At 48.0% G+C, this 202,039-nt stretch overlaps 17 protein-coding genes and 1 pseudogene across 29 annotated transcripts; 13 read left to right on the forward strand and 5 right to left on the reverse strand.

Annotated features, from left to right (window-relative positions):
- Window positions 1-3,098: 3,098 nt before the first annotated feature.
- On the forward strand, window positions 3,099-7,933 carry VPS25 (vacuolar protein sorting 25 homolog). Its single transcript, XM_045526615.1, has 6 exons — window positions 3,099-3,190; window positions 3,405-3,550; window positions 4,527-4,580; window positions 4,961-5,049; window positions 5,823-5,898; window positions 7,300-7,933. The coding sequence occupies exons 1-6, from the start codon at window positions 3,138-3,140 to the stop codon at window positions 7,410-7,412; spliced, it is 531 nt and encodes a 176-aa protein (XP_045382571.1). The 5' UTR covers window positions 3,099-3,137; the 3' UTR covers window positions 7,413-7,933.
- A 1,037-nt stretch (window positions 7,934-8,970) lies between these two features.
- Window positions 8,971-23,466, forward strand: WNK4 (WNK lysine deficient protein kinase 4). Its single transcript, XM_045526616.1, is given in 20 exon segments — window positions 8,971-9,693; window positions 11,132-11,304; window positions 12,275-12,495; window positions 12,781-12,938; window positions 13,454-13,542; window positions 13,623-13,839; window positions 15,310-15,574; window positions 15,818-15,891; window positions 15,893-15,940; window positions 16,161-16,219; window positions 16,320-16,437; window positions 16,708-16,824; window positions 20,314-20,451; window positions 21,018-21,072; window positions 21,174-21,784; window positions 21,864-21,924; window positions 22,023-22,431; window positions 22,521-22,720; window positions 22,891-22,988; window positions 23,096-23,466. Coding segments are annotated over 20 exon segments (3,729 nt in total). The 5' UTR covers window positions 8,971-9,078; the 3' UTR covers window positions 23,099-23,466.
- A 552-nt stretch (window positions 23,467-24,018) lies between these two features.
- Window positions 24,019-25,122, reverse strand: LOC123620978 (cytochrome c oxidase assembly factor 3 homolog, mitochondrial). Its single transcript, XM_045526619.1, has 2 exons — window positions 24,858-25,122; window positions 24,019-24,543 (listed from the first exon to the last, which is right to left on the reverse strand). Exons 1-2 carry the CDS (start codon window positions 25,072-25,074, stop codon window positions 24,437-24,439), a joined length of 324 nt encoding a protein of 107 aa, XP_045382575.1. The 5' UTR covers window positions 25,075-25,122; the 3' UTR covers window positions 24,019-24,436.
- A 151-nt stretch (window positions 25,123-25,273) lies between these two features.
- On the forward strand, window positions 25,274-33,526 carry CNTD1 (cyclin N-terminal domain containing 1). The gene is made up of 7 exons (XM_045526620.1): window positions 25,274-25,624; window positions 28,762-28,837; window positions 29,098-29,272; window positions 30,263-30,425; window positions 30,932-31,076; window positions 31,719-31,815; window positions 32,390-33,526. The coding sequence occupies exons 1-7, from the start codon at window positions 25,456-25,458 to the stop codon at window positions 32,558-32,560; spliced, it is 996 nt and encodes a 331-aa protein (XP_045382576.1). The 5' UTR covers window positions 25,274-25,455; the 3' UTR covers window positions 32,561-33,526.
- On the reverse strand, window positions 33,196-43,586 carry BECN1 (beclin 1). The gene is made up of 12 exons (XM_045526617.1): window positions 43,447-43,586; window positions 43,043-43,171; window positions 41,418-41,485; window positions 40,152-40,210; window positions 39,388-39,478; window positions 39,144-39,280; window positions 38,813-39,007; window positions 37,711-37,857; window positions 36,272-36,421; window positions 35,717-35,777; window positions 34,726-34,868; window positions 33,196-33,997 (listed from the first exon to the last, which is right to left on the reverse strand). The coding sequence occupies exons 2-12, from the start codon at window positions 43,167-43,169 to the stop codon at window positions 33,829-33,831; spliced, it is 1,347 nt and encodes a 448-aa protein (XP_045382573.1). The 5' UTR covers window positions 43,170-43,171; window positions 43,447-43,586; the 3' UTR covers window positions 33,196-33,828.
- Window positions 43,587-52,387: 8,801 nt separating this feature from the next.
- Window positions 52,388-60,607, forward strand: PSME3 (proteasome activator subunit 3). Of its 2 annotated transcripts, XM_045526622.1 has the most exons (12): window positions 52,828-52,893; window positions 53,326-53,486; window positions 53,575-53,607; window positions 53,728-53,790; window positions 53,993-54,097; window positions 55,402-55,453; window positions 56,411-56,523; window positions 56,727-56,795; window positions 56,930-56,997; window positions 57,097-57,151; window positions 57,275-57,361; window positions 58,328-60,607. In XM_045526622.1, the coding sequence occupies exons 2-12, from the start codon at window positions 53,412-53,414 to the stop codon at window positions 58,406-58,408; spliced, it is 801 nt and encodes a 266-aa protein (XP_045382578.1). In that variant the 5' UTR covers window positions 52,828-52,893; window positions 53,326-53,411; the 3' UTR covers window positions 58,409-60,607. The 2 variants fall into 2 exon arrangements, with proteins under 2 accessions (XP_045382579.1, XP_045382578.1); XM_045526623.1 differs by lacking the exon at window positions 53,326-53,486 and having other exon boundaries at window positions 52,388-52,893.
- A 298-nt stretch (window positions 60,608-60,905) lies between these two features.
- AOC2 (amine oxidase copper containing 2) lies at window positions 60,906-66,443 on the forward strand. The gene is made up of 4 exons (XM_045526621.1): window positions 60,906-63,052; window positions 65,058-65,343; window positions 65,582-65,711; window positions 66,044-66,443. Exons 1-4 carry the CDS (start codon window positions 61,465-61,467, stop codon window positions 66,308-66,310), a joined length of 2,271 nt encoding a protein of 756 aa, XP_045382577.1. The 5' UTR covers window positions 60,906-61,464; the 3' UTR covers window positions 66,311-66,443.
- Window positions 66,444-67,425: 982 nt separating this feature from the next.
- AOC3 (amine oxidase copper containing 3) lies at window positions 67,426-74,169 on the forward strand. Of its 2 annotated transcripts, XM_045526625.1 has the most exons (5): window positions 67,911-68,528; window positions 68,942-69,239; window positions 70,724-71,009; window positions 71,396-71,525; window positions 72,274-74,169. In XM_045526625.1, exons 1-5 carry the CDS (start codon window positions 68,520-68,522, stop codon window positions 72,547-72,549), a joined length of 999 nt encoding a protein of 332 aa, XP_045382581.1. In that variant the 5' UTR covers window positions 67,911-68,519; the 3' UTR covers window positions 72,550-74,169. The 2 variants fall into 2 exon arrangements, with proteins under 2 accessions (XP_045382580.1, XP_045382581.1); XM_045526624.1 differs by having other exon boundaries at window positions 67,426-69,239.
- Window positions 74,170-82,319: 8,150 nt separating this feature from the next.
- LOC123620983 (membrane primary amine oxidase-like) lies at window positions 82,320-90,673 on the forward strand. Of its 2 annotated transcripts, XM_045526628.1 has the most exons (5): window positions 83,337-83,408; window positions 83,822-84,119; window positions 88,069-88,354; window positions 89,219-89,348; window positions 89,632-90,673. In XM_045526628.1, exons 1-5 carry the CDS (start codon window positions 83,400-83,402, stop codon window positions 89,905-89,907), a joined length of 999 nt encoding a protein of 332 aa, XP_045382584.1. In that variant the 5' UTR covers window positions 83,337-83,399; the 3' UTR covers window positions 89,908-90,673. The 2 variants fall into 2 exon arrangements, with proteins under 2 accessions (XP_045382582.1, XP_045382584.1); XM_045526626.1 differs by having other exon boundaries at window positions 82,320-84,119.
- Window positions 90,674-105,395: 14,722 nt separating this feature from the next.
- G6PC1 (glucose-6-phosphatase catalytic subunit 1) lies at window positions 105,396-113,449 on the forward strand. Its single transcript, XM_045526629.1, has 5 exons — window positions 105,396-105,818; window positions 108,409-108,518; window positions 109,399-109,504; window positions 110,085-110,200; window positions 111,863-113,449. The coding sequence occupies exons 1-5, from the start codon at window positions 105,583-105,585 to the stop codon at window positions 112,372-112,374; spliced, it is 1,080 nt and encodes a 359-aa protein (XP_045382585.1). The 5' UTR covers window positions 105,396-105,582; the 3' UTR covers window positions 112,375-113,449.
- Window positions 113,450-119,016: 5,567 nt separating this feature from the next.
- LOC123620985 lies at window positions 119,017-119,757 on the forward strand (annotated as a pseudogene).
- A 17,948-nt stretch (window positions 119,758-137,705) lies between these two features.
- LOC123620987 (alanyl-tRNA editing protein Aarsd1) lies at window positions 137,706-146,522 on the reverse strand. Of its 3 annotated transcripts, none has more exons than XM_045526632.1 (12): window positions 146,405-146,522; window positions 146,118-146,249; window positions 143,920-144,130; window positions 142,610-142,667; window positions 142,009-142,165; window positions 141,796-141,912; window positions 141,404-141,534; window positions 141,036-141,102; window positions 140,756-140,847; window positions 140,217-140,271; window positions 139,086-139,180; window positions 137,706-137,912 (listed from the first exon to the last, which is right to left on the reverse strand). In XM_045526632.1, the coding sequence occupies exons 1-12, from the start codon at window positions 146,441-146,443 to the stop codon at window positions 137,777-137,779; spliced, it is 1,290 nt and encodes a 429-aa protein (XP_045382588.1). In that variant the 5' UTR covers window positions 146,444-146,522; the 3' UTR covers window positions 137,706-137,776. The 3 variants fall into 3 exon arrangements, 2 of the variants coding, with proteins under 2 accessions (XP_045382588.1, XP_045382589.1); XM_045526633.1 differs by having other exon boundaries at window positions 143,920-144,079; window positions 146,405-146,520; XR_006728987.1 differs by lacking the exon at window positions 140,217-140,271 and having other exon boundaries at window positions 137,828-137,912.
- Window positions 146,523-149,361: 2,839 nt separating this feature from the next.
- PTGES3L (prostaglandin E synthase 3 like) lies at window positions 149,362-154,075 on the reverse strand. Of its 5 annotated transcripts, none has more exons than XM_045526634.1 (8): window positions 153,786-154,047; window positions 153,529-153,623; window positions 153,025-153,138; window positions 152,852-152,918; window positions 152,647-152,745; window positions 151,058-151,147; window positions 150,355-150,408; window positions 149,362-149,828 (listed from the first exon to the last, which is right to left on the reverse strand). In XM_045526634.1, the coding sequence occupies exons 2-8, from the start codon at window positions 153,534-153,536 to the stop codon at window positions 149,793-149,795; spliced, it is 468 nt and encodes a 155-aa protein (XP_045382590.1). In that variant the 5' UTR covers window positions 153,537-153,623; window positions 153,786-154,047; the 3' UTR covers window positions 149,362-149,792. The 5 variants fall into 5 exon arrangements, with proteins under 5 accessions (XP_045382590.1, XP_045382592.1, XP_045382591.1 ...); XM_045526636.1 differs by having other exon boundaries at window positions 153,025-153,160; window positions 153,786-154,041; XM_045526635.1 differs by having other exon boundaries at window positions 153,025-153,185; window positions 153,786-154,040.
- On the forward strand, window positions 154,014-162,967 carry RUNDC1 (RUN domain containing 1). 2 transcript variants are annotated; one of them, XM_045526630.1, is made up of 6 exons: window positions 154,014-154,570; window positions 156,629-156,634; window positions 157,482-157,640; window positions 159,257-159,455; window positions 160,168-160,287; window positions 160,708-162,967. In XM_045526630.1, exons 1-6 carry the CDS (start codon window positions 154,073-154,075, stop codon window positions 161,571-161,573), a joined length of 1,848 nt encoding a protein of 615 aa, XP_045382586.1. In that variant the 5' UTR covers window positions 154,014-154,072; the 3' UTR covers window positions 161,574-162,967. The 2 variants fall into 2 exon arrangements, with proteins under 2 accessions (XP_045382586.1, XP_045382587.1); XM_045526631.1 differs by lacking the exon at window positions 156,629-156,634.
- Window positions 162,968-166,334: 3,367 nt separating this feature from the next.
- On the forward strand, window positions 166,335-169,595 carry RPL27 (ribosomal protein L27). Of its 2 annotated transcripts, none has more exons than XM_045526640.1 (5): window positions 166,335-166,442; window positions 166,718-166,800; window positions 167,766-167,935; window positions 169,031-169,141; window positions 169,254-169,595. In XM_045526640.1, the coding sequence occupies exons 2-5, from the start codon at window positions 166,720-166,722 to the stop codon at window positions 169,300-169,302; spliced, it is 411 nt and encodes a 136-aa protein (XP_045382596.1). In that variant the 5' UTR covers window positions 166,335-166,442; window positions 166,718-166,719; the 3' UTR covers window positions 169,303-169,595. The 2 variants fall into 2 exon arrangements, with proteins under 2 accessions (XP_045382596.1, XP_045382597.1); XM_045526641.1 differs by lacking the exon at window positions 166,335-166,442 and adding an exon at window positions 166,459-166,519.
- A 1,421-nt stretch (window positions 169,596-171,016) lies between these two features.
- Window positions 171,017-178,989, forward strand: IFI35 (interferon induced protein 35). Of its 2 annotated transcripts, none has more exons than XM_045526643.1 (7): window positions 171,017-171,240; window positions 177,227-177,325; window positions 177,592-177,739; window positions 177,810-177,916; window positions 178,015-178,201; window positions 178,301-178,407; window positions 178,610-178,989. In XM_045526643.1, exons 1-7 carry the CDS (start codon window positions 171,220-171,222, stop codon window positions 178,805-178,807), a joined length of 867 nt encoding a protein of 288 aa, XP_045382599.1. In that variant the 5' UTR covers window positions 171,017-171,219; the 3' UTR covers window positions 178,808-178,989. The 2 variants fall into 2 exon arrangements, with proteins under 2 accessions (XP_045382599.1, XP_045382600.1); XM_045526644.1 differs by having other exon boundaries at window positions 178,622-178,989.
- A 131-nt stretch (window positions 178,990-179,120) lies between these two features.
- Window positions 179,121-185,710, reverse strand: VAT1 (vesicle amine transport 1). Its single transcript, XM_045526642.1, has 6 exons — window positions 185,249-185,710; window positions 182,317-182,524; window positions 181,764-181,934; window positions 181,580-181,669; window positions 180,781-181,022; window positions 179,121-180,661 (listed from the first exon to the last, which is right to left on the reverse strand). The coding sequence occupies exons 1-6, from the start codon at window positions 185,654-185,656 to the stop codon at window positions 180,581-180,583; spliced, it is 1,200 nt and encodes a 399-aa protein (XP_045382598.1). The 5' UTR covers window positions 185,657-185,710; the 3' UTR covers window positions 179,121-180,580.
- A 1,627-nt stretch (window positions 185,711-187,337) lies between these two features.
- Window positions 187,338-193,216, forward strand: RND2 (Rho family GTPase 2). The gene is made up of 5 exons (XM_045526645.1): window positions 187,338-187,573; window positions 188,051-188,138; window positions 188,957-189,066; window positions 189,821-189,955; window positions 190,189-193,216. Exons 1-5 carry the CDS (start codon window positions 187,472-187,474, stop codon window positions 190,435-190,437), a joined length of 684 nt encoding a protein of 227 aa, XP_045382601.1. The 5' UTR covers window positions 187,338-187,471; the 3' UTR covers window positions 190,438-193,216.
- The last annotated feature ends 8,823 nt before the right edge of the window (window positions 193,217-202,039 follow it).

The following is a 202,039-nucleotide window of genomic DNA, read 5'->3' on the forward strand; positions in this document are numbered from 1 at the left end:
ATACCTACCCCTCTCTACAAGTCACCATTTCTGTATATGAGTACCCATGTGTGTTCCCTGGACAGTGAGGTCCAGTTCTCATGAGGTAACCCCCACCTCTAGCCCTCCCTGGGACATACCTTCCAGGTTACCAAAAACATCTACAAAACAACTTTGTTCTCCACAGAGACATCCGCTTATTCCTTGTGGCACCCTGAGCCTCTTTAGGGACTTTCCTCCTCGTTGAAATACCTGCCTCCCTGAGTACATACCTGTCCATTTGCTGGGACATGCCTGTCTATTCCATACATATATGCCTGCATGCTTCTTGGAACGTGCCTATTCATTCTGTAAGACACATTTCTACTTTCAAGACACATTCTGATTCCCTAGGGACAAACCTGTTTCCTAAAAATATTTTGAATTTTCACCTGAGATAAGTCTTTGTTCTATTTTTATGAATGCATCTGTCTTCCCAAAGGGTATATCTGTCCCTTTCTTGGCACATATTTGCCTTCATGCATTTGCCTAATATATATCAAGGGCCTGCTGGTATAAGACACTTGTATGTGATTAGTGTGTTGGAAAGATAGGTTAGATAGAGTCTGGTTTCTACCCTCAATGGCTTTCATCTAGTGGGGAAGTTGACATGTGTACAAATTAAAAAAAAGCAATGGAGTGTGTGATGAGAGACATGCAAGGGATACAAACCAAATGTTATTCAAGGGCAAAGGAGGGCAGGATCACATCTGGCTGAGAGTATCAAAGAGGTGTGATCACAAGAGAGTGACTGCAGAGTGGGTACATGACTGGGCCTTAGGTGGAGTGCATTCTCCTAGGGGAGAGAGTAGAAAGGGAGGTGAATTAGGAAATTATAATAATCCAAGCTTGAGAAAATAAGAACATGGAGCAAAGGAGTTGTGAACTGGGAAATGGAAAATGATTATAAGGCAAGGGATATGATTAAAAACAGGTGAGGGAATCAGTAGGACTTGGATATGAGGGAGTGAGGAAGAGAAGAGGTTAGGGGTGACCCAGATTTTGAACCTGACTTATGAGGACAATGATGGCAATAATAAGAAAAGGGCCATTAGGAGGAGGAACTCACCTGAAGATAACGATGTGCAATATGAGGTAACAATGAAACAAGCTATTAATCCCACAGAGAGTTAGAAATGGAGGTGGTGGGAATCGAAAGAGGTTGGATCTGGAAATGTAGGTTTGGGAGTCTTCTGCACAGAAATGCAATATGAAGGAGGGATGAGAGCTCTAAGGGAGAAGGTGTACTAAAAAGAAGGCTGAGGTTACACTCATAGGAAACACATTTAAAGAATGAGGAAGAAGAAGAGACAGGGAAAGACCAGAGAGGTAGTAGCATAACAAGAATAAGGAGTGCCATGAGGCAAAGGAAATGGTGAGTCTTGAGAAAACATTACCAACTGAATCATTCATTCATTCATTCAACAAATATTTGTTGGTAAGTCTATGGACCAGGCATTATGCACAATGAAGTATGGACTTGGATGAGGGAAAGGTTGAAAATCAGAGAGGAAATTGAGGTGGTAGGGTAAAGGGTTGTACATATTTTTAAATTGGGATGACATGAGCATATTTGTAGCCTAGGTGAGAGGAGCCAGGGGAAAGGGAGAGAGGGAAGATAATACAGAAGTCCTGGAGGAAGTTGGAAAAAAGAGGCAAGAAAATATGGCAACAACTTGGCCTTATAAAGGAAGAGGGACGCTTCTTTTGAGTGTAAAAGGAAGAAGGAGTAGAAGTGAAGAGGAATTTTTGAGGGATGAATCAAGTATGGTGGTGGACAGAGAGGAAAAGATTAAGGGGTTCTCATGCATGGCCTCAGTCTCAGAAAACAGGAGGGAAAGGTATTCTTCAGTGAGCAGGGAGATGGGGACAGATGGAATGGTTTGACGATCATGGAAAAATTTGAATAGTTACCTTTAGGGTACCAAGAAGCCAATAAAAGACAAAGGGTCACTGGGCTGCCTGTGAGCCCAGCAGTGAGGTTAGTCATGGAATCTGGGGCTCAGTAAACATTCTGGTGATTTTTTCCCCAGCAATATTCCATAGCCCAAGGGTGAAAAAAAAAGAGTATGGGGGCAGGTGAGGACATGGAGCAACAATCCTAGTTTGGGAACTGATCAGTAGGTAGGCAGGCAAGGGGACGGAACTGAGTAGTCTAGGCTGGGTAAGGTGTCACATAACACCAAAAGACTCCTGGGACTTGAGACTGGAATAGTGAGGACGTGGAGAGATGAGAGATAGATGGCTGTAGTCAAGGATGGAAGCTCTGAATCATGGAAGCAGAATCGTCTCTAGTGATACCAGCTACAAAGTGTGCTCCCACAGGTGCAGCAGGAGCCTGAGGAATGGTGAACTCAAAGCACTTAAAAATTGAGGAGGCTGGGCGCGGTGGCTCACGCCTGTAATCCTAGCACTCTGGGAGGCCGAGGCGGGTGGATTGCTCGAGGTCAGGAGTTCGAGACCAGCCTCAGCAAGAGCGAGACCCCCCCCATCTCTACTAAAAATAGGAAGAAATTATCTGGCCAACTAAAAATATATATATAGAAAAAATTAGCCGGGCATGGTGGCGCATGCCTGTAGTCCCAGCTACTGGGGAGGCTGAGGCAGGAGGATCGCTTAAACCCAGGAGTTTGAGGTTGCTGTGAGCTAGGCTGACGCCATGGCACTCATTCTAGCCCGGGCAACACAGCGAGACTCTGTCTCAAAAAAAAAAAAAAAAAAAAAGAATTGAGGAGATTGAAGAATTGTGAGGTGTTCGAATTAAATGGTAATTGATAACGAATGTTAAGATTGAAAGAAGCCTTGTATAGTGGAAACAAGTGTAGGCTCGGGTCTGGAGACCTGGGTCCTACTTGCAGTTCGAACAAACTGAGCGGCTTTGAGGAAGCCACAGCCCTTCTCAGGAGTCAAACCAGAAGACTTCCCAGGGCTCTTTCTGCTCTAAAAGGTAAAGCTTTTTAGGATAATGGCAGGGGATTAGCTGGTGACAATGAACTCCCATTGGGCCCTTTCTCCGGAGAGGCGTCCGGAACCTTTCTGCTGTGGTTTCTGCCCGGACGTACCGAAGCGGAAACCGGAAGTCCTGTGCCGGGAGGTTCCGGGTTTCCTGGGCTACTACGATGGCGATGAGTTTCGAGTGGCCGTGGCAGTATCGCTTCCCGCCCTTCTTTACGTGAGGCTCAGACCCCGAGAAGCCCCGTTGTGCCTCCCTCCCTTCCCTCTGGCCCGTGCTCAGCCCAGATGCTTCACATGGGGAGGGGGAGAAGGGACCCGGCCGCCAACACCCTCAGTCCCTCACTTTCTCCCCCAAACGCGCCCCCAGGCAAGGGCTGCCTCTCGCCCCCTCACGTCCTCTAATTCTGCGCCCCACTCCCTTCACCCGGCAGGTTACAGCCGAACGTGGACACTCGGCAGAAGCAGCTGGCCGCCTGGTGCTCGCTGGTCCTGTCTTTCTGCCGCCTGCACAAACAGTCCAGCATGACGGTGATGGAAGCTCAGGAGAGCCCGCTCTTCAACAACGTCAAGCTACAGCGTATCCTCCCTCAGGCTCTTCCACAGCCCACACACATGCACTTGTACACTTTCCCACAAGCCCAGACTCCCTCCCCGACCCCTTTACCTACAGTAGGCAGGCTCCTACCAAAACCGGACTTGGGAAAGCATGAGAATGAGTTGATATCCATTTTAGCCCCCAAGTGCAGTACCAAACCCTCTTGCAGTGATGAGTGCCCAGGTATCATTCAGGTTTTAGACTCTCTGCCCTGAAGCCAACCCAAGCTTTTCAATCTGAGCCCTTTTGACTATTTGAATCTCCTGTCCTCTTCTGGGTGAGGCTCCATACTACCTTTAATCGTTTTCTCTACCCACCCCCCTCCTCCCAGGAAGTAAGGGTCATTTGTTTTTGCTGCCCGAGTCATCCCTAAAGTATCTATGGAGAAAGGCTGAAGGAAGGCAAGAGGACAGAGGTTGAAGAATGGTAGTACCTTTCATTTTCTAACGCTCCTTTTCATTGGAAGAGTTTCTCTCCCTCTCTCTCTCTTTTTAAAGAGATATAGTCTCACTCTGTCGTCCAGGCTGGAGTGCAGTGGCACAATCATAGCTCACTGTAACCTCCAACTCCTGGGCTTGAGCAATCCTCCTGCCTCAGCCTCCCAAGTAGTTGGGACTACAGGTGCCGACCACCATGCCTGGCTAATTTTTCTTTCTTTTTTTTTGTAGAGTCAGCATCTCTCTCTTTTGCCCAGGCTGATCTTAACTCCTGGCCTCAAGTGATCCTCCTGCTTTAGCCTTCCATAATGCTGGGATTACAAGCATGAACCACCATGCCTAGCTAGAAGTTTTTCTTTACTTTCTTCTCCGGAATATTTAGGAAATGCTGGATATAGGGAAATTGCATGCATATGTGTGTGGGACAGGACAAGGGCAGGTGGTTCTCACCATGGGACTGGCTCTGAGAATTTTAATCCCACCGAATTCACGTGTATGCTATTCCCTTAACTTTTATCCAGGGAAGCTTCCTGTGGAATCAATCCAGATTGTATTAGAGGAACTGAGAAAGAAAGGTGGGTTCAGTTCTCCAGATTCCTTATTTTTCTTCCTAGTTGGGTTTTTCCTAGGACAAATAGGACAAGTTTTTTCCCTTTCATAATTTTTTTCTCTCCTCTGGCTTGAAGCCCAGAGTGTTCTATACAGTAGACAGTCCCATTTCTGGGTCCTCTCTCCTCATTTATACAAAAAATTGAAATCTCTCTCTCTCTCTCTGTGCCCTATGTCTGAAAAGAGGTGGAAGAAGAAGAATGGGTGCTTTACAGATAGTAATGGTAAAATAAATACTGAATCTCTCTCTCTCTGCAAGTTGAGTCTCTTCCACTCTGTCCCACCTTGGTTTTTGGCTTTTGTCCCTTTTTAGATCATGATGCTTTCCTAAGTATCTGTTTTACAGGGAACCTCGAGTGGTTGGATAAGAGCAAGTCTAGCTTCCTGATCATGTGGCGGAGGCCAGAAGAATGGGGGAAACTCATCTATCAATGGGTGAGACCATTTTGCTGCCAAGTACTCAGCAATGACCCATGGCAAAGGGAAATTATATTGGTCCCCAGCAGATACCTGGTGTTCCTAGATCCAGACCGAGCAAAGGGGAGAGGGGGCAAAAAGAGGAAGTACACGCTCCAAGCAAATCTCTTTCAGTGACTCAATTTCTTTTGCTGCACAGAACCTCCCTTACTTTGCCTGTAGGAGGCCAGAGGCTATGTGAGGCTGTGTTTGGAGAATGCAATACTGGGAACCATAAGTGCTATGGTTGGCTGGAACCTCTGGCCACAGGAGATAAATGGGGAAAGGAAGGGGAAAAAACATGGGGCCCCTCCCCCACTCCACTATTATGGGGCTGTCCACAGTATGAATGAGCCATTCTGAACCAGTGTGGATATAGGGACAGAATACTCTCTTCCCCAAATTCCTAGTCACCACTAGACCGAAACATTCCCAAGGAAGAAAGGGGAAGAAGCGTCAACAACCTAAATATAACAAACACACACCACCCATTCTTGAACAGGAAAACAACCAGAATGAGAGGTCACTCCTCAGACACGTGAAGGCCTGTGGTTTAGTGGTTCCAAATATGTGTGTACACATATAAATATAGCACCTGTAGGGTTTATGGTTTTTAGGCTACTATGCAGAGGTGACAGTAAGTGCTGGTTTGGGAGTAGTTACCATTCCTGGATCAGAGATGTGGAGCTGGTGAGTTTCCTTTCTCCCAAGAGATTCTTGATCTAATTCAATCTTCATTTCTATGTCCTCAGGTTTCCAGGAGTGGCCAGAATAACTCCGTGTTCACCCTGTATGAACTGACTAATGGGGAAGACACGGAAAATGAGGGTAATGCTTTTTCTCTTACCCCCCAGCTTTGTCATCTGAATTCTCCTCTTTCCAGTCCAGTCCTGGTTTAATTGATATTTAGACTTCCCATTTCTCTGCCTCTGAACTCCAAGTACTACCTAATACAAAAGTTCTTAACCCACGTCCAAGCATTCCTTAAACCACCTTAATTCACATGCAAAAAAACCCCCAAATTTTGTTTGTATGGGTGTGTGTGCATTTTTCTAGGGATAGAGTCCATATTACAAGATGTTCAAGGGCACCCGTGACCCATGAAAAGTTCACAATTACTTCTGTAGATGCCGAAAGAGGAACCAAGGTGGGGGATTAAGCCTGAAATCTCATTCCTGGCTGACTCAGGCTCTCTTTCACCTTTTATTCTTGTAGAGGGCTCAAGATTTATGTGTGTCAGCTGAAGGGACTGGGCCAACACCCCCATCCCCACCCCCAGTCCATTTAAATAGTTTCTGGTCAGGCAAGGATTTGTATAGTGTTTGATTTTTACATAGTGTAAACACTTTCTTAACTCTTTTCTCTCTGACTCCATTTTCTGATCCCCAGGATCACGAAAAGTTCCAATCTTAGCTGGAGTGTCAGGGTACCTTCCTTTTCTGTTAGTCTCTGGCTGCCCTGGCAGAGGTTACAGCTCTTGGCTGTTCCCCCCTGCTCTGCAGGTCTCTGCTTGCCACTCCCACCATCACCCCATGACTTCAGCGCTGCAGCCTTGCCCAGTCCACCACTCAGGCTGGGCAAAGTTGGAGGCTTCCTCAGAAAGCAAGCTCCTTGACTTGAGCTGGGCCTCTGCACGGGGTGAGGTGAGCAAGCCTGTCGGGGCTTGCCTGCTGCCTTTCACCTCTCCTCGCAGTGTCTTACCATATCCGCATACTCAGCTGGCCATTGGCTCTCAGCTGTTATCTAGGAAAGGGCAAATATAGTTGCTGGACTTTTAACAGTCTCTTGGCCAGGGGTACCGGCTATACTTCTTTGTGTTAGGAGAAGTCCTCCTGATTTGTACAGATGTGCAACTAGGGTCACTGTCCAGCAACAAGGGCCGTGACTTCTCTAGGCCTGATTGTCAGGGCCCCTTCGTTGTGGCCAAAAAGCAGATGGTGTCATTCTTAAGCATCAGACAGTAATGGGGGCAGGAGTGGGAGGAGGTTGACTCTGACAGGACAACCAGGGAGGGGGAAATAAGCATGAACTCATTTCATGCTGACTCAGGCTTGCTTCTACCCCTTACTCCTAAGGAGTGCCCAGGAAGTGTGGGTGGCAGCTGCAGCAGTATGGATGGCACATGCATACCCTGCCTCTGGGAGGGTCTCAGCTTCCAGCTAGACTGCTCTCAGAGGCCTTGGGCCTCAAGGAGCCGAGTGTCCCTGACTGCCCATCTCTCCTGTCCAGAGTTCCATGGGCTGGATGAGGCCACCCTCCTGCGGGCTCTGCAGGCCCTACAGCAGGAGCACAAGGCTGAGATCATCACTGTCAGCGATGGCCGAGGTGTCAAGTTCTTCTAGCAGAGACCTGTCTCCCTTCTTAACCTCCACCTTTCCAGGGCTTTCAAAAGGAGGCAGACCCAGTGTTCCCACAGACTAGATCTGTGACTCTACCAGACTCAAAAGGGCTCCAGTCCTGAAGGCTGGGACCCTGGGATGGGTTTCTCACACCTCATATGTTTGTCCTTGGGATAGAGTGAGGCCAAGGCGCCAGAGAGAAAAAATGTGCTTTTTCTTGCCCTACCTCCTCTCCCATCCTAGACTGTCCCTGAGCCAGGGTCTGTAAACCTAACACTTTACATGTGTTCACACATATAAGTACATACACACATGCACCTGCACAGCTTCTGCCTCCTCTCCCTCCCACCCCCTTAGCTGCTGTTGCCTCCCTTCTCAGGCTGGTGCTGGATCCTTCCTAGGGGTTGGGGGAAGTCCTGGCTGCAGGCAGCCTTCCAGGCAATATGAAGATAGGAGGCCCGTGGGCCTGGCAGTGAGAGTCGGGGCCCAACGATGATTTATGATATTAAAAATCTCAACTCCCACTGCCTGCCTCTTAAATTACTACAATACAGGAATGGGGTTAGGGACGGCTGTGAAGCGTTACCACCGGAGTGAATCCCTGCCAAGGAGAGGGGAGAGAAAGCTCATGTCTTTTGTGAAGGTAAAGGTACTCCAGCGCTGACCGAGCTCCTGTGAGCCTGTGGTTTTACATCTGCTGGGTGGGCTCTGTGGAGTGCTGATGGAACAGAGCTTGGGAGCAGACTGCTTTCTCTCTGAATTGGAGTCACTTAATAGCTCCCCCTTCCCTCCCGATCTCCCCCATGAAAGTCCTGAGCTACTCTGAAGCCCCTCCCTCCACTCATCTGGCCTGGGTGGGGTGGTTGTGGCCAAGGCCAGCTGAGGGGGGTAAGCCGGATGTGGACTTTGGTTTATTGGAGACTTTGGCAAACAGAAGGGGAGGAAGGAGAGCCCACGTAGCAAAAACAGCCACTCTGGCCAGGGCCAGGCTGCGGCCAAGGTGGGGTGGAGGGGATGGGTGACCAGGCTCTTGGTTTGAGGGAGGGACTTGTCCTGGGAAGCACACAGCCATCCCTATGCAGACCAGAGGGACGACAGCGTTGGACCGTTCCACTGACCTCCGTTTGGCCTGGGGCTACTCCGGACGATTAAGAGGCGCTGGTGCTGCCTTATCTGGGGTGTGCAGGCGGGTGGTAGCCTCCCGCATCTCCCCCACCCCACCCCCCGCACTAGGGCCCGAGAGCCGCGGGCACGTTTCTTCTCCCGTTCCAGCGTCATTCCTTGCTTCTCACCCCCGCGCAAACAGGTTTGCGCACTCTTAGTGCGGGAGGACACAGCGCCGCCTCGCACTCAGGTCTGGCCTCGGCTTGAGGCTGAAGGCGGGTGTCGGGGAGGTTCGGGAGAGGAGTGGGAGCGGCCGGGGGCGGGGCGGCGGCTGAGTTTGGGATTGCAGCCGGGATCCAGGAGGCGCCTCGCGGCTTGAAGGAGGCGGCCCTGGGGGGTAAGGGCGGGCTGCGAGGCGGGGCCGGGGCGGGGCTGCGGGCGGGCGAGCCGGGGGCTGGGGCCCCAGCCGCTCAGCCGGATCGCTGCGCACCCAGCCAGTCCGCCTGTCAGGCCGCCTCCTCTAGGGCCGTCTGGCTTTTCGCCCTGCGGCGCCTGGCCCTTCCCCATGTTGGCACCCTCAGCCACGGAGACCGCGGTCCCTATGTCCCAGACCGAGGCCGACCTGGCCCTGCGATCCCCGCCGCCTCTTGCCACCGCGGGGCCGCCTCGCCTCGGGCCCCCTCCTCGCCGAGCGCGCCGCTTCTCCGGGAAGACTGAGCCCCGGCCGCGCTCTTCTCGACCCAGCCGCCGCAGCTCAGTCGACTTGGGGCTGCTGAGCTCTTGGTGCCAGCCAGCCTCACCCGCTCCGGAACCCCCCGATCCTCCGAATTCTGTTGGTCCCAGCCCTGGAATGAGCCCACCGCCTAGCGCTGAAGAGCCCCCTGAGGGCACGTGGACCAAGGGAGCCCCTGGGAAGGCTCCAAACTCCCCGCATCCCGAGCTCACGGGCTCCGCAGGAGGCCCGGGGTCCGGGGAGCCCCCGAGGGTCCCAGAAGCCACGGCCCGAGAGCGGCGGCGGGAGCAGGAAGAAAAGGAGGACATGGAGACTCAGGCTGTGGCAACGTCCCCAGACGGCCGATACCTCAAGTTTGACATCGAGATTGGACGTGGCTCCTTTAAGACGGTGTATCGAGGGCTAGATACGGACACCACGGTGGAGGTGGCCTGGTGTGAGCTGCAGGTGCGGCTGGGCGCCCCCTCGGTGGCACTTTGGGATGGGACTCTGGAGGTGTTAGGATGGGAGACGGGGTCGGGGGGCAGCATCAAGGGAAAGATGCACTTTCCAGTCGAATGTCCCAATACCCCTGCTCTCTTTGCCTGATGACCTGTTTGATTCTGGGCTGCAGTAGGAGAAACTGAGGCAAGTGGTGAATGATGGCAACCCCATGGGCATGAACATTTTCACTTTAAAGTCTCCATACTCAGCCCTGAGAGATGGAAAATAGGATGGGAAGTTGGGGTGGGGAGCCAGTTCAGATCTGGGGGGCTGGCTCCACCAGTTGCCTGCTGGTGGGTATGTATCCACTATCTCTTCCTCTCCCTTTCCCCTCAGTCCTGAGACCCCCAGTTATGACCCTGGTCCTCTTGCTCCCATCCCCTCCCCACCTCTTTGCAGACCGGGAGGCTGGGATTGCGGAGCCCAGGAGTTGGGCCAGGGTCCTCTTCACCTCCAGAAGATTTAGGGCAATTGTGGCAGAATGAGGCCCTCCAGGTTCCTTCTGGAGCAGCCAGACTTCTGGACTTCACAGCTGTGGAGAGGGGAGGACAGGGAGCTCCAGCCGGTGCCTAAGTCCAGCCCTGCTTCTCATCCCACTGCCTACCTGGGCTCTCCTTTCCCAGACCCAAAGACACTGAGACCCAAACCTGTTGGTTTGCAGGACCTTCTTCCCATTTCTTCCACTGGGAGAACCCAGTCAAATCTGGGTCCAAAGCTCCAGATTCAGACTGGGGGACAGAACCTAGGAGAAGGGTCCCTCCGCTCTGGCCCTGGCACAGGGCTTGCCCCTTGCGCCTGCCAGTGCCGCGCCCCAGGCTCTAGGCCAGACAAGGAGAGGCAGCCAAACTGAGGGGTGAGGGAAGGGAGAGAAGACAGGGCGGGACAGCCATGGGGAGGGGGCGGACTCCTGGCGCCTAGTCCTGGATCTTCTCTTTCTCTGAACCTCCCTCCCTAGCCCTCCTGCCTTCAGTCTGGATCTAGCAGTTCCCAGTTCCTGGGGCCAACCCCCTTGCCGGCCCCAATTCTCTGCCCGCGGTCTCCTGCTACCCGCCTGCTGCCTGCCGGCTGCCAGCCCCCGGGCGCCCCCTCCCGCTCCACGGCCGGCCCGGGCGGCCACAAAGACGCTATTGAGCCCAGGGTTCCTGGACCAGGCTGCATAAAGGGCAGTTGTGTCCAGCAGGGGGTCTAGGGGGCCGCCCCAGGCTCAGGATAGGTGTGTACTTGGAGGAGCCCTAGGGGATTGATTGGGAGTTCGGGGTATGAAGCCCATTGGGGAAGTGATCCCACCAACCTGACCCCCTCCCTGGGCTCCAAACCTCAGCTCTTCTCCCAGCCCCGCTTGAGATGCCTCCTTCCCGTGGGGGTCCTGGGCCTGATGTGACCCCCATCCTCCATCCCACAGACTCGGAAACTGTCTCGAGCAGAGCGGCAGCGCTTCTCGGAGGAGGTGGAGATGCTCAAGGGCCTGCAGCACCCCAACATCGTGCGCTTCTACGACTCGTGGAAGTCGGTGCTGCGGGGCCAGGTTTGCATCGTGCTGGTCACCGAACTCATGACCTCGGGCACGCTCAAGACGTGAGCTCTGCGCGTTGGGCGGAGGGAGGGCGGGGATGTGTAACCCTGCTTCCTGAACTCTCAGGCCTCTCAAACTCTACATACAGGTCTAAAACCAGGTGCACCATCTCCCACACACTTGACCTGCGTCCCTGCCTCAGGGAATGGCAATGTGCACCCAGCACTCCAGTCAAAAACTTGGCTACCTTCCCAGAATCCTCCTTTCTCTCTTTCTATCTCCACTCTGCCCACCCCCCAATCAGTCTCCAAGTCCCTCCTTAACATCTTCCACTGTGCCGTCCATGGCCCCACTGCCATGCCACCTCACTAGTCTGGAGCCATGCAGCAACCTCCTAAAGGACCTTCCCCTACTCTGCCACCCTCAAAGGGACCCTATCTTCCCTCCAACCTGGAGGATCTTTCTCAATTGAAAATCTGAACTGTCACTCCCCTACTTAAAACCCCTTCGAGGTTTCTCACGGGCCTCGCTATAAAGGCCACAATGGCTAACCTGCTCACAAAGTCCTTAGGATCCAGCCTCATCTTCACCCTAAGTTACAGACAAACCGAATTTCCAGCTCCCAGTTCCTCCTTGCACCCTGCCTTGCCACTTGCTGTCTCCGTGCCTCTGAGCACGGCGTCCCGTCTGCCTGGAAAGTCTCCATCCCTCCCCTTTTTCACCCTTGAACTCCTACTAATCCTTCAAGACGCAACACAAAAGTTATTTCCTCTGTGAAGCCCTCCCCCACGCTGGGGGCATTTAGTCATCCCTTCCGGTGCTCCCACAGCACCTTGGCCGCGGCCCTATCTGTGAATTTACCTCCCGACCCGTTTCGTAATGTCTTTTCTGTCTACTACATCCGCCAACTCAGTTTCTCCCGCGAAGGCAGCGGCGCGGAGGGGGCGGGAGGGGGGGGGACTTCCTAGTGGGGGGTCCCTTCCCCCACGGGCGTATCCCCCGCTACCACCCGGACTATGCGCCCTCCCCCAGGTACCTGAGGCGATTCCGGGAGATGAAGCCGCGAGTCCTTCAGCGCTGGAGCCGCCAAATCCTGCGGGGGCTTCATTTCCTACATTCCCGGGTACCTCCCATCTTGCACCGGGATCTTAAGTGCGACAACGTCTTTATCACTGGCCCAACGGGCTCCGTCAAGATCGGGGATCTGGGCCTGGCCACTCTCAAGCGCGCCTCCTTTGCCAAGAGTGTCATTGGTGCGTCCCTCCAGGAAGGTCCTTGCAATCCTTCCCCTACCTCAGAAAAGAATCTGGGGACCCTTCTCCCCCCAGCAGGGCTCTTTGAGGTCCCTGCAACTATGAGACCACAGGGAAAGTGGGGAGACCTATGGTATATACCCTCCACCCCCCCACACACACTGTGGGCAAGGGTCGGTCACTTGTATTAATACTTTAGAATTTGCAGGGCTGTCCCCGGATAGCCCAAGTGGAAGGACGAGGCCAGAATGCTCAGCAGCCTGATTCCTGCTGTGGATCCTACAGGGACCCCGGAATTCATGGCCCCCGAAATGTACGAGGAAAAGTACGATGAGGCCGTGGACGTATACGCCTTTGGCATGTGCATGCTGGAGATGGCTACCTCTGAGTACCCGTACTCTGAGTGCCAGAATGCCGCGCAAATCTACCGCAAGGTCACTTCGGTGAGAATGAGAGGGGTGGGGTTGGGGAGAGAAGGAATTCTAGGTCCCCCTCCCATTTTCCTGCCCCAACCAGCCCAAGGTCAAGGCCCTTTCCCTTAATGAAAACAGGCTAGACACAAAGATGCCCTGAAGGATATGGATGCACACAGTGCACATGCACCCTCTCCAGTACAAGCTACTTAGAATGATAATACTTGTAAGGCTCCCAAGAGTTTACGAACGATTTCCCATCCAATCTCTCATCCCATCCTTCAGCTGCCCGGCAAGGTGAGCGGGGCAAATGTTCCGCTCTGCGTTTTACAAATGAGAAAACAGTTAGCGGAAGACTTGTTCAAGGTCACACTAGCTTTATGTGGGGGGTTGGGACTTGAAATCAAATCTTCCAGTAGCAGTCGTCGTGCTCTTGCGACTGCACTCACTGCTGTCTAAAGCGAGGGGTGCGGAAGGTGGTGGCGATGTCAACCCCAGAGCTGGGGCTCAGAGAGCCCTAGGTCTCAAGCAACCCCTTCCCCCAGGGCACAAAGCCGAACAGCTTCTACAAGGTGAAGATGCCGGAGGTGAAGGAGATCATTGAAGGCTGCATCCGCACGGATAAGAACAAGAGGTGGGGTGAAGGGCCAGAGCGGGGGGTGCTGTAGGAGCGCCAGTGCGGGCGGGCTGGGCTCACCGCCGCGCCACCCCCAGGTTCACCATCCAGGACCTCCTGGCCCACGCTTTCTTCCGAGAGGAGCGCGGCGTGCACGTGGAGCTGGCGGAGGAGGACGACGGGGAGAAGCCGGGCCTCAAGCTGTGGCTGCGCATGGAGGACGCGCGGCGCGGGGGGCGCCCACGGGACAACCAAGCCATAGAGTTCCTGTTCCAGCTGGGCCGGGACGCGGCCGAGGAGGTGGCGCAGGAGATGGTGAGCGGAGGAGGACAGACTGTGCGGCCGCTGGGCCTGTGAAGGGCGTGTGGGCGTCGACCGGATGGGACAGCGTGAGGGGAATGGGGCACGGGAGTGGTGGAAGGGGGCCCACCCCGCCGCTCTCGGCGTCTCCTGCCCTAATTAACCCGCATGCACAGCCACTGTTCCTTTCCCGAACGAACCCTGGGTCTCCAACTTCCCCGCTGTACCTTCTGCTGATCCATTTTTCCTGGAATACCCTTCTCGCCAATTTATCTATTTCCCCCCCTTCCCTCCCCTCTCCCTTGTTCTTCTCTCTTTCTTCCAGCATGCTCAGAACCATCAATTTCAAGGAGCCTTCCCCTCTAGAGTCAAAATTAAATGCTTCTTTCCACTTCGGCAGGCCTTCCATGACAGCACTCACCACCATCACTTGTTTTACACCCGGATACGTTCCTATCTTTCTTCTCCACTAGAGTATAAACTCCTTGAGGGCAGAGACTGTGTTTTGTTGATTTTCTATCCCTGACAGTGCTTGGCATATGGTAGGAGCTCATTAATAACCCACATCCCTACATGGCCTAAAGCACTTGCACATGCATTTGATCTTTGCTACCCATCCTGCATAGGTGGTAATTTTATCCCAACTTATTGATGAGGAAACAGAAGTTCAGGGAGATTGAATATCTTGTCTGAGGTCCCAAGTAAGTAAGTGGTAGAGCTGGATTTAAACAGAGGTGGTTTGGGTTCTGTCACATTACTCTGCCCCACCTCCTTCACTCACGCAGCAAAGTTTGTGGTTGAAGTGAGTGAGGAGGTGATGAATGGAAGCTGGTGGAAGGGGGAGGCATAAGATGCAGGAGCAGAAGCTTGGGGGCTGGTTTAGGAAGACCTGGGGGAAGGGGAGTATGGGATTCTCAATAGAGAAATGGCAGTTGCAAGGGTGGAGATCAGCTGTGGTGGATCAAGAACCTGAGAATGTGTTTGGAATATGGTGAAAGATCAGATATCAATAGCACTGCCAAACCTGACCTGAGATCAAATCCTGATCCATTACTTACAAGGGATTCTTGACCTTTGCACTGTTGACATCTTTGGGGGACTGTCCTGTGCATTGTAGGATGTTGAGAAGAACCCCTGGCTTCTACTGACTAGATGCAGTAGCACCTACCCACCAGTCGTGATGAGGAAAAATGTCTCTAGATATTGCCAAATGTGTCCTGCCCGCATTGAGTACCACTGACTTCCTGTATGACCATGAACTGGTCATTTACTTTATTTAATCTCTAAAATGGGGCTGATAAGACTTATCTCACAAGGTTATTGGGAGCATTTAATGATAAGGTAAGGAGTTGCCAGTTAACAGACATAGTGGGTAATCGATAATTGCTGGTTCCCTTCCTCTCATATCTTGGAGACCCCAAGAAGGTGTCCTGATGGATCTTTGAGAGGAGTCCCAAACTGTGTTCCTCACCCTCCCAATTCCAGGTGGCTCTGGGCTTGGTCTGTGAAGCTGATTACCAGCCAGTGGCCCGGGCAGTGCGTGAACGGGTTGCTGCCATCCAGAGAAAGCGTGAGAAGCTGCGCAAAGCTAGGGAGTCTGAGGCCCTCCCACTGGAGCCAGGACCTCCACCAGCAACTGGCCCTGTGGCTCCTGGTCCCCCCAGTGCCTTCCCCCCTGAGCCTGAGGAGCCAGAGGCAGACCAGCACCAGCCTTTCCTCTTCCGCCATGCCAGCTACTCATCTACCACCTGTACGTCACCCCTGATCTTGGGTCCTAGGTACCAGAACCCTTGGCCTCTGCCCCTCACCCAGAAGTTCAACCCAGTAACACCATCATTCCATCATTCACCCTGCCTTCCACCCCTAGCCATGAAGCTCCCTCTGGGAAAGAGCTGGCCAGCAGCTCCAGGCCTCTCTTTGTTCAGGCAGGCCCCCTCCTCTGCCACCGCCCCCTTTTGCTTCCCCTTTTTTGATCCCCTCCCTCCCCCACCAGCGGATTGCGAGACTGATGGCTACCTCAGCTCCTCCGGCCTCCTGGATGCCTCAGACCCTGCCCTCCAGCCCCCTGGGGGGGGTGCCATCCAGCCCCGCTGAGTCCCATCTCTGCCTGCCCTCGGTGAGAGGGGTCACATGGGGGGCTCCTAGCCATTGCAAGCCTATGACCTGTCTCTCTCCTTGTGAAACCCAGCCTCATGACCTGGCCCCATGTCCCTGGAAATCTACCACTCTTATCCTCATCTTCCCCAATTCCGTCTCCCTATTATCCTCCCAGAATCCTTGACACCATCTCCCTAGATACCAACCTCTTGATCTTATGAACCCTTATCCTATTTCAGGGTTTTGCCCTATCCATTCCACGTTCTGGCCCTGGCAGTGACTTTTCCCCTGCGGACAGGTATGTTCTGGTACAACTTGGGGTGCCAGGGTGAGACATCTGGAGCTCTGGGGTCCCAGTGTCCACTCTGAAACTCCTTTTATTTCCTTTCCTTCTCCAGCTATGCCTCAGATGCAGCATCAGGCCTTAGCGATGTGGGAGAAGGGCTAGGACAGATGAAAAGACCTCCAGGGAGGAATATGCGGCGCAGACCCCGATCCAGGCTTCGGGTCACTAATGTAAGGAAGGGGTACGGGAGATGGAGAGTAATGGACAGGGCCAGGAGGGAACTGTCAGCAGACAGGGAGGTCAGCCAGAAAAGGGGAGCAGCAGCATGTGCCTGGTACTCAAGAGGCAGCCAGTCTGGTTTCTATTACCAGACTTTAGGGGTAGAGTCTACTTCTCTCCACGTCCAGTCTGGCCACTGTCACTTGGCTGGAGTAGGGTGGGGACACAGTGTGAAGACAGAAGGATTGACCTCCTCCCCTCTGCTGACTTTGAATCTGAAGGTCTCAGACCAGAACGACAGGGTGGTTGAGTGCCAGCTACAGACCCACAACAGCAAAATGGTGACCTTCCGATTTGATCTGGATGGAGACAGCCCAGAAGAGATCGCAGCTGCCATGGTGAGGGGGAGAGAAATGGCAGAGTGTTTGGACCCGGGACAAGAGTTTCCCTCCTGATGTCCACTGGTGCTAATCACCAACCCCCCCACACACACCCTGATCCAGCAGCAGGGTTTTTAAAGCACTGGTTGGCACTCAGCACAGTGACACTGAAGCCGTCTCAGCTCTAGTTTTCGGGGAGAATTTCTGTTTATCCAGTGAGGTTTGGTTCCTCAGCTGGAGCAATTTGAGACTTACAATGACCAGGTACACACAAGTGCTGTGTGTAAGCACGTGCTGGACACGTGATACTTCGCTGTGGGTGAAGGAGGGGCTGGACAGCAGGGGCAGTGGGGCTTACCCAGGGTCTCGGCAGATGGGTGAGAGAGGCAGTGGAGGGTGGAGAGGGCATGTCTTGCTGGAGGGACAGCATAAGCAAAGACATTCCCAGTAGGGAGTGACTTGGAGGGCTTCATGAGGAAACCACTATCACTGGGAGTCAGGGCTCCTATAGGAGAACTGTGGCAGTGAAGCTAGGCGGGTAGAATGGGCCCAGACTATCGACAGTCTTAAGAGTTAGGCAAGGCCAGATGCGGTGGCTCACGCCTGTAATCCTAGCACTGTGGGAGGCCAAGACGGATGGATGGCTCAAGGTCAGGAGTTCAAGACCAGCCTGAGCAAGAATGAGACCCCGTCTCTACTAAAAATAGAAAGAAATTAGCTGGACAACTAAAAATATACAGAAAAAATTAGCCAGGCACGGTGGCGCATGCCTGTAGTCCCAGCTACTCAGGAGGCTGAGGCAGTAGGATTGCTTGAGCCTAGGAGTTTGCAGTTGCTGTGAGCTAGGCTGATGCCACGGCACTCTAGCCCGGGCAACAGAGCGAGACTCTGTCTCAAAAAAAAAAAAAAGAGTTAGGCAAAATATAACATGGTTACAATAGGTTCTATGAAGATCATTCTGCCATGGATGTAGAAGGGACAGAGTCCAGCCAGGAGGTGGACACAAGAAGCCAAATGTGGATGAAGGAGAGAGTGGATTATGGGGGAGAACAAGAGAGGAGGTGAACGCAAGGGTTGTTTCAGGAAAATAATTTACTCTGTAACCCAGTAACCTATCGACGTAGTACAGTGCGCATAGTAGATGCTCAATAAATATTTGCTGAGTTGATATGATAGGGAGTTACAGAAAGGGATGTCAAGGGCGACTTGTAACTTGGAACTAGGCCACCGAAGGAAAGAGGAAGTCAGGAATGAAAGGTTTTGTCAGGAGTCATAAAGAACTTGAGTGAAGGAGGGACTGCCAAGGCAAGGTCCTCCATAGCAGCAGGATATGGCTCAGGCAGGGCTGGAGAAAGGTGGATTTAGAAGTGGTCAGTACAGAGCTGAAAGAGTGAAGGGAGATAGGCCTGCCAAGCCTGAGACATGGAGGGCCTGAGAGTGTGCTCAGTGGATACCACGAGTTCTAGAATGGGAAGAGGGAGGGTAGGTCATTGAAGGACACAGAGGGGTAGGAGGATATTAGTAAAAATGAGTGAGGAGAGTTTCAAGGAGGTGGCATAGGGTGACGCCTGGAGCAAGAGCACACTGGCTTTTGTTAGAGTTGGGAGAAGGTCTTTGTGGGAGACCAGTTTCAGTGGCGTTGGGGTGGTGGATGCCAGCCTCTGGGGGGAAGGAGGGATAGGGATGGGAGAAACATCAGGCTTCAGGAACTCTCTCTACAGCCTCTCCTCCAGTGTCGTTCACCTTGTGTCCAGGACAAAGACAAAAATAACTCTCAGCATACAAGGCTTATCACCTCCCCTCAAACCACTTGACCCTTTCGGAGTCTTCCCTCTGGCCATGCTGGTTTCTGAATGGTCCTCTGAAGAGGCTGGGTGCCTTTCTGCTTCTGCCTCCATCTGCGTAGGGGTCTCCCGCTCTGGGCGCCTTCTCTATTGGGCTTTCAAGCCCACTCTGATCCCACACAGCCAAAGGGACCCCACCCCCTGAACCTGGGACCCATTCACCTCTTTTCTGTCCTTACCAACCCACCCTCCACTCTACAGCAGAACTCTCCTGAGACTTGGATCTGATCTGTTACTTTTCACTCCAAAATCTTTAGTGGCTACTTGTGGTTGTTAGAGTAAGGCCCAGATTCCAGAAGCTGGCCTTTAAAAATCACAGTACACTCAGCTACACTCAAATCCTCTCTATTTTAAGAATGCACCGTGCCTTTCATGCCTCACAGCTATTACGCTGTTCTCTCTGCCTAGATTGCTCTGCTCTTTCTGACGAGCAGCCTGGAATAGAGGAAAGGGTGGGCTTTCATGCAATGCCTGAGTCCAAATTTCAGCTCTGTTATTTACTAATTCAATGAATTTGGGCAGGTTTCTTAACCTTTGTGAACCTTAGTTGTTCATCAGTAAAATGCAGGTGACAATACTTGTTTGCAAAGATGTTCTGATATAATATGATGTAACCTGTGAGAAGTGTCTGCACATGGTAGGTCCTCAATAAAGGGCAACTTTCCCACTCATCTGTCAATGCTCAGCTCCAAAGACTTGCTCTGTGAAGCCGCTCCAGCTTCCTCCATCCCTAGGGTGGTATTCCCTCTTAGGAATAGCATTTTTCTTTATCATGGTTAAAAAACACATAACATAAAATTTACCATATTAACCATTTTTAAGTATACGCCTCAGTGGTAAGTATGTTCACATTGTTGTGAAACAGATCTCCAGAACTATTTCATCTTGCAAATCTGAAACTCTAAACCCATTCCATAACAACTTCCCCTTCCCCACCTCCTGGCATAGCATTTCTACCTATATCTCACTCGGAAGCGCCTTACCTATCACGGCCTGCCTTGCAGTATGTTGATTTACGTATTTATATGTCTCCTCCACTAGAGTTTGGGCTCAAGACTAGGACCTTGTTTCATGCTTCCCTACATTCCCACAGTACCTAGCACACTTCCTGGCAATAGTAGGTACTCAATAAGCATTCCTGGATTTGAATGTGACATTTACCATTTATTGCCTATTTTTACTTAACTTTATGGGGGGGTATGTTTGTGGGCCTGTGTGGTATGCTTCATAAACCCTATGAGGACAGGAATTTTGTTCAAAAGCATGCAAGGCAACAGTGGAAAGAACTCAGGCATGGGCTTTAGGTGGACCTGGCTTTAAATCCTATGGCCTTGGGTAGACAGAATTCAACCTCTCTGAGCATCGGTTGTCTCAACTCTACAATGGCGATGTTAATACGGACTCCAGAAAGTTGTCGTTGGTGTTAAATGTGATAATGTATGTAAAGCATCTGGTATATACATGCATCCTATGAATGTGAGCTCCTTTCCTTCTAGGCTGTTATTTCTCCTTCTATCACACAGTGCCTGGAACACAACCGGTATTTACAATAGGTTGGCAGAAGCAGTGGTGTGAAGGGTTGGTTTTTAAAGATCAGGAGCAAGGAGAGAGGGATGAGTGAGATAACTGAGCCCTCCCTCCCCATGCTATTAACCCTCGCCAGGTGTATAATGAGTTCATTCTGCCTTCGGAGCGAGATGGATTCCTGAGCCGAATTCGGGAGATTATCCAGCGAGTAGAGACACTGTTGAAGAGAGATACTGGCCCTGTCAAGGCTACTGAAGACACCCTAGGCGCCCAGGTCAGACCCCTCTGGACATCTCCAGGGAAACAGATTCTTTTCTTTGCTCCGGGGCTCATTACTCCTTGCCCTCAGCAGTCCCCTGGGACCTAACTTCTCTTCATCTCTGGGACCCTAAAACAGTAGCTATTACCCCATTTGAGAATACAATGAAAGCCATGGACCCTTGTCTTAGGAAAACGTGTTCAGTGTACACTTTTAACTTAACTACTTTGAGATAATTTCAGAGCTGTGGAGAGAAGTTACAAGAATTGTATACAGAATTCCTAGATACCCATTGTCTAGATTTGCCAATTGTTAGTGTTTCGCCACATTAGCTTTACCAGTCTTTCTCCCCTTTCTTTATGTATGTATACATATTATTTTTTTCTGAGCCTCTTGACAAGAAGTTGCAGACATCATGCCCTTTTACCTCTAAATATTTCAGCACATACGATTTTGAATCCCTTGAAACTCATGTATGAGCTCCTAGAGGTTCATGGGTCCTAGCTTAAGAAGCCCCGTCTCAAACCTTCATCTAAGCCTCGGCTCTTCCCCACCGTGACTGTAGGCTCCTTCTTCCTCAGGAGGAGCCAGTGCCATTGCCTTCCCTCCCGGGCCCCCTCCCAGGCCCGTCCAGTGGTATGTAGAGTTCTGTCCTTGCTCATCCCAACCCTTGGGGTTGCCCCTGGGAAGGGCACAGGGCACGGGGCACCGGCATCTCAACACACCCTCCTCCCCAGCAGAGTTCCAGAGCAGCACCTCCCTGGAGCAGAGGAGCTGGGCAGCCTTCTCCACCTCCCCATCTTCCCCTGGAACTCCGTTGTCTCCCGAAAACCCATTTTCCCCTGGAACCCCCGTTTCTCCAGGTCCCATCTTCCCCATCATGTCTACCCCGTGTCATCCCAGCCCCTCCCCATTCTCCCCCATTTCTTGTCAGATTTCCTCAAATCCCTCTCCACAACCCCCCAGCCCTCTACTTCCATTCTCCTCCAGGGCACCTGAGTTCCCAATCCCATCCTCTCAGTTTCCCCAGAGTTCTCTCCCACCCAGTTCTCCACCTCCATTCTCTCCTGGTTGTTCCCAGGTCACCCTTAATCCTCCTTCCTTTCCTCCATGCCCCTCTGCTGCTCCCCTCCCCTCCCCGACAGCAGCCCCTCTCCTCTCACTGGCTAGTGCCTTCTCACTGGCTGTGATGACCGTGGCCCAGTCCCTGCTGTCCCCTACCCCTGGGCTCCTTTCCCAATCTCCTCCAGCCCCTCTTAGTCCCATACCTAGCCTGCCCCCTCCGCTGCCCCTCGCTCCTTGTGGCCAGGAGAGCCCTTCAGCCCACACAGCTGAAATGGAGAGTGAGGTGAGTAGGAAACCAAGAGGGATGATTAGGGAGGGTTCATTCTGGATCCCTTCCTTCCTCATGGACTCTCACTTTGTAGGCCTCCCCAAATCCTGCTCGGCCACTCCTGAACGAAGCCAGACTGGCGCCCATCTCAGAAGGTGAGATCTCTGATCACTGACCTTCCTCTGCCCATTATCCCCAACCCACTTTATATCCTGCCACTGATTTCTCTCCCTCCCTCCATGCCTCCCTGCAGAGGGAAAGCCCCAGCTTGTTGGGCGTTTCCAAGTGACTTCATCCAAGGAACCAGCTGAGCTACTTCCCCTACAACCAACATCCCCAACTCTCTCCAGTTCTCTGAAGCCTCCAACCCCTCAGCCAACGTCGGAGAGCTCAGACACAGAGGATAGTGCTGGAGGCGGGCCAGAGACCAGGGAAGCTCTGGCTGAGAGTGACCGTGCAGCCGAGGGTCTGGGGGCTGGACTCGAGGAGGAAGGAGAGGATGGGAAGGAACCCCGAGTTGGGGACAGCCCCCCACCCCTGAGCCATCCCAGCCCGGTGTGGATGAGCTACTCCTACAGTAGCCTTTGTCTGAGCAGCGAGGAGTCAGAGAGCAGTGGAGAGGATGAGGAGTTCTGGGCTGAGCTGCAGAGTCTTCGGCAGAAGTGAGTCTGGGGAGGATGGAGGAACAAGAGGTGAACTTGGGAAAGCCAAGTGTGTGGCTACTCCTTTCATGCCCTTGATGCGTCCTCAGGCACTTGTCAGAGGTGGAGGCACTACAGACACTACAGAAAAAGGAAATTGAGGACTTGTACAGCCGGCTGGGGAAGCAGCCCCCACCGGGTATTGTGGCCCCAGCTGCCATGCTGTCCAGCCGCCAGCGCCGCCTCTCCAAGGGCAGCTTCCCCACCTCCCGCCGCAACAGCCTGCAGCGCTCTGAGCCCCCCGGCCCTGGTGAGACTGCAGTCACCCAGCTTCCACCTTTTCTCTGAGACCTCTTCCTTACCAACTTGGTTTTCTTCCAGGCCCTGGGGGGTCTGCCCCTTGGTTTGGGGGGACTAGCCCTCCAGCCCCTGCTGCCCCTTCCCTCACTCAGTGCTCTCCCTTCCTCGTCCTGCTCCCAGGCATCATGCGAAGGAACTCCCTGAGTGGCAGCAGCACCGGCTCCCAGGAGCAGCGGGCAAGCAAGGGGGTGACATTCGCCGGGGATGTTGGCAGGATGGTGAGGGCGGGCCCACGGGAGGGAGAGCCCAGGGAATGGTAACTTGCTGCAGCTTCGCCTTCCTCCCACCTTGGATGTTTCTTCAGCATTTTTTCTTTTCCCTCCAGTGAATTCAGAATAGAAGCTATGTGTCTCCCCGACACCAGGGCGCACCATGGAGCTTGTGCTCTCAGAATCTGATGCTTTTCTGACCAACACAACTCAGCAAGGAAGACCCCAGCACTGAAGGAGTAGAAGGGACATGGAGAGTGCAGCTCCATTACATGCAGCCAACATGTGGGAACAGTTTGCTGTGTGGAGGTGTCAGTTCTGCAGCCTACCATCTTCATCTTCACCCCCTCCCCAGCCATGGGTCAACCACTAAGCAATCCCACTCAAGCCCGGATGCTTCTAGAGGACCCACTCCCAGCTGGGAGAGTGTAGGGGGTGTGCTCACAGCAGAATTAGCAGCAGCCAATAAAATTGCTGGAAACAAGGACTCTGTGAATCTGTATTTGTCACACCTTAGGAACTGGGGGCAAAGCTTTGTGGGGTGAGGCAGGGGAGGATTTAAAAGGGACTCTCCATGCACAATGGGAGGCAGGGGTGGAAGCTGCCCAGCCCTCTGGCTTCCTGGCACCAGCTCATGAGGAAATTGCAAGGTCAATGATCGACTTGACCAAGCTAAGGTCCCCTCCAGACCCCACCCTAGGCCTGCACAGGCAGGCACCAGTGAAAGTTAAAAGAATGAAGGCTGCTTGTCTTTAATCCATCATCCACTTCTCTCTCTAGGGATGAGAAAAGGCAGTAGAGTTACTGTTCTTGAGGGTAGAGAACAGAAGAGTGACCTTTCTTCCCCTAAGTTGTAGTTCAGTCCCAAACAGCCCAGTGATCTTTCCCTTAAATTGGGTGGAAAGATCTCATGGAAAAAGTAATTATAGTTAAACATTTACAGTTCCCTGGGGCAATGCCACCACCACCACAGCTACTGCCCGTGGAGCTTTCCAGTATGAAGTACTATGCAGTCTCAGCCCCCACACACTCACTTGGCTCCAGGAGAGATGAATCAGTTTATTATTCTCAACTTGACCCCATCTTTCCCACTTTAGGCTCCAGCACTGCACAGAGCTGCTACACCTATCCCCATAACAGTTGTGCCCCTGGGAGGTGAAGAGGGTACACCACAAAGTCAGAAACTTTGGGAAAAACCAAGGTCATAACCCGTCAAACAAGGAAATAAACTACAAGAAGGGCTCAGTCACTGCACACAGTGAGTATGAGGTGGGCAGTGTTCCCTTGACAGTGGCCAAATGCATTAAGTCCTTGGCTTCTCTGGCTCAGTCATGGTCCAAAGTTGGCGAGAAGGCCAGCGATGCTGTGAGTAGGCTTCGATTTCTACAGGGTCGTGGGGCATCATCCACCATGTGAAGGAGCTCCCGCAGGTTGGAGATGTGCAATACCCATCCAGATTAGGATCCTGATGCCCTTGCCAGAGCTCGGGCTCGGGCGGCTTTGGCCTCGTCTTCCAACTCATCCAGGAAACGCTCCTGGGACACCGAGTAGAAGGTGTAACCATCTGGGGAGGTGGGTTCAGGAAATGGAACATGCACATTCCCTTTTCTTAGACGTGCTCTACCACCCTTGTTACCCTCCCATTCTCCCAAATCAATGATCCCGGCCTCCAGTCCACTGCTCTTTCTGAGCCCTGACCCACAACTATTGTTGTTATCAACAAATCATATTAAAAAGAGTACCTTAGAATGACAAGATAAGGTATTAACCCCATTGTACCCAAACATTAAATGGCTGCCTCAGCCCTCCTAAACTCTTCTGTTCCCCTTCCCTTAACCCCACATGCGGTCTCCATGAGTCTGGAGCCCGGACGGATACAAATAGCTAAGACCAGGGCCCCGATGCCCAGGCCGGTCACGATGTTCCGGGTCCGCCGCTGTGGCAGCGTCTTCTGCCACTGGGCAAGCTGCACCTGCCGCATGAATTGCAGTTGCGCGGGAGTCAGTTTCTCGCGAGTTGGGTCGATACGCTGAGCGAACGGGGCTTTTCCACTCTTAGCATCATCAACGGGATCGCCAGCTCCTGACGCCGCCATGTTGCCGCACCACCCTTCGCAGTCCTGAGGCGCGGGGCTCTCTGGGAACAGTAGTCCTTGGCCCCTGCGCGCGCTGGGAGTTGTAGTCCTCGTGCCCATTTCCGGGCAGAGCCGCGACTCTCGGCCAGAGGGGAAGGGTGGGGGAGGCGGGAAGCGGCCGGGCTTTCTGATTGGCTGACGGGTCCGCGGCCGTTGGGGCGTGAAAAGCTGTGAAGGGCGCGAGGCGGTGGTGGGAATTGGGTTTTCCTCACCCTTGAGGCGAGGACAAGCATATTGGAAGGGGACGAGGAATCCAGAGTGTGGCGGAAGACTGGGGAGAATCAAGGGAGGCCGGTTTATACATTCAGCGAACCGTCCAGGTGCTCCAAGAGGCTGGTGAATATGGACGGACCTATGAGGCCGAGGTTGGCCTCCGTCAGTGACTTTCAGTTTGGAGCTGTTGCCACAGAGACGATCGAGGACGCTCTGCTTCACTTGGCCCAGCAGAATGAGCAAGCAGTGCAGGGGGCTGCGGGTCGGATGGGCAGCTTCAGGGAGACCCGGATCGTGGGTGTGGCTGCAGGGCGGGGAAGCCGGGGGTATGGGGGGCTGGGGTATCTGGCTTTGAGGCACCGACCTTGACATTCAATTTATTTTATTCATTCAAAGAATTTTCGTTAACACCTACTATCTGCCAGGTGCCAGGGATATAGTGATAAACAATACACACCAGTGCTCTACCCTTGATTTCTTCCACATGTGCAATTATTAGTGACATTGCCTGGGGAGAAGGATGAAATAGAAATATAGTCCTTGCTTTCAAGCCATATGCAATCTTTGAGGGGTATTAGGCCAAATATTCAAATGACTAGGTACAAGTACGGTTAAGTAAGTGGCATAAGAGGGAGATAAAACAAGCTTTTATAGGGATGGAAAGGAGTGTTCCAGGCATCGTGGCGTTTCAGGTAGACCTTGAAGGAAGGATGCCAGTTTGGCTGGTGAAGAGGGATAGCATTAGTAAAGCTACGGAAATGGGTACAGTGCAGTCCACCTTGGCCAGAGTATGGGAAGAGTGGTTGAAATTAAGACCAGAAAAAGGTAGTTTGGAGACATTCCACGTGGAAGACTGAATGTCAAGGGGAGGATTTTACACTTGCTTTAGTAAGACAACAAAAAGACATTGAAAGTTTTTAAATAAGGGAGTGCTAAGACTATAACCTCTGCCATAGTAAACATTATTTTGGCAGTGATATAAAAGGAAGGATTCCCGTAGAGAGAGATGGGAGGTAGGCAGGCTGGGGTTCTGCGCCAGTGGTCTAGGTGATAGGAAAGAGGGAATGACAAGGGAGGATGGCTTAAAAACATTTCAGAGGCAAAATCTGGGGTCTGCTGTGGATGAATTTAAGAAGTGAAGAAGGTAGAGATGACTATGCCAAAGGGTTGAACCTAAGAGACTAAGAGTATAGTGGTGCCATTAAAAGAAACACACACATTACAAAATGTGACTTTTGTTTAGGATAGATGATAGCTAGGGTTTTGGATCTACTGAGTTTCAGGTGCTTTCAGAAGGTCTAGAGGAAGGGTTATAGCAAGTTTAAAAAGTAGGTCAGAAGAGAGGTCAGAACTAGAGATAAATGTTTGCAAGTTGTCTTCATATCGTTGAAACTGTGGCAGAGAAATGAGCTTCTAGAAAGAAAAAAAAGAAGCAGGCCAAGGACAGTTCCCTGGGAAACATTTTGTGTTCAGGGAATTGGAGTAGGAAGAAGAGTTGTGAAGAAAATAAAAGGAGTGGTTTTGGGAGACAGGAACAGAACCAAGGGGCTTTTGGAAGCCAAGAGAAGAGTTTCAAGAGGATGATGGTCAGCAGTTTCATGTGCTTCAGGGATATCAACAGAAATGAGGATTGCAAAAAGGCCATGATATTTAACAATTTGGACATACTTGCTGACCTTCAAGATCATTTAATCAAGTTGGTAAAGGTAGAAGCCAAATTGAGAAAATTAGGGAGAGAATGATGAAGTGGAAGCAGCAGGTGTGTATGGCAGGCTTTCAGGAAATTCAACAATGGCAAGAAGAGAGATAGAGCCCCAGTTTAAGAGGGCAGAAGGGGAGAGTCTTTTAGTTAATAGTAAATCTGAGTATGTTTGTAAACCGAGGAGGTGGGGCTAGTAGTGAGGGAAAGTGGTAACCCTCATCCTTCCCACCTAACCCAAGCTCAGTTTTCTTGGCAAATTAGAATGGAAAACAGGGCTGGGTGTGGTGGTTTATGCCTGTAATCCCAGCACTTTGTGAGGCCAAAGTGGGAGGATCACTTGAGGCAAGGAGTTCAAAACCAGCCTGGGCAACACACGGAGACCTCATCTCTCCCAAAATTTTTTAAAAAAAATTAGCCAGTGTGGTGGCCCACACCCGTGGTCCTAGCTACTCAGGACACTGAGGTGGGAGGATTGCTTGAGCCCAGGAGTTGAAGGTTGCAGTAAGCTATGAAACGCACCACTGCACTCCAGCCTGGTCAATGACACAGTGAGACAGTCTCTTAAAAAAAACCAAACAGGAAAATAGAAACAAATGCCCAGATAATTCAAACTAAAACCAAACTAAACCAATTGCACACACAAACACACACACACACACAGAGCAAAACTAAGACATAAAGCCAAAAGGATTGGGTAATAACATACAATTATGTATTCTAGGGTTCTGTAACAATAAGGTTTTATAGATATATCTATGTGTAATGTGTGTCAAGGAGATCATTAAACTGTCTTGTGCCAGCTTAACTGTTTTATAGTTCTTTCCTAAGAAAGAAAAATTTCTCTGAAGACATATGATAATTTGACTATATGTATAATTCTTTGCTGATCAGCGCCAAAAATTCCTGGGTCTGCAGGAGGCTTCTTTGTTGCAAACTGACATTTGCCCTTGTTTCCACCCTCTAATGATATTGCAAGCTAAATAGAATTCTTTCTGGGGCTGTTCTTTCAAAGAGAAACAGAGGTGGGTTAAAATCTTGCCAAGGAATCTCACCCTTCCTACCTTCCTAAAGATTCCCTCCCCCCAAATTGGGATATGGTCCTTGATTTAGGGGATGTTTCTTCAAAACAAGCCACTCCACAGTAATAAACTTGGTCCTTGGGAGAGGCTCAGCCACCACAGATTTACCCAACAAACTGGTGGAGAGACGGTGTCCAGCTGTAAGGTGAATCGTGTTTGTAAAGCAATAGTTCTCCAGAGGGTGGTTACTAAACAAACAATGTCATAAAGAATATTGAAGCTCCAGAAGGGACCTTTCTGTTCCTGCCAACATTCCACTGAAAACAGAAGATAGGGGTTAAGGTTTTTATCCATCCAATAATCTTCCTTGAAGCTGGGGGCTCCCAGCATGGTGTAGAGGCCAACTGGACCAGCTGGTATGTTTGTAACTGGCCAAGTCTTTTATCAGCTGAGACCCACATGAAGGCTCAGGGGTTACTGAGGGGGCTTGGTAAACTCTTGTCTTTGGCACTCGATCAGCCTCTTTTTCATGCCTCTGATCTGCCTACTGGCAGCAAAGGAAACCAAGCTGAGCTTTGGTTGTTTCAGTCTCATCTTTCTCACCTCCTGACCCTCCTCCCTGGGCCCCATCATGGCTTTTACACAATGCCAAGAGTTCACAGAGTGGTTTTGGTTGCATCTTGTGAATTAGGCTCTTTTTTCCTGTTTTGGCAGAGTTTGTTTTTCTCCTGTCTGAACAATGGTGTCTGGAGAAATCTGTGAGCTACCTGGCTGTAGAAATCCTAGAAAGGTAAAGCCCTCAATATAAGGCCTTTGTGAGTGGTGCTTCTCAGAATGGCTAATGTCCCTAAATCTTTAAGAAAAGTCCTGCTTAGTTGCCCCTTAACCTGAGGCCTGGTTTTACACCCTATCTCTTTAACTTGCAAATGTAAATTTCTTAGCCAGCAATTGATGTTGGAGAGAATAAAATGTAGCATAGTTTGAAGCACAAACTCCCTTTAGTTGGTGTGAGTGTGGATTGCCTACTCTCTCCTTCCCTTCCTTGTATAGGTTTATGGTTAAACAGGCAGAGAACATCTGCAGGCAAGCCACAGTCCAGCAGAGAGATAACGAGAAGACAGAGTCTCATGACTGGAGGGCTCTGAGAGAGAAGCTTTTCAACAAGTTTACCCTCCGTCTTGTGTCGTGTGTTCAGCTGGCCAGCAAACTTTCCTTCCACTACAAAGTAAGGAACTGAGGTTGCTCACAGGCACCTGAGCATTAGAAAGAAAGCCGCTCATCCAAAGGTGGCTGTGAGAAACCTGCTCTCAGGCTGGGTGATAATACTCATGTGGAAATTCCAGAGTGTAATTATGCTTCTTAAGCATACCTCCTACACACACACACACACACACACACACACACACACACACACACACACAGAGTCACACGGAGGCAGTTATTAAATAGCCTGAAGTTCTGTTCTGTTCCCAAAGTGTAATTGCTGGACCAAAGCCATCATTCACACAGGTCACCTTTCCTCCCCTTGGAATCAAGGACAGTTTACATAAGGTGCACGAATTGCCAACAGACCTATCGGCATTAAAGGCGAGCTATTACATTTATAGAGGATAAAATGTTTCCACATCACTACCCAATGCTGATACAGTAAAATATCATTCATCCAGCAAATATTTACTGAGTTTATTCTATGGCCAGATGCTGCACTAGGTGCCATAGCTACAACAGTAAAAATACTGTCTGTGCTCTCAAGGAATGTATTATGTAATGGGAAAAGACACACATTCAAATAGTGTGGAAAAGTGCTCTGATTAGCGTAAATACAGAGGGTTTTGAATGTACCTCATCAGCCTTGGTGAGTCAAGGAAGTATATTTAGAGCAAATGACTTCTTGAAGTGGGGGTAAGTGGGAGATGGGTGGGTCCTAAGAGAAGAGAGAGAAGAGTTAGGGAGAGCAGGGAGAGGAAAGGAAGAGAGATCCAGGTACAGAAAACACCATGTGTGGTGGCTTGGAGAAGGAAAGCACGGGGGGGGGTTGGGAACTGCAAGTAATTCTGAATTATAATCAGAGTGTGAGGGGGGAATGACCAAGAGACAAGACTGGAGATGAAGGCATGGGCTGGATGGTGAAGGGCTTTGTGTACTCTGCCAATATACATGACCCTTGTCCTGACATCCTTCTCTCCCTCTCTCTGTTTTGTTTTTCTTTGCTCAGATAATCAACAACATTACAGTCTTGAATTTCCTCCAGGCTCTAGGGTATCTGTACACTAAAGAAGAACTGCTGGAGTCAGAGCTTGATGTTTTGAAGTCCCTGAACTTCCAAATCAATCTGCCCACTCCCCTGGCATATGTGGAGATGCTCCTAGAGGTTTTAGGTACTTTATTAAGTGCATCAGGGAATGTGGGTTGGAGACTTCCATAAAAGGCAGTAAAAAATGTGCAGAGGGCTTTGGGAGTGGTGGGCAGAACTTGCCAGTGAGGAGCAATGGGAAGCCTGATGGTGTCTCTTGTCTCTGGATGACTGAAAAAGGTGTTCCCTCTGGCACTTGTCAGGGAATGAAGTTCAGAGGTCTTAGCCACTGGTTTCTGTTTGGACTCACCAGGTACCTCTTTATTGCAGTGTCAAAGAGTTGATTTTATGGAGAGGCATAAGATAAGAGAGGAACAAGTGTACCCTAATTGTATATATACTATAGATGGAGGTTTCTCTACCCCTCCCTTTGTCCTTTAAAATTGATCTCCAGCTAAACAGATTTTTTATAGTAGAATATAGCAACCAGGAAGCACAATAGCAGCTCCACAGCTTTATGTCACAAGACAGCTGTGGTTTTGATCAGATAAGATCCACTAATGCTCCCCACCATGCCCATACTCCACCTAGGATACAACGGCTGTTTGGTTCCAGTCACACAGCTGCATGCAACCTGCCTGACCCTGCTCGACCTGGTCTATCTTCTGCATGAACCCATATATGACAGCCTGCTGAGGACTTCAATTGAGAACTCTACACCAAGTCAGCTGCAAGGGTAGGGCAACTGCTATATGGTAGGCTCCTTCCAGGTACAGGGAATGGGAAACAAACCACAAGAACTTGGGGAATGGAATTAACCTAGCAAGGCATCCAGTCCACAGGTAACCTACACAGGTTACCTCGTTCTCATTAACTTTCAATATATTGCTTGGATGCAGATGACTGAGCCCAATCAGGAAAATGCTAAAGGCTTTTACTTTTAAATTTAAATTACTTCAATTCATTAACATATTTTCTTTCCTTGTTCTTCCTTTATACCTGCTTATAACTTGAGATTACTGGACTGCTTTTATAGTCACTTAGGAAAAAAAGCCAGTCACAGGGTTACAACTTGGACAGAAGTGTTTGATTACTGTAAAGACAGACTAGTCAAAAGCTTCACAGTTACGTTTGTTAGGGAGACAGATGGAACAACAAAAGGCCTATAAACCACTCAGACACCAGACTCCTGTTTCAATCCCGGTTGAGTTGGGGCAGGGTGGGGGAGCAGGTCAGTGAGCTATTACTTGATCATTTCCTTCCATGTCTAAAAATCCAAGATGATCAAAATAATTCATAGTTGAAGTTCTATGATCCTAGGATTTGGAAGATCAAGTTTCACTGTAGCTCTAAAATTAATATGGTTTTAATCACTCAGGGAAAAGTTCATTTCAGTGAAAGAAGACTTCATGCTGTTGGCAGTGGGAATCATTGCAGCAAGTGCTTTCATCCAAAACCATGAGTGTTGGAGCCAGGTATGCACCACTGGGCAGGACCAGCACGGTCAGAATTCATTTAATAGAAAGCAGTCCCCCATCAGTAAAAGGAAAGCAGAAGACAACATACAGAACATAAGTGCCAAGACTCAGGATTAGGATGGGTGAGCAGGATTTGAGGGAAAAAACTAGGACTGAAATGATTTCTTTAGTTTTCCTCTTATGAAATTGGAAATGGAGGCCCAAGTTCAGGTTGCTCGGTTCCCTTTATAATTATGATCCCCTATTATGTTAAAGTCCAGTAAATATATATCCTCATAAATAAAGAAAAGGTCAAGGCCTAAATATCCCCCTTGTATTTCACAAAACTTATCTCCAGCAGAGGGAAATGTCTAGCAGAAATGTTCCATGCTAACACTATCAGGGCAAAGGTACTCCGATGTAATTTGGCCACTGGCAAACACTGGAATCTGGATTTGATCTTCTATGTAAGTTCAGAGACATGAAAAAATTTACATTTGGCTTGAGAGAATATCCCAAGTAATGTGTGTGTTTGTACACTAAAATATGTAGAGATTACTCGGTAATAAGAAATCTGTCTGTATTTCTGAAGGTCATGGGACATTTGCAGAGCATCACTGGCATTGCATTGGCGAGCATTGCTGAGTTCTCTTATGCAATCCTGACTCACAGCGTGGGAGCCAACACTCCGAGGCGACAGCAGCCTGTTCCTCCCCACCTGGCAGCCAGACCTCTGAGGGCTGCTGCTTCCTCTAACACATGAGGCAGGCTGAATCCGCCAAATATAAACAGCCTTCCGCCACTGCACTCATGCCTCCCTCTGTTTACTTTCATACTCAGGGCACAAAAGTTCCAAGTCTCTTAAAATGTATTTTGTATCCCAATTCCATGCTTATTTTTCTGCATCAGAGAAAGCGTTGAGGTGGACAAGCATGTCCTTTTGTCTTACCAGACTGAAAACGTCAAAGAGCTGAGAGGAGAGAGATTAGTGAAGTTGGTTCACTTTTGTTTAACAAGATAATTTATGGCTTTTCTTTAACTTAATTTTATTAAGAGGGAACATCAGACATGGGGCTAGAAAACAGAGACTATCTGGGTGACCTTGACTGAGCATCAAGGAAGTAGCCCTTATTCCCCCTTTTCTCACCTCCAACGCTGCCCCTATTTCCCCTTAAACTTAGTTTAACACTTCTGTTCTGTTATTAAGATTTATACAAATAGGGCTTCCTCAACAGCTATCTATTTTACTAGTGTCTCTTTTTAAAACTAAAACAAACTCATCTCTAAACATTTTTCAGCAGAATTTCCACATACCTGCACTTGAACTCAATTCTCCCAGAATACAAAGTACTCTATTTTAGTTAAAGAAAAACCCAACAGTGTACCTCTGGGCAGTTATCAGACTGTAGCAAATCTTTTATTACAAATAATTAAATCTCTCCATAATGTCTCAAACAACATCAAACACCATTTCATATCTCTAACACAGAGCAAAGTAGGCATCCAGTACTAGAACCAAGTGAGGAGAAGTGTTAAATTTCAAGCTTCTGATCACATCACATGGTGACCAGGCAAAGCTTAGATGTCATTTTCCCACGTTATCCAACTGTGCGACTCAAACATATCACCGTCTCAGTGGAGACAAAAGTTTCTATTTCATAATGTAAGTGCAGGAAGTTGAGAGAGATAAAATCCAGTGAAAACACATTGATCTCAATTCATCTCAGTTTAAAAAAAAAAAGCAAACTTAAATTAGTTGTTTTCAGGGGAGAAAGGGAAAGGAAGACAAGGGGTTAAGAGTTAAAACTATGACAAGGGCTGGCAGCTATACATGGCATGGTTGTAGCTCTGAAAACTGTCATATGATATTTTAAAATAAAGTGGCTTTTGTGGATTCTTTCTTTTTTTCTTTTTTTTGGTATTGTAAACATGTGCTGTTTAATATTAACCAAATTTAATTTAAAACATTTTTGCAAACAAAACAAACTTTAAAGCCTTTAAGGCAAACATCCCCCCAAGGAAAAACGAAAGTCATTTGTTATAAAATTGTGAGGATACCCAAGCAAGACCCCACTTAAGATTCGTCAACATGAACTTGAGAGCTTTTGTCCACTGTTCCTCAGAGTTAAACTGGGTTTTGATAGAATAGGAGCCGCCACTGCCTCCTGTGTCTTCAATTTTGCCCTTCTCCACATCCATCCTGCAGATGGACACAGCAGAACTCATTAGTAACAGATCTGAGTCAAGTCAGTTCAGGCAAATGGGCAGGGACTTGATCATGGGACCATTCACGTCACTTTATCTATTAAAGAACACTTGGTGAGGAACGGGAGTGTATTTTGGATTTGCATGAAAGCCAAAAATCAAGGAGATTGTCACAAGAGCCTCATTGTCATTGCAGAGTACAGGGACAGGACACACACCCAAACTGAAGAGAAGCCTTGGAGCAGGCAGTGAGTGAGGGTTACAGTACTCCTCACTGTTTTCCTAGGCATCCGTGAACTCGTTGGGGGAGAAGGGAGGCAGAAGAAAAGAAATGCCTTGTTTTGGGGTGATAGAAGCAGCCTTACTCTAGGTAAGAACTTAGGTTTCTGTCCATCACTGGGCTCCTACAAAATTTGACCAGAAGAAGCATTCCTGTATATTTCCAAGAGCTTCAGGGAAAAACCTTTCTGAAATTGGAGAGCAGGCTTGAGCTCTGTGCCAAGAAAATCCCCCAAACCATCTAAGGCAACATTCTTTTACTCCAGGGACTAGCGGTCACATTCTGTCCTGCTTGTAGTGTTGGATCAGTTTTTGCCCATCAGTGTACTATGATTCTGCACCATTTTTTGCTTTCCCACCATTTATGCTATGTTTCTTACTGTCACTTCAATTCTGTCCAGTTTGGTCCTACTATAGATTCACTTAGTTTTTAGGGATACTGACCTGTAAGGAAGACAAAAACGTGTCTCGCCTTTCTCAACCTCTTCTTTGAACTGCTGCACACAGTCCAGAAAAGCCACCATTGCATGGTCAAACTTGTTGTCCCAGAAAAACCGCAATCCACCAGAACAGTATAACGGCAGCTCCTGCCCAAGAAGAGAGAACTGGCTATCGGTGTGACACCAAGGCAGACCACCAGAGACTGTTTCCAAACCTATTTATCTGTAAGTCATGTTCTGTCTGTACCCCACTGGAAACATGTATTGTGGCTAGACTCTATCTTCCACAACCTTGAACAATACAATAATCTTGGGCAAATAACAATGCATATAGAACTGTTTCACTATCAGTGGAAATGTCCCACAGGTTGAGCATCCCTAATCTGAAAATCTGAAATCCAAAATGCTCCAAAACCTGAAACTTTTTGAGCACCAACATGACACCACAAATGGAAAATTCCACACCTGACACCTTTGCTTTCTGATGGTTCAAGGTACACAAACTTTGTTTCATGCACAAAATTATTTAAAATAATGTATTAAATTTCTGTTAGTCTATGTGTATAAGGTATAAATGAAATATACATGAATTTCATGTTTAGACTTGGGTCCCATCCCCAAGATATCTCATTATATACAAATATTCCAAAATCTGAAAAAATCCCTAATTTGAAATAATTTGGGTCCCAAACATTTCGGATAAGGGATATTCAACCTGTAACATCTATAGCACAGTGATTCTTTCTCTATCCTAGTGCACACATCCTCCTCTGACCTGCCCACATCCCTTCTCAACAGACTGGAAAAACCTAATTTTTCTCTATAAGCTCCAAAGAGCTAAACCTGAACTAGACAAGATACTGAATACAACATTGGCTCTTCATGAGATAGTCTAAGAAAGAAAGTGAATAATGCCAGCATCAAAGCAAACCATCCATTTTGTTAGAAGGTCTAAGAATTCTGTATTCCAGTGAAAATGGAGCTTCCCAGAGTACCTTAGATTTGTCTGTCAGAGACTCCAGGTAGGAATGGTTTCCGTAAGGAACAAGTCGATACCTAGAATGGAGAGAGAGACAGAAATGGATACAGGACTCCTCCTAAAGTGATCACTGGGAAGTTACAATAGAATGATTTTCCCTCTTCATCCTACTCAAGGACTTTTATTATTCTCAGCCCTCTCTCCCACCTCCTCATAGGATCCATGTTTAAAAGATTTTGTTTACTGAACAAACCACATTTATTATATAATTGTCTGGGGCCTTTCGTGGACAAATGTTTTGTTTTAGATTTAAAAAACAAAAACTGAAAATATCCTGAGGAACACTGAAGTTCTGCAGATTGTAGGGTGGGGACTGCTGTGGTCATGCAGCTCAGTGACTGCTCGATCAGTGTGATGAGGGAAAACTAGAAGCAGACAGGGTCTCTACCCACAGAACACTCCCAGGCCATTGCCACCAAGAGCTTTTGACATGGTGGAGAGCAGTACCAGGTTGGAGAGACAGATTATATCAAAGACACACCACACCTCAAGAAAGGGCTACATTTCCTACCTCTGAAATTTCAGACCCATCTTATTGGCCAGGGCATGGAGCAGCAACACAGTCTGGCCCCAAGCAGCATTAATCTCATTCCATTCCACAGGAACACTGGGCAGGCGACCCAGTCTGAAGTTATTGATGGTGCCAAATTGTCCACTGTGCCTACAAAGGAAGGCAGAAGGGCAGGGAAAATACAGGGATTACTTAAAACTTTAATTCCTACTCTCACCCAAAACCAAGCACGAAATCTCTCATCTTCAGATTCATATATCCAAGCTCTCCTTAGCACTTTAAATACATGGTCAAAGCTTGAGTCATCATCTTTCCCCCTGCTGCTCAGATGCCAAAGCAGAAACCTGGATGTTATCTTTGAATGATCTCTCTCAGCTCCTCCCCTCAAAACTAGCTCTGCTGAGAGAAACTCTGCTGATTCTACCTCCTACATCTCTTAAATCTGTCTACTTCCCTCCAAATCAACGCTACTACTCTTTTCCTCTTTAGATTCATACTGACAAGTCTCCTTACAAACTTCATCACCCCTTTCCCCCAAGTCCTTTCCCACGTTGCGGGTGAATGAGATAAAATGCAGATGACTTCCCGGCCTAAAATGATTCAATGGTTCCTACTGCCTTTTGGGTCAAGTTCAAACCCCTTAATGAGGCCTATAATATCCTTTAGGAACTGGTAACTAACTCTCCAGTTTCATATCCAGTCACTCTCCCCTTCATGCTCAAGCTTCAGTTACAGTAAGCTCCTTTCAGTTCTCTGCACTCACCACTCCCTCTTTCCTGTTTCTTTGCACATGATGTTCTCTTTGCCAGGAACAACCCTCTCCCTTCACCTTCCTCCCCAGACTTCTACTTTATCTCTCGGCTTAAACATCAACGTCCTCTGAGGGAAGCTTTCCACATAGCCTCCCAGTTGGATAAAGTACCCTTCTGTGTTCTCATAAACCCTGGGTTTATCATTATCACGTTGCATTACAATTGCTTATTATTTATCCATCTCTTCCACCAGATCATAAGTAGGAGGTAGACTGCATACTGTATTGTTTGCTGTCACCCTCCTAGCACTTAACACAGTGCCTATCATGTAGCAGATGCTCAACAGTTATTACTTAAATGGATAAAACACAAAATAAATTAATATATGAATGACGACGCTGGGGGTAAGAAATCAGTACCAGGCAGCTAGCTAACCAGGTTTTCATGTGGCTGGAGGGCTCAGACCTTTTCCTTTCCTTGGAAGGGTAGATGTCAACAAATTCTAGAACTCCAATATCCTAATTGTGCCTATCCTATAACAAGGAATGAAAGAAACCTAGCTGAGTGAAGATACCACACAGTCCCTCTTTTGTGAGAGTTGGACACCCTGGCTTAGTGGTCAACAGCTAAGGGCCAGCTATGTGCGGTGCTCTGCAGATGCTCCTCACCCTCCAGAGCACTCATTACCAGATGTGGAAAGTCGCATTAAAGACGTTGGTTTTCTTTAGCTTGTCCAGCTGCATCTGGGCATAACGCATCTGGTTTTCTACACTCTTCAGCTCATCATCAAGCTCCAGCTGTTGTCGTTTGAATTCACTGTATTCCCTCTGGTACCTGTGAGCAGCCAAGGGGGGTCACTGAAGGCTGTGAGTTTGATGGCTAAGTTTCCCTCTCCCCATCCCTCTGAACAATTTACACTAGTGAGTATGGTTACATCTACCTACAGCATTTTTTATACTTGGCATAGATTGCACTCAGAGGAACATACATGCCCTAGTTGTTTTGCCTGGGAGGGACAAAAATGTCTCAAATTCCAGCTGCCCATATGCAAAAAGGTGGAGGAAAAAAGAACTCTCCCAAACCAAGCCAAAAAACCTCTTGTTATCTCTGATCTTTTTCAGAAGTGAGGTGAATGGGGTAAAAGTGTCTTCTTCCATGAATTGGCTACATGTGACCTTCTATAGCTTCATTTCTATAAACTTACTGTCCTTGAAATAGTGAATATACAACATTTCCAGTGAAACTTCTTATACTACTCTGAAAAATTTGGCTTTCTCTGTCCTTCACTTTCCTAACTTCAGTTAGAGTGGATACTGTTTCTCTTCCACCAGCCATCAGGTTCTCTCAGGTCAAGGATAACCATGAAATTTTTGAGCTGGGAGGAAAGAAATGTAGGCTAATATGTTCATCCTTCCAGATGAGGACAGCTGGAAAGTGGCTGACTTATCAAAATGAGCCCATTCCCTATAGAACAGAGCTAAGACTAGAGCCTTGGTTTCTGCATTCTATTTAACCAACAACCTTTTATCATTTAATCATGCTGACTCTTTCACTTCTATAATGCTCTAAAAAAAAAGAAGAAAAGAAAACAATCATGCTAACACTTCATACACAATCTTCCTAACAAACTTCTAGAAACAGGGCCTGGAAACAACATGCAGGATCTGGCGCAACCATGCTGCTGACTGACAGCTGACTACAGTTTACAAACTAATCAGACACATTCAGCTGGAAGCCATTTCTTCTCCTAGAGCCTTTAGGGTGGGAAGAGATCGGGCTGAGTACTCACTGAGCTTCCTCCTGATCCAGTCTCTCAGCCTCAGCCTGGACCTTCTCAAGATTTTCTGCCACTATCTTGCGGTTCTTTTCCACATCTTCCAGCTCCTGGATCAGCCTCTCCTCCTCTAATGCCAGCTCCTTTAGCTCCATCTGTAGCTGCTCACTGTCATCCTCATTCATTTGCTCTAAGATCTCCAAACAACGTCTGCCAAAGACACAGAGTATATTTACCAGAGAGAACCTGCTGTTCCGTCTGCCTGGGCGGAGCAGAGCTCTTAAGGTAAGGACCAAGCAGCCTCACAGCAGTATCTGCTCAGGGCCCTGGCTCTGGAGGCACTCACTTGTAGTTCTGACACTCATTTTCAGTGACGTTCAGCTGAGTGTCCAGCTGGTCTAAAAGAGTATCTGTGCATTCCTCACACAGTGGATGATCCACATCTGTCTGGCCCGACATGATGTCAAAAAGGTCCCCAGTAACCTGGAAGTGTGGGAGAGTTAGGGTAGGGCCCCTCCCCATGCTATCTGCCCAACCACCTCCTCTACCAGCCAGGCCTACTGCTTGACGCTGGAATGGGGCCAACTTGCCTTCAGTCTTCGGCTGAGGTTCTCCATGGTACCACCATCAGATGCCTCCCCGATCAAAGTGAAGCTGTTGGCACTTTCTGTAGACATCATCCTGCAGACAGCCCCCCGCCCATGGGCCACATGAGGGACCAGAGAGGCTTCCTCCACCTACTGCAGTGACAGTGGCAGAGACTCTCAAGCACCAGCTGAGGGGCCTCAAGGTGCATACCCACTCCTAGCCCAACTGACCTCCCACGGGTACCTCTCTCCCAAGGGAAGGCCATGCTAGTCTTCCACAGGGGCACTCAGCACGAAGGTTGGCCTGGATAGACTAAGGAGGGAAAGGGGCATCAAAAATCGATATGTGTGTGTGTGTGTGTGTGTGTGTATGGTAGAAAAGGAGGGAGAATCAGGAAAGACCGTTTTTTATTATACTCCTTGCCAGCAACCTTCACCTGCATCAATGAGACTAAGGACCTGAACATCTAATGACCTCTGCTATTTTAAAACTTCTCAAGAGCCCATCTTTTTTATTAGTCCATCACTCCCTCAACTTTTCTCAATCCTTCATCATTAGAGTTATTGTCCCTTCCCACTGTGTAAATGGCCACAGGAAAAAAATTAATTCTGGAAGATAAAGGGCCAGGTATAAGGGAATACATCTTTTCTGAAGAGGCTAGGTGATGACTCATCTCCATCACCTGGCTCCAGGTCTTGATTCCTGGGTTCAATTAAAATTCTACTGGCCTTTGGTAAGGAACAGGGGGCTGAGAAGTAGTAGGCACCTGGCTGGAGGGATGAATCTTCGAGAGACACCATCCTGGCGAGTTTCAATAAATGGCTCCTGGGAAAGAAATAAGAAGGCAATAGAGTTTTGGCAGCTTAAAGGTGGAGTCTATAATGACAAAGGAAGAAAAATGGTAAAAAATAAAATAAATAAAAAAATAAAGGCGGAATCTATCTCCCCAACAGTCTCAGAACTATATGGCTTTATTTTTGATGGATAACCACAGAGACTGAAGAAAATGGGTATTATCTATCTAATCCTTGTATATGTAGACTTAGAAAGGACCCATGGTACAGACAAACTTCAACTCATTTGATTTTTTTTTTTTTTGTGGGGAACAGCATTTTTTAACTATGTTATACTCTATTTATGGCTAAATTTGCATTTTCTCAACATCAGTCAGGGATAGGGGAGAGAATGTCCTAAAATTCATGGTACAAAGAAAAAGGCAGATTAGACTGCAGTGAAGTTTGTCATAGCATAGACAAAGTAGATAATTTATATGTTTTCAATATTTTGGTATTACTTATATGTGATCAAAATCTTACGACATCTACTGACTTCAACTGCCAGCCCCCTATGCCTGTTTGGTGAGGTCTTTCTCTGGCCCCTGGCTCCTACACTGCCTGCAGGGAGCACTGGCCAGAATTAATGGTCCCCACTCTACCTGAGGTCAGCAGTGGGTGAGTAAATACCCCAGCTCCCTTGCTATTGGGCAGGATAAATCTCAGGTGTGTCTTCAATACTATCTCACAGAATGTTCCACAGCCGCTCCATAGGATCACTGACATTATCACAGTTTAAAAACGACACTGGCAATCCTTTCTGTTCTGGTTAATCATACAATTCACTGTCCAAACCAAGGTGCTTTTAAGAATGGAGAGAAGTGGATATTAATAACTTGTTAGATCAACAGATGCAAACCAATGCCCTGGAACAACCTGGACATACAGGTAGGCCCATCCTTGACTGATGATTTATAATTCTGCTTCAAATAAAGAGCCTCTCCCAACATTTTTGAATGGATGTTTCATTCAGTAACCTTGTGACCTCAGGTGCACTTCTATTTATATATTTCCAATGATGCATAGTGGCCTGATCATGTAGCATGTCTCTTGTTAACCAGAGATCCACAAAATCTGGGGGCTCTAGAAGCACCAAGTACCCTGCAGAAACCAAGCCTGCATTCCTGTGTTTTCACATCAAATCTCCCACTTAGAATGTTTATTGTATGAGGAGGATAGGGAGAGGACACTTCTATTACCTCTCCTGAGTTAGCCTCTTCCTCCTGGGTCTCTCCTGGTTTCGCCTGGGCTGTGGTAAGTAATGGAGCTAAGGGCAAGGAAAATATTGGGTCAGAAAGTCTTATTAAAGCAGGAGGGCATGGGAAAGCATGGGAAAAGAATCTGAAATATCCTCATGACCACCCCCACCTCCAACTTTTTCTTAAAGTACCATTTACACAAAGAAGAATCTGTTGTCCCCTCCATCCCCATTAAATCAAATTAAGGAAATGTTAAAAAATTTAAGGCAAAATGGTATCACAATTACTTTTAAAAGAGTCCTTATCTTTCAAAAATACAGAAATATTTATGGTATTTATGTTTGGGATTTGCTTCAAAATAATTTGGAGTGGGAAGGAATGGATGGGCCTATAGATAAAACATGATTAAATATGTGTTGATAACTGCTGAAACTAGGTGATGGGTACACAGGGGTTCATTATATACTCTGAAATTTTCCATCAAGAAAGTTAACATCCCCTTTCCCCCAGAATAACTGGGAAGGAACACAAGGAAACTTTCAGGGAAGATGAAACATTTCTACATTGCAATGATCCAGATTACGTAAGTATATCCATTTGTCAAAAATATACAGCTAAGATTTGTACATTTCAATGCATGAAAGTTTACCTTTTTAAAAAAGTGTGAAAAACATAATGATTGAGTGGGGGATGGGAGGTGATAGATAATATAAGAATGGCAGAATGTGGCTAATTTCTTTTGCAACAGAAGCTCTCAGCTGGGGGACGGATACAAGGGAGGTCATTATACTATTCTCTTGACTGTATGTTTGAAATTTTCCGTAATAAAAAGTTAAAAATCTATATCAAAGAGTTAATTCCCTCTCAAAAGAGAAATCAGTTAATAACAGCAACTAACATTTATTGAGTACTATTTGCTCACATATTACTATTTATGTGCTTTGTCATATTTGAATCTCACAACTACCTTAGGAGGCAGTTTAACATTTTACAAATAAAGAAACCAGAAAAACAAGGCTTACAGAGGTGAAGTAATTTGCAAAAAGTCATTCAGCTAGTAAATCACAGCCAGGATTTAAACCCAAGCAGGCTGATTCCAGACCTATAAGCTTATTTAAGCTGCCTATTCAGTCTTCTCAAATTTTTCTAACTTCGTCTCAATTCTTGGGACTTTGAGACTCCACTCCTCCACTTACCAGCTGTTGGACCTTGGGTAAATCACTTAACCTCTCTGTGCCTCAATTCTTCATCTGTAAAATGATGTAATGATGGTATTACTCCATAGGGCTTGTTGCAGGGACTAAATGAATACGTGTAGTGCACTTGGCATATGGTAAATTTTCAACAAACGCCGATTATTATATATACATATTCCTTTTCTCTGAAGCAGCAGGAGCAGAAAAATAAGGACCTTTCTTTTGCTACAGAAAGCTCTCCGAAGCGCACATCAGAACTCCTTTACGTTCCCGATGAGAAAAAGGGGGAACAAGAGAGATGAAATAAACTGTCCCTGGTTCACACGCCGAGTCTGTGGCAAACTACACAGATAGCCACCATAAGAACTATCTCCAAAGCTGCCCACCTTCCACATTCTTGACCACCCTCTTTCCAAGGGTCTCGCTGACCTGTGAGCTCCTGAATGGTGACACGGTCCAGGATTTTGAAGCTCGTGTCCAGTTTCAGGGGCTGGCTGCAGCGCTGGCACACGAAGCTCACCTGCATGGTGCTGTTGGAAGTCTTAGACCCCTCCATCCCTGCGGCAGTGGAAAGGAGGCGATGTTAGGGAGAATAGGCACCCTTGAACCTCCGGCCCAGGGCTACCACCTGCCTTGGTGGCAGTGGTGAAGGGGATGAATCTTGAGCTGCGCCGTTCCCTTTAGGAACAGTATGATACGAGGCTGACCTGCTTCCGGGGCAGCCTGGGCAAAGGCAGTTAGAGCCCAGGGTCAGGGAAGGGTCTCCAATAGGAGGCGTGAGGGTTCCCAGGCTCCCTTCTAAGGTCCCAGTTCAAGCCCCTGACTCTCTTCACCTCGGGACCCCGGATCCCGCCACCCAGATCCAGTCTACCGCGGGGGCACCGCGGCTTCGGGTCTGCCCCGGAGCGAGGCCTCCAGAACTGCCATCGCCCTGTCTTCGGCTACTTCCCGGTCCGCCGGCGGAAAACTTCCGGCTGGGACCGGACGTGACGCCACGACGGCAGCAGGCGGGCCTGGTCCACGGGCGGTCGTGCCCGGTGGCGGCCCCCAGAGGCTGAGCTGGGAAAAGCAGCAGCTGTCTGCGGGTGTGCGAGGTTGCGACCTGAAGTGGAAGCACCAACCAAGTCCGGAGAGAATGAGACTCTGCTGTTCTCTAAATTCAGTGGGTTTGCTCAAGAATGCTCACTCCCAAGTGGAGCCACTTCAATTCTTTCCTTTAGTGTTAGTTTTTTAAATATCTCCTTAGGAGAACCGGGCTATCCTTCAGATAGACACACGGGGCGGGGGGTGGGTGGGGGGAGGAGATAAGCTTTAGTGTGTTTTGTTTTATATTTTAAAATTGCTATTGTTAATTAGGGAAAGCCGAGCACTTTTTGGTATTGACACATTTTATAGTTATAAAATTAAACGTTTTTGTTTGGTGCAGGAAGAGACAGATCAATGGAACAGAATAGAGTTCAAAAATAGATCAAGTATACAGGCGAATTTAGCGTGTGATAAAGATGGTATTTCAAATCAGTGGGAAATTAACTATTGAATAAATGATGAGTAGGGCCCAAAGCCATGTAGATAAAAGTAGTGAGCTGGATCTTCTATTTTACTGTTTACACCAAAAGAAGTTCCAAATTGGTCACAAATTGAAGCATCAAAAATGCAGTGATTAAAGGTGCTAGATGAAAGCATGAGTATTTTTTATAGTCTTGGGGTGGGGAAGCTTTGTTTAAGCATAACATGAAAATCAGAAGTCAAAAAAGAAAATACTGAATTTCACTGCTTAGAAATTAAATTTTTTTAACTATCAAAGGCACTGTGAACAAAATTTACAAAAGAAAAATGTGGAAAATAGTTGTAGCTCATAAGATAGAAGGCAAATTTCCTTAAAATTGATACAGAACACCAATCAATAAAAATGTCAATAAGCCAATAATGAATGAGCAAAAAATCTGAAAAAGCAGTAGAAAAATAAGTACAAATGATTGATAAGGAAAAAAAGATGTTTTATTTCTTTTGTAATTAAGCTTGCTACAGTGAAGCATCATTTTTTATGAGATTGGTAAATATTGAACCAGTTGATAACATCCAGGTTGATGAGGGTTTGGGGAACTCTTGAATACTGTTGATTAGAAGTACAAATTGGTATAATCTTTTTGGAGATCAATTTGGGAATATCTAACAAAAATTTAAATGTTCATGTGCTTTGATATAAATCACTTTCTAGCAATTTTCAATAGACATACAAGTGCCCAGATATATAAATATATATCTATATACAAGAATGCTCACTGCTAAATGTCCTTCAGTAATAGGAGGTTGTTTAAATAAATTATGGTAGTATTCATTTAGTGGAATACTATGCAGCCATTAAAAAGAATAAAGTAAACATATATGGAAAGAAGTCTATGAAATCTTGTTTATTCATTCTTTCAAAAAATTTATTGAGGGCTTACAATGTGCCAGGGACTATTTTAGGCATTGGAGATACAACAGCAACAGATAACAGACAACTATCCATACTCTCATGGAGATTTATTCTAGTGGGAAAGACAGACAAATATAGTATATTATATAGTGATAACTATCAAGGAGAAAAATAAAGTAGTGAAAAGAGCTTTTAAAACGTGTGTAGGTTAGGGGCAGGCATGTAATTTTAGGAAGGTGGCCAGGGAAAGTCTCACTAAAAAAGAAATATTAAATATTTGAATAAAGAGTTGAGGAAAGTGAGAAAGGAATTCCTGTATGTATTGGAAGGAAGAACATTCTGGGTCAACGGAATAGTAAGAGCAGAGGCCTTGAGAACAGAAGGGGCCTGTTTAAGGACTAGTGAAGGGACTGGTGTCGCTAGATGATGAGCAAGGAAAAGAGAGATAGATATGGGATCGGGGAGGTAAGGTGCTGAGTGTCCATCACCTAGATGACTTATAGCAATTGTAATGCTCTGGCTTTCACTTTTTTTTTTTTTTTTAAGACAGAGTCTCCCTCTGTTGCCCTGTGTAGAGTACAGTGGCATCATCATAGCTCACTGCAACTTCAAACTCCTGGGCTCAAGTGATCCTCCTGCCTCAGCCTCCTGAGTAGCTGGGACTACAGGTGCGCCTCACTATGCCCCGATAAGTTTTCTATTTTTACTAGAGAAAGGGTCTTGCTCTTGCTCAGGCTGGTCTCAAACTCCTGAGCTCCCTCCTTGGCCTTCCAGAGTATTAGGATTACAGGTGTGAGCCACCTCACCCAGCCTGGCTTTCACTTTGCATGAGATGAGAAGCCTGGGTCTTGAGCAGAGGGACTCATTTCATTTTAAAATGAAACTCCTCCTACCTCCACCTCCCAAAGTGCTGGGATTACACGCATGAACCACCTCACCTAGCTGATGTTTAATTGGGTTGTCTTTATTTTTCAGTTACATAACACTTCTCTATATATTCTAGATGGAAGTCCTTTATAAGATACATAATTTACAAATATTTTCTCCTAATCTATGGCTTGTCTTTTCATTTTATTAATGGTGTGTTTTGAAGTGCAAAACTTTTGAATTTTGATGAGGTACAAGTGTAGTCTATATGCAATTTTAGTATCCTGCCTTTTAAATTTAACAGTTTTCCATGTAGCTTCACAGTTTTTGTAATTTTCATTTTATGGTTGCATTATATCAAATGTGCTACCTTAATGTATTTCTTTACTGCTGGAAATTTCCATTGTTTGCAGTTTTGGTGATTACAATAACGATGCAATGAAGAGCTAACCACTTCCTTATAATACGGGTTTATAATTGAGATTACTTAAAGTAATGGCTATTTCTTGTCTCTTGATTAACCTTGGCGATTGTTTTCCAGAGTGATTGCACATAGTTTTATTCTGCCTCTGGTAATGTATGAGAGAGTCCATTTCACGATGCCTTGGCCAGGATTGAGTATTACATATTTGGGGAAGAAAAACAAAAAATGACCCTTCCTGGTTATTTTAATTGGCATCGATTACTGGTAAGGCTTAACATTTTGCCATATATTTGCTTATTGTACTTCCACTTTTATGAATTATCTGTTTGCATCCTTTCCTTATTTAGCTGTTGGATTCTTAATATTTTTCGCAACCTTTTTAGTCAATTTTCATTAAGGGTCTAGCTAATATAGCTATATTTCAGATGTGCGAAAAGTTTTAAGTTTTTATGAAGTCAAATTGGCTTACTTCTTGGTGACTTATTCAGTTATTCCCACTTCCAGAAGTGACTTTCATATTATTTTAAATGTATGTGGTCCTCTTATAATTGGTATTGGATGTGATATGTGGAACTAGATTGATTTTTCTCCTGGTATTGCTGACTAGTTAGAGATAGTCTTTGTAATCCTTCTTCCTCTTGGATTTTTCAGCATGAGACCTCCCTCTAGAGGAGATGACGGGAATGACCCCTAAAGAATTCTCACCTAGGCTTGGTGTGACTGGTTCATAGTCCTGCATTTCTTCCTGCTTGGCTGCCACTAACACCGTCTCAGACAGGTGTAGAGAAGTAACGGGCTTCTAGAGAAGTAGGGCAAATAGAGGTTACAACTGAGGGCTTAGAAGTCTAGACTGTCTGTGTTCAAAACCTATCTTTGCTATGCAGTGCTTAAGGGATTGTGAATAATCAACAACCCTAAGTCATTGATTCAACAAATATTTGTTGAGGACCTACTATGTGCCAGTCATTATTTTAGGTCTGGGAGGATACAATGGTGAATTGCTGTAAGAGTTTATAATCTGGAGGACAGAATTTGACAATAAACATGTAAACAATTGAATAAGATAATTTCAGATAAGGTAGGTATTATGGGTTAATTGTATCCTCCCCAAAAGATGTTGAAGTTCTAACTTCCAGTATCTGTGAATGCGACCGTATTTGGAAATAGAGTCTGGGCAGATGCTCAAGTTCACGAGGTCATTAGGGTGAGCACTAGTTCAATATGACTGGTGTCCTTATAAAAAGGGGCAATGTGGACACAGAGACATACTTGTACAGAGGGAAGATGATGTGAAGAGACTCAGGGTCATCTCCAAGCTGGGGAATACCTGAGGCTACCGGAAGCTAATAGAAAATTCTGGAACAGATTCTTCCTTAAAGCCTTCAGAAGGAGCATGTTCCTGCTGACACCTTAATTTTGGACTTCTGGCCTCCAGAACTGAGGCAATGAATTTCTCTTGTTCTATGCCGCTCAGTTTGTGGTACTTTGTTACAGCAGCCCTAGCAAACTAAAATAGCGGGCATGGTGGAAATAAAAGAGGATAATATGATAGAGTGAGTGGGGCAGGGTGGGTAGAGCTACTTCAACTGAGGGATTCAGGAAAACCTCTTATCTGGGAAACCATTGAGGGTGATAAGTAGGGAAGAGACATGATCTGGCCGATTTTTTTAAAAAACTATGTACTGAGGAATAAAATACATAGAGTAAAGGACACAAATCGTAAGTATACTTACAGCTCAATGAATTTTCACAAAATGGACATGCCAATGTAACCAGTACTCAACGCCCTCTCCCATGCTCCCTTCTAGTCGATACCCACCCCAAGGGTGGACAATATCCTCAATTCTAACACCATAGATTAGTTTTGACTGTATTTTTTAAACTTCATGTAAATGGAATCATACATTATGCATTCTCTTGTTGCTGGTTCTTTCACTCGATATTATTTCCATGAATTTAATCCATCTTGTTTATGTAGTTTTAGTTCATCCATTCTCAATACTTTTTCGTATGTCATTGTGTGACTGTATTAAAATCTAATTATCTATCCTACTGTCAAGGGGTAGATCCTCTTCTTAGGGAGAAAGTTTAAGCAGAGAAGAATAGAGGACATTAAGACTGAGTCCCAGAGCATGTCACATTAAGAAGCAAAGCAGGCCAGGCACGATGACTCATGCCTATAACCCTAGCACTTTGGGAGGCTGAGGCAGGAAGATCACTTAAAGCCAGGAGATCAAGACCAGTCTGGGCTGGGCGCGGTGGCTCACACCTGTAATCCTAGCCCTCTGGGAGGCCGAGGCGGGTGGATCGCTCGAGGTCAGGAGTTCGAGACCAGTCTGAGCGAGACCCCGTCTCTACTAAAAATAGAAAGAAATTATCTGGACAACTAAAAATATATACAGAGAGAAAATTAGCCGGGCATGGTGGTGCATGCCTGTAGTCCCAGCTACTCGGGAGGCTGAGGCAGTAGGATCGCTTAAGCCCAGGAGTTTGAGGTTGCTGTGAGCTAGGCTGATGCCACGGCACTTACTCTAGCCCGGGCAACAAAGTGAGACTGTCTCAAAAAAAAAAAAAAAAAAAAAACCAGTCTGGACAACATAGCGAGACTCTGTCTCTACAAAAAACAGAAAAATTAGCTGGGTGTGGTGGTGTACACTTGTAGTCCCAGCTACTCAGGAGGTTGAGGCAGGAGGATCACTTGAGCCCAGGAGTTTGAGGCTGCAGTGAGCTATGATGATGTCACTGCACTCTAGCCTGGGCAACAGAGTGAGACCCTGTCTCAAAACAAGCAAACAAAAAAAAGAAATGAAGCAGAGGAGGAAGAGCCAGCAAAGGAAATGGAAAAGTCACCATTGAGGTTGGAGGAAAATCAGAATATGTCACCATATGCGTTTTAAGAAGGCGATTGGTTAATGTGTTGAGTACCACTGAGAGGGTCAAGTAAGAAGAGAGGTGACTACTAGTGCTGTTAACATGGAAGTCATTGGTAACCTAACAAGAACTATCTCAGTGAGACAGTGGGGTTGGGAAGCCTGATGAGAATGGATTGGAGTAAATGGGGCAGGAGGAAGTAGAGTAAGAGACAATAAAATAATTCTTCCAAGAAGTCTCGCCATGAAGAAAAGCACAGAAAGGGAGTGATAGCTACAGAGGAACCTGTGTTCAAGGGAGGGTTTTCTCAAGATAGGAGATATTTGGCCGTGTTTGGAAAGGATCCAGCAGAGGACAAATGTGACATAGGAAAAAGAGAGGATAATCACTGGGGCACAGACATTGAGGAAGTGAAAGGGATGGAATCCAATGCACAAAAGGAAGAGCTGGGTTTTGATGTGAACAGGGATGTTTCCTTCAATGAAAGATGGGGAAAAGCAGAAAGTATTTGCAGGTTGGCAGATTTGGTAGTGAGATGATGAGATAGTTCTCATTTGCTTCTGTTTTCTCAATTAAGAATGAGTCCATACCAAAATATGAGGTAGAAGGGAAGGAATATTGGAAGTTTAGGGAGATGAAAAAGTATGACAGTCATTCAGAGTATGGGAGAGTAAACTCATCAGGAGCATGTAGGCAGTGTTGTGCATCCATTTGAGATTTGTGGACATGAATTTAAAGTGAGACCAGCTATCAGCGATCACATATGATTTATAAGCACCCAGAAATGAACAGTTTTTGTTAAATATAATGGTACCCTATGTTAGATCCAGAGCTGAGAGAGAGAGAGAGAGATGAAGCCTCATGTAGCAAAATACTGTTTATTTGAGTATCTGGCTGCAGATGGGTAGAGGCCAAAAAAAGCATCCACACAAGAAAAGGGGAGAGCCTTGGGTTTTATAGAGGGTTTTTCTAAGGAGAGTGAGCAACTGGGCTGGAACAGCCACTGTAATAAATTATTTTTAAACAAGGGGGAGGGATAAGGAAAGTAAGTTCCCCCCTTTTGCATTCCATGCCTTTATTTCCCTAGGGGTCTGGCAAAGGCTACCTGCCTAATACACCCCTAGGAAGGGGAGAGTGCTGGGTTTTATAGGAGGTTTGGATGGAAGTTTGGGGAGAGTGAATTCTTTAAGCCTAACACCCACCAGCTATTCACTGAATAAAAAAATGAGTGCAGTATTATATAAAACATTTGGATGGGGAGGAGAAAGGGAAATAAAGAATGTGTATCTGTCTTCTTATAACCTATTTGAAGGAGACAAAACATAATTATTTGGGAACAGGCATAGACATTAAAGTTTTCAAGTTGACATTCTAATTCTGAAAGAAATGCAGAATAAAAGCATACTTAAAATAGGGGAAGAATTCCTGCAGTTTCAGACCAGATCTAGTTCCTAGAGACATGTGTTAACAGAAAGCAGAGGTATTGGAATTCTCAGCTTGAAAAATAAACTAAAAAAAAAAAAAGAGAGAGAGAGAGAGAAAAAAAAAAAGAAAGCAGAGGTAAAAGGGGGAAAACCTGTTAGATGTTAATGAACAAGATGGATAGTATGAGCTATGTTCCATGCAGCCTTGAATAGGTAGAAAAGGACTTTGAGCTTGAAAGCAGGGATGAAAATAATTCCTGTAGTTTAAGGAGTGACCTCTTCATGCTAAGCACTAACAGACTGCTTATCTGACAATGGCAACTATTTATCTAGTGCCTGCCTTGTGTCTAGGCACTGTGCTAGCTGTTTTACATGTTATTTCTAATATTTACAAGAACCCTACAAAATTACATATTATTTATTAGTAATTATTAGATTCCATTTTATAGATGAGGGAATTGAGACTCAGTGTATCACTAATTGGCCCAAGAGTCCATAGTTAGTAAGGAGCTGAGGCAGGTTTCTGATTCCAAAGGCCATGGTCTTCTGTGCTGCATTTCATTTAATTGCATATTGCCCCCATCTCCCTAGCACTTAGTACAGAGGCAAGCCCAGGATAAATGTTCAGCAGCAAGAGTGACCCCAGAGTATAAATCTGATGACTTAATCTAACTGTTTCCTAACAACCCTACCCATCTGCACCGCTCTAGTCTTTCACCTTCTTCAACAAGACCACGTTTTTTCCTTCCCTACGGCACTGGCCTGAGTTGTACTCATACCTTTGAAGGCTCTTCTCACTCTTCCCAAGCTAACCCCTTTATTTCCTTTAGATCTCAGCTTAATTGTTTCTTGGTCAGAGAGGGCTTCTTTGGCTATTCTACCTAAAATAGATCCCTGGTATTCTCTATGTCAGCCATTTGTTTCCGAACATTTATCAAATTTTGCAATTAGTTGGTCAGTTTACTTTCTAGTGTCTTTCCAATATTAAGCCCCATGACGCCAGAGACCCTGAGTCTAGTCCCAGAGTTGTGCTGTTCAACACAGGAGCCATCAGCCACATATGGCTAGTACTGTTCTGCATACATGGTGCCTCCTTATTGAGATGTGCAGTTAAATGTACTAATAAAATACACACTGGATTTCAAAGACTTGGTATGAGAAAAGAATGTATAAGATCTCAATATTTTTAATATTGATTACATTTTGATATATTTTGATACATTGGGTTAATTATGACTAAAATTAATTTCACCTGTTTCTTTTACTTTTTTAATGTGGCTACTATAAGATTTTAACCTACATACGTGACTCACATATGTCTAGGCTCTGAGACAGTTACTAAGTGGAATAACCACTGTTGAGAGATACACGGAATGAATGAGTGAATGAAGAGATACAGTGTCAGGCTTCCATTAAGAAAATGAATACAGTATTGCCCTACAAGTTAGGAGATCTGAGCTCTGGTCCAAGATTTACCGGAAACGCTGTGTAGCCCCGCACAAGACCTACCTATCTGGGCGTCAATTCGCCCATCGGGTAGTTCAAGTTTGGAAGTTTATGAGAATCAGTGGCGGAGAAATGTACCAGAAAAGCCTGGCACAAAGGAACCTGTCTTCTGTTTGGTTCTAGTCTAAACACTTGAGCTTCGGCCAATGGGCGGAGGCAGCAGGAATCACAGACCAGAGCCCACTAACCCAGGACCCGGGCGGCCGGCTTCCTCGAGCCTACGTCATTGGAGCGCGACGGTGTGGTCCCTGGGGCTGCAGCGACTCAGAAGGTCCCTTCGCCGAAGAGTTCCGGGCCGCCAGAGCCTCGAACAGTTCCCGGGTCTCTTGGAAGCTCACTTCTCAGTAGACTGTCCTCCACCGCCCTCCCTTTTACTTCACTCCTACCTGGTCCAGGAGCCCCCAACTGGAGCGTCCAGAGCCGAGCCTCAGCGCGGCTGCGCAGGGCACGTGCGCATCCTTGCAGGAGTCCCGGCGATTGGCTGTAACGTAATTTCCGGAGTGAGCGGCGAAAGCCGGGAGGGCGAGCGAGAGAGCGAGCAGGCAGCAGGCAGCCGGCTGGCGGGCGGACGGACGGCACGGAGGGAGGGAGCGAACGAGCAGTGAGTGAGCCAGCGAGGGCGGCCGGGTCTCGAGGGCAGCCGCGATTCCTCAGGTCCCTCTGGCCCCCTCCCCGGAGCCCACAGCGCCTCCGGTCTCCAGCGGAGCGGACACGGCCCGGCCCGGCCATGGCCTCGTTGCTGAAGGTGGATCAGGAAGTGAAGCTCAAGGTAGCGGCACCGGCTCAGGCCTTTTTACCCCTCGCTTCCATCCCTCGGCAGGTCTGACCGGCTCTCCACGCCCCATGGCGTCTTTGTCTCCCTGGGGACACCAACTCTAAGCTTCCGCTTGGCTCAGCCCAGCCCCCAACTCCCGGGGACGGCATTGGGGTAAAAGATAATATAAGATGGCTTTCTGTACCGCGTCTGGTGATGGAGAGCCCCGGGGACACCTCTGCGGACACGTGTTGGACTCAGTGCTTTAAGCCAGTGACAGCTGGAAATTCCCCAACCCAGCAACGTCCCCGCCCCCCGACGCTGCAGCTGACCCTGCCCTTGGCGGCTAGCCTGCCTGTATTGTAGGCCAGGTCTGGGTGGGGGTTGGCACGTTTGTGAGCTCACATACCCCCTAACTACCTGTCTTTGCTTACCAAATTCAAACAGCTTCAGACACAGAGAGGGAGGAAGGGCGGGGAGAGGAGACAGGAGATAGGCGGGTGCTAGCCTTAGCCCTGCTTCCCTCTCCTGAGATGGAGAAATGGATCCTCAAAAAAATAAAGTATTTGCAGTCCGGGGGCCTCTCAGCTTCTCATTACAATTGCAAGGTGAGGGAAAGACAGCTGGATTTGGGATTCCCCATCCTGCCCTTACTTCTGTTGCCAGGTACTGAATTGGTCTCTTTGTTAATTTTAGGTTGATTCTTTCAGAGAGCGGATCACAAGTGAGGTGAGTGACAGAAATAGAAAAATGTGTTGGTTAATAGTTGGGAGTTTCCCAAGAGGAGACATCTGTAAAAAGAGACTTCCGCACAGTTATTGATTCAGCCATATTTTCCCTCCTCTTTAGGCAGAAGACTTGGTGGCAAATTTTTTCCCAAAGAAGTTGTTAGAACTTGATAGTTTTTTGAAGGTGAGAGACACTTTTCTTTCCTAAAATTCCCCAATTTTTTTGGCCCTGGTCTTTCTGTCAAAAGGGACAAATTGTGTTTTGATTCTATTATTATTTTTTTTGTCTTGTCAAGCTCTTTCATTTCTTCCCTTTCAAACGAAATACTTCTTTGTTCAGCTTGAAAAGAATAATGTTGTTTTGGGGGTGGGCATCTGTCTTGTAGGAACCAATCCTAAACATCCATGACCTAACTCAGATCCACTCGGACATGAATCTCCCAGTCCCTGACCCCATTCTTCTCACCAATAGCCATGATGGACTGGATGGTGTAAGTGTCCTATGTTTTTCTTTGTTTTCTTAAGCAATAGGTTCTCTGTGTCCACTATTTCCTGGGAAGTTTGAACATGTACAGAGGGGACAGTGGGATTTGGATCTGGGAACTAGGACTCAGTCTTACAGACGTGATAACTCCAATATACTCCTTTAATACCCTGATTTTCATTTATAAGATTAGGTGAATATGCTAATGCTACTCTCAGAGTTAGAGTGAATTTCAGATAGGACAAAACTAACTACAGGTTCCCTCAGGTTACCTAATTTTTCCTATGGCTCTGACAAGAAGACCTTACCTACCGTTGTTTCACTGTCTTAATTTTTGTTATGGGATGAGAAGTTCTTGCTATATAACTACAGTCCCTGTCTTTGCTGTGCATTTTTAGCACCTTGTCCTTATCAATATGTCCACATTCTATTATAACACTGATGACGCCATATTGTTCTTTGTCTGCGTTACTGTCTCACTGATAGAACATGTACATCTTGAAGGCAGGAACTGTCTTAATCATCTTTTTTAAAATTTTTTAAAAATCTTTTTGCTAAACATCCAATAATGCAATTAACCATCTTCGTATCACCCGTACCTAGCATTGATCCTGGTACACAGCAGGTGCTAAATACATGTTTGTTGATTGAATATTGTGTTTTTTTGTGAAACCAGAAGATTTATAAATAGTCTCTTAATTATCCTCACTCTGCCTTGATTGGTTCCTTTTTCCTATTGTTTATAGTATCTTCCCTTGTCCCCTAATGTGTTGTATTTCTTGAAAGGTTGGTCTTCCCAACTAGAGTATAAGTTGCTTTGTGGCAAGAACCTTTTCTTAAAGCCTTGTATGTACTTAAGAAATTGTGGCCGAGAGCTCACGCCTGTAATCCTACCACTCCGGGAGGCTGAGGCGGGTGGATCGCTCGAGGTCAGGAGTTCCCCGAGACCAGCCTGAGCAAGAGCGAGACCCCATCTCTACTAAAAATAGAAAGAAATTATCTGGCCAACTAAAAAAATATATATAGAAAAAATTAGCCAGGCATGGTGGCACATACCTGTAATCCCAGCTACTTGGGAGGCTGAGGCAGTAGGATCGCTTAAGCCCAGGAGTTTGAGGTTGCTGTGAGCTAGGCTGACGCCACGGCACTCACTCTAGCCGGGCAACAGAGTGAGACACTGTCTCAAAACAGAAATTGATTAATAAGACAACCTATGAGGTTGAGGAAGGTATTACGCTTACTTGAAGGGTATCTTGTGATGGGGATGTGGATGTCAAAGGCAGACTAATTCCTGCCTCTTTGTATCCTTAGCCTCCTTATAATAAGAAGCGAAGGTTGGATGAGTGTGAAGAGGCCTTCCAAGGTAAGAGCCACCCCCATCCCACCTCTTCTCACCCCATCTCCTGACCTGTAGCCCTGAGAAGCAGGATGGATATGGTGTTCTCCTGGCTAGGAAGCAAATTCTGATCTTATCTCCCAGAGTCAGTATTCCCAAATTCTCCAAACATGGTCATCATTTAGCGCTCTAAACCTAGTTTTCTAATAAACAGAGGGTTTGACTTAGCATAGACTACCAAGGGAGAGAGATTGGAGGTAGCCTCTACACATTTTAAATTTGTCACAGAAGTCCCAGTTCCGTGTTATTTGTTTTTTCTTCAGTAACAGTTGTTGTTACTGAAGTGGTGCAATGGCTCACGCTTATAATCCCAGTGGTTTGGGAGTCCAAGGCAGGAGAATCACTTTAGGCCAGGAGTTTGAGACCAGCCTGGGCAACATAGCGAGACCCTGTCACTACAAAAGATAAGAAAAATTAGCTCTAAGGCTAGCACCTGCCTATCTTCTGTCTCCTCTCCCCTCCCTTCCTCCCTCCCTCCCTGCGTCTGAAGCTGTGGTGGCACACGCCTGTAGTTCCAGCTACTCAGGAGGCTGAGACAAGAGGATTGCTTAAGCCCAGGAGTTCAAAGCTGCAGTGAGTTCAATCAGGCCACTGCACTCCAGCCTGGATGACAGAGCAAGACCCTGTCTCTAAAAAATGAAAAAAAAAAAAAAAAAGCAATTGTTGATACATTAAGTCTGTAAGGCATGTATTTACTTTAATGTTTTTATTCTTAAGACTTCTGGCATACTTTAGATGTTTATCTGTTGTTCTGTCGTTCCATACATTCTCCTTTTTCATCCTGATCATGGTGTCACGATAGGATTGTGACAAACAAAAGGCAGAGTTCGTAGTATTTTATAGGTCTGGGAAAGAAGAGAGAAAGGTAGGGGATGCTACAGCCTTCCCTCTACTCTAATCATTTGATCTTCACATTTCTAACAGGAACCAAGGTATTTGTGATGCCCAACGGGATGCTAAAAAGCAACCAGCAGCTGGTGGACATTATTGAGAAAGTGAAACCTGAGATCCGGCTGCTGATCGAGAAATGTAACACGGTGAGGCAGAGGCCAGTGTAGCCCCACTTGAACTATGAAAAATGATGAATGAGGGGCTGGAGGCGTGGGAGCTGGCAGACTAGGTGTCTTGACTCCTGAGTTCCTGGCATCTGGCCCCAGTAGCATGCATTGTGTACTTCATGGCTTCAGCAGAAAAGGCCACAATTTCCTCATGTATGTGTTTTGGTTCGCTCACCCTCCAGGTCAAAATGTGGGTACAGCTCCTGATTCCCAGGATAGAAGATGGGAACAACTTTGGGGTGTCCATTCAGGTAACGTGCTTGCATTACAAACTGGCATCTCCCGTGTATATCTCCCCTGCTTTGTTTTTCCTTTCGCTGTGGGACTGCTGTGGGGTGACGTGGAAGTGGCTTTTGACTAGCCTGCTTTTTTTCCTCCCCCCCAGGAGGAGACAGTTGCAGAACTAAGAACTGTTGAGAGTGAAGCTGCATCTTATCTGGACCAGATTTCTAGGTAGGGCTGCTTGGGCTTGCCCCAGGAATTGGAGGTTGGTGAGATGGTGGGCACTGTCAAGGGTCTCCTGCAGCTTCCTCCTCTTCTCTCTTCTTCCAGATATTATATTACAAGAGCCAAATTGGTTTCTAAAATAGCTAAATATCCCCATGTGGTAAGTAAGGGTTTTGTGGCCTGAGGGTGGATTGGCTGGATAGGGAGAAGTGACCATTCCTGGGAAGGAGCTGTGGTCAGTTGGGCCTTGGGGACTAGCTTTTTCCTCTGTCTCTCCTTACAGGAGGACTATCGTCGCACCGTGACAGAGATTGATGAGAAAGAATATATCAGCCTTCGGCTCATCATATCAGAGCTGAGGAATCAGTATGTGAGTAACCTTGGTCCTTGGCCACAGTTGCCCTGGCTTCTTAGTTCCGTTGATAATTTCCTTGAAACTCTCTAGGGGTTGAGATGGGGATCAGAGGTAAAATGAGTAGAACAAATATTGCTCGTCAACTGAGTGTTCAAAACCATGAAATCATTGGGAGTGCCTAGCTGGGTTTTCCCCTCTTTCCACCTGGGTAGGGGTGGGCAATATAATATAAAAGTTAAGATGTCGGTGTTTAATATAATATACAATTTGTTCAAGGCCACACATTACAGGTACAGCCTGGTTCCAAACCAGAGTCAGATAGCCTTAGGTTTGGAACCAGGCTCTACCTTGTAATGTATGACCTTGAACAAATTGTTCAAGCTTAAACTTCAGTTTCTTTCTAAATGGGATTTTGAGGAGAGTACTGCACAAAAATGGGTTTTTAAAAATAAATGACATAAAAACAAACAAAAAAAGTGATGTAACGGACTTAGCGTGATTCTCAGTATATTAAGTGCTCAATACACATTAGTTGTTATTAGACACTTGGGGCCTTGGAAATGCCCAGTTGTGTCCAGTTGTGTGAGAAAGGTGGTACAGCCACCCTGAATGCAGGCTCCAGAGAGAGAGTGGGGTTACACTAAGTCCGCACTTAAGATCAGTCATTCCTAGGTTCTTGGAAACTGCAACTTTATGGGAAACAATGTATAACAAAATCAGTTTATTTTTCATCAACATTATAACATTGAACAAAATGACTGTTTGAAACCACCTTATTCAAGGACCTACTGCATGTTGTTTTGCTCAAAATAGCAGTTACCAAGAACCCGTCTATGATATTAAGGACTTTCTGTGTGGAAATGGGAATGATTGCTTGAGGATTTGTTGGGGGTGGGGGGTGGGGCCTTGTTTTCTTGGTGAGGTAGGGGTTGATTCCCCCGATTCCCCAGGTTGTGATTCCCATGATCCCTCTTCTCCCAGGTCACTCTACATGACATGATTCTGAAAAATATTGAGAAGATCAAACGGCCCCGGAGCAGCAATGCAGAGACACTGTACTGAGGCCAGGGCCAGGGCCAGGGGACTCTGTGAGTCTGGCTCAAGACCGACATTGCCTTGGTTTGTTACATGACTATCGTGATGGGGAAACTGGCTGGAAATAGTAATCACACCTCTCTGTTTTTAGTTAGAGTCTAATGAAACTCTCATCTAGTTCTGTGATGTGTTTACCTCTTTTTTCAGGCCTCAGGAACTCTTCTATTTCCTTCCCTAATACCCGAAACCCAACGTGTCCTAATTTCTGGAGACCTCCAGGTTTGTGTGTGCAGGATATTGGCACAAGAATACTTGTGTTCTCTCTCCTCTCTCCCTCCTGTGTCTTGGGCTTTGTGTTTTCTTCCTTTTGATGATTAGTTGGTTAGAAGCTGAGGGAACTGGAAGGAAAGTGCTAGGTGTTTTTTAGGAACTGGGGTGACATGGGGACTAGCTTCTCTCTTCCTCATATCAGGTTAGTGTCTCTTGCCTCTGTGGGACATTGAATCCTCCCTGCCACAGTTGCCCTGGTGATGACTTAGGGTTTTCCATCTACATACATCCCACCTTGAACCTGATCATGACAAGGAATACCTTAGGCCTTCAGCCGAGTCCCTAGCTCCTTCAGATGTTTTTATAACGGGGATTTTCACATACACTTATGTGTGTGCATATATATACCCACAGAGACATGCACACACACTGCTTCCAACTCTTTACCCCACATACCCTCCCCCCTCCATGATATGACCCCTGTCACACACATACCTTTCAGGAGGTGATAGTTGTCTTAGATATCATCCACCCAGACATAAGTGCCGTGCCCATCCTCCCTCCTGAAATTGGAGCTTTCTGGTGCCCGGGGGGAGTTGGAGGAGAACCAAGAGATGAGAAGCAGAGGAGTTGGGGAAGGCCTTTTCCTCTGTGATTGGGGCCCTTATTGGCCTTATTGCAAAGGCTCCTGTGACTCCTGGTTGCCTTTTCCCAGGCCAGTTGTAAATTGGGGTGGGAGTGTCTGCAACTGTGAGGTCCAGATGCTGCTGCTCCTGTTGGGCTTTCCCTTTGGGAAATATATCTCTTATTTATAGTATTGTGCGTGCTTCCAGGGAAAGCAGTCATTTGTGTGTATATGTGCACGTATACACACACACACACGTACACATTGTATATGTGGACATATACTGGGCAGGTCAAAACCCATAGAAGAGTTGCCTCCTATCTCTTGAATCTTCCAGAAATATCACTTATTGTTACAGTTTTTATGTTAACCCTCATTAGCCCCCAGCTTTTTATTCTACCAGTGCTGGAGAGTCGACGTCTGCAGTCAGCCTGCCAGTGACTCTCCATGTCTGTTTCTGACTTTTATTCTTCCCGTCTCTGTCTTCCAACCCCCAATCATATTTCCATCTGGGATGCATCATTTTTACTCCCAATATTCTGTAGAGAAGGAGTCAGGATGCTGTCTTCCCATGAATAGTATTCAGTAACAAACCAATTGCATTTTAGTTGGGCAGTGCCCCTACCCATCCTACAGATCCCTTCCAGCTAAAACCCTTCCCTCCTCCCACCATGTGTTTCTCAGTTGCCCTTTTTATTTGTTGGATTGTTCCGCTGCCCCTCTTCCTCACCCTACCACCCTTGGATCATAATGTAAAATTCTTTTACCATGTCAAGAAATTATTAAAAATACAGGTACTTTGACCTCTTTCTAAAGCCGCAGACCCTGGTGCAATGCTCTGGTGGCTAGGGACATACTCACACTCATGTGTGCACATTGGGACACCCCCCTCCACAGACACCTCTAGCCCACCCTATTTTGCGTCCCTGTGCCAGTGAAGCTGCCTCTTTTCTCTGGGATAGTGGAAAGACTAAGGCTTCTGTCTACCAAGCAAGAGTGGGTCCTTCATTTGTGTTCAGTCTGAATTATGTGAAAGTTAGCTCTTCCCAAACCTAAGCTGCCTCGTCTCCGTACCTTTCAAGACCCTAGTTCCTTCCTTGCCCGGTTATACCCATGAATGCCAGTAGAGGCTGCTGTAGTTCCATGTGTAGGGAACTACCTGCTTCAAGGCATACCCTACCCAGTCATTTTCTTTACCTTGTACTAATTCTCCTCTCTGAATAATGTCTTAAATTTCTTGAGGAGACTCCTGGTCCTGGTTTTCAAATTACTTGGAGGGCTGCCTACCTAGGAACCTATGTCCCTCTGAAATAAAGTTTTCTCCACTTCCACTTGCAAGTAGCCTTCTGGTTTCCAATAATACCCTTATTGTCTCTGCAAAAAGAGTTTTAAGGTCTTGAACAATGAAGGAACAAACATCTGCTCCGTTCCATTTCAGAAATGAGTACCAAAAGCTAGGACTTTGTGAAAGTCTGCCCTGTGTCAGACCTGATGTGCATGATCACGTTTAATCTTCATGAATCTATAGGGTAGTTTTATCCATTCTTTACAGGTGAGACGCAAGATTAATATCTCCCCTGAGGTCACACAGCTTAGGGACCTGCTTTGGTGTACAGATCTGATTGCTAATCCCCGCCCTCAACTACTCCTTTCTCACTGCCTAGATACAAAAGGCCTGAGACTAAATCAAGGGCTTGGCATTATGCCACAGGCAAAATTCAGTGCTTACTACTGAACTGGGCAGTGAATCCTGGAACTGCTGGGGTGCAGCATGTGCCAGGAGGTAGGAAAGTGGACAGTTTAGTGCCTGCATGCAGGACTAGATTGGGATCTGAGGTTTGCATTCTTCCTCAGACCCATTCTGGGTGGAAGGTGGACTGTAGTGTTGTTAATCAGATGCCCTGTCATTTGATCTAAATGATGGGAATCAGTAGTTGGTACTGACTGCTACTAGTAAGAGTTCAGGGGCAAAGAAGAGGCTGTGCATGTGGAAGTAATGCCTTGAGTCAAACCGCAGGACAGAAAATTGGAACAGAATTACATAAATCAAGGTCAAAAATTTCCTGTCCAGCCCACGGGGTGGAGTTTGCTCCATTCCTCTCCATCCTAGTGAATATAAACCTGACTTGATGTCGGTAACTGGAAGGAGCAGCTGGTAGGACTCTGATTTCAGCTCTCAGCATCCACCATGAATCTCAAGATAGTCTTGGCGTTCCTGGCACTGTCCCTCATTACCATCTTTGCCCTGGCCTATGTCTTGCTGACCAGCCAAGGTGGTTCCAGCCAGCCTCCCCGCTGCCCCTCTGTATCCCACAGGGCCCAGCCCAGGTCACACCCTGGCCAGAGCCAGCTGTTTGCAGACCTGAGCAGAGAGGAGCTGACGGCTGTGATGAACTTTCTGACCAAGCAGCTGGGGCCACGGCTGGTGGATGCAGACCAGGCCCAGTCTTCGGACAACTGTGTCTTCTCAGTAGAGCTGCAGCTGCCCCCCAAGGCTGCAGCCCTGGCCCACCTGGACAGGGGGATCTCCCCACCTGCCCGGGAGGCTCTGGCCATCATTTTATTTGGTGGACAACCCCAGCCCAATGTGAGTGAGCTGGTGGTGGGGCCGCTGCCTCACCCCTCCTACATGCGGGACGTGACCGTGGAGCGTCATGGAGGCCCCCTGCCCTATCACCGACGCCCCATGCTGAGAACCGAGTTTACCCAAATGTGGAGGCATTTGAAAGAGGTCGAGCTACCCAAGGCACCCATCTTCCTGGCTTCTGTCTTCAACTACAACGGCTCTACTTTGATACCTCTGCATGCCACCCCTCGTGGCTTACGCTCAGGGGACCGAGCTACCTGGATAGCTCTCTACCATAACATCTCAGGTGTTGGTATTTTCCTTCACCCTGTGGGGCTGGAGCTACTGCTAGACCACAGGGCCCTGGACCCTGCCCACTGGGCTGTCCAACAGGTCTTCTATCTTGGGCACTACTATGCAGACTTGGGCCAATTGGAATGGGAGTTTAAGGCTGGCCGGCTGGAAGTGGTTAGAGTCCCTCTACCCTCACCAAATGGGGCTTCATCCCTGAGGTCCCGTATCACCCCAGGTCCTCTTCCCCCTCTTCAGTTCTCACCCCAGGGTTCCCAATACAGTGTACAAGGGAACCTGGTGGTGTCCTCCCTCTGGATGTTTACCTTTGGCCATGGGGTGTTCAGTGGCATGAGGCTTTTTGATATTCGGTTCAAGGGCGAGCGAGTGGCCTATGAAATCAGTGTCCAGGAGTGTCTGTCTGTCTATGGTGCCGATTCACCCAAGACGATGGTAACTCGGTATTTGGATAGCAGCTATGGGCTTGGCCGTAATAGCCGAGGCTTGGTGCGGGGAGTGGACTGCCCCTATCAAGCCACGATGGTGGACATCCATATATTAGTGGGCAAAGGGGCAATCCAACTGCTTCCAGGGGCTGTGTGTGTATTTGAGGAGGCCCAGGGACTGCCTCTTCGAAGGCACCACAATTACATTGGGAGTCATTTCTACGGGGGTTTGGCCAGCTCAGCCCTTGTGGTCAGGTCTGTGTCATCTGTGGGTAACTATGACTACATTTGGGACTTTGTGTTGCACCCAAATGGGGCACTTGAAGGGCGGGTCCATGCTACGGGCTATGTCAACACAGCTTTCCTGAGTGGGGGAGAGGACAGCCTCCTCTTTGGGAACCGTGTAGGGGAACGTGTGCTAGGGGCAGTGCACACCCACGCCTTCCACTTCAAGCTGGACCTGGATGTGGCAGGTAAGTGCTGAGGGATGATGGTGGAGGGTTGCAGGTGGGTGGAGGGAAGGGAACCCCCTAGATCAAGCTGAGATCTCTGAAAGAGGCAAGAGCAGGGGTGCCAGCAACAGAGCAGGGACAAGTGCAGTGTATCCAACTGCAATCAGCCTGACACTGAGCTGCTGGGTATCTGGCAAAAGGTGAAAGGGTTCCCCTGCCCAGCCCCAATCCCCCAGTCCCCTCTGCCTTGCTGCAATTGCGAAACTAGTTTAAATGTGATGGCTGTGCTTGCCTGCCATAGCCTTGAGTGACGCTAGGTGGGTGAATTGGCCTGTCTGAGGCTGGCTGGGGCTGGAGTTGGGACACTGCTTCCTAATTCTGAGGGTCAGTGGGGATGGGGAGGGCAGGGGCCCAGCAGAGGTTGGAAGGAGTCTGTCTAAAGAGTTTTCAGGGTAGGGGTGGACCTGGGGCATGGGAAGTAGGGAGTGCCATAGCTGGGGGGTGGCCCCATACAATAGTGCCACTCTCCTCTCCTCGTGGGGAGGGCCATCCCCTTCCTGTCACCACAATGGACTTTCCAGGGACCTGGCAGGCATGGGTTAGGCTTGCTGCAGGTATAGAAAGAGATTTCTCGAGTAGGGCTCAAAGCACAAAGAGGACTTGCTGCTCCTGACATTCTGTTGACAGAAAATGATCTTACCAAATCACACTTTTAGATCCACAAAGAATATTAGGAATTCACCTCCATTTTACAGTTGGGAAATTGAGGGCGGAAGAGGAGATGGGGCAGACAGAAAGTGACTGCACAAGTATTTCACAATGGAACTAAGCATATTTCTTGTGAAACGTTTTCTTGTCCTCTTGAGTATGAAGACGTGTGTGTGTGTGTGTGTGTGCACATGCACACGTGTACACACACATGCACTTGTGTTTGCCTTTGCAATGGGGGTGCAGGGGAGGGAGAACTAAGAAAGTAACAGGATTGAAATGATCATACTGTTATCTAGATTACTCTTTGACGTATTTGGATTATGACTATTCTGATTGGAGGTTTCCCTTCAGCATTTTTGGCATTACAGACCTTGTTTGGGAAGTAACATTAGGTAACATTTGTGGGATCCCTAATGTGTGCAGCCCCGGCTGGTGCTGTGGGGCCAGAGAAGCAGTGTCGGAGAAAGGCCAGCACACAGGACCACGACCTGCAGAGGCACTGGCTTCAGTGGAGCAAGCACCTCCTGTGCCAGGTACCCCCATATAGGCCTTCCCATTTAAAGGAAGCAACAATCCGGACCTGCAGGAAAAAAATGTATGACCACATGCTGAGCTGGGTGATGCAGGTTATGGATGCAGTAGAATTCCAAAAAGCTCCCAGAAAATTTAAAGATAAGAATCTGCTCACTTCCAAAAATGATTGAAAGTACTCCCAGCTTTATTGAGAGACAGTGAAGTCTCAGAACTGGGAGGAGTATGCGGGGGACCATGGAAGGGGATTGAGTTTTTCCACCTAGCTTCTCCACAATAAATAATCATTTTCCCTTTTATAATCACAAAAATATCACTAATCAACTGCATGTGCTTTTCCGTTTGTTGGGCACAGCCATAGAACAGTGTATGGATTTGGAAAGTAAGAATCAGAGAAGCGAATTGGTCCAGGTTCTAATTTAGTAGACCCATGCTAACAGGACTCTCTGCAGTGATAGAAATGTTGTATATCTGTGCTATGAAACAATAGCCACTAGCCACATGTGGCAACTGGGCACTTTAAATGTGGCTAGTATGACTGAGTAACTGAATTTTCAATATAAATTTAATTAGCCACATGGGACTTGTGGTTACCCTATTGGAGAGGGCAAGTTAGGAGAAGACAGGGTACCACTCGCCCAGACTGGGCTCCCAGCACAGCGCTCTCTGCTGCCTCTCTCTGCTGCCTTTTGTCAGGCGGTGCAGTGAGCATCGTGGGGAAGACAGGCCTGTTGGAATAGCCCTACCTGGTGTGGAACTCCTCTCCCTTCCCTCACCCTGGCAGGGCTGAAAAACTGGGTGGTAGCCGAAGATGTGGTGTTTAAACCTGTGGCCGCCCCCTGGAGCCCAGAGCACCGGCTGCAGCGCCCACAGCTGACTCGGCAGGTTCTGGCAAGAGAAGACCTGACAGCTTTTTCCTTGGGAAGCCCCCTTCCCCGCTACCTTTACCTGGCTGGCAACCAGACTAACGCCTGGGGTCACCAGCGTGGGTACCGAATCCAGATCCACAGCCCCCTCGGCGTACACATGCCCTTGGAGAGCGACATGGAGAGGGCCCTTAGCTGGGGGAGGTGAGGAGGGCCCTGGGCAGTGGGTAGAAGGGAAAGCCTGGCCCTCTCCCCTATCCCAGCCCTTGGAGACCCCAACTCAGTATCCCTAGCTTACCATTTGTCGCTATACCTCCCCTCAGATCCCAGTAGATACAGGGTGGGAAATGGTCTCACAAAGAATCTGATCCAAAGGACTTCTGGGCCAGTAAATGCCCTTGACATTTTCCAACACCACCTTCCCACAACAATTCCTGGTCAGGTATCAGCTCGTGGTAACCCAGAGGAAGGAGGAGGAGTCGCAGAGCAGCAGCATCTATTACCAGAATGACATCTGGACACCCACTGTGGCCTTCGCTGACTTCATCAACAATGAAACCCTCTTAGGAGAGGTTGGTAGCCCTTGGGGACAGAGGAGAGGGGCTCCTCTGTGCCTGGCATCTTGGCTGCCCAGCCTCTAGCCATAGGTTAGAGGGAATGATAGATTTCCAGTTCTTAGGTTCAGGGGCCTAGAAGTTTCCTAATGACCAACTCAGATCACCCCTCCTGGGATGAGATTAGCTATGGGAAGAACACTGACCCCCACCCCCACTTCCCTGTTGTGTAGGCATGAGGCTGGGCAGAGGCAGAAGCCAGGCTGAGGCTGGAGGGTGGGGATTGTAGCCGAAGGGTGGTTCTTTGGGTCTTGCTTCCTTAGTCCTCCAGTTCCTCCCTCTTCCTGCAGGATCTGGTGGCTTGGGTTACAGCCAGCTTCCTGCACATTCCCCATGCTGAGGACATCCCCAACACCGTGACTCTGGGGAACAGAGTTGGCTTCTTGCTCCGGCCCTATAACTTCTTTGATGAGGACCCTTCCATCTTTTCCCCTGGTAGCGTCTACTTTGAGAGGGGCCAGGATACTGGGCTCTGCAGTGTCAACCCTGTGGCCTGCCTACCCCACCTGGCAGCCTGTGTCCCAGACTTGCCCCCTTTCTCTTACCAAGGCTTCTAACCCTGGTTGGGGAGTGGAGAGGGTTAGACATATGTACCTTCCTCTCTGTTTCCACTTTCTGTTCCCCGTCTTTTTTATTTTTTAGACAGGGTCTTGTTCTGTCACCCAGGATGGAGTGCAGTGGTGTCATCATAACTCACTGCAGCCTCAATTCCTGGGGCTCAAGCAATCCTCCTGCCTCAGCCTCCCAAGTAGCTGGGACTACAGGAGCACACTACCATACTTGGCTAATTTTTCTTATTTTCTTGTAGAGGTGGGGCCTCACTATGTTGCCCAGGCTGGTCTCAAGAGATGCTCCCACCTGAGCCTTTCAGCCTCACAAAATGCTGGGCATGTTCCCTGTGTTTTTATCACACCTGCCACCCTGACTCCCACCCTCTCAATGTTTCTTAGGAAACAACCTCCTGCCACACTAACTCCCCACAAATCCCCATATATCCCTTTGGTTAATTCTTATTTTCTGTTCGTTTTTTTAAAATGATAAATTATAAAAAATGATTTTAAAATATTCGAGGACACCATAAATCCTACCACTCAGAAATAGCTGCTGTTCACATTATACCAGACATTTCTTCATGCATGTGCATTGAAAAGGAAGCGTAGATAGAATTTTGTAAGACAGATGTTATGTGTAATTTATAATAAAAAAAATTACAAGAATTTTATTTGAGTTTATTCTATTTGTTTATGTATCTAGAGTCCCTGGAGACTATTAAGGACTCTAGGACTCTGGCCAAGGAAATTAGCAATGGGGTGGGGGGGGATAGACCAGGCCAAGGAACGTTGCTGGGGAAGCTGCAGGGGCTAGGGGTGGAGGTTTCCTTAGAAGGAGAACAATAGTTTGAAGTCACAGGAAAGAGAACATGTGGCCCTGGGAAGAGGGGTGGTGAAGAAGCTAGGCAGGGGCGTGCGATGCTGCTCTGCGAAGACCCAGCTCCTTGCTGGGGCTGCATTTTTGTGCTCAGGCTGGCTGGCTGCATTATCTTCAAATTTTCCTTCCCCTTTCGCCAGCCCCGGCTCTCCCCAGTTCTAACCCTGACCCAGAGAGCAGAGCCTGTTTGGCAGCCTGGAGACAAAGCTATGTAAGGTCATCCCAGCTGCCTTGCTGCGACCCGCCCCCAGCCCGGCCCGCCCCGCCCCCTGCCCCAGCCTCCCTATGTCTTTCCCACCCTCAGTCCTAGGCAGCTGACTACTGAGAGGCTCAGCCAGAGTCTGAGAGCCCCGCCGTCCAGGAGCCCCCAGTCCAGGAGCCAAGAAAGCCCCCGTCCTGCTGGCCTGAGAACACACAGCTCTGCTCTGATTGAATGCTCTGTCCCTCTTCATGGGACGATGAACCAGAAGACCACCCTAGTGCTCCTCGCTCTGGCCGTCATCACCATCTTTGCCTTGGTTTGTGTCCTGCTAGTGGGCAGGGGTAGAGATGGAGATGAATCTAGCCAGCTTTCCCACTGCCCCTCCATATCTCCCAGTGCCCAGGCCTGGACACACCCTGGCCAGAGCCAGCTGTTTGCAGACCTGAGCAGAGAGGAGCTGACGGCTGTGATGAACTTTCTGACCAAGCGGCTGGGGCCAGGGCTGGTGGATCCAGCTCAGGCCCAGCCCTCGGATAACTGTGTCTTCACAGTGGAGCTGCAGCTGCCCCCCAAGGCTGCGGCCCTGGCCCACCTGGACAAGGGGAAGGCCCCACCTGCCCGGGAGGCACTGGCCATCGTCTTCTTTGGTGGACAACCCCAGCCCAATGTGAGTGAGCTGGTGGTGGGGCCGCTGCCTCACCCCTCCTACATGCAGGATGTGACCGTGGAGCGTCGTGGAGGCCCCCTGCCCTATCACCGACGCCCTGTGCTGGCCCGAGAGTACCTGGACATAGACCAGATGATCTTCGACAGAGAACTGCCCCAGGCAGCTGGTCTCCTGCACCACTGTTGCTTCTACAAACGCCAAGGAAGGAATCTGGTGACAATGACCACAGCCCCCCGTGGTCTGCAGTCAGGGGACCGAGCCACCTGGTTTGGCCTCTACTACAACATCTCAGGGGCTGGGATTTTCCTGCACCCCGTGGGGTTGGAGCTGCTGGTAGACCACAAGGCCCTGGACCCTGCCCACTGGACCATCCAGAAGGTGTTCTATCAAGGCCGCTACTATGACAGTCTGGCCCAGCTGGAGGACCAGTTTGAGGCCGGCCTGGTGAATGTGGTGTTGATCCCAGACAATGGCACAGGTGGGTCCTGGTCCCTGAAGTCCCAGGTGCCCCCAGGTCCGGCTCCCCCTCTGCAGTTCTATCCCCAGGGCCCCCGCTTCAGTGTCCAGGGGCGTCGAGTGGCCTCCTCGTTGTGGACTTTCTCCTTTGGCCTTGGAGCTTTCAGTGGCCCAAGGATCTTTGACGTCCGCTTCCAGGGAGAACGGCTAGCTTATGAGATCAGCCTCCAAGAGGCCTTGGCCATCTATGGTGGAAATACCCCAGGAGCAATGACGACCCGCTATCTGGATGGTGGCTTTGGCATGGGCAAGTACTCCACACCTCTGACCCGTGGTGTGGACTGCCCCTACCTGGCCACCTATGTGGACTGGCACTTCCTTTTGGAGTCCCAAGCCCCCAAGACACTACATGATGCCTTTTGTGTGTTTGAACAGAACCAGGGCCTCCCCCTGCGGAGACACCACTCAGATTTATACTCCAACTATTTTGGGGGCCTTGCAGAGACAGTGCTGGTCTTCAGATCTGTGTCCACCTTGCTCAACTATGACTATGTGTGGGATATGGTCTTCCACCCCAGTGGAGCCATAGAAGTCAGATTCTATGCCACAGGCTACATCAGCTCAGCATTCCTCTTTGGTGCTGCCCAGAGGTATGGGAACCAAGTTAGGGAGCACACGCTGGGCACGGTCCACACGCATGTTGCACACTACAAGGTGGATCTAGATGTGGCAGGTAAGACGTCCCTGCTGGGGCAAGGATTCTGGAAGAAGGGCTGAAGAGTTGTCTATATTTGCTTTGGGGTTTATGTAGGTTGTCTGGGGAAGGAAGATTTGGATATTTATGCTTCCCCCTTGCTGGATGGGAGAAAGTTGGCTGCTGAGTTTTATTTGGATCTAACTCACTTGCTCGGTACACAGCTGCCAGCCTGCCTTCACGTGACCACATTAGAAAATCTTGGGAAGTGGCTAAGCTCAGGGAGGAGGCAGGATCTGGGCCAACAGTGTCCCTATTGCCCTCCTCCCTCCCTTGCACTACATGGGCCCCCATCCAGGAGGCAGCCATTTGTCGTTCAGCACATTTCTCTGTGTCTGGCCCGCGGTGCTGGCGTGCTGGACAATCCGCTTGCGTTCTGCCCAGCCCCTGGCATGTGCAGGCCAGTCACAGAACACCCCGAGTGCACCTTTCCTGGAAGATTTCCATCTCTCTCTGAGCACAGTCACTTAAGTGCGGGGGGCAGCATGGATCCCGTGGAGCATCCCAGGTAGTTCCAGAGTTGGTGGTTACAAGGAGAACCAAGGCCACGTGATGCCTTGCAGTCTTCATCTTTGTCTTTTCACCTTTCTCCCCACAAGAATCATCAGGCTTTCTCAGGTTCCACCCCTGAAATACCTCAAAACCCTCGCTGGACCTCACTGCCATCCCCCTGCAAGTGCCAGCCCTCTCTCAGCTGCCTCTCCTCTTGTTGCTCTCAGATCCAGGGGCCACTCTGTGCCCAGAGGACCCTCCCACCCGCACCGGCCTGCCCCTTACTCCACTCTCCCTCTCCCCATTGCTGCAGGGTCCCATCCACAGAAGACCTCACACCGCTTCCCTTCCCCATGCAGCTCCGGCCCCCCTGCAGACTCTTCCCCGCACCCTGCCACTGCCACACCACACACTCCCTGTCCCTGCATGCACGATCTACACGTCACAGTCAAGCTCCTTTCTTTTTGCTTATGCCTTGTCCCTGCCTAGAATGCCCTTCCATGTCATCTCTTTTGGGGGCACCCTCTAAGTCCAGCCTGAAAAGTTGCCCAGGAGGGCCCCCTTTTCCGGCCTGCATCTGGGTTCCTGTGACCCAGAACCTGCCTGGGCCGTGCCCCTCTCACACACGGGCCAGTCAGTGGTTCACCTGCCTGCGTCGGACATCAGTTCACATGCTCCGTCCCCAGGGGCGAGCACAGTTCTCTCCACTAATGAATTGTGAAAGGATGAATTAATGAAAATGAATGAAATCCATGATGACATATTTTAATTATTTTACTTTATTTATTTTAGTTCAACATCTTTGGTTGAAGGATTGGGGATATCCTGGGGAGAGGGAAGTAGGGGACACACTCAGTTCTGGCGTGCTCTTTGGCCCCCTCTTGAAGCCAAGTTGGGGCAGAGTCTACAGGGGCTAGGGTGGCTGTATAACCAACTGATCATTCACCACCACTCCCACCACCACCGAGCAGGACAGGAGAACTGGTTCTGGGCCGAGGACATGGCCTTCGTTCCCACGGCTGTGCCCTGGAGCCCTGAGCACCAGGTACAGAGGATGCAGGTGACCCGGAAGCTGCTGCAGACAGAGGACCAGGCCGCCTTCCCCCTGGGAAGGGCCACCCCTCGCTACCTGTACCTGGCCAGCAACCACAGCAACAAGTGGGGTCACCCACGGGGCTACCGCATCCAGATGCTCAGCTTTGCCGGGGAGCCGCTGCCCCAGAACAGCTCCATGGAGAGAGCCATCAGCTGGGGGAGGTGAGTGGCCGTCAGAGAGGGGATGGAGGAGGTGAGAATGGGAAGGCAGTGTGAAGGGACACCTGGAAAGTCACTGAAACCATATATGAGGTGAGGTGAGATTGCAGGAAAGGTTTCCTAGGCATCCAAAGGCACCGCCATAGCACATTTGCCCCTAGAAGGGCTAAAGCCCAAGAGTGGCTTCTGTTCTGGATGGGGGAGGGGCTGTGCTGTGACATGGCAGGGGATAAAGAGGTGGCAGTGACCCCCAGGGTGGCACCAGGGATTCTATAGCATGGAGTCATTGTGTGCGTGGGAATCTGAGGTCTGAGCACTCGGGCTCCCGTCATAATCGGGCAGCAGGACGGGACTTAGTGACCATGGAGGCCTGACCAGTGCCTCCCTAGGTACCAGCTGGCCATGACCCGGCGGAAGGAGGAAGAGCCTGCTAGCAGCAGCGTCTTCAACCAGAACGACCCTTGGACACCCACTGTGGACTTCACTGACTTCATCAACAACGAGACCATCATGGGAGAGGTTGGCGAACACAGAACGGCCCAGGGAGGGGCGGGCACTAGGATGAGCCTCCCCTTCTCTGGGGAGGGTTCCGGAAAACCAGCCCATCTCCTCAGGGGTGCAGCTGACTCCTGCCCCCTGCACTTTAGTGGATCTGATCATTACCCTTTGAAAGAATCTTCTGAGCTAGATGTCCACATGCGGACACTGGGTGAGGACCTGGCCCATCCCTGAGACCCTAGAGCCCTCCCAGCTCCAGCTTCCTGGACTGAGTCCTTTCTGGGCCCCAGAACTCAAGGAGGGATGGATGTTGCCAGGGAAAATCACATCTCTTGTATCTAAAGTTGCTCCCATTCCTGACTTGACTGATAAAGAACGAATTTCTCAATGTTTGGCCTGTTTCTGCCTCCCAAGCCCTGATCTTCCCTTCTCCATCCTTCCTCCCCGGTTACAGGGCACTCCTGGCAAGTCAGGGGGAGAGGAGCTGAAGTAGCTTGTGGGTGTCACCCTCTGGGGGTGGGTAAGGCAGAGACGATGTGATGGGAAATGTCCAAGATGGAGGTTGCAGTGCAGGGACAGGGAGGCAGGTGGTGTTTCTAGTAAGAAATGGACTATTTATGCTTTGACTTGTGGGCTAGTAGGAAAAACATGTTTAAAGACTCAAGTTCCTTGGGCTGATGAGCTGAATTGCTACCTGCAAGGCCACCGTGGGAGGCAAGGCACGTCCTCAGCAAAGCCAGACCTCATGATCCTCCTTCTTCCCTGCTAGGACTTGGTAGCCTGGGTGACAGCCGGATTTCTACACATCCCACACGCAGAGGACATTCCCAACACAGTGACTGTGGGCAACGGCGTGGGCTTCTTCCTCCGACCCTACAACTTCTTTGATGAGGACCCCTCCTTCTACTCCCCTGACTCCATCTACTTCCGGAAGGGCCAGGATGCTGGGGCCTGTGAGGTCAACCCCCTGGCTTGCCTGCCCCAGGCTGCTGCTTGTGCCCCCGACGTCCCTGCCTTCTCCCACGGGGGCTTCTATGACAGCTAGGTGGTCCCTGGGATGGGGAATCTGGCCAAGGGCTCCAGGGCAAGCTGAGGGAGTGGGAGCAGCTGGTCACTGAACGGGCAGCCTGGTTCCCTCTTCTCCTTCCTCCCACCCCTGATGTCTGTCTATCCCCCTGTCCCCTGAGGTCCTCTCTCTTCCATTGCCCTCCCTTGCATCCCCCTTGGAGCCAGGAGCATCCTGAGCCTGTGATGCCTGACACAGGGGCACTCAGCTTCCTGGCTCCCAGCTGTGCTGAGTCCCCATCCCAGAGAGGGGAGGACGGCCCAGCCAGGAGCATGGGCGGATGGCCAGGCTTTTTCCTGGATCGTTCCCTTTTTTTTGTTTTCTGGTTTTCCTGAATCTTTGAGGCCATCTCTGAGTCTCTCCCACAGGGATTATTCCTTAGAGACCCCAAGGCAGGGCTGCCAATCCTGCACATCCACAGATGAGCTGGAAAGGACACTTCTGCCCACATTCCTTCTCATCCAAGTCCCTTTTCTCCTTCTCCTCTTGCCTACTGCTGCCCCTCCCATTCCTTCTTCCCCTTCTATCCTGGGATTTCCCTCACGTGCTGAGGGAATGTCCTTCTGTCCCACCCCCTGGTGTTCCCACTGCCCTCAATTCTCAACTTCGGTCTCCTCTCCCGGCCCCAGGCCTGTGAAAGTATCAAAGATGCAATGGGTCACCTTAGTGGAGAAGACAACGCTGTGTGTCCCCTTGCGTCTGTCACAGATTGGAAGTAGGAGTTGCCCCCACCCCTGTCCTAGGGCAGAGTGTGTTTCTGGACAGTTCTCTCTGCCCAGTTGTATCTGGCTGCCTTGCACTCTCTGGAGGAGGATGCGCGTTGTGACAGCAGCTGCTTAAGTTAGCATTTCAGGTGGTTTTATGGGTGCAATGATAATAAAGAAGGATCATTTTGTGCCAGGGCTGTATGTGACCACTGGCTTCCTTACTCTGCAACAGCTAATTTGGGAGGCTGGTGTGGGAACTAAGGGTGGGCACCAAAGGAGAGAGACAGAAAGTCCCAGGGACTCCAGCCACCAGGCCAAGGGCTGTCCAATTGCGTGTGTGCATACAAATGAGCTGGGGCCCGGCCTGGTGGGCGGGGCCTGGCCTAGGTAGGGCGGGACCTGACCTAGGTGGGGCGGGGCCTGGCCTGGTGAGGGAACCTGTTCCAGCACCTCCCATCACTGCTTTACCTCCTGGCATCTGGATTAAGGATGGGTCCAAAGAAATAGCAAGAGACTGGAAACAACAGAAACCTCCTTCCACAAAGGATTAATGAATTAATTATGATACAATATTTCTATACAATTTTTTGCAGCTACAAAATATTGTCTTTACGTGCTAATATGGAATAACCTTCGAGTGAAGAAGGCAAGGTGCAGAAATGTGATAGTGCAGTTCCAATTTGCACTTTAGAAAGGAGGATATAAATACATACTTGCTTCTATGTGCATATTCAGAAGAAATGGGTAACACTGATTACCTCTGGGGAGGAGAACCCGGAGGTCGGGGACAGGGGAAGGAGGAGACTTAGCACTGTATACCCTTTTGTACATTTTGAATTGTGGACCATGTGACTGTACTACTTAATCAAAATAAATAATAAATAGGCCCAGACAGGAAGTGCCTTTTTTACTGACATGTTTTTTCAGAACAGGTGGGCAGAGGGGGAAGCTAAAGTGGGTTAAGGGACGGGGCCTTCATCAGGGATGAAATTTTCTCAAGTGCTCAGACCCAGAGAAGCAAGTGTGGCTTCTAGCAACTCCTTTTGCCTTCTCTTGCTTGTATATCTCTGCGGAAATGTTAATCTCAGTCAATCTCTCCCCTTTCCTTCTCCTCCCCCCGCCACCCCGCCATCTCTCTTATAAGAGTAGGCAAGGGAAAAGGGTGACTTCTGCTTGCTGGAAGCTCAGGCCAAGCAGGAGATGAGGTACAAGAAACAGGTTTTGGAGGCTGCTCAGCTTCTCCCCAGAGAGAGATCATATTCTGGGAGCTCCTGCACCATGGAAGCTTCTGCTGCCTTCTGTCTGTTCTGCCCCAAGCCCAGGTTCTCTGTAGGTCAATGACTGGAACAATGGATGGGGGGAAGTCATTGGCTGGAGAGAAACTAGGTCCAAAGAACAGGAAAAAAGCCCACAGTATGGAGCAGGGAGCCAGCAATGGCTGCCTCAGTTTATAATATGGCCTACGTAGAAGCAAGAGTGAAGGTGGACAAGAAGAGGTGGAGGACAAGGAGAGACTGAAGACTGAGACAGAGGAGAAAAAGGATATACAGGCTCTTAGGGTGGGGACTCATGGCACAGGCTGAGAAAGAATTCTTGACGCAAAGATTAGAATAGTTATAAAGAAGGAAAGTTTATTTTACTTCCCAAAGGTGGGAAGGGTGCAACACAAGAGAAAGAAAGGAGAAATGTTGGCCCCAAGGCTAAGGGGCTCAGAGTTTTTAATAGGAAAAAGGGTAAATAAATAGTTACTGCAGCAAGCTGGTAACAGGAGACAGCTGTGAAATGGATGTGTCTGTTTTTCCTTTTTTTGTCCTCTGTTCTGTGAGGCTGGCTTATCAGAGTCCTCTGGAATGTGGTTCTGGCAGGAACTGAGACAGGAGCTCGCAGCCCTGCTGTCTGCTCAGGGCTCTTCAAGGCTGTTAACATAAACTCTTAGAGAAACTAAGGTGTTTAATCTTAAAGACAACAAGTTGAGCCCCAGGTGGTTAATCTAACAAAGGGACAGTTGTGTTGTGATCTTTCCCTTCAAAGGGGCAATTATGTGCTATGAGTTCATTCCTCTTTCTTTCTGTTAGATAGTTTATTAGCAAGGCCACCCTATCAGTGACCTGTTGTGGCTCTGATACTGACTTCATTCTTCCAACTGCCTCTGACATGAGGAACTGAACTTCTTATTTATTTGTGTATTTATGTTTTGAGACAGGGCCTTGTTCTGTCTCTGAGGCTGGAGTGTAATGGTGCAATCATAGCTCACTGCAGCCTCAAACTCCTGGGCTCAAGTGATCCTCCTGCCTCAGTCTCCCAAGTAGCTAGGACTACAGTCTTGCACCACCACGCTTGGCTAATTTTTAAAATTTTTGTAAAGATAGGATCTTGCTATGTTGCCCAGGCTGGAATGCATTGGCTATTCACAGGCATGATCATCGCACACTACAGGCTAGAACTCCTGGGCTCAAGTGATTCTCTTGCCTCAGCCTCTCAAGTAGCTGAGACTCCAGGTGTGTCCCACTGCACCTGGCTTAATCACATATTTTATGTTCCTACCTCCTTATGGCGCCTTCTCCTGCTACTTGCACCATGGTCAGTGCTGGGGGAAGGGGAGCACACCCTGCCTCCACCATCTGGCTCACTTGAATTTCATTACCTTGAAACCTATGTCCAGACCAAACAGTGAGAATCTCTGCATGTGGTGAGTGTGTGTGAATTCTCACAAGCTTTTATATGAAAATGCGACTGATTGTATCTCTCTGGTCTTACCATGGGGATGATGCCACCTGCCCGGGCCCCAAATGAGATAAGGCAGAAGGGACATCTAGATCATTAGAACATCAGCCCAGCTCCAGTCAGGAGGGCTGCAAGGTGGACCTCCAGCCCCCTACCCTGATCCAGTCTCTTCCTTAGACCACTGAAGTTGTCTGGAGCCTTGGCCTCAGACTTCTGGTCAATTGTCTAGGAGTGATTAGTGACTGAGCATGTCAGGCTCTGAAGGGACCGGTGCTGCCCAGGCTGAGATCTGCAGGACTTGGGGTCCCTTGTCCTGAGAAAGAGGAGCTAGACAAGGGGCCCCTGAGGCTGGGGTCAGAGAGCATGCCTGGGACTTCTCCAGGAATGTAGACAAGGGAACCCCCTGTGAGGGACACAAACTGTGCTCATCTGCCTCTCCTCTGGCAGCCCATGGGAAGGGCTCCAACTCCAAGTGCAAGAGAAGATTCCTTCACACAGTCAACAAAGATTTATGGAGGGCCATCTAGATCCCAGGCACCATGCAAAGAACTGGAATAAGCTAGTAAATAAGACACAAAATCTACCCTCAGGAGCAAGGAGGCCAGCAAAGGCCCAATTACAGATAAGGAGGGAAGAGGACAACAGCAGGGACTCCTAACCCAGACTTAGGGTCTTGGGGAGGCTTCCTGTGGGATGTGATGTTTACACTGATTATGGCAGAGGAGTAGAAGTTGACTGGGGAGGAGCCAAGAGAGTGGAGAGAATGTTCCAGGCAGTGGGAACAGCACATTCAAAGTCCAGGGGGTGACAAGGTGGCACCATCCAAGCACCCAAGTTCATTGACAAGTGTGTGGGCTGTGAGGTGAATGTGAGGGGAGGACAGCCAGGAGAGGCAACTAGGGGACAGGTGAGGCATTTTCTTGCAAGCCACACTACCCTAAGAAAATGGGGAACCATAGAAGGATTTGTGTCACCCAGGCTAGAGCGCCATGGTGTCATCATGGCTGACAGCAACCTCACACTTCTGGGCTCAAGCAATCCTCCTGCCTCAGCCTCCCAAGTAGCTGGGACTACAGGTGCGCACCAGCATGCCTGGCTGATTTTTTCTATTTTTTTTAGTACAGACAGGGTCTCGCTTTTGTTCAGGCTAGTCTTGAACTCCTGACCTCAAGCAATCCTCCCGCCTTGGCCTCCTGGAGTGCTAGGATTATAGGCGTGAGCCACCACACCCGGCCAATAGAAGGATTTTAAGCAGGGAAGTGACAGGGTCAGATTTGCCTTTTAGGACATTCTCTCTGGCCCAGATACAAATAGAACTAACCAGGTGGGGGTAGGGAAGGTGCTGGCCACAGGGAGGTAGGTCAGATGGCTGGGACTGCCGTCAAAGTCAACAAGGACGGGCGGCCCAAGTGAAGGACTCCTGTAGGAGATCTGGCCCAAGGAGGGCCCGTTCCCTGAGCCCAGACTGGAACTCGAGATCTGGTGCCTCCTCCCACCTCCCACCCTCTGCTGAGGTTGGTGGAAAATGAGGAAGTGGCACACCCTGGCCGCTGGCTGATCTTTGCCCCTGTGCAGGCCCTGACCCCTTGAATGGGCGGTCATTAGAAGGACAACCCTATTAATAAACTATCCAACAGAGAAAAACAAACTAACAGAAAAAAAGAAGAGTAAAACTCACAACACATAATTGCCCCTTTAAAGAAAAAAAAAATCACAACACGTAACTGCTCCTTTGTTTGATTAGCCACCAGTGACTCAATTGGTTGTCTTTAAGATTAACCACCTAAAAAGGTGGTTTTCACAACACTTGAAAAAAACTAAACAGATAAAAGGAAAGGGATGCTCCCCAGCCCCAGTTCTCACCAGACCACATTCCAAGGACCCTGATAAGCCAGCCTCACACAGAAAAAAAAAAAAAGACACAGACACTTCACAGCCCTCTTACTATGGACTGACAACAATATTCTTTTTTTCTTCTCCCTTTACCCTCAGTGAAAGCCCAAGCCACTTGTCCTCTGAGCTGGCACTTCTCCTTTGTTTCTCTTATGCCACACTCTTCCCACCTTTGAAAAATAAAATAAACTTTCTTTCTTTAAAACTATCCTAATCTTTGTGTCCAGAATTCTTTCTCAACCCGAGCCACAAGTTCCCATCCTAACAGTCATTCTATTTATCTGGCCCTTAGATCACTTGATAGAGTCAGTTGCTGATTAAAGTAAGTTCCGACTCAACAATCAGTCCTTCTTGTAGCTAGTGCGGTTTTGTGATCATTGCTTAGATCATCCTTGCACATTTTACACAAGGTATAGTGCGTTTGGAAAACACATTCAAACGGTAAACCTGTAAAGGTGGGTCAGGGGCTGGTGCTCTCCTGGCAGCTTCTTTGACTGGGTTTGGTGATGAGGATGAGCTTGTTAATTCCACTACCTCTTTACCAGTTTAGGTGAACCCCACTCCTTCTGGCTCCTCCTAGAAGGTTCCCTTGGCCGCTCCTGCATTTTTTTTTCTTTTTTTTTTTTCTTTTTGAGACAGGGTCTTGCTCTGTCACCCTAGCTAGAGTGCAGTGGCATTGTCATAGCTCACAGAAACCTCAAACTCCTGGGCTCAAGAGGATCCTCCTGCCTCAGCCTTCCGAGTGGCTGGGACTATAGGTGCGCACCACCATGCCCAGTTAATTTTTCCACCTTTTTGTATAGATGGGGTCTCACTCTTGCTCAGGATGGCCTCGAACTCCTGAGCTTAAGTGATCCTCAGCCTCCCGGAGTGATAGGATTACAGGCATAAGCCACCATGCCTGGCCAGCCTTTCTTACTTTAACTGCTAATATTTATCATTGGCCAAATCTTTCGGCTGGAGGTGGAATCTGGCTCCCAGGGATAAACTCATCTTCATCAAGTTCACAGAGGCCAAGTTTATTCACAGAGAACTAGGACCTAGTGGGGGAAGCAGAGTGTGTGGTCCTATCTTCAGAGTAATTCTCCCTGAAGGACACCTTTGCGATAAGCTTTTAGAGTAATTGACATGGCAGTTGTTAAGGCTTGGATGAAAAGATAGTAGAGGAAACAATGTGGAAGCAAGTCGCTTAGGGAGGGTGGTTCCCCACCCCCACCAGCCACACCAAAGGGCTCTGCCCCTGGGCCATCACCCACCACCCCATAGGAGGCCCTGATGACAGCCACCCAGAGTGAACACTCCTTGGTAGTGCCAGTCAGAACTCAGAAACATTAGCCGTCTTGATGTTATGTTCTAGTTGGGAGCTGGAGGCGCCTCCCCCCCACTGAGCATAACTTCCCAAAGGGCCCAGACTCAGGTTCCCTGGCCCGGATGGCTTGCCTTGTGGCTGGGCTGGGCCTGACACTAGATTTTATTCACTCTTCTTCTAATGATCATAAGAACGGTTTCCATGATGCCTTCCTGCCTTAGTTGTAGTAGTCATTTTGTCTCTGTAGAGGCTCTCCTGCTCGGCATTTCCATGTTACTGCTCAGTTGCTGGGAATATTGGGTCTGAATTTTACTTCCCAACATGTAGCGGTAAGTATTAAATGTCACTGATACAGTTTGGATACGTGTCCCCTCCCACTCTCATGTTGAAATTTGCTCCCCAGTGTTGGATGTGGAGCCTGGTGGGAGGTATGTGAGTCATGGGGGCAGATCCCTCACAAATGGCTTTGTGCCCTCCCCGTGATAACGAGTGAATTCTTGCTTTATTAGTTCACGTGAGAACTGGTTGTTTAACAGCCCCGGCACCACCTCCTCCCTCTCTTGCCATGTGACACACCTGCCTCCCCTTCCCCTTCCACCTCGATTGGAAGCTCTCTGAAGCCCTCACCAGAAGCAGATGCTGGTGCCACGTTTCTTGTACAGTCTGCAAAACCGTGAGCCAAATAAACCTCTTTTCTTTATAAATTACTTCAGGTATTTCCTTAATAGCAACGCACGGCAGCCTAACAAAGTCATGTTTCTTTATTTTTCTGTATTAGATAACTAGCTATGTGCCCTCACCCACCAGCTTGGCAGGAAATTCAATTACAGGCATGTTGGTGGGGGTGTTCATTTTAGGGTTTGGTAAGAATCTGGGACTTTGGGGGACATCAGCTAGACTCGAGTTGGCAGTGATCACTGCTGTCACGCTCACTTTCTGCTCAAGGTGGTGATGGAGGAGGGGCCTGGGTGATTGGCTGTCACTTCCTCAAGATCCTGGGTGGGAGAGAGTGGGCTCTAGGCGTGCACATGCACACACACACACACACACACACACACACACACGTGCGTGCGCGCATGCTGCCCCTACTTGTTAGTCCCCCAGAATTCCCCAAAGACCTCCTTTCCTGTGTTAGGGGAGCTCTCAAAAGCCTTTCTCTCCCCTGGGTTGACACACACCCACTTCCTTCTATTGTTGAAATCACAAGGAAGTTTCGACTAGATCTAGTTGCTCCTCGCACAAAGATCCAATTACTGATACAACAAGGATTGTTAAGGGAGAGCAGAATTTTTAATATCATAGACATCTTGTCAGGAGAATGGGAGAAGCTGCCTCAAATCCATCTCCAAGACTAAAGGAAGCCATGGGCTTTTTAAGGAGGTGCCATGTGCCTTTGGTGTGCCAGGTCCTGGTGTGACTAAGAAGGGGCTATGTGCACTGAGGCAGGTCATGGAGGATGGCGATTGTTGGCATCAGGAATCTTGCTCAGGAGCCTTCGCCATGTATCCTCTTCAAGGTCAGCTCAGACCAGCCTCGGCAATAGCAAGACCCTGGCATGGTGGCATGCGCCTCTCATCCTTGCTACTCGGGAAGCTGAGGCGGGAGGGTTGCTTGAGCTCAGGACTTCGAGGTTGGAGTGAACTATGATGAGGCCACTGTTCTCCAGCCTGGGCAGCAGAGCTAGTGTTAGGGTGGGAACTCATAGCTCAGGGATGAGAAAGAATTCTCGACACAAAAATTAGGACGGGTTTAGAGAAAAAGTTTATTTTACTTGCCAAAGGAGGAAAGGGCACAGCACAAAAGAAGGAAAAGAAGAAGTGCTGGCACCGGGGATGAAGGTTTTGGGCTTTTTATTGGGCATTATAAATGGTAAAAAAAGTTATTGCTGCAAGCTGATAGCAGAAGGCAGCTGTGGCTGCCTTTTGTCCCTCTTCTCTGTGAGGCTGGCTTATCAGTCTCCTTGGAATATGATCTGCTGGGAATTAGGGGAGGGTCATGCTCCTTCTATGTGCTCAGTTCTTTTCAAGTGCTGTACAAACCAACTCTGCAAGACCACAAGTTAAGCCACAGGTGGTCAATCAAACAAAGGGGCAGTTGCATGCTGTGATCTTTCTCTCTTTTTCCTATTAGGTCATTTATTTTTTTCTCTGTTGGATTGTTTGTTTGCAATGCCGTCCTTTCAGCAAGACCCTGTCTCAAACAAACAAACAAAAAGGTCAACTCACATGTTTCTTCCTGAGAAGTCTTCCTGGACATGTCCAGGTTGTAGAGGATTCTGCCCAGGCGATGAGGGAAGGAGGTCTCCTTTCTGGAACCCTCAGTCTCTCCCGGTTCCCCTCAGGACAGGGCCGCTCAGATGACAGTGGCTTCCAGGGAAGCTGCCCAGCCATCGGCTGTGAGGGACAGAAGCAGCTATCCTCTACACATTGGCAACATTTTGGAGGAGGGTTTCCTTTCTGGAGGTGAGAGTTGTGGGCTACAGGGTTGATTCCACAGCCAATTTCCCAGTCCACCTGATGTCTGACCTGGCCTATCAGGCAGTCCTGCAAAGAGGCAAGCCATGAGGATCTCAGTTACACTCTGTCCTGTGCCCCCATGCACTCCCCAGCAATGCGCTGGCAGCTTCCCTCACGCTGCCCTCCAGTGACCTAGGGTGCTCAGGTCACCAGCCCCCCGAGCTCCTCCCAGAGGCTCTGCCTTCTCACCAGGACTCTCAAGCTCCCCTTGGGCTGCTGGTAGGCTTCTGGCCGGTGGAGGGGGGCAGGAGACAGTGGTGGGGAGCAGAGCCTGGAGGGCCCAGGAAACTAGAAGCGGGAAGGAGGGAATCTGGCTACAGAGGCACAGCCAGGTGAGTGTCACTTGCCACCCTGTAGCCAGGATAAAGGTCCCTTCTGGAGCACAGACAGAGGAGAGCCCTGAGACAGGCCCACTTCTCCTTCCTCTGGCCTTCCCCACCGCTTATCTCCAAAACCCACCCCTCCACCCACCTGATTCCCCAACCCTGACCCTGAGTGTGTTGTTTGAGTTGGAACAGGAGGACAGAAGCTCACATGGGCCACTTAAAGTCCAGGTTCCCACTTTTGCCCCACCTCCTGAACCTGGCCTGACCCCTGGCACCCCAGCTCCACCCCCAACCCTCTGCCCTTGGCCACTTCTCTTCCACATTATCCATCTTGCCTGTTGCCTAGCAGAACCGCCCAGAGACAAGATCCTCCGGAGGCTGAGAAAGGCATCCAGCACCCCGGTCCTATCTGTTTACCTCTCTGTCTGTCTCTGCATTCAGGATCCAGAGCCTGAGGACAGACCAGGAGCTTTAGCTATGGCCATTTTCATTACATTGTCCCTATTTAGTGTCTTGGTGACAGGCATGGGTGAAGGTGCGGCTGGGAGTGAGAAAGGAGTTGAGAGGGACTATAACCCAGGCCTGGCTGCCCCCTGTCCCTCTGTATCTCCCAGTGCCCAGGCCTGGACACACCCTGGCCAGAGCCAGCTGTTTGCAGACCTGAGCAGAGAGGAGCTGACGGCTGTGATGAACTTTCTGACCAAGCGGCTGGGGCCAGGGCTGGTGGATCCAGCTCAGGCCCAGCCCTCGGACAACTGTGTCTTCTCAGTGGAGCTGCAGCTGCCCCCCAAGGCTGCGGCCCTGGCCCACCTGGACAAGGGGAAGGCCCCACCTGCCCGGGAGGCTCTGGCCATCGTCTTCTTTGGTGGACAACCCCAGCCCAATGTGAGTGAGCTGGTGGTGGGGCCGCTGCCTCACCCCTCCTACATGCGGGATGTGACCGTGGAGCGTCGTGGAGGCCCCCTGCCCTATCACCGACGCCCCGTGCTGGCCCGAGAGTACCTGGACATAGACCAGATGATCTTCGACAGAGAACTGCCCCAGGTGGCTGGTCTCCTCCACCACTGTTGCTTCTACAAACGTCAAAGAAGGAATCTGGTGACAATGAACACAGCCCCCCGTGGTCTGCAGTCAGGGGACCGAGCCACCTGGTTTGGCCTCTACTACAACATCTCAGGGGCTGGGTTTTTCCTGCACCCCGTGGGGTTGGAGCTGCTGGTAGACCACAAGGCCCTGGACCCTGCCCACTGGACCATCCAGAAGGTGTTCTATCAAGGCCACTACTATGACAGTCTGGCCCAGCTGGAGGACCAGTTTGAGGCCGGCCTGGTGAATGTGGTGTTGATCCCAGACAATGGCACAGGTGGGTCCTGGTCCCTGAAGTCCCAGGTGCCCCCAGGTCCGGCTCCCCCTCTGCAGTTCTATCCCCAGGGCCCCCGCTTCAGTGTCCAGGGGCGTCGAGTGGCCTCCTCGTTGTGGACTTTCTCCTTTGGCCTTGGAGCTTTCAGTGGCCCAAGGATCTTTGACGTCCGCTTCCAGGGAGAACGGCTAGCTTATGAGATCAGCCTCCAAGAGGCCTTGGCCATCTATGGGGGCAATTCTCCTTCTTCTTTACGAAGCCGATACATAGATGGTGGCTTTGGCCTGGGCCACTTCTCCACGCCTCTGACCCGTGGTGTGGACTGCCCCTACCTGGCCACCTATGTGGACTGGCACTTCCTTTTGGAGTCCCAAGCCCCCAAGACACTACATGATGCCTTTTGTGTGTTTGAACAGAACCAGGGCCTCCCCCTGCGGAGACACCACTCAGATTTATACTCCAACTATTTTGGGGGCCTTGCAGAGACAGTGCTGGTCTTCAGATCTGTGTCTACTATGCTCAACTATGACTACGTGTGGGATATGGTCTTCCACCCCAACGGGGCCATAGAAGTCAGATTCCACGCCACGGGCTACATCAGTTCAACATTCCTCTTTGGTGCTGCCCGGAGTTACGGGAACCAAGTTGGGGAGCACACGCTGGGGACAGTCCACACGCACAGTGCACACTTCAAGGTGGATCTGGATGTAGCAGGTAAGACATCCTGGCAGGAGCAAGGGTGCCAGAGGAGAGGACTGTAGTTTCCACGCCTAGCTTTAAAAGTGTTCATTGAAACCTTAAAAATGTAAAAGTATATGAGGTAAAAGTAAAAGTCATCCTCTTCCGTGTTTCTCATCCTTAGCAGGTTGGTTATTCTCCCATAGTTAAAGAAAATTATTTCATACTTTAAAAATTGTCCCTGTGATGGTAGAATTTGTTATATTGTATACTATGTACAAATATGATATACCAGTACAAGTATATAGATTTCTATTACCAAAATGGGATCCTAATGTAAGTATACTTTGCTGTTTCTGTTTTTTCATGTAACAACATCATTCAAGCAAGCAACAAATATTTACGGATGCAGACTTGTGCCAAGCATTGTACTATACAATTTAACAAGAGAAAAAATATCATTGCTCTCAGGCAGCTTACATGCTAATGGAGGAGTGGAGAACACAGAGAGCTTTCTGGAAAGATGTGTATGGTAGGAACATTTTTAGGCTCAACCTCTGTGCACATCAGATCCTAACCCTAACCCTAACACTAACCCCACTGATATAACAACAGTGCCTTTCTCCTAGGACTGTTGCGAGGATTAATGATGACTACTTTTGCAAACTTTGTCTTTTGAAATAACTTTAGACATACAGAAAAGTTGCCAACATTGTTTGAAAGTTTCCATATACCCCTCACCCATCTTCCTCCAACCTTAATATCTTACAGGCCGGGCGCGGTGGCTCACGCCTATAATCCTAGCACTCTGGGAGGCCAAGGCAGGCGGATCGTTTGAGCTCAGGAGTTTGAGACCAGCCTGAGCAAGAGCGAGACCCCGTCTCTACCAAAAAATAGAAAGAAATTATCTGGACAACTAAAACTATATAGAGAAAAAATTAGCCGGGCATGGTGGTGCATGCCTGTAGTCCCAGCTACTTGGGAGGCTGAGGCAGGAGGATTGCTTGAGCCCAGGAGTTTGAGGTTGCTGTGAGCTAGGCTGACGCCACGGCACTCTAGCCTGGGCAACAGAGTGAGATTCTGTCTCAAAAAAAAAAAAATCAGGAATTTAGCATTATTACAACAATATTAACTCATCTACAGACATTATTAGAAGTTCATTAGTTCTTCCAGTAATGTTCTTTTTCTGTTCCAGGATCTAATCCAGATCCCCACATTGCATTTAGATGTATCTCCTTAGTCTCCTCCAATCTGCGACAGTTTCTTAGGCTTTCCTCGTCTTTCACGACCTTGACACTTTGGAAGGGTCACTGGTCAATTATTTGTAGAATATCTCTCAATCTGGGTTTCTCTGGTGTTTTGTCATGATTAGATTGAGATCATGACATTAAGATCTTGCATTTTTTTACAAGAAAACCATAGAAATGATTTATGTCCTCAGTGCATCATATCAAAGTAGACGTGATGTCAACGTGTCTTATCATAGTGATGTTGACCTCATGCACTTGGTTAAGGTGGTGTCTTCCAGCTTTCTCCATCGTAAAAGTTAGTATTTTCCATTTGCAATTAATAAATGTCTTGGGAAAAATACTTTGATGTTATGCAGATGTGTTATTTCTTTTTTTCTCAAACTTTTGCCCACTAATTTCCGCATCTGTTAGTGGATTTTACCTGCAACAATTACCACTGAGGTGTTTCCCTACTGGTTATCTAAATTTTTTTCCTTTTTTAAAAAGTTGGCAGATAAAAATTATATATATTTATCGTGTACAACATGTTGTTTTGGAAATATGTATACATTGTGGAATGGCCAGGTTGAGCTAATTTGCATATATGCATTACCTCACTTATTTTTTTTGTGTGGTAAGAACACTTAATATCTACTCTTAGCAATTTTCAAGAGTACAACTCATTGTTATTAACTATAGTCACCATGTTGTACAACAGATCTTTTGAACCTATTCCTCCTCTCTAACTGAAATTTGGTATCCTTTGACCAGTATAACCCCATCCCCACCCTCCCCAAACCCCTGGCAGCTGCCATTCTACTCCCTGCTTCTTTGAGTTCAGCTTTCTTTTAGATTCCACGTGGGTGAGAAATCCTGTGGTATTTGTCTTTTTGTGTCTGACTTATTTTCCTTAACATAATGTCCCTCAGGCTCATACGCATTGTTGCAAATGAGATTCCCTTCTTAAAACCGAATAGTATTTCATTATGTATGTATACCACATTTTCCTTATCCATCAACATTTTTCCCTAATTCTTTATAATTTATTAATTGGAATTTTCCATACAGAAGAGTTGTCACTCCTTTTTCATCTATTTATATATTCAATTATTTATTCATAATTGTATGGACTCAGGGTTATTTATTGTATTCTAAGGGTTATAACCCAGTACTATCATTTATTTTGTTCCTTACATTTTTCCAGCGGTTATAACCCAGTACTATCATTTATTTTGTTCCTTACATTTTTCCAACGTTGGTCACTGGAAGGTCCCTTAGGTTGGTTCCTATGTCCTTTTGTCATGCCTCCACCCAGCCTTTCTTGAGCACTTCCTTACTTTCTGGCACCACAAGGTATCCCAATTTCATCTGGTATTTTCTCTGCTCCAGCCTTGGAATCAACCACTTCTCGAAGGAGTTTTGGTTTCTTTTATTGGAGTATGGTATTTAGAAACCAAGATCTGCGCACCAGATGTGCTCATTATTACGGGATGCCATTGCTTTTAGGCACTCTTAGTGGACTTAGCTATAAAACTTAAGTATATATTCTAACCAGTACACACACACACACATTTATCTTTATCTCCGAATCTAAATGATCGTAACTTTTAAAGCACTTGGAGCCGTACTTGACACATAGTGAACCCTTTAGAAATATTAGCTATTCTTGTTGTTATTGGCCCCTACGTGAACCCAACTGTGTGAATGGCACAGAAAGAGCCCTCAGTCTGTAATCGTCACCTAAGGGTAGAAACCCTGGGGTGTGGTTTAGGGGCAGTGAATCCACAAAAGGAAACTAAGGGTTTCCTGAATCAGTCTCTGTTCTCTCCTGGGCCTTGGAAGATGTGGAGGGAGCTGCCAACATGTTTTGATTTGGTCTCAGATCATTTCAGTTGACTCCTAACATGGAACCTAGTTAGACTCTAAAAAAATTATAAGTTCAGTCAACAGGCTGTGCCTTTGGCCCTACTCCCACCTCCCTGCCAAGTTTCAAACTACAAGAGGCACCTCCAAGCCCCAGCAACATTGGGCCCCACATTGGTTTTCCTTCCCCTTGGTCCCCATTTCTGCTCTCTATACGCTGTGGGGTCACTCTGTGCTGGCTTCCTCTGTGCTGATGTGTGGGTGGCGTAAAGTTAGACTAAGACCAGCGTCCCCAGCACTGCCATGATACTAACTGTGTGCCCTTATTGAACAACCAAGGCACATTATTTAAATTTTCTAAGCCTCAGTTGTCCCATCTGTAAAATGGGGACAATTATAGTTCCTCCATCATAAGTTTGTCATAAAAGTAAAAGCATCGATACACATAAAGCACTCAGAATGTCACCTGAGCCAACTTCCTTGAGGTTCAGTGAGTGTGAGCCTTATTTCATGGTAAGGCAGTTCTGGTGGTGCCAAGGGTCTTTAGATGAGAAGGGAAGACCCCTCTTCAGGGCAGAAGGAATGCCACACTGTGCATGGCTCACTAGGCTGTTCCAACCTCAGGTAAACATCCTCTGTAGCAGCCCCTCAGAGGGAGAAGGCTGGTGGAGGCCCAGTCACAAGGCATCTGGGATTATTACCTGAGATGACATTAGGGAGAAAGACCTACTCCAGATCTCTGGATTGAGGATACCTTGGGGAGAGGGAAGTAGGGGCACACTCAGTTCTCGGCTGCTCTTTGGCCCCCACTCTGAGGCCAGATGGGGCAGAGTCCAGAGAGGCCAGGGTGGCTGCATAACAGGCCCTTCCCCACCCCCCCCTACCCCGAGCAGGACAGGAGAACTGGGTCTGGGCCGAAGACATGGCCTTCGTTCCCACGGCTGTGCCCTGGAGCCCTGAGCACCAGGTACAGAGGATGCAGGTGACCCGGAAGCTGCTGCAGACAGAGGACCAGGCCGCCTTCCCCCTGGGAAGGGCCACCCCTCGCTACCTGTACCTGGCCAGCAACCACAGCAACAAATGGGGTCACCCACGGGGCTACCGCATCCAGATGCTCAGCTTTGCCGGGGAGCCGCTGCCCCAGAACAGCTCCATGGAGAGAGCCATCAGCTGGGGGAGGTGAGTGGCCACCTGAGGGGATGGCGGAGATTGGCTATACAAAGGGCCCCAGAGTGCTCCAGCTCCTGTGGGTACACGTGCACACAAACATACACACGCATTCCCATGGCCACAATCCTTGCAGAATGAAGCCTAGGAATGGTAAGACATGAAGCACTGAAGCAAATGTAGCAAATGGTAGAATCTAGGCTGTGGGTATAAGGGTGTTCACTATACAGTTCTTCCAACTTTTTTGTGTGCTTAAAACGTTAAAGGTTTTTGTTTTTTCCTCCAACCACATTAAACGTTGAAGGGAAAAACAAAGAGTGGGCCAGACATGGTGGCTCACGCCTATAATCCTAGCACTCTGGGAGGCTGAGGCGGAAGGAGGATGGCTGGAGCCCAGGAGTTTGAGGTTGCAGTGAGCTACGATGGCGCCATTGCTCTCTAGCCAGGGAGACAGAGGAAGACTCTGTCTGAAAAAAGAAAAACAAACAAACAAAAAAGAGCGAGAGAGGAACACAGATCTAAGGGAGGAGTCCCTATAATCCAGGCATTTGAGGTACTAAACTTGACCAAGGATGGGAATCAGGCCTTGTCCATACATAGGGATCCCAGGCCCATTCTCAGCCGCAGGCGCTGATGTGGTGGATGATGAGCAACATTTCTACCCGAAATCTGAACAATGCGCCATCTGGTGTTTAAGGCACAGGATATTGAACAGATGCGGGACCTCTACAGGGCGCAGGGAGAACCGGGCAGAGAATAGTAAAGAGACTCAACACCCCGAGACCTTTGTGCTCCTTCCTCTGCGTCCCTCCTCAGTGCAGCTGCAGGCCACGGGACAGTGGATGGCCCTGTGGGTCTAACCAAAATCTCCTGTAGGTACCAGCTGGCTGTGACCCAGCGGAAAGAGGAGGAGCCCAGTAGCACCAGCATCTACAATCTAAACGACCCTTGGACACCCACTGTGGACTTCACTGACTTCATCAACAATGAGACTGTTGCAGGGCGGGTCAGTAGAATGGCAGGGGAGAGAGGGGGAGGGGATGGGGGGTGCGGAGGTTGGGGGACCAAGAATGAGCCGCTTTGGCCTCTCCCAAGCCAGAGTCCTCAGGGGTCTTTAGAATCCTTTAGAATTCCTTTAGAAAGGAAACTTTATGATTTCACATTTTTTCTGAGAAACGACGAAAGTCTAGGCTGGTGAGCTGAATCTGTACCTGCAAGGCCACTGTGGGAGGCAGGGCACGTCCTCAGCAAAACCAGACCTCATGATCCTCTTTCTTCGTCCCTTCTAGGACTTGGTGGCTTGGGTGACAGCCGGATTTCTACACATCCCACACGCAGAGGACATTCCCAACACAGTGACTGTGGGCAATGGCGTGGGCTTCTTCCTCCGACCCTACAACTTCTTTGACGAGGACCCCTCCTTCTATTCCGCTGACTCCGTCTACTTCGGGGGGGACCACGATGCTGGGGCCTGTGAGGTCAACCCCTTGGCTTGCCTGCCCCAGGCTGCTGCCTGTGCCCCCGACGTCCCTGCCTTCTCCCACGGGGGCTTCTATGACAGCTAGGTGGTCCCTGGGTTGGGGAATCTGGCCAAGGGCTCCAGGGCAGGCTGAGAGGGTAGGAGCAGCTGGTCACTGAACGGGCAGCCTGGTTCCCTCTTCTCCTTCCTCCCACCCCTGATATCTGTCCCTCCCTCTGTCCCCCAAGGTCCCCTCTCTTCCATTGCCCTCCCTTGCACCCCCCTTGGAGCCAGGAGCATCCTGAGCCTGTGATGCCTGACACAGGGGCACTCAGCTTCCTGGCTCCCAGCTGTGCTGAGTCCCCATCCCAGAGAGGGGAGGACGGCCCAGCCAGGAGCATGGGCGGATGGCCAGGCTTTTCCCCAGATGACTCCTATTTTTAGACTCCTATTGTTAGAAAAAAATATTTCTAACAATATTTTTTTTAAAAAAGAGACATAATTTACATACCATAAAATGTAGCTTTTAAAGTGCACACTCTAATGGTTTTAGTATATTCACAAAGTTGTGCAACCATTGCCACTAATTCCAGAACATTTTTATCACCCAGAAAGAAACTCTGTACCTGTTAGCAGTCGCTCCCCGTTTCCCCCGCAAACCCTCTCCAGCTCTAGATAACCAGCCCTCTACTTTCTGTCACAACGGATTTGCCTATATTCTGGACATTTCATGTAAATAGATTCATACAGTATATGATCTTTTGTGATTAGCTTCCTTCACTTAGCATAATGTTTTTGCAGTATAACCATATTGTCATGTATATTATTAATGCTTTACTCCTTGATGGCTAAATAATATCTCATTGGATGGATATATCACATTTTGCTTATCTATTCATCAGCCAACAGACATTTGAGTTGTTTCCACTTGTTGGTTATTATGGATAATGCTGCTAGTTTTTGTGTGGACATATGTTTTCCCTTCTCTTGGGTAAATGCCTACGAGTGAAATTGCTGGGTTATATGGTAATCCTACATTTAACCTTTTAAGGAACTGCCAGATTGTTTTCCAAAGTGACTGTACTTTTTTTTCTTTTTTTAATGTTTAAAACATACATACCTGTAATCCTGGCACTCTGGAAGGCTGAAGCAGGAGGATTGCTTGAGCCCAGGAGTTTGAGGTTGCTGTGAGCTAGGCTGATGCCACGGCACTTTAGCCTGGGCAACAGAGTGAGACTCTGTCTCAAAAAAATAAATACATAACATAAAATTTTCCATTTTAGCCATTTTTCAAGTGATAATTCAGTGGCCTTAAGTACATTCAGAAGCTCTCATGGGCCTCCCCAGCTCTCCTCTGCCCGGGGCCTGTACAGACCAGACTGTTCTCCCAAGCCCCCAGGCAGGGTCCCTAGAAGGCCCCATGTGTGAGTCTCAGGTCTTGGGCAGGTGCTTCTCTGTTCCCTCTCATCCTGCCACCGTCCTCTTCCTCCCGGTCTTCCTGCTACATCAGTATCTTCTCCCTGCTATTTCCCTCTGAGGTCCTGGGGGACGTCCCTGCTGCCTCAGGTCTTGTGGTCCCCGTCCCCTCCATCCCTCAATTCTGGTGTCCTCCTCTGTCCCTGGGCTGGGGAAGCCTGGGACCTACAGGAGCTGTCTCGTTTGAGAGAAGGACAATGCTTGGTAATCTCCTATGGGAGACATGTGCCTCTGGACAGCGTCCTTCAGCTTGTCTCTCTGCCTCTCACTGTCTGAACAAAAACCTTCCTCCTGTCATCTTAGCATCTGTCCACGCTGCCAAATAACCCTCTTCCAAGTTCCTGCTGTTTATACAGGCTATGTGGAGGGTGTCTTCGTGAGGGTGCAGGGGGGTCAGGTGACAGCAACAGCTCGGGGTCTGTGGGTAGAATGATGAAGGTCATCTGTTCCCAGGGCCATGGAGACAGTGGCCTCTATTCCTCTGCAGCAGCCAGTGTAGATGGCCGGAATGTCACTGAGGACAGGAACCAAAAAGCCTCAGGAGTTCAGGCAACCAGGCCAGGAGCTGCCCAATCAGGCGTGGGGACCGGCTCGACCTGGTCAGGGCAATGGCCTCCAGGCCGCCCCTCCTGGGCTGTGGACTCTGGCTGGGCATGAGTAAGAACTGGATATTTGCCAGGAAGGGCTTCCGGGCAGAGTAAGTGAGGAGGAGGTGGGGCTCAAAGACCGGGTCTGCTCAGGTGCATCCGGGCCAGAGAGACTCGCGCGGTCTGTGGTCCCTGCCTCCGCTTATGTAGCTTGCCTGCTTCTACCAGTGTCTTTTCTGGGGACGGTGAGATCAAGACAAGAGGTGGGGGTCTCTTCCCCAGCAGGAAGCCCAGGCTGCCCACCCAACCCAAGGGGAGGTCCCTGCCTGGGCAGGATCCGGCAGGAGGGGAGTTCAGGGCACAGATTGGGTCCAACTCAGCTTGTGACCTGAAGGGACATCACGAACCCAGAGCTCAGGCTACAGGGAATCCTGTGGTTCCCTTGAGAACTGCCTGGACCCCCAGGTCAACCATGCGGGCTGGAAAGGAACTAAGTCCTGGCAAAGGGAACTTTATCCACAGACTGAAAGCCGTGGGAACCACACGGATTCGTGGGGACGGCAGAGCTGGTGGTCATTGCTGTTTCTTCTTTCCATTGTCTCAGCTAGATGAGCTAGCTTCTCTTCACCCTCTCAGCCCAGATAAATATCTTGTTTTGACTTTCCTGTATTTTCTTGTTTGAAGAAATTTGGGCCCTGATGGCGGAAATGCTCTGTCTTGCCCCCAAAACAAACGGTGTGGGCAGCCAGGGCAGCTTCCGTGGCTGCCCCACAGGTCGCTTATCCAGGTGCAGAGAAGGGGGGAAGGTGGCCCCAGGGTGAAGTCTGGGGGGGCCAGGCTGCTGTGGCTCACCTGCTGACCAAGGGGTGTGCAATGAGTCTCCCCACTGGGGTCAGAGGGTACGGCCCAAGCGGCCCCAAGGCGTGCGTGTACCCCAGACTGTCAGGAAAGGACCCTGAGGCGGCCTGTTGGAAAGCTCTGCTGGACTGCGTCCTTCTAGCTTCAAGAAAGAAGCAACTGGACCCTGAGGAATGCAGCCCAGAAATGTCAAAGGGTCAGAATCACAAAGTTCTGGGGCGAATCTGGTGAGCACCCTGGGGTACCTCGGGTTCATGTCCACCCTGCCCGTGGTCTGGCCCGGGCTGCTGGCGAGCCTGGCCCATCCCCATCCCGACACGGGCGACCAAGTCTGCTCCGCTCAGGCTCTGCACCGGGGCCCGTAGCTTCTGTGACATTCATCCTCTCCACACCCGGGGCCTGTGACCGAAACAATTTCATTCAGCTGCCCGAGACACTCACGAGTCCTTTATTCATTCAGCAAGTGTTTTCCAGCCCCTGCCGTGTGTTGGGTCCCTATTAATTCTATGGTAATAATCATTGCATTAAATAAAATTGCCTTCTAGTCATGTCACGGTGGAGTGAGGGACACTCAGAGGAAGAGGCTGTCACTGACCCCATGAAGTTCCCACTGCTAGTGCCAAGAGGCCAGCAAGGAGTCTTTGCATTTCAAAAAACAGTCTATTCAAGAAACAAAGAGGGGTGGAGGTCAAAGTGGGGTCAAAATAGGAGAAGGGAGGAGGGGTGGGGAGGGGGTAGTATAAGGGACAAGGTGGGGATGGCAGGAGGTGGGGTTGGGCTGGGGACAAGGATGACAGCAAGGAGGACTGGGGAGCCCTCTGGCCTCTCCAGGCTACAAGCCTGTACTTCCTACCTCGCCCCATCTATCCTGAAGCAGAGAAGTCTTCATTCATTCATCAAACACTTCTTGGATGCTTCCTGAATGCCAGACTTGGACTAGTGCACAAAAATGAGTATCCCCCCATCATTGCCCTCAAAGAGCTCGAAGTCTCTGGGCTGAGGGAGGTCTGTTTTGGCAGGTGTTTGTGTGTGTGTGTGTGTGTGTGTGTGTGTGTGTGTTTGCTTGTATTCCTTTTCTTATGTGAATTAGTAATACATTCACATGTTCAAATTCCTGAAGGCACAAAAGGATATGTGCCCGGTGATGGCTGCACAACTCTGTGAATATACTAAAAACCACTGAAACCATTGGATTGTATGCTTTAAATGGGTGAATGCTGTGGTCTGTGACTTATATCTCAATAAAGTTGTATTTAAGAAAGAGTTTGTGTCTCCATCCCACCTCTGGCCCTGGTCCCTCGCTGAAGTCAAGCAATATTGTGAGTTTCTGGTGTATGTTTTTTGTTGGGGTGGGGGTGGTAAGTGACAGCTTCAGTGGCAAATGAGCGGCATTTAGTCAGGTAGTAAACTGGGCAGCAGGGTGTTCCTGGTGGAGACATGGGCATGAAGGCTCATGGTCCTGGGCGTGCCCCACACTGGGGGGAAAGGGGGTGGCAGAATGGCAAGGGATAGATGGGGCCCGTGAGCAAAGCTTTGGATGCCACAGGGTCCAGTCTGCATTTTGTCTGTGAGCAGCGATGAGCCAAACCTTTAAGCTGCACAAAAAACAATGTGACAATAATAACAAAAAAAGTATCACCCAGCTCTCCTTCCAACATCCCGTTGTCACCCATCTAAGTTCTGGTGCAGTTCTTGTCTCTGCGCACTCGTGCACTCTGTGCACTACCTAGTTAGGTAAGCACACTTTCATGTTTCCTGTTTACATTTAACATTACATCATAGGCATTTTAACAGGCTGCCACGTCGCACTGAAATGGATGGTTTTTAAAGGATAAGAGATACTCTCTCAGGTTAGTAGTAAACAAATCGTTCTTCACTGGGCAATTGGGTTGGTTCCAACTTGCTATCAAGTGGAAGAACGACCCAGTTGATCTCGGGTTTGGACAATGGCTTTTACGTAGCAGATTCACAGGCTCAGAGCTACAGGGGACTCTGAGGGTGGGCTGGGTCCATCCTCAGGGCTTCCACGGCCTTGAATCAGCACCTAACCCACCTGAGCCCATTTCTTCATCTGGATAATGGTAACATATTTGAATCACTCAAAAGATTTTTAGGCTTTGGTAGGTTTTTCTCACTCTGGAAGGGCCTTGCACCAAAGGAACTATTTGAAGACATTTCGTCCGTATGGGCTCCCCATCTTCTGGTCTAGAAAGGTACGCCCATCACCCTCTTGCCTTCCTTGCTCAGATGGCAGAAGAATGTGTGGGGCAGGCACATTCTGGACACTCAAGAGGAGACGTTCAGGGCTGTCTACAGCGACACTGAGGCTGCGCTTTCATTTTCTTTGACTTCAGTGGTGAAGTTGTCCACTAGACACTGTGCTCGGTGCTGGGCGGACAATGGGTGCCAGACACACAGTCGTGCCTGGCTTGGCCCAGAGGAGAAGCTGTGGCAACAAGGACACCTCTCCGATGGCTCCTGGAAGTGGGAGCCAGCCCAGGCCCTCCACCTGCCCCTCAGACTGGGCCCCCGCTGCCCTGTGGCTGCCATGGAGACCTCACTGGATGAAGGGAAATAAACTGTAGCATTCTCAGGGGGCTCGGGTCTCAGACACCCTCCTGCTGCAGGTCTCCCATGCTCCTTAACTCTCCGTCTGTGGGTCAGAAGATGATAGGGACCCTCAAGGAACGTGATGTCTCCATTTCCTCCGTTGAGAAGGAGAAGCCAGTACCGTAGAGACAACTCTGGGCCCAGTGATTCCCAATCTTGCCTCATTTAATCTTCACAACACCCTTAAGAGGCAGATGTGATTATTCCCATTTTACAGATGAGGAAACTAAGATTCAGAGAGATTAGGAAACCTGCCCAAAGTCACGTGGCTGGTAAAAGGTGGGGCAGGGATTGAACCCAGATCTTCATGGAAGATCTTCACGCCTTTCCCCTGGGCTGCGGCTCTTCTTCACCACCTGGTAGGCCTGTGTGAAGAATTCAGTGAGGTAATGCCTGAGAAGCACTTGGCCCCTGATCCGTGTTAAGTGATCCTCTGAGAGCAAAATCAACACTGAGAGAACAAGGGCAGAAGTAGGCACAGGTGTTTTCACAAAGGCGCTCAACCTTGACTGCACGTTGCAATCACCTGGAGAGCTCGTAAAACCCAACGTACGCAGACTGCACCTCAGCCCAATAAAATCACAGCCTCTGCGGGGGAGGCTCACACATCAGCGGCTTTTGAATTTCCCCAAGTGGTTCTAATATGCGGCCAAGGTTGAGAGAATTCTGGAGACGGGAGTTCCGTTCCAAGCCTGCCAGAGGAGACTGAGTAAGGAGAAGCTAAGATATATAAAGATGTGTCCATCATAAGGGCAGAGAGGGGGCATCCCAGAGCCTGCCCTGGCAGTGACAGTCAGCCACGCAGGACCTCACACAGGGCCAGGACATGTCCCGGCCTGGAGGCACTTTAGCCACGCGGATGGGGGCACCAGGCCCTATCGAAGGCATCTCGTGACCAATGGCTGGCTCTGATTCCCAGCACGACAGGCCAGCTTCCCACCAAATCATGATCATGGGAAACAAACGGGCACTTCATTTACAGCTTTTGCAGTGAAGGAACTAACTGGCATTGTGGTAGTAATTTGGCTTTTGCTTTGACAGCAAATCAATAGATTGGGCTTCAGGTGTTACTTCAGTAAATGTAGATCCTCCCTGAATGATAATTCCCCTTGTGAACTGATGAATCTGGTTTCTGATTCAGGCTCCTCCCTTGGACTATGGGGAATTCGCCAAGAAACCATCTCAAGGGGTCCTGGGAGACATAAGCCGGCCTCGCCTGATGCACACCATCCTGGCCACAGAATTCACGTCTAACTTCCAGAGCAGACACTCTCTCTATAGGCAAATTTCCCCCTTCCTTCCCCCACTTCCTATAGATTTTCCTTGGCCACTTTCTCCCTTTCAAATCTTCAGAGCTCCATGCTCTCTGCAGGGTGTACTGGATTATTCACAAACCCGGGTTCAGTCCCCTGCTCCCCACCCCTATCCTGATGCCCACACTCCAGACACCCCAGACCATGACCACGTGCCCTTCCCCAAACAGACCATTCCCACCCTCTCAAGCCCCGGCCCATGCCCCTTCCTCTTTATTTATTTATTTTGAGACAGTCTCGTTCTGTTGCCTGGGCCAGAATGCCATGGCGTCCTCATAGCTCACTGCAACCCCAAACTTCTGAGCTCAAGCGATCCTCCTGCCTCAGCCTCCCGAGTAGCTGGGACTGCAGGCACACACCACCCCACCTGGCTAATTTTTCTACTTTTTGTAGAGATGGGTCTTGCTCTTGCTCAGGCTGGTCTTGAACTCCTGACCTCAAGCAATGCTTCCCGCCTCAGCCTCCCAGAGTGCTAGGATTACAGGCCTGAGCCACCACGCCTGGCCCCTCCCTTCCTCTTTCCCCTTCCTCATCTAGTAACACCTTGTTTGTTCTCTAAAACCCAATTCAAATATCGTTCCCTCTGTCTTTCCCTGAGCAAACGTCTTTGCTTTGTTCTCCCTGTTCCCCTAGTACTTTGGACAGAACTCTGCAAGATTCACACGCTGAACTCTAGGTCATTGTCCACGTGTGTCCTCTTCTCACTCCCACATCAAACCTGTCCTGGATGGGCTGGGGCCCAGCGTGGTGTCATGCTCATTTATGGGTCCTTAAATACATCTTTGTTGAAATTTGAATAAACAGTTAACAGCTGTTAAATCTGAGTAGTGTTTTTCTTTTGTCTTTTTAAAAACCATGTCACATCCATTTTATCATTTGGCTACCTCAAAAGGGAAGATCTAAGGAAATCCAAAGATCTGAGTGAAAAATCACCCTGGCTGCCCAGGTCAACCCAGGACACAGAACATAGGACAAGAGCGACATACTCAGCCCAAGCATTTCCTTTCCAGATGAGACCTGCACCACCTGAACCAACAACTCAGCAAAGGTTGCAGGAAGGAGACGGGCCAAAGGGTTTCTGGGTTGGTGGACACTGGCAGAGCTGTAAATCAGTTCCCCACCCGGGAATGTCCCTGAAACACCCCAGGAGGGGCCCAGAGCCGGGAGGTAGACCCAAGAGGGCATGGCGTGGGAGGACTAGAAGCATAGGCTAAGCCAGGCACAGTGGCTCACACCTATAATCCTAGCCACTCTGCAGGCTGAGGTGGCTTGATCACATTGAGACCTAGGCGTAGGGGTCTGCAATGAGCTATGATTGTGCCACTGCTCTCCAGCCTGGATGACAGAGTGAGACCTCTGGTCCATAAAAGAAAGTGTAGATTAGAAAATTGGACCACAAAATAATCTGGAAATTGGCAGGTAGGTGGGGAGGGCATGTTTTGGAGGGAGTAGGTCAATAAAGTAATGTTTTCCTCATTCTGGGTAAGTGGAGGCAATGTGGTATAGTGGTTTGAAGTGTGGCTTCTGCAGCTAGATTGCCGGGGTTTGGATCCAGCACATGTGACCTTGGGCAAGTTATTTAACTTCTCTGCAGCTCACCTTCCTCACCTGTAAAATGGGGACAGTAATAAAATCTACTTTAGGATTTTTATGAGGATTAAATGAGTAAATCCATGTAGTTTGCCAAAACTGGTCCCTGGCATATAGTAAATGTTCAGTGAATGTGAGTGATTATTTAATATTTTGTTACCAGCGTCTACTGAGTATTTGAGTTACTGTGTAAGAAAACCACCCTAAAACTCTGTGGTTTAGAACAACAAACCAACTTCCCTTGCTCACCATTCTGCAGGCTAGCAATGTGAGCTGGGCTCGGTTGGGCAGTTCCTCTGCTGGAGTCTCTGGGGATCACTCGGGTGGCCACAGTTACCTGGCAGGTGGGCGGGGCCTAGGTGGTCTAAGATGGCTTCACTCATACGTCTGGCAGCCGGGGCTGGCTGTTGGGCCACATGATATGGCAACATGTCTCCAGTAGGCTGCCTGGACTTCTTCCGTTTGTGGTCCAGGGTTTCAACTGTAGCCCAGAGAGGACAAGCCCTGGCAAGTGAATGCTTTTCAAGCCTTTACTTGCATCACGTTTGCTCATGTCCCATTAGCCAAGGCAAGTCAACAGATCAAGCCTAGATTCAAAGGATAGACACACAAACTTTGTATCTCCATTGGAAGAGAGGCAAAGTCACGATGCAAAGGAGCATGCGTCAGGGATGCGAGCATTTTCACAGCCGTGTAAATGGTCTGTGATACTGGGCACCAGATATGTAAGCAGAGCTCAGTTCTGGAAGCCGGAAGTGATGCTTTCCTGGTCCTCAGGGCTCAGGATATCAGGAGAAGGGCTAAGACAATGTGCAAAACAAGTGTACCGCAAGGTCAGAACTTGATAAGTCCCCTACGGTAGGAACAGTTAAGTGCTAAGAGAGTTCAGATCACAGAGATCCTTTACAGCTGATGGGGGTGGGGGGTGTCAGTGCGTTGAGAAGACTTTGTTAGCTTGACCTTGAAGTGTGATTAGAATCTGGACATATGAAGGTGGGGGAAATGATATTCCAGGCGGAGGGAAGAGCAAAGTTAGGAAAACCAAGGCATGTCTGGGAAATCCAACCCCCTCTAGTATATCTGGAATGTGGAGGCCACGAAGGGGGCTATGGGGCATAAGACTGGAAAGATAAGCTGGGATCCAGCTGTGGGTGAGCTTGCATTTGGACTTCAATCTGCAGCCAATGGGGAGCCACTGAATATTTTTCAGGTGACAAGTGAAATTAACTGTATTGTAAGAAGGCTCCTTTGCCAGTAGTCTATAGGATGGCTCGGGGTGGGGGAAAAGAAGGAAAGAGGTCCTCCTAGTGGGTCTAGGGAGAGGGGTTGGCCGGGGCAGTAAGCGTGGGAAATATCTGGGCAGACCCTGATGAGTAACTGCAAATGGGGCATGAAACAGTGTCAAAGGTGACTCCAAGTTTGCCAGGCTCAGTGCCTGGAAGATGGCAGAGGGGAGGAGATTCATTTACAAAGCAAGGGTGTCTGAGCAAGAACAGGTCTGAAGGGGACTTGTGGGTGTAGGGACTGTGTGGGACATGCAGGTGGTGTCAGATGGGGCACAGTCCAACATCACAGCATGCTGACCATGGAAGGAGGAAGAAGAGAAAGGAGAGTAGAGCTTGCTGGGGCAACATGGAACCTAGCATTTCAAAGTGGGTAACCGTCAAGTGTCAGATGTGGCCAAATGATTAAGAAGGAAGAGTAAAGGCCAGTCAGCAGATTTGACAATGAGAAGGTCACAGGTGACTTCCCAGGAGAGCAGAGGAGGCTGAAGTCCCATATGCTCCAGAGGCAACTTGCTCTCTGGAATTCAGGGTTAGAAAGATCCCCTGGACTTACGTAACCCCAGCACTGGCTTCTCTTTCCACTTCAGACCTCCAGATTCAAGGAAATCTTAAAAATAGAACCAACGCTGCCATTCTTTTCCACCCTAAAGGAGGGAGGCACGCTGGACGTTCCCTGCCCCTGTCTCTCTCTCTCCCGCCCGCTGGCTGGAGGTCAGGACTGTCTAGGGAGACAGACGTTGGCGGGACAGGTGGCTGTTTACTTCCTAGTGGAGCCTTGCTGTTTTCATAGCCCAGAATAGTTCCACAACCCCCTCCCCCTCCCCCAGGCCTGGGGACAGGAACCTCACCGTTAGTTTGCAGGACAATTCTGGGCCTCACCTCTTCCCCTCTCTGCATCAGGGTCCTCATTTGGGAACTTTCAGAGGGGGTAAGCTGTGGGTTCAAAGGGTTCAAGACTACTAATTTCCTAATTATCTCCCCCCTGCTGGGCTGCGGAAGAGGGCAGGACTAATTGAGTGTGCCATACAGGCATTTTGGTTGGGATGAAATTTCCCCAGCTCTTAAACAGTTGATTAAAGGATTACATGGGCAGAACTGGGGAAGGAAAAAAAGAAAGGGAATAGAAGAGGGTGGGAGGGCCGACTCCGGTCTGGATTGAGGCAGGCTCTGCCTGGGGAGCCGACTTCCAGTAGAGAATTGTGGGGGGCTTCTCTGACCCATGGTGCCCCTCAGGTTCGGGCTGAGCTCTGTCTGCCCCGGTGTTTAGAAGGTGTCCAGGGGTAGAAGGAACACTCGCTTCACTGGACACTCTTAGAAAACCTGAATTTTTTTTTAACTGTGTGAATGTATCACTTTTGAAAACATTTTTTTAAAATATGACCACATTTCTCTTTTCCTTCTGGCAGTAATTCATCATTTACTTCTGTTAGATAATTAAAAGCCAGGCACTGCTTCTCTGGGGCCATTTTCAAAGGACCTCCACCGTCTCAGGCAATGTTGGAGCTGAAAGGAGGACGAGGGTCATCGAATCTCAATTTACAGTTGACAAAAGTATAACCCAGGGACTCCAGTGACTTGGCCCAGGTTACAGAGCTCTTTAATCTTATTTTATTCTACTTGTAAAATCCTGGTGATGGCTGTGGGGGAGGGGCAGTCTCCTGGGCTGCCAGCTTGGGGACTTCAGAGTTTCTGAGAGTCTGCCAAGGAGAAGAAAGGTGTACCTTCCACCCCACACCTGGCCCAGCTATGACTGAGCTACTGATGGCTTGGTCTCCCTTCCCTCCTTCTTCAGTTGGTCTTTATGCTTCCAAAGAATCTGTGCGTTGAAGCAAGGAGGGACGGTAGTGTGGGCTGGAGACTCAGCTCAAGCTACATTTCCCTTCTCTCCTCAAATAGCCCTGATTTGCCTCTAGGGTATAGACCAGGACAAAAGGGAAAATGACCCTTTTTTAGATAGTCCCGGACACACGTTTGGAGGCTTTCTTTGCTTGCCTCTGCCTCTGCAGTGCACCATCAACAAAGTTTAATTCCTGGCAGGGAAGATCAGCTTTGACAGCAAGAATGTTTCCTAGCGTGCTTGGCATCGCAGAGGGTAGATTAAGAATGGAGAGGGGTCTGCCACCTGTGAGGGAACCGGTTGACTGCGGAAACAGGCTACTTCCTGGCAGGAACAGCAGCTTCTTTTGGGGAAGGGAGCTAAGGAAGACGGAGAGTAAGGGCAGTCTGTGATTCCCATAAAGTGCTGGTGATTCGCTTGGTTTTTTGCTATTAATACAAGGCGGACCCCAGGGTGGCAGGAGGAAGGTAGTGAGCTTAACTGTTTACAATGCAGCAAATGTTTTCAGGGTTTTTTCTGTGGACAAAATGTCCAGCCCATCCTGAGACACGCTCCACGCTCCCCCGACCTGGTCGCCGGATGCACAGTTCAAAGTTCTGAAGCTGAACTTTCTCACCAAGCCAGAGATAAGTCAGCCATTTTCGCTGGCTGGCAATGATTAACCCACCCCTCCCTCCGCCTGGTGTCCCCAACATGTTTTTCTAAAACATGAACTGGGTCACTCACTGAGAGGGTGATAGCAGTTAATCCAGCCAGTTTGCCCTGTTCCCCACTAAACACCTCCCCCACTGGTCACTGGGTAGGAAGGGCAGAGGGGAAACATGCAAAAGAAGTAATTTTAAAAAATAAAACTGTTCATCTTATAGTTTGGGCTACAAGACTTCAGAGGAATCTACCCTGCTGCTCAGACGTAGCTGTGGATTGAAGCTAGGTTTTGTACCCCTGTTGCAGCGTGGACAAGACCCAGTCTAGATATAATAACCGAGTGAAGGATGGACCAGTAGCTCCTCTCTCTACAGAGCCCAGGGCCCCAGCCAGAATAGAGGATTCGGCTTCAGGTAAAATCAGACTTTCTTTTTAGTAATAAATGCAATTTTTGATGAGGTGTGTGGTAAATTGTGGCTCCTTTCCCTCCTTACTTTCCCATCTGCAAATAAACTCATTTGAGTGAATGAGTCAACCTTGCCCTGGGAGAAGGTGCCAGAACCCTGGAACCAGCTGCACTTATTTAATAGCAGACCAGACTGTACTTTCTGGCACCTTTTCTTCATGTTCTTCCCAAACCAAGATCCTGAAGCCTGGGTAACATAGTGAGACCCCATTTCAAAAAAACAAACCAACCAACAAAGGAAACTATTACTTTCTGGCCCTAAGAGATACGGAGCCAATACTGGGAAGAGGACTGATCTCAGGAGAAAATGCCTGAGGAGTGCCCTGCTCGTGTACCCAACCAAGAGGAGCCCAGATAATGCTCCACCCTTACTGGTTCCCGGAATCAGCTGGCTGTTTCCCTAGAGGACATGAGTAAAGCTTGAGTCTTCTCCGCTGAGGACAAAATAATAGGGAACTCACTGATATTTGTACAAATGAGAGGCGGTTTCCCTCTGAACATCCCCCAGTTTACATCATTGTGTAAATGTCTGGTCTCCCTTGTCCCATTAGACTGGCAGGGGCCCAGAGGACAGCCAGAATTTCACTTTTCATTCCTCAGAGAGCCAGTCATGGTGCTTTGCTCAGAAAATGTCAGTTGAATTAAACTGGAGAACTTCTTGAAAGGGAAGATGGCAGGAGTTAGGGGGAGATGCTGGGATCCCCTCTCTGGAGACAGTTCTTTAAGGAGTGGATTTTCAGCAAAACCACCAGCCGCTCAAGTGCACAATATTCTCCTCGTATATTCACAAGACGCTCGAGGATCCAGAAGTTTTCAATTCAGTCAGCTTTCTAATAGGCTTGAGTCCTGTGGGGCCTCATCTCTTTTTGCACATGATAAAAATTTGCTGGAGGAAGGACGAAAGGACCGCAAGGTAGAAAGGGGAGGACTAGTCTCGTGATGTGAAAAACGGTTGCTCTGACCAAGGGGGTCCCCCCGCCCGGCAGGCAGCCTGCCAGGAAGATGTGCACACCGCAGCTGTGTGCCCAGAATGCATATCAGCTCCATCAGCACTCCTTATCAGCGCCGGCTGCTCCCTGAGGCTCCTCGGAAGATAGTGTCCTCCACTTGCTCCCCATATGCTGAGCACATGACTGAGCCCCGCCCGACTCAGAGACCCTGGCTCTCAGCAGCCCTGCAGAGACCCAGACGGTGGCCCTTGGATGTTTTGTCAGAGGGTCGGCCCCATTTGCCCTCAACTCGCCTCAGACCATAGAAACTCCAGTCCCAGAGATCATCACAGTAGTTACTCAATACTTTCTAGAAGGTTTACCTCTTGTGGTGAGGCCCCTACCTGTGGCCCAGCAGTCCTGACAGTGCAGAACACACGTATCACCACCCAGCGCTGCCTAGCACAGGCTTCCTTCGCACCCACCCACAGCCACCTCCGCATTTCCTGCTCTCTGGGCTGGCTGTGGCAGGAGACGGTCGCTTGGACCAGCAGAAATGATGAGGTCAAGGGCAATTAGAGTCGGCTTGAGCTGGGTGGGAGCCCATGGGGGAATGGGGATGCGACTCCAGCTCATGCCTCCTGGATGATGATCTAATCATTTCCAGCACGGAATGCTGTCAACCTTTGCTACAGACTCGTTAGCCCTGAGTTTATTTTCCCTGTCCCCAACCTACCCCTTCCATGTCAATATGGACTTTCTGATGGGAAATTCAGGGAGGTGTCTTCAAGTTTCCTTCCCACTGACTCTTATCTTTGAAGATGCATGAATTCATCCTCTAATTTATTCCCCTACTCCTTTCAGAGTCCTAGGTGACCCAAGCGTGAGGTTCTTGGTCTCTCTGCTGTTTACAGTCGATATATATATACACACATATATATGTGTGGGTGTATATATATATCTCACTTTGGAAATCTGCCTGTCCCAGAACCGAGATTGTTAGTCCAAAGAAGCACGGGCACCCCATGAGCAGAGGGCTCCTGAGAGTAACTGCACTGTGGCCCTCTGTCCAGGGAAGGGGAAGCAGCTGCCCTCTGTCAACGCACACACATATACAGAAATATGTGTCTGAGCTCTCTTCCACATATGGAGTTCAAGATGATATATATGTGAAAGAAAGCTCAATTTGTGCATATATACATATATATGAAAGAAAGCTCAAGATAAGAGTCCCCAGTTATCTGTTTGCCAGTGTTCTTATTTAGAACCACACATTCATCATATAGTTGTTGCATGAACGTATATTCATTGTGTTGCTTCAACTTATGAGTTAAAGCCCCAAAGGTTCTAACTTTAAGGTTACTAAACAAATTAATCACTGCATTCAAAAATGATTACTTTCTGGACAGGCGCAGTAGCATGTGCCTGTAATCCCCGCTACTTAGGAGGCTGAGGCAGGATGATGGTTTCAGCCCTGGAGTTTGAGACCAGCTTGGGTAACATAGTGAGACCCCGTCTCAAAAAAATAAGCAAACAAAGAAACAAAATTATTGCTTTCTGGCGCTAAGAGATTTGGAGCCAATACTGGGAAGAAGATTGATCTCCCAATCCAGAGACAGATTATAGATTCTGATATAGCTAAGGAAGGACCAGCAAGATGTCAGTCCTCAATACAAAACAGAACTTACTATGTTTTAAAATTAATCACTTAAAACTTAAACAGCTAGAGCACCAAGACTTTTCCTTGTCCCCAAGTAAGTGCAATTGCACACTTGGGAAATCAGACACCTTTGCAAGAACTGTGGTAGATTTAGACTCTGTCCTGCATCTCCCGCCTGGTTTCGGGGACCAGGAGGGCAGCCCCTGGCACTGTCAAGCAGCATGCCAAAGTTAATAATTGGCCCTGCTGAGTACATGGCCGATCAGGCTGTTTTTGTGTGCCTGTTTTTCTATTTTACGTAAATCACCCTGAACACGTTTGCATCAACCTACTGGTGATGCACCTTTGATCAATAAATTTTAGACAAATGTGGTTTTTGAGTCCAAAGATCAGGGCTGGGTTGACCTGCAGACTGGATACAGGGTGTATACAGGGGCAAGGCACAGGCTGATAGCAGAGCAATCACCACCAAGACTGAAATAAGTGCAAGGGCTCTGCCGACGGCTTCCTGAGGTGCCAGGGAAATGAGGATGGAGGATGGAATGAATGCTCTCCATGACTTTGGGATCCAGTCAACACACTACCTGCAGGTGAAGTACCAAGACTCCCAGGACTGGTTCATCTTGGTGTCTGTAATTGCAGACCTCAGGAATGCCTTCTACGTCCTCTTCCCCATCTGGTTCCATCTTCGAGAAGCTGTGGGCATCAAACTCCTCTGGGTAGCTGTGATCGGAGACTGGCTCAACCTCGTCTTTAAGTGGTAAGAACCCTCCAAGGAGGTGATCAGCAAGAAAAGCAGCTGGCATTCCCTCTGGAAATGTCTGTCCATCAGAAGCTGCTTTCCCAGTGCTATTCAGGAAGCCACTGTCTACTTCCTGCACTTGACTTTGGATCATCTGCATAAAGAGGGAGGGCAGAGAAAACCTGTCAGTGAGTTGAAAATACAGGAAAGTCTATTTTATATGGTTTGAAGGGGTGGACAGATGGTTGAATTTAGTGAAAAGTCTGAGTTACAGGCTTTGAGCAAAGGGACAGTTTTACTACTTTGAAGCAGAATGATAACATAAGGATAGGTGTATGAAAGAAGAAAGAGGATGTATGAAGAAAGGAAATATAGATGATTCAAAAACCTGTTGTGTGGCATAATGAAAAGTAACAAGGGCTCTAGCCCTTGTTCTGCCACCTACCGACTACCTGTCCTTGGCAAGTCGTATCAACTCTCTGAGTTTCTGTTTTATGATCTATAATAATCATAGTTAACATTTATTGAACACTTAGGATATGCCAGGCCATGTGCTAATTGGTTTCTTGTGGGGCAGTTACTACTATGTCACAGATAAAGAGACCAAAGCATTGAGTTAAATTAGACCAATATGGTTAGTAAACGGCAGAGCCAGGACTGAAGCCCAGGCAGGCTGGCATCAGGGGCAATGCTCTTAAGAACTATGTTATATCCAGTGCTGATAAACTGACTCTCTGGGGGGGGGGGGGGCGAGAGCAGGAAGCCCGAGTTTAGCACTTGCTAATTTCCATTGTGTAAATATTCCCATTATGACCACTTCCAAGATACCGATGGCTCTGGCTTGCAAAATTCCTGAGTTTTTAACAATTGACTCTTGTTGGCCACCTGACTCTAGCACACTACTGGCTTGGCCTCTATTTCATCATCTAAAAAATGAAGGGGACCAGCTGCCCTCTAAGACTTTTAGCATCCCTAGAACTATCCATGTCTACCATCAGGCAATTCTTAAGATCTCTTTGAGCTCCAATTTCCTTTGGTCATAACAATAAAAGTTCTTTAGAGTAGGGGAAAAAATTGTTGTTAGTTTACTGAGCCCAAGGCAGACTGATGAGATCCATGAAACCTCTGTTGAAAAAGCTACTAAATGTTATCTGTAATGTCCCCTTCAGCAGCATGCCCCTAAAAAATAAAAAGATAAAGGGTTATTCCAAACATCTGATCTCGATTAAAGAACCATGGATTCTCTCTGGGTTGGTGGAGGTCGGAGGTAGTGGCTGTCCCTCATTTCTGTGAGAAATCACCCTTGCACCAGTGCAGGGAAAAAGAGTCATCCTGACTGACATTTTGTGACCAAAAGCTTGGCACTTGTCCCCAAGGCCACATCAGAAGAACGAGGACAAGTGGTTGAGAAGGAAAAGGAAAAAGGAATTTATTAATTTGCTGGCAAATGAGGAAAATGGCAGACTCCTGTCTTAAAGTTCCAATTTTCCTAACTACGGCAGAAATATGGAGCTTTTAAAGGGAGGGTTCTCAGCTTTAGGCTATTGTTGTTCAACTATAGCTGATGACACTCCCCTGCCCCTAGCAACCATTGGCCTGAGGGAGGGATGTAGGTTTTAGTTCCCAAAAAAATGGGGGAAGTTTTAAAGAGACAGAAAACATTTCTACCCTTTTTCAGGCCGTTCCCTCTGTTACAAGTTGACACCTGTTTCCACAGTGAAAAACAGTCCTAGTGCTTTCAAAGGGGAAGTGGTTTGTCTGAGATAGTCTGTTTCAAAGCAGGGAGGATACAGGGCAAGCATCTAAAGCTGCCTACATCCTCACAGAGAGCAATTCTGGTGGGGACAGAGACCACGTCTCCTGCAGAGCTTGTCACTGGGGCTGAGGTGCCTTCTCTGGTGTTAGAGAAAATGCAAGACTCCCTGAGGCCTGAAGAAAGAGAAGAGGGAACCCTTAGTATATGCAAATCCAAGTTGCAAACTATAGTTCTGTATGCATTCTTCCAGGACACATTCTCCTTGGAGTTTAAAAAAAAAGTCGCTGGGTGCTGCAGCTCAGGCCTGTAATCAAAGCACTTGAGAGGCTGAGGCTGGAGGATTGCTTGAGGCCAGGAATTGGAGACCAGTCTGAGCAAGAGCAAGTCCCTGTCTCTACACAAAACAGAAAAAAAATTAGCCAGGTGTGGTGGAGGGTGCCTGTAGTCCCAGCTACTCAGGAGGCTGAGGCAGGAGGACCACTTGAGCCCAGGAGTTTGAGGTTGCAGTGAGCTGTGATGACACCTGGGCAGCAGAGTGAGACCCTGTCTCAAACAAACAAACAAACAAAAAAGTCACATTGCTGCCATTAATATGGATTTTAGAATCTTGGGTTTATTTATTTATTTATGTTTGAATAGATGACACATTCAAATGGTTCAAAATGCAAACATTTTATAAGGATGTGTCATAAAAAGTCTCCCTCCCATGCTTCTCCCCAGTTACCCAGTTCTCCTTCCTGGAGGCAGCGTGTGGGTTTCTCTTCAAGCTACTCTCTCTTCTCCAAGGTGTGGGCTTTGGGCAAAAGCATCCTCCATTCAGTAACTCCAGACACTGGTTCTGTTTTTCCACAGGATTCTCTTCGGACAGCGCCCATACTGGTGGGTCCTGGACACAGACTACTACAGCAATACTTCTGTGCCGCTGATAAAGCAGTTCCCTGTCACCTGTGAGACTGGACCAGGTAAGAGTCCAGAGCTGGGGATGGCTCGTCAGAGTCTCCCTGAGCTGGGTCAAGGAGACCAGGCCTTTATGCCCCAATATAGACCAGTTACTGGGTGCAGGCTGCCCCTAGGGAGAGTGTAACCTTGAAGGTGGCTTTCTTCAGCCTAGGGCAATGCCCGAAGGCCAAGAGCGGAGGGCCATCAGCCATCACACTCTCAACAACAGGAAATAAGTTCTCCCATCCGGGAGGTGCTCTGGGGGGGCACATCTCCCGACCCTCTGTCTCCCAGGGCAGAGGAATCAAGAATGGGAACCGGTTGCAGCATTAAATAAAGTGGTCAGAGTAGGACTCACTGGGAAGGTGAGCTCTGAGTCAAGACTCGAAGGATGTGAGGGAGTCAGCCAGGAAGTTTCTGGCAGAAGAGCTGTCTGGCCAGAGAGGATCGCCATGCAAAGGCCTGAGGTGGGAGCATGCCTGGCATGTTTATGGGAGAACAATGAGGCCCTGTGGCCGGAGCACAGTGAGCAAGGAGAGAGTAGAACAGAAGTGATGGAGGGCAGGTCAGTTTGCAACTGTGCACCCAGTATGTTGATTCTTTGTGTAATCTCCAGACTGCGTATAACTACAGGAGCAGGAACCTTCTCTGGTTTTGCTCACCATTGTATTCCCAGAGCCTTGCACAATGCTTGGCACATAGTAGGATCTCAATAGATATTTGTTAAATAAACAAGTTATGGATAAATGAGTGGATGGTAGGATGAATGGGTGGATGGATGGATGGGTGGGTGGGTGGATGGACGGACAGATGGCTGGGTAGCTGGGGGGATGATACCCCTGGCAGTCTCCCAGAGGAAGACCTTTTCACTTTTAGTCCATTCATCTCTTTCCTGCCCTTCAGGGAGCCCCTCCGGCCATGCCATGGGTGCAGCAGGTGTATACTACGTGATGGTCACATCCACCCTCTCTATCTTTCGGGGAAAGAAAAGGCCGACCTACAGATTTCGGTAAGAACTCAGCACTGGGGTGGGTGGTGAGGGCAGGAGGCGGCTGTGTCCGCAGCTGGCACACCACTCGCTCTTCCTCACACTCTCAGCTCATTCCCACAGCTTGCGTTGGCACTGATTAGAGTCGTGGCGCTGAGGGTGAACACTAGAGTCATGGGATATCAGGCTGGAAGGGACCCATGAGTGCAACCCCTTGTTTCACAGATAAAGAAACCAGGAGGCGTAACACCATAAACAGGCGTCTAAACATCAGCTAGTGAGGTGGTGGTAGGGCTTAAACTAAAACCCATGTCTGTACCAACCATGGAGTCGCCCCGTCCAGGTTAAAATAACCAGAGAAACAGAGGACAGTCCTAACTACGGGGAATTCTGGGCGTGTAGCCAATAGGGAAGTTAGAATTCATATACACAAGGGTTCGCCACTTGCTACAGGCATCTTTGAGCTTTTGAGTAGGGGCTTCAATTTACAAAAATTCCACTGATGGCACCTAAGTTTGCAGGCTCCAGCATTCCTGCTGGGGCTGCTTTCCTCGCGGGAGGATCCGCACCTAGCTTGTCATGGTTGCCTCTTCCACTGCAGGTGTTTGAACATCATTTTGTGGTTGGGATTCTGGGCTGTGCAGCTGAACGTCTGTCTGTCACGAATCTACCTTGCTGCTCACTTTCCCCACCAGGTCGTTGCTGGAGTCTTGTCAGGTATCTATGCTCCGACCCCCTCCCCTCCCCGTCCCACCCCATTTCTCCCTAATCAAAGCAGAGTCCCAGCATTCTAGCCATGTTCTGTGTGTGATCGATGCTGTTAGCCTTTCAGTGGGTTGAAAGTCAAGGGTGGGTGATTCGACATGATTGATTTCTATAGGAGTGCACAGATCTACACAGCTAAGTGTGTAGAAAAGCTGTATTACATCAAATTAACTCACCGAATTGAATTAGTTTAAAATCTCAGCTTTTTACAATCCTTTTTTCTTTTTCTGAGACAAGGTCCTGCTCTGTCACTCTGGGTACAGTGCAGTGGTGTCATCATAGCTCACTGCAACCTCAAACTCCTGGGCTCAAGCAATCCTCCCACCTTGGCCTCCCAGAGTGCTAAGATTACAGGCGTGAGCCACCGCGCCCGGCCTACATTCTTTATTTCTTACTGCTCTTCAGTTGGAAGTGGGCCCTAATTTAATATTCAGGGAATCTACCAAATTTAACAAATTAACACTGTACTCTAAGAAACTGCTTTATTTAAATACAATCATTTGCAAACCTAATAGAGTTCTGGAGTTGATCTCTTTTATAGGTTCAGAGTTTTGAAAGTCTCTTTTCTTAGATCCAGTTAATAAGGGGCAGAAAAGATTTAGGTTAAGCATAAGGAAGATTTTGTGGGAGGCACTAGAATATGAGACCTGAAGGAAATTGTGGAATTTTCCCCCGGAGATCTATAAGAGCAGAACACAGAGCAGAACACAGTAGCATCCAAAGAAGAGTGTTTAGAACAAGGGAGCTAATGGTCTCATGGTAATCACAAAAGCAACACAGCATTTAGGACTAGATTCCATGTTTGGGGAGGAACCTGGAAGCCAGGTCACATGAAAAACCTGGGAATGTTTAGGTTAGAGAGAATAACTGTCTTCAGGCTGGTCGAGGTGGCTCACACCTGTAATCCTAGCACTCTAGGAGGCCAAGGTGGGAGGATCACTTGAAGTCAGGAGTTCAAGACCAGCCTGAGCAAGAGTAAAACCCCTGTCTCTACTAAAAATAGAAAAATTAGCCAGGTGTGGTGGCGCACACCTGTAGTCCTGGCTACTTGGGAGGCTGAGGGAGGAGGATGGCTTGAGCCCAGGAATGTGAGGTTGCTGATGCCACAGCACTCTAGCCTGGGCAACAGAGCAAGGTTCTGTCTCAAAAAAAAAAAAAAGGAATAACTGTCTTCAAATGTGTGACTAAGGGACTACGTTCACAATTTACTAACTTCTGTGGAAAGAACTGAGACCAATAGATGGTATTAGAGGAGGATGGATTTCAGCCCAGCACGAGGAAAAACTATTTAGCAATCAACTTCATTCAAAGATGAAATGGGCTGTTCTAGTGGGAGTGAGCTCTCCACCCCTGGGGGTATTCAAATAGACACAGGAGGACCCCTGACAGGAAACTTGCATACAGTGAGAGGATGTATGTGACATGACACTTCCATCTGAAAGAGTCTATGTTGAGAACAGGCTGGAATAAACCAGGTGACCCTCCAATCTGGGGTCTAGTGATTTAATTCCACAATGGCAGGACAGATGGCATGTCACCCATTGCTGCAAATCCACCTCTCCTGAACATCCAGAATCTTTCCTGTCTTTCACAGTCATTCTTTCTTCCGCTCAGGCATTGCCGTGGCTGAGACTTTCCGCCATATCCAGGGCATCTACAACGCCAGTCTCAAGAAATATTTTCTCGTCACCTTCTTCCTGTTCAGCTTTGCCATTGGCTTTTACCTGCTGCTGAAGGGGCTGGGTGTAGACCTCCTGTGGACTCTGGAAAAGGCCAAGAGGTGCTGTCAGCGGCCAGAATGGATCCACATTGACACCACGCCCTTTGCCAGCCTCCTCAAGAACGTGGGGACCCTCTTTGGCCTGGGGCTGGCGCTCAACTCTAGCATGTACCAGGAGAGCTGCAAGGGCAAACTCAACAGGTGGCTCCCATTCCGCCTCAGCTGCATCGTGGCCTCCCTTGTCCTCCTGCACCTCTTTGACTCCTTAAAACCCCCGTCGCAAATCGAGCTGATCTTCTACGTCCTGTCCTTCTGCAAGAGTGCGGCAGTGCCCCTGGCATCTGTTAGTGTCATCCCCTACTGCCTTGCTCGGGTCCTGGGCCAGCCGCACAAGAAGTCTTTGTAAGGGATGTGGAGTCTTCAGTATTTGAAGTCCATGGCTGTGCCGGGGTTGAGGGGGACTAGGGTCTTCTGCCAGCCCATTTTGAGGCCAGAGGTGCTAACGTCAGCTCAGGGGATCCCCTTCTACAATCCTAATCACATTGGGTGATGTTTCTGAAAAGCCAGCGCAGCTATTTGAGAAAGCCTTGACTGTTAGAAGTGGGGTCATTCTGGGTTTTTCCTTGAATTTCCTACTTGTGCTCATTGTTACCAAGAAAAGGAGAGAGAAGCAGTATATTTGATAGGGAAAGAAGGACGGATGAAGGTGGAGTTTTCAGTATGCTGCATATCATGCAGACTATGTGCCATGCAATGTCTAAACGGCTTCAATTATATGCCAAGGCACTCTCAATCACGGGGGACCAAACTAAAGTATAATTAACAAGTGGTTAATGGGGTAATTCTGCTTCTCATATTTTTCTACTGTACATACATGTATGTAATACATTCATCGTTGTGTTTACTTGGATTTCTGAATGGCTGCAGTGACCTACACATAGTACCAGGTCAGACTATTCAGGCATAGTGGACTTCTCCTCTATCACATTACATCTTCCTCCTCATGAGCCCAGCTCTGCTTTCTCTGCTTTCCCCAGAATTTTCCACATCCACCCTGCTGTATCTTCAGATGGCTAACGGGCAACCCTGTGGGGATACTTTTTGTACGTTGCAGTTAAACTCCGAAATCTTGGACAAAATAGCAAGGCGAGGGCCAGGATTCCTCTCTCCAGAAGGTCACTCCAATGTTACTTTTGATTCCTGGAGGGTAAATATGACTCCTTTCTCTATCCCAAGCCAATCCAGCCACATTCATAGAGGAAAAGCCAGTTCCTCCTTGCCTATTCTCCAATCTCAACTGATTTGCAGAATATGCCCTTAAAAAAAAAATCTGAAGACTATTTATTTGAAAGACCTTGTGTTTCTTACTAATTATATAGTATACCATACATATATTATCATTCACACCAACCATCCTGCTCATAACATCTTTGAAAAGAAAAATATATATGTGCAGTATTTTATTAAAACATTTTATTTAAGAATGAAGTCTTGTTGATTACTATATTTTAGATTCAATGTGATCTGACGGTTCTAATTCTGGCCCACCTAAATTTCTAGCTCTTTCTCTGTTTCCCTAAACAAATAATTTGGTTTCTCTGTGCCTGCATTTTTTTTTTTTTTTTTTTTTTGAGACAGGGTTTCGCTCTATTGCCCAGGCTGGAGTGCAGTGGTGTCATCATAGCTCACTGCAGCCTCAAACTCCTGGGCTCAAGCAATCCTTCCTGCCTCAGCCTCCTGAGTAGCTGGGGCTACAGGCATGTGCCACCACACCCAACTAATTTTTCTATTTTTTGTAGAGATGGGGGTCTTGCTCTTGCTCAGGCTGGTCTTGAACTTCTGGCCTCAAGCAATCCTCCCAAAGTGCTAGGATTACAGGCGTGAGCCACTGTGCCCAGCCCCTGCATTCTCCCTTTGGAGAAGGAAAATGCTGTGTCTCAAGTTGACCTGAACTTCTATCAGGGACAGGGAGATTTTGGGGGGCACAGGTAGAGTTGAGCATATCAACATAGGCACAGGATCAGCTCAGAATCAGAAAGATCCAGAGTTGGCCAAGACTGAACATGAATTACCAGAGCACAGGTCAGCATAAATTGCTCTATGGTATCAAATTGCAAGTTGAGGGCAGACAGGCAGGGTCATTACTAAACTAAGCAATTGTGGAATGCAAGTTGTAGTGGCAGAACGAGACTGGGAGGATTCTGGAACCCAAGATTTTGGGTTATAGTTAAAGAAAGTCTAAACAGGGCAAGTCAGAGCACCAAGGAATGCACAAGGAAGCTATTGCAGTCTTCTCTGCTAAGTGATTTGTTTCATCCTGAGTGTAGGGTCCCACCTCTAAAGGCCTCAACTCCCCACCATAACCCTGGACTTTGTGGAGGTGAGACCTGCGCATTTACTCCAGCACTTCGGAACGTGTATATTTAGGGAAAGTTGAATCATCCTCCTGGATTTGGGTTCTTGGAGGGGGAAGGACTGGGCCCCTCACAGACTCTAATGGCCCCACCCACGGAGAAAGGAAGTGGCCTTGATCTGTCTGAATTGAACCCCACTGCTTAGGCATGGCCCCATCCTTGAAGATCCATTTGCTCTCAGGGACCAAGTCCAAGATCCTTGCCAGAGGAGTCTCGTAGGAAGTAAATAGAGCCGCTACCACCACCAGCACCTGTCAGTTTACAAGGTTGATAAGGACACAGAAGAACCGATAAAGTTTATTGAGCGCTTACTGTACACCAGGCTCTGTTCTATGCACCTTATTTACACAATTAACTCAATTCTCCCAATATCTCTGTGAGATGGTTACTACCATTCATCTTCATATTATATATAAATAGGCATTGAGGGGTCAGGTACCTGGTCTAGAATGAGGGGGCCAGTTTCAGAATCAGGCAGTCTGACCCCAGAGGCCCTGCTCTACCGCGTCTCACCCCAGACTCCACGGACCCTGGCAAGACTGGCAGCTGCTTCAAAGCACCCTTCAAGTACCAGGTACAACTCTTCATTCAGAACAGGGAGGATCTGATTTCTTTTCACTGGAGGCCATTATAAAACTTAGAACAATCCTCCCAGTAAGATAGCATTAGTTTCTAAGTATATTTCAGTGGTAATTTCATAAAATGACTATTAGAACAGGCATCTCCATGCTAGTTTAATAGCAGTGTCTAGAGCAACTTTAGAACTTTGTTGTTTTCTTTCAAGAAAGAGTTTCAAAGTCATCTGGGTCAGATAGTAAGTAACTTAATATTTCTAGAATTGAAATAGAGTGAGAAGACAGAGAACTTTTGGTATAGATCCATATAAAAGGATAGAAAATAAAGAGAGACTGGAAGATTGTTTAGATCAGAAACTCCACAAATATGGGTTTGATACCTTTCATGGGGACAGGCTAAGCCCAGAATTGGACACTCCTAAAGGCTTAGAATTTGCGATGGATAAAGCTGATCAGAGTGTCAGCTCATGATCAATTTGTAATATGGCCAATTTATTAGAACATTTCGATCACTGATCTGCTCCCCAAGTTACAGATTTATGTCTGCTTTAGAAATGGCTTGGGCTGGGCGCGGTGGCTCACGCCTATAATCCTAGCACTCTGGGAGGCCGAGGCAGGAGAATGGCTCGAGGTCAGGAGTTCAAGACCAGCCTGAGCAAGAGCGAGACCCCATCTCTACTAAAAATAGAAAGAAATTATATGCACAACTAAAAATATATAGAAAAAATTAGCCGGGCATGGTGGCACATGCCTGTAGTCCCAGCTACTTGGGAGGCTGAGGCAGAAAGATTGCTTGAGCCCAGGAGTTTGAGGTTGCTGTGAGCTAGGCTGATGCCACAGCACTCTAGCCCGGGCAACAGAGTGAGACTCTGTCTCAAAAAAAAAAAAGAAAGAAAGAAAGAAAAAGAAATGGCTTGTAGATCCTCAGGCTGGAAGCAAGTATAAGTGACCAATGACAGCTTTAAAGCAAGGTTCATGTTATGTTATAGCATAATTTGATACAGTGTTCTAGCAGTCTATCCATTTTCAGGTGGTAGATTTGAGGATGATGCATATACACACAAATGCACACACCCTATGCAATTGTATTAATTGCCCAAGGAAAACAGACCCATTAAGAAAGTGCAACTTCTGCTGCCTAGGCCAGTGCAGCACCACACACAGACAAAGGTTTGGGGCTTTTGTTTCTGTTTGTTAACACAATTTTAACAGCTTTAAAAAAAATTATAACAGCTTGATAGAGATACAATTCACATACCACACAATTCACTCATTTAAAGTGTACTATTCAATGGTTTCTGTCTCATAGTTTGCCTATTGTGGGCATTTCAAATGACTGGAATCATATAAGATGTAGTCTTTTGTGTGTGGCTTCTTGCACTGAGCAGGATGTTTTCAAGGTTTATCAGTGTTATAATGTGTATTGGTATTTTATTTCTTTTAATGGACAAATAATATTCCATTGTACAGATATACCACATTTTGTTTATTTGTTCATCAGTTGATGGATAATTGAGTTGTTTCCACTTATTTATTTATTTTTTTTGGAGACAAGGTCTTGCTCTGTCACCCATGCTGGAGTGCAGTGGTGCAATCACAGCTCACTGCAACCTCCAATTCTTGCCTCAGCTTCCCAAGTAGCCAGGACTACAAGCATGAGACACCATGCCCAGCTAATTTTTTTTTTTTTTTTTTTTTTTTACTTTTAGTAGAGACAAGATCTTGCTATGTTGCCCAGGTTGGTCCTGAACTCCTGGCCTCAAGTGATCCTCCTGCCTTGGCCTCCCAAAGTGCTGGGATTACAGGCATGAGCCACCTTTTGGCTATTATAAATAATACTGCTATGAACATTTGTATACAAGTTTTTGTGTGGATGTATGGTTTCATTTCTCTTGGAAATATTCCTAGGAGTGGAATTTCTGGGTCACATGGTAACTCTATATTTAACCTTTTAAGGAACTGTCAGAGTGTTTTCCCAAAAGATTAGTAAGGAAACATTTTACAGTGTTTTTGGTTTTGCCATCACTTTTGATTTGCTAAGATCATATCCTTTATCATAGCTTTGTCTACGTCCATGCTTTGCAAGAGTTTTAAAGCAAGACTGATCAGGTGGTCAGAATTTTACACGATGAAATTCCAGTGGGCTCCTCCCACATTCAGGGACAATGGCTTTGTTGTTCCACTGTGCGTTCTAAGAGCATTTCATTTGAAGACATGTCTGGATAGCTGCAGTTCCGGTCCTAATCAATTGACTGGTTGTTTGTAACCTGTCAAAATTTGCTGACTTGTTTTCCGAAAACCATTGCTTTAACTACTGAATTATTAATAGTGATTGATTTTGCTCTGTAGTAATTGCTGAACTAGACTTGCAGGCCCGTATGTGTAAATAAAATAGGACAGTATCATTTGTGTCCAAAAGTTTTTCAAGAGCCCTCGAGAGTGGAAAACACTCTGGCCAAGTGGCCTTCTGGTGATGTAGTTAAGGAAAGAATTGCCTGGAAATGGTATAAAGAAGCACTCAACAAAAGTCACTTCCATCAGAGAACCAAGACTCTAATTCATCTGAAGGGAAAACTAGTGATTGTACAGTCCAGCGATGGGCAACCCAACGCCCCAAATCTAATTTCAAGGTAAAAGCATAAAAAGCTGTATCTGGGCTCCTCTTCTTAATAAAAAGAAAAAAGTCTATAAATATTTTATTTTCCTGAGTTGGTCTTTATGCAAAAAAAAAAAAGTTGCTCATTATGAATTCTATTCAAAAAATTTTTTCATTTCATGGATACAGAAATCAAGGCCAAGAGAGATAAAATGGCTCACCTAAGTCACAAAAGTAACCTGTCCACAGGTCTCCTGATTCTTAGCAGAGAGCAGTCTCCCCCCCCCCCCCCCCCCCCGCCAGTTTCCTGCATGTATTCGGGCTGCGGGGCCAACTCGCAGCTGTTGGAACAGAAGTAAAAGACATATGTAAACGATACAGCCAGTATGTGAACCAGACCAGTGTCTGTTAGCCAAATTAAGGCCATGGCTAGAATAACTGTAGGTTCGAGGTGGCCTTCTCCTAATTATGGCTTGGGCTTCTCCTTTAATCTTCATAAGTGTCCCCAGGGCAAAAGTGTAACTAACTTCAGCAGGGAACAGCTTAGTGTTTCTATGGAGCTTGGGGTTTTTGTTTCTGCTCTATCACAGAACTAGGAATTCCACTCCTTTATTATGTGCACTCTTTTCTCTCCAGAGACAAAAAGAATGAAAATTGAATTCCTTTCCCTCCATTGCCAACTGTTTTGGGACTTCTTGACTGAGGCACGCCATCTTTTGAGGGCATGAATTTCATCTTTTCATCTCCATCTTTTGCTCTGCTCTCCTTAACCCTGGCCAGCTGGCAACGCTTCCACTCCTCCCTATTTGATCCACCTGGTTGTGAACTCGAGTGAGCCTTTTGAGAGACAGTAATTGGCTTAATTGCCTTACTAAGCCAAGTGGCATAAATCAGTTCTCTTTATTTAGAGCATGTCTTTACCCTGCCAAGGTCGTCCTTGCCGGTCCATTTTTGCCCCACATGTGATTGCAATGGAATGACAGTGGCATCATCTCTACTTACTGACTGTTGTGAAACCACCACAGACACCCCTGCACCAAAGTCTCCAAAAGGCTGCTTGGTTCAGGAGCCTTCGGTATGGTCCTCGCTCCTAACAGGTATCAGACACGATTCAGGAAAAGCTGATGCAGCAGCCCGGTCTCTGATGTCACTCTCCAAGCTGTGTCAGCAGCCTCACTGGTCACAGTGGCTGCCACACTGTTATATCCAGAACTATGCTCTTTCTCATTTGCCATCTAGAATGCTCTTCACAGCTGCCAAATATGCTTCTAGGAACTTTCAAAGAGCAAACGACCCCAAACATAGCGACTCCATCAGACTGGTGAGTTAGTTCCTCTTTTAGTTGGGGGGTGGCTGAACTCAACCTATTTTAAGAAAAATAAAAGGTCAATGTGCCCACCACCGTGTCCGTGGAGAGAGGCTGAGGTTGCTGAACTCCGGGCCAAGGCACCAAGATGGTGAAGATGTCGGCTTCCTTAGTCCAGCCACCACCCAGGCTGTGAGCAAGAGGAAGCTGCAGCCCACCCTCCGCCCTCACCCTGACACCTTCAGCAGTAAACAAGATAAAATATTAATAGCTTCTTAAAGATAAGCCTGAGCACGTGTGCAAGTTGGTGTCCGAACCAGAGCCTGTAATGGCCTTTCTTAAACTCTAGAATATACGCAAACAAAAGGAGATTCTTTTTTTTTTTTTTTTTTTTTGAGACAAAGTCTCACTCTGTTGCCCAGGCTAGAGTGCCGTGGCATCAGCCTAGCTCACAGCAACCTCAAACTCCTGGGCTCAAGCGATCCTACTGCCTCAGCCTCCTGAGTAGCTGGGACTACAGGCATGCGCCAGCATGCCCGGCTAATTTTTCTCTCTATATATTTTTTAGCTGTCCATATAATTTCTTTCTATTTTTAGTAGAGATGAGGTCTCGCTCTTGCTCAGGCTGGTCTTGAACTCCTGAGCTCAAATGATCTGCCCATCTCAGCCTCCCAGAGTGCTAGGATTACAGGTGTGAGCCACTGCACCTGGCCCAAAAGGAGATTCTGATGAAGAAGTTGCTGAAGACGGAGTCAGAGTGTTCGTTGGAAAGAAAGCACAGCTAACACTTTTAGGGACAGAAAGGGACTATGTTGAAGACAAATTATCCAGTGAGTTTGTGTTCAATAACCCAAACATCAAAGGCACTTGTGGCTGTGAGGAAAGCTTTGGTATCTGAAACCTCAGTCCTGCTCTGGCTGTGAGCTCTAGGAACACTCACGGAAGCCTTGGGGCTTACTGAAGAAATCGTGTGACTGTCACCTGCTTAATGTGTGGCTGCTGTGTAAGGAAAATAAAGTGACACATTTTGAAAATGAAGCCAGTGTGTTAGATTCAGGAAGAAGTGATATTTGAGTTCTCTGTAGGGGACAGAAAATGAAACACCATCACTCTCTCTGGATCAATTTTCTTTTCTTGTAAAGAAAAAAAAAAATCCTACCCTGCACTTAACTCTCTTGTCCCTTTTCTAACTGGTTCTAAAAGGAACCAGTTTCATTAAAGTTGCCCTCCTGGGCATCTACCAATCCGTTCAGGAAATGGATTGGATCTCTGTTGAATGGGTTGCATGTGCCTCTCCCCCTGCATTTTCCCCAATCAGATTGGTGACTCCTAAAATTCAGAGGCAGGAAGTCCTGACTGCTGGTAGTAACATGGTGGTGCATTATTTTTCCACCCAAACTTGGCATGGCCTTTTTACATTTTTATAAAACATCTCATTGTCAGATGCCTCATTTGCATATCCTTTAACAATACTGGGCAAACATTTTCTTGAACTATAGTGATGGTAGCAAAAGGTGAGAAATACTTCACCCACCTGTTTTGAAATCCATTTCATTTGCCACCCTAAATGTCTGCTCGAAGATGGGATCTCAAGCTGACTTCGATTCTTTTAGTTGAAAGGTCTCTTAAAAGCCATCTGGCCCACCCCACTCAATTCTGTCTGTGGGGAGGCCAAACCCCAGGGAAACCCTCCACCCCTCTAGGAGGGGTGAGCGGGAACCTCCCTACCTTTCCCCCTTCCTAGTAGGTGACAATGCTCTCCTCTCTGAGGCCATCTCAGAAGGTAAATGGCAATCTGGCTTCTTTGTCTGGTCAACATATTGACAGAATTTCTTTTTAACTTGATGGAGATCATATTAGTTTTATTTTGAGTGAGAAGAATCTTATTTTAAAACTCTTTTGCCCGGGCGCGGTGGCTCATGCCTATAATTCTAGCACTCTAGGAGGCCGACATGGGAGAAGTTCGAGACCAGCCTGAGCAAGAGTGAGACCCTGTCTCTACTAAAAATAGAAAAAATTAGCCAAGCAACTAAAAACAGAAACAAAAAATTAGCCGGCATGGTTGTGAGCACCTGTAGTCCCAGCTACTCAGGAGGCTGAGGCAGGAGGATCGCTTGAGCCCAGGAGTGTGAGGTTGCTGTGAGCTAGGCTGACGCCACAGGACTCTAGCCCAGGCAACGGAGTGAGACTCTGTCTCAAAAAAATAAATAAATAAACAAAACCCTTGTATGTGAATTACCATCTTGTTTCTTTAAACTTTGAAACAATGATTTAGACTACCAGAGAAGACATCATAGCAACCCAGAATTCCTGGGAACATAGTCATGATTGTGAAGAACATGGGGTCTTTTCTTAAAATCCCCAATATGCGCACACTTTCCGGTTCCGAAGTCCAAGTGCTGAAGTTTTTTGTTGTTGTTTTGTTTTTTGTTTTGTTTTTTTATCTTCCACAACTTTACAATTGTGAATGAAGTTTTTAAACAATATTTTAACCTAATATTTTTTATCACCAACTTTTCTTTGAAAGTGTTCTTTTTGTCACTTAGTTACTGATTTTCCTAGTTTTGACATATTAAGTATTCTATGAGATGACATATATGCTTTTTTTGAAAGCTGATTCTCATGAATTCGAGTAGCTGAGTTCTTTTATGTTTGTTTTACTTACTGAAGTACCTGGCACAAAAGTCACCAAAACCTACAGCAGTAGTTTTATGTAAATGCTCATGAGTTTGTATTGTGAATATAACTGTTGATCCACTTATAATTTGTGCAATACCATATGTATATAGAGTGAGTTATCAATTTAAAAAGTGGCCTCTGTGATTATGAAAAAAAGAAAGAAAAATAAAAGATTCTCTTCATAGAGGAGAGTCTCACACTATTGTTCAAGTACTATTATTTCCACAAAAATATCTAATAAACCAGTGGTTGTCAGGCAACATGTGCCTTCCAGGCAATGTTTGGCAGTGTCTGGGGACATTTTTGGTTGTCACAACTGGAGGGGGTGCTACTAGCATCTAGTGAATAGAGGCCAGGGATTTGCCTAAACATCCTATAATGCACAGCCCCCCACAACAAAGAATTATCTGACCTCAAATGTCGATAGTGCCAGGGTTGAGAAACCTTATAATAAATCAATGAGAAGAGGCAACTTAATCACAATTTACCTGAAATCATTTTCTTCCAGAGGCTGTTTCTGAACTCAGCCTTAGAACACCACTTGTGTTTGGATATTTCTGTGAAGTTGTTTGTGAACAGTAACTGAAGAGTCAGTGTTACTTTTCTGTAAATGTTTCTTTGGCATCTCCAATTTATTTGGCTTCTCAAATCTAATTTTCTCATCTTTCCCCATTGAAAAACTAGGTTCCTGCCCCTCAGCTGGTTGTTGGTAAGCCCTTAGCAATGTCTGGGCATTGGTCTGCCAGGAGACAGTGAGCTGGTTCCAAATAGGTTTTAATACACAGAATGTCTTCTCAGCAGCTCTCCCGTCTTTGGAGTCCCTAGATTCTAGAACAAAGAGTTCTGATGCTAGAGTTCACATTTTCCCATGCCTAGGGCCATAACTGCGGAAGACTTTTTGCTGCCAAACAAAAATCTATTGGTTGATTTATAATATATATATAACATATATATATATATGTATATATATCAGTATACAACTGATGTCTACTTTATGTGCTCAAATAGCTGTTTTAGGCTCAAGATGGTCAGACCCAGAAAGCATTGCAGTAGATATTGCAATTCACAAGCAACATCACAGAATAAGTATCCAGACCCAACTCTAAACTATGTTTTTCTTTCCTCAAGATTCAATTCTAAACTTTTTTGCACAACACACGTTTTATAATACATAGTTGTAACCTTTCCATTTAGTGTTTGTGACTTAAAATAATCTCATCTACACATTCCCTAGGGCCAGAAGAAACTACATTCCTGTCATTTAAAATCATTTATTGATGTTTCCTTATGTCACTATACCATACTTTGTTGAGCGATTTCCTTATTTGGCATTTGGATTATTTCCAATTCTTCACTCTTATAAATAGCAGCACATGAACATCATTGCACAAATTACATTTTTTTCCCTTTTGGGTTATTTCCTTGGGGTATATTCCTAAAACTGGTAGTACCGGGTCAAAGGTTTGAAAAGTTTCATAGTTGTTACCCACTGCCAGAATGTTCCCCAGGCAGATCGTAGTAGATTCGAACATTTCAAATGTTTAAGCAGGTTTCCCATAATATAAAATAATATTAGCTTTCATCTTTTCTTATTCTTCCACGATCTTTATGGCAGAGGGAGGTGCAAAATTTCAAAACGAAATAAAAATAAAACAAAAAACAGAACAAAAATAAAGATGGAAAAGCACTCTTTCTATAGCCAGAGATGAGCTCTTTGGGGCTAACTTGATTGTAATGTCAGCTGATAAGGATCTGAGACTGAAATAGTTTTAGGGAGAACTTAAAGCCTGCAAGTGGCAGGTGATCAGGGAAACTCCTTAAGGAGGGTGGGTAGGGAGGTGGTAAATACCAAGAAAGGATGTGCTCTCTTTGCATCGCTACCTTTAGGGGGCTTTCGCCAGCAGAGGAAAACTGTTTCTGTGCCTTTGAGATTCAGGTTATCCACCATCTGTAGGTGACTTCTAAGGATTATGCATGCTTGCAGATCTTGGTCTCCTCGGTTTAAGAACCAAGGATTAAAAAAAAACAAACCCACGGAATCCACCTTACCATCTTGGTCCTCCTGAAGCAAATTAGGCATCAAGCTAATGATGCTGATGGATGACCAACACGCACTTAGTACTTACTAAGTACCTGTCATTTTTCTCAGGGTTTTCCACATAGAATTCCTTTCATCCCCCCCGACAACATGTTAGCCCCACTTTACAGATGAGGAAATGGAGGATCAGAAAGCTAAGAAACTTAGTCAAGGTCACAGAGCTAGTAAATGCTTGAGCCAGATTCAGACCCAGGCAATCTGCTGCCAAACCGGTGCCCTGACCACTGCCCCATACTGCCTCGGGTGCTACAGTAGAAAAATGGCTCCTACATGGCTAAATGATGCACTAGAATATCCAGTTATAGGTTCTTTTGTTTGTGTGTGTGTGTGTGTGTGACAGAGTCTCACTCTGTTGCCCAGGCTAGAGTGCTGTGGCGTCAGCCTAGCTCACTGCAACCTCAAACTCCTGGGCTCAAGTGATCCTCCTGCCTCAGCCTCCCGAGTAGCTGGGACTACAGGCATGTGCCACCATGCCCAGCTAATTTATATATATATATATATATATATATATGTATATGTATATATATATATATTTTTTTTAGTTGTCCAGCTAATTTCTTTCTATTTTTTAGTAGAGATGGGGTCTCGCTCTTCTTGCTCAGGCTGGTCTCAAACTCCTGACCTCAAGTGATCTTTCTGCCTTGCCCTCCCAGATCCAATTATAGGTTCTTTTTTAACCTTCTGAATGTTTAAAATTATTGCTGTTTCCTGTCTACTCATCTAAATTGAAACAATGTCTCACTCAAATGTGTCATTAAATCGAAACTATATATATAATGATATCAAATATGATTTTAAAGTGCATAAAAAAGACCAAAAAGACATGCACCAACATGTCAACGTTGTCTGTCTTTAGATGGTAGAATCATGGGTATTTATTTCTTCTACATTTCTATTTTTTTCTTAATTGTTCTACAGGGTAGCAACTTTTGAGACACCCTGTATAATAAGCATGTATAACCTTTTTTTCTATTCCTTATTTTCAAAATAATTCAAATTAAAAAATGCAATGAATTCCTATATACTCTTCATGTAAATCACCAACTAGAGTATTCATATTTTGCCACATTTGCTCTATCACTCTCTTGCTATATATATTCTTATTTTTTGATCACTCATTTAAGCATAATTTACAGACATCATGGCCCCTTTACTTCTAAATATAATAATTCACGTGTCTCCTAAGAACCGGGACATTCTATTACATAACCACAGTAACGTGTGTTCCTTTTATAAAGGAAGCTCAGTTTCAAAAAACTCAGTTTAAGAAAAACAAATAATTAAAAATAAACTAAGGCAAACTAAATATTTTCTGTTTCAATGCCTTGTACTCTGGGTTCAATGACCTCTCCTTTCTCACTGAAGCTCACCTGCCCTGCCCTTGCCTATCCTCACCCTCAGCTGTGCACCATCCCTGCTGAGGAAACTTCTAGAAGACCCTTGACTCCTAGAATTCGCTGAGCCTCAGCTTCCTGTTGGTGGTTTGATTAGAATTCGCTGAGCCTCGGCTTCCTGTTGGTGGTTTGATTGTCATAGTGCCATCTATGCATTTCCTTCCTTCTCTGACAACCAATAAGTTGATTATTCTATTAGTAGAACTCTTAGATTACTATTAGCTTAAAGTTAACTTGTTTTATTACTATAATGGAAATTTTAAAACCCTAAATGTTTTGAATTATTTGTTCATAAAATCTCTTCTGATCACCACTTAGGTAAGCAGTGTCCTTCTTCTAATTTAATAATATTTCTTTTTTTTTTTTTTTGGAGACAGGGTCTCACTCTGTTGCCCAGGCTAGAGTGAGTGCCGTGGCGTCAGCCTAGCTCACAGCAACCTCAGACTCCTGGGCTCAAGCAATCCTCCTGCTTCAGCCTCCTGAGTAGCTGGGACTACAGGCATGCGCCACCATGCCCGGCTAATTTTTTTCTATTTTTAGTTGTTTGGCTAATTTCTTTCTATTTTTAGTAGAGATGGGGTCTCGCTCTTGCTCAAGCTGGTCTTGAACTCCTGAGCTCAAGCGATCCTCCCAGCTTGGCCTCCCAGAGTGCTAGGATTACAGGCGTTGGGCCACCGCACCCGGCCTGAAGTGTACATTTTAAATTGATGAATTTTATGGTATGTGAATTATATCTCAATAGAGCTCTTACCAAAAAAAAAAAAAAATCTTTCTGTGCCCTCCACAAGCCTGCCTGACCTGGGCATTGTCTACTTCGCCACCTTCACCTCGTTCCATGTACCACAGCCAAGTCCACGTGGCTCCTCCAACGTGCCACACTCCTGCCATCCTCTGGGCTTTTGCACGTCCCTCTTCTCAGAACACGCTTCCCCCACCCCTTCGCCCAGTGCGTCCCTCCACGTCCAGAGCACTTCTCAAGGAATCCCCCTTGCCCACCCGCCCCAGACACAATCAGCTTCCCCTGTTGAGCTCACTAAAGCACCCCCTTTACTTTTCTGTCTACCAAGTGTCAGCGTGTGATTATTTGAGTCATGTCTGTCTTCCCACTGGTGCTAGGCCCGTGAGGGCAGCTGCCTGCCCGCTTTGCTCTCCCAGCCCAAGCCTAGCCCATGAGGAGGCCTCAATACATCTTTGTTGAAAAATAAATGAACAATATACAACTGTTTGCCTCCACCTTGGAAAACCAGCTAACAAATTATAGATTCAAGTAGCTTGCAGTTCCACAGATGACTCAATAAAAATACTCTTAGGCACTCCCAACTCAAAATTAGAAAAAGGCTGAAAACTCAGAGTACAGGGCAGGCTTAGATAGAAACACTGGCCTCTTCCCAAGAGAGGTTTACTCCCTAGTAGGCGGGGAACAAACTCTCTGAGCAGCCCGTTGCTGGGAATTCATGACTAAGCCTTATTGTTATTTTTCAAGATATAGACTGCATCTCAGATGGTCTAGGGGAAGAGAGAGAGTGTGAATCAAATCCTGCTTCAACCCCATGGGCTTTCAGGGTAGGGCTTTTTCTTTCTGTTGGTGGCACACACCCTACTGGTGGCTTAACCAACAATCACCATATTGCCTCAGCCCTTGTGACACTCCAGTTCCCGGTCCCCTTTACAATGCTTCAAGCATCATCAACAGAGAAAGCATACACAGAACACCACAGTGATAACAGAACCCATCATTCTACAGTTATACTTAAGCCATTACAAAGGTCCGCTTGGTTCCTCCAACGTGCCACACTCTGCCCTCCTCTGGGCTTTGGCACATCCCTCTTCTCAGAACATTCTTCCCCTCTTCGCCCCATGCATCCCTCCACGCCCATCCTGCACATCCAGAACACTGCATTCAAATATTAATGCCATGAATGTCCGTTCTTATTGTCATCATTGCTACATAGATTCTTTTTACTAGCCTAGGCTCCTTTTCTAGGGTTATTGGACACGCTGCTAGGTTGATAGCAATTTTATGTCTACACCTTCACAGGGTCACAGCAATCTTCAGAACCAACAGAAAAAAGCATAACATCTCTCACCCGTCAAGGTTCGGTTTCTGCTTTATCAACCATCAATTATGGAGCAGAACATGGACCTGGCTGCACTTTCCAACCTGAGCTCCATTTTCTACTTAAGCTTCACTTGATATATCAATAAGACTTTTATAATTCATCCCCGGGAACATGGTGTCTCTCACCAAAATACTGCATTCTACAAGTCTTCCTTAGCCAAATCCCATAGTCTTATCATTAGAATATGCAGTATTGACCAGGTCTGTAACAATTATTAAAAATGTATGTGTGCCTTATTATATCTTCTCATGATTCTCAGCGAGCTCTGAGCTCTGGAAGTTTCATCTCTCCCCTTTCTTTTTTCTTTTTTTTTTTTTTTTTTGAGACAGGGTCTCGCTCTGTCACCCAGGCTAGAGTGCAGTGGCATCATCATAACTCACAGCAACCTCAAACTCCTGGGCTCAAGCGATCCTCCTGCCTCAGCCTCCCAAGTAGCTGGAACTACAGGCATGCACCACCGTGCAAGGCTAGTTTTTTCTATTTTTAGCTGCCCAGCTAATTCCTTTCTATTTTTAGTAGAGATGGAATCTGGCTCTTGCTGAGGCCGGTCTCAAACTCCTGACCTCAAGGAATCCTCCCGCCTTGGGCTCCCAGAGTGCCAGGATTACAGGAGTGAGCCACTGCACCCAGCCTCTATGTAGAGATTTAATTCTCACCCTTTCTATCATCGTATTTCTCTCTCTTTTTTGGTCCTCATCTGCCTTGCCAACCACCATTATGCCATCCCTTTGTTAATAGTGTCTGTTGGCCTGGTCTCGTTCTAGTTGGCCAGCCTGTCCTCTTGCCATAAACAGCAGGAAGCATAATCCCCAACACACACAAACACACACACACACACACACACACACACACACACACTCACACCAGAAGCCAGCATGACTCTCACGGGCATTGTTGAGGCAGCCTCCCGAGAGCCAGACATCCTTCCAAGACAACACTTGCTTCTGGAGTGAAATCATAGCTGACATTTTTGGAGAACTTTTGTCTTTTATTGTTGTTGTTTTGTTGAGTTTCATTTGGGAAGTTTCAGGTCTTTATTGCTCTGGCAGAGTATTTTAAACCAGTTTTTTAAAATTTAATGTCCTGAGTAGAAAAAGTATCACACAAAGGAATTACAGTGAAGACCGTTTCCCTCAGAAATATTGGAAACTACTGAAAAATATAAAGATGAAAATAAAAATCACTCCAATCTCATTCACCCAGGAATAACTGCTGCTAACATTTTGAAACAGGCTGGGCGCGGTGGCTCATGCCTATAATCCTAGCACTCTGGGAGGCCAAGGCGGGCGGATCGTTTGAGCTCAGGAGTTCGAGACCACCCTGAGCAAGAGTGAGACCCCGTCTGTACTAAAAATAGAAAGAAATTATATGGACAACTAAAAATAAATATAGAAAAAATCAGCCGGGCATGGTGGCACATGCCTGTAGTCCCAGCTACCTGGGAGGCTGAGGCAGGAAGAGCGCTTGAGCCCAGGAGTTTGAGGTTGCTGTGAGCTAGGCTGATGCCACAGCACTCTAGCCCGGGCAACAGGGTAAGACTCTGTCTCAAAAAAAAAAAAAAAATTTGAAATAAGTATTGACTGTATCAAAAAGAAATCAGTGTGAAACTGAAAGAGTTACTGAACTTCAGACAAATACTTCATCAGATACAGCAGAGATTTCTCTAGAGTTTAAAAAATGTGAGAAATATTATGAGTCAGTTGGGCCACCATGCTTTGTTGTTTTGTTTTGTGCTTTTTTTTTTTTTTTTTTTTGAGACAGAGTCTCGCTTTGTTGCCCGGGCTAGAGTGAGTGCCGTGGCATCAGCAGAGCTCACAGCAACCTCAAACTCCTGGGCTTAAGTGATTCTACTGCCTCAGCCTCCCGAGTAGCTGGGACTACAGGCATACGCCACCATGCCCAGCTAATTTTTTCAATATAGATTTTTAGCTGTCCAAATCATTTCTTTCTATTTTTGGTAGAGACAGGGTCTCACTCTTGCTCAGGCTGGTCACGAACCAACTTACAGAGTTTTAATGAAAAGTCATCAGCCTGGGCAACATAGCAAGACCCCATCTCTACAAAAATTTAAAAATTAGCCAGTTAGACAGCAGAGGGGTCTTCTGATTTTTATGCCACAGTTGACTAAGTTTAACTACCTGGAAACAAATGTTTCTCATTAAGAAACATTAGTTAAAAATGTTTCTTAAAGCACAGTTACAAAAAAAGAAAAAAATATACAAATTAGGAAAAGCATGAGAACTTTGGACTCCACAGTTTTTACTTTGCCATTTTGATTGTAAGAATTTTGTTTCGCCCATTCCTGTATAAATTTTTTAATTAAAAAAATTATTATTTTATTAGAGTGTCTCACTCTGTTGCCTCACTCTGTTGTTCAGGCTGGAGAAATCATAGCTCCCTGAAGCCTTGAACTTCTTGGCTCAAATGATCTTCATGCTGCAGTCTACTGAGAAGGCATGAGCCATCACACCCAGCCCTACAAAGAGTTTTATAAGAATAAATCATACTTTGGTTTATCACTGGGGGACACCTAGGTACTTATAGAGCAAATTTGCTTAGAGCAAAGGATAACTGAACTAGCCAGAAATATGGAACACCGTTGTTACTTTCTGTCAACAATCAAAAGGTAAAAAGGCTATAGGAAAACAAAAAACTGAAAAAAAGTGAGTTAAAGATCCAGAATTTAGGCCAGGCATGGTGGCTCATGCCTGTAATCCTAGCATTCTGGGAGGCTGAGGTGGGAGGATCACTTGAGGTCAGGAGTTTGAGGTTGCAGTGAGCTGTGATGATGCCACTGCACTCTAGTCTGGGCGACAGAGCAAGACTCTGTCTCAAAAAAAAAAAAAAAGAAAGAAAGAAAAATCTAGAATTTAAGGGAAATGGAGAAAAACTGAGAGCGAAACTTGAGGCAATATTTAAGCCTCAGGCCTAAAAAAGGAAACAGAAAAATGTATCTGTAGTCTTGCAGCTACTGATAGAATTAGTACAAAGGAATTTAGAGGGAGCCTTGGCAACAGAATAATGAGGGCTGTTTTCTGAATAAAATTATGACCCAGCATTATTTGAAATCTTGAGTCTGGCTAGAATGGTGGAGTTAAATGCATAACACATCAAGCGTCGATTTAATTGGAGAAGGATTAAAACTCATCAAAAATAGAGACGACTGGAGAGGCCGAAGTGGGAGGATTGCTTGAGGCCAGGAGTTCGAGACCAACCTGGGCAACACAGACTCCAACTCTACAAAAAATGGAAAATTAGCTGGGCACAGTGGTGCGTGCCTGTAGTCCCAGCTATTCAAGAGACTGAGGAGAGAGGATCCGTTGAGCCCAGAAGTTCAAGGCTGCTGTGAGCTGTGATGGCACCACTGCACTCCAGCCTGGGTGACAGAGCAAGACTCTGTCTCTAAAGAAAAAAAAATTTAAGGAGATGATAAATGATTTCCAGAAGGCCACAGCTTGTCCCTGGAGTCCCCACTTTTGGAAACACCTGCATACTGCACAACCCATGAACAAGGTCTTCAGAATCCACAAGGAATGGGAGAATCAGGAACCTCCTGAAGCTTCCCTTTGGGCTAGCTGAAACAGGGCTCTTTCATCCTTGTTTTCCCGGCAGAGGCCTCGGCATCCGTAGGCTCACAGCACCCTCTGCTGTTAAATTGCAAAAGATAGTGTTGGGATTTGGGGACTGAGACTGCTAAAGGATTCTGGTCTGGGGCAAGAAGCAAATTACTCGAGCAAAAGAAATTCAAAATCGTTTTCATGCCTCTAAAAAATAAATAAATTGATATATAAAGAGCCAGGCATGATGACATGTGCTTGTAATCCCAGCTATTCAGGAGGCTGAGGCGGGAGGATCATTGGAGCCCAGGAGTTCAAGGCCAGCCTGGGCAACACAGCAAGACCCCACCTCTTTAAAAAAATTGATTAATTAATTTTAAAAAATAGTTTTCATGGAAAACTTCGGAATGAGTTAATTTTTCTGGTAACAGACAGCAATGATAAAAACCAAAGAAAAACTGGGCAGCTGGACTTTTTCACCAAGGTAGTTTTTGCAGACTTTTCCAAGCTGAGTGGAAATCCCCAACTCACCTATACCAAGGTTCCAAAAACAGGAAAAACACGCTTTTTCTAGTGCCATTTGTGAAACTCATATAATACTGTCTCTATAGAGATCAAGCCCAGAGTAACATAGATGGGAAGACAAGCTTAGAATGAACTGTAGGGAGTTAGGGGCATATTCTTTCAGACCCCATAAAGATTAAACCCCTGGGTCTTCAGTTCCAGCATTTTAATACATGTACCTGCCCTCGCAGAGGTAAAATCAGAGGCTATATGGCAATGTTACAATGGAAGGTTTGCACTTCTATTTACAGCTTGCTTATTTGGTTATATTTCCTTGCCAAAAGCACCAGACAGGCTCCATATCCTTAAATGCCCCAGGTCCTCAAAAGGCTTATTTAGCCCTGAGAAAGAGATGCTAGTTTATAAAATAGAAAAGATATCACCTGTGTATGATTTTGTGCTCTTTTAAAATACATTAGTAGACATACTACTGAGGGGCCACACAGCACAGTGGTTAAGGGGATGGTCCAAGAAACCAGGTTGTGGTTCACAGATGTGCCCCTGCATTTATGACTGAGTGACCTTGGGAAGATCCTTCTCCCTGTGCCTCCGTGTCCTCACCGGTAAAATGGCCACAGGACCTATCTCAGGGGGTTGCTATGAGGATTAAATGAGTTAATTTTTATAAAATACCCAGAACAATGCCTGAGAGAACTATGTAAGTGTTGGTTAAATACCAATTCTTAAATGATATCAAACAATATAATAAAATAAAAGTTATATGGTGGCATTAAAGTCTGCTTCTCACTATTTGGAATAGCAACTGACAGAGGTTTTTATCGACCATCCCTTCCTGCCTGTGTTCATGAGGTCTCCTTCAGGCTGTTGTGTCTTTGTCACCTCCTGTCTGCTGAGGTCCAACACAGGGTTTACTTTCTGTTAATGGGAAGAGAGGTTGGCCTCCCAGAGGCAGAAGAGATGGCCCAGCGGTGGCGGAAGAGGCTCATTTGGGTGAACAGCAACACCCGCAAGCTTCACATCAGTCTCATTCCTTGGCCTTCTTGTACCTGCCGCATAAAAGGTGCCCAACATATGTACAGCTGGTTCCTTGGTGCATCTTGCAGCCTCTTCGAGACCTTCGTCACCTTCTGGGGCTGGCAGACAGTTTGCAGCTCCAGAATGTCTATAAGAAGGAGCTCAGGGACGGCCATCTGGTTGGAAGGGAAACCGCAGACTTATCTAAAAACAAACTACGTTTGCCTGATAAACTATGTCTGCTTGATGCTCGGTGGCCTCGGTGCTGGAGCTTATGAGAGAACTAAATTCTCCTCAAGCCGCCTTTGATGCCGCCACAAGCCTCCCCTGCTCTCTTCCTCCCATTAGTTCACCTGTTCTTTTCCTCTTTAACTCAACAGAACTTATAATTTTACATTTATTTGCTTGTTTATTTATTGTCTTTCTTCTCCACAACTACAAATGCCATAAGAACAGAGACCATGGGACAGGTGTGGTGGCTCACGCCTGTAATCCTAGCACTCTGGAAGGCCGAGCCGGGAGGATTGCTTGAGCTCAGGAGTTTGAGACCAGCCTGAGCAAGTGCGAGATCCCATCTCTACCAAAAATATAAAAATTAACCAGGCATTGTGGCTGTGACTGTAGTCCCAGCTGCTCAGGAGGCTGAGGCAGGAGGATGGATTGAGCCCAGGAGTTTGAGGTTGCTGTGAGCTAGGCTGATGCCACGGCACAGTACTCTACTCAGGGCAATGGAGTGAGACTCTGTCTCAAAAAAAAAAAAAAAAAAAAAACAGAACAGAGACCATGGCTGCATTATTCACCAATGTGGCCCAGTGCTTACTGCTGTGTCTGGCACACACTACACTCACAATAAATATCTGTTGAGCAAGTAAACAAATGAATTTTGTGATTGTTTATTATATGCACAAGTCAACAGCAGTTAGCCTGAGCAAGGGCGAGACCCCTTCTCTACTAAAAATAGAAAGAAATTAACTGGACAACTAAAAATATATAGAAAAAATTAGCCAGGCATGGTGGCATATACCTGTAGTCCCAACTGCTTGGGAGGTTGAGGCAGGAGGATCACTTGAGCCCAGGAGTTTGAGGTTGCTGTGAGCTAGGCTGACGTCATGGCACTCTAGCCTTGGCAACAGAGTGAGACTCTGTCTCAAAAAAATAAAAATAAAAATAAATATAAATAAATAAAAATTTTTAAAAATTACATTTATTTTCATGACAAATAAAAATTGTATATTTATTGTGTACAATAAATATATACAATTTGTGAAATATGTATACATTGTGGAATGGCTTAATCAAGCTAATTAACATATGCATTACCTCACATACTTATCATTTTTTGTGTGTGTGCTGAGAACACTTAAAATCTATTCTCTTAGCAATTTTGAAGAATACATTGTGACCAGGTGTGGTTGCTCACGCCTGTAATCCAAGCACTTTGGGAGGCTGAAGCAGGAGGATCATTTGAGCCCAGAAGTTCGAGACTAGCCTAGGCAACATAGTGAGACCTTGTCTCTAATAAAAATAAGAAAAAGTAGCCAGGCATGGTGGCACACACCTGTAGTCTCAGCTACACAGGAGGCTGAAGTGGGAGGATTGCTTGAGCCCAGGAATTCGAGGCTGCAGTGAGTGGTGATGGCACTCCTGCACTCCAGTCTTGGGGACAGAGTAGAGACCCTGTCTCTAAAAGAAAAAAAAGAACATTGTTATTAATTACATATGGTTACCATGTTGTACAATAGGTCTCTTCAACCTATTTCTTCTTACTGAAATTATATATCCTTTGACCAACAACTTCCCCGCTCCCCTCCCCGCCAACACTTGGCTTTGAGGTTGGTGTTTTAAGACAAACAGGGATATTTACCAACAGGCCACAGGTCACTTCTGCAGGGAGTTTAAGAAAGGGCCCAGCAAAACTGGGAGAAGGTGGTCCCTGTGAGGGCCTCTTCTGCTCCAGACACAGCCCCAGGCCTGCTCCTGGTTTCCTGGAGTTTGCAGCCTGGCACTCTGCCAGCAGTCGTCTGTACAGAAGGTGCAAACTGTTTTGGAGAAAGAAGGAAACTCCTCAATCACTCTTTCCCAAACAGCCCTGGTTGCCCTCTGTTGAGGACACTTTAGTCATAGTTTGGATCAAATTCAGGAAAGGAATGGGAGGCACAGACGCTTTCTGGAAAGGAGTTTTTCATTAGGATATGCTGAGCTGTCTGCTTTCCCATCAGTACCAGGCGGGAACCCGGAGTTTATTTAAGTTCTTGTTAAGGCAAAGACCTGGCACTGTGGCATAACTTGGCCGACTCACTTGTTTCCACTCAGGACTCAAAGGTGGGATGGAACACAGGACATCTGCGGACAGATGTCAGCAATGTATTGGTATTTAAGTAACAAAACTTTCTTAGAAGCCAAGGAGCCCCTCTCACTACTTCTATGCAGTAAGAGTGAGTTGTAGTGAGATAACAAAAAAAAGTGAGTTATAGCAATCAGTGTTCCAGAGTATATAATGTGTGTGTGTATACATAAGACTCTGTTACTTCAATAAATAACTAAACTCATTCTGTTTTCTTTTCTGGTGAACCTCATAAGAAGACAATCCACCCTTTCCCCCTTGCCAAGGCATTAGATGAGGGCCCCATGGCAGGCGTGAATGACATCACCAGTTCAAAAACCGCTGCTTTCTTTTACCTTTATACAACCAATTACTGTTTTCACGTAATTTGCTCAAGTGTTTATGTTTTTTCCTAATTGAGTTATTTCAGAAGTTCCCTCTTTCTTAGGACGCCCAGTTCACGTCCCCATTTTCAGGTCAAGAAATTGAAGCTCAGAGACTGTCTCGGCAGGGAGACCAGACACCCAGCTTTGCCTGACACAGCCCAGCATTACGACTTGTTCTGGTGCGAGCTCTGGTATACCCTTTTCATTCTTAAAAGTGCCTGATTTTGGATAATAAATTATATGATCGCTGCAGGTCTCAGCGACCAGGACCCAACCAAGTGGTGGCACGCAGGGACGGCCTCCCAGTCCACTGCTCTTTTTATTGCACCCTGCTGTGGTCTGGATATTTGTGTCCCCCTGCAAATTCATATGTTGAAATCCTAACCCCCAAGGTGATGGTATTAGGAGGTGGTGCCTTTGGGAGGTGATTAGGTCATGCTGGCAGAGCCCTCATGAATGAGATTAGTGCCATCATAAAAGAGGCCTGAGAGAGACCTCTTGCGCCTTCCACCAGGTGAGGACACAGCAAAAAGATAGCTGTGCAGGAAACAGTAATGGAACCTTCACCAGATACCAAATTTGGCAGTACCTTGATCTTGGACTTCCCAGCCTCCAGAACTGGGAGAAATTTTCATTGGTTATAAGCTACCCAGTGTTTTGGTATCAATATTTTGTTACGGCAGCTGGGTCAGACTAAGACACACCCTAATGAAATGAAGACACAGAGGGACAGAGGAGATCTCATACACACATACATACACACACACACACACACACACACACACACACACACACACACACGAAAATGAATTCATATGGCTCTCTATTCAAGGGAATTCTGCCTGAGCATTCCCCACCCCCAACCCCCCCCTTTTTTTCTTTTGGTGGAGACAGGGTCTCATTATGTTGCCCATGCTGATCTCAAACTCTTGGGTTCAAGCAACCCTCCTGCCTTGGTCTCCCAAAGTTCTGGGATTACAGGTATAAGCCTGAGCTACCACACCTGGCTCCTGTTGAAGCAAATATTTCCCTGTCTCCCACTAGTGGAGTCATTTTGTACAGCATAATTTTATTTTATTTTTTTTATAGACAGGGTCTTGCTCTGTTGCCCAGGCTGGAATGCAGTGGCATCACCATAGCTCACTGAAGCCTCAAACTCCTGGACTCAAGTGATCCTCCCACCTCAGCCTCTGGAGTACAGCCTGACTTTTATACTGTGGTTTTATCTACAACATGGCACTCTGAGAGATGTGGAGTATAGAGTGCGCTACCATTTATGTTTCAAAAGAGGGAAGATTTATACATATCTATTTTAAAAAACACTACATAAGAAACTGATAACAGAAGCTGTCTCTGGAGAAGGAAACTGGGTACCCCAATAGCAGGCTTGGAGGAAGATTATTATTTTCCTGAATATAAGGCTGGATAAGGAGGGTTTTTTAAAAACACATTTTTAAATCTCAGGATAAGGCTTCGCTTACCCTTGGGCAGCCTACTGAAGCAGCATCAATGCCTCCTGATTTGCCTCAGAAACTCAAACTGAAATTCCCCTTCCTTCTGGCCAGCCCCCTGCAGCCCAGCTACCCTACTTACCTGCCGCCTGGCTCCAGCTGGAGCCCTGAGACCCCAAGAGCTATCTTGTGGCTTTCAATCTTATCAGACAAGCTGGTTCCATTTCTTTTGCTTGGGAGATTATTTTGACCCTGTCATTCTATCCCTAGGGAGGCTTGACATGAGAAAAAAATGATTCCCCACTGGAAGCTCAGTCTATGCAACTTCAGCTCTCCCTCATCAGCCACGTTTGCAGCAGGAAGCTCGTTTAATGATGTGCTTTTCAGGATCAGAACAATACAGAAACAGCTGACCACAACCAGAGCCACCAGCTAGCTGCCCTTTCTCTTCTGTTGTTTCATCCTGGCCGTCTGTGTCCTGACCATCTTTGTTCTGGGCAAGGCTGTGACTAGATCTTTATAATTTTACCACCTATGGATGCACAAAAGCAGGATTTCTACCCAGGTCTGCAAAACTCCAAAGCCTATGCTCCTACCCATGATATTACACATCTACTCATTCTATCAGTTACTGAAAGGTCAGTTTTAGTCTTCCATTGATTGTGGATTTGTGTATTCTTCCTCTGAGATCTGTCAGTGTCTGCTTTATGTATTTTGAGGCTGTTATTAGACACATACAAATTTAAAACTGTTATATCTTTATCATTACATGTCCCTCTTGATCTCTAATAACTGTTCTTGCCTTAAAGTCCAATTTGTCTGACACTAGTATTGCCACACCAGCTTTCCTTGGGTTAGTCTTGCATGGTACATCGTTTTCCATGTTTTGACAGCTTTAGTAACTTACATGGGGCATCTTTATGGCATCTATATACTCTTGTGGCTTCTTGACCTATTTGCAAAGTCATTGATACTTTTTAGGTCTGAAACACAAGACTGGGAAAAGACAAAAAAAAAGAAAAGAAGAAAACAAGGAGATTTGAATGAGGGAGGTCAAGCCCTAGGTCAAGCCTCCAGACTGACCTGTACTCTCCTTAAGCAACTGTATTTCTCCATGAAGAGAGGTCTCAGCTGGGTTTAGATAAATGAGTACATTTCATCAACATAATACCCACTCATGTTGGTTATGCCTAATAAGGGCCACATTAGAAACCTGTTTATCCACAGATACTAACCAAACAAGCATGCTGGAGTATACTGTACAAATTAGTCATATACATATAAATGGTATCACAACCATTCTCAGTCAAGACTATTTTATTGTCCAAGAAACTCCTTCTGCGGTCACAGGAGGCAGGCGCCCAGAGACCTCACTCCTCAGCACTCTGTGTGCTGACGTAGTCCTGGAGAAGCGCCTGCGCCTCTGCCCGCCGGCTCATCTTCGTGGCCTTGCCCTGAAAGCGGCCTTTCTTCCCGGCTCCTTTGCCTTCCAGGACCTCAGCCACCCTGGGGAAGAGAGACACAGTCAGGGAGGAGGACTCTGAAAGGAAAAAGCCACAGAAAAACCAAGGGCAGCCCTGTATCTTTCCTTGGTGGCTGGGGAGACAGAGGAAGAGGAAATGACTTCTAGAGATCTCTCTTAAAAATACTTGCACACATGCATGATACATGTACCACATTCACTGCAAGAGTGAATAACTGGCAAGGACATACAAGTCTATGAACAGGGCTAGATATATTATGTAATCTCCAGGGAGCAGGGCCAGTGTATCCTAGGAATAAGGGGCCCCAAACACAAGCGCCTGCGGGGAGCAGCAGCAAAGGAGCTGGGTGTCAGCGAGAAAGGTGGGGCCAGAGGCGAACTGCAGAGGCCCATGCTGTCTAAGGAGGGCGCCACAGCTCAGTCCCTTGCAGCTACTACCAGAGGAACATGGGCCCAGGGTTGCCAGATCTTTTTTGTTTGTTTGTTTATGAGAAAAGCTAGAACTCTATATTTTTCTGTAAAAATCTCCTAATTTTAAGACGTAGCAAATCATTTTGAAAATTTAAAACGGTGCACGAAGTAGAGGTGCGTGACTGAGAGGAACACATGGTGGGGGTCGGGACTGGCAAATTCCTATTTCATGTCTTGGCTGGTGATTATGTTGATGTTTGCTTTATAATTAATCATCAGACTGCATCTGTGTTTAATGCAATTTTATATGCTATAGTTCATAATTTTTTAAGTTAAAATATCTCTGCAAAAAAAGATGAAAATGTTCATTTTGGTGGGTAGGTTTTCAGGTTTGTTATTTTCTATACTCTGTGTATTAAAACTCAAAATAATTAAAGCAAAATGAAAAATGAATAAAATGGTGCACAGGCCAAAGTAGTGTATAGGCCACATGTGGCTGCCTGTCAGGAACCTCCACTAGAAATACTTATGTTTTCCTTCACTGTTTTCCAATGAACACGTATTCATCAGAGCCAATTAGGACTCTGAAAACCCTAAATGCCAGAAAGAACACAGGTAATATAGCTCCATGTCTAATTTATTATTATTATTATTATTGTTGCCTGCAATGTGACTTGAATGCCAGAGCAGATATCATGGCCCTTTTAGTCAGTAAAGGGCTGTATTAGCAGGTTAATAGGTTACAGGCACTCCCACTTGCGCAGGAGGGTCCACGCAGGGTTTACCTGGGCCCCAGGGTCTCCACGGCCTCAGCTGGCCCTGCCAGTAAGAACAGCCCAGCACCTTTCTCATCACCCACAGTTAAGAACAGGATGGTCTCCTAGGAGGTAAGACAAGGAGATGAGCCCTGATACTTAGGAATGTGGGATCAACCCCCCGAGCTCTGCTCTCTTCTTAGGCTCAAGAACAACTATTTCCCCCCAAAGCATGGAGTGATGCTCCCGCTGAATGATGATGCAACCCCTCCACCCTGCCCCATTAGGGCCAAGAAACTTTTTGAGAGCGACCACGGGAACTTAGGTTAAATGTTAAGGAGGCAGAAGGCTGCTGACCATGGCCAAACAAAATGCCTTTCATGGTCTGACTTCTACCAGCCTTTCCGACCTGTCACCCACAACACGCACAGTGCCTGCCACTGCCTAAACCACTGTGTTTCCCTCTGCCTGGCCACCTCTCCCCTTTGTCTGTCTGATGACCTCTAAGCAGTCTTCAAGGCCCCTTCCACTAACGCCTCCCCACCCTCTCAGGTAATGTGCTCCTCTGCCTCTAGCATTTATCACTCCAAATAATAAATGTCAACACAGATTTGTCTCCTAGACTAGAAATGAGCTCCTTGTGAATCAGTACTAACTACACAGAAGAATTATGAGAATGACGATACACAATGCTTGACCCACACTAGGCAAAACCAAAAAAAAAAAAAACGGGTTCTGGAGTAAATGCAAAAGAGAGATTTCTAGAGAGTGTCAGGAAGAGGAAGGACAAGTGAAGCCAGAGGCAGAGGAAAACAGATGGGACAGCCTTCACGGGGCCTCACCAACCTCTGTATTTCTAATATCGGACCGTCAGCACACATAAACCTGGATAGTTTTAAGGAGCTAAAGTTCTGATAAAAGGAGCTCAGAAGCTGATAAATGTCACAGCCCCAGAAAGAGCAATAGCCCAGATCCAGCTCATTACCTACAACAGAGCTTGGCTCACAGCCAGTGCTAAGAAAACAGTATTGAATGAATTTCTATGCCCTACTCTGCACATGTTAATATGGAGGGACTTCAGCTAAACCAACACCCCTCACTTATATCTATCTCCCTAGGCCTCTACCTGGGGCAGGGTACAGAATCTTATGTTCCTCTTACCTCTGACCCAATCTCATTGGCAATGATATTCATGAACTCAGAATCACCCTCCTTCCTATGACAAAGGACACAGACATGAGATCCCGGTTGGAATGGTGGCTGTGACACTGCTGGAAGCCTGGCCTATCCTCGTGAGGCTGGCCTCACTGCTGCCTGTTTGTGCACATTAACTCCCAGACCCCTTTGCAAAAGAAAAAGTGTGCTTGCTAACGGCCAACAAGATGTACTTCTCAGCCTCAGCAGTTTCTAAATAAGCTTTGGGTTTGTTTCTGTCCCCCCATATAGGATTGACCAGGATGAACAGAGATCTGTTAGCTGGTGAAGGAGGTGAGGGAAGGTGCTAATGAAAGATACAGGGTTACAGTGACAATGCTAATATCAAACCAGGAAACCCGGTAGGTAACACATTTCCTAGGGTCTGCTCAGCCTTGAGAATACCAGTGAGCAACCTGCCTCCCACAGTGCACTGAATACAGGGGAGACGCTGGACCCCAACCCAACACAGCCCCCCATCTTGTCTCCGATACTTAATTTCTCACCTGTGTAATGCGACCACACCTCCCCAGTCCGAGCTGTCCCTGAGGCTGTGGGCAATGTGCACAGCCAGGTCTCTGAGCAGATTCAGGTTGTTCTGAAATAGATGTGATAACTCAGTAGACAGGTGAAAAGGATGACAAGAGAGCACCAGCTTCCCTCCACCTCATTCTCCCCTCACTCCTCCTGTGACAAACTACACATCTGCCCAGGCAGGGGGCCGAGTCTGGAGAGCCTATTCCAGGCAGAGCCCACGCCCTCTCCACCCTCCATGGAATAAATCACCTTCTGCAGGAGCTTGGTGGAGTTCTGGAGCTTCTTCACTGCCTCCACGTGATCCTCTGCTCCGCACCTGCGAGAGAAAGGTCAGTGGAGACCTGCCCAGTTTCCCAGTTACTTCTGATGTTGACGTGCCTCCCTCCAGATGGGGACTTGGGGACATTCTGGGAAGGTCGCTTTTGCAATTTGGGGAAAGGATACAAAGGAATAAACCATTTTGCATGGGTCTGACTCACTATCCAACGCACTTTGTCATTTATGATTGCATCTTATCTCCCAGAGGTAAAAGACTATTCTGTCTCCCTTACAGGTAGGAAGCCTACACCCCGGGTGTCTGGGATCTTAGAAACAGGAGGCAACTGAAAGGGGCGTACTTAAGCAGAGTGGTCAGTGCTTTTTCAGTTCCATGACTTCTCTCCATCCACTTCAGCACCCGGTTCCCAGCCAGAAATATCAGGTTGGTTTTGTTCTTTTTCCCTTTCTCGGTCCCCAGAATCTTAATGACCTACATGAGACAAGAGGGTAACACACACATACACATACATACATACATACACACACACACACACACACACACACACGTGCACAAGCCACAGCAATCCTCGAACCTGAGGGCAGGGGAGACTCACTGCCTCCTCAGCTCTGAAGCAAGGAAGGGGAGATTTCACTTGGGACTCCTTAACTGACCCCCTCTACACTCCGAACCCTGCTATGACCCCCACTCCCGAAACCCTCCTTAACCACTCAACAGCCCTTCCTCACCTACCTGCAGGTCACTGAGATTGCTCACGTGGGTCCCACAGCACATGTTGGAATCAACACCCTGGATGGTAATGACTCGAATGGGCCCAGCATGATCATCCGGCAAACCCCGGGCTCTCACCTGGGACAGAGGCGGGGGAGAAGCGCTGTGTGAACTCTGACGAGGAGCCCTCGGAGGGCCATTCTGCAGAAGCCACCCCCCTGGCTCTCCCCTCACCTGCTCCACCTCAGGGTCATCCAGGCTCAGTTCTCGCACATTCACAGGCAGCCGATCTCTGATTTTTTCATTGACATTCTGCTCAATGGCAGCTACTTGCTCTGCAGTCACAGAAGGGCTATCCAGCTCAATGACACTCCGGAATCTCCCTAACTCCCTGCCAGAAGAAACAGCATGGTCACAGGATGCTGATGATGACAATAAGTTTACAAAGACTGTTCATATAAATGATCTTATTTAATCCTCACAAAAACCCCACAAGGTAGGGATTGTCATTCCCATTTTACAGGTGAGGGGTATTCAGGAACATGGTCAAGGTCATGCAGCCAGTGAGTGGTGGGGCCAGGATGCACCCCCTAGGTCTCTGGGCTCCAAAGTCCATGTTCTTTCCTAAGAAAGGCAAGTGTCGCTTCTCTCATCCTTATGCTTTCCCCAAGAAACACGAGGTAACCCCATCACCTCAACATCAAGGGGAACAGGGAACAGAACCAATTCTGAACACTACCCTTTCTTTTATCATTCTCCTCCCCAACCTATGATGGAGCATGCTGCTGGTGGTCAGGGACCCGTGCCCTGCGGTTAGTCTTATGCCTCCACGCACCATGATGTTGTCTTCATCTCAAACAGATGGTCAGCAACCGCTGTGATGAGATGCTGCCCTAAGCAAAGAGAGGAAGACACAGGAGAAAAGTGAGAAGCCCAGACAGCCACATATTCCTACAATGATAAAATCACAGAAATTCTCCTGCTGAAGACCTGCTAGGCACTGGGTAATACACTTTAGATGCTTTATTGAAAATCATCATGAGAATTCTGCAAAAGGCTTTATGAGACCACTAACTAAAGCCTAGAGGGATCAAATAGCTTGCCAAGGCAACAGAGCTTATCAGAGGCAGGATGTGAACTTAAGTTCTAATGTGCAGCATTCATTCATTCAACAAATATTTACTGAGTACCTACCACATGCAAGGCACAGCACTTCCAATAGAGATGCAGCAGCATCCCTGACTGGTAACAGCGAGGATAAAGGGAAACAGTGAGGAAAAGGAAGAAGAAGAGGAGGAGGAGGAGGAGGAATAGGAATTGACCATGAAGGCAGAAGCAACAAGACAGCCAAAAGCCTTGAGGAGGGAAGAAGCAGGGTATGTATAGGGAGTCAAGAGACGGCCAGCATGGCCAGGATGCAGAAAGCAGGAGGGGGACGGGCACCAGATGAGGCTGGAGCAGTAGACAAAGGCCAGCCCAGGTAGGGCCTGTAGGCCATAAGGAGTTTGGCTTTACACAAAGAGCTTTAAGCAGCGGAGTGACATGATCAGATTTGCATTTTTATAAGATTGCTCTGGCTGCTGTGTGGAAAACAGGCTACAGACTGAATGTGGGTGATCAGCCAGGAAACTACTACAGAGGCCCAGGGGGAACACAATGAGAACTGGGACTAGGGTGACTGCAGTGACAGTGGAAGGAAGTGGAGAGATATTTAGAAATAAACCGACAGGGCTCAGTGATTGGCTATCCCCAAAGAGGTATGTGGAATGACTTCCAGGGTTTGAGCAGCTGGGTGTACGCTGACACCCTGCACTGAACATACAGCGTGCTGACGGAACACCAGGTGGGAGGGAGAAGCTCTTCATTTCATTTTGGACATTTTGAGTTTGAAAAGCCTGTGAGACAACCAGATAGAGGTATCAAGTGGGAAGATGGTAATACCTAAATCCAGCAGTTATTCTAATACTTTTAATTGTTCATATTGCTGTTATAACAATTAGCATATCCGGTCTGAATCAGAGCAGACTCTGGATACATCTGTCTCCTCCAAAAGGCTAACTCCTAGAGAACCCGAACCATGTCTCAATCACCATGGAATCCCATACACAGCAACAGCCCCTCCTGCCCCCATCCCACATCACTTACCTGAATGCTGCTGCATGTGGTCAAACCTCCGCTCCCAGTCCACCCGGACCAGGACCTGGCTCCCAGGGGTCAAGGGTGTCTGTGTGAAATGATCAGCCTGGGCCCCCCGGCGGGTCACTCTCAGTACAGAGATGTCATTGATTGTACCACGGTCATCAGGCTCGGGGAAAGAAGTAAAGGTAATCAATGGTGAGACACGGCACTCTAATTCCTAGATACAAAGACATGCTAGGGAGTGTGTGTCAGAGACAGACCCAGAATTTGAGCTCCCTAAGAGAGAAGGGGGAAGCAATGCCAAATAAGGAGGGACCCCTTTGTTCTATGAGAGGACTCTCTGTTTTCTTTACTCTAAACACCCATATTTTCTGATCTTCAGAACAGAATAACAGAATCAAAACAGAGAGAGATTATAACTACAGCAATGAAGATTTTAGTAAAACCCAAAGAAACTTAATCCTCACTCTCATTGCCTTAATTTAGATTCTTATCTGTAATAGCTTCTAAAATGATCTGAATTTTCCTCCCGTCCTCCATTCCATCCTCTGCACTGCTGCCTAGAATTAGATTCAAAAATGTTCATTCATTTAAAAAGTATCAAGTGCCAACTACTTATAAGACACCGTGCCAGCTCAAGAATACAATGTAAACAAGAAATGGTCCCTCTTGGAATTTAAGAATGTGAAGCAAAACACAGACTAGAAAACAAGCAATTGCAACATGATCTACAACACGCCATAATATTAAGAAGTGTATGGCGCTAGAGAACCTCAAAGGAAAGAGACCTCACAGTCTTAGGGAATCAGGAAAGACTCCCTGAAAGAAATAATATCTAAAATTAGACCTTCTATAGATAGCTGAAGTCACAGGTTTTCCTTCAGCAGATCACAAAACCTCCATGGTGGGAAAATCACTGTAATAGTAACACTGATATGAAATTGGAACTTTCTCACTATCAAGTCTACTGAACATGTTTGCTCACATCACTTCTTTGCCTATGAACCTGCATAGTTCACCACAGTTTCCTGAATGAAGTGCACACACCTTAATACATCCTTCAAGGCCCTCTGAACTGACCCTTTCCAAGGTCATCACTAGCCTGTCATCAACGTGCACCATATGCTCCAACTATATCAGACTATTTACAGCTAACTAGACTTGTCAGATTCTCTCAGACTTCTTGACCTTTGTGTTATTATCTCTGCTAGAAAAGCTTCTCCCAGCAGCACGGTGGCTCATGCCTGTAATCCTAGCACTTTGCAAGGCCAAGGTGAAGGATTGCTTGAGTCCAGGAGTTCGAAACCAGCCTGTTTCGAACCTTCGAGCCTTGTAGCAAAACCTCATCTCTACAAAAAAATAAGAAAAATTAGCTGGGCATGGTGGTGCATGCCTATAGACCTAGCTATTGGGGAGGCTGAGGCAGGAAGATCACTTGAGACCAGGAGTTTGAGGTTGCAGTGAGCTATGATGACACCACTGCACTCTAGTCCAGGTGACAGAGCAAGACCCTTTCTTTAAAAAAAGAGAAAAAAAGCCTCTCCTATAATGCCCACCTTTGGTATGATTACCCTCCTCTTCCACGTTTACAATGAATCTCATTTGTGTTCAAATTGTACCTAGTCTCTACCCCATCACAGCACTGATAAGTCTGCTCTCTGTTGTGCTATTGTAACTCATCTATCTCATATGAACCCCCTCAGGGGCAATCTTTTTCAGTCCCTGTCAAACACCCTGAGTTAACTGCTACCTCAGGGCCTTTGCACTTGCTATTCTACCTGTCTGGAATACTCACTCCCCCTCCCTCCACCAGCACCACTAGATAATAGCAAAGGCTCACTCCCTCACTTCGTTTAGGTCTCTTCTGAAGTAACACCCTCCCGCCCCCCCTACAGAAGAGCATCCCATCACTCTCTTTCCCTTCATTCTGTTTTTATTTATATTACTCATTATACCAAGCATACACAGTTATCTCCAATAAACATTGCATGTAAGTAGAGACACTGTCTTGTTCACCCTTTATCCTTAGAGCCTGGAATAATACCTAGCATATGTGTGTCCAGATAAGCATTTGATGATTGGTATTTCTTGAACGAGTAATGAAATGAATTGAACGAACGTCCATCTAAATGTATTGTGACTGAGAAAGCAGAGGCAGGAAAGCATTTTCTGCTTCAGCACAAAGGAATTTGGGCGCTTAGTACCTGTCCCCCGCCTTCAGGGAAAAGCAGCGTGTCTTCCAGCACCACTTGGAACCCGCTCAGCACCTCTTTCTTGCCGTTGCTCCCCTCTGTCTGCAGCTCCGCGGGACTACAGGAAACCACGGTGGTGGTGAACTGGACAGGGAAGAACGACAGAATAAGCCCCGACCCCGGCCCTCTCCCCACCGGAACTGAATCCTATCTCGGCACTCCCTCCCCTCGCGGCGCCCTCTTCCCTAAACCGCCCCGTCGGCCGGGCAGCATCAGATCCCCAGCCCACCAGGCCGCACCTCCCGGGCATAGCTATCTCGCTGACACAGGAACGCCATCTTTGCCGGCTGCAGGGACGCACACACGCTGAAAAGCCCGGGAGCCGACGGAGACCGCCGTGGGACAAACTTCGTTGAGGGCCGCGTTTCTGCGCAGAAGCAAGAGGGTAAAGAATGGGGTGCGGTTTGGACAAATTTACTGAAAACGCGAATTGCAGATGTTCCCAGTTGTTTAGCGACTGTTTCAAGACTTTGAAAAGGACCAGGGGTGGGAGGATCATTAGCAAACTCCTTTGGGCCCCAGGGGTGTCTGTATTAATAATTCCGCCCACGGAATCCCAGCTGCGTACAAGTGGGGATGGGACCGGCTTGCCTACAGAGCAGCGCTGCCCAATAGTCAGTCATACGAGGCAAAGCACATATGTTAATAATGTATTTTGTTCAAATCAACATATCCAGAATTTTATTTAACCATGTTGGATATTTAAACATGAGTGAGATGTTTTACTTTTTTTCCGTACAAATTTTCGAAACCCGGTGTGTATTTTACATCTAGCCCATCTCAGTTTGGACTAACCACATTTCAAATACTGTACTTAGTAACCATGTGGGGCTGGTTCTACTGAATTGGACAGCGCAGATAAAGAGGTTAAGGTAAGGTAATAAGCTGCAATCAATGCCTTAAAACGTTAAACAGATTAAAAGTTAAAATTAACTCTACTTTCTTTAGGTCAACTAATAAAAAGTTTGAAGACTCCAGATATTTCAGAATTTAGAATTTTCCAGATTTTAGGCAGGTAATGCAGAGCACTCCCCATGTGTTATGTAACACCCTCTGTTGGAACTCTGGAGCAACATCATGTAGTGGAACTCATTAATATTTATGCTAAAAATAAATACCCTAAGTGGAATAAACAAAGACTATAAATAGCCTCACATTTTGGGTCAAATGTTGCTTCCAAATGAATTTTGGTGTCAAATTAATAAAAAACAATCTTTTGGTGTTCAGAACTTCTTGGTTTTCAGAATTGTGAATGACAAGACATATGCTATACAAGCTCACCTGTTTTGTGACCTGTTTTGTCACCTACAAAAAAAACAACCTACTTATTTTATAAGGTTGACATGAGGACCAAAAAATTTTAATGAGATCATATATAAATACTTAGTAAGTTGTAAAGCATGATGGTAATATAACTTTGTATTATCAGTTTTTAAAAAGTTTTAGGATTAATGTCAATAGCAAAATGGTCAAAAGACACAGACAGAGCACATTAACAGAAATAGGAATCACTAATAAAAATAAACAATGTGCAATCTCATATAACAATCTCATAAAAAAGTAAATTAAACCAGGTAAAAATTTTTATCTTGTCAAGTATCTAAAGGTTTTGGAGAATGGAACGCTCTCATTGTTGGTGGGACTGAGAATTGGCACAATTTCATCAAAAAGAAACTTGGCAATGGCTATCAAAATGTTTAAATGCATTGTATCTACTCTTTGACATAGCAATTCCACTTCTAGAAATTTACCCTACAGATATTCTAGCACAAATATGTAAAGATCTACATTTTTAAATGTTTATTGCAACATTATTTGAAAACTGAAAAAAGACTAACAACCTAAATGTCCCTCCGTAAAGAACCAGTTAAATTATGGAAAATACATTCAATGGAATACCATGTAGCCATGAAAAAGCATGAGTTAGATCTATGTGTGCTGATTTGGAAAGATCTCCAATATATAATAAGTGAAAACAAGCACAGTGCAAGATGAACATGGTATGATTCCAATTGTGTACATACAGACACACATGTTATATATGCTGATGTATGTATTGAATTTTAATAACATACTGTATATAAACAATACATGATACTATATATTTATGTTCTATATTTTGTTATATAATTATACCTTATAACTATATAAACTATAGGTAGTATAGAATTTATAATACAGTATGGTATGTATCATATATATGATACAGTGTATAATATAGTATAATAAATATCATATATATATAAAACCGTTAACAGTGGTTACCCCTATTGGAGAGGGAGGTGCAAATTTTACCTTAAAGTTTATACCTTTCTATACTATTTTATTTTTAAACTATGTTTATATATTGCTTATATAAATTTTATTTTTTATTTTGTTTAATTTTTTTGCTTATATAAATTTTAAAGTTTACTTTTTTTTTTTGAGACAGAGTCTCGCTCTGTTGCCCAGGCTAGACTGAGTGCTATGGCGTCAGCCTAGCTCACAGCAACCTCAAACTCCTGGGCTCAAGTGATCCTCCTGCCTCAGCCTCCCAAGTAGCTGGGACTACAGGCATGCGCCACCATGCCCGGCTAATATTTTCCATATATTTTTAGTTGTACAGCTAATTTCTTTCTATTTTTAGTAGAGACGGGGTCTCGCTCTTGCTCAGGCTGGTCTTGAACTCCTGACCTTGAGCGATCCTCCCACCTTGGCCTCCCAGAGTGCTAGGATTGCAGGCGTGAGCTACCGCAGCCGGCCTAAAGTTTATTTTTTTAGTAAATCCTAATACTTTACCACGAGTTCAAGAGCAAAGTGTGTGGGTTTTGCATCTTAAGTTAGGTGTTTTGTACATATTAAGCACTCAAGAAATGTTTGTGGATGAATGGAGTAGCTATTGAATGGAGGAGTAAACAGACATTAACTAATGTAACAATTAGTTTTTAAAGTATAAAGAGATTTCTAGAGTGTACAGTAAGCTGAGGTGGCTGGTTCTAGGGATGACAGTATTAGCTGTAAGAAATCAGGGCACAGATGTGGGCAAGAGGAAGTACCCCAGCTTGGTTATAAGCCCATCCACAACGTCTTTCTTCTTCCAACCTCAACAATGAGGGCCAGGATCTCTGACACCCACCCCCACCTCCTTGAGAGGAAGTCTAGAGGAAGAAGAGGCTTGCCACCAGGAGGAAGAAATACAAGAAGGAAAGAGACAGAGAACAGTTCCCAGAGATTTATTATACTCCATGTTTCTGCTTTGGCTTTTGCTCTGCCCCATATATACACTTACTAGAGATTTATTATAATCTATATATTTCTTCTTTAGCTTTTGCCCTGCCACGTACACACACATGCTCAAATAACTGAGCAGCCCAAACACAGAGATTATAAACCAATCAGTAGGAAGTCAGAAGTCCCAACAGTCTACTCCTCCCCCATCGTGCCATCCGATGCAGCACCATAGTCAAGTGCCTGGGAGGAAAACATAAAGCATGAAGGAGGATCCTTAAGAAAGAGCTTCTAGGAAGGATCAGAGATCCCAGAGGACCTTGGTGCACAGCCAAAGAGCTGAGAAAGGTCCCGGCTCTAGCTTTGCAGAGCAACGGAAGGATGGCCACAGCCTTCTCCCCAGCCCTGCTGTCACAGAAATTAGTTACTTGTTGCATCAGCACTGTCAGAATCATCCTAGGGGGGAGAAAAAGACAAAGCACTTGAAGTCACTGCAAAGACTGAACATTTGTGATCACAAATGTTGCTCACTCCCTCCTGCTCTCCAAGTTCCTTTTTGTGATTTTCTAAACCACACGACTTAGGAGGCTAATAAGGAAGGATTTTAACTTTGGATAATAAACAAACCACTGGTACTCAATAAATAGCACTCTGTCATGCATCATTGAGTTTCAGAATTTTAATTAATGCTACTGCTCATTACAGCTATAAAGAAACTCAATATGGCTAGGTCTATCCTAGGATGGTGAAATAGAGGAGGAGCTGGAAAGGAGGAGGGCCTTGCTGGGGTTTTCTAAATCCTGGAGAAGAATATTAGACCTCTTGTGTCAAATTCAAAATTGGTTAACATGCACTGAGAACTACTGTGTGCTAGGGACTGTGATAGGAGCTTTAAATGTAGTGTATCTACTCTTTGACCTAGCAATTCCACTTTTTAAGGGCTAAAACAAAATTGAAGGATTGAGGGGAAGGCTTTACTTACATCCAGGTCGTCCATGGTAGGGGGTGGTCTCTTGGTGCTGACCTTCTTCAAAAGCTAGTGGGAAAAGAAAAAAATCCAAGAGAGAAGCGGGGTGAGGGAAGAGCAATATGCGTATTGATGGGCCACAGAAGAATGGTCCCAGCCAGAGCCCGTCAGGCAACTGCTGTCATCTTTATTATTATTATTATTAATTATTATTATTATTTATAAAGAAAAGATAACCAGGCACAGTGGCTCACACCTATAATCCCAGCACTTTGGGAGGCCAAGGCGGAAGGATTGCTTGAGGCCAGAAGTTCAAGACCAGCCTGGGCAACATAGTGAGACCCTGTTTTTACAAAAGTAAAAAAATTAGCCAGGCATGTTGGCACACCTATAGTCCCAGCTTCTCAGAAGGCTGAGGTGAGAGGATCCCTCGAGCCCAGGAGTTCAAGGTTACAGTGAGCTATGATCAGGTCACTGCACTCTACCCTGGGCAACAGAGTGAGACTCTTTCTCTAAAAAGAGAAAACAAAAAAGATGTTTATTTGGCTTATAGTTCTGGAGGCTGGGAACTATTCCCATCTTTAAAGCCCTGAATATATCACTGGAATTAATTGGAGAAAAGTAAATTGATTTGTTTCTTAAGAGAAAATTTAAATACACACACACACAGAGAACGATCGAAATGGGCAGAAAACGGCAAATGCTGTCTCTCTGTTACCTCTGCATAATGCTCCACATGAGCCAGCTCCACCTCTTCATCCCCTTCCCAGTCTCTCCAGTTATCAAAGTCCACAGACAGCCACACTGGCTGCAAGAGGAAGCACAGAGGGTCACAGGCCAGGAGGACAGCAGCAGGAGTGTGTGGGAGAGTGTGAGCATGTGCATAGGAGCATGCTTGGGGGTCAGCTGGGCACAGAATCCTCCCAGCCACACCCCATTGACCAGCACCCCTCCAGATTGCCATGTCATCATCATCATCCACGAAGATTTACCAGGAACCCACTAAGTGCCACGCACAATGCCAGGCATGGTAGAGTCTGAAAAAATGTAGAAGTTCTGCCCCCCAGGAACAGACTGACTAAGGAGACAACACATATGAAAAAATAACTGTATCATCATAGGGGTCAACCAAGGAAGATAGAGAAGCTGCATTCCCTGGAGTCAGAGACAACGTTTTGAGGCCCATGTTCCCATGTTCCCACATTTATACAGGGAAGAAGTTATTCACACATTCATTCAACAGATATTTATTGAACACATACTATGGCCAGACCCTGAACTTGGCATTGGGATTATAAAAATGTTCAACACACTGTCCCAGCCATAAGGAAGCAAGGGGGGAGGGAGATGTAAATAAATCATTATAACACAGTTTGAAAAGCATGGTGGTAGAGTTATATAGGGGATATATCCCAAAAGGAGTTACGGGAACACAGGTTCTTGGAGTAGCAGAGCCTTGAATGATGTATAGGGATTACACCGGTGAAGGTAGTGGTGATAGTGACTTTCCAGGAAGAAGGCACAGCCTGAGCAAAGGTACAGAGGTGAGAAATAGTCTGGTTTGTGCAAAAGAGCTACAATCTGCTGTGGCTGGAATGTAAAGTTTGACGCGGAGAACATGGGATGGGCTCGTGTGTCATGCTACGGTGCTTAGACTTCAACCTAATGTGTAGCAAGTAAAAAGCTCAGATGCCCAAAAGACTCAGGGAGGTACCAAATAGGAGTAAAGTAAGGTGGAGTGCATGCTCCATTTAAAGTTTCAACTCTAGGCATTTGAGAATTTATACCAGTGTAGCTGGATTCTCCCATTTTTCAAGAGAAGCTGATCATCTGGACTTTTAGGTGAAATATCCACATTTTAAAACATCAACAACAAATAAAAAATATTAAATGTCAGTTATCAATCGAAATAATTTTTAACACTGTGAAGATTCCTAAAATAAATTTGAGAGCAAGATCCAGCAGGAAGCCAGTTTTCAACCTTTACAGGAGAAGAAGCCATTGGAGATTCTTAAGTAGGAGAGTGACAGGGTCAAGTGTGTGTTTTAGACAGACCAGGCTGGGGCAAGAGGAGGATAGATTGAGGGATAGGGCTGAAAAGATGCAACAAACCTCTCACCCAGTGATGGATAAGGCCTGAACTAGGAAGAAATTAAGTAGTAGATTCAAGAATATTTAGGAGGTCAAGTAGGCAGGACCTGGTGAGTTATTGAATGTTGGCTGGAAAGAAGGCAAGGGTGATCCCAGCTCTAACTTGGGTACCTGGGTACATGGATAGAAGGAGCAGGCCACATCCCACACACTCACCTTGATATCCTCCTTGGTGAGCCGGGGCCAGGCCACCTTCTCCTTCCATTTCCTCACAAAGCAAGTAATGGAGCGGCTAGAGCGCTTATCCTGGGAGTCCTGCCAGGTAGAAAGTCTCATTCTTAGGGTCTGAGATTTAAAATGAATCTCCAGTTTCCCTGAGCTGCCTTTCCATCCAGACCTCACTGTTCCACCCCACCCTTACCTTGGAGTTCACCTTGGCATAGAACTCAATCTCATTGTACAACTCTACTCCGTCTGCATTCTTACAGCTGAGGAGACAAAGATGATGAGGAGATGCAAGAGCCTAAGTATGGAGCCCTTAGGAGAAAGGCAAGGTTCGTGGGAAGCCAGGTCCTCCAGAATGGAGGCCTTTACCTGAACACAATGCGGTGGTCCTCAATGAGCACATGGACATCAGTGCTGTCCTCAACGCAAAACTTCATGAACACATACTTGGGCCTGTCATACCACAGGGTCTGGGCGTGCTGCCTGAAGAGGAGTTGAGGTGGGGCTTCATAGGAGTGGGAGAGGGAAGACTGGGCATTTGGGAAAGGTGGAGGGAGAGGACAATACAAGGAAGTTTGATGCCACAGTCTTGTCAAAGTGGAGCTAAATGAGACAGAAGGGGTGGAAGGGAATGCCTGGAATGGGTGGGTGTGGTGATGGTGAACCTGGAGAGAATCGAAAGTGCAAGACTAGGGAAGTAGGGGGTTAAGGAGAACATTCAGGTCACATTTCCCCTCACCCCACGGTCACAGAGACCTGGCATCTGGGGCTCCCATGGGGCCTCGCGGAACCAGGAGCACCCAGGAAAAGACTTGGGGCAGGGACTCTCCAGGGAAAAGGGCCAGCGGGAGCACCGCGGCCATAAACACTCACCGTGCCATGGCGGCGCCCACTGCTGGGTGGCGTTTGGAATCCCAGCCAGGGCAGCTATCTTTAGATCCTGGGGACGTCCCCAGCAGCTGCCTCTCCTTATATGGTTGCGAGAAGGGTTGAGAGGAAAGGAGAACGTACGTGGCCCGACAGCCAAAGGATCTGCACTCCGGCGATAACCTGGGAGAGTTTAATCCCTGCAGACTTTCACCTCTCCCAGTCTCCAGAAATGTATAGACAGATTAGGAACGACTACTCACCCGCTGGGACCAGGGCAAGTGCTACCCTAGACACAGGATACGACACAGGAAAGGACTTGTCCTTGGCCCCATTCACTTGTTTCACCAACGCTTAGTACTCAGTGCCTGATTCACAATAGGCGCTCAATGAAAAATTATTGGCCAGAATTAAACCCCCAGGGAAGACCCACCCCGACGACGTCGGAACTGCAAGCCCCGCCCACAGTTCCCCCAGGGTGTCTCGGCCTGTGCGCCGTTGTCATGGCAGCAAGGGGGCGCGGCTGACGTGAGGCCGCGCTTCCGGGAAGATGGCGGCTGTCGAAGCGGCTGCGGAGCCGGTAACGGTGGTGGCGGCCGTTGAGCCAAAGGTGAAGGACGAAGAGGAGGAGGAAGAGGAGTCGCTGCCACCTTGCGAGGCGGTGCGCTGGGCCCCGGTGGGGGCGGTGGCGGAGGCCGGGCCTGGGGCGGCTGCGTTTGTTGAAGAGGCGGCGGCCGAGGAGCCCAGCGCTGTCCCGGGCTCCCCGCCTGACTCGCCGGGCCGGACGCTGCGGCGGCTGCGGGCCGAGCGGCGGCGGCTGGACTCGGCGCTGCTCGCGCTGTCCTCGCACTTCGCGCAGGTGCAGTTTCGCCTGCGCCAAGTGGTCCGCGGGGCGCCGGCGGAGCAGCAGCGCCTCCTGCGCGAGCTCGAAGACTTCGCCTTCCGCGGCTGCCCTCACGTCCTGGGTTATGAGGGGCCTGGGAACGCCGCTAGCGACGAGGGCGACAGGCTGCCAGGGGACCAGCCAAGGTTGCGGGGCCAGGACCAGGTGAGCGGCTGGGGCGGGGCCGCGAGGGATATGGAAATAGGGGGATCGAGTGGGTGGCGATGCAGACCCGGAGGGTGGTAGAAGGGGTGAGAAGCCCACCCGACTGGATGAGTGCGTGAGTCAGAGACGAGGAGACCGCAGACAGGTGTGCGGGGCCTGCTGAAGGGTGAGAGGACAGAGAGGGCTGGGCACCTGAGGGTGAGCGGTGTGCACTGAAGATGTGGAAAGAGAGATGCCAGTGTGTGGTGACGTGAGGGGCGGCGGAGCTGTGAGCGATTGAGAGGGCCACAGAGCAATCGAAGCAACGCTGCTCCTGCTCCCCTTGCCCTCGCCTTATAAAGTACCTAAGTCCTGACCACTTTTGTTGATTAGAGTACCCCGATCCTGGGGTTTGGGAAAATTGGCAAGTGAAAGTAAAGTGAGTTAGAAACATGGAAACTTGGCTTAACTACCTGTCCCTGCTTTTCTGGAATCTAGGCGAAGTCTTGAATCTTTAGACTCTCTTTTCTGGGTAAGAAGTTTGGTGAACAGCGGAGTCTGTTAGTAATTGAAAGAAACACATTCCGGATTGTATGAATTTCCTAATGTTTGAATTTTTAAACTCCTTCTCCACCCTGCTTAATAACTAGATATTCTGAATGAGGTCCTCTGATAACAGTGACAAGATCGATTCAGTTTGCCTACACTGAGAAATAGTGAATATACCACACCAAGGAAACCTTTCCTTACAGGCTTTGAATCTCTGGAAGTACACAGATGTAGATAGCTTGTTGGAGGTGTTGAGACACTTTGCCTTTTCACCTTTTTGTTCTTCAAGTTATAACCCACAGGTGGCTTTCTTCCCACTTAAACTGGTTTTAGCCAAGAAGATTTATCAGTAGTAGGTATTGATTTATTTATTTTAATCTGAACTGTTCCTGGTGCAATCCTGTATTTACCGTTCCTCCCTTCTCCACATCCCCACAGCTCCTTGCACAGGGAGCAGCCACCTCAAACTGCCAGACTTTAGGACTAGAAAGGATAGAATTACTGGGGTAAGGCTCTGTTCAGGAGTGAAGGGCACCAAAGGTTCTGTGTGATGTGGAACTCTTTTTTTGTTGTTCATTTTCACTTTCAGAAACAGTGCTCACTTTTAAAAAGTAGTGCCCAACCCACCTAATAAAAACCTGTAATTTTGTTTGCATACATTGACATGTGAACAGGTAGTGCCAAAGTGGGGGACCTTTTTGTATGGAATGATTTACTTCTTATCAGTTCCAAATTTTTTAAAGCCAGTATTTTCTCATATCTCACTTCATACTGGAAATTATTCCTATTATTCCCTGCCTTGCGCCAGAGCTCATTGTTCTTTCCTGTTAAACTTGTTTGCCCACACTCCAGCAAATAGCATATTGTAGCTACCATGACAGGTGACAGAGTTCAGCAGACATACTCATGAAAATAGAATCAGAATTTATGTCTGGTTTCTTTCTTCCTTGGCTTCATAAAGTTGAGATACAGTAAAAACAAAAACAAAGACTTTCCACTTTGAAATAACAAAAACAAAGTTCTTTCTGCTTGGGCTGGTTAGACAACTTCTTCCAATCAGAGTTCATTATTTGGAATTTGTCCTTCTGTACTTAGTTCAGTAACATACAGCAAATGTGTATTGAGAGCTTACCCTGTGCCAGACACTATGCTAAGCTTTGGGGTTTAAAGTCAAGACCCTTGCCCTTAAGGAGTTCATAGACTAGAGGAGACAGAATTCCTAAACAAATATAATATGAGCTACAGTAGAAGTGTATAAAAAATCCAGAGGAGAAAATGATTAGTTCTGCCTGGAGAAATCAGGAAAACCTTCTCAAAGGAGAGCTAGGCCTTCACCAAGTGGGGAGCGGGGACAGGGTTCTAAGAAAAAGCAACAACACTCTGAAAGGATCGGAGAGGGAGTATCCTGAGAAAAGGCTTGCTCTCACATTGAGCAAAACTAAAACAAGAGGACTGCTTTTTAAATACTTGAACAAAAAGTTAATTTGTTGTTTTTTTTTTTTCATTCCCTTTTATACCTTACTTCTGGAGGGGTTGGTAAGTACCATTTTAAGGTTAAATTTAATACCCTACAAAATTCTAGTTTAAAATGCAGCCTTACAGCTTCAAATGATTTGCTTCAAATGGTTTTGCTTTTTGTTTCTGATACTCAAGAAAGGCAAGGAAGGACTAGTGTTTGAGACTATGTTGGCAAGACCTTACCACCGCAAAGGATTTTTAATAACTTAAATGCAGAAACTACCTGATGACTAACAGTGAGAAAAGGAGTCACTGGTCAGGGAAACTTACCAGATACATTTTAAAAAAATGTATCTTCCCACCCCCATTACTTGGTTTTAGATTTTTGTCACTGCCTCAGGCATTTGCATTTAATTCTTTTGATTTTGTGTAAGTAGTGGGTAATTCATCACAGGGGCTTTGAACTTTAAGAAAACTGTTTGTATAGTTGTAAAGCCTTTCTCTACACCCTTACCCCAGATTCTCTTGCAAAATTTGGCAGCACAAAGTATTCAGGAGTGGTGCTATGGTAATTGGCTGCAGTGGATGGCATGTTTAATTCCTGGGAGGCTGTCTTGGCTAACATAGGTTGTTTCTACCCTCATTAGACCTTTGGGGAAAAAAAGCAGTCCTAACAAAAGGCTTTACTGTATTCATATCCTGTTTCCAATGAGAGACTCTTACTTTCTTAAAGGAAACCTTCATTTAATAAGTTGCTTTGGGTAAAAAAATTATTCTAACTTTTGAACCTATCTTATGAATTGTGTATTTCGTTTGGATTATTTGGAACCATATTTTATTGGTCATTACTGACTTGAGAGCATTTTTAATGTACCCTGAGCTTTCCTTTTCCTGTGAAATAGATCCAAGTATTTTCTCATCTTAGAGTGAGCAGGAAAAACAAGAACGTCTGGAAACCCAAAGGGAGAAGCAGAAGGAACTGATACTGCAGCTCAAGACCCAGCTAGATGACCTGGAAACGTTTGCCTATCAAGAGGGTAGTTATGACTCCCTGCCACAGTCTGTGGTCTTGGAAAGACAGCGGGTGAGCAGACCTCAGGGACGCCTCCATTACTGCCCCAGGTTAACTCATCCCTTCCAGCATTCCCAGGACATCCTTTCCCAACTCACTTCTCCCTTGGCCTTACTAAGAATCCGTTAGCTGGTGCAAATCAAAGGGAAATTCTACTATTATATAGAACCATTCTTTATTCAAACATGGAAAACACTGGTAAAAAAAGTTTTGTAATACAATGATTGAGCTCTTTCTTTTTGGTGGGATGGGGTCTGGCTCTGTTTCCTGGGCAGGAGTGCAGTGGCGTCATCATAGCTCACTGCAGCCTCAAACTCCTGGGCTTCAGTGATCCTCCTGTCTCAGCCTCCTAAGTAACCAGGACTACAGGTGTGCACCACCACACCTGGCTAATTTTTCTGTTTTTTATAGAGACAGGTTCTTGCTATATTGCTCAGGATATTCTCAAACTCACCCTTCAGCCTCTCAAAGTGCTAAGATTACAGGCGTGAGCCACTGTGTCCAGCCTTGGTGGTTATTATTAATAATAGAAGTAGGCCGGGTGCGGTGGCTCACGCCTATAATCCTAGCACTCTGGGAGGCCGAGACAGGTGGATCGTTTGAGCTCAGGAGTTCGAGACCAGCCTGAGCAAGAGCGAGACCCCATCTCTACTAAAAATAGAAAGAAATGATCTGGACAGCTAAAAATATATAGAAAAAATTAGCCGGGCATGGTGGCGCATGCCTGTAGTTCCAGCTACGCGGGAGGCTGAGGCAGTAGGATCGCTTGAGCCCAGGAGTTTGAGGTTGCTGTGAGCTAGGCTGACGCCATGGCACTCGAGCCTGGGCAACAGTGAGACTCTGTCTCAAAAAAAAAAAAAATAATGGAAGTAATGATATAATATTTTTCATTTGGTCATTAAAAAAGTTCTGCTTGGGCCCATCATACAATATGAACTAGCTTTTTCCTGCCACCAGTTGGTAAATATTCCAGGAATCCAGACTGACTTTAATACTATATTTATTTAAAACAGACCTGGGTAGACAGGTAAATCTGCTGGTAGAGGTATAGCTACAGCCTCCTCTACATGTTTGTTTATCCCTGTGATGTGGCTGTTTTTCTGTCTGGGCTAGAGTTATGTTGTTTGGATTTCAAATTGTTCCTAATAACATCACTAGCATATTTTGGCTGTATTATGCCTTGATGTTTTATAGCAATTCTTCTTTAGTTGCCTGGAGTAAGGCAAGAAGGAAAAAGAGGATTAGAAATTAAGAAAAATCAGTATGTATTCTCTTTGAAGCCTTTAGAGAAACTAAATATGAGGCTTTGGGGTTCATTGGCCACTTTGGATTATTCACACTGTTGTTTTCCTGAGTGAAGACTGACTGACTTGGTAGAAAATTTCCAGTGAATGAGAGAAGCCAGTTCTATCAGAGAGGAGAACCAAGGGTTCTTGTTACTGTAATTGTATGGAGTCTGTATTCTTGCCTTGATCAGCAGTTGAATTGTTTTCTTTTACAAATTTGGAGGTCTGTGTGTTTTTTATTTCCATTTCAGGGTAGAAGACATATTAGCTAAGTTTCTCCTTCTCCCTAGCCCTTTTCCTGAAAATTCCAAAGGGTATGCTCATTACTTGTGGTTTTGGTAGGTGATCATAGACGAGTTAATAAAGAAACTGGACATGAATCTGAATGAGGACATCAGTTCCCTGTCCACTGAAGAGCTTCGTCAGCGTGTGGATGCAGCAGTGGCGCAGATTGTTAACCCAGCCCGAGTCAAAGAACAGTTGGTTGAGCAGCTGAAAACTCAGATCCGAGACCTTGAGATGTTCATCAACTTCATCCAAGGTCAGAGAAGGGCATGGGAAAAGAAGAGTGGACAGATGTCATAATAATTATATTTATTCTAAGTACTAATACATAAAAGTGCCAGTTCTCTTGACATACTATTTAAGAGTTTTGGTCACTCACTAAAGGAGCCAGCATGGCAGAGTGGAAAGATATGGGTTTCAGAACCAAATAGTTAAAATCCCAGCTCTGCCACTTATTGGTTTTGTGTCCTTGGGCAGGTTACTAACCTCTTTAGTCTCATTCTCCTCATCCATAAAATGATGACTCATGCTTCATTCACTTAGCAAATATTTGTTGAGCCAACTACTATATGCCAGTAACCATTTTACACTATTAAAAAGGAATTTGTGAGATTCTTGTATATGGTAGACACCATTAAATATTATTTCCCCTTTAAAAAAATCTACCATAAAGGGCCTAAATAAGTGGGAGCTAAACTATGGCTACAAGGGACACACAGAGGAGTATAACAGACATTGGAGACTCACAGGCAGGGAGGTTGGGAGGTGGTGAAGGATGAAAATTATCTATAGGGTACAGTGTACACTATTCAGGTGATGGGTACACTAAAAGCCCAGACTTCACCACTATACAATATATACATGTAATGGAATTCAACTTGTACCCCCAAATCTATTAAAAGAACAAAAAAGAAAGAAAAAAAGCGGGGGCTAAATAAGTGTCTCCTCTTTGTAATTTCTGATTCCAGATGAAGTAGGAAGCCCCTTGCAGACAGGTGATGGACACTGTGAGTGCAAGGTCGGTGGGAAGACAGGAAATGCCTCCACCAGAACAGGCAGCAGCAGACTGCCTCCGGGAAACAGCAAAAGTAAGTGCATCTTTCAGAGTAGGCAAATCTATAGAGACAGAAAATAGATTAGTGGTTGCCTAGGGCTTGGGAGGGGTGGGAAGAAGTGGGGAGCAGGGAATGCTAATGGTACGGGGTTTCTTTTTGGAATGATGAAATCTTCTAAAATTGATTGCAGTGATGATTGTGCAACTCTGAATATACTAAAAACCACTGAATTGTACAGTTTAAATTGGTGACTTGTATATGAATTATATCTCAATATAGCTATTATTAACCAAAAAAAAAAAGGAAGTCAGCTACATCCTAGGTGGCTCTTGCCTTCATGTGGGACCCATAATGTGGCTCAGAAGCAAGACTTGACCTCAGCCTGTGACTTGTTGAACATCGCTCTGTGCCATCATGGCCTCTCACTGATGAGCCATTGTCTTTTCTAAACAGCGAAGGCAGAAGATGCAAAGAGAGTCCGGGAGTCGGGGCTGCACCTGATGCGGCGAGCGCTAGCAGTGCTCCAGATCTTTGCTGTTAGCCAGCTGGGTTGTGCCACAGGCCAGATCCCTCCAACCCTGTGGCAGAGGGGCCAGGCTGATAGAGACTACTCTCCCTTACTGAAGAGGCTGGAGGTGTCAGTGGACAGAGTGAAGCAGCTAGCCTTGAGGCACCAGCCTCACGACCATGTCATCACGTCTGCCAACCTCCAGGAGCTCTCCCTGGGAGGCAAGGATGAGCTGACCCTGGCGGTTCGGAAAGAGCTGACGGTGGCTGTAAGGGACCTGCTGGCCCATGGACTATATGCCTCCTCCCCAGGCATGAATCTCGTCATGGCCCCCATTGCTTGTTTGCTGCCAGCCTTCTCCTCGGCCCCTGAGGCCATGCACCCCTGGGAGCTCTTTGTAAAATACTACCATGCTAAGAACGGCCGTGCTTATGTGGAATCTCCAGCCAGGAAGCTCTCCCAGTCCTTTGCCCTGCCTGTTATGGGAGGCACTGTTGTGACCCCTAAACAGAGCCTACTGACAGCCATCCACATGGTGCTGACAGAACATGACCCTTTTAAGCGCAGTGCAGACTCAGAGTTGAAGGCCTTGGTGTGCATGGCACTGAATGAGCAGCGTCTGGTGTCCTGGGTAAACCTCATCTGCAAGTCAGGGTCACTCATCGAGCCTCACTACCAGCCCTGGAGCTACATGGCGCACACGGGCTTTGAGAGTGCCCTCAACCTGCTTAGTCGCCTCAGCAGCCTCAAGTTCAGCCTCCCTGTAGACCTGGCTGTGCGCCAGCTCAAGAACATCAAAGATGCCTTTTGATGAGAATGCCCTGACCCCAGACCAGCGCCTTGCTCAGTAGGGATGGATGTGTTAGTCTTCTAGGATAGGAGCAAGGAGTTGGAGGAGGGGTAAAGACATTTTTCCTAGCCCCTGCTTAGGTGGTCAGTGAAATGAGTGCTAAGTCTGTTTTCCCCACCAACTTAGCATCTTGGAAAGGTGTGCCAGAAACCCTCTTGTTAAGAGGGTTCTGCCCTAGTGTGTAACCACAGTGTACGTGTGGGCACGTGTACCCAGCCTGTGTTAAAGGAATCAATAGTGGCACACAGTTAATGACCCAGTTCATTGTGCCTCATTTGATTTTTAGAAAACTTGGGTTGCTCTAACCATTCTTTTTATGGCAGTGAGTGACAATATAAGTGAGTTGCTGGTACTGGAAGACATTCAACTTGAGGCTCCTATTAGTCAAGTCGAGAGCCATCTTCTTTCATTTGAAGCAGGTTTGAGAGTACCAAGGCTGGAATTTAAATTCCTTTTATAAATACACATTCCCCTTTCTTCCTGACCCTCAGGTCAGGAGAGACTGTATATTCTGTGGCTGCCTCTAAAACTAGGAATGGGAATATCTGAGACCAACATTTCTAGGGGACTTAATTACAAGTTGATTTTAACATAAGCCCTTTTTCTTGTCTTAAGAACTGAAATCTCCCCGACAAGGTAGGCCTCTTGTCACAGCACAGACAATGGTCTTTTCTGTCTATGCGGAATGAGAACCAATGTCTAATACTATGTCCTCTGGCAAGTAAACTTTCCTTCACAAGCCTCCCAGCAAGACACAGTCTTTTTAGAAGTGAATATATTCAAGATAAACTTCTCAAGAAAATCCTTACCACCCAAGTCAAGCATATGCAGGAATATATATCAGTAGCCAGCAGCTATTCCTCCCTGGATTGTGACTTGCCAGGCACCACTGTCCTGGAGTCTGGGTGATGGAGGAGGTCTTGTCTTGCAGTAGGTACTGCAGCAGGGATAGGAACTTGGCAGGTTCCTGTTTACAGACCAGACGGCCAAGTATTTGATTGTGAAACTGATTTTAGAGTGGTCCTGTTTGGTCTTCAGTATTTTAGCCTTTTAGTTCACATTGGTCACTCAGCTTATGGTGAGTACTGCTCCAGAACTGACCAAAGATGGGCAAAATGTATCACTCCAAACACTACTGATTCAGCATTGTTTTCATGCATTAACTTGCCAGCTGCTTTTTGTTTCTGCACTATTATGTAGTGCATTTTAACTTCATTTTTTTCAATGTGTTACTTATTTAAGATACATTATTGATATTTCATTAGAATTAGTCCACCTTCCTTGTGAAACAAGTGTAAAATGTTGTAAAAAATGATACCTATGTGGTTGCTAATAAAATCATGGTATTTTGTGTAGCTTTGAAGACCTTAGAAACCCTCAGCTTTGGTTTAAGCTTTGGTTTATATGTCTGTCTTGGTCTTACCAGCCCATCTTATCCAGATCAGTATTTCTTTTAGAGCTGTTTGCTTCTTCTGTCCTGGATCAACTCAGCTATGGTGGTAGCAGTGGGGGTTTTTTGCCTGAACAAATTCACTAAAAAGTGCCTTTGGCATGATCATCCCCTCTTGTCCAGGCCTACAGTCCCAACCCCACAACACATGTCACCACACATGCTGCTTTTGGCATTGGCACTTTGAAGTCCATTTGTCTGCATATCATTTAGGGTGGGTGATAACTGGTATAGCCATATGGCATAGCCTTGGCTTCACCCCAGTATTGTCTTTTTCTAGTACAAAAACTAACTTGCATTAAGGCTTTGTACTAGCATCATGGGAAGCATTTTTGTTTGTGTCATCCTAATTTAATTCTTACTACTTTTAAGGCAGGACAGTAATATCCCCACTCGACAGCCAAGGAAGCTGAACTGCAGATAGGTTAACTATTTTGTCCAGGTTTACATGATGATAGAAGAGCTGGGATTTGAACTCAGGTTGCCTGAATCCAAGGCCTATGGTCTTTGTACTCTATCATGTTACCTCATTGTATCATGCTGTTTCTAGATCTTTTGTTCCTCTCTCTTTATCCACCCCCTCATTTCACCCTCACTTTGGGGAGGAGAAAGTATTTTCCACACAACTGTGAGAAATTTCAGGTGCCAAAGGACTAGGCTGCAAGGAGATGGGCAGACAGCCATGGCTCTGCCAAGTTCTTCATAAAATCTAAAGGTTTGTATCGATTGCAACAACCCCACCAGCATCCCAGCAGTCAGATATCTGCTAGGCACTGGTATCATCTGCATATAACTGAGAACAGAGCTTTCTTCTTGGCTTGGAGTAAGACAGGACAAGGGAGGAGAGGAGGGCCAGTCAACCCAGATCTAAGGATATGCAAGAATGGAATGGAAATGAGCCCACAAATATGTATCCAATGAAAGTGCAAGGTTTGTTGTTGTATAAGTATAATCTGCAGAGTAGTGTTAAAGATTTTTAAGGTGCTCTGTAATCATTCATTCATTATTAAGCACCTACCAGCTACCTGGGCCAGGCTAGAAGCTGAGCAAAGAGATAAGTAAAACCTCCTTGCCCTCAAGGAGCACTAGATCTAGCAAAGGAGATACCAAACCAGTAGGAAATTTGGGCAGTTTGTTAAAATACACATTAGTGGGGCCTAAGAATTCGCATTTTCTTTTATAAATTTTATTTTATTTACTTTTTTTTGAGACAGAGTCTCACTCTGTGGCCCTGAGTAGAGTGCCGTGGCGTTAGCCTAGCTCACAGCAACCTCAAACTCCTGGGCTCAAGCAATCCTCCTGCCTCAGTCTCCTGAGTAGTTGGGACTACAGGCACAGGACCCCCAGTTAATTTTTCTATTTTTAGTAGAGACCAGGGTCTTACTCTTGCTCAGGCTGGTCTCAAAACTGCTGAGCTCAAGTGATCCTCCTGCCTCAGCCTCCGAGAGTGCTAGGATTATAGGCATGAGCCACTGCACCTGGCCAGAATTTGTATTTCTAACAAGTTCCCAGGTTTATGGTAATACTGCTGGTCTGGGGACCACAGTTTGAGAACCACTGAGATATGTTCTGTAATAAAAGTAAATACAGATTGGATTGCTGAGGAAGCACAGAGAAAGATTAATTCTGCTTGGGAAAATTCTGGAATAGCCTTGAAGAGTGGATAGGATTTGCATAGGATTTTGCCTGGCTATGTGGAGAGGACGAAAAAGACAAGAAACGTCCTGAATAAAGACACTAGAGAGAGAAAAAAAAAAAAAAGACCCTAGGGCTCAGAAGAGGTTGGGTCTTTGAGGAGTATGTTAGCTGGCTAGAGTCCAGGGGTTATATGAAGGGGGGGGGGGTTGTGGGAACTTATGCTGGTCTCGGGTTGGAGATGCTTCTTTAATCAGCATCCAAGCAATTCTGCCCTCTACTCCCCCCCCACGAAAGTTGGAGGAGGGACTGGAGAAAAGAAAGATCTGGCCAGGCCCAGTGGCTCACGCCAGTAGTCCCAGCTACTTGGGAAGCTGAGGCAGGAGGATGGCTTGAGCCCAGGAGTTCGAGGTTGCTGTGAGCTATGATGACACCACTGCACTCTAGCCCAGGCAACAGAGCAAGACCCTGTCTCAAAAAATATATATACACATATATATGTATATATATGTGTGTGTGTATATATATACACACATACATATATGAGGGAAAAAAATGTAATGGCATCCTAAGGACTGCGGGAAAAATTGCATCCCTGGAGAGCCTCAAAAGAGAACTGATGAAACCCTGCTTGTTCCCACAACTTGCCTAAGACAAATCCTGTAAGTTCAGATGAGCAAAAACTGTGAGTTTCTCTTCCCCTTACACTTGGAAAACAACTAAGTTACCATCTGAAACCACTATTCTGGTGAGTGATGGGAAATAAATCAGTTCAAGAGCCGAGTAGACTTGGTTCAGCTCTAGCCTTGACTCCCATTTATGCCACTAATTAGCATAAACCTCAGGTAATTTATCCTCTCTGAATCACAATTTCCTCATGTCAAAATGGGAGAAAAATGCCCAAGATACAGAGTTGTGAGGCTTAAACAGGCTGTCGACTTATATAAAGTGCCTAGATCTCGCTTGGGGCAGAGGAGGTGCTTAGTATGTTGACACGGTAAACTGGGTAAACTGTGGGCTCAGGAGTTGGACTGCTTCAGTCTGAGTCTCAGCCACCACTTACTGTGGACTTGGGGCAAATTAATCTCTCTGAACCACAGTCTCTTCAACTGTAGAATGGAGATAATAATAGTACCCATCTCCTAGTGTTATTATGAGAACCAAATCAGATAATGTACATAAATAGACCGACTCGGCCTCATTAACCTCCCTCAAGCTTATTCTTATTGGTAATGTCTATGACACACCACTAGACTCTGAATGTTGGGGGCAAACACCCTTGTTTGAGCTTTGTCTCTCCCTTCTCCAGCCGAACAATGCACACAGTAGGCACCAATAAACGTCCTATTTCGTTCCCTGCGCCTTCCAAGACAAAAAAGTAATTTCAGACTATGAGTCCCTCCCAGCGCTAGACAGACGAACTACAACCAAGCCGCGCGGCTGAGTCTACGGGATGCGCGCGCACGCCGCCGCTGCTCCGCCTTCCACTCGGCAGAGACGAGACTCCTTTGCTCTTGTCTGCTGCTGGAGCTGCCAATAAAGTTTGATTCAAATGAATGAGCTGCCAGGCCCTGCCTGACCCTCATGAACTTCTTTCGCCCGCTACACAGATTCTCAGCGCCACCCAGGGAGCGCGGCGAGGCCTGCGGGGCGGGACCGGAAGTGAGATCACCCCTCCCCGGGGTGAAAGGTTAACGGAAGTGTCCGTTCTTCCTTTCTGCTCTAGGCCCTGCTGGTTGTCGTCGGTGAGTAGAAGCTTGGGCTCAGTCTTCCAATCCGACGCCATCCGCGTTCTGGGGGTCGAGGGCCAGGGCGGCGCCGGGTGCGTTCTGTTCCTGGGTCTCTGGCGGCTCCGTAGGCGATCTTGTCCTGCGAGCAGAGCCCGCGGGCGGCCTGGGCCAAGACGGCAGTGAGCACAGTCTGAAGTTCTGGGCCCAAGCCCCGGGCTTGCGGGCAGGAGTCGGCTCAGGGGTTCTTTGACTTCGCAGATTTCTAAGCAGCCCATTTTTGCTTTCTGCAGAAATGGGCAAGTTCATGAAACCCGGGAAGGTGGTGCTGGTCCTGGCTGGACGCTACTCTGGACGGAAAGCCGTCATCGTGAAGGTACCAGCCTCGCGGGCCTCTACGCCCTGGCGTCCCGGGACCGGGCTGCGGAGGGCGGACAGGCTTGGAATTCAAGACCTACTTCTGGGGCAGTAGCAGCTGAGCACGGTGGGGGGAATAGTGAATGCACTCATGCATTAGGGCTTTTGAGAGAGGAAGACGCAAAGTAAAAACAAATGTGAATTGGACACCTAACGCATAACGCGTTCTCCACCTGAAAGGCTTTAATAGTAATAGTGGCCAGCATTCATTGAACGCTTGCTCCGTGCCCACCGCTGCCTTCCAGGTGGTGGTGTTTGCAACCCTTGTAGTAGCCACAGGGGAGAGGTTCCTTTCCCCTGCCGAGGTTTAGAAGTGTCCAATGATTTACGTGACGTCAAACAGGTAGTAGTTATTGCAGCTGGGATTCTTTAAGAAGAGAAATTGCTTTTAGTCAAATGGTCACTTACATTCTAAGGCTTTACTACTTGCCTCCTACCTACGTTTTTGGAGCCTCTTGCGAGATATCGCCAGACTCTGGCCACATATACTAGTGGATTTTACTGTTGTGGGGACATGGGAGTATCCTTCCTTCCCCTTTTCCCACCTACCTGAGAGACTAGCCTCTGGAGATAGGCCGCAGTTGGAGTCCGGGATCTGCCCTTTACTAAAACTGTAGTCATAGAGGACGTTAGTAAAGTCCTGACAACAGAACGTGGCACAAAGCAAGCACTCCATGGTGTTAACTGTTCTTACTTTTAAATCGCTTACCTCTAATAAGCCTTTCCAGAGTCTTCCTAGTGGAAATAAACACTGTCCGGTTAACTCTTTGGGCATCTAGCATAGCATTGTGATTTTTCTCTGTTTACAGTGGTGGGTCTCAGTGACCCTGGGGGTGGGGGTATTTTTTCTATAAATGCGCTATGCTAGCACAGAGCCTAAACAGGCCCTCGGTGAGTAACAAGTCTTAATTGTTGCCCATTTAGAACATTGATGATGGCACTTCAGACCGTCCCTACAGCCATGCTCTGGTGGCTGGAATTGACCGCTATCCCCGCAAAGTGACAGCTGCCATGGGCAAGAAGAAGATCGCCAAGCGATCAAAGATCAAGTCTTTTGTAAAAGTTTATAACTACAATCACCTCATGCCCACAAGGTGAGCATTTCAAGAACTGGGATTTTTTTTATTTCTTCTCTCTGCCCTGATGAACAAGGACAAAATCTCACAGCCATTCCAGTCCCGGGAAGGGAGTCATTTCCAGTTTGTCACTCTTCAACTTGTAAAGTGGCCATGGTTTCTAGTCTTCCTCTTTCATCCATATTGGAGCCCTGATCCTGTTGTCTTGTGTTCCCTGACTTAGCCATGCAGTACTGAAAAATCTCTTCAAAGCTTGTCCTTTATCTGTTTCTTTCTTCACCTGAAAAAAATCCTCTTGAGTGTTGCATAGATTGCTATATAGTCTTTCGAAAATGGTTGGTAGTCCAGGCACTGGCTGCTCACACCTGTAATCCTAGCACTTTGGGAGGCTGAGCAAGAATGAGACCCCATATGTACAAAAAATAGAAAAAAATGAGCCAGGTGTGCTTGTGTGGACCTGGAGCCTGAGGCAGGAGGATCCCTTGAGCCCAGGAGTTGGAGGTTGCAGTGAGCTATGATGACATCACTGCCCTCTAGCCCCAGCAACAAGTTGGTGAGAGTGAAAGCAAGCCTTCCCCCAGTTAATCTTGAGAGTCCAAATAATAATTGCCAGAAACCAGCAGCATGTACCTTAAAGTTTGCTGCTGGGACTGCACATTTACTCTTGGTTTGCTGATCTTAAAAGGGCAAAGCTGTTTTCTGCGGTGCTGGGATGCTGTGAGGTTGAGGCAACTAGCTGCCCAGCTGTTTTCTGTTCTTATGAGACTGGCTGCATTGGCAGAACTTGAACTTAACACTGAGTAAATGGCTCCAAGTAGTAGAAAGCTAGGCAACTACTGTGATGGAAGTAGAGAAGGACTGATGTGATGATTCTTAGCTAGAAAAATAGAGTAGCCGTGGGAAATTGATGATGAAGTGTGAAATTTTTTGGTGACTTGAATCCATGTAAACGAGTGTTAAAAAAAAGTGTGGATTTCCAAAGAATGTCATCATTATACAGCTTTTGGTAATTATTCCTAACGAGTCAGGCTTGACTCCCCAGTGTCCCGGGAGGACTTGGGATTAGCCCTGGCAGTACAGGGGCTAATCCTGCCTCTCCACTATGGTCCCCAGGTACTCTGTGGATATACCCTTGGACAAAACTGTTGTCAACAAGGATGTCTTCAGAGACCCTGCTCTTAAACGCAAGGCCCGACGGGAGGCCAAGGTCAAGTTTGAAGAGAGGTAAGTAGGCTTTGGCAGCGGATATTCGGGTACAGTGTCACTATTCCCCATGAAAAGACTTTTGTCTTCCTGTTCCTCTCCTCATTGGTGTCTTTTTTTCTTCCCCTTCTAGGTACAAGACGGGCAAGAATAAGTGGTTCTTCCAGAAGCTGCGGTTTTAAGTGTTTTTGTTGCGGTCATTAAAAATATTTTTAAAAAAAAAAGAAACCCTTGTGTCTGCCTGCTGCATGTATTTTCAGACTGGGAAAGGGAGAACATTCGAAGCATTCAAAGGATAAGAGATTACTACGTAGTGGACAAGAGGCTGTGGAGAAACTGGAAAGTTAAATCCAGTTGGGCACAGGGGCTTGTGCCTGTGATCCCAGTTGCTAGGGAGACCAAGGCCACCGTGGACAACATAGCAAGACCCCATCTCTAAAAAGAAAAAATTAAATCTGCCTTTGTGAGAATTGCACTACTTCTGTCCTTTGCCTGATAATCCTTTAATGCTCTGGCTGTGCCTGGTGGGTAAAGGGTGACATACAGTGCCCAAAGCGCTGGTAGGTGAGGTAATTCTTCCCTGTGCAGAATTATTTAGCCTCTCTGGCTTCTACCCATTACATGTCAGGAGAACCTGAGCTGTGCCCTGCCCCTATCCCTTCCCCCTTAAGATAACCAAAAGCCCCTGAGTGGGGACCAGGTACTTCGGACTGAGAGCCACTAACTGAGGGGCTCAAGCCTTAGATCAGGTGGAGTTCACCTGGGTGGTTAAACCACAGATTGCCAAAGTCCCCTCAGACTGATTTAGTGAGTCTGTTTCTAGCAAGTTTTCAGGGAAACTTGCCCTAGAAACCACACTAGAGAAATACTCTGAGTAGTCAGGGTGGATGCCAGTGATGAAGGCCTGAGCCCAGAGCAGCCCTTTGGTAGGACAAGGAGGAGCTTCCCAAACTGGCACTGGTTTATTCCACTGTTGTGTAGTGCAGGAAAGACAGCTGATCCATCAGTTTACCTCACTGGGTGCTTAACTGGCCCTGTTTTTCTGATGAAATCGGTTCTCCAGCTGAATTAAGTCACTAGGTGGAACTTGAATTCAAACAGGCCAATTTGTGAAGTCTTGCAATTGGCACCACACTTCCACCTGCAATAGGGGAGTGGCCAGGGGCTGGGAAACAAGGTGGGTAAGTGAAAGTATTGGGAAACAAATGTACTAGGCACCGTGCCTTACGTACTTTTTGACTTGAATCTTCTCACCCCTAAGTAATAATAGGCATCTATGTTGAGACACTCCTGTTTGAACTTGCCTACTGAGAGTCACAGAAATGGAACTGAATTTAAACCCTCCTTTGACTAAAGATTTTGCAAGTTCTTTCCACTCTACCTGGAGGCCTAAGTTCAAATAAATACTGTTCTACCAGGTTTGGATACATGCTTCTCCGCTTCCTAGCGCTGGGACCTCGGGCAAGTTTCTACATCTCTGTGCCTCAGATTCCTCATCTGTAAAATGGAAAAATAGAACCAACTTCCTGGGGGTTATTTTGAAGAGTTAATTCACGTAAAGCAGAATGGTGTTGGGCAGTTACAGCTCAATGCTGGCCACTATTACAGCTTCGTGAGTTTGTCTGTCCTGGTTGCGTTTCTCACTCAGCAATTACTCTTTCAGTGTGTGCATGTGCCCAACATCATTCTAGGTTCTAGGGAAATATCCGTTAACAAAGCAAGGGCCACCAACGAGCGTGTGCTGGGATTGCTCGTCCGGGAATGGCGATTGGGACCAGCGTTCAGTTTGCAGTTGCTTTCTGTGAGGAAGCTTCCCTTGAGGCCTCCTAGCTGGGTGGAGTCCTTGGAAGGCTCCTCCCAGGGCTGGGGAAGCCACAACTGGGGGCACGTGAGCACCAAAGGGGCAGGGATTTCACTAAAATGAAAGTGGAAGCAAAGAGCCTGCTTGCAGAAGCTTCGGAAGTATATTTCAGGCCCTGCTTGGGCTGGGGGAGACCAAAAGCCCGCAGAGGATAGAAGCAAGAGTTAAGCCGTGGTAGATTCTGCCACTGTGTGTGCAGCTCTGACGCCTCAGTTCTTGCCAAACACACCCCAGGCCCATGTCAGCAACGCTTGATGAGGTAAGTGGGGAGGAGGGAGATGGGAGTGGGGAGAAACAGAGGAGCACCTCTCTTGGCCAGGAACCTGCAGCTATCTCGGGGTCTAATGGTCAAGCCTCCCCCTGCCCATCTCTTAGACCTGCTGAAGGGCTGGGAAGAAACGCAGGGCTGGGATTACCTCTCCCCTATGGAGTTGGTTTCCTAACCCACTGCCTCGAAGAATTCTCTCATAACCAGTGCCGTAGGAGCCCATGAATTCCTATGTGCATTTTTCTGGAAGGAGAATCCATAGTTTCCATCAGATACTCAGGGTTATGTGACCCAGATAAGAATTGTTCTCATGGGTGGTATATCCTCATCCCCTGAGATCTTCCAAAACTGTCCCTTCCTGATAGTTACATCTCAACTCAACCTCGGGCCCTCTCCAGGTCCAGGAAGAGGTGTTCCTCCTCTGTCTGCTCTGGTCCACCCTGACTCCTGAATGCCCCTACCTGTGCTAGACTAAGCTCTGTGAGGACTAATGCCCTGTTCTCCCGGGTCATCATCCATCCGCCGTGCCTAGCCCAGTGTCTGGCATGCAGCAGGCACTGAGTCAACACTGTTAAATGAATGAATCTCGCCCTCTCTCCGGTTTTATCAGCTTTTCCCTTCCGGATACTACCCCTTCTGTTACAAATACATAGATCTCTCGCTTGGAAATTTTTCATTTGCCCCTCAAGTATAAGAAAGACCACAGGTTCTGGAGCCAGCTTGCCTGGTTTCAAATCCTGATCATGTTCCATTGTGTGGCCCCGGGCACATCATTAGCCTTTCTGAAGTTTACAGTCTAAGCTCTATTTCCTCATCTATAAGATGGGAGTGATATTAATACTTTCTCACAAGAATACCTACCTGTAAGAATTAAACTACAGGACTTATACTGCAAGAATTAAACAAGATACTCCATAAGTTAATACAGTAAAAACTCAGCCCACTGCCTAGCACATACTGAGCGCTCAACACAGTTTGTTATTGTTAATATTGTTATTGCCAACTTTTCAGAACCCCAGTTCCCCAGGACAATTGATCCACCCCCACTTCACTCCTATCTCTGCTAAAACTGCTTTCTTAAAGGACCTTTACATATCAAAAAGAAAGGAAGAAATGAAGAAAAGGGTGTTCAGAAAACTGTATTAATACTGTTCTTAATACAGCATTAAATTCATAATTGCCAGACAAGCTCTGTTAACATTTTGGTGTTTATCTTCCCAGAGTTTTAATGCATTTTTATGCGTTAATAATTATCCTTATCAATTAAAACTTTTAAAATCAACAGAATAGGGGCCAGGCATGGTGGCTCACTCCTAGTACTCTGGGAGACTGAGGCGGGAGGATCACTTGAGGCCAGGAGTTTGAGACCAACTTGAGCAAGACCAAGACCCCATCTCTACCAAAAAAAATAGAGCAAGACCCTGCCTCAAAAACAAAAATAAGAAACCACCAACAGAATAGGGATCATACATTATATATAGTTTTATATTTAGCTTTTTTGGCTTATTGTATTTTTCCATATTCTGCATTCTTCAATAATATGTCTTTTGATTGCTACCTAATATTTTATCATATTTATTTTGCTATTCCTCTGTCATTGGACATGTAAATTTCTTTTTTTTTTCCTGTTGTAAATAAAGCTACAACATTAATCCTTGTACGTGAATTTCTGATCATTTCCTCATGATGAGTAGAACTGGTTTTTTATTGCCAAATGCTAATACTTACCAAGTTGCTAAATCTCCGTGGTTACATCTCATTGCTTATCTTGGTTGGCCTGTCTGCAGCGTTTGGCTCAGCTGCGGGCACCTGCGTTCCCTCCAGGTTCGCTAGCCGCTCCTCTGCATTCTCCTCGGCCGGATCTTTGCTGTTTCCCTGACCTCTTAGTGTTGGATGCCACAGAAATCAGCCCTTAAACCTCTTCTTTGTCTATACACTCTTCCTTGTTCCTCTCATTTAGTTTTGTGACTTTAAATATCTTCTCTGCCAGGACAATTCCCAAATTTATATTCCCAGCCTAAATCTCCTCCCGGAATGCTAGATCTGTAGAGGCAACTGCCACAACACATTTGTACTAGGATTTCATAGAGGCACTTCATACCTATCATGTTCAAAATAAGCCCTTAATCTTCTGCCCCAAATCTCTTCCACGCAGTCTTCCCCGCTGCAGCAAATGGCTCTCCTTCCTTCCAGGTGCTCTGGCCAAAAAGCCTAGAGACATCCCAGACTCTGCTGTTTCTTCTACATCCTTCTCGCAATCCATCAGCAACTTCAATCAATCTAGACTCTGATGGCTCCTCACCACTTCCACTGCTGTTGTGGTCCAAACCACCACTGTCACTCACCAGATGCTGCAGTGGCCTCCTAAGTGCCTCCCTGCTTGTGCCCTTTCTCTACATCAGTTATTTACAGTACAGCCAAGTCATCCCTTTAAAATTCAAGTCTGCCTACAGCTTCCCACCTGTCTTCGAGTAAAAGGCCCTGCATGATCTAACCCCCGTGTCCTCTGTGACTTTATCTCCAGCCACTCTTCCCCCAGCCTCTGCTCCAACCGTGTTGGCCTCTTTGCTATTCCTCAACTGCACCTGACACTCCCACCACAGGGCATTTGCACTTGCTGTTCCCACTGCACAGGACTTTCTCCCAGATGTTCCTTCATTTCCTTCAAGTATGTGGTCAACTATCATCTCAGCAAGGCCTCCTCTGACCACCCCATTTAAAACTGTACCCCAATGCTCTCTGTCCTCCCTTCCCTGCTTTTTGTCCATAACGCTATCACTGACGTATTATAGATCTACTTATTCTGTTTACCGTCTGGCTCATCCTAAGACATGAGTTCCACAAGGAAGTTTTGTCTCTTTTGTTCACTGCTATGTCCCCAGAGCCTGGAATGGGGCCCAGCACGTGGCAGATGCTCACTAGCTAATCAAATGAGCCAGCGAGTAAGCCAGCAAGTGGCCTTCTCCCAACCCTCTTTTTCTTTCATCTGTTTCCTCTTTCCTCCTTTGTGTCTGAGACACTACCAATCCTGGCCGTGGCCCTGCCTATGTCTGGCCACGCCTTCCCTTTCTTCTCTGCCTTCCTTTGTCTCTCCTGACCCCTGGCTAGGTGTACTCGAAGACTACATTTCTTTTTTTTCTTGAGAGAAAGTCTCGCTCTGTTGCCCAGCCTGGAGTGCCCAAGTAGCTGGGACTACAGGTACACCACCATGCCTGGCCAATTTTTGTTTTTAATTATTTTTTGTAGAGGGTCTCCATATTGCCCAGGCTGGTCTAAAACTCTTGGCCTCAAACAGTCCTTCCACTTCAGCCTCCCAAAGTTCTGGGATTACAAGCACGAGCCACTCTACCTGGCATAGACTGTGTTCTTCTTAAGAAGGTCCTTTAAGAAAGAAGTTTCAGCTGGGTGCAGTGGCTCATGCCTGTAATCCTAGCACTTTGGGAGGCTGAGGCGGGAGGATTGCTTTGAGGTCAGGAGTTCGAGACCTGCCTGAGCAAGAGTGAGACTGCCACTCCCCCCTAACCCCAGCCTTCTACCTCTACAAAAATAGAAAGATTAGCCGGGCATAGTGGCTCACCTGTAGTCCCACCTACCTGGGAGGCTGAGGCAAGAGGATCCCTTGAGCCCAGGAGTTGTAGGTTGCAGTGAGCCATGATGACACCACCGCACTCTAACCAGGGTAACAGAGCGAGACTCTGTCTCAAAAAAAAAAAAAATAAGGAGTTGGGGACAGGAGGTGGCTTTTTGCCACTTGCGTGAGATGGAGTGTGACTATGCCTGGCACGTAGCAATAACCCCTGGCTCACTTCCCCTGCCTGCTGGGTCAGTGGCGTTATACCAGAGTCTGGGACACCCAGGTCTGACACCTTGGCCTTGTCTCAGATTTATTCCCTTCTATCTCCTTAATGCAAGACTCCGTGGACTCTTGAGGCTTTCCTTGTGACCTGCGCTCATCTGCATGTGTTCCTTCTGTGCCCACTGCCAGAAGCCTGGGTTAGCTCCTGTCAGGTCGGTCATAATTAGAGCCACAGAATCTGGGTTTGTTTTCCTGACTCCGAGGTTCCTGGTCTAGTTCATCCTGCCATCGCTGCCGGATGGAGCTCTTTTCAACACCACATCCATCACCTCACTCTTCCTGTCAGGAATCTTCACTAGCTCCCCATTTCCTACTGATATTGAATCTAAACTCCCATTTGAATAGTTCTTTAAGAAATTTTACTTATTAAGAATATTTTTTAAAATTGCCAATTACTAGATTTTCAAACACTGTATGATGAGATCAAGATTTAATGCAGAAGTGAAAAGAGTTCTGGACTAAGGACTGAATCCAGCCCACCAGCATATTTTATTTTAGAGACAGGGTCTTGCTGTGTTGCCCAGGCTGGACTGGAATTCCTGGGCTCAATCGATCCTCCTGCCTCAGCCTCCCAAGTCACTGGGATTACAGGCATGCGCCACCACACCTGACTTCATATATTTTTTTAATGGAGCCTTCTTTTTCAAATGAAAATCCAGATTCCTGATTTCCCTTAAAAATGGGAAGATATAGAATACTGGAAGCACATTTCCATGGGGAAAAACTCGGGTAGAGCTGAGAAGAGATCACTCACTTCAGCGGCGACATGCTCCCTCTAGTTGGTCAGCACCCCCACAACTCTCTATCACCTTACATGGCTCCCTTGATGCATGATGTCATCTAACTGGCCCTTAAAGGCCCTGAGTTTGCAATCTCGGATTTACAGAAATACAAATAATTAGGGACTCTTTTCACTATTCACAAACCAGCACGATTTGGTCAAGCTCTAGTTTTCCTCTGCTTAAAATAGAATGAACTCACCCTCAATTTCTTCAATCACTCTGTAACGTGCCCCTATCCTACCATTCATTCACTTCATTCATTCATTCAACACTCATTTACTGAACACCTGTCCTCTGTCAGGGATCTTGCTGGACGCAAGGGATACAGAGATGAACAGGACAGGGTGCCGACTTCCCATGTGAGCTCACACTTCTCGCAGCTCACCTTGTTTATCAGCTTCCTAACCACAGGGTGAACTCTGCCATGGGGTGGATATCTGCTCCCTCCCATAAACAAAGGTGCATTTATTCATTTCCCTGGTGTCACTTCCATGCCTATGATGTCAGCTGTCTCTCTGGACCCACTCCAGATCACACCCAGCCTGAAAGGCTGCTTGGTACAGTGGAAAGGGTGGCAGTCAAGGGACAAGCTAGAAGATGGGTGAACTACTTCCCACTCCGGGCTTGGTTTCTTTACTGTGAAGCATGGGTTAGCAAGGCGGGGCCTGGAGTCAGACTGCCCAGGGCCAAGTGACTGGACAGGTTGCTCAACCTCTCTGAGTTTTAGTTCCCTTCTGTAAACTAAGGATAAGAGGGCATCTGTCTCCTACGGCTGTTGTGAGGCTTGAGGGATACAGTCCACATGGAGGGCTCAGCTCAGTGCCTGGCACATAGAAGTACTTAATAAATGTTAGCTAAGGGTATCACTGTATGACATTGTGCAGCTCTAAGCCACTCTTCCTGGAGGCGTCCCTAGTTGTGTTGCCCCTCGGGACTGTCCCTCCCCCAGACTCCTGCTGCCGGTCAGTCACATGACCAGGCACTATCTGAGTACTGTCAGGCAGGCCTAAGGGCCGGGCCTTTATCTTCCACTGCCCTGTGTCAGTGTCCAGCACCCCGCAGCAGGGCCTCAGTCAATGGTGTTGAACTCTAAATCTGCCGCCATGAACCAGCCAGGGCAGCTGCTGCAGCTCCTGCCCCGCCGAGAGTGGCTGCGAGGAGTCCAGCCAAGCCCTGGGGGAGGGGGCCAGGACAGCCCAGCACGGTACAGGGGTCGGGTTGTTCTGGGCTGAGCATCAACTCTGCTTCTGGAGAGTCCAGAATAAGCCCCCTTGCCCTGGGCTCGTTCATCCTCCGGGAAGGCAGGTGGATACCCGGTTGTTCCCTTCTGCTCCAACAGGCCCTCCGCGCCCTGCAGGAGGAGCAGGCCAGACTAAAGATGAAGCTGCAGGAGCTGCAGCAGCTGAAGAGGGAGCTCAAGGACTCCCCGAGAAACAAGGTAAGGTGGGAGAGCAGGTGTGGTCTGGTAGAAAATGCTGGAGAGTTCTTAGTTTTACTCCTGGCCTACCACTTTCTTGCTGTGTGACTTCAAATGTGTTGCTTGAACTCTCATCCATCTATGAATCCCGCTTTCTCCCAGCAAATGTATTCGGCCCTGGCACTCGGCATCAGTCCAATGGAACTGGGAGCACCTTCCTGCAGGGAGGGAGTGGGGTACATGCCTACCCTTGAAGACTGTATCAGCCTCTCTTCCCCCACCTCCAGGTCCCGTTCTCAGTGCCTGAGATCCCCCTGGTATTCCGAGGAGACACTCAGCGGGGCAGGAAAGTGTCCCAGTCTTTGATTTCCAACTTGCGGATCTGCTGCCCTCTGCCTGGAGGCTCTGCTCTGGTCACCTTCGACGACCCCAAAGGTGAGTTCGGGAAGCCTCAGGAAGGAGGCGGGGAGGTTCCCCAGTACTGACCCTGTCCCCCCACCACCAGTGGCTGAGCGGGTGCTGCAACAAAAGGAGCATGTGATTGACATGGAGGAGTGCCGGCTGCGGGTGCAGGTCCAGCCCTTGGAGCTGCCCACGGTGACCACCATCCAGGTGACAGAATGGCAGGGTCCTGGGACAGGAAAGGGGTGCCATGTACCTGGGCACGGGGAATTGGGGCAGTGTCTGGGACCACCCCTTTCTCCCCCTAGGTGTCCAGCCAGATGAGTGGCCAGGGGGTGCTGATCAGTGGGTTTCCTGCCGGCCTCAGGCTGAGTGAGGAGGAGCTGCTGGACAAGCTGGAGATCTTCTTTGGCAAGACCAGGAACGGGGGTGGCGACGTGGAGACCCGGGAACTGCTGCAAGGGAGTGCCATGCTGGGCTTTGCTAAGGACGGGGGTAAGGGCCCTGCAGGGGAGACTGGGGTACAGGCTGCATGAGGCCGTGAGAGAGGAGAGGGCTTAACACTAAAGGTCCACCCCTCTCTGTTCCCCACAGTGGCCCAGCGCCTATGCCAGACTGGCCAGTTCAGAGTGCCACTGGGTGGGCAGCTGGTCCCTCTGACAGTCTCCCCCTATATGAGCGGGGACATCCAGAAGGCAGAGGTAAGTGGCTAAGTGGTGGGGTGAAGAATGGGAGCTGGGCCGGGTAACCCTTCTGTCTGCCAGACACTTGCCAGGGGCAGGATCAGAGCCCCCACAGCCCCCTGACCTATCTGCCACCAGCCCCTCAACCCCCGCGTCCCCGGGGAATTGCCTGCCCCCCTCAGCCCTGCCCCTTACTCCCACAAGCTTTGCCATCTCCTAGCTCCTTTTCCAGGTCAGATCCCGGCCAGTGTCCCGCTCAGTGCTGGTGCTCAACATTCCCGACGTCCTGGATGGCCCAGAGCTGCACGACATCCTAGAGATCCACTTCCAGAAGCCCACCCGTGGGGGCGGGGAGGTGGAGGCCCTGACAGTTGTGCCCCCGGGACAGCGGGGCGTGGCGGTCTTCACCTCCGAGTAGAGTTAGGGGACTGCCCTTCCCATCACTCCCACCCCTCCTCCAAGGTTCTCAAACGGGGCTGGGCTGGGGCGGGGCCCCCACGCAAGAGATGTTTATGTTCACCAACAGGGGGCAGGGGTCACACATTTCGAAACGCTGCCAAGAACAGTAAAAGCGCCTGCATGGCATGATGTTCTTCCTCATTTTGCTCCAGAAAGGAAACTTGATTTGGGCACGGAAGGAGGCTGGGGGGAGGGAAGCAGCCCTGACCGGCCAGCAGCACTGGCCTTCCCCAGCTCCCCTGTCCCTCCACTCAGAGGCAACAACCAGGACCCAGGGTTTGGCTTTTTATTGACACAAACACAAAGGCAGCTGCGGTAATGGAGTGGGGTACACAAAAGCAAAAATCGCACTTCACAGGCCTCATTTAGACAATGAAGAGGCTGAGCCCATCCCCGCCACCTCCCATTCCAAGGGCTGGGGCAGTAACCCTCCCTAATCCCAGCTCAGCGAGCAGAGGAGTGACCCTCTGCCCAGGACATCCCCATTTTGGGCCCAGTGACCCAGGTCCTGACCACCCATCTCTGCACTCTCCTGCTCCACCTCCCACCAATGTAAACAAAGTTTGGGGCTGAGTTTAAAAAGCTGCCTCCCTGCTCTGAGAAGGCCTCGGGCCTCCCTTGACTGCAAGGGGAATGTGCTTTGATTTTTCACTTTGGTCCCAGAACAAGAAACAGACAGCATGGCCTCTCAGAGCTCTGGCTACTAAATGTCACACCTATCTGCAAGGCTGAGGAAGCTTCCCCACCTCTCTCCTCATCCACGGTAGACAGGACATGGCACAGACCATGAGGATGGTGGCTGCTCTTGCCCTGCCCCCAGGAGGCTAGGGGCTGGCCCCCACCCACTGGCACACACACAGATTTTTGGCAGTGTTGGGGGACTGGGGAGGAGTGAAACCCCAGCTCCACCAGAACGAGGAAGGCACTGGGGAGTTCAGGGGTGGAGAAGGAGGCGGGAGACAGCCCCCCAGCCCCTGCCACACACACAAGCACAGGTTTTCGTTGCTAAGGCACTGAGAACAAATCCAGAGAACTCAGTGAAGGGTGGGGGAGCTCTGTATCCCTCCCAGAGTCGTGACCTAGGGGAGCAGGTCTGATTCCTGCCCTTCCTGTAAGAGGCAGCCTTGGTTAAGAATGACAGAAAACCTGGAGGTGGAAGAAGCGCAATTGTGCTTAAGAAGTTGGGGACAGAGGACAAGGTCAGGGACTGGTCAGGCCCAGAGGTGGGCGCTGGTCGGCCCAGACTGAAGGGACACTAGGGAGAGACAGGTACATGCTGGACTGGCACAGACTGGCCCCGTATCCTGAGCTGACATTCCGATTCTTTGGGGAGGTGGTGGGGCAGAGGCAGGGGGAAGGTGAGGCAGCCGTGGAAACACACAGAACGGGGCGGGAGGGACTGGCTGATCTTGGCACAAAAGCAGCACAGCAGGCCCGGGGAAAGGGTGGGGGGCAGGAAGCAGCCGGCCTCCCTCTGACCCTCCCTGTCCCCTTGGCAGGGCCCAGACATCCAAGTGGTCACTTCCCAACCTCTTCCGAGGGCAGGAAGGGGGTGGGGGCAGCCCTGGCCAAAGAGAAAGAACAGGGCAGGGGAGCGGTCACAGCATGGAGACCTGCGGGGGATGAGGGCACAGCACTACGATGGAGGATGAAATGCGACAGTCTGATGGTCAACAGGACGTGGCTTCCCAACTTCCCCTTCCCAGGTCTCTAGGTCCCCCAGCCCCTTGCCCTAGTTCTTCTCCGGACCAGGAACCAACAGGACCTTGCCCACGTTCTTCTTCTCCTGCATCTGCTTCATGGCGTCAGCCACCTGGGGAGGAAGGGAAGTCGCTGCTCCCAGTGCCCTCCTCCTTCCAGGGACTCCTCCCCTGGGGACCCCAGCCCCCAAGGGTCCTACCCAGGCCCTCCCTGCACAGTCATCACACTCACCTTCTCGAAGGGCCAGACCGAGTCAATGTGGGGTTTGATGTGGCCCTGGTTGTACAGAGCCAGGAGGCGGGCCACCACGCCAGTGACCAGCTCCACCTCGCCGTCCAGGTAGCCCAGGTGGAAGCCACACACAGCCCGGTTGGCCTGCAGCAGCTGCAGAGCTGTCACGCTGAACTGATTCCACCACGTGCGGGCCAGGGCCATCAGGTTCCGCTTGGGGCCGGTCAGCAGGTTGGCCATCCCTGAGGGACAGGTGACATGGCCCATGGATCAGGTGCCAGGCACCTCCCTGTGTGTCTGAATCTATGCTCATCCGGCCCCTGTGGACCCCCTGTGATTATCCACACCAGTGCCGGGGACTGACAGTCAGGATAATTCCCAACCTGCTGGTTACCAGGCCCAAACCAACTCTGGCTGCTCAAAAATTGCTCTAACCTTTATGTGTTTATTTGTGTATGAAATATTTTTAAAATGAAAATGCACCTCGCCCAAGAAGCCCAGGGAGGTGGGACACAAGGAAGGCAGACTGGTTGTTCAGGAATAATCGCCAAACAGGGGCACAGAGATAACATAGAATTTACTATGACTCACAAGAAAAGCCAGAGAATGAACGTGTCTGGACCCAGGAGGCAGCAGTCTGAACGCAACATACAGGATCACTCCGAACCCTGATCTTCCCTCCAGGGCACCTGAGTCCCTGCCCCTTCCTCATTCAGAAGCCTTACACCCCTATATCCCACCCCTTAGGCCCACCTCCGGCCCCTAACATCCTCTCTCCATCCCCAGCCCACTAACTCACCATAGGTGATGACTTTGCCCAGGGGTTTGAGGAGGTTGTAGCCCTTGGCAGTATCTGACCCACCTAGAGGGTCCATCACGATGTCCACTCCTGTCACAGAGTAGGGGGAGCATTAGGATCAGCATTAGGATCCACAGATCTGGAGACCTCCTCCCTGTGCCCTCCCCTGTGCCCTGCCCCCCACCTTTGGGGGAGATCTTTTTGATCTCATCCACATAGTCGGTCGTGTGGTAGTCGATAGGGTGCGTGACCCCATTCTCCTTCAGTGCCTCGTGCTTGCTGGCCGAGGCTGTTCCAAACACTGTCACGTTCTCCACCGTACGGCACAGCTGCACAGCTGCCATGCCCACACCCCCTGCAGCAAGACACACGTAAGCTGGGGATTTGGAGTCATCTGGCCACCACTCTCTGTTCCAGCCTCCCAAGGACCCAGCCCATCACCTTTTTTGTCTAGGCTCATTTAGGGGCCCATGTCCAATTTTCATGATTGAGAACTGGGGGAGGGTGGCTGGCCAGGAGGGGGTGCAGGGTGAGGGCACGTTGCTAAGGATAGCACACCAGGCTGGACCTGGTGCCTGAATGTTACCACGGCAACTACACTGCAGAGGCCTCTGGGTGCCACAGGCCAAGGCAGCCTGCTGTTGCCATGACAACAGTCCAGACAGGCTGCAGGGAAGGGGCCTGGAAGCAAATCTGGGTGGGGTAAGGAGGGGGTTCAAAGGGAGGGGACCTGTCACCTGCAGCCATGTGTACCAAGACGCTGTGGCCAGGCCGTAGGTTGCCGAAGTCAAAGAGGACCATGTAGGCTGTGATGTAATTGACCAGCAAGGCAGCGGCTTCCTCAAAGGTCATGGCCTCAGGCATCAGAAAGGTGTGGGTCGCAGGTACAGTCACCTCCTCCTGCCACATCCCCGACCGGTTCAACACCATCACCCGGTCCCCTGCCTTGAAGAATGGAAGAAGAGCATCATTCAGTCACTCATTCATTCACCCACAGGCAATCTACTGACCTTCCACTAGGTACGAGACCCTCTTCTTACAGACAAAGTGGCAGTAGAAGCAGCAGTGGGAGTCACACTAATAATATCATCATCAACAACACCTCACCTTTACTGACTGCTGACTGAGGGCCAAGCCCAACTCCAAGTGCTTTACGTATAAATGTTCAAATAATCCTTACCTCAGCTCTTTGAGGTAGATACTATTCTTATCTCCATTGTACAGATCTCACATGTCACTATTGTGTAAGATCCCTGAACGCAAGAAGCTTACAGTTAGGGGAGCATGAAGTGCTGTTGAAGAGATCAAACTGCTTTGGTTACAAAAATGGGTTCCAGTGTTTACTACAGCATGACCTTGGGCAAATAAAAATTATTTAACCTTTTTGAGCTCTAGTTTTCTTATGTGTAAATTAGGGCAGTTATGAGGATTAAATGGGGAAAAAAATCATTCGATGATCTTTAGCACAATGTCTGGCACACAGTAATCATTTAGTAATGTTAGCTAATAATCATGATAACAATAGCAGCAAGGAGGGAAAGTCACATGATCCAATAACTGAAGGAAGAGGGCGGCATGAGGTAGGGGCCATACCAGAGTGCAGGTAAAGCTCTCTGAGCTCTTAGGGCTGGGTGTGATCACCTCAGAAATCGTGAGCTAGCACCGGGAACCCAGAGAACACCTTCACCCAGGGATGGTGCGGGAGAGGTGAGGGACAGGGAGAGCCACACAGTCCCCCCACCAGGAAAAGGCTTTTTCCCCCACCAGAACCTCTTTGTAGGAGGGGACGGGGGCAAAAAAAACAGAAACTTTTCCTCCAGGTTAGCAAGTGGGGTCAGGGAAGGGCAGGGGGAAGTGGGCATCTCAGGAGAAAGGAAGGCCTCTCTTCCCTCTCTGAAGAGTATGGACAGGGAGGTGTGGGTGCTGTTCCGGGACAATCCGGGTCTGTCTTGGTCCCTGCCAGGAATGATGAGAATTCTGTATATTAACGAGACTTAGGGTCTATGGGGAAGGGGGATGGGACTCCCACACATGCCCTTTTTCATGTCCTCAAACTCACATACTCCACCAAAGAGTGGCAGGTTGGGGTCTTTCCCTGCAAGTTCTGGCCTGAGATGAGGTCTGGGGGACAGAAGTCCTTTATCTGGGACTCAGGACTAGCAGGTGCAGAAACAACCCAGAAGAGCTGGGAAGAGTGCAGTGGTCAATTGAGGTCATGGCCAGATTTGGTGCAGAACAAATCTCACTTACCCTGGCTCATGCCTAACCCTCCACCCATCACAGATCAGGGCCACAGGACCCCTCCCCAGGCCAGATATCAGGAGGGAGGGAGGCAGGACAGAGGGAAGGCCCTCCCCACAGAATCCAGGCTCTTACATCAGATTCTTGCCCCGGACAGGATATCCTGTATTTACCAGGCGGAAAGTGTGGGGAGGGGAGGTTAGGTGGGTGGCCTTCAGCAGTAACATGAACTACAACTCTCTCTCCTCCCCTAAAATTCTTCTTAGCACCTTCTGAAGAGTGGGATTATTTAGAAGTCAGTGAGAGGGTGGGGCCAGAGCTGAATTCAGGCAGAAGCCCTGAAGGAGGAGCTGTTTGCAACAAATCCCGCTCTGGTAGCTGGGGCTGGCAGGTCTGGCTGCATCTGAGGGGCCTCTCTTGCAGGGGCCTGATTTGAAAAGAAACCCCTAAGCAAATGACTCATCTCCGGTTTCTCAGTTGATCATTGGAACTCTCCGGTGTCCAGGGCTGTGGCCAAGATTAATGATAAATGAGAAGGAGAAACAGACTGGCAGAGCTGGGCCAACCTGCTCACAGTGCCACACCTCCCCACTCCAGTCCAAATCCCCGACAGACACCAGGGTTTCTGAAATGGGGGTCCTCCTGGCTACGAAGGCAGAGCGGGGTTCCGCCCGGATGTTCCCAAGGGCGGCCCCGGGTCGTGGCCCGATGACTGAGTCACAGGAGGAGGAGATACTGCAGTCACGGGAGACAGAGTCCAAAACAAAGATCCGTTGACCCAATCCCACCTCCCCCACCCCAAACCCAGACTGGCAGTCTAAGGCCGGTAGCGGTGGGGGACCAAGGCTCCCTCTCCTCCATGATGGGCGTGTCTCGTCTCTTTGGCCCGGCTGGGGAGGGGCCGCCTCACACCCCCGCAGACCACGGGGCTGCATGTGACTAGGGCTCTGGCACGGCCGCTGTGCCCCCGCCCAACCCTGACTACACAGCTCCTCAAGCTCCCTCAGGGAAAGGGGGCACCAACCGCCATTCACGGCCACAGACCACAATTACCCAGGGAGTGTTTGGTGGGCAGGGGTACAGGTGTGGTTTTAATGGGGGGGGTGCGGGAGGCAGGGTCATTGCGCGCATGCGCATAGGCGCCTTATTGTTTCCCCCTCCCCACCACCACCACCGCCACCGCCGCCTCTTCTGGGCGGCGGCGCCCACAACTAAAAATGGTTGGGGAAGGGGCGATAATTCCATCTCCCTCACTAAATAAGTCCCGTCCTCCAGGAGCCCCAAAACATAAATTCCTTCCCTACGTTCGCCATGCCCGTCCACCCAGGTCCGTGCCAGCTTCTCCCGCCCTGCCACACCCCCGGCGCCCTCCCACTCGTGCCCTCTGTTCGGTGGCCTGCGCAGCCCTCCCTGCCCTGCCCCGCTCACCTTGCGGTCACTGACTCCCTCGCCCACGGCGATCACGACGCCCGCGCCCTCCATGCCCGGAGTGACAGGCAGCGGCGGCAGCCGGTCGTACAGCCCCTGCCGGGCCATGAGGTCGGCGAAGTTGAGCCCGCAGGCCCGGACGCGCAGCGTCAGCTGGCCGGGCTCGGGGGCCGGGGGCGCCGCGGGCCGGCTCTGCAGCTTCACCTTGTCATAGCCGCCGAAACCGGTGAGCACTAGGCTGCGCAAAGGCGGCGGCGAGGCGGCAGCCGCCCCTTCCTGAGCCGCCGGCTGCTGGGGGTCGTTCGCTGCCTCGGCCTTCGGAGGCTGCGAAGAGGCGTCTTCCCCGACCCCTGCCTCGGCCGCCGCCTCCACGGTGGCCGCCTCGGCTGCCTCTCTCTCCGCCGACATGACTGGGACTCCCGACGTGTGAGCACAGCTGGACCGCGAGTGCGCAGCTGGGGAGGGCGGGGCGCGCGTCGGGAGGAGCCTTGGCCGCGCGCTCCAGCGGGCGGGGCGGGGCGCCGGGCCGGGGCGGGGCCTCGCGCTCAGACTTAAAGGGCCAGGGCCGCCGCTGCACTGGCCACAAGAACGCGACAAAAAGACCAGGAACGACGGGGAACAGATACTCGTAAGGACATGTTTGCGATCATGCAGACTGTGATTTGCAAACTAAAAACTATGTTAAGGGGGCCAGGCGCGGTGGCTCACGCCTGTAATCCTAGCACTCTGGGAGGCCCAGATGGAAGGATCGCTTGAGCTCAGGGGTTCTAGACCAGCCTGAGCAAGAGTGACACCGTCCATACAAAAATAGAAAAATTAGCCGCGCGTCGTGGTGCGCGCCTGTAGTCCCAGACACTCGGGAGACTGAGGCAGGAGCATCACTGGAGCCCTGGAGTTTGAGGTTGCTGTGGGCTGTGATGAGACCACTGCACTCCAGCAATCCTAAAACAGGTTTACATCAGATTTGGGGAGCCAGCCACCTGTGGACTGGAGCCCAACTAAGTTGTGCTTCAGACCCTGACTCTACACATAACCCACGCAGGGATGAGACTTCCAATCAGTGGTCTTGCAGTGGCAAACTAGGAACATGGAGACTGAGATTTTAAAACTTTCTATTTGACTTTGGTTAATGCTTTCTGCGTCCTTTTCCCTTCTGTAAAATGGTGTTGATGTTGCGTGTTCCAGTCATCTTTACAGGGTCATTTAGGACAATATAAAATTAAACCGAATATCCTCAATATAAGGAAGCACTTTTAAAAAGTAAAAGATGGCATGCAAATGCAAAACAGTGATTTTATAATTGTTAGACTCAGAATCAAGCCTGCAATGACTTTTGGGGTTGTCTCTGGCTTCAATAGGGCTGTCACTCTGGCAGTTGTATCTTTCTCTTCTTCCTCCCCATCTCCGTCTCCCCAAGCATCCACCAGAGGACGCAGCTCCCCAAAAACTTTCCACCCAGCGCTTGGCTGGAGGAGCTCAGTCCACGCTTCGCCGTTAGTCCAGGCCCGCTGTTAAGTCACCACAGCCCCAGAACCAGCCGCCCGTTGCCATGGGGACGGAAAGCTATGATGTCACCCCTGTCCGGGTGCGTGTGTTGGAGTTCATCCTCGCATTTCCCCAAGACCCCCTGCCGGGACATGAGAGTGGAGGCGGGAGAAAAAACCAAAAAGACTCCTTCCTTGCCCTGCTATCTTTCGCCCCCCTGTGTTCAAGAAGTGGATGGCTGCCACCGCGCGTGTCCGCACTAGCACACCTGCGTGCACGCGTGAGCACACAGAAGGCCCTAACCTCGCGCGTGTGCCGCTCACACCTTAACCCTCAGAACTTCAGCCGAACTCCTCCCTGCCCCTATCCCCAAAGAAGTCAAATAAGCCCGGTCCGCCCCGCCCCAAACCGGCGAGGTCCCTTAGACCACAGCAGCAAGCTGTAGCCGTGCTCCGGGGCCTCGGATCCCCGGCCTGGGTTCCCAGGGCTCCGCCCAGCTCCTCTGGGCCCCGCCCCCCGGCCGCGCGGGTGGGAGGCGGGGCCGGGGGCGCGGCCGCCGGGCTGGGGGCGGGGCGGAGGGGGGGCCGCGGCCCCGGGCGGGGGCTCGGCGCGGGCCCGCGAGATGCCGGTGTCGGCGGCCCGAGCGGCTGCAGCTGCAGCGGCGGGGGAGGTGGCGGCAGCGGCGGCGGCGGGGCCCGGGAGGGGGCTGGCGTGGGGGGCCGGCGCGTAGCCGGGACTATGGAGGGGCAGAGCGGTCGCTGCAAGATCGTGGTGGTGGGAGACGCAGAGTGCGGCAAGACGGCGCTGCTGCAGGTGTTCGCCAAGGACGCCTACCCCGGGGTGAGGGACCCGCGTCTTGGGAGCGGGGCGCTAAGGCAGCTGGGGGTGGATGACAGGGGCCCGGGGGACGGATGGAAACGAGTGCCAGGGTAACCAGGGACAAGAGACCGGGGCTCGGAGGGCCGGGGGGTGGCGTTGGGGGCTCTGGAAGGACTGCAGAGGATTGGGGTGGGAGGAATTAGGGAGCAGGGTGAGATGGATGGGGTTTGGGAGAACCAGAAGAGGAGCGCGGGGGGAATGTCGGAGTCCTGGGCAACGGACAGAGGAAGAACTAAGGGGCTGAAGGGACCGGGCTAGGGTCTGGGAGCCTACCAGGGATTTCTTGGAGGCAGCAGCTCCCGGGGATCTCCCCTTTGCTCAATCCCAGACCAACTTGTGTCCAGGGGCTGGGCTGGACTGGGTGTGGAAGTGAGGAGGGCATTTGTCTGGGGTGAGGACTGGAGAGAGGATCTTATCTGGACCCATCTGTGTCTGCAGAGTTATGTCCCCACCGTGTTTGAGAACTACACCGCGAGCTTTGAGATCGACAAGCGTCGCATTGAGCTCAACATGTGGGACACTTCAGGTAGCCAAGTCCCCTGGGGTCACCCTGACTTCCAGGGCCGCTCACCCTGACCTGTGCCTTGGTTAGACCCTTAGGTTCCAGGTCAGCCCAACTCATCCATCCAATTCTAGGAGAAAGGAAAAATCAATTTTCTGCTTAAAGCCAGGGAAACTGAGGCAGGGCTCGCTGAGCCTGACAAAAACCATATTCTGGAAAGACTAGTATCTGAGCCCCTCAGCTGGGTTCTGCCTACCTGGGAAAATTGGGAAGGAATGGCTTTTATTTTGGAACATGTTTCTTAGGACATGGGACTGGGTTTAGAAAAGACATTTAGAATTTCCTGGGTGGGGAGGTGGGCAGGGGAACCATTTCTCTACACTGTCTACACTGGACTAGAGAGATCTGAGGTCAAGTCCTCAGAGAGGGAGAGTGCTTTCCCTGCCCCTCTTCCTCCTCTCCCTCCCTCCAAAATGGGGAGGGTTTTTATTTTTATATGAGTTCCCTGGAGGGCTTTAGATGTCTGTCAAAGCCCAGAAAGCACATGTAAAATTTTGTGAGAATGTCCACGGATTTCATGAGCTTCTCAAAGGGGTCCAAAACTCAGAAGAGATTCAGAATTGCTACTTTTAGAGAAAGCCCTAGGGAAGCAGAGAGCTTTGTCCCACCCTCTCACATCCCCTGTGCCTGCTTCCCTCCTTGGGAAACACGGATGCCAAGAAGGGTATTGGTGATTGCTCCCAGCACTCCTTGACCAGGACTTCTAAGGTCGCCCATTCCTTTCCAGGCCTGCCACCCATTCAGTCCTCTCATCTGTCCCTTCACTCTGTGTCTTCCCTCAGGTTCCTCTTACTATGATAATGTCCGGCCTCTGGCCTACCCTGATTCTGACGCTGTGCTCATCTGCTTCGACATTAGCCGACCAGAAACACTGGACAGTGTCCTCAAGAAGGTGGGAGCCTGGGGAAGCTGGACTGAGGGGGACTGGATCCCATGGTCCTGACACATGAGCCAGGAGGAGGGGCGTGATGGCTGGGGCATGGCCATCAGCTGGATAGTGGGTGAAGTCCTCATCAGTCCCTAACCCTGCCCCACCCCCACCTTCCCACCTCCCACTTCTGAAAATCAGTCCCCAGAGCTGGATGCAGCTCTGGGGGAGACCGGGGAGAGAAGGGAGGGGTACTCCAGGGATTCCTTATCTGCTCTTCCATCTCCTTGAGGATGGGAGCCCTAGATGGAAGGTATGGGAATGCTGATCCCTCGCTCAAGAAAGCCCTGTGGCCTCCTCTCCAGGCCCCCATTTCCATGAGAAAAGCCCCTAGTGAATGGACAGAAGTCAGCAAGGGCAGCCCCAGTTCCCAGGTGGGGGAGGGGAGGGTGAGATGGGTCTGTTTCCAGGAGAGAGTATGTGAAAGGGCAGAGGGAATGGGAAGGTTCCATGCTGGCAGACCCCTCACGGGCACTGAGGGAGAAGGAAGGCCCTGATTCATCAGCCCCACCCCATCCCTCTTCTCCCTTTCTCTCTCACCCCATCCTACTCTGACCCAAGCCTACCATTCCTACCTCCTGCCTGACATGGAAGAGTGCAGAGGGATGCCTGGCTTCTGCGTGCTGTGAGAAGGAAGGGCATGCTGCTGGCATAGAACAGGGGTTCACCCTGTGTCTCCTGTGACCCCTTCACAACTCTATTTTCTTCCCCCAAATAGTGGCAAGGGGAGACTCAGGAGTTTTGCCCCAATGCCAAGGTTGTGCTGGTTGGCTGTAAGCTGGACATGCGGACTGACCTGGCCACTCTGAGGGAGCTGTCCAAGCAGAGACTTATCCCTGTGACACATGAGCAGGTGGGTCCCTTGACCTCTGAGCTAAGCCCAGACTAGACCTTTCACCTCTACCCCTACCAATCTCTGATTTGAAACCACCCTTTCTGACTGATCCCTTGCCATGGCGTCTAACCTCCGACCTGATCCCTTGACCACCCCCAGCTCTGACCTTCAACCCCAGCCCACAGCCTCTATTCTCCTTGCTGAGCTGCAGCCTAAGCCCTATAACTTTCTCCCATGTACTTCTCTTCCAGGGCTCTGTGCTGGCCAAGCAGGTGGGGGCCGTGTCCTACGTTGAATGCTCCTCTCGGTCTTCTGAGCGCAGTGTCAGGGATGTTTTCCACGTGGCGACAGTGGCCTCCCTTGGCCGTGGTCATAGGCAGCTGCGCCGTACTGACTCACGTCGGGGACTGCAGCGATCTGCTCAGTTGTCAGGACGGCCAGACCGGGGGAATGAGGGAGAGATACACAAGGATCGAGCCAAGAGCTGCAACCTCATGTGAGGGGCCAGGGTGGGGGAGAACATGCGGAGGGGTGGTGAGGGGCACAGTTGTGCTCCTGCCTGCACCTTGGGCTTTCTGATACTGGCTGGGAGGTCAGAGCAAGTAATTCTCCTGGGCAGGGGTGCTGGAGGGTAGAAGGGTGTCACCATCCCCCACATCCTCATCCCCATCCTCTCCAGTGGAAGTTGAGGGAACTAACAGAGCAGGCATGCGGGGAATGAACTGGGATGGGGCAGGTGGGGGTTAGGGAAGCTGGCATCAAACAGTGACCTTGGTTAAATCTCCTCCCCCGCCCCCCCCCCCCCGGCCCCTAGTCCTCATATGCTGGTCCTGGATTCCTTCACTAAGGAAAGTGTCCATTCTGTGATCTTCTCTCTTCCTTTCCTCTCACCTCTACAGCTGTTCTCACACATCCTAACCTCCATGCAACATGCACTAAAGTAAAAATGAGATGCCTGTCCCCTCATCAACCCACCAGCCCTAGCTCCTCCCCTTCCCCAGTAGTCCCCAATAAAGCCCACGTCCATGGAAAACGGCTGTGGCTTTAGTTTTGTTGCTTTTAAAAAAAAACCAATCTACCAATCTCTAGCAGCAGAAGGGAAAGTTAGACATCAGAGGGAACTTTCCTGTCCATGTCTACAGGTGGAGGAGAGGAAAAAGCCATGGGTTGGATCAGAAGTGTCCTTTTAGGAGCCAGAGGGGGGAGATTGAGATGTTTTGGGACTGTTCATCCCAGTTAATGAGGTGGACAATCCTCCGGCCATTTGGGGGTTCTAGAGTGGACTGATGTGCAATTTCCCAGCATTACTCAACCCGGGGTTCCTGCTCACCATTTCCTCCCCTGGCCTGGAGCCTGCTGCTGCCCTGGAGATTGTGGAGGATAGGGAGGGCATTGAAAGCCTCCACAACACAAAAGCTGACCCTCTGCAGGGCAAAGTTTCCCAAGGGGTTAGCAGTTTGATTCTGGGGTCCCCAGAGGCAGGGGCTCTCTCCCTCCTTCCATCCTGAGCTCCGTGGTGATTTTCAGGGAGCATCGCTGTGAGTTTAGGGTCACCCCTACCCATCCCTTAGAGAAGGAAAGTTGGTGGAGGGGAGGGCCAGAAGGCTTGTTGTCAGGAAGGACAGTGCTGGTCTGTTTTCTCGGGAGTCGGATTTCAGATTGTCCTGTATTCCCTCCCTGGCTCTGGTCCCACTGGCCTCTTTTCGGTGACATTCTCCCCCAGGAACCATCCCTGGCTCTCCCCTCCCCCAGCCCCAGCCAGTTCTCCCAGACACACTCTAGGAGAGACCTCGCTGTCCTGTCTACTGGGATCCCACCCTAATTTACAGCCCATCCCTCCCTCATTCATGCAGCAAATAGGTACTGAGCACCAAGTGTGCACTGCACACCTGCTTGGGAACATGCAAGGACCAGTGTCTGAGCTTCTGGGGGCCAACCCAGTGGGGAAGAGAGGTACCCTAGGCATGAGGGTGCCTGGGCTGAAGGATGTTTGCACACGTAGAGGGTGTTGTGGGAGCTCCTTGCAGCGTGGGAAGCCAGTCCTCTGAGTCAGCTCTTGAGGGTCGAAGAGGAGTTTGCCAGGCAGAGAAAGGGTAGGAAAGGCAGTCTGGGCAGAGGGCACAGCATGTGGACGGGCGTGGAGATGAGAAGGAGCATGGCACTGTGGGGGCTCCTGTGGCAAGGAGCAGACAGGGCTGGGAGGGAACACCGAGGCTGCTGCAGGGCCCACGCAGGAACCAGGACTTCACTCTGAGGAGTGAGGAGCCACCAAGGATTTCAAGCAGAGAGTGAAATGATCAGATTTGTTTTTGGATAGATGGTTATCTGTTTTAGGTATGGGGGGGACTGAGGGATTTGACCCTGAGATGTGCCATTTAGAATAGCTTCTCCTTTCCCCATGCCAGGCCTCAGGTCTTGAGAGGAAGGGAAATGCCAAGCCTTCCCTGGCACGCGTGCACACACACACACACTTGCACGCAGGACTCCTGTCCTGGTCTGTCTCAGCCAATCTCAAGGACTCTAGGATAACTTCAAGGGCACTTGAAACTATCTAAGTGCCCTTGGATAGCCACCCCCTCAAACCGAGACCTGGTTAGGGACTGACTCTGACACTGTCCTCAAGGACCCTGGTCCTGGGCATGAGGTGCAGGAGAGGGCTGGGGGTCCCAGGCCCAGCCAGGTGGATGTCATCTGTCTCGGAGGATTGACCCTTCCCTCACAGGGACCTGCCATAAAAATTGACTTGGGATTTTTGGCCGAGTGGCTTGTCTTTTCCACTTTGGACTTGTCTATACAAAGCAGGCTCAAGCCTGCAGCCACCAAAGTGTGGAGTGTTTGTGGCCCTTTCTTCTCCTAGCCTCCCTCTCCTGCCATGTGTGCTCAGGGAATGCAAACGAATTTCAATATCTGCGGAAAGCAAACTTAATTATGAAGATAAATCAGCTGGAGGAACCCCCAAAGTTTAGTACATTTCCAGTACCACTGGGAACAGATTTTGGTCCCCTCTGCAGATCTGGGCTGCCCTGCGTTTTATTTCCAGGGGAGGAGGCTGTGCCTCTGGGCTGAGGAGCTCCGTGGGTGGGAGGAGGGAATGAGGCAGATCCTCAAAGGCCCCTGCAGGCTGGAAGGAGGGGACTTACTCCTGCCCCCACCCCAGATGCAGGAGTCAGACCCAGCTTCCTCCTCTGCAGCTGTTTCCCCCACAAATTAGACACTCGTTTGGGAAACAATGTAGCCTCGTTAATCATTTAATGAAATAAACAACTGATCACGCTGTGATGCTGCCAGTGTTTCTTAACCTAGGCAATCAGCCTGCCTGGGAGGGAGGGGGTGGGGGACAGAGGGGGACTCAGTCTAACCCCTGAAACACTTGAGCTGTGAGTGGTCCCCTTGTGACTCCAGCTCTCCCAGAAGGGGCAGTCATGGAAAGAGCTTAAGGTTTGGAGACAGAAGTCTGAGGGCCTGGGTCCAGCCCTGCTGGCTCCTCTCTGGGGAACCTTTGGCGAGTCCCAGCATCTTTCTGAACCTCAGTTTTCACACCTAGAAAAGGGGGCTGATCACCATGTCTACTTCATGGTGTCTTTATGGGGCTGATGTCAACCTTCATTCCTTACAACCAAGACAGACAGGCGCAGGTGCTTCTAAGCTGGGTATGAGGGAATCAGGAAAGGGAGTATTTTGTGCCCGGATTGGGAGGCTGGAGGAAGGGGAAGGTGGCTGTGTCTTGTTCCCACATGATTCTGGGGGCTGGGGAGAGCTTTGGTGACTCCTCCAAAGGTTGAGGTCCCTTGGTTTCCATTTTTCTGAACTCTTCTTGTTACTTTTTCTGAAGTCTGTGGGTGAGGACCCCATGTTTCCATAGTGACCACCCCAGATATGGTCAGACTTGTCCTGCAGGCTGAGGAAGGTGGGGAAGGGGTCATGTCCTGGAGGTGCCCAGTAAGGCAGTAATCTCGTTACAGTTCTGTCCCCAAATCCACAGTCGCTTCCCCAGGAATGGGTTCAGCTCTTTGTTCTTGGAGTTTATTCTACGCAGGGCAACTCCTCTCCTACCTCCCTCCTTTCAGCCAGTTCCCAGATTTCCTTCTATCTCTAGTGAACCCCTTACTTGCTTTCCTCAAGGCTGCGGGTGAGGGTCAGAGAGAGGGGACACTCCAGGTCAGGAGGGGTGGGGTGATTCCCAAGCAGCCAACCCCCAGCAGCCAGGGAGACAAGAGAGCCATGTACATAAGTGCCCCTCCCCCCCAAGAAAATGCCTCTGCTGTTGACTCCTAAATAACAGATGTCTGTCTGCATATTAATGAGATTGGACGAATAATTGGTGAGTTTTTCATTCAGTGTCAGAATGAACCCGGAGGCCTTATGTTCATGCACACAGACACCCACTCACCCTGACTCTCCCCTTCCCCCAGCGCACAATGGAACAGACGCAGACGCTGGCAGGCTTCACCCACAAAGGGGAGGGGCAGACGGGTCCTGCGAGAAGGAGGGAGACCCCCAGGGCCTGGATTTGTCAGTTTTCTCTCTTGATCACTGCCTCCCCACTCCCCCAGGTGTGAAAGTGTGCCTGTGAGATTTCCCCACTCTGCAGAAGGGGCCCAGAGGCAGGTGGGGGGTCAGAGGGAGGAGAGGGTGCTGGGGGGAGGCAGTTGCTGCCTTGAGCAGCCTCCTTCAGGGCGGTTTGTGCCTCACTTGAGCCTGGAATCAGCGGCCCCTCACCCTGCGTAAGACCCTGTGCCGAGTGCAAGGTGGCAGGATGGAGGATTCAGGGCAGGCAGCTGCCATTTGCCAGCTGGGTGCTCTCGCACAAGTTCCTCAACTTCTCTGAGCCTCATTCTTTGTCTGTGGTATGAAATGAGATACAGTGTGTCATGTGCGTCTTAGTGCCTGGTTTATAATAGGCCCCAACACATATTTGCTGTCTCCCCCATCCTATCCCCAAAACACACCAAGACAGTTTCCAAATTGCTCTCCTCTCCTGCCAGACCCACCCTTGTTAGGGCAGGGGTTAATTAGAAGTTTAGTAATTACCCTATCTGCCTGGAAACTGAGAGGAAAAGATACAGATAGGGGAAGGAACAGAGATTAGGTAGACAGACACAGGAGACAGAATGATGGAAGCTAAGGCCTGGAACAGGAGAGAGACCACAGAGATAGAACCACAGGAGGGGAATGGGGAGTGAGAAAGTATTGAAGGGAAATGAAGTGAGCCCTGGAATAAGAGTCTAGCATCTATCTAGACTTTATTTATTTTTATATTTTTGAGACAGGGTCTTGGTCAGTCACCCAGGCTGGAAGGCAGTGACAGGATCTATCACAGCTCACTGTAGTCTCAAAATCCGGGGCTCTGCCTTCCCAGTAGCTGCGACTCCAGGCCTCAAGAGATCCTCCTGCCACGGCCACTTAAAGTGCTGGGATTACAGCCACGAACCACCGAGCCCGGCCTAGAATCCAGACTTGAGATTCTAGAAGCCCCAGTTCTGCATGAGTTCCCGCTGACTTTAGCAAGCCTCCTCCCTCTTAGCACCTCAGTCCCCTCCTCTGTAGAGTGAGGGAGTGGTTTGCTCTCTAAGATCCCTTCACATTGTGGGAGAACAATGGTCCCGGTGGCCTGGGGGGGACACAAGGGAGGGAAGGCGGCTGCCCACCCCTCAGCACTATTGCCCAGCGGTCACTTGTGCTCTGTCTCCTCTCTCCTTTGGTAAATGGATCTGCTGCACCAGCAAACAACTGTCCATTGTGTCCTAATGAGGGACGAGCAGGGAAAACCAATCACTTATGATGCAAATGAGCCGACGGCTGCAGCCTCGTCGCTTTCAGAGTCCTTCTCTTTTGCCCAGAGCCCGGCCCTGCCCCAGTTGGGCCTTTTTCCCTAGCCCCAGTTCCCATCTGGCCCTGGAGGAGAAGTGAGGAGGCCCAGACTGGCCTTCCCATTGTCACTCACTGCCACTCCCTGCAAGGAGCCCCAACCCTCAGAGCCTCAGAGCTGGGCCCAGCTCTTCTTCCCACCGCAAAGTGGCTCAGCTTTTGTTTCTTTAAAAAAGTCAAGTGAAATTCACTGATGTACAATTAACCATTTTTAAGACCTACAATTCAGTGGCCTTTTAGTGCACTCACAAAGTTTTGCATCAACCATCTCTTGGGACTCAGGTTTTACGCTCCTCTGCCCATTCCATATCCCACAACCTTCGTGGGACAGGGAAGCTGTGGAGGCCTCAGCAAGAGTAGGGGATAACGGAGGCTGGCGTACACCTCAAAAAAAGCCCAGAGCTGGCCAGGGGTGAGGAGGATAATCCCCACCGTGCTTTAGGATGATGCTAGGAGAGAAGGCTTGGACTTTGGTGGGAGAAATTGCTGCCTTGGCTAGCACAGCACTGGGACCACATCTGTAGGAAATGACCTCTTGAATTTCTAATGGGGATTTTTTTTTCTCTTAATTTCTCTGGCATTTGGTTAGAAACCAGAGGTGGCTCATGCACAGACCTTGGTTTCCAAGCGTTTGGAGTCTCTGTGGGCTTGAGGATGGCCCCTTCTGCAGGCTTCTCACCTTCGTGGCTGCAGAGGTCCCTGAGACAGACCCATAGGCCCTTTGCCTCCAGGAAAGACCTCCCATCACCAGGCTCTAGGGACACGGTTTACCAAGGGAAGACCCTCCTAAATTGTAACTTTTCTCTTGCTAATATACATTACCATTTGGTTTTATGTGGTTTTCAAGAGAAGATGCTTACCTTGTGTGTCTGTGTTACCTTTGGATCCACCCTCTCTCTCTCCCCTCATCTAGGACATGTGGCAATGCTTCAGAGAAAACCCTTCTGGAATTAATCAGTGACAAGTGCTGCAGCATTGCAGAGAAAAAATTTCAGAGTCACAAACTTTCTTTTACCTTCCCCAGCAACTATATCCCTATTTAACTGGAGTCCACACGTGTCCTCTCCCAGACAACACAATGAGGGCATTTCCATCTGTGGCCTGATGAATAGGGACTCCTGAGCTGGTTAGTTCCAGGTCTGCCACCAACTCACTGAGTGACCTTTGACAAGGCCCTGGACCTCAGTTTTATCACCTGTAAAGTGGGGTTAGCAATCTTTCCCCTAGTGAAGAGGGAGCAATAATAGCTGTGCTAGTGCTTAGAACTTGCAAAGAGATCATGATGAACATCATAATTATTTCCCCAGTGGTGGCAGCTGCAGTCTGTCTGCCTAGACTGTCCAGCCTGGAGAAGACCTTGCTGATGGATAGGGGAAACTGACTTTCTGTATGGGTGGGTGTTGGTCTAATTAATCACAAAAGGGTAGTAGCCTTCATGATAGGCAAGAGAATCAAGGGTTTAGAAGAGGAAGAGTGATTCCTGGACACTTAGATCCCTTGTTTTTTAGGTAAATCAAGATACTAAAAAATGGGTCAGAGGGATTGAAAGGAATTAGCACTCCCAGTGGCATAATGTGGCTTTTTCCAAAGTTCTTGAGGGTGGGGCCATGAGTTGGAGAAATCCTTCAATACACTGAGTCCACTCATTCATCCTTTACCTCATTCATTTAGCAAATTCTCATTGGGTACCTAATAAAATATCTGCCAGGTACAGAGCTGGATAATAGCAACTATCAAACGATACTAATCTTGACCATAAGGGATTATGAGCCTTCTAGTCAAACAGAGAAGCTAGAATATGCACATGAATAACTTATTGTCATAAACAAAGGAAAACTTCTGGGGTATTCTAAATGGGGAGAGATTTTGGCCTGGAAAACCTGGAGAAGGCTCTGGGGAGGGAGGCAGGATTTGGGCCTGAGGCAATGACACATCAGGACGGCCCAGTAGAAGACTCAGTATGGGCAAAATCCAAGGGGCCCATATTTGGTGGCCAGGGTGCCTGCAAGGGAGCAGCTAGTGAGGCACTGGAGAGGTTGGGTTTGGGCTGGGGAGACTGCGTGGAGGAAAGGGTCACAGAAATGTCTCCTTAGAAGACTGTCCCATGTCTTCTCCTCTCTCTGGATCAGGTGCTCCTTCCTCCAATTCTAGCAGCTGGGGGTTCTCACCTGGGCTTTCTGAAATCTCCTGGCTTCCTTTTCACCTGGCCAAATCCACCCAAGCTCCACAGCCCAGCTGAGATGCCTCCACTAGATGTACCCCCACAGCAGACAGAGCCTGGCCCCACTATGCAGCCCCCAAAGAGGTTCTGAACCAGAATTCTGCAAGGGTTTTCTGTGGATTTGTCACCTCACCCATTAAATAGTAAGCAATTTGAAGGCTAGACATGGATCTTTCGCTCTTCCTTCCACAACTACAACTCCCCCCCCACAGGCTACCACAGAACTGGAGGGAAGAAGTCTCCCCTCCATCATTAGGCTGATTGTTATTCGCTGCCTCCCAGGACTGGTTCCCAGCATGATGCACTGGAAAGGGCAAGGGCTTCAGCTTTACACAGACCTTTGTTTGAATCCAGGCACTGCCCCTTCCTTTTGTTGTGTGACCTTGGACAAGTCCCTTGATCTCGCCATGCTTCATTTTCCTCATTTGTATGTGGGGAAAAGTGCATGGCACTTAGCAGGAATGTGGCAAATGATAGCCATTAATGATGATTATTGTTGTCACTCCTGAAAGCTGGCAAGATCAGATGGTCCCTAGAAGCCAGGGCTGGGTTTCCATTTTCCTTCCCTTTTAATTTAGTTGTCTTCTCCTCCCATCTGCCTCCTCCCTTTTGTCCTCCTGGGGTCTTTCCTGTCACCAGTCTATGGGTCTGCCTGCCTCTCTCCCTCCTGGGCTGTTGCTGACTCTCGCTGGGTGTGGGCTGTCTGTGCCTTGTGCACAATCACTCAATAAAGATAAATTACAAAATCATTTGTTTTATTTGTTCTTGTTACCTTGAGGGCTGTCTGAAATTGCCTTTCTTTTGAAAGCCACATTTGCATATCTCTATGCTGGAGTCAAAGGCTGCAGCTGTGGTTTCACTGCAATTTAAATATTAATAAAACCCCCTAAACCTCTAGCTGATTTTTTAAAGCAGCCTGGTCCTTCTCCTCCTAGGTTGCTAATATAATTTAATCTTTGTCTTTTGCTTTGTATAGTAGTCCCCCCTTATCCGTGAGGGATATGTTCCAAAACCCCCAGTGGATGCCTGAACTCTACATATACTATGTTTTTTCCTATACATACACACCTATGATAAAGTAAATTTTTAACTTTTAAATTAGATTGGGCAAAGAGATTAACAATAACAATAAAACTGAACAATTATAACAATACCCAGAATGGTGTGCAATTTAAAACTTATGAATTGTTTATTTCTGGAATTTTCCATTTAATATTTTCAGACCAACATTGACCTCTGGTAACCAAAAATGTGGAAAGCAAAACTATGGATACAGAGAAGGGACTACTGTCTTTGCTTAAAGAGCCTTTCTGGAGTTAACCAAAGCCACCTGCTGCAACTTTGTAGATAAGAACCAGCCCACAAACTTTATCCTCAACAGGCCCAAGATTCACTGCTCCTGGAGATAAAATAGACCATAGGTAACATTTTCTACCAATTAGCAGCCCCTTACACTAAAGCAGTGGTTCTTAAACTTGAGCCTGTTGCAGAATCACAGGTTGCTGGCTCCCATCCGCAGAGTTTCTGATTCAGTAGGGCTAGGTGAGGCCCCGGAATCTGCATGTCTAACAAATCCCTAGGTGATGCTACTGCCCTCTCACGCCCCCCTCAGGGGACTATGCTTTGAGAACCTCTGTACTCAACTGCATGTTAAACTGCCATATATCATTTTGGGTCCTTGAAACTAGGTCTCCAAAGTTTCCCAGCCAGTAGCAAGGTGGTGGTGGTGGGGACAGGGTAGTCTCTTCAGATCTTGATTCCTTCCAACCCCTCAAACCATTGCTTAGATTTTCCTGGTCATCCATTCAGAGTCAGCTCCCTCTTATCTCCCCAATCCCGCTCTCCACAGGAGCTGTTTCCAGTTCTTAATTTCTTATTTTCCCAGGTTAGTTTCTTTAATTTTCTCCTTGTTATGGGCAGATTTACAGGTTGTTCGAGGAAGCTAGGCGTCACCGAAGTACAGTGAAGGGGCTTCTGGCTCAGCCATTTTCCAGCCGTTGATAAGCGAGCTCCCACATTCCCCAGGCAGCAGGCCCGGTCCCCCCACCCCCACCCCGCCCGCCCTAGTTTCCTTGGCTAGATCTGCAGTTCTCCCTCACCCTGCCACTCTCTCTGCTTCTGGGGCTGACCTTATCTGCTCCTCGCAGCCTTCACAGAATACATTCTGGGCAGCTTGGCTTCTTCCGTTCCAACTATCCCAACACTGATTCCTTTCTTTTTCTCCTGCATGTTTTTCAGCGGATACTTTGTTGATGATTTTGGCTGCATTTTTTAGGAGCGAGATAATGTGCTCAAGCTCTTCTCTAGGCCCCCTCCCTGTGCCTGCATAATCCTTCTCCTCCTACCTTTCCAGCTTCTTTGCAGATGTTCGTTTTGCAAAATGAGATAAAAGTAATACAGGAACTAGTTGCCCAGTGCTGCTTTGCCCAGAGAGGGGCAGAGGTTGTGGGGTGGAAAAGTGGGAGGATATCTTAAAATCAGAGGTCAAAGGAACAAGTATATTTACTCTATCATCAGAGAGCACTCTTAAACCGGGGCAGGCATCTTGAGGCCAGGGCCAGAACTTGACTTCTGGAAAAGGTTATGCAGAGCTCAAGAGGTAAATCTTTGTTGGGAGACAATTACAGAAAACCTAATGTGTTTTAGTCATCTCTGTTTTCACCCAACATTCCTGAAAAGGCAGGCTGTACTAGATAGATGTTGCTTTTTCTATTAACCTATCAGCGATGGGGACAGCAGGCCAAGTCCCAGCTCACCCCCAGGGCCCAGTAAGCCATGACTGGTCACTGGAAATGAGACACTGTGGGACTGAAGACTGAGCTGACAGCACTTCTGCTTCCTTCCCACTTGTCTTTACTGCTAGCTCTGAGACCCATCAACTCTCTGGCAGGTAGACAGGGAGCTGGCATGGGCCCTGGAGAGGTCAAGCTCTAGGTGAGGCTGAACTGCAAGGCTTTGACAACTGAAAGATACACAATTATAAGCTAGGAGGCTGGAGAGAAGTGGAAATAGTAGCCATGATCCAACCCCAAGACCCTCTGCCTGACGTAAGGCTGCTTTTACTGTCTTCCACCACAGCCCACAGAGGAAGAGAGTGCTGGTTCCCCTCACAACCCACTCCTCTCCCAAAATTCCCTTAAGTTTGAACTGTTGCCTTCTGTCCTGGGGTCAGTGACTGACGCAGGTAGAAAGCTGATGATGGGATGGAAAGGTGGGTTCAGATCTCCACGTACTCATTTACTAGCTGTGCAAACTCTGACCAAAATCTTACAAACAAGGAACTTGAGCCTCAGTTCTCATTTTTCAAATGAGGTAACAAACACCCACTGCATAGGGCTGTGCTGAAGTCAGAGATAAGATGTAATGGCAGTTAGCTCCATTTTCTCTACTCCCCCCCTCACCTCCAATATAGCAATACTGCATCGTGTGATGACTTCATTCTCTTTGCCTCAAGGAGGATTCCAATCTCTAAACAGTGTGAGGACCAGGAAATAATGGTACAGAATGTCATCTGTGTATTAAGCATGTTAAATAGGAGTGATAGGCAGAATTGTAAAGATGTCCTACCTTGACTGCTGTCTCCTGGTTATTCAATCCAACACTAATCTATGTACTGCCATGAAGGGCATTTGCAACTCTAATTAAGGCAATGGACCTTAAGATAGCGAGATCACCCTGGATTACCTGCTTGGTAATCACTTGAGCCCCTAAAAACAGGCAGGAGTTGGAAAGATGTAGCAGTCAGAGGGATTCAGTGTGAGAAAAACTTGGCCAGCCATGGCTGGCTCTGAAGATGGAGGTAGGGGGCCAGGAGCTAGGAATGTGGGCAGTCTCTAGAAGCTGAGAGTGACCCTTGGCCAACATCCAGCAAGGAAACAGGGATCTTAGTCCTACAACTGCAAGGAACAATTTGGCCAACACCCTCAATAAGCTTGGAAGCAGATTCATCCCCAGAGCCTCTAGAAAAGAGCACAGCCCTGCCAACCCCTTGATTTTGGCTTCATGAAACCTGA

This window comes from Lemur catta, chromosome 15, assembly GCF_020740605.2.
Source record: "Lemur catta isolate mLemCat1 chromosome 15, mLemCat1.pri, whole genome shotgun sequence".
NCBI lineage: Eukaryota > Metazoa > Chordata > Mammalia > Primates > Lemuridae > Lemur > Lemur catta.

Excerpts from the sequence above, each read along its gene's own strand:
- VPS25 (XM_045526615.1), top strand. The coding sequence starts at position 3,138 with ATGGCGATGAGTTTCGAGTGGCCGTGGCAGTATCGCTTCCCGCCCTTC. Across the intron at positions 3,551-4,526 it reads CAACAACGTCAAGCTACAGC|GGAAGCTTCCTGTGGAATCA; the intron begins GTATCCTCCCTC and ends ACTTTTATCCAG. Across the intron at positions 5,899-7,299 it reads GGAAGACACGGAAAATGAGG|AGTTCCATGGGCTGGATGAG; the intron begins GTAATGCTTTTT and ends TCTCCTGTCCAG.
- LOC123620978 (XM_045526619.1), bottom strand. The coding sequence starts at position 25,074 with ATGGCGGCGTCAGGAGCTGGCGATCCCGTTGATGATGCTAAGAGTGGA. Across the intron at positions 24,544-24,857 it reads GGCCCTGGTCTTAGCTATTT|ATGGTTACACCTTCTACTCG; the intron begins GTATCCGTCCGG and ends CCACCTCCCCAG.
- CNTD1 (XM_045526620.1), top strand. The coding sequence starts at position 25,456 with ATGGACGGACCTATGAGGCCGAGGTTGGCCTCCGTCAGTGACTTTCAG. Across the intron at positions 29,273-30,262 it reads AACTTTCCTTCCACTACAAA|ATAATCAACAACATTACAGT; the intron begins GTAAGGAACTGA and ends TTCTTTGCTCAG. Across the intron at positions 31,816-32,389 it reads ACCATGAGTGTTGGAGCCAG|GTCATGGGACATTTGCAGAG; the intron begins GTATGCACCACT and ends GTATTTCTGAAG.
- BECN1 (XM_045526617.1), bottom strand. The coding sequence starts at position 43,169 with ATGGAGGGGTCTAAGACTTCCAACAGCACCATGCAGGTGAGCTTCGTG. Across the intron at positions 41,486-43,042 it reads CACCATTCAGGAGCTCACAG|CTCCATTACTTACCACAGCC; the intron begins GTCAGCGAGACC and ends CCTTGCCCTTAG. Across the intron at positions 33,998-34,725 it reads CGTTTTTGTCTTCCTTACAG|GATGGATGTGGAGAAGGGCA; the intron begins GTCAGTATCCCT and ends GTCCATCTGCAG.
- PSME3 (XM_045526622.1), top strand. The coding sequence starts at position 53,412 with ATGGAGAAATGGATCCTCAAAAAAATAAAGTATTTGCAGTCCGGGGGC. Across the intron at positions 55,454-56,410 it reads GTGTGAAGAGGCCTTCCAAG|GAACCAAGGTATTTGTGATG; the intron begins GTAAGAGCCACC and ends CATTTCTAACAG. Across the intron at positions 56,998-57,096 it reads TATCTGGACCAGATTTCTAG|ATATTATATTACAAGAGCCA; the intron begins GTAGGGCTGCTT and ends CTCTTCTTCCAG.
- AOC2 (XM_045526621.1), top strand. The coding sequence starts at position 61,465 with ATGAATCTCAAGATAGTCTTGGCGTTCCTGGCACTGTCCCTCATTACC. Across the intron at positions 63,053-65,057 it reads GCTGGACCTGGATGTGGCAG|GGCTGAAAAACTGGGTGGTA; the intron begins GTAAGTGCTGAG and ends TCACCCTGGCAG. Across the intron at positions 65,344-65,581 it reads AGGGCCCTTAGCTGGGGGAG|GTATCAGCTCGTGGTAACCC; the intron begins GTGAGGAGGGCC and ends ATTCCTGGTCAG.
- AOC3 (XM_045526624.1), top strand. The coding sequence starts at position 67,640 with ATGAACCAGAAGACCACCCTAGTGCTCCTCGCTCTGGCCGTCATCACC. Across the intron at positions 69,240-70,723 it reads GGTGGATCTAGATGTGGCAG|GACAGGAGAACTGGTTCTGG; the intron begins GTAAGACGTCCC and ends ACCACCGAGCAG. Across the intron at positions 71,526-72,273 it reads ACGAGACCATCATGGGAGAG|GACTTGGTAGCCTGGGTGAC; the intron begins GTTGGCGAACAC and ends CTTCCCTGCTAG.
- LOC123620983 (XM_045526626.1), top strand. The coding sequence starts at position 82,523 with ATGGCCATTTTCATTACATTGTCCCTATTTAGTGTCTTGGTGACAGGC. Across the intron at positions 88,355-89,218 it reads AGAGCCATCAGCTGGGGGAG|GTACCAGCTGGCTGTGACCC; the intron begins GTGAGTGGCCAC and ends AATCTCCTGTAG. Across the intron at positions 89,349-89,631 it reads ATGAGACTGTTGCAGGGCGG|GACTTGGTGGCTTGGGTGAC; the intron begins GTCAGTAGAATG and ends CGTCCCTTCTAG.
- G6PC1 (XM_045526629.1), top strand. The coding sequence starts at position 105,583 with ATGAGGATGGAGGATGGAATGAATGCTCTCCATGACTTTGGGATCCAG. Across the intron at positions 109,505-110,084 it reads AGGCCGACCTACAGATTTCG|GTGTTTGAACATCATTTTGT; the intron begins GTAAGAACTCAG and ends CTTCCACTGCAG. Across the intron at positions 110,201-111,862 it reads CGTTGCTGGAGTCTTGTCAG|GCATTGCCGTGGCTGAGACT; the intron begins GTATCTATGCTC and ends TCTTCCGCTCAG.
- LOC123620987 (XM_045526632.1), bottom strand. The coding sequence starts at position 146,443 with ATGGCGTTCCTGTGTCAGCGAGATAGCTATGCCCGGGAG. Across the intron at positions 141,535-141,795 it reads GCAATCTCAGTGACCTGCAG|GTCATTAAGATTCTGGGGAC; the intron begins GTAGGTGAGGAA and ends TGTCTCATGTAG. Across the intron at positions 141,103-141,403 it reads GCACTGACCACTCTGCTTAA|GTGCGGAGCAGAGGATCACG; the intron begins GTACGCCCCTTT and ends TTTCTCTCGCAG.
- PTGES3L (XM_045526634.1), bottom strand. Across the intron at positions 151,148-152,646 it reads TCACCAAGGAGGATATCAAG|CCAGTGTGGCTGTCTGTGGA; the intron begins GTGAGTGTGTGG and ends TTCCTCTTGCAG. Across the intron at positions 149,829-150,354 it reads CTACCATGGACGACCTGGAT|GATGATTCTGACAGTGCTGA; the intron begins GTAAGTAAAGCC and ends TCTCCCCCCTAG.
- RUNDC1 (XM_045526630.1), top strand. The coding sequence starts at position 154,073 with ATGGCGGCTGTCGAAGCGGCTGCGGAGCCGGTAACGGTGGTGGCGGCC. Across the intron at positions 157,641-159,256 it reads TGGTCTTGGAAAGACAGCGG|GTGATCATAGACGAGTTAAT; the intron begins GTGAGCAGACCT and ends TGGTTTTGGTAG. Across the intron at positions 160,288-160,707 it reads GCCTCCGGGAAACAGCAAAA|CGAAGGCAGAAGATGCAAAG; the intron begins GTAAGTGCATCT and ends TTTTCTAAACAG.
- RPL27 (XM_045526640.1), top strand. The coding sequence starts at position 166,720 with ATGGGCAAGTTCATGAAACCCGGGAAGGTGGTGCTGGTCCTGGCTGGA. Across the intron at positions 166,801-167,765 it reads GGAAAGCCGTCATCGTGAAG|AACATTGATGATGGCACTTC; the intron begins GTACCAGCCTCG and ends TTGCCCATTTAG. Across the intron at positions 169,142-169,253 it reads AAGGTCAAGTTTGAAGAGAG|GTACAAGACGGGCAAGAATA; the intron begins GTAAGTAGGCTT and ends TTCCCCTTCTAG.
- IFI35 (XM_045526643.1), top strand. The coding sequence starts at position 171,220 with ATGTCAGCAACGCTTGATGAG. Across the intron at positions 171,241-177,226 it reads TGTCAGCAACGCTTGATGAG|GCCCTCCGCGCCCTGCAGGA; the intron begins GTAAGTGGGGAG and ends CTGCTCCAACAG. Across the intron at positions 177,917-178,014 it reads CCACGGTGACCACCATCCAG|GTGTCCAGCCAGATGAGTGG; the intron begins GTGACAGAATGG and ends TTCTCCCCCTAG.
- VAT1 (XM_045526642.1), bottom strand. The coding sequence starts at position 185,656 with ATGTCGGCGGAGAGAGAGGCAGCCGAGGCGGCCACCGTGGAGGCGGCG. Across the intron at positions 182,525-185,248 it reads AGGGAGTCAGTGACCGCAAG|GCAGGGGACCGGGTGATGGT; the intron begins GTGAGCGGGGCA and ends CCATTCTTCAAG. Across the intron at positions 181,670-181,763 it reads CAAAAAGATCTCCCCCAAAG|GAGTGGACATCGTGATGGAC; the intron begins GTGGGGGGCAGG and ends ACTCTGTGACAG.
- RND2 (XM_045526645.1), top strand. The coding sequence starts at position 187,472 with ATGGAGGGGCAGAGCGGTCGCTGCAAGATCGTGGTGGTGGGAGACGCA. Across the intron at positions 188,139-188,956 it reads CAACATGTGGGACACTTCAG|GTTCCTCTTACTATGATAAT; the intron begins GTAGCCAAGTCC and ends GTCTTCCCTCAG. Across the intron at positions 189,067-189,820 it reads TGGACAGTGTCCTCAAGAAG|TGGCAAGGGGAGACTCAGGA; the intron begins GTGGGAGCCTGG and ends TCCCCCAAATAG.